At 37.4% G+C, this 243,793-nt stretch overlaps 12 protein-coding genes across 25 annotated transcripts in view; 5 read left to right on the top strand and 7 right to left on the bottom strand.

Moving 5' to 3' along the window:
- Nucleotides 1–5,948: 5,948 nt before the first annotated feature.
- Nucleotides 5,949–16,213, top strand: LOC117984654 (kelch domain-containing protein 3). Of its 3 annotated transcripts, none has more exons than XM_069500216.1 (6): nt 5,949–6,029; nt 6,151–6,397; nt 12,344–12,809; nt 13,202–13,397; nt 13,952–14,134; nt 14,367–16,213. In XM_069500216.1, the coding sequence occupies exons 2-6, from the start codon at nt 6,152–6,154 to the stop codon at nt 14,428–14,430; spliced, it is 1,155 nt and encodes a 384-aa protein (XP_069356317.1). In that variant the 5' UTR covers nt 5,949–6,029; nt 6,151; the 3' UTR covers nt 14,431–16,213. The 3 variants fall into 3 exon arrangements, with proteins under 3 accessions (XP_069356317.1, XP_069356316.1, XP_034827174.1); XM_069500215.1 differs by having other exon boundaries at nt 5,949–6,034; XM_034971283.2 differs by lacking the exon at nt 5,949–6,029 and having other exon boundaries at nt 6,110–6,397.
- Nucleotides 14,825–20,594, bottom strand: LOC117984651 (DDB1- and CUL4-associated factor 13). Its single transcript, XM_034971279.2, has 5 exons — nt 20,283–20,594; nt 19,616–20,160; nt 19,177–19,343; nt 17,790–18,090; nt 14,825–16,473 (listed from the first exon to the last, which is right to left on the bottom strand). Exons 1-5 carry the CDS (start codon nt 20,359–20,361, stop codon nt 16,222–16,224), a joined length of 1,344 nt encoding a protein of 447 aa, XP_034827170.1. The 5' UTR covers nt 20,362–20,594; the 3' UTR covers nt 14,825–16,221.
- A 795-nt stretch (nt 20,595–21,389) lies between these two features.
- Nucleotides 21,390–65,112, top strand: PH4alphaEFB (prolyl 4-hydroxylase subunit alpha-1). Of its 4 annotated transcripts, XR_011237015.1 has the most exons (15): nt 25,611–25,814; nt 27,191–27,396; nt 28,590–28,735; nt 35,601–35,763; nt 35,933–35,947; nt 36,066–36,089; nt 37,918–38,099; nt 38,847–38,986; nt 39,537–39,685; nt 40,281–40,434; nt 42,534–42,758; nt 44,087–44,146; nt 44,741–44,906; nt 45,900–46,301; nt 65,094–65,112. XR_011237015.1 is itself a non-coding variant. In XM_069500194.1 (14 exons), exons 2-14 carry the CDS (start codon nt 27,221–27,223, stop codon nt 46,016–46,018), a joined length of 1,719 nt encoding a protein of 572 aa, XP_069356295.1. In that variant the 5' UTR covers nt 21,390–21,628; nt 27,191–27,220; the 3' UTR covers nt 46,019–47,925. The 4 variants fall into 4 exon arrangements, 3 of the variants coding, with proteins under 3 accessions (XP_069356295.1, XP_069356294.1, XP_069356296.1); XM_069500194.1 differs by lacking the exons at nt 25,611–25,814; nt 65,094–65,112 and adding an exon at nt 21,390–21,628 and having other exon boundaries at nt 45,900–47,925; XM_069500193.1 differs by lacking the exon at nt 65,094–65,112 and having other exon boundaries at nt 45,900–47,925.
- LOC138402689 (myosin-8-like) lies at nt 57,142–59,226 on the bottom strand. The gene has a single exon (XM_069500350.1). It carries the CDS (start codon nt 59,224–59,226, stop codon nt 57,142–57,144), a length of 2,085 nt encoding a protein of 694 aa, XP_069356451.1.
- jdp (DnaJ domain-containing protein) lies at nt 61,150–63,322 on the bottom strand. Its single transcript, XM_034971293.2, has 3 exons — nt 63,166–63,322; nt 62,611–62,712; nt 61,150–62,367 (listed from the first exon to the last, which is right to left on the bottom strand). Exons 1-3 carry the CDS (start codon nt 63,250–63,252, stop codon nt 62,044–62,046), a joined length of 513 nt encoding a protein of 170 aa, XP_034827184.1. The 5' UTR covers nt 63,253–63,322; the 3' UTR covers nt 61,150–62,043.
- Nucleotides 65,113–70,951: 5,839 nt separating the features above from the next.
- stumps (DBB domain-containing protein stumps) lies at nt 70,952–106,526 on the top strand. Of its 5 annotated transcripts, none has more exons than XM_034971253.2 (15): nt 70,952–71,214; nt 87,179–87,482; nt 88,094–88,341; nt 97,391–97,508; nt 98,312–98,538; nt 98,963–99,129; nt 99,436–99,580; nt 99,897–100,048; nt 100,291–100,423; nt 101,341–101,531; nt 101,971–102,814; nt 102,894–102,965; nt 103,045–103,142; nt 103,537–103,673; nt 104,551–106,526. In XM_034971253.2, the coding sequence occupies exons 1-15, from the start codon at nt 71,211–71,213 to the stop codon at nt 104,729–104,731; spliced, it is 3,021 nt and encodes a 1,006-aa protein (XP_034827144.1). In that variant the 5' UTR covers nt 70,952–71,210; the 3' UTR covers nt 104,732–106,526. The 5 variants fall into 5 exon arrangements, with proteins under 5 accessions (XP_034827144.1, XP_034827143.1, XP_069356275.1 ...); XM_034971252.2 differs by lacking the exon at nt 70,952–71,214 and adding an exon at nt 81,969–82,100; XM_069500174.1 differs by lacking the exon at nt 70,952–71,214 and adding an exon at nt 86,848–86,901.
- On the bottom strand, nt 106,449–125,842 carry LOC117984633 (non-lysosomal glucosylceramidase). Of its 2 annotated transcripts, none has more exons than XM_034971255.2 (18): nt 125,732–125,842; nt 125,328–125,512; nt 125,157–125,245; nt 124,181–124,361; nt 122,937–123,099; nt 121,829–121,955; nt 119,875–120,150; nt 119,388–119,508; nt 118,682–118,807; nt 118,293–118,403; nt 116,774–116,888; nt 116,093–116,222; nt 115,148–115,324; nt 113,830–113,992; nt 113,167–113,382; nt 112,233–112,448; nt 111,146–111,375; nt 106,449–110,192 (listed from the first exon to the last, which is right to left on the bottom strand). In XM_034971255.2, exons 2-18 carry the CDS (start codon nt 125,483–125,485, stop codon nt 109,963–109,965), a joined length of 2,829 nt encoding a protein of 942 aa, XP_034827146.1. In that variant the 5' UTR covers nt 125,486–125,512; nt 125,732–125,842; the 3' UTR covers nt 106,449–109,962. The 2 variants fall into 2 exon arrangements, with proteins under 2 accessions (XP_034827146.1, XP_034827147.1); XM_034971256.2 differs by having other exon boundaries at nt 115,160–115,324.
- Nucleotides 125,843–129,316: 3,474 nt separating this feature from the next.
- cos (kinesin-like protein costa) lies at nt 129,317–137,383 on the top strand. The gene is made up of 6 exons (XM_034971257.2): nt 129,317–129,820; nt 130,139–132,066; nt 132,668–132,886; nt 133,713–133,846; nt 134,577–134,697; nt 135,801–137,383. The coding sequence occupies exons 1-6, from the start codon at nt 129,544–129,546 to the stop codon at nt 135,918–135,920; spliced, it is 2,799 nt and encodes a 932-aa protein (XP_034827148.1). The 5' UTR covers nt 129,317–129,543; the 3' UTR covers nt 135,921–137,383.
- LOC117984647 (T-cell activation inhibitor, mitochondrial) lies at nt 137,137–143,511 on the bottom strand. Of its 3 annotated transcripts, none has more exons than XM_069500473.1 (13): nt 143,408–143,511; nt 143,045–143,165; nt 142,809–142,926; nt 142,209–142,344; nt 141,731–141,835; nt 141,420–141,537; nt 140,897–140,999; nt 140,130–140,221; nt 139,378–139,478; nt 139,141–139,287; nt 138,633–138,764; nt 137,947–138,091; nt 137,137–137,481 (listed from the first exon to the last, which is right to left on the bottom strand). In XM_069500473.1, the coding sequence occupies exons 3-13, from the start codon at nt 142,858–142,860 to the stop codon at nt 137,395–137,397; spliced, it is 1,218 nt and encodes a 405-aa protein (XP_069356574.1). In that variant the 5' UTR covers nt 142,861–142,926; nt 143,045–143,165; nt 143,408–143,511; the 3' UTR covers nt 137,137–137,394. The 3 variants fall into 3 exon arrangements, with proteins under 3 accessions (XP_069356574.1, XP_034827165.1, XP_069356573.1); XM_034971274.2 differs by having other exon boundaries at nt 143,286–143,428; XM_069500472.1 differs by lacking the exon at nt 143,408–143,511 and adding an exon at nt 143,282–143,403.
- Nucleotides 143,512–144,673: 1,162 nt separating this feature from the next.
- On the top strand, nt 144,674–174,344 carry dpp (decapentaplegic morphogen). Of its 2 annotated transcripts, none has more exons than XM_034971285.2 (2): nt 144,674–145,103; nt 173,058–174,344. In XM_034971285.2, exon 2 carries the CDS (start codon nt 173,075–173,077, stop codon nt 174,182–174,184), a length of 1,110 nt encoding a protein of 369 aa, XP_034827176.1. In that variant the 5' UTR covers nt 144,674–145,103; nt 173,058–173,074; the 3' UTR covers nt 174,185–174,344. The 2 variants fall into 2 exon arrangements, with proteins under 2 accessions (XP_034827176.1, XP_034827178.1); XM_034971287.2 differs by lacking the exon at nt 144,674–145,103 and adding an exon at nt 165,187–165,445.
- An 8,150-nt stretch (nt 174,345–182,494) lies between these two features.
- On the bottom strand, nt 182,495–184,024 carry LOC138402688 (uncharacterized). The gene is made up of 2 exons (XM_069500349.1): nt 183,995–184,024; nt 182,495–182,866 (listed from the first exon to the last, which is right to left on the bottom strand). Exons 1-2 carry the CDS (start codon nt 184,022–184,024, stop codon nt 182,495–182,497), a joined length of 402 nt encoding a protein of 133 aa, XP_069356450.1.
- A 57,359-nt stretch (nt 184,025–241,383) lies between these two features.
- mRpL46 (mitochondrial ribosomal protein L46) overlaps nt 241,384–243,793 on the bottom strand; it is a 7,725-nt gene continuing 5,315 nt past the window's right edge. The window contains exon 6 of the mRNA XM_034971488.2: nt 241,384–241,592. Within this exon, the coding sequence (XP_034827379.1) occupies nt 241,446–241,592 (147 nt within the window). The 3' untranslated portion in view covers nt 241,384–241,445. The remainder of the gene's footprint in view (nt 241,593–243,793) is intronic.

Genomic DNA, 243,793 nt, shown 5'->3' with positions numbered 1-243,793 from the left:
GTCATTATGATGTGACGTCACATTCCAGTATTTCATAGAATCTCGCATACCTATCTAGAATCTCGTATACCTGTGATTGTCGGACACTCTCTCACTATTAGCTGAAATGCATTGTTGCAGAAAGAATGCCATAAATTCAGCCAATAGATTTGCGATCACAGACTCAGAGTAATGAAAAACCGAACCACCAATATTTATGTCAATATTGTTTTACGGGTCAAACACCTAGCACCCCATGTATTTCGGCGGGGGTTAAAACTCAGTTCACGCACCAGGCGGCAAATGCGAAATCGTAATAAAACTATCCATATCACATGTAAAGTAGGCAGTCATAATATTGAAAACTTCTAAAGTCCATCAATAAATGTGACACTGAGTGGGGAACTTTACGCTTTATCCGGCTAATAGGGCTTACCGCGTCGCGATATCGATATTTGATAGTCGATAACTAGTAACTACTAAACACATAATATTAGAGAGCGGTCTAAACAGGTAGCTATGATTATACGAAATGCAAGTATGGCAACTAAGAGATAATCACCGCTCGTTTTGATTACATTTCCCCTCATTTTCTGGCTTTTGGCCGGAAAATCCTGTAATCTACTTATTATTATATCTAGCTTTACGTATAGGCAGTTTTAATCAGGTTGATATGAGGTACCTAGTGTATTAGGCACTAAGGTAGATTATCATATAGGTGGTTTTAGATAATTCCATTATGTTTTGAAAACATACCTAAGCTAAGAACCTATAGAAAATTATATTTATTGAAAAATGGAAAGTTAAGGATTGGTTACGTACCAAACAACGGTTCAAAGGTAAGATGATCAATGAAGAACAACTCTTAACATTAACCACAAAATAATCCTTCCTCGACGTTGTTATGACTGGTTGTTAAAATCAGCAAATTATTTATCGATAAGTAGGTATACCTATTTATTTATTTCTTCTAGATTGGATGATCACTTAAGGAAACCCTCTTTAAAATCGGAAAATTATCGATAAGCATATATTTCTTCGAGACACTCGACTGCACTATTCCTCACAACGAAGGCGTCGAATCGAAGGAACCGCAACTATCAAAGAGAAATCTTTTCCGTGTATCAATAACGCCGACCGAGGCGTCGACTAGACACATTGCGCTCTTTTATGTCCTCTGACATCGTAGCTTATCGCATAGAATCGCAACGCAAATGCGCTATGATTCTATTATAAGGGCTACTACACAAAGACATTCCATTTCTAGATAAGCAGGTAGTTGGGTTCCTACTTTATGATAGATAGATCAAAACCAGTAGGCATTGATGACGTTTCTAATAACATAAAAATTCAAAATCCAGTTGAATTTCATCATAAACATTATATTTTCTGGCTTTAGCTGGCGGAAGTCCAAAGCGGTTTTCCCTATAAAAGTCTCCATATCCTATAAAATCGGGGAAACCATTTTGGTAGATACCTACTTTTGAGACAAAAAAGTAGGTAGTGGTGATAGCCTAGTGATTTAAGACTATTCGAGAGATTTCACCTCCTTTTCGAGAGGTAGGGGTTCGATCCCGAGCACGCGCCTCTGATTTTTCGGAGTTAAAACGCACAATATAGTTTTAAGCAATTATTATTATTATTACTAAGCAGTATTGAGGAAACCTGCATGCTTGAGAGTTCTTTATAATGTTTTTAAAGGTGTGTGAAGTCTGCCAATCCGCACTTAGTCAGCGTGGTGGAATATGGTCTAAATCCTTCTCATTCTGACAGGAGACCTGTGCTCAATAGGGGGCCGGTTATGGGTTGATCATGATGATGATTGGTAAAACTACTACAAAATCGGAAATCCCTATCGGCTAATTTTGAAATAGGTACTTACTTATTAGATACATCCAACAAAAGAGCATCATCTCAATATAGTGAGGGCGTGAAATTATTTTCTTTGGCGTATGCAGATTAGGGGTGCGTGGCGACGGGGCGCGGGATTAGTTCCGGTTTACTTTTTATAGGATTGTGATGATAAATGTTGCCGTTCGACGAGCTAACGGGTGGCGCGTGAAAAGTATTCAAATAACCACTTTTCCGATGCTTTGATCATTTGAATATTTTGATAGTTTACATCGATGCTATTTCGATCATACATTATCAATACGTAGGTACTTACTTAGGGTGCCTATCTACGTGATAAGCATAAAATTAAACTACTCACTTAGGTACTCACTAACTATAACTCACCCAAACCCTTAGGCTGCCCTTGGGCCTAGAAAACTGAAATTTTGGACTGATTTTTTCTTTACAGGTAAGTACTTAATGTAGTCAAGGGATAAGGCTTGATTTATCGAAATTCCTACGGGATAGGCAAAAAGAGAATTTATATTTTCCACAAGCGAAGCCGCGGGCAGTTGCTAGTCTGGAGATCGTAGTCTGGCCGCCCATTTGCTATTATCGCCTAACCGCGATTACCTACTTACTAATAGGTATTCGGTAGTTGAAATGCGTGCTTTTTAAACTCTGGTTATGCTGTGCAACCATTTAGGGTTACAATAAGGACGAAACTTTGTATTATGGAATTAGGTTATAATTCTTATTGTAATCTGTTTTAGATGCCAATAAATACCTAAATATAAATAAATGCGTCTGAATTTTAGCAGTATTGACTTTAATTGAAATATGAGTGCGTAGGTGTTATAGATAAGCTTAAGAGCATTTTCTAAAGACGCTAAGTACATATACTTAAGGTTGTCAGAGGTTAGAAACTAAGGCGATAGGATCCCCTGCACCCAGTCTAACGGCCTATACCTACACTCTATTAAATAATCTGCTGTGTGGATATAAATGCTCAGGCGCACTGAAAGAATTTAGTTTGTAAGCTACCGTCCTAAATACACTAAGGAATTTTAAGTTAATGCCTTAGGTACTTATATATCACCGACATGTATTGTAGGAACTACAGATCAGGCTCTGATTTGTATCGGTTAAGTGGTAGCGTTGTGCTTTTTCAAGTTATAAGTATTTTAATTTAAGTAAGTAGCTATAGAGATTTCTCTTGATGTAGAAAATTTTCGAGATAAATACTGAATGTATCATCACGTCGTCTCCTATCACAGATGCTCGGTTTGGAAGTCAGACAAAAAACGAGTAAAATCACGAGGCAGGCGGGAGGACGGACGATTGCCGAACCCAAAATATGATTTATAGATCGGCCGTCATCGGCAATGCGCTTTCTATACGTCAGGACATGTCACAGGCTTGGGGGATGAAGAAAAATACATTTCGCTCTAAAATTGGCTCCCTATCTTCCCATTCACGATTTATCTACAGGCATGAGGTGATGTCGTTGCACGTAATAATATTAGTAGGCAAGCTTCTTTTATTAGATAGGTATAAAGTAGGTCACTCTACTGGATATTTAACCATTAGCTAAGTACAATTAATTACAACATGGCTCAGAATTACCTATTGGTCAAGCAATACAGATTGCCAGATACCTACCTACGCTAATAGGTAGGTACAGAAAGAAAGAAATAATTTTGAGATAGGTACAGAGATTTGGTACAGAGTAGTACAGATATAGCTTGCAATCCGGGGGCGGATATAGGCTAATTTTTGCCCCGGAAAATCGAAGAGTTCCCATAGGATTTTTGAAAACCTATATCCACGCGGACGAAGTCGCGGGCATAATCTAGAAGTCATCGTTCTAAATGTTATGCATACTTTTACTTACCTAATAAACCAACTCAACTCAATTGATCTACTCGTGAGTAGGTAATCTCCCCAAGCTTAGCTAAAGCGGCAGGTTTCATTCATCTGCGAATGTTATATGGCGTATCCGCACTACTGAGCCGGTGTGGTAGATAGGATTCTACAGTAGGTCTCTACTTTTTCATCGTAACCTCGTGTTTGAGGTCACCTGAGGCTCTTAATCCTTAATAAGTCCTTTAGAAAAATAACTAGGTACCTAAGTACGTATACTACCTAATCCTAATAGACGATATTATTATATTGTAAGGCTAGACAATGCTGCAAATCCTTTGCGTTTAAAAATACTTATTACCTTACTAGTGAGGCTCGCGACATCGTCCGCGTGGATTTACGTTTTTCAAAATCTCGCGGGAACTCTTTGATTTCCCGGGATAAAAAGTGTATGCCTATGTGTTAATCCAGGGAATAATCTATCTCTATTCCAAATTTCAGCCAAATCCGTCTAGTAGTTTTTGCGTGATTGAGTAACAAACATCCACACTTTCACATTTAGGTATCTATAATATTATTAGGATTAAGATATTAGGATTAGAATAAAACAGAATAAAAACAGGTAGCTTGGCCTACAATATTATGTCGTACGAATAGATAATTTATCTACCTACCTATAGGTAGCACCAAAGAAAATTTTATCTTAGCGAAAACGGCTGAACATTTGTATGAAATCGAACAATAATCGCTCATATTGTCAGTTACAATACAATTTGTTTGGAAACTCGGCGCGTGATAGAAATAATAACAAATGATTCGCGCCCTAACACCGCCTGGCGTTGAAAGATCACGCCTATTGCTCTTTACTGATGAAAAAAGAACAAGTTTTATATCCTTTACACTTGTATGTATTCGTATCTATCTATAGTACGCGACAGGTCAAGATGGCAATCGGGGAAGGAACGCCCCGAACACCCGCACAGCCCCCGCGCTAACTCGGTGCGGGCGAGCGCGGGTGACTTGCGGGTGTGCGTGGCGTCCCCTGCCTCATACCCCGATTGCCACCTCAACCTGTCGCGGACTATAGGTACTTATGTATAATATTATTGTATAAAGGGAAAATCTTGTCCAAGGGGAAAATATACCTAATGATTTCGTATTTTAGATTGGTAGACCTAAGTAGGTACAGAGGTAGATATTCCTAAAGTTAGAATAAGTTAATGAACTACAAACAACCTAATAATTTATGTCCACAGACAGTACCTAGACACTGAGCTTGACACAGTGATGTGTAGGCAATAGGCATAGAATATTTAGTAGTGAGTAGTAGGAGGTACCACAGTTCACGACAGTTACGGAACTTCTAACAACACATAGAGGCTTCGACGTCACTGGCAGCCGTCAAATGCTCCTACATTTGACTCTAGGTATGGTATAGCCTAATCGCCTAATGATTTAAAAGTAGGACTCTTGTTAGGACGCAATACCTAAATTCAGCTCGCATAGCACTGCCTTTAGTCTCTAGCACGAAAATTCTTAAAGCTCTCTCTTTTTCTCTCTTATGAGATCAAAGAGGATCGAGAGCCGCCAACGAGCCGTCTTGATTGGCGGCGGCGGATATTATTATCGTCTCCTGAGTCCTGAGTCCTGAGTCGTGATCTCACCTCTCAAGTTTCAGTCACCTAAACCTAAACCCAGGTTTAGGTGATTGAAACTTGAGAGAAATCATAAATAAATCTGAGATCGTAGTTTCAAACAAAAAACCCCAGTCGATGATCAGCTTTGTAAGTGTTCACACTTCACTTACCTGCATTTCTATTTAACTACACTAGGATTCGACCATTTTGACTAAAGGCCTACTTAAGGTCTTAGGTAGGTAGGTGTACTTACCTAATATCTTTACTATGTAGTGAAGAGTTTGGAAGAATGGACACGTAGGTAGGTAATTTTTAAATCAGAAAATCAAAAGGGAATCTTTTGTGGAGTGGAGTGCCTACTAGGGAATCTTTGTTTGTAGGTGCTCCACGAATTACTAAACCGAGAAGTTGAGCTTGAAAACCTTCTCTATAAAAGTGCCAGTCACCAATGCCATTGATATAATTACTAGAATCGTATCGCCGATAGGTGCCTAAAATCCCAGCTATTATATCAATGTTACCCGTGTAAACTGTAACTGTGGTTTAGCTTTCTTTGTTATCTGTCTGTGACTCATGTGATCTGTAAACTCTGTCACTAGGTTGTCACTCAATTTGTCACTGTCAGCCTTGTATTGTATCAATTTTTTTCGTAAATAAAAAACGATTTTGTTAAATCGTGATAAAGTACTCTACTTAATAAATATTTAAAATAAAAAGGTTAGGTGACTGTTTTAGTTGCTATAAAACAAAGTACAAATTTACACTTTTAAATAAGTGTTTTGTGGGACGTCTGGGTAAAATTTGCGATGTTTTATTTAAACAGACAAATTAATTTCAGAATGAGATGGACGGTGCATATTGAAGGTGGTCCTAGACGTGTTAACCATGCGGCTGTATGCATTGAAGACAAGATATACTCGTTTGGTGGGTACTGCTCATCAGAGGAGTATAAAGATTGGGATCCAATTCCAGTTCATGTGCTGGATACAACTACGCTGAGGTGGAGGCCTGTGAGATATAGGAAACGTGATATAGCTTTGCCCTATCAAAGATATGGTCACTCTGCTATTGCATATGGACACAAGGTAAATTATTTATTATTAAAATAATGATTTAATAGAAGTCTGCCACAACATACTTAATATTATAAAATGCACCACCTGACACACTACAATTGGTTTTACTCCAGTAGCGGAAGACTTTGGCTATAGATGCATGGCTAGCTAGGTACCAGTTACCACCCTATGGAAAAAAATTGTTTCGTATCCCAGTTTGATGCAATGAAGACTTGTGGTAGTACACAGATACCTAAATCAGTTAATTTTTAGGGTTCCGTACCTCAAAAGGAAAAACGGAACCCTTATAGGATCACTTTGTTGTCTATCTGTCAAGAAACCTACAGGGTACTTCCCGTTGACCTAGAATCATGAAATTTGGCAGGTAGGTAGATCTTACAGCTGACATTTGGGGGAAAATCTAAAAACTGTGAATTTAGGGTTGGATCACACAAAAAAAATTAAATTGTGGTCATGTGGTTGTGGTAATTATTAATTAGTATTTTCAACTTTCGAAGTGAGTGACTATATCAAGTGGGGTATCATATGAAAGGTCTTCACCTGTACATTCCAAAACAGATTTTTATTTATTTTTATGCATCATAGTTTTTGAATTGTCGTGCAAAATGACAAAAAATACGACTGCGCGAGCCTGACTCGCACTTGGCCGGTTTTTTTAAGTTGTCTCTTAAAGTTTAAATAATGCAGTTCAAACACAATGCTACACTAAATAATTACCCTAATTACTTTACATGGGAGTTCACCACTCCAGCACTTCTTAATAGAAACTGCCACTGATTAATAATTATGGTTGTATAAAATCTGCCATGCTCTGTCCAGTTTGACCTAGTTCCACTTAGACTGCATTATTACTTACCACCAGCTAAGCTTGCACCTACCCTGACAAGCTCAATAGTGCAATCAGATTGACTGGTTGTTGACATTTAGGTTTAGACACTGGTAATTAAAATGACCACCAATCAAATATCTGCCTTGTTTCTTCATACATCAATGTATATGACTATGAGTGGCAATATTAACACAATTTTGTATGGTAAATTATTTTATTTATTTTATTTTTTAAATTCTTTATTATCAATAAATATTTTACAAAACATATATAACGTTATATTATAATGTTTAACTTAAATTATTAATACTTACAGGCTAAGTCGCGCCTCTTAAAGTTTATAAAGGAATATTATCTTACACGTTTAATCATAGATAGTTACATTTATATCACAAAACGAATTAATTGAATGCAATATACTTAAATGGTATATTCGCTTACAAAAAAAAAAAAGTTATTATTTGTTTGAAAAAACGCGGGTACAACTAGGTAAGTTATGCCTACTCGTATTAGTAAACTGTCTCAGCTTGCATTACGAAACCGGTACACTGGCCAGTGTACGGTCCGCGTGCAGCGCTACCCTGCCCCTCGCACATGTACGGTAGGCAGGCGAGAACGGGGAATTCAAGATGATGCACACGTGTCGTAGGTATTAGTTACGCTATGCATTCACACCAGCCCGCGGAAACAATAAGCAGTGATGGGGCAATTTGTACGTTCCGTATTTATCGATATACGGCAAATCTGTGGTCTTAGTTTTACAAATATTATTTATGAGAGGATTTTTATGGTTTTTATTCATATTGTAGAATTTTAATGTCAATTTTAATATAAAATCAAGTAAAGTAGGAAATTTTATCTCGTGGTGTAAGTGGTTTAAGTTACTCTTAAAAGGAGTATTATAAGATATTTTTAATGCTTTGTTTTGTAAAACTTGTAGAAGCTTGTAATTAGTAACACAAGTGCTGCTCCAAATAGGGCATGCATAAGTTATGGATGGTCTGACAAGTACACTGTAAATTTTAAGTTTAGTTTTAGGGCTAAGATTACTCTTACGATTTAAAACTGGGCTCAGAGCACCGAGTGCTTGCGCGCCCTTGACACGAAGATTTGCAATGTGTTTAGTCCAATTTAATTTAGTATCCATAGTTACACCAAGATAACGCACGGAATGTCTCCATTCCACTCTATGCCCGGCAATCTCCAGTGTTCTAAAAGGAGGTTGGCGATGTCGTGTAAATAAGATGGCTTCAGTCTTATTCTCATTTAGCTTCAACTTCCATTTAGTGAAGAAAGTGTGAAGTAGATCAATCGATAATTGCAAACGACAAATTATTAAATCAATGTCATCAGATGATGTGTAAGAAGCGGTATCATCTGCAAAACAGGCTAGACTGGTTCTAGGTTGTATTGGTATGTCGTTCAGATATAACAAAAACAAATAAGGACCCAATATAGATCCTTGAGGGACGCCAGCAGGTACCATCTGACACATTGACTTGGTTTCACCAATTTGAACCATGAATTTACGATTACAAAGATAAGACTTAATTAGTTTTACTAGTGACAATGGAATACCCAAAGCTGCTAATTTGTGGAGTAGGCCTTCGTGCCAGACGCTGTCAAAGGCTTTTTCTAAGTCTAATAGGAACATACCAGTAGATTGGTGAAGATTAAGATTGTTGGAGACATGTTCACAGACTCTAGCCAGTTGGTGAGCTGTAGAATGTGCTTTACGAAAACCAAATTGCTCGTTAATAAGCAAATGTTCGGAAGCCGCATGGAGACGAGAATAAATAATCTTCTCAAACAATTTCCCCAATGAAGGCAGTAAACTAATGGGTCTGTAATTAGACGGTACAGAATCGTCCTTGCCTGGTTTCTTTAAAGCAATTACTTTGGCAACTTTCCAGGCGGAAGGGAAGTAGCCCAAGAATAGACAACCATTGAAGATTTTTGTTATTAGAACGACAGCCTTTTGAGACAAGTTTTTTAGAAGTGTATTTACAATGTCGTCGGCACCAGGAGCCTTACGGGGTTTTAGTGATTTTAGTACTGTACGTATTTCTGCTGGTCGAACAGGATGTGTTAGATTAGAAATGGTATAGTTATGAATAATATCTACAGAGTTTTGAACTGCAACATCCAGGTCTGTGCTTGGCCAATTGTAGGTAAGTCTCATATTGCCAAGAAATGCAGTAGCAAGAGCATTGCACTGCTGGGTAGTATTGGTGGTTAAGGTGCCATCAGTAAGTTTAAGGGGAGGTATCGTGATGCACTTTGGCTTCAAGGATCTGGATACCCGCCAAACATCGGCCCGAGGGTTGTCAATTTTGGATAGTTTTTTGTTCCAACTGTCATCTGTGTACATTTGGGCAGTAAGATTAATCAGGCTACAAAGGCGATTTATTAAACTACGAACAAACCTCTTCAATGCTCCTTTAGGTAGCCCATTGTCACAACGACGCAAGTAATTCTTGTATCTGATCATTCGTTTTATATGCTGGGGCAATTTAATGACAGTATCTTTGTTAAATGTGCCCATGGGCACAGATGCGTCTCTAGCACTTAGGATAGTTCTGTGCAGATGGTCAACAGCATAGTCAATTTCTTCTACTGAAGAAAATGTATTAGAGGAAAGATGAATATTTTCATCTAGCTGAGCCCGATAATTTCTCCAATCAGCATTGTGGTAACGATAATAACGAGTTTTCAAGTTTCTATGCAGATTACCTCCAATGGTAAAGTATATTGGATAGTGGTTAGATGATAAAGCCACTAATGCATGGACATCACTGATGTTTAAGATATTATTATGTGCCAAAACCAAGTCAGGTTTAGTGGCTTTATAATCAGAAGAATAATTAACTTGTGTTGGAATATCAGGAGCAAGAATGTTATAGTCATGGTGCAACATGTGACCAAATAGAACTCTACCACGTGTATTAGTGTAACTACTTTGCCAAAAGGTGTGGTTGGCATTCAAGTCGCCGGCAATAAGTACACGGGTACCAAGGTTCAACAAAAGGTCCAAATCACACTGCACAAGAGGCAAGTTGGGAGATTGATAAACAGACACTAAAACATGTTCATGACCCGATATTTTAACACTAATACCAATTGCCTCAATATTTTTAGTTTTAGGTATGGTAATTAGAGAGTGATTTATGTTATTTTTAATTAAGATAGCTACACCCTGACCTCGACCGGTATGGTGTCTATCTTGTCGATAGCAAGTATATCCGGGGGTCATTAAAGAAATATTGGATGTGAGGCGAGTTTCACAAATAAAAAGAATATCAACAGATACGGAATGCACTGCAAAATCTAGTAATTCGTGTATCTTACCACGTACGCCGTCAGCGTTCCATGAAAGTAAGCGCAGTTCATTCTTATTATACGTATTGTCCGAGGTGTGTGAATACAAGCATAACTTTCTCTAAGGGAGATGTACATGTGATAAACTGAGTTTTAAGCTTTCGGAGAACTAACAAAATCTCAAACATTTCCTTAGTCGCAGCGTCCTCAGAGGTGGGTAAGGTCATTTCAGGGCCGACCGGGTTCGTAAAGCGGGGAACTTTGTCTTCGCCTACTCCTCCATCAGTAGTAGTAGATGCAGCAACATTTGCCCAAGTCCTGGTTTTCGATATAGGCTTAGACATTTTATGTATTAGTGGCGGTGGCTTTCGCACGTAAGTATTTTGTTGTATACGTTCAAGGTAAGCTAATCTGGTTTTGCATTTACTGTAATTGGCAGGGTGTTCTTCATTACAGTTACAACAATGAGCAAGTTCCTTTCGGTCCTTCTTTGGGCACTCGGATGTTGGGTGCATCTCGGTACATTTGACACAACGCGGTGGCATATTACAATTTTTAGATGAATGCCCAAAATTTTGACATCTGAAGCACTGAGTACCTGATTTGCGATTGGGTTTAAATTTTTGGATGGTAATTACACAATTGAAAAGATATTTAATTTGACGAAATTTAATAATGTCAGCTCCTTCGGCAAGTTGGACTAAATATGGAGGACAAGGAAGCTCGTTTATTGATTTTAATTTGGTCACAGAAGCTCCTTTGAACCCAAGTTTTTCTAACTCGTCAGGTAGATCCTTTTCTGCGTAGGCAGGCAGGCCTTTAATTACCACTTTAGGTGTCTTTTCATCCTTTCGGGTGTAGGTCAGAAATGATACATTCTCCGTTCGAAGCCCATCTTTAACTGCTTGATGAGCTTGGGGTGAATGGCATATAACAGCTACTTTGTTGCCATTCTTGTACTGGAGGTGGAACTGTTTAGAAAATTTACTTACAGTTTCATTGATGTTTTCGTGGGTCATGTTTATGATATCAATGATTATCGGAGGGATATGCCCTGACTTCTTAGCTTTAGTTGTTGCTTCAATGTAGTATTTGCTGCCCGAATCATTTACATTATCCACAGGAAGGTCTTGGTATTTGTTGCTGGTTGGCAGATTCCGACTATCGTCGAACTTCGACTGTTTCTTTTGAGGTGCACAACGCTTCGGTGTACGAAATCCATCAATACTATCATCGGCTGGTCTCTTAGTGTTGAGACTTCCGAAGGAAGAGGATCTTGTTAAGAACCTGTCCATCCTAACGTCTTCACAACTATCGACGAGATGTCGATAGTCACGTGTTGCATCACTATTATTTTGATGACTCAGTAGCAAGACAGCTATAGCGAGCGCACGGGCACACTGGACAAACGCCGTGCGCGTAATGAAAAATTGATGCAGCTGTTTGACCTCCTGGTCATTTAACCGCCCATGCATGTCTAGCCTTTAGATGTTGAGTAAATACTGTAATCTAGGCTCCTGTGCAAACTAAACTGAATGCTGGTAAATCATTTAAGGCCTAAATTCCTTGGGAATGCAGCTTTCAAACATACTGTTATAGGTGTCACAAAAGTAAAACAAAAGTATCCACATCAATAGAATTAAGCACTTCATTTCAGGAAGGTTTGCACCTGCAACAATATTCATAATTGTATTTGCATCATTGCAAATGCAATTAAAAAAAATTATAATTGTGTAGTTTGTATTGTATTGTGAATGTCGTTGCAGTTCATCATGGGATTTTGTTAGTCATAAATTTACTCTTTTAAGGTATACATGTGGGGTGGCAGGAACAATGCTGTAGCGTGCGACACACTGTCGTGTTTTGACACAAAGAAGTTAAAATGGAGCACACCTCCAGTGACTGGTATGGTACCTTATGCAAAAGATGGACATTCTGCTTGCATTATCAAGAATAAGATGTACATTTTCGGGGGATTTGAATATATCTTTGACCAATATACCCAAGATGTCCACTGCTTAAATTTGGATACTATGCAATGGACCTACATTAACACACACGGCACTCCACCGTGCCATCGAGATTTTCACACGGCTGTTGCATATAATGACAGAATGTACATATATGGAGGAAGAGGAGATGTAAACGGTCCATATAATTCTGATGATGAAATATACTGCCCACATGTTTATTATCTTGATACAATCACAGAAACATGGATTAATGTGAAAGCTAATGGTACATGGCCAGAACCTAGAAGAAGTCATTCTGCTTGTAAGTAATTTCAGATAGTTGTGAGGGCATAGTGGTTAAAACATAATGAATCTTTACCAAATACCAAGGCTTATGAGTTTGTAACTTAATCAGGTGTCTCAGTTTTCTATAAAACTTAGAATTTTAAAACTGCCTAGAGAATGATGCCAGTGGTTATATGTTTTGAGTGTATTAACAATTCCCTCCAAACCTACATAATTATGATTTGTTGATTTTGCTGCAATTTTTGCATTACTTTGGTAACATTCCTGAGCAGATCCTTTAATTATCACATAATGGGTTATATCATATATTTCAATGTAAGAAAAAGCACATTAGGAAATTAGTAGACTTCAATTATATTTAAATGAGTTAATGAATATTGTTAAAGATATGTTAATTTTATTTTCCAGGGATATACAATGACTACATGTACATTTTTGGTGGGTTAAATGCCAAAACAAAGACCCACTTTAATGATGTATACAGATATTCAATAAAGGGGAATTTATGGGAGCAACTGAATGTCCAAGGAGTTGGACCTTGTCAGAGGAGGCGTCAACAATGTTTGAATTATAAGGACAAAGTTTACCTATTTGGAGGTACAAGGTGTGTTTTGACTGTATTTGACATTTTAATGTGATTATGGCAACCAAAGACCTTAACCACAGATCCTGCCTGGTTGCACAGATGTGCAATTTCCTATCTGCACACCATAAAAGCAAAGCCTAGTGCTCTCTAACACACTTGTTAATATTATTATAAAAATTTAAACCATAATGTCGAAAGTAAAATGCAGAGCTTAAATTGATAAAAATAATAGTAAAAACACTTGACTCTGTTGGTGTGCCTTGCACCTATAATTATATTGTTTAAAATAGATATTTAATAAAAGGAATATATTTGAATAGATATCTATAAGGAAAAGGTGACTGACTGACTGGCTGATCTACCAACGCACAGCTCAAACTACTGGACGGATCAGGCTGAAATTCGGCATGCAGATAGCTATTATGACGTAGGCATCTGCTAAGGAAAGATTTTGAAAATTCAATCCCTAAGGGGGTGAAATAGGGATTTGAAATTTGTGTAGTCCACGTGGACGAAGTCGCGAGCATAAGCTAGTTTATTATAAAGGAACATAATTTATTATATTTTTACAGCCCTTGCACACACAATAATTACATCAGAATGAGGCAATTTGATGATTCCGATGATAATCCTGAGAGATTAATTGACAATAGTGATTTGCATGTCCTGGACTATTCACCTACACTGAAGACATTGGCTATACTTGCAGTTCTAGAATACAACTTGGACCCCTCTTCACTGCCACAAGATATTATGTGAGTTAATGATAAGTAATAACTATGTATGTGTATTTTTAACACTGACCTCTACTAGTACACTGGACCTGCGATCTTCTTTGCCTGCAATCTGCTAAATGTTAATGATGAGACATCTGTCAACATATCCAACACTCACCCAGTGCCCATTTCAGTGATTTTTAACCATAAGATGTACACAATAGAATCTACTGTTTTTTCACCTTTATAGAAAAAAAATTGTTGTTTTCAGACTCGATATAAGGACTATGACATTACCGAATTGCATCAGCAGGCCTATCAATCAGTCTGGATGACTTTTGTTGCATTTTAAGCCAGCCAGCTGCACTGAAAATGTGAACTGCTACAGCTACAGAGAAATGAACATTGTTAGAAGCACTTGAGCACTCAACAATTTTAGGCGCCATCTCCACGGACGAGTATCGCAACGAGTCCGTCCTAAACCATCGTCGGATTATCTCAACGGTACAACGATAATACCGCCAACGTGTCGTCGTGATTTACAAATCCTCGCGAGACGTTGACGTCCATGACGTTATACTCATCCAGTCATTCGTATCGCCGCGATCATATCGCCATGTAGAGATTGGCCCATAGAGTTGTATTGTTTGGTGGCACCGCCGCGATAGTCTTGGCCGTGGAGATGGCGCCTTAGATCTATGCTTGGACTGTTCTAATAAATAAAATAGGGTTGATTCATTATTTATTTTGATACTTTGCACAAAAATAGCAAATACATACATTTAAAACTCAAACTTGTTTTTAGCAAAATAGATTGTAAAGTGAGACGGTAATTAAAATAGTAAATTAAGCTAAGATAAATAAAAGATAATAGACCACAGCACGCGGCACACCAACGTAATCAAGGGTGATCCGACGTCAAATCATCGCACATCATTCTTTACCAACAACAGCATCAGATTGAGGCCAAGAAAGCCAGATGTAGCACAGTGTCAGGGCACAATGGCTCTGCACTCCATTATCAGATGGAGTCTGATAGTGATGATGGAGTGCAGACCCATTGCGCCGAGTCTCTGGATAGTCAGGCGCCATTCCCCTTGGATGCACTACAACGCCACCTCTCTTGGATGCTACACACTACGACGTTCGTCTCGGAAGGGAGTGATGTGGCGTCACCATAATTATAATCAGATGGCGCTTCTCAATCTAAGCAATCAATCAGCAATCACTAGATTCAAACCCAAGCCATGACTACTCACATCGCTCTCACTAGATGGCAGCACGGGTACCATCGGAAGTGAAGTAGAACACGCAAATCTGAATCGCACTAACGGAGTTTTCTGCAATCTGCTCTATATATAGAAGTTTCAAGACAAAACCGTCGGCCCAACTGGCGCAACCGAGTAAAACCGACCGCTCGGTGGGAGATCTTCCTTTGGAACTGGCGAGCCTACACACCATTCCCGTACAAGACAAAAAGAAGACAGACTATATTTTATAAGTATGGATTTAAAAAAACCTTACCTATAAAATCTGTACTCCTATATAGTTCTAAATTTTGTAAACAATTTTAAAAACCACATCAGTAAAAAATATTGTTATTTTTAGGGTTCCGTACCTCAAAAGGAAAAACGGAACCCTTATAGGATCACTTTGTTGTCTGTCTGTCTGTCGGTCTCTCAAGAAACCTACAGGATGCTTGAGAGACCGACAGACTTCCCGTTGACCTAGAATCATGAAATTTGGCAGGTAGGTAGGTTTTATAGCAGCCATTCGGGGAAAAATCTGAAAACCGTGAATTTATGGCTACATCACACAAAAAAAATTAAATTGTGGTCATGAACTAATAATTAGTATTTTCAAAGTAAGATAACTATATCAAATGGGGTATCATATGAAAGGTGTATTCACCTGTGCATTCTAAAACAGATTTTTATTTATTTTTATGCATCATACTTTTTGATTTATCGAGCAAAATGACGAAAAAATACAACTGTAGTACTTACGGAACCCTTGGTGCGCGAGTCTGACTCGCACTTGGTCGGTTTTTTTTAAGTTACAATAATAATTGCTTCTAATTAATAATGTAGACGTATTAAACTATATTTATAATAGTAACATTTATTTTATTCATCTTCTTTGACAACATGCTTATTGCGCTCGGAAACAAATGGCACAGTGCCAGGTTTACTATGTATACGTCTATTGGCATCCTTACGCCTGTTCTTATCCTTGATAGTTCTAATTTCCTTTTGAGCGTTCATTATATGTTTAGGCACATGCCTATGACGTGCTATTCTTTTAACTTGTGGATGGCTGCTGAACTTCTCTTTCAAGGCCTCTGCATAATTTAGTGCTGTGCGTTCACGTGGTTTAAGCTGAAAAGAAAATGGTAGTACATATATATAATTATCAAAAACCAGTGATAGCCTACTGGTTAAGACATCGGCTGCGCGATAGCGGTAGAATGACAGCTACAATGTCTCGATCGCAATCACCTCTGATTGGTTGATGCTCGCTCACTATTGGCTACAATGTATTGTTGAAACAAGAATCGCACAAATTAAGCCAATCATAACAATTGAGATTGTAATAATGATTGATGCAGGTTTTACGAAATGGACCTACAGCTTCCTATTGGGAGGCTCAAACATCTAACTTTTCAGAGTTATGTATGTTTTAAGTCATTAAATATCACTTGCTTTAATGGTGAAGGAAAATATCGTGAAGAACCTGTATGCGTGAGATTTCTCCACCATATTCTCAAAGATGTGTGGAGTGTGGATTATGACCTAACCCCTTCACATGCTGAGGGAAGAACTGTTCTCAGTAATTGTTTGGTGATGGAAATGATAAAAGAGTGACTTATGGAAGGGATCACAAGCCTCAATGATGAGTATACAATACAAACAGTAGTACTTTAGAAAATTGTTATTTTCGATCTTGATCAGTTGCACAAAGAAACATATAAAAAATAAACTTTTCGTGGTCCCACATCATCGCACTGTTGCAAGATCTATGTCACCTATTAATACCCCGTTCATTATCATCGTTCAACGCGGTTTTGGACAATAATGCTCAATGGGACCCATTTAATGATGGGTCTATAATACTGGTTCGGGAGTTACTGAAGTACGCTGAGAGCATTGCATGAATATGTCATTCAATGTTCTCAGCGTACATATTCAAAATCCTTTGATCTTTTATCGTTTTGTATTTTGTGTCTTTTTCTTGTACCTTTATTTATATTTAAATTTATTATTAATCATCAAGTTAGTGAAAGTGGCACTGCCGTTCTAATAAGATATAAAAATAAAATAAATAAATAACTGATCTGATGCGTTACGAATCTAGTGCATTGAGAATTTGGGTTAACTGCTCATAAGCAATTAAGACAAATCTTTTGCCATTTTAGAGGCATATCATTGGACTTACTCTAAACCCAACCCCAGTCAAACCCAAGATACAGTATGCAGCCAAAAGTAATGTACATCAGCCTTTAGAATGACATTTCGGCTTTGTAGTGTTGTCTCTGTCACTTATTCTTATACGATGTTTTGCCTGTGGAACAACGCTCTACAAACCTGTTTACTCCTTCTAAAAGTCGATGTATATTACTTTCGACCGCGTAATGTACAGGCTTGATCCAAATATCACACATATAGTTTTCCTTATGAAAATTATCAATACTTACAACACCGAGTTTTTCAGAGGCTCTAGCTTTCCACATTCTTATATTCATTTCATCAGACCCAGTCAATATATACTTATTATCTAAAGACCACTTGACACAAGTGAGTCTTTGCATTCTTTTAGTGTGGTACACATCTCTTGAATGGCCTTTCAGACTTTCGAATATTCTAACTGTTTTATCATAGCTTCCTGCAACAAATTCTCTACCAGTTGGTGAATAGTCTACATCTATGACAGCAGATGTGTGATCCATGTGCACATTTACAGGTTGTTTCAATTTTCTTACATCAAATGTGTATAAACTGAAAAAATATAACTTTTCATTAGACCTACTATGATTCATCTGTCTGGACTTAGTTTTTTTTAAAATCCTGTGGAAATTTTTGATTTTCCAGGATGAAAGTAGCCTATGTGTGTCTCCAGGATGCAAGCTATGTCTGTGGCATTTATCTGAATAAATGATGCTCGCAACTTCGGCCACATGCATTTAGGTTTTTAAAATTCCATAAATATCCTTCCCTGGAATGCAAGCTATTTCTGTACCCATGAAAAACAGTTAACAGATTGGCTATGAAAAGCTAACAGACAAACAGACACACTTTCGCATCCATTATAATACTAGCTGATGCCCGCAACTTTGTCCAAGTGGATTTAGGTTTAAAATACTGTGGGAACTCTGATATTACTTGGGATTTTGGGATAAAAAGTGGCCTATGTCATTCTCGAAGTCTTTAACTAAGTATAATATTGCCATGAAAAAAATCATACCGATTTGTTGCTCCATTGCAGCGTAATTGAAGGACACACCAATCAACCAAAAAACAAACACACTTTCGCATTTATAATATGGGTAAATATAAACACTAGTGATGGATATTTATAATAGTACGCATGATTGAAACAATAATTTTGACCATCCATACTAATATTATAAATGCGAAAGTGTGTCTGTCTGTCTGTCTGCTAGCCTTTCACTGCCCATCCGTTCAACCGATTTTGACGAAATTTGGTACACAGTTAGCTTACATCTCGGGGAAGGACATAGGCTACTTTTTATCCCGGAAAATTAAAGAGTTCCCACGGGATTTTTAAAAACCTAATTCCACGCGAACAAAGTCGCGAGCATCAGCTAGTATTTTAATAAATATGATACTATTAGATGATGCCCGCGACTTCGTCCGCGTGGATTTAGGTTTTTGAAAATCCCGTGGGAACTCTTTGATTTTACGGGATAAAAAGTAGCCTATGTCCTTCCCCGGGATGCAAGCTATTGCTGTACCGAATTTCGTCAAAATCGGTTGAACGGATGGGCCGTGAAAGGCTAGCAGACAGACAGACAGACACACTTTCGCATTTATAATATTAGTATGGAAGTATGGATTACTAACTTATAATCTTCATTAGCTACAGTAAATATAAATGCTTCCATTGGGTTCCATGAGAGGGCATTGGATCTCAGTTCCATCACAACTTTCCTTAAAGGTCCAGACTCACGAAAATCATACAGTATGATGCTTCTGTCACTCGCACATGATGCTAATAGGTTGGTCTCTACCTGCAAAAGAAGTTTCGTTCAGACACATTGACAAATCTTAGATTTCTTTTTTAATTGCATGACAAAAAGATGTAAAACAAATAACGGATATAATTATATGAAAGAAAACTATGCTAATAATTATTGTAGATTTCATTCATAGGCCATCACTTTAGGGTATATAAATATAGTATTAGAAATATAAGAATTTAGAATAGGAGGAAAATAGTTAAACAACCAAATACGAAGCTAAGTAATTGCTAATGAAAATCCAACAATCCAATAAATAATACCTGATTGAAAGCAACATGATGAAGACTATCCACTCCCCATTTAAATACTTTAACGGGTTCACTCCTTGTACTTTCCCATAATTGACACTGTTCACCACATGTGGCGAATATAGGCTTAGACCTGTGGTGTGTGATACCTGATACAACAGATATACTCAACAGTGTATTTGTAGGTTCTTCATCTTCCTCATTCAGGACTGCTGATTTCCAAGTTTTAATGGTTTTGTCATCACCAACACTCGTAAAATGTTGGCCATCCGGAGTGAAACATAAAGAGCGGATCCAACCTTCATGAGCTGTAAAATGTCTAGTGCACTTTCTACTAGCCAAGTCCCACAATCTTATTTCACCATCAAATGCGCCACTAGCCAACACTGCCAATCTACTTGGATGTTTGGCCAAACTCGACACACCATCAGAATGACCATCTAAATTACCAATAAAAGGCTTTGCAAATACCCTTTCTAGTTTAACTGCATTCAAGGCTCTCACGTACTCACGTGGTCCTTCTAATGGGTGGAGACTTGGATCATAATTTCTAGGTACTGAAAAAAAAATATTGGAGGTTATATTTTACAAAATTTAAAAGCAGGTTGTAGTAGTTACTTCAATAGAAAAATCACATTGTTTACTTAACGTGTCAATTACCTAGTATCAGGAAACTTACGTTTATGTATATCCCTTTTCGTAGCTCGTAAATAGTCCTCTGGATTTCGACTTATTACTTTGATTTTTACATTCGACATTATGCAGCAATCTGACCGTGACTGGCCCGGCGGCTGGTCAAATCAGGCAGCACCGACCAGAAATAAAAGCAGGCGAAGCTTTCTTACGAAGGTTCTGCCCAAGTTCTGTCTTCAGTGTTTTCTGCTGTTTGCTGCTTTATTCAAAGAGTATAATTTTATAATCACTACCTACGTTTTAAGAGACCGGACTGGACCGGACCACAGGACCGGACTTTCATACAAAACCTTTACAAAACCGAAAATCTCTGTCATAGATTAATGTGATCTCTGTGCAATGTGCATGCATGGCATGGCTCGCATGGATTGGATGCTTCAATACCAACATCATAACACTAACACTGTCAGAAAGACAGTACTGCCAAACAAGTAGCTCTATGGTAGCTCTACTAGGGTCTTTGAAATTAAATAGGTTTAAAATAAAAGAACAGAGACAGAAAATTTATTTTATTTATAAAAATAAGACTTCTTTCAGTAACTAAAGACAATAGGTACTTATTACCTAAGGTATAAATACAACTTTCAAATAAACATAATTTAAAGTAGTTAGTTACCTAGGTAATAGTTAGTTAGTTATATGGCGAATACACATCAAAGTAACCATGTTTTGTGGGTTCTGTTTCTGCAATTTTGATGTTCAGGAAGCCTAAAAATGAAAGATTTATAGTGTCTTGTATAAAATAAATTACTAACTAGTTAGTTAGTACTTAGTTAACTACATATTTTTACTTTTAGAAAGCTTTCCCATAAAATATATACTTTTCCTGGTACCTGATTTGTTTGATTATGTAGCATTAGTAATCACTATGGATTAACAAGTTATTTTTCGGAAACTACCTACGTTTCTTTATCAAAATTCATAATTATAAAAATATCTAGAAAACGGATTTCCGACTTGACTTTTTATGACCACAGAGTAAATTTTTATACTGCAGTCAAAGAGAATACTTTATTTATGAGTTATTATTCTGTGGTTGCTGCTGTATCCATTTCAGTCATCCATTTCATACAAAAAAAATTAATGACTTTTTGCTATATGAAATGAAAACTTCGCCTGCTTGGACTGTGCCAAATTTGTTTAAAATTGTGTTCAATTTAAATTGCATTGAATCCTATTTTTAATTATTTTATTGCATTACTCATCAATATTGATCAATATTTTATTATTCAGTGTTATCAGACGATGATCATTGTTTTGTTATTTATTAAATAAGTAGGTACCTATAATAAAGGAATAGAACAAAACATTTCAGCTGAATCGGGCACTCCGGTAAGTGTATTTTTAATAATTAAGTATATTATTACAAAAGGAAAGACTAACATAATTATTTATTAAGAAAAGGCTAACACTAACCACTTTTGAGTTTATATTAATTTTGTAAAAAATCCTAAAACCCACACTATAGGAAGCCAGAGCTTTGGCTTGCGTCCTATATTGTAAACAGCTGACGCCTACAACTTCGACCCCGTATATTTTTGGGCTCCACTATAGAAAGGTTCACCACTATTTATTCACGAATATTATACTATATAGGTATAGCGGTAATATTCAGTGTAAAGAGGTTCATTTGCACTTTACATATCTGTAATTTCAAGTTTCGGAGACACGTATTTATAGACATTTATACAATTTTAAAATGATTAACATTATAAATAGAAAACACGATTACTACATAGATTTCGTTAATATTCACTGGAAAGAGATTAATTTGCACTGATCTTTACGTAATTTCTTAATTTCAAGACACGTATTCGCGTATTTTATACAGATTTATGTAAATAAAATGAAATTAATTAGGTCCCTAGCATTTTTAGAAACACGAAACCGCAAAGTATGAACTACGAACTCATATAAAGATTACCATAACATAAACCTATAATACTTTTTTTAAAACTGGTTTTACGGCTCTGGGTTCTAATCTATAATAATCTTGCTGGGAACCAAAGACCAATAAAGTAAACTTAGCAAGATACTTTTTTATTCTAAATGGTTTTAAAGCGAGTCTTCTAGCGTAGCCCGTTTTAAAAAACTTAATGATTGGTTAGGTTAGGTTAGAACAGTTAAGACAACGCACGAGCCGAGCGAGCGCAGCGAGCGTGCCCTGGCAGCGGCCGGCGAAGTGCCAGAACCGAATTGTAGGCGTTTCCCCCCTCTCCTTTCCTCGCCATTTACAAGTGAGGGAAGGAGTGGGGGAGGGGTTATCTTTTCAACCCTTAAAAATTTACCCCTAGTGTTTTAGTGAAGCGCGAAGCGAGAAGAGCTACTTCTGGCGTAGCCCGTATTAAAAAACTTAATGATTGGTTAGGTTATGTTAGAACAGTTAAGACAACGCACGAGCCCAGCGAGCGTGCCGCGGCAGCGGCCGGCGAAGTGCCAGAACCGAATTGTAGGCGTTTCCCCCCTCTCCTTTCCTCGCCATTTACAAGTGAGGGAAGGAGTGGGGGAGGGGGTTATCTTTTCAACCCTTAAAAATTTACCCCTAGTGTTTTAGTGAAGCGTGAAGCGAGAAGAGCTACTTCTGGCGTAGCCCGTATTAAAAAACTTAATGATTGGTTAGGTTATGTTAGAACAGTTAAGACAACGCACGAGCCGAGCGAGCGCAGCGAGCGTGCCGCGGCAGCGGCCGGCGAAGTGCCAGAACCGAATTGTAGGCGTTTCCCCCCTCTCCTTTCCTCGCCATTTACAAGTGAGGGAAGGAGTGGGGGAGGGGTTATCTTTTCAACCCTTAAAAATTTACCCCTAGTGTTTATTATAGATTAGAACCCAGAGCCGTAAAACCAGTAAAAAAAAAGTATTACAGGTGTTAACGGTGGTAACCTATGACAGTATCTATCGTATTTTGCGATTTTGAATTGTGTTTGTTGAGTTTATTTTAAAAATGCTAATTGTGATTAAATTGATTAATTTTATTTAAAAAAATGATTTTCGAGCTCTGAAATTTTAACTTAGAGTTTCAGGAGCAACCCCTTTACTGCCCTCTATCCCAATGGATGGTATTGTACTCTATAGCAACCCCGTTGTAACTAACTTGACGATAGAAGATAAGTGAAAGATCTTGTTAAAAACTGCAATTTTAGTAACAAATTAATTTTCGAAAATATCCTCACAATCAAATTACTTGATTGTTGAAGTTGAATATTAGGCATTGTTATATCCATACCTACTGTCCATACTATTATTACTAGCACCCCAAAAGTAGGTAGGAGCCCTGAAAAGTTAATAGGCATTAACTTTTCATGGTTCAACCACTAATAATCATCATCATGATCAACCCATCACCGGCTCACTACAGAGCACGGGTCTCCTCTCAGAGTGAGAAGGGTAATGGCCATAGTCTACCACGCTGGCCATGTGCGGATTGGTAGACTTCACACACCTTTGAGAACTTTATGGAGAACTCTCAGGCATGCAGGTTTCCTCACGGTGTTTTCCTTCACCGTTAAAGCAAATATTTAATTAATTAAAACCCACTCCGAAAAGTTAGAGGTGCATGCCCGGGATCGAACCCCCGACCTCCGATTAGAAGGCGGACGTCCTAACCACTAGGCTATCATAGCTTTCTAATTACTAATAATATAACCGATAAAACCTCCTCAAAGGAGTTGAATCCAAATAAATCTTTCTATTCTTTCTAGCTAGACAATAAAAAGTACCGCTCAAAATCATGTAATGTTGTCAATTGTTCAGCAAATTAATTGGTGACATACCGACAGCACCACCCGGGCCACCTACCGGGTCCAATTGTATTTTCAAACCATCCAAAAATCTATTGAAATACACACAAAATTCCATCCAAATCGGTCCAGCCGTTTAGGAGGAGTAGGGTAACAAACACGTACAGAAGAATTATAAGTAAGATATTATTCACTTCAAGAGTCAGCACAACTCTTTTAACAACCTAATTGATAGATGGCAATCGGGGTATGGGACGGGGCACACCCGCACGTCACCCGCGCTCGCCCGCACTGGGTTAGCGCGGGGGCTGTGCGGGAGTGCGGGGCGTTCCCTCCCCGATTGCTATCTCGACCTGTCTATAGGCACATAGTTTTAAAATTCGTTAATAGTATAAGAGACTGGCAAGAGATAATAATGGAGAAATTGAACAAAAATTAAATGAGATACCAAAATATGTGTAAGTACCTTATATATATTAGTAAGTAACTAATATATTAATTTCCAATATTACTAAGTCTTGATATAAATAATATGTTGTATTAAAAATTATGTTAAAATACCTATAAATACACTGATTATTTATTCGGATCCTTTGAATTTTAATTGAATAAGTATATTGAACCCTTTAAACTGGTTTTTCATTCTACTGCTTCATAAGCAAATAAGATGCTGCTTTGAATGTTAGGTATGAAAATAAAAGTTTTCGGTATTTTATGACTGGGTATTTTCTTTGTTGTAAATCATAGCTATGTTACTATCAGAAAACAGAATGGCAAGGTTTTTTTTTATTTTTCGTTGGAAAACTAACAGCTTAAATTGTTCTTAATAATGTTAAAATTAGATAACTACTACATACGCATAATACATTTGAATCGGTCATTTCAAAAATCACATAATAATCTAGTTTTTTTCAAAAATACTTTTGCATATTTTGAGTGAAAACCATGAACGTCAGGACATTCTTTCTCTTCAAACAATATCGCATTAGTGATATTCAGTACTTATGCAAAGCAAAGCAAGCTCAAAATGTGTTCAACAAGATACCATTCTAGAAGAGTATAATAGAGATTATGTACATAATATTTAGCATAAATTTTAGCTGGCCAACCGCAAATGTTGAAGAGGGGAAATGTCATTAGATATTTACCAAAATGTCAGTAAAACATGAAGATGTATTAACGCAAAAACTACTGGACGTATTTGACTGAAATTTGGAATGGAAATAGATTATATCTCAAATTATCACATAGGCTGCTTTTCATCCCGTGAAACTCTGTGGTTCCCGCGGGATTTTTTAAACATATTCACGCGGACAAAATATTGCTTTCTTGGATTTAAACTTTCAAAACATATTTATTAGATATATATTATATAAAAAAAATCGTTCAGTTGGAGTTTAAAGTTATTTTAGATAGATATGAGCGTCAATTTGGACAAAAAGTTACAATCCATAAAGCTCGGGTGAAACTCGGAACTATCTCGATTCTCGATTGTATGTGTATTATTAATATACCGTCATCGTATCATAGTTTGATAAGGTCAGTGGTTTGTCGCTAGCTTCTGCGCAAAGTTTACTTGTCCGTTGACCCGCTCTGGGTGTTGCGCTGGCGCACGTAGTCTTCATTGCTCGTATGTTGCCGCCGGATGAAGGAAGTCACTACTGATTTTGTGTGAAGGATTTTTTGCTACGTGTGACTTTTCTGAACTGTTGGTTAAAGATAAGCTTAGATTGATTCTGTTGTGCGTAATCAAATAGTGATATTAAAAAGTAGACATTCACGTACGTATACCAATTTTTTTAAAATATTTAACTGTTAAAGTATGATGCCGGTATTTTAATACTTCAGGGTCTTTATTATTTGAGTAGTGTATTATTCCAACCTTAAAAATATTAAAATACGGCCTACCATCATAAATTAAGTAGGTAGGTACCTATATTATAATTAAATCGTCTATTCAAATAAAAAAATGTTGAGATTCTTTTAAAAAAGATTTTATCGCCATTTAGGTATTACCTACCTATAAAATTTATTGATTCATTTATATTACATACCTACTTGAGATTTTTACGCGAGATTTTTATGGACCATAATCGAGTAGGTATATTCGGTTGTCCTGCCGAAATAGAGATAGTAGCATAATGTGTGACACACCATAAAATGTTATAGAATTTGTCTTTTACATATTTGTTAAGTAAATTAAATATAAATTGGTTGATTTGTAAGTCTTGTATGAATAATGTTTTGTCAATTTACTGCGCTTACTAACTATTAGTACCTACTACCTACTAACTATTAGGTTGTGACCTATATTTATGTAAAGTATAGGTAGGGTGAACGTACCAGGCCCAAACCAATTAAGAAGATATTTTGCCTTCAAGTTACTGTAATTATTACAAATGACGGAAATCTTTAAGTTTGTGTTGTTTTTAAACTATGTTCAAAGGGAAAACAAGTAATGTAAATTATTCCAACAAAAGTATTTTAGAATTTCTATAATTATTAGAAAAATCCTGAAAATTGGACTGTTCCTTAGGTTGACCACCAAGATTGAGCCAGTTGTTGACCAACATAGTACCTAGGTACAATAGAAAAGTAATTTATATTATATATTAGTGAGTAGGTATCTACCTACGTCATAAAAGGAACTGTCATACATACTGTCTAGGTTTCTAACCCCAGTGGTTTAGACTGTGCCTTGATAGATCAGTTAGTCAAGAGACCTTATGGACTGTAATCATATTATTGTAGTAGAAAAGTAAGAGTCGTGCTTCCTTACTTGAGCATTTAAACTTATGCTCGAATAAACCAGGATAAAGCGTGTCATGTGTGGCACAACCTAAACATGGTTCCAGCACAGTAATATGCCGTATGCCTTGCAAAAATTACATGAATTGAAGGAACTATGCTGATTACGCCTAGCCGGCTATAATATTGATACATTTAAATGAAACAAGCGACGATAGCACCATTTAATCAATTCAAAACGAACTCGATGGTCAATAAGTATTTGTCCTAGATAAACTCCGACCAAATAATTGGATTTTTACACGCGTTTGCTTTTGTCATTATCATTTGCGCTCTATCTTTCTGGCGGCGCGGCGATGTAATTAATGACAATACTATATGTATTTTAATAATGCTCTCCTTGTTACAGAAACGGCCTGCACGACGCTGCTTCTCTACGATGAAGATTTCGTATGTTATATGTTTCATCGCATTAAATTTGTGGGAATTTACGAGAGGGGAACTGTTCACTGCCATATCTGAGGTAGAGCCGTTATTAGAGACACACAGCAAGATTATAGATGATTTAGACGATTATATCAACAAGGAGGAAAAGAGGCTATCTATTTTAAAGAGGTATTAATAAATAATAGTTTATGAAGGCAAAAATTGCCCAAAATACATAGAGACATAAATATATCCAGTCAAAGATTTCGTATCTCCATCCATACTTAATATTATAAATGCGAAAGTGTGTCTGTCTGTCTGTCTGTCTGCTAGCTTTTCACGGCTCAACCGTTCAACCGATTTTGACGAAATTTGGTACAGAGGTAGCTTGCAACCCGGGGAAGGACATAGGCTACTACTACTAGACCTACTTTTTATCCCGGAAAATTTAAGAGTTCCCACAGGATTTTTAAGAACCTAAATCCACGCGTACGAAGTCGCGGGCATCATCTAGTAGGTACACTATAATATAATAACGAATCCCGGTAATAATATATCCGTCATTGGTCATTAGATATGTTTTGACTCCTGGTTCTTAACGAACAGACTCACTTTTAAAACGGCACGGGCGTTTCTAGCTTCAATCCAATGCCTTACGAGATTTAAAGTTTCCAATCTGTATGCTTATCTGAGCCCTCCATAGAGACAGTAGAAAACTATTGAGAAGTGGAAACCTTATGTTCCCATTCCTCGACATTTATTGCGTTCGCCGTATCTATTGGTGGGATTGAAATTCAAATCAATATTTTTTAAGTCAAACACTTATTTTACTTTGGTGAGGAGTTATATAAATCTAGTGCGATGGAGAGAGCTATGCTAAGAGTTTTTCTAAGTGATCAAATCAGAAATGAGGAGATCCGTAGGAGAAGCAGAGTAACCGACATAGCTAAAGCCGAAGCCGGTAAACGTTGGGGTTCCAAGATGCTAGAATGTTGGCCAGAAAACGTAGTGTCGGAAGAGCCCCTCCTCTCCCACTAAGTGGACAGATGAGTCTCAGGGCAGGGAGGCGCTGGATTCAGGTGGTGCATAACCGTAGATTGTGGAAATCCCTACAAGAGACCTATGGGGTCCTTTAGGCATTGAGTTTTCAAAAATTCTTTCTTAGCGGATGTCTACGTCATAATAGCTATTTGCATGCCAAATTTCAGCCCGATTCGTCCAGTAGTTTGAGCTGTGCGTTGATAGATCAGTCAGTCAGTCAGTCAGTCAGTCAGCTTTTCTTTTTATATGTTTGTATGGATAAAATCAAATATTTTATTTACCTAATAATGTGTTATACCCATTTAATGTTTATAAAATTAATCACTGATTTTTCTTTCCAGGCATCTAATTAAGTACAGAACTGAACATGAGAAAGCAATGGATGACATCCCCAACTATTTGGGTAATCCAATAAATGCTTTTACTTTGATAAAGAGACTGACGACAGATTTGGATTTAATTGAGAAGCACATCATATCCGGAACAGGTATGCGATAAAGATATTAAAGCCTTTGAAGATACCTATTAACTCTTTTAGTGGTCAATAAAACTGCTTCGCATGACAACTTTGAATTTACAAGGAAAACATAATATCAGATTAAAATGATATAAATCAGGTAATTATTATGTGCGTGTTGAATGGTGATGTTTGTTGGTTTGTTACTTTATTGGCTTGTCATCGCAACAATGCAGCCGCAACGGAGCAATGGATTGACCGATTTTACATGGCTATAGTTGTAGACCTGTAGAATGACATAGGCTACCTGCTTTTTATCTCGGACAAAGTCGCGGTTAATAGCTAGTCATAAATATGTCGGAGAACAGGAGGATGGCCGATAATTATTATTGATCTTTAGCCGACATCAGAAGGTAGTAATTAATAAGTAGGTACTTTAATCCATGTTCTTTACAAATAGTTCTCAGTAACGTATCGCACATGGAAACCATCAACGTAACACAACCAGATCACCCCAACCTAACCCTACCTATGGTCGCCTCCAACCACCCCTCACAGCGACCCCTCACCTCACTCTAAACTAGCTAGCCTGAGCTAAACACTATATCGTGTGATTAGGGCGCAATTGCCATTGCAACCTCTCAATCAAATCACGACCTATTCCGTTTTCTAATCATCTCAAGGTAATCAATCCCAACTTCATGAACGCTCTTAAAAGGATCATTGCATTGACTCTCTTACGATCTAAACCAAATCTTATAATTGACTTCTCATTACTAATTCAGAATATCGCAATAGCTCTACCTTCTCCACTCTGTGCACATCTGCATACAGAACACCATAGCATCGTGCGCCACACGCGCCACGACTACTATCCACCCAAATAAGCGATCACAACAGAAACCAGGTAGAATGTAAGCTATTCGATCTCATGGGCAACTCATTGTCTAATCCATTTCAACATTACACGAGAGTCATCAATGATTCTTTACCAACCGGGTTATACGATTCTAAAGCGGGTACTATCAAAGTTAACTTCAAGTTACTATCACACTAAACTATCACTTCAAACTAGTCATTATCTCAACTGCCGGTATATCTCCAATTACACTCTAAATTACTAGCGTTTGCAGAAAACTTAACGGATGTCCTTATAATAATCTATCCACTGAGCCAAACGTTAACTCACGAATTACTCTAATATTCACCAATAATTAATATTCCATATTCGTCAAACAACTACGCGAACATTATTAATAGTGCTTTGCAGACAAAGTCACCGGATGGCACTAGATGTTACGATTTAACACAATGTACATTAGCATCGAACAATTACTGTTCTAACTATATCACAATCACCGAATTAAATATCACGATTAAGAAACTACCTACCTATCTCAAATAATAAAAATTAGCTAAGCTATAATCTGATACTTAATTAATTTAATGCGAGAGATAATTTTGAACAACAACAAAATGCGTGCGTGTCAAAATCCAACTCTGACAACTAAAATAAAGACGGCTACCTTCCATAGAGTAAAGCTTCCTTCATACGTTTCTTTTCACGGAGTCTACGACAGTAAGAACTCTTTCAATATCGACCCTCCAATAAATATATAAAAAATATTTTCAGTTTTGTTTTATAGAGCAATTAATTTTTCAAAAATTTTAACAATTGTGTGCTTAGAAATTCATACTAAATTATAAAATATGCGATAGTAGGTATGTCTGTCTGTCTGCTAGCTTTTTGCGGTCCATATCCGTTTAGCCGAGATAGGGATAGTTTGCATTCCGGGGAAGGAACATAGGCTATTTTTAACTAAGACCTATATACGTACCTACTTGTGATTAACTTTGAATACTAAGTAGGTAAGCATTATATGTATATCTATTAGGTACTAGCTGACACGGCGAACTTCGTACCGCCTAACAGTCGATTCTTAAATTTTTTTAATACATACATTTTTTTAAATTTTTCTCTCCGTAAGAACCATCCTCGTACTTCAAGGAATGTTATAAAAAAGGAATTAGCGAAATCAGTTCAGCTGTTCTCAAGATTTGCGATCAGCAAGACATTCAGTGATTATTTTTTATATATAGACTAGCTGCCCTGGCGAACTTCATTCCGCCTAACAGTCGATTAAAATTTTTTTAAATTTTCTCTCTGTAAGAACCATTTTCGTATTTCAAGGAATATTATTAAAAAAAATAGCGAAATCGGTTCAGCTGTTCTCGAGATTTGCGATGAGCAACACATTCAGCGATTCATTTTTATATTATAGATATATCGTATGAGATAGGTCATTTTTGTCCCGGTCATTATCTTATTTGAGTGTGGGTCGACTGTGCATAATTTTCGTAATATCAATAAAACTAGCTGATGCCTGCGACTTCGTCCGCGTGGATTGAGTTTTTTAAAATCCTGTGAGACTCTTTGATTTGTCGGGACAATTGTAGCCTATGGCCATCTTCAGAATGTAAACTAATAGCTATCTCTGTACCAAATATTACATAATGCTCGCGACTTCATCCGCCTGGATTTAGGTTTTTGAGAATGCCGTGGGAACTCAGATGTTACGGGACAAAAGTAGCCTATGTTTTTTCCCACAGAGAAATCAACTTCAAGAGTAGGTACTATGCGTACTCTTGAGGTTCAATTCTCTGTGGGTTTTTAAAATGTGTTGTGCCACAGAAAATTGAACGTCATAGAGTAGAGTACGCATATACCAGGTTTTGAATGAAAACAAAATCGTAAAATGTTGGCGGGGGACAGGGGAGACTGCTTTGTTGTGATTGGTGGACTCAAAAGTCACGTAATCAAGACAACGTGCGGAATGAGGGTAACGAACGGGCGTGGGCCGACTTTTGCTAAGCAAGCTAAGCTTGGCCATCGGGGGTGTCCGGCTATTAGGCGTCTATAGGTGATGGTCTGTGGTTTTTCATGAGGTGCAAGCTATCTCCGTACCAAACGTCAAAAACGATTAAACAGATGGACCGTGAAAAGCTAGCAGATCGAGAGATAGACAGTTATAATATTAGTAGGTAATAGGTAGGTATGGATAAGATATATGTATTAACATTTTTGTAAAGAGGATTGTAAAATACCTACCACTGCTCAAGGATTTTCTCGCTATATTACCATAACTTCTCAACGTCATTTTTAGGGTTCCGTACCTCAAAAGGAAAAAGGAACTTATAAGATCACTTTGTCGTCTGTCTATCCGTCGTTTCTGTCAAGATAACCTATAGGGTACTTCCCGTTGACCTAGAAACATGAAATTTGGTGGGTTCGTATTATAGCATAAGTAAAGTAATAAATCGGAAAACCTTGAATTTTTGGTTACATCACAGAAAAAATAATTAAATTGTGTTCATGAACAAATATTAGTATTTTCAATTTTCAACGTTAATTACTATACCAAGTGGGGTATCAATGAAATAGCTTTACTTGTACATTCTAAAACAGATTTTTATTTATTTTTATGCATATAATAGTTTTTGATTCATCGTGCAAAATGTCGAAAAAATACGACTGTAATGCGGAATCCTCGGTGCGCGAGTCTGACTCGCGCTTAGTTGGTTTTTTTTTGTAAACAAAGCTGTTCATTCTCGTCCAAGAGAGCAAAGCAAAAAAAAGTAAGCCATGTCAGCTATACAATATACATGGTCTCCGATCATCATGTTGGAGGACAAAATACAGACACAATAAAAAAACATTTAATTTAAGCTTTTTAAATTATAACTAATACAATCTAGATGCAACCCGCATTTATTATGCGATATAGTGCTTTTTTATTTAAATAATTGATTATAACGTCTATGATATCATGAATGTATGAATATAAACACTAAACAAGAAAACTAATCACAGACCAGTTCGGCATTTTACCGGCTTAGTAAATCCTAGGTTTTACTATAAAATCTTCAGATTTACCTACCAAAATTCGGGCTTTTACAGTAACATAATATACATTAATAGACAAGATGCATATTTAACAGTCAGCTCTGTGACTACTACTAGTAGGTATGTCAAAAAATAAATGTCCTTAGCACTTAGCATCATGATCATCTTTTATCGTATTTAACTTGCTATAATGAGAGTAAACATTACGAAATCTCATACTACGAAATATTAGCATATTGTGAAGACATTAGACATAGGTACAGTTAGTACGTAGTACGCAGTGGCGTGCATAGGGTTTGAAGCCAGGGTAGGCATTAGTTAGGTAGGAACCTGTTTACTGGTAGGTCATAATGAAAAATATGCATTGAGCTATTACAACTGGGGTAAGCAGTGCATTAATGCCTCTATAACCTGCACGCCACTGGTAGTACGTACTGTAAGTATATACCCACCTACTTACCTATTTCCCAAGGTATGTTTATTTTTGATTTCACATAAAACTTTGACTTACTATAAGTACCTAAGTACATAAGGAACGTGCATCACGACCTTTATTATATTATGACACAATCGTGTAATGATTACGACTTCATCAATTTTATATTTTATAGCTAGGTTTATCTATTCCACGACTTCGTTATCGGCACGTCTATAAAGGCGAACTAGGCTATCGATGGCCTAAGGTGCTGGAATTTGAGGGGCGGCATAGCTAAAGTATGGGACAGGCGGGCGTGTAGCGCAAATTATCTGGCTGGCGTGGCATTAGCTCCTAAGTCCTACGGTGTGTAGCAGCAGCAAAAAAAATTATCGGCGCCAATCTTAATACATAAAACACAAAAATATTTCTACTTGTGTCCACGGTATAGACTGAAACCAGTGCCCCCAAAACGGTTTTGTTAGAAAGGCAATAACGAGAAGATGGTTTAAAGTGTTATTTTTATTTTTTTTAGCGTAGGAGCACACGCCGGGTATCCGCTTGTGTATTATATCCACCACGGTTGTTTCTGTAAAATGAGTAGGTAAAAATTTCTCGCTTGCTTCACTTGAATCTACTTAGTTTGCCTGCCTTTGTTTTGCAAAATGGCACTAAAACAGCGCTAGCGTACCGCCGCCTTCCTGTAATGAACAAAAATTTAACCTTTCTTAACAAATCTATTTCTTATTTAGAGTATGGGAATTGGGAGTACAAACAAACAAGAGTATACCTGTTAATGTAAAATTTGAGAGATCATTTGTGTTTTACTTTGCTGCTAAATTGTCTCAAAGGGCGTCGGTCCAGAGTATGAGACGTCACCAGTTTTGATTCTCATTTTTTTAATGTTTTCTGGTTTCATAAGAAAACCAGGAACCCTTGTATTTTCTGTAATCCGCCCGTCTTTCTGTCCGTGGGTGTCAGCCATTTTATTAAAAATAATTAATTAATGAAAGTCAGAGAATCAGCAGATTGTTGGTCAAGTATCAAATTGCCAAAAACGACGCGGACGTAAATAATCACCCACGAAGATCACCGTAATCATAATCACACACGAAAGGTCAACCTATACGAACCAATCAACTCTACAATGTATCTAATACAATACATGTTACTTATCTATATTAATATGTATGTACTGTACTTACTTAAATATTGAGCACTTTTTTGGATTGTAATTTGTCGTCCTCCACAAAATATGGGTAATGTTGAAAAAAATGTCCGATCCTATATATTGGTAAAAATGTTAGGTCAACAGTAGATAGAGAAAAACAGTTGAGGTCAACTTTAACACATGTATATAAAACATTTGTATATAACTTTAAATTATCCCGTGACTTCGTCCGCGTGGATTTATGTTTTTAAAAAGCCCGTGGGAACTCTGATTTTCCGGGATAAAAAGTAGCATATGTCCTTCCCCGGGATGTAAGGTAACTCTGTACCAAATTTCATCAAAATCGGTTAAACTGTTGGGCTGTGAAAAGCTAGCAGACAGACAGACACACTTTCGCATTTATAATATTAAAGTATGGATTTTAGACAAAGCTACACAATGTACATTGTTTTTGTGAATCCTTGTAAGATTAAATACAGAAATAGCTTTGGAATTCGTGGGTCCCTACGTCATTTTACGTGAGGTGGTTGTAATATCGATGATGTGACTTTAAAACAATGGCTATAACCTTTGGTTTTTTGGCAATCTCTCAGAACGAACCCTATATGCATGCCACTAAAAGTTGGCCTGGATTTATCAGATTTATTAAGAATGGGACTTTTAAACTTTTGAGATTGGTTGATGTATTAAATACTGCGATTGGTTTGGAACGCGGAAATAATTTACACACTTTTCTTTATTTAACTTAAATTTATTATACCTACCAATATGATCCTTTTGTTGGTCGAAATAAAAACATTTTATTTTGTTTATTTATTTATTTATACTCATATTACTCATTGCTGAGGGCTGTGACCCTTAATTTCTATTAATCACATAATGGTAGGAGTTCTCTGGGGATAATAAAGCAATGGAGTTGTTTTCGAAAGGATCTAGGTACCTACTACCTAGATCCTTTCGCAAACAACTCGACTAAGAAAACGAGATTCGACTCTTAGGTTTTATAGTTATTATCAGAAGTTATAGTCGACGCATTTTAAACTGAGTCGTCGAGTTATCTGTCTGTTTCGCTCGCACTTACCTTCGACCTGTAAGTGCGAGCGAAATAGACAGATAACTCGACGACTCAGTTTAAAAATGCGTCGACGATAGTCATGATAACTGGGACAACTTAACTTAATTTGCTCTCCGAAACATGGAGGAAACGAAAGGGCCAAATTCGGACCTAAAATCACCCAAACAGTTACTTAACGACTTAGCTCAACGATTAATAGATAGGCGTTGTCACAACTAGGCCACTCACACGTGTTTTCATAAGGACATTTTGCATACATACCTATACCAAATTTTTTTGCCTACCATCTCTTGAATAATTAATAGAGTTATACTTTACACTTTTCTACAGCGTATATCAAGAACATAACGGTTTTGAACAACCACAGCGATGTAAAGTACCCAACTCTAGAGGACCTCGTAGGAGCTGCTCAAGCGCTTACACGGCTACAAGACACCTACCATCTTGATGTGAAAGATCTCTCCGAAGGAAGACTTAATGGAGTAATTTATAGGTGAATATTAGAGTAATTTATTTTTGTATCTAGGTATTTCATTAGTTGATATTCTATTTTTTTTCATTAATTTTCTCGCATTCTTCTATTTTATTATTAAGTTAGAAAATTCATAATACTACCACAGATTGCATATTCCTTTCATTTAACACTTTCTGTAATTTTACAGAGATATCTCAACTCCGTAAGTAGCGATTTAATTTGCTAAAGAAAATATTGGTTTTGCCTCTTTTGCGAAATATTTTAATTTGAACTTTAGCTTTATGATTTTTATTACTTTTTCACTAAAAGTTTTTTTACAGTAAAGATGATTGGATAGCAGTGTCGTAAGTTACTTTTTAAAATTTTGGGATCTTTCGAGCTAGTTATATTGATGATTTTTCATCGGTTTTAGTTACCATATTTTGTATTGAACTGTACACCTACTTGTTTTATAATTTATCTTTTTTTGCACTCTGCAGTTTCATATGTGACATGGTGATGGATAGGTACTTACCGCCGTAAATAACATTATTAGACCGAGTCATTATACATATTAATAATAGCACTAATATATAATATTCTTCTAGTGTATCATGTAATATTGGTTTTTAGGCTGAAGTGTATTACACGTATTACTCGTACATTCTCGTACATTGTAATTTATTAACTTTCAGAATAGGGATTTGAAAAATTCTCATGGACCGAAAAACTAACAAAAATTACTAGTCCATAATTCCATACAAATATTATAAATGCGAAAGTTTGTATGTCTGTTCGTTGCCTTTTTACGGTCCATCCGCTTAACATACTTTGTAAAGATGGGCGTTATTGGCTATTTCTGGCAACGGTTAATCAACAGTTATTTAGTTTCAATACCAATATTGATAACCGTTGCTGAATATCAGTATCAGAGTTGTGTTTCAACTAATTTAATATGCGCAACGCGCAGCGGTTTCCGTAGTAGTAACTAAGCTAGCTGCCGTATCAATACCGTCTGTATAGCTAGCGCGCGCATATTCACTAAAATAAAACCAATTTTACTTTCATGAATATCGCGTGAAGTAATCACAAACTTAAGTTCATAGCAGCAAAGTATAATTATAATGATCATTGACATAGGTCAAACTATAGTGGACGCCTGCACGAATAGTTTGCCACAATCCAGTTAACCAAAAACATTTCACGAAGATTGATAAACCACAGAGGACCTTATCTCTATTACTCTAAGGCTAACTGTATTAAGATTGATAGATCAAAGTGTAATGGACAAGTACTTGTACAGTTAAGCCTTAGCGTAATAGAGATAAGGTCGGCTTTGGTTTATCAAGTTCTTAGTTACTAAGCCGGTAGCCAATAACCGCTCCTTCTCAGCTTTCAGTGAAAGAATGAAAGAGAAGGCATAATTATTGCGTTTCTAGTTACCAAAAAACCAAACAATGCATCGTCAGTTGCCAGTTGGCAGCGTTGCGTTGTCAGGTGGTTCATCATAGATGTTGGCTGATAACCGTTGTTAGCTACGACAATAACGCTACGGTACGCTATAGGCACGGCAGCGGTTTTCAGTTAAGTTAAGCTATAGCGGACACATGTCTAATACTTTGATCATTGAAAACCTACGTCAGTTGTATTTGTTTGTTACCTTTCCACGGCTCAAGAAAAGGACTGATCTTGACCAAAGGGATGGAGGTCATTCGCATCGTGTAGATACTTTTTATATCGGGAAATCAAAGAATTCCCACGGGACTAAACCTAAATCCAAGCGGACGCGGTATAAATTAAGATATAAAACTTCAGATAGGCAAAGCTCATACATTCGCTTTATATAGTGAAGATAAAATCGTACGCTTGTGTGTATTACAAATATAGTGCGTAGCGGCACAACTATATGGATACTAGCGCGATGTTTACTGTACGGGGTAGAAATATTACTACATAGAATTTCAGAAAGAGATTTCGGCTTCGTAGATTATGTGACGTTTTGGCGGTCTCAATGACAGGGACAAAGCTCTACGAATTCGTTATTTCTTTCTAAAGTTCGATGTGCAATATTTCCTGCTGGGTACTGTACTCACCTTTGGGTAAAACGACACCTGCAAGTATGCTTAAAAAATGGCGGCTTGTTACCATTGTCGTCTATAAAATTCGTTAAAACGTTAATAATTTGTTCGACAGTACCTCAATGAGCGCCAGTGACTGTTTCGAGTTGGGCAAGGCGTTGTATAACGAGAAGGACTACAGCAACGCGCTAGCGTGGATGATGGAGGCTCTGCGCAAGTACTCTGAGGACGACGAGGAACGGACCTTCACGGAGGTCGACATACTAGAGTATGTCAGCTTTTCGCATTACATGCTGGGTAAGCTATCGACACAAAAGCTGTGTCAGAATAAGCCTCATTATAGTCAAAGTCACAGCCATTTATTAAAAATAGGTACCATTGTACACTTTTTTAATTGTCTATTGTTGAATTTGTAAGATAATTTGATGTAATAGTGATAATTACTTAATTACGTAAACTTTTAAGACAAAAGCTATGACATAAGCTGAGTCAGAAATCAGAATAAGCTAATTTTATTGATTCGACTCACGCTATATTATAAAGACCTACTCGATAAGAAGGTATACCTACTGAAATGCGTGCTTTAATTGCAAAGCATTAAGTAACACTTTCCAGCTAGTAACTTTCTGATAATTGTCGCAATAGTAACTATTTCAATATGCTACCAATAGTGTATTACAAATTAAACCTTTCTGCGAGGAATATATTTTAAAAGCTGTATAAAACTAAGCATGTCGCTGACACGACCTTGATATTTTTACGTCCCCAAAATCGCCGAACGCGCCGAAGTAGTTTTCACTTCAATATGTTAAAATACTAGCTGATGCCCGCGACTTCGTTCGCGTGGATTTAGTTTTTCCAAAATCCCGTGGGAACTCTTTAATTTTCCGGGATAAAAAGTAGCCTATGTCCTTCCCCGGGAAGCAAGCTATCTCTGTACCAATTTTCGTCTAAAATCGGTTGAACGGTTGAGCCGTGAAAAGCTAGCAGACAGACAGACAGATAGACACACTTTCGCATTTATAATATAAGTATGGATTTTAGATGACGTGAAAAAGGCAATGCTATGGACGAGGAAGCTTTTGGAGTTGGAGCCCGACCATGCGCGCGCCCGCGGCAACCTGCCGCACTACAAGAAGGCCCTCGATGAGAGGGAAGCCAATCTCAAAAGAAGACTTCGTGGGGTGGGTATATATAGTTTTAGCAGTTTGAGCTCACTTGGTCACGTGACCTGAGAAATATACCTACGACAGCGCGCCCCTTTGAAGGCACTCGCTTAATTTTTATCTCTTATATATATAAGGATTTAGATAAAAGGGCTAAGAATTTACGCAATAGAAATAGACTTCAACGCTAGAATTCGTGCTGAATCGCACTTTATTGCGTCGTAATAAGAGCTATTTATCTCTCTTATTGTTCAGACTATTTATTTTTAGGAAAAAGCTGACAGCACAGGAAGCATTTCGACCACAGTTGCAACGTTTTTTTCATTAGAATTCCCAACGAGTCTGACTATTACATGATTGGGTGTTACTTTTTATGAATCCACCGTGGAGTTCACGTATTTTGCAAGATCCTCTATTTATTAATCGCTCAGAATGAATTCATTTTTTACATAAGCAACCTACTTAACCTTGGGCTGCATGAACATAAACAACAGTTTTAAAATTGAATTGGACATCCAATGTTCTTTTTGTGCAGTAAAATTAAGTTCACAACAATATTGTTACACAGGACACAGGAGATGTGGATTTAGACGAATATATAGAGGACGAAAACACGGAGAAGAAACCAGAAGAACTTTCCACGTACGAGAAGGAAAGAAAGTCATACGAAGCCTTGTGCCGCGGGGAGATGGAAATGTCTAGCGAAAACTCTAAAAAGTATGTTGCTTCGAAATACATATATGTATATGTTATGTGCTTTACATTTTATAGTCTCAACATCTGATATATTTTATCCCATTGTTCACGTTATTAAAGCTTAAAACTACGCAATCGCTATAGTTAATTTTCATATTATGTAAGAATACCTGCGTGTGTCAATATACGTGTGCGTGTGTGTGTGTCTGTGTGCGTGCGTGCGAGCGTGCGCGTGCGAGTGTGCGTGCGTAAAAATAATATATTGCATCTCAATGTGCCATTTTCAGGGAACGCCAATAGTATTATGTACTTTGTATATTTCGACAATTAATAGATTTGAGTATCAGAATTAACGTTAAAGTAAAATAGAATTAAATGTCTTGTTTTACAGTCGTCCATTAAGGGCTAACGATTTTTATTTCGCATAGTATTTGCTTGGTACGCTTTCTACCTTTACCTACGAACTGAGGCCTTAAACCAAGGCAGTTTAGGTCCATTTTACTTTGATGGGTATAGTATGGAAACGTTATAAAATTTCCATACTGGAAATCTATTTTTGTTGTCGAGATGTGCAAACTCTTACTAAGATTAGGTAGTTTATATTTTGACTTTACAGTTTAACATGCCGATATCTAACTGAAAACCATCCATTCTTGAAATTGGCGCCGCTCAAAATGGAGTACAAATACCTGAAGCCCGACATCGTTTTATTCCACGACGTCTTGAGTGACTCCGAGATAGAACATATCAAGGAAATGGCTAAACCGAGGGTGAGACTAATAAATAACAAAAACCAATTTTATGATGTTTATTATCTCAGAATTATGAAAACACTCTTTAGATTTTGGATTTTCTAAATTATAAAATTTACGGTCAGAATTAAATTGAAGTGTAGGTAAAACATTATAAGAATTATAAAAAAAATATAGAATTAAAAACCTCTTTTTTCAGTCTGTTTTACTTCTATAAGTCACTTATATTTAATTGATATGGATCTCATTTACCAACTACCAGTGGCGTGCACAGGCCCGGAGCCCCGGGTATGCATGGGGAAAGCATCGCAAAAAAAAAAAAATAAAAAAAAAATAATAAAAAAAAAATTTTTTTAAATAAATAAATTTATTGATGATACATACTACTTTAAGCCGTGATAGCCTAGTGGTTATGACGTCCGCCTTCTAATCGGAGGTCGAGGGTTCGATCCCGGGCACGCACCTCTTACTTTTCGGAGTTATGTGCGTTTTAAGTAATTAAATATTACTCGCTTTAACGGTGAAGGAAAACATCGTGAGGAAACCTGCATGCCTGAGAGTTCTCTATAATGTTCTTAAAGGTGTGTGAAGTATTCCTTTGCGAATAATATCTAATTTTACGTTACAGGGAAAAGAAACAAAGTTTTGTCTAAGTACCTTTTGTAAACACACAGCGCCATCACAAACTTCACATGAATAAACTTCCATTTTCCAAATAAGTAATAAGTATTCTATAAATAAACCTTTATACACACTTTTAAAATCACAAAACTAACTGGATTTTATTTACTTCACGTAGTTATATCCACAAAAACTCCATTTTTCACCAAAAAAAAAACAAACACTGCACATTGAACGATTAGAAACAAACAAGATGGAGTAATAAGAGATTTTTATGCCAAAATATACCAAAAATCTCCTTAAAAGTTGAATTATTCATAAAAGCTATTATTTATTTTGCAAGAAATAGTATTTAATTTTTAAAGAACGTTTGCAATTATCAATAAAAGGCATAATGCTTTTAAATCTTTTATTCTTTTAAATAGTACGAGTTTTGGTTTATTTATTTGAATTTACGTTCGAAACATAAACTGGCAAGCTTTATCTTAGAATCTAAACCATACTCAAATTTATGGAAAATAATATCAATAAATTAATTAAATTGAAAAAGTATAGAATTATAATAAATATAGCTACTTATTTTGATTGTACTAGATTAAAAACTCAAATGCTTACATGTACTTACGAATTTAAACTCCGCGCGGTATTGAACTCTCTTGTGATTGGACAGAAGTCGTGCTTATTTCGCCCGTCAAAAAGGGGTCATTTGACGCACACATTAACAAATTCTAGGAGAAATGTCTCACACATCTAGACCTTAGAGTTGCGTAATATTACTATACGTGTAAGTGTGGATGTGTGAGTAAAAGCACAACTGGATTTTGCCTCTGATGACGCGTCTCGTCGTCCGAGTCATGGGAGAGGACTGATAATACCGATAGATGGCGTTCACTCAAGGTTCATTGGCTAATGGGCTAAGCTTACACCTACCGCGGCCGTGGTTCGTGACTGTGATAGTGCTATGATTTTATTGCAAGGCGCGGCGAGCTATTTAATGAATTTTCAATTATTTTTAAAAAAGATTCCAATCATTTGTAGATTCAAAATGCCAGAGCTTTACCAGAGTAAGCCAGGGTATGCTGAGCTTTTAAGCTTATATACTTTGCACGCCACTGCCAACTACCTACCCGTTCTCGAATGAACTTACACCTCGGCCATTTTCCACAAAAAAGCACATACTTTGGCCGCAACAAAATAACAATAACAAACAATTGTAAGCTTTACAGACAAAATATACTAAAGTAAAATCGGTTTAATATATATTACATAACATTACTCAGTTTCACAAGTAAAACGCTTAGTTAAATAATGGGGCCGATTCTCTAGTGCACAATCTCTAAACTAAACTAAATTAACAGGTTTAAATCTAGTGCTTTCCTTTTTCGCAAGCAACATTATGAAAGGGATAGCAATATACTTAGACGTGATATTTTAGTTTAGTTTAGAGATTGTGTACAAAGGAATTAGCCACATTGTATTCTTATATCACTCAACAGTTCAAACGCGCAACAGTTCACGATTCAAAAACTGGTCAACTAGTTCCCGCTCACTATCGCATCAGCAAATCGGGTTGGCTCAAAGACGAAGAGTCGCCGATAATTGCAAGAGTCTCTCGGCGAGTGGCTGACTTCACTGGCCTTAACATGATGTCCGCGGAAGAATTGCAAGTGGTGAACTACGGCATCGGTGGCCATTACGAACCGCACTTTGATTTCGCTCGCGTAAGTAACTACCTAATGCATCTCTCCAGTAGTTCACGATCTGAAAACGAGCGAACTAGTTCCCAGTCACTATTGCATCGGTAGGTCTTGTTGGCTCAAAGATGAAAAGTCGCCGATTATTGCAAGTCTCTCATCGAGTAACTGACTTTACTGGCCTTAACATGGTGATCTGAAAACAAGCGAACTAGTTCCCGGTCACCACTGCATCAGTACCTAGCTCTAGTTGGTTCAAAGACGAAGAGTTAATTTCAAGAGGCTCTTGTCGAGGGCTGACTCCACTGACCTAAACATGATGTCTGTGGAAGAGAATGAATGGTCAACTACGATTACAGTACGGCATACGAATCGCAGTTTTATTTCGCTCAGGTGAATAGTTCCCTGGTAGTTCCTGCTTATTGTCGCTGATAACTACACTTTACAAACCATAAATGCAATTTCCAACGATGTTATATTATCTTCTTTTTAAATTAATAATTTAAATATGCCAAGTTTAACAGTTAGAGAGCGCCTGCACTGCGGTGCGTTTTAAAATCCGTAAATTAGAATTTAAATCTATAAAAAATCCGTGCGGAATTAATTCTAGAGTGCGCGTTCTATGTAGTTCTACAGTTCATAGATTTTACGGGCAAAAAACGTACGGAAATTTACCGTGGTGCGCGCTAGCTCTTAGTGGTTGCTACAGTACGCGCGGCGAGAGTTTGGCTTTGACCGTTATTGCGCAGAAATCAGAAATTGGGTATCAACGGGCAATTAGTGGGGTGCGGGGCGGGTGTGTAGGCGCACGCGGTGCTCTGATTGGCGCTCCACTGCTCCAGTCGTTCCCTGCCTCTGTTTGTACAATCACGTTCACAAGTGAATTGCTATTTTCGTTAATTGTTTATTATATAAGAATCTGAATAGCACTGCTGCTAAGACTTTTTTTTAATGTTAACTTTTGTATTTAATAATTATTTTAAGTTTTCTTTTGTTTGTATGTACCAATTTTACATGTATCTTGGAATAAATAATTTTATTAAAAAACAATTATTTAGAATTTTCATCGCTGTCTCTGTAAACTTTAAAAGGAAATAAACATTTTATATAAGTAAAATAACTATCAATAGTTTTAATAAATGAAGAAGTTTATCTATTTCGTATTATTTTCTAGCATTATTACCACTGTACATGAATTTTGACCCACTCAAATATCCAACCTGGTACATAAAAAAGGAAAAGTATTGTGTGCGTGACAGTACCCATGCGCAGTAATCCCCTCCACCCGAAGGTCAAAGCCAAACTCTCGCCGCGCGATCTGTACTCATCATCAATTTTCTTTCTCATTGTTATAGAAACAAGAAAATGTCTTCAAAGAAACCAACGGGAATCGGATAGCAACAGTTTTGTTTTACGTGAGTATCATTAACCCAGTACATGACAAATAGTTTTAATTAAGAAAAATAGCTCACGTGTTTATTAGACGTTTTTACATACATTTTTGTGAGCAAAGTACTATTGATATAACAATATTTTTATGATGTAATTGCGCTATTTTAGTGATTGAATGTTGAGGGTAATTTATAAATTTTTTTTAGAATGTTAGTTTTTAGTTTAGTTAGAACGCTTTCGGGTTGAAAGAATTTATTATCTTCTTTACGGAAGTTTGTGATGGCGAGGAGTTAAAGAGGAAGTAATCGATCAAAATAAAAATCGATTGTTATAATCGATTATTTTTTACAAAAAAATATTTAAATTTTAATCGAATATTTGCTGTAAAGTGCGTATTGTTGTTCATATTAATGTGAGCTGATAGCTCCGCGTCTCTCAATTGTCGTACAACACGGAGTTTGTTGCCGATTCTTCTGTGGAAGAACGATATTCCGAAACAGCAGTGATAAATTCACTTGATTATTCGAAAACATTTCGTTAAAGCATTTGAATAAAAAACGTGTATATTTCTATTTTCTTAAGCCTTTTTATTTAAATTACTATTGTTATCTGGCTAGATGTCAGACGTAGCGCAAGGTGGCGCTACGGTGTTCACGGAGCTGGGCCTGAGCGTGTTCCCGGTAAAGGGCGCGGCCGTGTTCTGGCTCAACCTGCACCCCTCTGGCGAAGGCGACCTGGCCACACGCCACGCCGCCTGCCCAGTGCTGCGGGGCTCCAAGTGGGGTGAGTTCTATACCAGGCGTAGCGTAAGGTGGCGCCACCGTGTCACGGTGCTAGGCTTGAGCGTGTTCCTGAAATTTGCTTCCTATTTATTATTGGACTTAAAAGCTTTCTCATGTGCGCGCTATCGTTGCGGTGTTGGGCGAGTCTACTCAAAGTTTTCCCTGCAAACTTGGTATCATCGGACCAACTATACCAACCTGTTTAATCTGATTGAACAACAGTAACTATTAGTTATATAGAACTAGACGATGACCGCGACTTCGTCCGCGTGGATTTATTGTTTTTAATGGGAACTTGGGAACTCTGATTTTACGGGATAAAAGTTGCATATGCCCTTCTCTGGGATGCAAGCTAAATCTGTACGAAACCAAACATCGAAAACCGCTAAACAGATGGGTCTTGAAAATCTAGCAGACAAAAACAACATTTTTTTAAATAAAAATAGCGAGCAAACGAGCAGGCAAGTCACCTGATGTTAAGTGATTACCGCCGTCCATGAACATTTGCAGGACCAGAGGAATCGCCAATGCGTTTCCGGCCTTTCAGGAATTTGTTCCCCTTTTTTCCCCAATTATCATCACAAGAGGTGTTATTTAACACAATGTTGACATCTAATCTAAAGAGCCTCAATAGCTCAACGGGTAAAGGAGTGGACTGAAAACCGAAAGGTCGACGGTTCAAACCCCGCCCGTTGCACTATTGTCGTACCTACTCCAATGTAGTGTCGTACTCCTAGCACAAGCTTGACGCTTAGTTGGAGAGGGGAAAGGGGAATTTTCAGTTTGCCACATGCAAACTGAAAATTCCCCTTTCCTCTCCTTGGAAAAAAGTCTGATTAGAAGATATCTGAATATATAAAAGAACTGACTGATCAATCGATCAGCTACCAACGCATAGCTCAAACTACTACTACGTACACACATACATACACACACACAAACTTTTGCCTTTATAATATTAGTGTGATTTGTAATATTATTATGTCGTTTCCAGTGTGTAACAAATGGATCCACCAAGGCGGACAGGAGCTGATAAAGCCATGCGGTCTCGAGTACGAGGAAGAGAGCGTGATCCGCGCGCTGCCGCGGCCCTTGCTCAAGACGTTCAGGTAGAGCTTGCTCTACAAATTACTGCGAACGAACTGGCTTATATGATGGGACTGTAGAAGAAAATTGGTAACTATGTATAAGTTTTTTTCGCTCAAATTGAGCTTTTAGTGGCAATTAGTGATGCTTATTGGGTTGTACACAATTCTGTGAACTAATGTACTAATTGTTGCTGACATCTCTAGTTTACAGTAACAACAACAAATTGTCGTACTAGTATTCGACAACTTTTAAGTATTTTATAAGTTTAATACAAAACCCTTGTCACTTGTTTTTCTCAATTATCAAAGTCAAATGATTTATTCAAAATTTTTTTATTTTTTATACACACAAACACCCATGTATGTGTGTATAAAAAAATAAAAAAAATAAAAAAAAAAAGGTAATAAATTAGTCTTTTCGATTGTCAGTTGTTGGATTTGTAAGATATAGTGGTGATAACTATTACGTTTTAAAGCTATGAGGGTTTCAAACGCGCCCAGGTTTGAGAAGAGCCCACAACAAACTCAGCCGGGTATTCTTTTTATTATCACCACTTTACAAAATCACTATCTCCGTAACTAGCTGACGGATTCGTAAGCAGCTGGCGTGTTGTGTGTTTCGGAGAGATCTATCTAATAATTACACGCTAAACAAGGGAAATCTGAATTTATTCAGGAACAGAACCCAAGAATTTTTCTAAATTACACCTTGAATAGGTGAAATTTAGAAAAATTTTAGTGCAAACAAAAAATGGACACAAATCATACTACATGAATATATTATATACACCTATTTAATATTATATATAACGAGTAAAATTTAACTCCTTACGCGCCATTTAACTTTTTGTGTCAAATTTCTTGTCAAAAGTACGATTTTAGTCCTTATTTTAAAGATGAACTGTACTTTTGACATGACAGTTGACCTCTAGAATTAAAATGGCGCGTGAGGAATCATTTTGTACGGACTATACATTTAGCAAAATATGCTATATATACTATCAGTCGGATTAATCTCCGATATATAAAAGATAAAATTATAAAAAAAGATTCCCACCAAACAAAAAAAAAATCCTATACAAAATAAAATAAAATTGGTAAGTCTATCTTAATTTTTGTACTGGATTTGTTTTTCAAACTTATTTTTCTTTTAAAGATCTTAAAAATATGTAGAGAAAGGCGATCATATATACGAAAACTAGAATTTGGAAATTGGTGAACCAACTACATACACGAATCAAAACCCTTAATCCTAAACTGTTAAAAATGTCTAATATTTTCATTTAAAAAAACACTGAATGCCCGCGGTCCACTTTAGTGGTCCGCGCACCCACGCATTATAAGTTTACTTAGTATTAATATAGACCTGTAGAGTGTAGACCTATCAACTGAGCTTCAAGAATTGTGTAGAACCCAATCAGCTTTATCATAGTAATATATCTAAATTAATAGACTAACGATCGACATGTTTTCGGGAATAACAAAAAAACCAGCCGGGTGCGAGTTGAAGTCGCGCACCGATGGTTCCGTACCTTGGAAGGATGCGTGTGATTATTTTATTTCTTAAATTATCTCCAACTTCAAATGTTTATAAAATATATTTTTTGTATGTGATAAAACTATAAATCAACGATTTTAGTATTTTTGCTTTACTTGTGCTGTGAGACCTTGCTTCTTGCCAAATTTCATGATTCTTTATCAACGGGAACATTTCATAACTTTTTTCTTTTGAGGTACGGAACCCTAAAAACTAAACCCAGTGAAAAAAAAACTGAGAATTTTGATATAAATAATTTAATATTTATGTTACAATATGTGAGCTAATTTTTTTGAACAAAAACGGATGCCATTTCAAATTTTGCCATTATTGGTGCCAGTGTACATTTTTATATGCATAATTTATGTTTGTGAACATCCAATTTTATCTCAAAGTATTTTTAAAGTAATTGTATTTATTAAGGATAGTAAAGTTTTATATTGTCTTGTGTCAGCTAAATACAAATAAAAATTAGAATAATAACCTCGAATCTCGGTCTGTGTAAATATTATTGTTCTTAATATATATTAGATGTGTTGTTATAATGAATGTGTATGTAGTGTTTGCTTTCAAATGATTTTAAATACAACGTCATGTAATTTAACTTTATGTAATTTAAGATCATTTTTGTAAAAATCGCTAGCGAACCTTTTCAATAAAAAATAAAAATAAAATAATATTAATAGTAGAAAGAATAATAAGCAGGGTTGGCATTGTTTTTAACATGTTTTAATGTTTGAATAATACACTTTTTTTTTCAAAAACAATAAGTATTCTTAAGTCATAATAATTTTTTCATACTGGCCATAAAAATCAGTCACAAAAAGCATTTTTTTAATGCTATAGAGGCTGTCACGATTATATTGATTATTCGTGATTTAATGTTAAAAATTAAATAATATACTATTTTAACTATTGTAAAGTTAGTATACAATTGTATTTTATTGTTTACGGCAATTATTGCATTTATTACACCTTTACTTATGTAATATCTATGTTACGCACTACGTATCATACAGCCTAACACGTGATATTAATCTATATATTTTTAGCACTGCTATATTTTAATTTTATTATATAATTAATATTTACATGCGTTTCAAGTAGATACAAAAAAACATGTATAATGTAGTCTACGATCAATTAGAGCATTAAATATACAAATAAATAAAATACATTACCTTTCGTGAGATAATTTTATCTTATGTTATAATTTATGCTTTAATTGATAGTAGATCTTTTACGAAAAGTTTTTACAAACATACTTAGTCATTTTAAGCAAAGTGCCCTGACTAGTTTTGTTTTCAAATATCTTTTTATATAATTTTTATATAGTATAGTTTATGAAAATGATTTATGTCATTAATCATTACCATATACATTTAATAAATATGTCTGGTTTTTATAAATCTGTGTACATTTCAATATCCATTTTAATTCTTAGTGAAAATAAGTTATGCATTTTTCACCCTTCTATAGGTATGTTGGCCCAATGCCTCGGCGAATGTGGCGAAGATTTTGCGTATTTTTGCAGTTTGCCGTTTCATACACAGATTAAAATCTCTTGACACAATTTGCAAATATCGTTTACACTTTGACCGGCACGCGTCGCGTTGGGCAAACATGAACTGGAGGATTTAGATAACTAACGATTATATTTAATCGTTAATTATAAACTATTACATAGTCACCTATAGTACGTACTACGTGACAAGTTGACATGACAATCGGGGGTGGGGACGCCCCGCAAACCCGCACAGCCCCTGCGCTAATCCGGCGCAAGATAACGCGGGTGACGTGCGGGTGGCTGGGGCGTCTCCCCGCCTCATACCCTGATTGCCATCTTGACCTGTTGCGACATACATTTTTACATAGTAGGTACATTATCTGGTACAAGTATCCATTATTATAGTTATTATTTTAACACCTCAACCATAAGTTATTGTTGTCTCAGTGTTCTTGAAACTTTTTCAACGGACTTTTACATACAATCAATTTAAATTAATAATCACTGAAAATGAACGCATTAAGCACTTATAAATATCAAGTAGTAAATATTAGAATATTACTGTGATCCCTAGAGTACATTTAAATGGCCTTAAAATTTGCGATAGCAATGCGCTTGCAGCAAAGTAGTATGAAATTATAAAGTATATCGGCATCTGCGTAGCAAGGTACAGTAGCTGGCAAGAAATATTATAGGTACATCGACCTTTGGAATGAGATTTGGGCTTTGTAGAGCGTTGTCTCTGTTACTCATATCTATGTAAAGTTATGTCGGTCTACGAAAACACTGCGAAACCACTATCTCTTTCTAATGGTCGACATACAATATTTTCTGCCGCGTACTGTACACACGACTCTATGGCGGCTGATTTGATTATACTCATATTATGTTACCTAAAATCTTGATACTGTCTTATCGGTGGCAAATCTTCGCAATGATGAGTGGAGGGCAATTTAAGACAACAAAAACGTTACATATAGAATTAATAGTTTACTGTACATAACATTCCTGTTGTTTATACATTACCCTAAGTGTCTTGAGCTTCGCGAACTTCCACATTACTTCTAATTTATTCATTGACTTGAAGTTAGTTGGGACATTTCAGAACAAACAAAGTAAGTACATGCATGATGGACTTTAGCATTGCACACTACTGTGTTTGCTGTGAAACGTCCTACTTTGTTTTGGATCTCTTCTCTTGCTTCTATATTTCTCTTCATACATCATATGTAAGCTGATTAATGAATTCAAAAAGCTCAAGTTATACAATCTCAACTTATGTAAAAATGATAGAAGTCCCGTGGGAACTCTTTGATTTTTTTGGATCAATACAGCCTATGTCTTTCCCCAGGATGCAAGCTGTATCTGTATACTTTTCATCAAAATCGGCCAAACAGATGGACCCTGAAAAGACAGACGGACAGATAGACACATTTTCGCATTTATAATAATACTAGCTGATGCCCGCGACTTCGTCCGCGTGGATTTACTTTTCGAAATCCTGCGGGAATTCTTTGATTTTCCGGGATAAAAAGTAGCCTATGTGTTAATCCAGGGTATAATCTATCTCCATTCCCAATTTCATTCAAATACGTTCAGCCGTTTTTGTGTGATTTGAGTAACAAACATCCAAACATCCACACTTTCACATTTATAATACTAAGTAGGATAGTGTGGATTAGTCTTCTAACATTTTTACGTTACTTTTACTTACATTGGTTGTGAATCTCATAAGTAGTCTTTTATTAAGTGAAAACTACTCTTTCTCAAGAATTTTTCAGACGCCAGGACAATCTGCAGTGTTGTTTCATTGTCAAAGAATAACGACTCTTTGTTGTAAGGTCAACCGCGCAATGATTCTCGTATTGCGGCGACGGATTCCATGTTCATGGAAAACTGTCTTTATAATCTATGGATGTCTTTACAGCCTTAGGCCTCCTACGCACTGGCGACCATGGTCGCCGCGACCTGGCCGCGGCGGCCAGTGAATTCTGGACTTTATATGGCAATCGCTATAGCCCCTACGCACTTAGCGGCCAGCGACCAGCGGCCACCGTTGGCCGCGGCGTCCAATTTGATGCCACGCGACCAGCGACCAATCGTGGCCGTCGAGAACATCACTTCTGTATTAAAATTCATCAGTGCTACCGCATCGGCCGCGGCGACCAGACGTGTAGCTAGCTACAGAGTGATTATTTTACAATGGCCAATTTCGACACGGAAAGGTTCATAATTGAAGTTGAAAATAGAAGAGGTTTATGGGATTTAGCATCAAATGATTACTCCAATAAAGTCCAATGAAGTCGACTGCAAATTTTTCGGCCGTCCACATGTCGCGCTTGCCTACGCACCGGCGACCATAGCCGCGGCGGCCTGGCCGCGTCTATGGTCGCCAGTGCGTAGGAGGCCTTATTGTATGGATTTATTGGAATGGATATATGGGTGGATAATATTTGGGGATTTCTTCAGAACAAGTTATGAGTAGGAAAAAGGTTTACATACTAATTTGCTTAGACTAGGTGACCCACAAATGTCTCTGTCATTTGTATGGGATTACGTAACAGAGACAGCCCTATACTAACTTCTTTCTGTGGATATAGTAATGTTACAATTAAACAATTAGGTATTATTATTTTAACTTGATAAAATAGTAACAAATCTTATACGTACCCATTCATAGTAAAAAAGCGTAGGCATCTATCTCATTTGTGTAAGGATCTGAGAGGTCCATGTAAGTAGGTAAGACTTCATAATTTAATTAATGTTATGTATAATGTACCTACTAGTTTTACTCAATCAATCAATCAATCAGCCTATTTGCGTCCACTGCTGGACATAGGCCTTCTCAAGAGCACGCCACCACACACGATCCTCCGCCTTCCTCATCCACCCACTTCCCGCTATCTTCTTAAGGTCGTCAGTCCAGCGGGTTGGAGGTCGTCCCACACTGCGCTTGCTGATACGCGGTCTCCACTCCAGAACACGTCTGCCCCATCGGCCATCGGTTCTGCGGCAGACGTGGCCTGCCCACTGCCACTTCAGCTGGCTAATTCGTTGGGCTATGTCGGTCACTCTGGTTCTTCTACGGATTTCCTCGTTACGGATTTTGTCCCTCAGAGAGATACCCAACATAGCCCGCTCCATAGCCCGCTGAGCGACTTTGAACTTGTGGACAAGGCCAACTGTCAGTGTCCACGTCTCATCGCCATACGTCATCACACTAGTTTTACTATTAAGATGTATTAAAATGTTTTTAAAAATGTTTTCCATTGTATGCTAGGAATTAAATAGTGTATCAAATATTTAGACCTTAGAGGTCTAAATATTTGAGAAATACCTACTCGTCGTAATGTTATTATTTTATCATATTACTAATTATGTAAATATTAGCAGACTCACCCGGCTTCGCATGGCTCGGCTTACGTAGGTACACAATCCATAATTATTATCTATACTAATATTACAATGCGTAAGTGTGTCTGCTAGCTTTTCACGGACCCTTTCATTTAACCGATTTAGATGAAACTTGGTATAAAGATAGCTTGCATCACATCACATATAATACTTTTATCTCCGAAATCAAATAGCTTCCACAGGATTTTTAAGGGACTATCCGTTAAACAGATTTTGTCAAATGGTACCTACAGACATAGCTTGCATCCCGGAGACGAACATAGACTACTTTTTATCCTGGAAACTGAAGAGTTCCCACAGGATTTTTAAAAACCTAAATTCACACGGATGAAGTAGTGGCATCATCTAGTAGACTAATATAATGTGAATATTATAATAAATCCTCGTTAAATGTTAATAACTAATGAGTCTAAACTCTAAATAATTAATGCGAAAACTGCTTTGAAAATTCACTGATGAATTTTAAAATTGCTAGCGAATACACAAATAAACGCGGATTGCGGTTTTTGCAATACTATTTAGAGAATTATCTGATTAATTGTTTGCAATATCAAAGTTAGACTTTTTCAATTTTTTATCACTTCACCTTCGTGTCCAAGTGCTGGCATGGAACTGAACTGGTAGGTAGCAAGCCGCCGCCGCTCCTAACGATGCAAGCGGAGACGAAGTATAAACATCCAGTGACAAGAATGCTCGGTCGCTTGTGCTTCGCAACTACTAAATGCCATGATATTAAAGTAATTATCATATGGCCACCATGGAGATAAAAGTTGATAAGGCTCTTTACCTATAAACTTCATCAGAACTGTATAGTCCGCGACAGGTCGAGATAGCAATCGAGGGTGTGCGGGGCGTTCCCTCCCCAATTTCCATCTCGACCTGTCTTTACGTATCCGTTTTATGTGTCCCGAAAAATTCAGATCTTGTAAACATTCTAAGGATTTTTTTTCTTAGAAAATACCTAAAGTCAAGTGCCCATAAGCAGTTAAACTTGATAAGTCAGCTCTGGCAAGTCAGGTGCACTCGCAGCAAGTCAATTTCTGCAAGTTCTTCCATTGAAAATTGCAGAAATAAACAAAGAATTTCACTTCTGCAAGTTTTATTGCTAGTGGACAGTTGGATTTTTGTGTTAGTTTGATAACTTAACAAAACTTGACTTACAAAAAATACAAAAAATATAAAGTGGTTAAATTATATTGGGTTTTTAACCGACTTCCAAAAAAGAGGTGGTTCTCAATTCGGCCCGTTTTTTTTTTGTTTTTTTGTCGACTTTTTTATTTTTATGTATGTACATCTATTTTTTCCAGGTTTCTGGACCGATTTGCAAATTTTTTTAATCAGCAGAGGATGTTAAGGTGGTGGTCCCATTTAAATTTCTGGATCTAACTCCTCAATCCTGATGCTGCAGGGTTACTGCCCGCCTAAGTTATCAAGATTCAGGAAGTGTTCATAGTGAATTAATATTGTAGGTACCAAAGCAACGATTTTGTGCTTGAACTCCAAGTCCCAACTCCTCAACCCTGATGATGTAGGGTACAGCACTCCTAAACTATAGTGATTCAGGAACTGCGGATGATTCAATATTATTTTTGGTGCCAAGCATAGACTGCAGTTACACCATTGAACTTCGGATCCCAACTCCTCAATGCTGATGCTGCAAGGTACTGAACTCCTTTTTTTTTTTTTTTTTTTTTTTTTTTTTCGTAGGAGGGGAAAATCCTCATGGACATAGTGCCGGACTCCTACCGACTAAAAACCCCTCCTTTCTTCAAGCAATAACGTTCCCGCCTTGTTGGCCTACCATTACTGCCGCGGTCTGACTCATCTTCCTTCTCTTTCGTCTTTCTCTTTTCTTTCCATTATGATTTCTATATAATATCTCTGGATTGTCACCCACTTCTTTTCCTCTTCCAGAATAGTATTTACGAGGCTCTCCACCCTAAACTCGTCTCCCAGCTCGTCCACGACATTCTTTCTTTCTACCTCAAACTGAGGACACCGGAACAATGTATGTTCCGTATCGTCTATTGGTTCAATGCAGTACATACATTTACTACTGTCCCTTTTTTTATACGCTCTGTGTACTGCATAAACACCCCGTGTCCTGTGAAACATTGTGTCATCCGGAACGTCAGTACACCGTGTTTCCTGGATACCCAGCTCTTTATATCTCTAATCAGCCTATGCGTCCATCGTCCATTTGCGGACTGGTCCCATTCTTCTTGCCATCTAAGCAGGGTTCTTTCTCTGGCAGCTCTTCTTGCATCTGGCAATTTTAATCCATAGCTTTCTGATCTTTCCCTCGCCAGGAGATGAGCTGGGATTAAATTCGCCAGTACGAGGGCAGCGTCGGTGGATGTTGTTTTATAGGCGCAGCAGGTTCTCAATGCCATCATACGCTGCGTGCTCAACACTGTCCTCCTGTGTGTTACCTTGTCCATGGCCGTAGCCCATATTGGAGCCGCATACATTATGGTGGACTGCATTGCTAGAGCTAGGGTCCTTCTTTTTCGCGAGTTCGGTCCACGTGTATTTGGTAGTATTGAGGTGAGTGCCTTAATAGTTTTTTGGGCTTTTTCACAGGTAGAGGTGGGTTTTATGTGTGTGTTGCCGCAGGTGAAGACGTACTCTGCGTTTAATCTTCTGTTGAAAATAATAGCCACCGTTTTTTCTGGAGCGATTTCTAGTCGGTTGTGGGTCATCCATAACATTATGTTATGCAGAGCTTCATCCCCTTTCCTAACTAGATCTTCCACATTATTGGCTGTCACTGACACTGCTAAATCATCTGCATAACAAATTAGTTTGACACCTTCCGGAACCTCCACCGACATGACATCGTCGTACAATATGTTCCATAGGGTTGGACCAAGGACTGAACCTTGGGGAACACCTCCTCCTATCTCGACTAGAACTCCCTTCTGTAGTTGAATAGCTCTATGATCTAGGTAGTCTATTATGCTATTTATTAGATATTTGCTTACGTTCTTCCTTTTCAGCATAGCTATTATTTTCGACCAGGATGCAGTGTTGAACGCATTTCGCACATCGACCAGGATTAAACCGTTCCATTTATTGTCTTTTTTTGCTTGTCTTGCGATATTAGTTACTTGCGTTATTGCATCTACTGTCGTTCTTCCTTTTCTAAAGCCGTACTGATTTTCCTGGAATCCTCCGTTTCTGTCTATTTCCTGTATGAGTCTAGTGTTAAGAAGTCTTTCGTAAGTCTTTGCTAGGACATTGATCAGACAAATTGGTCTATATTTATTAGGTTCCCTTGGCGACTTTTTTGGTTTGTCAATAAGGATGAGTTTTGAGAGCTTCCAGCTATCAGGGAACTTTCCGCTCTCTAGGAGCCCATTAAATAGCTGGGTAAAATAGAGTGGAAATTTTAGTATAACCTGATTTATAACTTCCGGTGGTATTGAGTCTGGGCCCGGGGCTTTTCCTTTCTTTATTCTGTCCGCAGCATCCTTTATATCCTTCACTGAGAACTTCAAGCCTTCGAAATCTTCATATTCTTTATCTATATATTCTCTTTTCAGTTCTTCACATTTTGATACTATAAACAGGTCACTAAAAACTTTCTTTTTCTCTTCCAGAGATAGGGTTGTCTTAGGATTAGGTAGCTGAAGTTGGCTTTTGACTATTTTATAGGCACCACCAAAAACATCCTCTTCTAACTCGTTGCACAGATCACTCCACTTCTGCACTTTTGCCAGAATTAGGGCAGATTTTAGTTCTTTTTTGCAGGCCTTGTATTCTTGTTCTAACTCTCCTCTTTTCTTTTCCTCTTTACATTTCTGGAATTTTCTCCGCCTCATTCTAGTTTCTTTTATTTTCACTTGTATGTCTTGTGTCCACCAGTAAGGTAATTTGTAGTTGTCATCGCATCTTATTTGCGGTGTGCTTAGCTTGTATGCTACTTTAAGTGCATTGTCACATTCTGCATAGTTTACTTCCTTTTTCTTGACTAATGCTTCAAAAGCCGAGTTAAATGCCTCTAAATTAGTTTTACCAAATCTATATTTTGGCGTGTCCTTACCCTTACCTTCTATGCTAGTAACTATAATTCTGTGATCGCTCATAGATACATCATCCTCTGAGACTGTCCAATTAATTTTGTCTGCCATCACGTTGTCACTTACAAATGTCATATCAATGTATGACTTACCGTTTGGGCGTACACAAGTTGGCACTAGTCCATCGTTAACAATATTTAGTTCTAAGGAATGTGCCCATTCCAGTAGTTCAATACCTCTTCTTGTCGTTTGGTTGCCCCCCCAGCATGTATGTTTAGCATTGAAGTCTCCTGTTACGATGACTTTATTTGCAGGGCACGCTAATACCTTTATGTCATGTTGGATATCACACAGGTAATTTACAAACCCATCAGTGGTACACTTGTTAGGACTGACATATACGCTATAAAGTGAAAAATCTCCAGTTTCGATACAGATAAAACAGCCCGCTGTGCGATATTTTGTCACGTGGTATTTTTTACTGTGATTTATTATCATGGCGCCTAGATCCTCACTGACATAGTGGTGCTGGTTACTAGCTTTGCATTTTGCGAAATTAGGTTCACTGAGAGCTATAAAATCGCACTTTTTTTCCGATGCCGTTACCAAGGCCATATCGTGGGCACTAATACTTCTATTTGCATTCAATTGAAGAACTTTGAACGCCATTATCTATTTATTACAGAGTCTTTTCGTCTTTTGTTCTGTCTGGCTTTAGCCAGAGCCTGCTGGAAACGCTTGCAGCTCCCACTACCTGATGAGTGACCTTCTATATTGCAAAGCGGACAGAAAGCTTTATTCGTACAATTTTTGGCTTTATGACCATCTTGAGCGCAAATATGGCATTTTTGACTTCTGTCCACTCCGGTGCATTTCGCTGCTATGTGATCATGTGCCCAGCATCGGTAACATTTAAGTACGTCTATTCTCTGTTGCGCTTGGCATATGCATAGACCTATCCTAATTTTGTTCATTTCTAGCAGTTCATCCGCGTCATTGCTTTCTAGCACTACTGTGGCAATCTGATTTCCATTTTGCATGGGTCTTAAGGATCTGACTTCTAGTTGTTCTGGCGATTGTACTATTTTTGTATCTAATATAGCTGTCCTGACTTCCTCCATGTCCGCGACACTGTCAATGTTTTTAATGTGTACAGTAGTTTTCGTCTTTTTCGTAAGCGTCTTCACTTTTTTGTTCTCTACTATGTCTTTAATGGTTTTTGACACCTCTAAAGCATTTTCCCTAACCTGTACTAAAACATCACCTTTATTTGATTTCCTGACTCCTTTTATTTGATCTAAGGCATTGCTTCCTTTTAAGCCATTTTTTAATTTTCTTAATACTTGTGCATATGAGTCCGAATCACCTTCAATAATTATTACTTCTTCATTCCTATCTAAATGCTTACTTCCATTTTGTGGTGTTATTTTCTTCTTTGCTCGCAGAAATATGAAAATCTCACTATTATGAAATATAACTTCAAGAATCTTCTTCATTACATCCGTTGCTATGCCTTGTGGTGTAATAAAGGATATTTCACTCATACTATATTTAACTGCTATTTTCTTAATTTCTTGGCATAGCAAATAGACGTCGTGTTGACTTCTTCCATCTTGCTTGGACGGATCATAAAACACGACAATGACTTTATTAGTCTTTGTCTTGTTACCCTCGTTAGCCAGTAAGGTTACCGACCGTTCTAATATATTGTAGCTGCCACCTTCGCAAATTATTGTATCTCCATCTAGTATTTCTGGGTATCTATTGAGTACTCTTTTTCCTGTTCTTGATTGCAACTTTGTCTGTTCTTCACAAAAGTATACAGCATTGTTACGTATATCTTTAAATATATCTCCATGGTCTACTTTCACATTTCTAAAGCTATCTGGGGTCCATTCTACATGTAGTTTTGTCATAAGTTGATCGTATTCCTTGATTTCTTGCTGATTTAGATCAAATTTCTTGTCAAAAGTATCGCTTTTTTTATGCATAGTGTTTCTCTCCTGCCTTAGTTCATCAAATCTTTTTTCATAGTCTTGTTTGACTTTTTCTATCTGTTCTGCTAGTTCCGAAACTTTATGTTCTTGAGATTTCCTATACGTATTGAATTCTTGTTGTAATTCGTAAAATTTAGCCATATCGTATTTATACTTAGTGACTGTTTGTCTGACTAGACTAGTTAAATCAGATGCAAACTTTTTGACCTCGCTGTGTACTTTTTTGTTTTCCCTAGTAAATTTTGCTAGTTCTTCCACTTTTGCTTTAATTTTCTTGAGTTCTTCTGAAGGCTCTATCTCGCTCGGCTGTATTATAGTTGGGCTAGATACCTTCTTTCGTTTTTTTGGACGTCTATCTTCTTCTGTCCTCAGTTCTTTGTTCGGTGTGCTATCTTCATCGCATAAGATATCAGCATCCATTGCTTCTGCAGAAACGTCACTTTCAGTATTCTTGTTTTCCAGTATTTTCGATTGACCTGGTGGTGTTCGCCGTAGAGATTCTCTTCTCGTAAATGGGTCTATAAGTTCTTCCAATTTTTCTCTCCTTTTCTCTTCCTCCAAATTTTCTCCCCCCTCTAACACCAGTTTTTCTGTCCTTCTCTCTTCCTCCTCTTCTCCTGACGATTTTGGTGAGCGAATCTTGCCCCCCCCAGAATACGTGGGGCAGACTGACGAAACGTCAGTGAGGGATTTCCCTTCCGCTGAGCAGTCGGTACCCTCCTGGGGTAGTTTATTCTGTCTTTTTAAATCCGCCATCAAAATATTTCCCAATTTCCCCCCCCCCCCCCCCCCCACGTTTGCAGTGCGCCTGCCGGGTTAGCAGAGTAAACCCCACTCCTCCCGCCAGCCGCTGCATCTGGACAGACCTTTTTGGCTCCACGTCGACCTCATCAGCTCAGCCCAGTACTGAGAATGCTGCGCACATACCACCCTCAGGAGTTTTTTAGTCCGGCACTCCAGCCGGTTTGCTAGTGTTGGTCCGCGCCAGGTATTTGATTTCCCTGGTTCCACCCATATCTGGGAGGTATTCCCCTATCCGCCACCCGGGGACGCGCCCGATGGGGGTACTAGCAACCCCTCACGGGAAGGTACTGAACTCCTAAGCCGTAATTCCCGAATCCCCACGGCTTAAGGTACTGAACTCCTAAGCCGTGGGGATTCGGGAATTTCTGATGGTGAATTGATATTTTAGGTATCAAGCAATGACTACTTACACTAAAAAGCTTAAAATATATCGGTTTTTTAAATATATTTTTTATAATAACTTTTCCCGTGGGCATTCACTAGTCGTAGGTATATTACATAACAAAAATGTTGCATAATTTAAAGTAGGGGTACCTACTTATACTTCCTATGGATATTTGCTTCCTGCGACATGCAGCACGCGCTGCTTGTTTTCTTTCCAAGCAGGAATTTACGGAATTGTTAAACAACGCGCCCGCGAATTGAATTATTTCTTTGTGTTTTCGTACGTGGTGATGCCGTATTATTTACAAAACAGCTTCTGTGAAAAATGTCATCAAACCAAAACAAGAAATCCCCTACTGACAGTGGGGGATTCACCCGTTTTGTAATTACCTGAGAAGATTCCTATGACTATTATTCATAGTAGTTATAAATATGATGTTCACTGAGATGACTTGTGAGGCACTTAGGGCGCAGGTTGCGAGAGGGACTTTGACTATATTGTATTCAAATTGCTATCAACATGTACGAAAAATTAAAAACCTCAAAAAGGATTTTCTTGGCTGTTATATTTGAATTGTCTATCATAATTCATAACCATAGATTTATTCAGTAACGATGATTGTTAATCTAAAATTATATCAATGTTTGTCTCTAATTTTTAGGTGGTAGGAATATATTTCTGAAGGTATATATTGCCAGGTTCAGTCGTCGGGGTTGGCAGCGGAATTTCTGCCGGAGATTCTTCTTAACCTTTGCCCCACCGTTACCGTAACCACTGCCAGAGCCAGGAATAGCGGGGCCGCTGGGGACTATGGCCTTATGTCACCTTCTATTCCAGGGTTTGCCCATAATGACCGCGCCGGGCATTTTGGTCATTGCAGGACTAGACTGGTGGCACCGGTGTCACTGCTGCCCAACACGGGCCTGTGCCATTTATCCAGTCTAGGCGATACGAAATGGCTACCTACCATTTGTCGGTCGCCAGGGTCTCGATTGTAGACCAGCAGGGGGTACCACGATCAGGTAATGTTGACGAAATGTTTTCTCGTCCAAAATTCCTTATTGCTTAAGACCAGTCTTCGAACAGTGAGTGTTGCCAGTGATGACAAAGATCTGAGACATCGTCGCTAACTATGGACCTGATAAGAAAGCTCAGAGTCACACAGCGGGCGATGGAGAGAGCTCTGCTTGGAGTTTCTCTACGTGATCAAATCAGAAATTAGGAGATCCGTAGGAGAACCACAATGAATTGCGACCTCGCACAGGAAAGCTCAGTTTTGGAAGACCCCCACTAGATGGATAGACGACATCAAACGAATTGCAAGGAACCTCTGAAATCAGGCGGCGCGGCGTGAGACGGTGGCGTGTGGAAGTCCCAAAAAGAGACTTATGTCCAGCTGTGGACTATTGGTTGATGATGATATTTTTGAAGTATAGTATAGGTATGATGACTATAAGGTAAATTTACTTAAGGAAATAAAAGTCAATATAGGTACTTTCAGTAAAATTTATTGTTCCATTTAGATATTAGGTACGTCAAAAATAAAATTTTATTCATAAAGAGATTCATATAGACATATAATATGTTAACCATCAGATTTCCAAATCTACTACACTAATAATATAACGTTTAAATATTTATTTCAAAACATTCAATAAAGAGAAAATACTGTTGAAAACATTTAACACATATAATTATTACTCTACTTACATCTAGCAACCTGGGGCAAACATCTAATAAATATATTCTATTTCAGCAAATTCAAAATAATAGGTATAATAATATCAGTTGTAGATTTGCCAAGGTAACTTAACACAAAAACTGTCCCTTTCTCAACAATACCCTGTAAGTAAGTCACAACTTTACCAGTTCTTCACCTTCCAAACAGTGGGTTTATGTAATACTTATAGTAAGATAATTATTATCAAAGAGGATCAAAAATATAACTCTTTAAAATATAATAGATTCTTGTAAACCTTACACAGCAGAAATGTAATAATCAGACTCATATGTTTTAGGAATGTGCGTAGCTTAAAGCTAAGGATAGGCTACCAGAGATACAAGCTAGAGAACTTCTAAACTTGGGGCTCTAACACCGATAAGTAAGTACTAAAACACTGAAAATTTAAGAACATCAAACACTGAACATTTAAATATCGAGTGACATTCGAGCATTTTGTTCCATGAGCTGACATGATGAATATAGTGCCCATTGGAAGGTTAATTTACCATCCAAATATTAACCTAATTGTACGTTAATTGAAATTAAAAATACGTAATGGCAAGGAATCGACAAACTTAAATTCAATCTCAACAAAACAAGAGATTAGGGCACAAATAATCTCTTGCTTCTTTTACTGAAATAAATAAACCACAGCAAGAGATTAGATCTCATAATTGCGGAATTTGGAGATTACTTCAGACGGCGGTTCTTGGTTACCTCCTCCCCAACGGCCCCAGAGCGCGGCACCTCCCTCTGAGGCTCGACGAGCGGCGGCATTGGTGGGGCCGAGGCTCGAGGGTCCCGAGGAGCGTCCCGACTCGTCTTCCAACATCCGGTCCTTCGTGTTGGGCTTGGACCAGTGCATGGATTGCTGAATGTGGTCCTTCATACCGAGCCACTGTTTGTAGCCGATGGAGATCCCACTCTGCCTCCACTTGTCATATAGAGCTCTCTTAGATGGATCACACAATGTTTCTTTTGCTTCCTGCAATCAAAAATAAAATAATTCTCTCTCATACGCACTTTATTCATTTTATTATTTGTATGGTTCAGAACAGGTTTAACAGTGGACTTGAAAGTCAATTGATTCCTATTAAGAAGATATAGGATTTTGTTCTTTGCGATTTTCCTGGGATTTTCCTCCTACGTAATTTCACAAATTAGGTAAGCGAAATGAACAAAACACTTAAGCAAAACTTTGCTATTATTAAAAAATCTTATACCCTACCTTTAGTTTTTGAAACTTTGCTTCAGCATCTTTGTCTCCATCATTCTTATCAGGATGGTATTGCAATGCCAGCACTTTATACTCTGCGATTATTTGATCAACCTGAAAAAAGGAAAAATATATTAGGATTAATTAGGAGCATTAATGTTCGATTTTTATAAAATAGTATCTTCCTATGGGCCGACTGGTCGCAATATTTTTCTTGCATAAAATACCCGCACGCCTATAATTTAAACACACTGATGATACTATACCAGAATCCCCCCAGCAAGTCCAACTCCCAATGACAAAATGTACAAAGTTTCATCGCAATCGGATCGTACATAGCTGTGTGCATACTTAAGTAAACAATTATTGTTACCTTCATCAATACAACTCAATGTTTTTAAATCTAATTTGGTACGTCAATTGTTATGTCAAATCAAGTTTTTTTGCTGCAAAATATTCCAGGATGTAGGTCAACACTCGCGGCCTCATAATAAGGTCACATTCAGAGAAATCAATATAAAATAAAAACTTTACCAAACAATTCACTTGAATAAATAGCAAACTTACACTGGAATTTTCATCACAACCCAGCACTCCATAGAAGTCGTCTTCAGGGTTTCTTTGATAATTTAATATTTCATCCACTCCGGTCATTTTCACGACCCTCCCTATCAAAACCCCAGTGTACACTGATGAAATTTGTCAATGTAGGTGTTGACTGTTGATAATATTTCTGCAACTGCGTAGATTGTAGAGTTGTTCAACCAATAGTAGAGTTGGGTCATGGGTTTGTTAATGCTTTTGTAGACCTTATTAAAAGTAGTGAAGGTCTAAAATAGAATAACGTTCCATCAGAAAATCTGTACAGCACATTCTCTCTCGTGTTACTCACACTACGTGTTGTCAGTTACACACACAAGCTAAGGAAACTCATAAAATGACAACTACTGTGGAATATACATGGTACATTGCTCACTTATTTAGCTTTAAATTCTATTTTCAACGTAGATCCAGTAATGTATATTAATAAAGTTGATAAACCAAACGTTTTCTAACGTACAATGTACCCTAGTAGGTAGTAGGTATGTAGTTGTAGTATGTTATTGTATAAAGTGAATAAAGCTTTTACTGCGCAGCTCAGAGTATTGAGATCAATAATTCAGCAGGCGTTTTTTTTTTAAATTTTGTTCAAAGTCACATTCATTTGCATGTCTATTGTAATTACATCATCATCATCATCATCATGATCAACCCATCACCGGCTCACTACAGAGCGCGGGTCTCCTCTCAGAGTGAGAAGGATGTTGGCCATAGTCTACCACGCTGGCCATGTGCGGATTGGTAGACTTCACACACCTTTGAGAACATTATGGAGAACTCTCAGGCATGCAGGTTTCCTCACGATGTTTTCCTTCACCGTTAAATCAAGTGATATTTAATTAATTAAAACGCAAATAATTCCGAAAAGTTAGAGGTGCGTGCCCGGGATCGAACCCGCGACCTCCGATTAGAATTCTTTTACAAAACACTGCTTTTACACAGTTATAACTCTCGACTCTAGTATCATAAGGTCGGATGTGTACTTCCGACCAAACTCACTTTTTTACATAAAGGTAATGAGCATTTCGGGCTCTTTCTGCCAAGCTGACACCAGTATTTATATCTCTTTTCGTTGCAAAGATAAATACATGCATAATGTCGTATCTGAACACATTCTAAAAATTTGGAGAACCATAATTATATTTTTTGACTTGCGTATGTATGCACCAAAGCAATGGAGAAAAATTATAGATGTATTTTGAGTTCGACCATTATGCTACGAAATAAGTTTATTTGTAATACTAGCTGGTACTGCAGCTACGCACTTCTGCTTCTAAAATATGTAATAATTTTGTTAGGTAAAATCACAACAGATGTTATGCTTCGAATTTTTGTATTAATATTTGGACTGTGAATCATTTAAGACTTTTTGCCTTGTAATATAAATAATTTTGCAATAAAATTCATGGAAGTAAGTTGAAATAAAGCTTTTTGTTTGTGACTACATTAAAGTTGATGTGATTAATAGGTAAGAGATCCATCCTATTTCACCAAAATTTTGGACTAAACTGCGGGAAAAAAGTAAAGAGCCAGAATAAAGCTGAAGGCATTTTGAAAATGTAGACTAGAAAATCTTTTAGGACCACGAAAATCACACCATGGAAATCTAAACATATATTATAATAAAACCCCACTAAGCAAAAAACCGTGCATTTATTGTGTTTTTTATGAATCACAGTTCAAATCATCAGTTTTTTTAATATGCATATGTTTTTTTAATAAAAACTGCATTTTTAAGAAACGCAAGTCGGCAGTTGAGTCAAATAAATATACAGAACCTGTCGCGTTGAACTCAAGGGATGTGGCGGGTTCCCAGACTGAGACTGACGCTTTATTAGAAGACGGAGAAGAAGAACGGGAAGGTGTCCTCATACCGTCTTCGAGTAGTCAAAAAGTCAAAAGTCAAATGATTTATTCAAAATAGGTAATAAATTACTCTTATTGATTGTCTGGTATAGTGTTAGATTGAGTACGCCCAGGCTTTACTTGGAACCAGTATCAGATGACTACTGCGAAGACTGGAGCATTGGGACACCTACAATAGACGATGTGGGACAAGCTGATCTTTCGTCGTGGCAAGTGCCTGCACAAGAACACCTTGCAGGGCCGCTAGTCATTGCGTATGGTTCATTAACAAAAACGGAAGACATCCAAGAACCTAGTCCAAACTCTACGGAACAGGAAGGTTCCTTTGGGGATGATTATATTGATACCATATTCAATGATATTGACACCTTACCTGAGGATGATGACCCCCCCAATCATTGGTGAAAATCCAATTAAGGACAAACTTTTGAAAGGCAATAGCTGGACCAATGTTATTCAAGTCGCCTTGAGACTGAAAGAAGAACCCAATCGGCAAGTTATAAGCCCCAATCTGGTTATAAACTCCAACCTACAAGTGCCACTAAACGGCACCCAAAGCAATCGGACAGAATCGGACGATGCAGCCGGATCATCATCCTCTGCGCCTGCGGGATGTACAATAGCTCCTACATGCTAACCAACAGAGAATGAAAAATATTACAAAAAAATTGCTACAGAGGCTGCACAATACGGCCTCTGTAAAGTGGTGGCCCCACCAAACATAAGGCCACAATGTGCTACCACAGGCTTTATTTTTTGCCCAAAAATTTATTGCCCTAGTTTTTAACGTAGCCTTAAAAAATTAGAGTACCTAATCAACCACTTCAACCCTTCTACTTTACCCGTCTTATAATCGACCGAATTTGATATTAATCGAGAGCAGAAATTATAAGGCACCTACAATATGTGATGATAGTGATTCTAACGAAACATACCTAATTATAGGAAGCTTTAGATTATGTTAATTTAAATATAAATGTAGTATAAATTAATTTATTAATTAAAAACTAATAAAAGTGAAAGTAAAAAAATAAAAAAAACTTAACTAAAACACGAAAAAAACAGTTTAAATAAGTATCTGTTAAAAAGAACAGTCGAAACAGAAGCAATGGAATTTTCAAGAAAGCAGAAAGTATTTTTTTTATTACAAAAGTGGCAATGCCGGATTTGACTAACAGTAAATCCTTATACCTGCGTAGTTTCTGCACCTTAAAAACGATTCATGATGCTACCAGTAGTGTTGCTACTTTAATGTGGTCTGAAAACATCAGCTGCAGCGGAAGGAATAAAACAGTATCTGTCTTATTTCATTAATCTACTAGAGAAGAAACAAAGTATTCTCGAAATTGTTGAAGAATTGACTTTGTGGTCTGATAATTGTGTCGGTCATAATCGGAGCATGATAATCGTTATGGTTTACTTATGATTATTATAAGGATTACCACACTAAAAGATGATAAATCACAAGCTTTATGCTAAAATGCAACATGTACCTACGTGGAGTAAGATGTAATCCATGCACAAATAGAAAAAAAGGGAACAGCTGAAAACAATGCAGATTACTAAACTAAGAGATTGATCACAGTTTACAAGAACATGCGAAGGAAACAAAACTTTTTGATAAGTTTGATTTGGCACTACAACATATTTTTAAAGACCACATCCCTTTACAAAGGTGATATATCAGGAGCGTTTGTTATATCAAAAAAAAAAATAAGAACGGCGGGGATTTTCAGATTTCGGAATATATTACCTGGCTACAACTAACGCAATAATGCTGGGTGTTATTATTTTATAAAAACTACTTTAAAGAAGACTTTTTTGTATTTCATTAGTATGTTATAGGTACATATAAACTTAAAATTCTTCCCCGCTTTCGCCCAATATACGACATAATGAGAAACCATTATCCACTGTAAAATATAACCAACTTTTGCAGTAGGCACCTGCTGACCTCCATTCTTACTTTACGTACCTAATCATTATAAGGAAAATCAGGCTATGTTGGCATGTTTTAGATTTCTATATTGATGTAACCGTCATGTATGCAATTCCACAAAAAATGTTTGGCCCACTGTAGGTTTCTAATTACTTTGTAATTTTTTTTTCCAATTTTTGGCCGTTGTTTTTAATTAATGGGCTTTATTTGTGAATTTGTAAATGTTATTTTCATTCATTCAGAAGTCACAAGGTTTACACGGATGCAATGGTCAGACTATCGGGCGAATGCAATTATTATGTTTCAGATCTAACTAATCAGTTTCAGAAAAATCAGATAGGTACATTGTTGCTATCTCACAAAACTCCTAAATGATTTTTGTGAGATAACTACTGTGATCTTTTGTCCGAATATTACTTATGTATAATCAGTTAAGACGTATTATGAAATATTAAGTAATAGATCCGACTTTTATTTCAAATTTGTAATAGTAAAAATTGCAGCCATAAAGTCGGTTTACAACTTATGCACACAATTTTTTAGCACAGTTACGAATATTACCAGCATAAAGTCGCATATCGTCCATTTTGAAGAAATTGTGAGTTTAAATTTTATTTATTAATGATAAAGTATTTCTAGTAATGGTTAATGATAGGTACAGTTAAGTGTTAAATATTACAAAAACAACTCAAATTGTATCTCTAGTAGTTAAGAAATTATGACCCGATTTCCCTAGCATTTTTGTTTTGGCTCTCCTGAAAAGTAGCAAAAATCCACATCCGACCTTATGATACTAGAGTCGAGAACTATATATTGAAAATATCCTAAAAAAACTAAGTTTAAGGCCGGCCTTACACGGGCACCTCGAGCAGTCATTGAATAACAGCTCGAAGCTGCCATATAACTGCTGCGACCACCCGGAGCAGTCGCAACTGCTCGAACGGCTCCATGTATAGTCCGCGACAGGTTGAGATGCCAATCGGGGTGTTTAGAAGAAAAGCTAATGGACGGTCAGTGTTTGTAATGCAGTCACTTACCGGATCCGGGAACGCGCTCCGATGATGGGGGCCCCCAAGATGCGCTGGTAAGGTCCAGGGTTGATGATCTGGTTCACGATTGCTGAATTTCGCGTCTATAATGCGATTTTCTTTATCGATAGCCGTTGGAGTATGTCTGTCAACTTCGACTAACAGTTGACAGCACTGTAGTGTTGCCGTTTTAGGTTATCCGTACCATTTTAGAAGTGGCCATATTTTAAACCCTGACTGATTTTAATAAAATTATAAGAATTTGGAAAAAGGCAGCTGTTTTGTGCTAGAATTAATAAAACTATCAAAAGTACGGAACACGGGGTATGAGGCGGGGGACGCCCCGCAATAAGAAAGAAAGAAAGAAAACTTTTTATTTGATCACTAACACATTTTAAATTTTTTCTTTGATGTAACCAAAAATTAAGCTGTGATAGACTAGTGGTTAGGACGTCTGCCTTCTAATCGGAGGTCGGGAGTTCGATCCCGGGCACGTACCTCTAACTTTTCGAAGTTATGTGCGTTTTAAGTAATTAAATATCACTTGCTTTAACAGTGAAGGGAAACATTGTGAGGAAACCTGCATGTCTAAGAGTTCTCCATAATGTTCTCAAAGGTGTGTGAAGTCTACCAATCCGCACATGACCAGCGTGGTAGACTATGGTCAAAACCCTTCTCACTCTGAGAGGAGACCCGTGCTCTGTAGTGAGCCGGTTCATGGTTTTCAGATTTTCCCCCAATTTTTTCCTGTGCCCGCACCGGATTACCGCGGGGGTTGTGTGGGTGTGCGGGGCGTTCCTTCCCCGATTGCCAACTCGACCTGTCGCCTACTATATGTATGCAGATAGAAGACTGTATTTTGCTATGCAGTCGCAGCTTGAAGCAGTCTGTCAATCCTGACTGCTTCAACTGGCCGTGTGAATTCGACCTAAAAGATTATTTTCTACACTCAATGGGACTAGTAGAGTTGCGATTGCTATTATGCAACTTAAGCAAGCGATTCATTGTGTTTAGGTTTCTCGACTCAAATGTACCTATCTACCAAATTACTACGGAACCCTAAAAAAACTAAGTTTACAAAGCTCCTGTTTTCTTTTCCACTTATGGGACTACCTAGTAGTGTTGAGATTGCTATGCAATTTAAAGCAGGCAATACATTATGTCTAGGATGAAGGTTCCCACTGGACACTGGGGACCTTCTACTACTAGGCCTTGGCACTAGATAAGTTTGCGTCGAGGAACCTGAACATAACGAATCGCTTGTTTTAAACTGCATAGCAAAGTTCAGACTCAAACTTATCTACCAAATTAGTACGGAACCCTAAAAGTTATTAAAACAATAGAAGTATAGTAACGTAGGTATCGTAGGTTAACGTAGTAGTAGTACCTAAACACAATAACGAGGACTACGAAACCTCAAACCATACGGACTACGATTGTGTCTATTGGAGGTAGGTACCTACTTACACTTATATTACCAATTTTGATGTAGGTAGGTACCTACTAAAGATGGGCGTTATTGGCTATTTACGGCAACGGTTAATCAACAGTTACTTAGTTTCAATACCGATATTGTTAACCGTTGCCGAATATCGGTATCAGAGTTGTGTTTCAACTAATTTAATATGCGCAACGCGCAGCGGTTTCCGTAGTAGTAACTAAGCTAGCTGCCGTATCAATACCGTCTGTATAGCTAGCGCGCGCATATTCACTAAAATAAAACCAATTTTACTTTCATGAATATCGTGAAGTAATCACAACCTTAAGTTCATAGCAGTAAAGTTTAATTTGATCATTGACATAGGTCAAACTATAGTGGACGCCTGCACGAATAGTTTGCCACAGTCCAGTTAACCAAAAACATTTCATGAAGATTGATAAACCAAAGAGGACCTTATCTCTATTACTCTAAGGCTAACTGTATTTAGAATGATAGATCAAAGTGTAATGGACAAGTACTTGTACAGTTAAGCCTTAGCGTAATAGAGATAAGGTCGGCTTTGGTTTACCAAGTTCTTAGTTACTAAGCCGGTAGCCAATAACCGCTCCTTCTCAGCTTTCAGTGAAAGAAAGAAAGAGAAGGCATAATTATTGCGTTTCTAGTTACCAAAAAACCAAACAATGCATTGTCAGTTGCCAGTTGGCAGCGTTGCGTTGTCAGGTGGTTCGTCATAGATGATAACTGAAAACCGTTGCTAGCTACGACAATAACGCTACGGTACGCTATAGGCACGGCAGCGGTTTTCAGTTAAGTTAAGCTATAGCGGACACATGTCTAGTACCTACCTAATTTAATATCTATCTATGTAGGTACCTGCGAAAGTTTTTTCTTGGAAAAATTTGACCAATGACCTAATGTATACCTAAACTTATACTTAGGAACTTACTTATAAGATAGGTATTCAGTGCCGCAACTAATAAACAGATACCTACCTACTTCTCATTAAAAAAAAAGCGAAAAACGTATAAACTAAAAGTTGTTGCGAGGTAGATATTTCGATTTTTTGAACTACCTACCTATCTTTATTTCCGGCATTAGCGAATGCCAAAACCCAATACAAGATGTATAATCCCAATAAATCTAGGAATAGGTCGGTACCTTCCTTCCTATTTTATTTAAAAGTAAGAATAAATCACAGGGCGCAGTTTCGTTGGGGAAGAAAGACACAACTATAGGTACCTACCGAGGTAGGTACCTACAGTAGACAATAATATAAACTTCAATCTTAATATTCCTAATAGGTTTTTTAAACAAAGAATATTGGTAAACCTGGTTTAATAATTACATAAAAAGGACAAAGCTTGGAACCCGATATTAACATCAAGGCAACGAACGACATTGCATATTCCGTGCATGCTCTAGACATTGGCGCTTCAAACTCCCAACACGCTTTTGCATCAAAAATAGCCACTGAAGACGATCTAAACGCAAGTTTACGGAGCTCATCGGCCACATCGGCTGTGTGCCTCGCTTGAGGAAATTAATAATGTTTACACCACGCGAATAAATTTTCCGCGCGCTAGTGTTCGATCGCTCATTTGTTATTCCAAAAGATGGTTGATATTATTGTGGCGCTGTTATGATACAGTATTGGGGACGTCGACGGGCGCTGTCAACGAACTAGACGTTCGAAGATCCTCCATCTTTGGTAGCGGAAGTAGCGGCGGATGTCCCGGCAATGGGTGAGTGGAGTGGCATATGAATGCTTGACAACAATGCCCCGAGCTTCGTTCCCACATTTTCTATTCGCTCCGTGTCCCCGCCAAAAGTTTGTTCAACCTTTAATTTTTTGTTGAGATGGATTTAACATCGAGACGTGTGCAGTGTGCACAGATACTTAAATCACATGAATAGGTAGGTACCTAAATCACACATGAAGATCCTACGCTAAGTGCGGTTATAAATATTAAGTAGATATAAAAAAATAAAAGTTTAGCATTTCTGCTACCTAATACCTTCTAAGTGTGTTCGTGTTTTCATACATTGCTCAATAAGTACCTACTTACCTAGAGATAATAATTGATTATGTTAAAGAAATCCTTAAATCTCTCAGTATGAAAAGAGTTTGGCCAAACGTGCGGATTGGCAGACTGCTGTGACCTTGAAAATGAAAATGAAAAATGAAAATGAAAATCTTTTTTATTCGTATAAACTTTTACAAGTGCTTACGAATAGTCGGATGCATCTACCACTGGTTCGGAATGCCTGAGAAAATTATGAAAAACTGAGGCATTAGGTTTCCTCACAATGTTTTCTTTCACCGTTAAAGCCAGCCATATTTAATTGTTTAAAACGCACATAACCCTAAAATTCAGAGGTGCGTCCCTTTTTTATCGTTGGGAAATGCATTTACGCATCCCTCCCGTGAACGGGCAGGGTATGTGGGACTCGCCAGCCGAGAGGCGACCGGAATACCCACTAAAACCCCACGGCGCTCCTGCGCTGTGCTGGCGACTGGTTCACGAGAACACCGAAGCATTTCTGCCGCGGCCAGAGGTGCGTCCCCGGGAATGAACCCCCAACCTCCCGAATAGGGTCTTAACTAGGTACTAGGATATCATAATATGTATTATAATATCTTGCAAGTTGCAAACTTCTGGCCTAGCCCCTAATGCACAACTTACTAGACCTAACTTAAGTACTTACTTAAGTTAGGTCTAGTAAGTTGTGCAGTAGTTACTTAACTTAAGTAATGTACATCGGCCTTTAGAATGACATTTCAGCTTTGTAGAGCGTTGTCTCTGTCACTCATACATATATGAAGTATTGTCGTTATCGACGGAGAAAACGCTCTACAAATCTGCTATCTTCTTCTAAAGGTCGATGTACATTACATTCGGCTGTAAATTACTTTGTATGTACCTACTATTTTATATGGTCATTTCCGTTAGTTAAACTACTAATGTAATTAGTATCTATCTGGCAGCAATTAATATAGTGCATCTAATTAGCCTACTAAGTGCGCATGACATTGACAGGGAGGTACTGTTAGCATGCGTGCCAAAAGCGTCCACGGCCCCGTTTCGATAAAACAATGCGTCAATTAACACTTTATTATTCTTTGTACAGTATATACCTACCCACCTACTTTATTCATACTTGGATAACGCTGGGCAACTTAGTTACATCCCAACTTATACATAAATGTCGCGAGTGTTTCTTTAAAATTCCATTCAAATTTCGTTTTCGTAGTAAGTGTTTCGTAGTGTTAGCCTCACTACCGTGAGTGTTCCCTACCCTTGACAGACAACCTTGAAAGTCGACTTCGAGGTAACGATAGCAGATGACAAGGATACGAAAGTCGACTCCGAGATGATGATGATTGACGTCGAGGTTACGAAAGTCGAATTTGAGGTAATGAAAGTCGATGTCGAGGTAAATATATCGAGGTTACGAAAGTCGACTTCGAGGTAACGAAAGTTGGTGTTTAGGTAACGAAGGTCGACTTTGAGGTAACGATGGCCGATGTCGAGGTAACGATGGTTACGTTGATCGACTTCGAGATGGCGATGGTTGATGTCGAGGTTAAGAAAGTCGAATTCGAAGTTACGAAAGTCGAATTCGAAGTTACGAAAGTCGAATTTGAGGTAATGAAAGTCGATGTCGAAATAACAAAGGTCGCCCTGTACAGCCCCTGCGTTAAACCGGTGCGGGCGAACGCGGGTGTGCGGATCGTCCCCCCGCATCGTACCCCGATTGACATCTCGACCTGTCGTTCGACCAGTCTCATTCACATCAACGCTCAACCTAAACGCTTGAACCTAGAAAGCTGAAATTTTGTTTGTTTTGTCTGTTGAGATTCCCATATCCCATATCACTGAGTTTCCCTATAAAAATATGTAGTAAGTCGGATTTTGCGAAGTTTCTACGGGAGCGAAGCCGCGGCTAGTGTTTTTATACAATTCGTTCCTTATAATATCACAAATCGTATCCGCGTTCAGTTCAGTCATCCTGCCCTGCCCTGCCGTGCTGCGCGTCCGTCGCGCGTTACCTGACCAAGGCTTCAGTAAAGTTTGCACTCTATAGAAATGGTAACTCTATGGCCGTACCTATAGTAGGATATATTTCCGTTACTACGTAGATATAGATTACCTGTACATATTGGTTGTTTCCTACATTTGTATTGAACCCAGTTCCATTCGACTGTTATTGATTTATGCAACGCTGACCGTACCTGCCTGTAGGTATATAGGGCAGCTATGTGGGGCGCCCGGATGACCTACTTCATCGGTATTTTTTTCTCAAGATCTGTGAATTAAGTAGGTACAGCGTTGATTTTATTCTCTCTGATTCTCTGATGTGATTTTATTACATGTGGCTTTTCAACACAAATCTATTAAGTAGGTAGGAAAACTTTTAAAACAAGTTTATAAGTACAATACATAAGTAATTAGCTGATCCGCCCGCTTCACTCGGGTGGAATTTAATCCATACTAATATTATAAAAGCGAAAGTATGTCTGTCTGTCTGCTAGCTTTTTACGGCCCATCCGTCCAACCAATTTTGTCAATATTATAAAGTAACCTGTATCTTTCCCCGGGATGCAAGCCCGGAAAATCAAAGAGTTTCCATGGATTTTTAAAAACCTAAATCCACGCGAACGAATTCTATCTAGGTATATATATATAAATGAATCGCTGAATGTGTTGCTCATCGCAAATCTCGAGAACAGCTGAACCGATTTCGCTAATTCTTTTTATACTTAATATAAATTCTTAATATTCCTTGAAGTACGAGGATGGTTCTTACGGAGAAAAATTTAAAAAAATTCCCGAAAAAGAATCTACTGTTAGGCGGTACGAAGTTCGCCGGGGCAGCTAGTTTGGTATAAAAATATTATACTTATGTCTTATACATACATGCCCATCTGGAATAATTTACCTACTATTCAAATAGTGAAAAAAATATCCTTTATTACCTCTTATAATTAATTTAATTTATTTATTTATTGAGACAAACACGTGCTCCTGCATCCTATAGGTAATAGGTTATCTCCAATGACTTATATGTAGTATTGGTTATCTCGGATGGAATTACTGAAAATCCTTTCTCTATGGGTTCTGATTTTTCAAATGGGATGTCTACAACGTAGACCATATATACCTAATAAATCCTGTTTTTGAAAAATCTTTAGTTCCTAGACCCAACACGATATGAGCTACGTTGATATTTCAGGCTTGAGATCAAAATCTCGGTTCAAATCATTTTGGTTTCTTTATGACGTAGTATCTAGTGGGTATTATCACAGAATCTAAAAGTATTCTTCAGTACTTAGTATTCTCTATCAAAGATAATCACATCTCACGTGACATGCAGATTAAAACCTAAACAATAGGTAGTATTCATTTCCACAATAAGCTTTTCGTACTTACCTAGCTACGTACCTACCTTTCTGCATAATAATTCGTTAATGTTCCTAGGTAAATATGTAGGTACCTATATTATTTAGGAGCAAATCTAAAGACCTTTGGCGTAAAGGTGACTGGTTGGTCTCGGATAAGATTCCGGGCAGAAGCAATTTAGAAATGCAGACAAGGGCTTCTCGTGTGTTTCTGAAAAAGAACAGGTAAGGAGGTAATACCTTATAAGTTATACCTACTTAATATTAGGTAAATCGCACGATTCATAAATTAATGCAAATGTGACAATCGCTCAGCATGCCGAAGAGCGCTAATTGTAGATATTAGTGATTATAGGTACCTACCTATACCTACATACCTTTTATATAGGTAGGTTCTACTACTTCTTCGTTGACAAGAGCTGTGGGTAACTGGTTCGATTCCTGGTAAAGTTAGGTAGGTACATTAAGTTTTTTTAAATTCTGTTATTTTAAAGTGAGAGAATTTGAAAGTCGCATTATTTTCCTCATTTTTTATCTCAGTCAAAAGTAAAGAACAGTTATGATGATGATGCTTTCTTTTCGTGGGTAGGTATGCAATCGTTGGTATTTCTTTAGAAAACAAAAATTATTATGCGAATTAATTAATCTTAGATAAAGTGCACAGCTAGTATAGATAGGATGGTAGCTAGGTACATACACTGCATGGTCACTAAAGTCCGAACACACTATAGGGTCAAGCCGTATTCCATGGGTGAGACTTAAATATCTATCCTACCCATTAAATATACAGGATTGTAATTCTAATGGCCCTGTAAATAGATGTTATAATCGCATGGGATGTATCGAAGATGTATCCCCATCATTCGCCTGCCGTACGACGTATGTGCACAGGGAATTAATTCGACAAGCGGAAGCATCCAATTGTATCTAAGCCGTGGCTTCGCCGTCGCCATCCGATAATGCCCATCTTTGTCTATTGACCCTTATTCTGTATTCTATGTATGTTTTACATCACTGTGAAAATTTACATTGTCCATAACAACAGATTTAATCATTTGATTTGTCATTCGTCTTGTGTAGATGTCCTATAAGTTGGATAGAAGCAGGCGTTACTTTGCGAAAGTATATACACGAGGAACAACAAACTCGATCCGCTATAATCCGCCAAAACAGACAAATCTGCAGGTGTGCGATATGCACCGCCCGGCCTCCCATAACTTACTGAACATGATGCATGTAAAGCAAGCAACTAAGCATACAATACGCAGCACCTAAACTCCGACCGGAGAATCTTCAGGAGTTGAACCTACCTAGACCACAATGCACAGAAATGCAAATAAATTGTAAGACTTGGTTTTAGCGGATTGTACCAAAATATAATCCATACAAAATGACTCATCACGCGCCATTTTTAACTCTAGGTATGGGTCAACTGTAATGTCAAAAGTACGGTTTACCTTTAAAATAAGGACTAAAATCGTACTTTTGACAGACACATAAAGTTAAAGATTGCGCCGTGCGCGTGAGCCGTGAGGAGTTAAATTTTACGCGTTATAAGGTTGTTTTTCCTTATCTAAGACCTTACTCTGTGCTAATAGCTATAATCTTTGTTAGTAGAGACCCTCTGCAGCTCAAGCACAATGAGTATTTTTTTTTTTTTTTTTTTGTTTATTTGAAAGTAATCAACAGCGTAAATACATAATTATTATTTAAATTTAAATCTAGGTATAACAGAAGGCCAAAAGAGATTACTTAAAATTATAATTAAACTATTTTAACAGAATAGAGTTAGAATAAATGTAGGTATATACAATAATAAAATAAAATTACAACAGTGTGTGTATGATTGTATGTGTGTGTGTATGCGTATGTGAGTGTGTGCTTATGAGTATGTGTGAGCGTGTGTGCATGTGTGTGTGTGTGTAAATGGGAGTGTATGATTGCATGCATATTTAGATGTTAGCTACTTTTTTTTTTGTTTTACGATGATAGTTTCTTAATTCCTTTTTAAATTTATTGTTTGATAGGTAAAATAAGTCAAACTCAGCGAACTGATTGTTATAAGTACGTACCAAGCGTGGAATTATAGAATTTCGCGCATAATTTGAGTTAGATTTGGGAACATTTAGAAGGCGCGTGTGACGCGTTCTTAAAGGTTGAGCATTAAATGAAAAGGCTGAGAGTAAGCTAGGACAATCGATTGAGCCGGTTAAAATTGCTTGCAGTAACAACATATCACATTGTTCCCTTCTATGTTCCAGTGAGCCGATACCGTAGTGAGTACACGCTTCCTCATAACTATTAAATTTTTTAAAGTCTTTAAAAGCTAAGTATTTAAGAAACTGCCTCTGTATGGTTTCAAGCCTATGGGCATATATTATGTATTGAGGCGACCAGATATTACACGCATATTCTAGAATACTCCGGACATACGCGAAGTAAAGTGTTTTTATGCATTCCACATTACTAAAAGAACGGGTTACCCGTTTGATGAAACCCAATTGTTTGTAAGCTCTATTTACTACCATATCAATATGGACATCCATTGAAAGTTTAGTATCAACTTGGATACCCAGATCTCTAACGGTAGTCACTCTGGGTAAGTTTGTGCCATTGATTATGTAGTCAAATTCAATTATATTTATTTTACGAGTCAAAGTTATATGGTGGCACTTTTTAACATTAACTGAGATCCTGTTCCTTGCGTAGTATTCTGTCAAGGCATTGAGGTCTTTTTGTAATTTATAACAATCTTCAATGGAACGTATTTTGGCGAAAACTTTTTTGTCATCCGCAAACATTAAGTATTGCGCATGGTGGAAGCAGCTTCCAATGTCAAATATATAGGCGTTATATAAAAGGGGGCCTAGAATGGACCCTTGAGGTACTCCTGAGGGTATAGTCACGAAGTCACTTCTAGCACTACCCAAGACAACTGCTTGCATATGGTTTTTAATGTATGAAGTGAACCACCGGAGCAAGCTCCCATTTATGCCAAGTACACTTAGTTTTTGAAGTAGGATAACATGATCTACACGGTCGAATGCTTTTTCGAAGTCCGTGTAGACCACATCCACTTGACATCTGTCGTCCATGCTCTGCAGTACGTAATCCGTGAAAACAGCCAAATTTGTAACGGTAGAACGATTCTTCATGAAACCGTGCTGTTCATATGGAATAGATCTAGTTATAATGGGGCGTATATGTCTGTAGATCACTTTTTCAAATAACTTACTCATCACGTTCAGGATTGATATAGGTCGATAATTTTCTATTTGGGTTTTTGATCCGCTTTTGTGTATGGGTACTATATGTGCTTCTTTCCATTTGTCAGGGAAACTGCTGAAGACATTAATGGACAGGTTAAAAATTATGGAGAGCGGTATAGCTAACTTGATAGCACACTTATTTAGAAAAACAGGTACCTACTATTCAGTGCGTCAACGCTTTCTTGGAGCTTTTTCATCGACAAAGCTCTGCAAAGCAAAGTCGCGAGAGAGATGTGCGACTTAAGACCTAAACTTAGTAGAAATTATTGCTATGCCGATATACTATTATTACTAAAGCTGCATTTTTAATGGGTCCTATTTTGTTCGATTTGACTGTTCCTATTTACAATGCCACTTTAGGGGTTAACCTAAACATAATACAAGGCATAGCAATTTGTAAGAAAATGGTTGTCCATTGTTTGTACATTGAGCGAGTTGCGTTTTGAATTCAAAGGCAATGAATGTTCAGCCTAAAATCAGCTGCTGCAATCTGCAGTAGGTACCTTCTGTTCAGGCACATGCGCTCTGCCCAGTCATAAATAAACACGCAGGCATTCCGCAAATACCCCGCGGATTTTGAACCCAACCACAGCACTATATACTACCTACCGACTTAATTTTATTCCATGTCTTAATTTGTCCCGCAGTTTTTGTGCATGTATCACTTACCTAATGCTTTATTTGGACTTTTGTAATGAGTTTTGGGGCTCGTATTTTGTTTGTAGGATGTAATTACATTAATTAAGATGTTTTTTTAGTACCACTAGTTGATACCCGCGACTTCGTTCGCGTGGACGTTATAACGTAGCTTGTACAATGTATTATGCACCTAACGGTTCGCGTCAGGTAAAAAGAGTTTTGTAGTTTGGACGCTACACCTGCCACGTCTCCAAATGGGTGCATTGGTTGTGCATAGGTCCTGTCCTTTCCGATAGACAGTCTGTGCGATAGACTAACGAACTCGATCTTAGAAGAGCAGTGGAACACACACCCAGGGACGCACGCCACGTTTTACTTGTTGCTTGATCCTTAATGGGTTATAGAAAGATTCTTGGAATATAATATGTACCTATCTACTTACATTTATAAATAAGTATAGGATAGAGGGTACGTCATCACATGGAAGAGATTACTTTGTTCCAAATAACGGTAAGGAAGTCGGAACAGTAATTTCTTTGAAAATCTTACTTCCTTGTACTCCATTGTAAAATGTTTGGTGGTATAAAAGTGAGCTTTGTATTACAAGCAGATGTAAGTAAACACAGTCAGATCGACATCTGGTGATTTTTTTTTACTTCCACTGACTGACAGTGTGTGGTATTTTATAATCGTACGTTATTTTTATGTCGTTTATCCAATCTTAAATCCAAATAATTTTTGAATGAGTCTTAGGAATTTCGGAAGTTTTTTATTTGTATAAGGCGGAGCCGGTACAAATGCAGGCACAACGTAGCCACCGCTACGTTTCATTGATCGAGCGCAGCGAGCCAGGTCTCTGAGTCTGCTTGAGTGAAATTGCACTTGTCCATCCGTCCATCTGTCACAGCTTTATAAATTCCGAATTACTGAACGTAATTACTTCAAATTTAAACATAATATTAGGTAAACTGAAAGCTTTCAGCCGAATATTGGATAAAAAATATAAAAAGCTTCATTTTAGGGGGGCTCCCATACGAAATGGGGGTCTTCAAAGTGGAGTTTGAATTCGACGCTATATGTCAAAAACGGCTAGGTACATTTTATAAACTGAAATTTAGTATAATTTTAGTCATATCCTGTTTTTGAACAACAAATCTAAAATTATAAAAATAAAGAAACGAAATTATTTCATTTTTAATGGGCATCAGAATTTTTGATATAAAATCACAATAATGTTAATAGTTGGCGCTGTTATGGGATACCACGAGGTCTTAGTTCGGGGCGAACCACTCGCGTACCAACAACCAGCATCATACCTACATGGATATGGTGCATGGAACTTACATGTGACAACGCCACGTCTTTGCTGGATCTACACCACGTCCGTGCGCTTGCCACTTGTGATAGTACCTACTAGATATCACCATAAAGTAGATTTCATTTAAGAAGCAATGCATGTACCTATACTTATATCCACGGTTTTGAAGCCACGGTCGAAGCCTCCCACTAGACCAGACCAGAGACAATTTACAGAATAATAATAATAATAAAGCTTTATTTAATTCCATACAAAGTTTTTGACATAAAGTTATAGTGAGTAAGTACTTAAAATAATTATGATTAGTAGTTAGTTAATATTATAAAATTAAAATTAGGGTTAGTATGTTAGTATTACAAATTATTTACATAAGTACCTAGGTCTAATTATATTATAATGTAAAATTAAAGTTTTTGTATGGACCCCCTTCGGGTAAAAGCCTCCTCCAAGGATTTCCACTTGGCTCTATCTTTAGTTGAGGCTAGCCACCTTCGACCCGCTATCTCCACTATTTCGTCTACCCATCTGGCATGACAGAATAAGTATAAGTATAATAAGAAGTTCCCCCTGCCGGGAATCGAGAAAAGATCATCCCTCTTGTAAGACCACTGCGTCAGAGAGGTCGTCGAATGAGGAGGTGGCCACCGATGTGGTATTGGAGGTTAGAAATCCCATACCCAGTCTCCCAGATTCGGGCTACCCCCGTTAACAAAAAAGACAATAAATAGTAATGGAAAACGCTTAGATTAAGGATTGGTCTCCGCTGTGTAGCGTTCATCTAAGGCGAAACGTAAGTAAAATAACCCAAATAACTGTTGATCGGCATGCAAGGTATTTATATTTCGCATGCGATACGGAACAGCTGCGTATGCTTGCAAGATGTGTCCCCCAGTCACACTTCTCGTTTTACCGACGCGGCGCGGCGCGGCGGCTCAGTCAAAACCCGAGATTGGAAATTTAATACACATCATTATGCACATTTCTTGCTGAATTTGAAACTGCATAATTATATCTGAGTACATATTATGAACTGACAGTGTAAAAGCACAAACACACAAAACTTATAACTTATTTTTTTTGGCTGTACCTACCTAATTCCTATTTGATATACCTTAGTTAAGTAGTTCGCTAGTAATGAAAAGAGCTTTCACATGAAGATACATGCATTTCCGATGTAACTTAATTTATTATTACTTTGTAACTACAATTTTTGGTACATGAATAATAAAAATAAAATAAAATAAAATAAGATAGGTAGTATACTTGGATCGGAAAGTTATTATGATTAACCCATCGCCGGCTCACTGCAGAGGACCGGTCTCCTCTCTAAGTGAGAAGGGTTGGAGTCGGAAAGTTATTTTATTTTAGTACACACTACACATTTTACGCATCCTTCTGAAATCTCTAGGGCTCTAGCAGTCAAGTAGGTAACTGAAAAATAACAAAGTTTCAGCTCTTTCTGCATTATGATTTTCTAAGTGATGGCTGTCCACCTAGTGACGGTCTTCCAACGGTGCGAGGTCGCCATTCTAGCACCTTGGGACCCCAACGTCTATCGATTTTTCGAACTATCGTTTATGCTGTAAACGATACGATTATGGCATGTAACGGCCCAATAGGTGAACGGAACCGCGCCGAATATGAATGGACGTCAACATCAACATTGTACGGCGTTTATTTACAAACATTAACTCTGGCGTGTGCTACCAAAATGGACGCAAACGCACACTCAAATTAAATCTGGTCGCAGGCTCCCCTTCGTATACGTTATTTCTTAGCTCGGATAGGGACGCTTCCTGCTCGCGCGTGCTAAGAAAGTTCCCTTCCTGAAAGCACGTGTGGCTCAGTGGATCCACCTGCGCGCGCGCTGCCCGCCCAGCGCTCGAGACGCGAGATAGGACGCCGCAGAGCCCGACGCGCGTTCGACGGGATGTGTCGTGCTTAGTGCGTTGATCTCCGAAATCATGGGACCCCAGTTCGACTATTGCCTACGAGCCACCAGTAAGTCTTTTAGCAACTCTTTTATTCATATCAAACATGTACGTAAAGGCTCCACAAAATAGTTCGTTGCAATTTTCTCTCATCTTTGACAAAAAGCTATCCGCATAGATATAAGCATAAATTAGTTTAGTACAAAAATAACTGATCATAAATTATTAAGGTGAAACTGCAGAGTTATGAAGTTATGGTTTGATTTTTAGTGAATATAATTAAAATGTACCCTGATGCCTAGTTTATTTGTAGTAAGTACTTTGATAAACAGTTGATTGCACAGTGGACGTAGACCTAGTAATAGTAGTTAGGTACCTCTATAATCTACAATTTCTTTAAAAATTAACAAAAATATGTCAATTGTAACATCATAGTAGATAGATATTATAGTACTTAGGTGATATTATGTGAACCTATTAGGTACCTACATATCAGTACGCATGGCGCATTGTCCTAGCAGCAGAGACAGCATTAACCATCAGCGAGTGAAGTATCATAAGGATCTCTAGACAATATTATTCTTGTTCGAGCACATTATTTTTACTTCTTTTCCCAGAATCTCGATTGATTCATCACCCGACGCGACGGATGAAATGAACGAATCTGTTTATACACATTTGCTTTTAACATACAAACTACCTATTTATTTATAATATTATCTTTGTGATTACCTATATTAATTTTATTGACAATGTTTTATGCTCATTATTACGAGTACGTATGTTAACCAAAGATGATTACGTAAATGATATTGATGTATCAATAATATTATCAATACTAGTTATGTAGGTGCTCGTATAATTAGATTAGGTATTTAAGTAAAAGTTAAACAAAATAATAGTAAAGAAATGTTTGTCTAAATGTACTAAGTAAAAAACTCTATTTTCAGTTAGATGTACCTGATGAGTAGGTATCCTAACTCTACAAATTAGAAACGTATTTAGGCAATCAAATATATGACAAAGTACCTATAACCTTTTAAAATTCAGTCTAGAGTCTATTGAATAGGGGCCTATTAACGAATAGCATGAAATATTGGGTCTAGACCGGAAATATTGGGTCACTCGAACCCATAGCCCAGTCTAGACCGTTCTGTAAAAAAATAACTAGGTATAGTAGCTATTTATAAGTAAAAACTGCTGTCTGCTGATAGTGTAGAACCTAACTTTTAAAAATGTACTTAAATGACCCCATGTTATGCATTCGAGAATTAGATCAATAATTTTTATAATAAGAAAGGGCTCCAAGCTCTATCTTTATCTACTCCAATCTCACAATATTATCTAGATTCTAGGCGCTGTACGAGTACCAAGCTAGACAGAGTAAACCAGAGTCAAGGAACTCTCTGTTAGATCATTAATCGACGATATGTCAAGTATTAATAGGCTATAATATTATGGTGACGTAAAAATCAAAGAAAAATAGGGCTGCTTTAGGGCTACCTGCGTCAAATATACTAAACATTTGACGTGACGTCGAAGCCTCGACTCGAATGGTAGAAGTTCCCTAACTTTCGTGAACTGTGACCTAGGGATCAAATCAAATTAAAGGAAACAATAACATTCTCATTTATATAAGCCAGTAAAGTGAGTTTAAATGTCAAATCTCGTTATGAATGTCGCCCTAGCTCTCCTACGGCGCGCGTAGCTTTATGATGTTATCTCACAATTTATTAAACCTACTACGCAATCACTAGGTACGCAATCCATACCAATATTATAAATGCAAAAGTGTGTCCGTCTGTCTGTTAGCTTTTCACGGCACAAACGTTCAACCGATTATGATGAAATTTGGTACAGAGTTAGTTTATACCCCGGGACATAGGCTACTTTTTATCCCAGAAAATTAAAGAGTTCCCACGGGATTTGCTAAAACCTAAATCTACGCGGACGAAGTCGCGGCCATCATCTAGTAATGATATTAGTATTGATAATGAGTATATAATAATTATATCGGATATTTTCTCACGATATTACTACGTTAATCACTGAAATACCATTAAATTAGACACGTTAGTTTGTGAGTGGGTTCTCTATTGTAAGTCACTTGTAGTTTTTGTGGTACACATGTCTCGAGGGGCAATGCATCCCGCCCTGTGGAAATGGTAGAACGTTATGCTTTGCACATGCGGGTTTGTAAATTGTGATACTTTTATAGGACTACCTACTCAGTAAATATCTACTTAAAGCTGGTCAAGTTCATGTGTAACTTGTAAGGTAGGGTTCCGACTTCCGTCATCATCATGATCAATCCATCGCCGGCTCACTACAGAACACGAGTCTCTTCTCAGAGTAAGAAGGATTTTGCCATAGTCTACCACGCTGGCCAAGTGCGGATTGGTTGAATTCACACACCTTTGTGAACATTATGGAGAACTCTCAGGCATGCAAGTTTCCTTACGATGTTTTCCTTCACCGTTAAAACAAGTGATATTTAATTACTTAAAACGCACATAACTCCGAAAAGTTAGAGGTGCGCGCCCGGGATCGAACCTCCGACCTCCGATTAGCAGGATGACGTTCTAGCCACTAGGCTATCACAGCTACTAGCAGCTTGTAAATGATACAATTGAGTAAATGTTTGACTAGGTATGCATGCTGCTATCACTCCTTGCTATCGGGAGCAAGCTGCGTACATTCTTTACATTATTATTCAAAGTGGGTCAAACGCCGAGTACTCGTAGGTTTATCTACGAATCCTCGTTCCTTCCATTTAAGAGTAGAGTTTTAAGTTCCTCATCCACTGGCAAATAAATCTGCGACAGCATTTTAACGACCAAATCTCAGCTTTCTATCTCTACGCTCTGTGGGTAATACCACGTATAGTAAGCGACAGATCGAGATGGCAATCGGGGTGGGGACGCTCCGCACACCTGCACAGCCCCCGCGCTAATCTGGTGTGCCCCCCGCCTCATACCCCGAATGCCATCTCGACCTATCGCGTACTATACCTACCTATAGGGCCATGCAGGTACCTACTTAGTACATAGGACAAAAAAATCTCGACTAAAAAGTCGGATGAAACTTATACGAAAAGAAAAGAAATAAGAAAAAACCCGGCCAAGTGCGAGTCAGGCTTGCGCGACGAAGGTTCCGTACTACAGACTTATTTTTTCGTCATTTTGCACGATAATTCAAAAACATAAAAATAATACATAAAAATAAATAAAAATCTGTTTTAGAATGCACAGGTGAAGACCTTTCATATGATACCCCACTTGATATAGTTATTTTACTTCGAAAATTGAAAATACTAATTATTAGTTCATGACCACAATTTAATTTTTTTTGTGTGATGTAACCACAAATTCACGGTTTTTAGATTTTTCCCCGAATATCAGCTATAAGACCTACCTACCTGCCAAATTTCATGATTCTAGGTCAACGGGAAGTACTTTCCCTGTAGGTTTCTTGACAGACCGACAGACAGACAGATAGACAACAAAGTGATCGTGTAAGGGTTCCGTTTTTCCTTTTGAGGTACGGAACCCTAAAAATACTCAATAAAAAATGAAAACCTATCAGTCGTTGTCTTTTTAACCGACTTCAAAAAAAGGAGGAGGTTCTCAATTCGTCGGAATCTTTTTTTTTTTTTTTTTTTTTTTTTTATTTTTTATGTATGTTCCCCGATTACTCGAAGACGCCTGGACCGATTTTGAAAATTTTTTTTTTGTTTGAAAGGGTATACTTCAAAGTTGGTCCCATTTAAATTTGGTGAAGATCTGATGAACATCTTCGAAGATAGATACTGGAACTCCTCAACGGATAAGAGTAAATTGCTCGCGATCAGTGTAATAGCTTAGTAAACAGTAGATTTTTAACCAGTCATAGCATAATTCCATGGGGCCACTAAAAATTGTGAAATAAAAATTTTTTACAAAAAAAATAAAAACCGACTTCGATACACAAACACTAAAAATTGTAAAATAATTTAATTTATTACCGAATATCTTATGTATACAAGAGTTAATATAGTTCCATAATAATATTTTTTGGGGTCGGTGCCAATGAGGTGCCATTGTGGAGTCTCATAAAAATATGAAGTCTAGACGATTCGCGCAGCTAAAGCTAATTGGCACCGGCACCAAAAAGTATTATTATGGAACTATATTAACTCTTGTATACATAAGATATTCGGTAATAAATTAAATTATTTTACAATTTTTAGTGTTTGTGTATCGAAGTCGGTTTTTATTTTTTTTGTAAAAATTTTTTACAAATTATGCTTCATTTATAAAAGTTATAGAACGGAAACTATATTTCACTTCCGCTTCAAAACATTTTCACAGAAGAAAAATATCCAATAGGTACAACGTGACTGGATATGGAATATGGTTACATAACCTAGGTTCTCAATGAATAAACATTGAGGTGCTTGATTATGTTTTGGTAGGTTGGCTTTGTAGATTTCACTAAACGAGCCTGAGTAGATACCTACCTAGCTGGCACTCTTCAAAAAAAATTTCCCCGATCAATTATTCATTATTATAATTAATCTCCTAACTTTTAGCCAATAAACGTAGGTAACCATTGTTACGTACAGTTCGTAGATATTTTGATGAAATAAATAGTTCTAAAATCCTCTCGTGGTGAGTGGATAGGGGGCTTCAGGTGCAGATGAAGATTGTTTTCAATTCGCATTTTCCGGCCTACAAAAGTAGGCTGGTCTACAGCCCGTACTGGGCACTGGACGTACTCGTGATAGAGAGCCGTTAGTTCATTGTCGTTATTGAATAATTTCCGCGCGCCATCCAGTCGCACGGCGCTGGTCATCGTGCGCCGCCGCTTCGGACTACTGATGATGATCGTTGGTTAGTCGGGATTCAAAAATTGTATTTTAGTTGCTTTTTACGCTTCTTCTGTCACGACAGATAACTGAATGATCGGTTTATGTCATCAAGTCGAATTAAAATTTTACGTAGCCTCTGATGATATGCCTATACCTTTTGAAATCACTATAAGTCGATTTTAAGGTAGTTTTTAAGAAATATGGCAATTGTAAAGACATCTAGGTAAAATATTATTTGTTAGACGGTACTTTTGTAAAATTAAAAGCACTCTTATTAATAAAAATCCCCTTTGTTGCAGATAATCCGTCCTACTTCGCCTTCTCCGACAAAGATGTCACGGACAACGCCAGTCCCAACGCTTCTGGACCTGAACAGTTTTCCCGCTCAGCTCCTGCTAGAGCCTGGGCGGATGGAGGTAGGCCCTTGAGCTCCCCACGCAAGAGGGAACCTGAAAGCCCTAGAAGAAAAGAATTCCGGGCCCTTTTAAGGTCGCTGTCAGCAAAGGAACCTGAACAAGCAGAAGCGTTTCTAAAGGGTCAGCCGAGGCCTGGCGATTGTGCGCCTGGTGACATGAGGGCAACATTTACTGCACCGCGGATTAAGTAAGTATGTTCGACTATGATCACCGTCGACACTCAGCAGACAACTTTTGACATTTTTCCCAAAATTCGTTAACCGAATGGATATAGATTGTGATGGGACATTTTATCTTTTTACAGTAAAATTAAGGCGGCCGACCGAACAGTCCTGACTCATATCGCTGGTCCCAACTCACAGTTATTGGATCGAAATCCAATAACTGTGAGGGATTAGTTTAAATCCCACCCACACGAGCACAAGTTTTACGCTATTGGAGTGGAAAAGGGAGGGATTCGTGAGAAACATACCTAGTTGTTCTTTTTTAAAAATTGTTGTCAGACTGAGTTGGGTATAGTTACTAGCTTAATTAAAGACGATAATTGGTTGTAGCGTTGTTCATTTAAAGACAAAGTTATTAGGCCCATCAGTCAGTACTAAGAAATGGATGAGATAACATTTTCTTATAAATCATTATGTCATAATATGGCAACAGCCAGAACAAAGATAATGTGATGTATACAGTGCTTGAAAGTTGGAGTGACCAATACATGTGAACTTCGACTTGAGAACATCAGACCGCTCTTATCTTACCATAGTTTCAAATAGTAAAACTTATTAAAAATTTTGTTCATAGGAAAGGCAAAATTAGTACAAAGCTGATGACTTCTGATGGTGCTAAGGAGCACGAGGAAGTATTCTATACAATACCATTACAGGGGCGAAGACGACATTCGGTTGGAGGGTACTTAACCACAGGGTCGGCAGGAACGGGAGAAGTCACTAGTGTACCCAGCGAAGTTCCCAAGATGCCACCACCGCGGTTCAATCAAACTGAAGAAGAAACTGTTAAAAGGAGGCGACCAAAGAATTTTGCATTTAAAGGTGAGTTAAAAAAAAATTATGGCTGATGATAGGGAAAGTTTTGTTGTTAAATTCTATTAATAGGTAATATTGTAGCTACGTGGAAGCGGACAGTTTGATAAATGGTCGTAAACAATGCGTTAGACGTACGGCGCCTATCAGTTTAGAGCGTTGCACCCGAACTCTTCGACCCTCTATGATAACAAAATGCATTGTCTCAAATACGTATCAAATACCTATAAAACTTTAAGAACAAATTACGGTATCAATATGATTTATACTGACATCTCCCGAAAACACCATAAAATATGAAAAGCTACGATAACACCAACTGTTATTTATGGATATCAGGCAGATATCCATCCGTTGCATCAAGTGTTTTGTTTATATCGTTAATGTAATTGTATTGAATACAATTTACGGTCATATCATTCGCTTTTCCGTCAAATCAGTTAATATTCATTTAAAGTATCTAAGAAATAGAGCTTTTACAAGCAGAGATAAGAAGACCTATCTGTTTACAAGAACCGCAGTCCGCAATGTTCCGCGATTAGACTTATCGGCAAGACGCGCGTAGAATACAATCGGAACGTGCTTAGGTGTTTGCACTTAACAGCATCGTATTTGGCGATCGATAACGTTCAGAGAATATTTGCTTTAGTCCTAAAATGGTTCCAAAGTTTGACGAGATTAGGCGTCAGAGATTGTGTCGCGATTATTATCATTGTGGCGACGAGCTTGCGTTTTAGTGCTTTTAGTATGCGAAGTGCGTGCGCGCGCGCCGCCTGACGCCAGCGCAGCACTCCCGCGCCCGCCTTGCCGGCGCGCTGCTTCGTCGCGACTCGCGGACCGACACTTCGCGACGCTCTCTTCTCAGGGCTCAAGCTTCCAAGCACATTGCTCGGTTTGCTCATTCCGAACGCATTCTAGTGCTTCTCTACGATCAGTGCAATGTCATATTATATTTGAATTTGGACTATTGTGCGCTCTTTTCTTATTATGACACCAACTATGGAAAAACCTGATGAAACCATGGCTGATGGGATAACAAGTAAGTTTTGAAAAACTTTTATATTTTTTAGATATCTTAATATTGAATTTTATGATAGTCCTTTGCAAATATCAAAATGCACAATGATGAAAATCTGAACTGAATCTTATCAATTCGGAAGCAAAGTTCTGAACAACTAACGGGCTACTAATTTTGTCGAAATGGTCAACGTAATCTATATTAATATTAGGTATAAAGAGGTATTTGGTAGTTCGTGAGTTTGTGTGTAGGGGCTAATCTCCGGAACTAATGATCCGCTTCAGATATCGCTGATAGATACATTATCCCCGAGTTCCTCTTTACCATGCTGACGAAGGACCGGACACAAGCTAAAGTGCATAATTTTGTTTGAAATATGATTAAACTTTTATTAGAAGTACCGAGTTTTTTAAATATTGTGTTAAAATCAATAACGTTACTAAAAAATTCTTGTACGAACTACACTTTCACCAAAACAATGTTAAAGTAGATTCAAATCAAAATTCTTCGTAGGTTGCTAGAAGATGTGCAGGTCCGTCCGAAAGAAATGTCAAAGGGACACCGTAAAATTCATTACCAAAACAGATTTACCATTGTAAAAAAACGTTTATACAGTATCTTAGTCGTTACTACTTTGCATTAGAAGTCAAAATCGTGTATTTATTACATTTCTGTGCTTTGTAGACATCACTGATGCAGGGTGGCAATACTGTCAGAATAAACATGGTGTATTTTACATGCATCGAAGCAACTCCCGTAATGTACTCGCGGTAGGAATATAAATGTAGACGCCTGTTTTGTTCCCCAGCTTGAGTAGAGGATCCCTCCCGAGCAGCAAAATTATATTCTTTGTATATAACGCTTTATGACATCCGCCGTTTACAACTATGCTGTGGCATCTGTTTTAAATATATTGGCGATTTTTACTGCTCATTTTTGGAGCTACTTTTATGTCAGTACCATTAACCATTTAGGTTACATGTTATGTATCTAAGTATTATGACATTTTTTCATAAGTTTTTCATTCTTTTAAACATTTAGCAAGCGCACGCCACGGATTTTTTCCCGACTTAATTCCAATTTTCGTAGGAATCTCAACTTTTTTTAAAATTAAATGAAGCCTATGCTACTACGTTTTGTAATGTCGATTTCAGTGATCGTTAGTCAATTTAAACTTCTGAGATAAACTTTTATAACTATACCCATACTATACCACACTTTGTTTAGGGGCATTATACACGCTCAATATGCGCGATATCTGGAACGTTCTAGTTTTTGTAATGTTTATAATTTATTAAATTCCGGTTTGATTCACCTCGACAGGTAACCAGGTCACGAAGTGGTGCACTAGTATTAAATGAGTCAAATGTTTATGTGATGTGAAAACTTTTAAGCCTTTGTTATATATTTCAGGTCTACCTAATTTAGAAATGTTTAACGAAGATCTGTTATAGCTGTTCCACCCCAATGGCTTTTTGTTTATTTAGCTTCCGGCAGCTTTACCTCTTTATAGGCTCTTCATGGGCGTGTCCTGTTTATATAATTTTAAACGATTTTTATTTATTACTTACACAAATTGTATGTTGAAATTATTCACGTAAGTCTTCATAAAGTATCCATATGAAATAGGGTGCAAGTGTACCTACCCAATTTTATCGACAGAAACATTTTTATTTTATTTTACTGACTAAAAATGTGGACCCTTTAAGTTGTGTTAAGTTAAGGTCTGTGTAACCATTTTTATTACATATTTTTACTGTATTTCCGTCGATGAAGTAAGGGTCTAGTACTATGGTTCCACATGAGTTTTACCCTATTTTATATAAGGTATGTGCACTTCATGAAGATTCAATCCGTATATAACATTTTTAGCACATGACTGTGAATTGTGATCTATGTTATGATATCGTGTACCAACTTCATAATAATTAGGTATATTGCATAAAATAAAATGAAGTCTTGTTTTATGTTGTGCTTGGACTTCATGTAATCACTTACACTGCTGGGATTTCAGGTTTGGTAAATGAGTTCTTGCCAAGGGACAATGAAACTTTACACATGGCATGGCATACACGTGCCAAAAACCAAATATACCTATGTAATCAATATGTTAGGGACATTATCACGGGAGCTATATTCACTACATAATGAGGCAATTAATAAGTTAATGTTCTGTTAATGGGCGTATTAGACACATAGGTAGTAGGTAGGTAGGCACGTGAAGTTATTATGTATTCATGTTAAGCTACTCGATTACCTAAAAGAGTAAAATCCCTCCGTACTAATAGGGTAATTTAAATGTGTTACCTATAAAACGAACATAAGGTCGAATCATCGATTGCAAAGCTTTTTTTTAAACGTATTCCTTAGAATAGGGAATTTATATTCCAAGCGTAATAAATTTTTCCAAAGTTAAACAAGTAACGTTTCAATGACTATTAATGAAGTGGATAAAATCGTTATTTTATCAAGTTATGTATGTTTCTGAAATGATGAATAAAGTCAGTAGGTATGAGTAATATCAAAGAATGACCATTCTTAACTGTGTTAATTAGCTTGTGATGTCAGAAAGTGTAACATTTGAATGATTAAGTACAAGAAGCAGTCTGAACTCTGAAGGCACAGATAGAGAAGGAAAAGTTTATTTTGATATTATGAATCATTGTCTGAAGACGCCAGCTCACACACAGTTCATGCTAAGCGAAACCATAACAGATTCCTTGTTAGTTGTTATAATAAGTAACAACATACACTAACTTAATTTATTAAATAACATCTAGGTACATTGAGTTTCTGAGTAATACATCTATCACGCTATTTAGTCAAACGACTCGTAAAAACAATAATCTTTCATGAGGATCATTTAGCTTTACGGATATTACTATAGTACGTGACAGATCGAGATGGCAATCGGGGTGGGAACTCCCCGCATACCCACACAGCCTTCGCGCTAACCCGGTGCGGGACAGCGCGGGTGACGTGCGCGTGTGCGGGGCGTCCTCCCGCCTCATACCCGGATTGCCATCTCAGCCTGTCGCGAACTATAGGTGCATGTATTTTTTAGTTAGTAAAAGCTTTGCCTCGAGCGATATCAAATAAGCTTTTAGTTAGTAGTTTTTGGTAATCTGTTAGTAGTTTCTGGCACAAAAGAAACTTAGACTAACGTTTTTTATTTTGCACAACAAACTATTTTTACGTCAAATCACGAATAATTTGAGATTTATCCTTTCTATGTGGTTTACCCTCGTAGCTTTCGTTTTCGTTTTAATTCACCATTAACTACTCACTTACCTACTTGAATTTCAAAAAGCGTTATCCTATTTTGAAATAAATTATTTGACTATTGACTATTTGGTTTAGAGGAAGCAGCCAGCGTGCGTTAAATAACATTTTTTTTAAATAAATGATTTTGCCTACTATTGACTATTTGTTTTTCAAATAACCAGCGTTTTGGTCCAAACTAATTGCTATTTTCCGAACGTAAAATATAGTTTCCAGTGAAACGTAATATTAGCTAACTTACTAGGTAGTTGATAGAGTACAACAGATGTTTTCACTCTTAAATCGTAAACGATTGCGGTTTCAGTTATCGGAAGTATTTTACAATAATAAACAGTGGTCGAACCAATACTATTTACGTTAGGGAAAGCAATAGATCAAAAAGCACCTGACATACTGAAGACGCAGTAGGAAACTGCAATCTTTCAGCCGGTACATCAAAGACAACGGGCGTTGAACTGAAAACGGACAGAGCGCGCCCATTTGATCACGTGGTTTCTTTCTTATATTCAGTGTGCAGTTAGAATTTTCAGACAGATACATATTAATCACTAGCTGACCCGCCCCGGCGTCGCTCGGGTGGAGTATTTCGGACTGGGAGTGTCATCGTGAAGCCGTTGCTTGATACCTAAAATATCAATTCACTATCAGAAATTCTAAAATCCCCACGATTTAGGACTTTAGTACTTTGCAGCATCAGGATTGAGGAGGAGGAGGATCCGAAGTTCAATGATGTAGCCTATGCTTGGTAGGTACCTAAATTAATTTTGCATCATCCGCAGTTACTGAAACACTATAGTTTAGGAGTGCTGTACCCTACATCATCAGGGTTGAGGAGTTAGGACTTGAAGTCTGAGAATAAAGTCGTTGCTTGGTACCTACAATTTGAATTCACTATGAACACTTCCTGAATCTTGATAACTCAGGCGGGCAGTAACCCTGCAGCATCAGGATTAAGGAGTTGAATCCAGAATTTTTTATGTGACCACCACGAAAACTTTCTTTGTTGATTTAAAAAAAAATTGCAAATCGGTCCAGAAACCTCCTAAAAATCGATGTAGAAAAAAGAACCACCTCCTTTTTGACAGTCGGTTAAAAACCGATGACCTTGAAATATTTACGGAACAATCTTTAAAATATCCCCTTTCTAACAAAAAAAGAATGAATGAAATCGGACTACGCGTTGATGAATTACAAGTCAGTATACATTTTAACTTTCATCCCCTCTCCTACGGGAACCATGCTGAATTTCGGGATAAAAAGTATCCTATATTCTTCCTCATATTATGACCTCAAATCGTACCAAGTTTCATTGGAATCCATTCAGTAGTTTCAGCGTGATGCGCGGCCGTGATACAGACAGACAGACAGACAGACAGACAGACAGACAGATAGACAGACAGACAGACAGACAAAAATGAAAAAAAATACAGGTTTGGGTTCAGTATCGATTATAGAGTGCCCTCGAAATTTTTTTTTCAAAATATCTTCAATGTACAGAATTTGACCTGTTACAGTTTTATTATAAGTATTGATTTGATGAATCAGTACCCTTATTATAAATGCGAAACTGTGTTTGTTTGTTGGTTTATTGGTTTGTCCTTCAATCACGTCGCAACGGTGCAACGGATTGACGTGATTTTTTGCGTTGGTATACATAAAGACCTGGAGAGTGAAAGGCTACTTTTTATCACGGAAAATCAGAGTTCCCACGGGATTTTTAAGAACCTAATTCCACTCGGACGAAGTCGCGGGCATCAGCTAGTCAAATATAATCAAGAATAATGGATTTTAATAAAGTTTAAAGCGAATTCTTTGAGTTCATTGGATTTCTTGGAATTTTCCGGATCGTTGAAACTTTCTCGTGTACCTACCCTCGATCTTTATTAAAAATCCCAAATATTTTATTTACATAGGTAAAACAAAGGAATCTCTCAAAGGAAAAACCTTCACTTTGATGGAGGAAAATAGCTTTAGGTACTGAATAATAATTAATCAACACAAAACAACAAAACGTTCTTTCTATTATGTATATCTTTTTGTTTTTCTGTATCTTTTTTGCTATGTAGTGTACAAAAACAATATTAACTTTTCCTTCGTCTCGTCTTCGTTGAATTCGTTCTACGTAGAGCCCGTACACTAGGTACCTAACTTTTACACTTTTATATAGTCAATAAGCCCATAAACCAATTTTCTATCAACATTATAATAATAATAATAATAATTGAAACTTTAGCAATTAACCTCAATGCAATAAAGAATAAAAGGTTTTCAATAAACGCAACCGCGATCCTGTTATAAGTAAGTACCTAGGGTATGTACCTACCTACATAACCTTTTATATCCGAGCGTTATACCGCTGCATCTAATCGCCCATAGTTATTCCAAGCCACACTGATAGACGTTTGTCTATTTAGGAAGCGGATATTACATTTAGTTGGGTCTTCATTTGGCGGCAGAGGTGGGTAAATATAAATCCGTATGAGTTTCCGGCGCGCGCGATGCATAGCATATTTTGTAAGCACCCGATGCGTATGCAGTGCTGGATGCAATAAAAACATTAACGGCCAATGTGTTTTCGTTTCGCTCTGCTCTCGGAAGAAATGTGTTTTTGGGGCGGACTGACGGTTTTTTTCACATTTACCTACTTATTTTAGGAATACGTATTTCTAAACCTTCATAGGATTTTAATGCTTGATGGCGGAGTACTGAAAGATATTTTAATTAAATATCTACCTAACTACTCACCAGCTTGGTAATGTGATGCCTGTAATACTTTAGGATTATGACCTATAAAGAGAATTCCAGACGCTCATTAGGCTCATGTTATTCATATCATTTCAAGAGTTGAGGAATTCGTTAAGAGATTGTATTATTAATTATTTAGATGCAAGAAAGTAGGTTATATTTTGAAGATGCCCTCTCGACTTAAATTTGGACCTATATTATAATTAGGTATGTGTACAGTTGTGGTTGAATAAGCAATGCAATAATCAATCTTTCATGTCTAATTTTACATTAATGTCTGCCTTAAATTGTATTAATTGATTTCAAGTGGCATTAAGGATAAACGGTCTAATGGCAAGACAAGGGCTAAAGAGCGGGCGGTCAGGTTACGGGATCATGATGCATCTGTAGCGGCGCAGATGTCGTTAGATCTAAATTGCGCGTTGCAGATTCAAAACCATGTTGGTTATATTTTTGAAGATATAGAGTGATTCAGAAGTAGAGAGGTACGAAGGACATTTACTCGGTTTACTCGAAGAACATGAGAGTAGTGGAATTATTTAGGTAAATCATTCGGTTGTAGCTACAAATAAGAGCTGGCTAACAAACCAAAGGTTCAGAAGAAAACGTATCACAAATAAATCCATACAAAATCAAGACGAATCACAATTTAAAACGTCCAGAACAACAATTAAAACTAACAAACTGAACAACATGAAATACGCATCAGCCAGTAAAAACAAGAAAGAATCTCTGTTCCAGTTAAACTTCAAAGCGTAGCCACACGCGCACAATGCCCGTAAAGTTATGTGTGGTGCTTTATGATGACCCGTGAACTTCGATCCAGCCAACGACCTAACTTGATATCGAGTGAACGACATCGTTCATGCCTTGATTATCCCTTGACAACTTCCTCTCATCGTGAGGCATTTATTTTACTTGGATTGATCATCTTTAAATCTGGGATACGCAAAAGGAATAACTAACGCCAGGGCCTTGTACAGAACGTAAATGGTCAGTAACTAAAACAATAAGAATAACAAAACATCGGACCCCAGAAATTATCTAGAATTGCTACTAGAAAAAAAAGAAAAACTACGACAGAACTGCAAATTCTCAGCCAACAATACAAACATCACGTTTAGGTGTATAGTTTTTCTATTACTTCAACCCCAACGCCTAAAACTATAAAGTTCTCGGAACTAATCCGGACCATCTTGTTACGCCTTGAAAAACCCAAACGTTGGCAACCTTTACATGAATTTTTTGTGCCACCATATCAATCTTACTTGATATAAACTATAAAGTTATACGTTTAGGGTACTTCCTTGTTAGATAAGATGTCAACTGTAATAAAGGAGTCGGGAAGACATAGTAGCTACCGATATATTGTTCTTAGAATCAATAATTTCTTCCGGCTATCTTGTGCTCCAAGCGACGCGAACATAATCTGAACATACCTACATATCCATTTTCATTCGTAGGCAGTATTATAGGACTAGGTGTTCCGCAGAGTGCGGTCTTTCCTTTCAACAATAACTTCTAACAATAAAAATTGATGGTGTACATCATAACGGGCAATTCGGGCAATTAAAAGCTCAGCCGGTTGCTTCAACGCAACTTTGTCACTAAGGAATTCATCATTTTATAATACAACTTAATAAGTATGTATGTAATTTTAACTGTTACACAATGTTTTTGTGTACCTAATGGCAAACCTAAAAAATACGGAATCTAAAGGAAAAGGTGACTAACTGACTGATCTATCAACGCACAGCTAAATCCACTGGACGGATCGGGCTGAAATTTTGCATGCAGATAGCTATTATTACGAATGCATCCGCTCAGACAGGATTTTTAAAAATTCAACGCCTGAGGGGTAAAACAGGGGTTCGAATTGAAATTTGTGAAGTCCACGTGGACGAAGTCGCGGGGATAAACTGGTCATATTATAAAAGCAAATACTGAACCCAACAAAGGATTTATGGCGCGGTTTTGTGTTCAGAAGCCTTAATTTAAAAACTTTTGTTACAGAGATGGAAGATATAGCAATTTTGTGGAGTTCTGCGTCACCTGAAAGCGGGCTATGGTCAGATTATCTAGTAGCTAGCTTCGATAAGATTATGTCCCAGCGAGCTAGACATCACTATCGGTAAGTTAATTTAGATCTTTGATCACTAAGCACTTTAATCATATGATACTTTGTTAATCGAAGATTGATGGGATAGTGGCACTTACGATCTCTAGGTATGAGTATTGGATAGGTAGTCTTAATTCTAGCATGTTTTTATTGAAACTGGAAAGCTAGTACGGAATTATCACATTGCGAAAATTGTTTGTAATTATTTGTTGCTGGACTTATTGTTGCGACTGTGGTTTTAGCCAATAGGGAGGGAGTGTCAGTCATCAGCCAAACAGTAGGTGATTGTGATAGATTGAAGCTGCAGTCAAACTTATTGAAATGCTATGCACGTATCAAATCAGTCATTGCTTTTATATTTAATTTATTAATCGAATGGTGGAATAAATATTCATGTTCCTCTTAACATCAGCCTATATTTGATTTATTGTTGGTTGAAAAGGGAATATAAACGAGTAACTAATTAAGCTTGATAGAATACTAATCATTTTCTCGTCGCCATATATCTAGCTGTTAAATAAAAAATTTTTGGACGCGTGGAATACTACAATATGAATACTGCTGAAAGTAATTACTACCGTTTCCTTTCTATTGACTTTAATTTCCTTGTTGCAATTTCCGTTTCTAAATTTCTCATCTCATAAAGTAATCAACTACACGAGTATATTTACCGGACGTTGTCATTTGAGTTTTTGAATTAGTTTGATGAAACAGAAGACTTATTATTGTATTTAATAGGTACTGTAAATATTACAATATACATATTTATAGTATGTCACCTATTTTCGTCTAAAAGTTTATTAATATTGTTTCAGAGTTACACCAATAACTGCGGAGGAACTAATGGCTGCAGACTCCCAGGAGAAATTAGACAAACTTTGCAAAGCTCAATTACAAATAGTGATATTATGCCCCAGCCTCACAACAAAAATGTCCGAATTAAAGAGAGACCTAAATTCTGAGAATTTATTCAAAGTCGATAAAGTGTTAGTCATGCTTCTTGGCGTAGAAAAGAATCATGTTGTTGCTAATAATTGTGAAGGTAGGTCATCTATTTTTATTACTAAATTTTCAGTAAATATTATTTTCATTCGATGTACCTAAAACACACTGGCGACAAGTTCAAGATTCGTTCTTGGACTCAAGTAACTTTGAATATGATAATGTCGCGACTCACGATCAAGGTTGAAATCGCTCTAAAACACTGCCGTACAGTAGCCGACAAGAAATATTGTCGACTACATCGACTTTTACTTTTACAATTAGATTTCGGCTTGGTAGATCATTGTCTCTGTCACTCATACCTATGTGACGTTTTATCGGTCTCAACGACAGAGACAACGCTCTACAAAACCGCTATTTTTTTCTAAAGGTTCTTTCTTTAAATTTTCTGCCGCGTACTGTACTACATTTAGGTATCCTACAGTGGGTGTATAGTGTATTTATGTATTATCAAATATTTTTAGATTATCCAACAATAGATCAATGGCAGATGATGTGTGTCCGAGAAAAGGACACCTCATTCGTGGACACCTTCCTGACGGCCGCCGTTGGTATCCTACGTACTAAAGACTGTAGAGACACAGCTACGGACCGAACCAGCTTCTCTATAGTGCCAAAAAAAGTTAAAATAGTAAGTAAAGTGTACATACATCTAATGTGCTAAGAGCCAGCGCGTGCCAGACCTTCGTTATTTTATAAAAGCTGAAAGTTTCTCTGTGTATTGTTCCCAACACAGGGAGGAACGATCAGCGACTATGAAGTTTGGATCATGGTGGGTTTGGGAGATAACAGGTAAATAAAGGTGTAAAAAAATATTACGTCAGCTTTTATAAAATAACGAAGGTCTGGCACGCGCTGGCTCTTTATAACATAAAAATTATAAATAGGATAGGTACGTTATAAAAACTTTCGTAATATGCCTCTCATATCTTGACAGGGTCAAAGTCGAGTGATAGCGCTTCTCAACGATCCCATTAGAGAAGAAGACAGTATAAAGATAATGGTTGACAAAAAAGGAGAGGTCATTCACATACCTACGTTCAAAAAGAGGAATCCTTATACTTTACAATTTGATATACCAGGTAACTATAAGACAATTTAAAATAAATTCGGCTTCTTTGAAACAATCAAAAGTAATACAAAATGAAAATATAAATCATATATTTTTTAAACATCTTGTGCATGAGCTGATTAAATGAAATGAATAAAAAACATTTAAATAATAGTAAGGTATTAGTAGTGAGTCTACCGATACGCATTAACGTGTTAGTGTGCGTAACAGCAACCGCGTCACGGTCGAAACGCACATTAAAACGGCGTGTACACCCATATACACATAGCCAAACAGACTTCATGAAATAGAACATAGGTATATACTTAGTAATTTTGTTTTTTCAGATTCATGTTTGGAAGTTTCGATGTTAGTTTGGGTGCGAGTTAGCAAGAACGGCCAGTCGTTGGGACGGAGGCAAATCAAGTGCGAGAGTCGACTAAGAGAGTTGGACCAACTGTTGAGAGCTTCTGACCATCCTTTAGAATTTATGTGCCAGGTAAATTCTGTTTTAAATCGTTTTAATAAGGAAAAAGTATTTTTCATACAGAAGTAAAAGTAAAAGTAATCCAGTCTGACTGACTTTGGCCATATAGAACAAAATAATAAAGAAGTTAAAATCTTTCCTGTTTACGTCAGAGGAGCATTAAATCGCGTTGTCGAATAGATTTTTTTGTAATCTAATTCAAAATTGGAGACCCAATCGCAATCAAAACTAATTCTAATTAATCTTACTTTCAGACATTAGGATTTAAGACTACTAGTAAGGAGCAATTAGATAGTTGGATGCTAAACGCTTTCCAGAAAAATATTCCGCCACACTTTAACTTGCTCTCGTCAACGGAGCAGTACAACCCGAAGGCTGACATGTCGAGTGAGTATTTAAACATATCAAAAATTTTATGTTTTACTCATGAGTCTAGTAACACTTTCACTGACCTTTTGTTTCTTTTTGACGAAGAGAAATTCAAAACACCGCGAAATGTTTTCTTAGTTATTGCCTTTGTTTTGTCTGAGACTTTAATTTTTAATATTTTAGTCGCATTGTGTTTCAATCCCAAGCCCCACAGTTCAAGCCAGCAAATTCCGTCGTGAATCAAATCCAAATTAAGAATTCTTGCTAAATATCTAATAAGTATTTTCCAAAGTATTTTAAATACTAAAACTTCCTCTTATTCATAACAGTTTAAGATTGTCTTTAAACTTCCGTTAGCATGTTTTGTTTGACGTTTACTTATTACAAACTAGTTGACGCCCGCGACTTCGTCCGCGTGGAATTAGTTTTTTAGAAATCCCTTGGGAACTCTTTGATTTTCCGGGATAAAATTTCTTTATCTATACTCATGCAAAAAAATCACGTCAATCCGTTGCACCGTTGCGACGTGATTGAAGGACAAACCAACAAACAAACACACTTTCGCATTTATATAAGGGTACGGATAGCGCACGCCAAAAAAGGCAGCACACGTTTAATTACCTACGACTGTTGGTGCCATTTTCTTCTTGAAGTTTGGTTTTTTCCATTCGGAAGTAGTAGAACCTAGTCCCGTAAGACTCGCGAAAATTATTGGACCAGGAAGTGCATTATCTGCCTGGCGTTCAGCATCTTTAGATCTTTCTGTACGTCTCCTATCTCCTAATCTCCTAAAGTTACTAGTCTCTAACTAATCAGTTAGAGACTAGTAACTTTAGGAGATTTTTAGAACGTCAAAAATTTTAAAAATAATAGGGGGATTGTGTGTAGAAAACATAATATGACTTACTCAGAGGTGTTCTGTTGCGTATGTGCAGGCGGAGAAGAGTACCCCACTCTGCTGCACTGGGCGGCGCGCTTCGGGCTGGAGCGCGTGTGCTGGCAGCTGCTGGAGTGCCCGGGCGGCGGCGCGGCCGTGGCGCTGCGCAACGCGCGCCACCGCACGCCGGCCGACCTAGCGCGCGACCACAAGCACCACCGCCTCGCAGATATGCTCGCCGACCATCTCGTATGTAGCACATGTCTCTCCTTATTTAGTACCCCACTCTGCTGCATTGAGTGGCGCACCCTAACAACTTTGTTTCAAGTCATAACATAAAACAATCATAAGTTTAAAGTGGGAAAACATCACAAATCAAGGCGGGAAAAGAACTAGGACAATAGTAATTGATCAGACTTACCTTCTAAAAATATTTTCGTGAGAAAAAAGGAAAGAAAAAAAATGTACAGTACGCGGCCGAAAGTAATGTACATCGACCGATTGATTTAATAGAAGGAGATAGCGTAGAGCACTGTATCTGTCGTTGAGACCGACAAAACGTCATATAGGTATGAGTGACAGGGACAACGCTCTATAAAGCCGAAATGTCATTCTAAAGGCCAATGTACATTACTTTTGGCCGCGTACTGTACTAATACTTTGCAATAATAAAATTTTATTCTTTCAGAAAATCAACGAGTTTTCCAACATGTATTACTATTTGAAAAATATGTCCGACAATGATAAAGAAGATGGTCAGGAGGATGATACGCATCAAGAAGAGCTCTGCATAGTTGAAACCACCGATACCGTAGACTCGCCGGACATTGAAAATATTAAGGATTCAGAAAGCGAAGTCTTAACTGATCCATTCAGCGAAGCTTGCACTCAGAATTTAGAAGAAACTCTAGCCAAGAAAGAAGAGAAAAAACCGAGACCGAATTTGAAACTGCCGAAGGTAAAGGAACAGTTCTATCAAAACGACTTTGCACTACACGCCCAATATGACAACACAGCAGATCGAATCCAACAAGCAATCGAACATGATTATCTTGTACAACCCTCAAATATAAAGGTAGAGAGCCCGAAATTTAGACCAAATAACCTATACGCTAATAGTTCGAGATTGCTACCACAGCAATCGGATATATTCCTTTATTCCCCCACCGAAGAGTCAAAGACTTTTATTATTGACACTCCAACTAGTGATATTAGTCAAGTATATTTAAACGCCAAAGACATCCGTCATAGTGGTAGCGTTAAGTCTGGCAAAGATGCAACGGGACAGGAAGAGTTAGCAGAAATAATTAATGACTTTAAAAATAACGTATTTACTATTTCTGAAGTCGAAAAATTAGTGATGGAGTGGAAAAATAGAAATGAAACGCAGCAATCGCTCAAAGAGAAACAGGAGCAATTGAACAAGATGCGTGAGGAGTATGACAAAATTCAGCAGAAAATAAAAGATAACCTGAAAAGGCCCACACCTTTTGAAAGAGTAAAGAAAATGTTTTCGAAGAGTAAAAGCAAACGTAAGCAGTTATAATCCTATTTTATTATTAAAGAAACTTAACAACTTTACCGTTTTTTAACGATATGCCTTTGTTTTAGACCATGATAACAACACGGGCACAATTGAAAAAAGAAACGGCAATACAAGGCCAAACAGTAGTTTGAGTGACAGTACGTATTTTGAAAAGAAAAATAACTTTTTTGCCGTTTTTGATGTGAATTATTTGATAAGTGTTTTTTTTTATAATAGGCTCATCTTCATCCGGTCGACTAAGTACAGTAAGCGGTGGAAGCGTCGGAGAAACGAACAGCGTTCAATCGGAATTAGATGATAAAGCTAGATCAATAGTGAGTACAGTGTTCGCAATCTCTGAATAAAAATAATGATACTCGAGAGTCTATTGAGTTAGTGCATAAGTTTGTTCGTTATCGTATCTTTCTGAATACAGATGTCAGTTTTCAATTTTCTTTCAATTACCCCAAACTAGGGTTAAATTAAATTTCTAGACAAAGGTAACAATACAGTTTTAAAGAGAGTAAGCACAATTTTAAATAAGTCGTAATAAAAATTATGACACAAAAGCCTAGCTAGTTCGAAAAGCAGACAACATAAAAATACGAACAAAATTATGCACCAAACGACAGTTTTGCTCTCTGTGATGTACCAATATTACAAAACACTCCTTTCTATTACCAAGGGACACAAGAGCTACTATTTCAAATACTACTCGTTTATTTTTAGATATCCGCGAGCACTTTGACAATGAATTCGTGCGACAGCGACAATCGCCTTGACGACTACTTGATCCCACCGCCGCCGCGACCCCTCAACGGATGTCCTCAATTTACCACATTTGGACATCCGAAACACGAAAATAGGTAAATATTGTGACTACTTATGAACTACTGCAATGATCTGATCCAATATTTATTTCGGCAGTTAATTGGAAGTCTGACTTTTTACAATTTCAATAAGTCGTTTAAATTACATTTATATTTATCAAAACCAAATCTTTACAAAAGATAAAAACATACATTGTATTTATGATAGCAATATTTTATTAATAATAATTTGAGGCATAGTTAATGTTTATTATTCTTTTTTCCCCTCCAACTAACGCTGTAAAAATCTGAGTATCTATTCCTGAACAGCTTATGTAAAGTTTCACCATGGCAGCGGAGAAACGCTCATTATGGTTAGTTGTGGTTGTTAGTATAGCATAATGAAATTCTAGTCTTCAAGAATTTTCAAGTTTTAATTTGCGGCTACCGCTCTGGCTATTACTTCAGTAGGGGAAAATGGGAATAGTAATCATTGTGCTTAGTATGAGATTTTAAATTTCACCAACGACGTTGCTAGAATTTGAGCGTCGACACATTTCAATGTTAAAGTAACCGTAAAAATTCAAACCATAATTACCTTGTTTTTAAGATCAAGTTCGTCCATATAATGGGGCCAGCGGTCTAAGTGGAATTGAAATTGAATTCGGTGGTACTGAATTTTTCACTTTAAATCAAACTTTTTAGGTCCATTTTACTCAGACGTTATTGTGTTTCGAAATTCGTACTATTCTAAAGTTGGTGAGATGTAAAATCCAGTCCTTATTCTAAGGTAAAATTTCATACTACCTACACTGAGGCCTAATAAAAAAAGGATATTAGAAACGAGTGGAATTCGAAATTTTCTTACGGTTTTCTGTCCACTCAACCGTTGAGCTATTTAGACTTAAATTAATATCACTTGTTTATTTATTAGAGCCCAACACATGGCAACGATAGTCGAGAGAGAAGCTTCAGCGTCAAGAGAACGATTGGACTGCGATTCAGATACACACCTCCGACTGAACTTCGTCCCGCGCGACAGATCTGTCGCCAGCCGCTGCGACGATCGCGACGGCGCACACATGTATATGAATATTTCTGCTACGCACACATAGATCAAATTGCAAACTGCCACTGCCTGCAACAATTTAATACATATTTATATTTAATACACAATCGAAACCTAGTAAGAGATCAAGAAAATAGTATTTCGAACCATAAGCTTACCTTAGGTAATTATATAAGTTCCATTCGCAAAATGATTTTTTAAGTCTAGGAAAACAGGTTTTTGAGGCTAGCAAAAATTAGTTTAATTGAGTTCTGATAAAAAAAATATGTAATATTACTAATTCATAGAATAACTGTTTGTCCGTTCGTTATTTATGCGTTCGCGCATCGTTCATCTGAGTTGAAACTTTGTATAGTTGTTGTCGGCACGTGTGTGAAGGTTTCTGACATAGTACCGTTAACGTACAGTAGGTGGCGCGCGAGTCGCATTGCTACGCATGCTGGTCATAAGCTAGTTATTTATAATGATTATAAAACTCCAAAAAGAGTTACAGTACCCGGCATTAAATATTGTACATCGACCTTTAGAAAGAGATAGCGGTTTCGTAGAGCGTTGTCTCTGTCGTTGAAACCGACAAAACGTCACGTAGGTATGAGGGACAGAGACTAACGCTCTACGAAGCCGAAACCTCTTTCTAAAGGTCGATGTGCAATATTTCTTGCCAGCTACTGTAAATTCATACAATTTTAATGTACATATTTAAAAAAGTGAAGATAAATTCGTATATGCTTGTACGTACGACACATATGCGTAGTGACTCAGCCTACAGGTACTGGCAGTAAATTTTGCACATCGAACTTTAGAAAGAGACTTGTGCTTCGTAGATCGTCTGTCACTCATACGTATGTCACGTTTCGTCGGTCTCAACGACAGAGAGAACGCTCTACGAAACCGGTATCTCTTTCTAAAGTGCGATGTGCAATATTTCCTGCCGTCTACTTAGAAAATTGTTGCGGGGTATACGCACCTTTTGACGCCTTCGAGCGGGCTTTAAAAAACGGCGGCCCGTTACCTGGGTCGGTTGTTTTTTAATAATGATTTAATATTGTTATGAGGCTTAGAATAATTATTATAATAATTATTGTCAATGTGACGCCAATCAGTCATATTTAGAGACAATACTAGTTTGATAAATAACATTATGGATTGCATGTTTTCAATAGCGGTATTGCAAGAGTCATAGATTGAGTCACCGATATATACCGTAAGTTGTTATCTAGTCTTTTGTAAACGGCATTAGAACCGTTAATACAAATTACGAATACCAATAAAAAAGCCTTTTATACCAAAAATGTTAATTCTTACATCTGTAGTCTTGCGACAGGCTGGGTGGAAATCGGGGTATGAGGCGTAGGGACGCCCGGCACACCCGCGCTCGCCCGCACCGGATTAGAGCGAGGGCGGTGCGGGTGTGCGGGCGTTCCTTCCCCGATTGCCATCTCGACCTGTCGCGTACTATACCTACAATTTACACGTTGATGCTTCTTTGTATTAATATTCATAATAAAATTAACATTCGAATAACAATTATTATAAAGACTGAAAATCATTCTTGAAATCAATAATACTATGTAAATATTTGTACATATTTTTAGATATTTTTTTAAGCATTTCTATTTATTTTTACAAAATTTATTTGTTTATTATTAAAAGTATGAAATATTCAAAAATTTAGATTTTAATTTTTATTTAGTATCAAATAGGAAAATATGCCTTTTTTCTAAAAAATCTTAGGAGATGGAAAATATGAAATGAAACCAAGATTTACGTAATGTTTGCTGTATTAACTTCCCGAAATGCATTTACATTATAGTATACATACAAATAAAAAGTAAAATCAATTGGTTTTTTCTTTATTGCGTACCTACCCCCTATGCTTATTTGCATACAATAATATGAAATAGGCTTCCATGTATTACAACTTATAACCAGAACCACATGCTAGATTGTAGCTTTTAGACCGAATGCACTTTGCGGCAGAGTCGGAGCAACGCAATTAATCTTATAGATTACTAACCGATACCCGTAACTTCGTCCGCGTGGATTTACGTTTTTCTAAATCCCGCGGGAACTCTTTGATTTTCCGGGATAAAAAGTAGCCTATGTTTTAATCCAGGGTATAAGTAATCTATCTCCATTCCAAATTTCATACAAATCCGTTCAGCCGTTTTTGTGTGATTGAGTAACAAACATCCAAACATCCACACTTTCACATTTATAATATTAGTAGGATATTAGGATATTCTCTAAAAGTAAACTGAACTTTAACTCCACTACCTAAAGTAAGCCTTGTTGGACGCCGCGCCGCTTCACCCATGTACCTTGAGTCTTAGGGTGAGCTCTATAAAGCGCACTCTTAGTTTGCTAAGACTTAAAACAGAGTTAAAACGAGACAGGTGTATATCTCTCACATAAATCTGTCTCGTTTTAACTCAATCTTAAGTCTGAGCAAGGTCAAAGTGCGCTCTATAGATCTCAGCCTTACAGTCCAGTCAAATTAGCGATCAACCTCGGAATGAGAGGGAATAATCTGAATTTTGCTTCATTTTGGCTGGAAAATGCAAAAACCCATTTTTGTGAACTTTGAAAACCTTGAACAACTTACGATGCATGGACGATTTCATGCGACTTTTGAGTCAACTTTTAAAACGTCAAAATGAAGCTATATACCAAAATTCAGTTTATTTCCTCTCATTCCGAGATTGACCCCTTTTTAAACGACTTCCAAATAGGAGGTGGTTCTGAATTCGGTCCGTTTTATTTTAATGTGTATGTACACCGATTTTTTCTAGTTTTCTGGACCGGTTTTATGCTAAAGTGACTGAACTATAATAACATAGATTATTGTAGCAAATTAGACGAGCAATATAAAAATATAGTCTTTGGCATAGTTTAACGCACCTTTTCAATGATATTACTTAATAAGTATAATAAATTATTTCTCGATGCCAAGCAAGATTACCTATTTCATTTAATAAACATATCACACTAAATATATCAACAAAAATTAAAAACATATTGGTATAGCACTTAGTGCCTATTACATTATATACTATAAAATTAATTGTGCTAAGTACATAATAATTGATTTGTCATGGGCATGTCAAGTAAAATCGTATCAAGCACAGAATTTAGTTGATTTTTATACCTGATCTATTAAGTATCCATTTGTATACCGCCAGATGCGCCCAGTCTTGTTTTCTATGAAAACTATCATTAAAAAGTGTAAAAAATGCAATTAACATGACAAACGATTAACTATGACTAATAAAAAATTTTATAAATTAAAAAACGTAAAATATTTCCATTATGTTCCATTATATTTAAACTAAATAATTTTTATAATCCACCATGTAGATTCGAATACCTACTGACAATTTAAAATACGAAATGAATAGCATTCATAATCCTTTTTAACAATTTCATAAGTTTTTCTTAATATATCATCATAGTATAAGCAAAATACAACATATTTATTAAAAATAAGTAATAATTATTTCATTACAAGTTAAGAACATCATCAATCCGATATTATTTGTATACAAATCATTCAAACAGAAATTGAGAACTAAAATTTCATATTATAATATTAGTTTACACCACTTTTATAAGTCGCATCGGCAAAATTCGTTGGCGCAAATGGCGCAAGCTAAAGTCGACTAAAACCGAATGTACACCAATAAAATACAGACCTTATTGCTCGACGTTAAGATTTTAAACACGAGAAATACAGAGACTCGCGCTATCTCGCTCATAATTCGCGCGTACAAAACATGGCGCGTAGGCAATAACCAATAGCAAACAGACGCGCGCTATGATTGGCTGAGATATTTTTGCGCCATTCAAAAATAAGATTTCTTCGCAGGCCCATCGACATAACTTATAAAAGTGGTAGTACTAGGTACCTACGTTTATGATAAATTATGGTTTCATAAACGTACAGTAGGTAGCCGGAAAGAAATATTGTCTATCGACTTTTATAACGAGATTTCAGCATCGTAGAGCGTTGTCTCTGTCACTCATACCCATTTTTTGTCAGTCTCAACGACTGAGACAACGCTCTACGAAACTGCTATTTCTTTCTAAAGGCCGATGTACAATATTTCCTGCCGGCTTCTACAATATTTGCCGTTATTCGTTATTTTTGCTAATTGCTTACTCAAAAATTACATCGTTGTTTACAAGAAATTAAGAGTGATTTACACTATAAATCGGTTGTAAACAGAAAACAACATAATATTATCAAACACAAAAAAATTGCTGGATGCACACATGACAATATTTAATCACATTAGCATACGGATATTCATACGGACTAGTAATAATAAAGAACAATACGTAATCAGGCCCTTATCCGCTGTGTGAAATACGCATGATTCGTAATCTATGACGTCCAAGTTATCAGCTCTTCTAAGAACGTATATTTTACGTCACAAACACATTTCCTGTATAATATCGCTGCACCTACTCGTATCAATGGCATCGATTCTGATATTTTTCTTTGAACAAAATTTATATTTTTTGAATCTTTTTGTTTTTTGTATTGCAAAAAAGAACGGTAAATGAATTTAAAGACCCTAAATTTTAGTACACTCAACAAATTTAAACATGAGGTTCACGACCATTCACGACTGTCATCTAAAGTCACGAAGTTTGACAGTCTTGAATTCAATTTAAACCCGTTATACTGTGTCTGTCCTTTTCTTATTATTTCTTATATTGGGAAGAAAAGGATGCGAATACTCTAAAATTTTGTTGTGGTCAAAATCAGCACCAATGTCATACGAGAATCAGGGCTATCGGAATCACCTCAGATTGGTTAATTCAGGACTCCCTGAGTAATTGTTGAGACCATACTGGCACAGAAGTGAGCGCTGTGGACTTATAAGTGGGAGATCCCGAATTTGATTCCCAGCAAGAGTAATTTGGGAATTTATATTATTTATTAGTAGTATTGGCTAAAATGCAATAATATAAATACAGCCAATCAATCACAGCAATTGAAATTGCCATTGGACTGATGAGCTGACAAGTTCTCATCATTGGCTAAAATGTACAGTTACATCGAAAATACAATAAATTCAATACAACAATAATTGCGATTGTGTCACAATGTGATAATAACAAGTTGCATAATAGTTCGCCTGCTGGCTAACCAATTTAAATGTAGGATACTAATTAACGGATTAGACAACGGATCTTTTTGAAGAAAAATTTCATAAATGTTTTTATTTTCGCTTTTATAGTCTTGTTTTTGAGAACAAACATTCGCTAGCACTATAAGTTGTTTTCCTTCGCGTGGTGCGGTTGTCCGTTGTTTGTTGGTACGGAGCAGGGCCTCGCTAGAATGGCCTGGTACATGGACCAGATGGCCAGTGGTCGCATGTAGGCGATGGAACGGTGGTTCCCGTTCTCGTAAAGAGCTTCCGGCGTTTCGAACGCTAAGCCCATTTTCATCAATGTATTATACAATCCGCCGGCTGTTACGAAGGCCTGCTCGTGCATGCCTGAAAACGATTAACGATTTCAGGCCTCCAAGAAATATTTTAAAAGAATTCTGGACAAATTTATTTGTATGTAAGAAAATGAGATACTATAAAAAAGACGTGAAGTGTCGTGGGAAATATTATGACAGAAACAAGGTAGTCCATCTCAGTTCATATGAGCACGCGTTGTCCATCCAGTGACGTGCCGCGTTTGTTCGTTTCAGTTATTCAATCATTTAGTTCCTCATCTCAATCCTCAATTAGCTACAATATTACAAGCAGAGTGAACAGAGTGAGGGAACTCTCGGTTTGATCCTGAATCGACAATCTGTCAAATATTATGCTATCGGTGACGTGAAATCAAAGAAACATAGTCGTTTCATAGCCTACTTAGCGTGACATGTAGGTAACATTTGACGCCTGCCAGTGACGTGACGATTTTGTTATAAGCTAACTAACTGTCGTGAACCATAAAACGAGATAAGGCCGGGAATGTATGTCATTTCGCTTCTGATATGTCTCGGATAGTGATTTGATTAGACTCAGCACGTTTAGCAGGTCGAATGTCGTGGATGTCGATCTAGATATTATGCTAAGAAAACCTTATAACTACAGCAGGGCTAAAGTGAGCTAACTCTCGGTTTGATCCTGAATCGACAGTCGACACCTCTCAAATATTAGACTAGAGGTGACGTGAAATCAAAGTTACTTAGTCGGTTCATAGCCTACCTACATTTGACGTCTGCCAGTGTGGAGCCTCGACGTTTTGTTATAAGGCCCGCAAATTGCTATTGCTGGAACCATGTCTCATTAACATCTAAATGACGTCATTTTGACGTCAGCCGAAATAAAAATATACCATCAGCTCGAAACTTCAGTCTAGTGCTGACGACACTAAAATGACGGCCACGCGCATTAGCAATTTGCGGGACTTTAAGTTTCATAACTGTCGTGAACTGTGACTACAGGCTTACCTTCATAGATCATGAGAGCAGCAAGTCCATAGGTGACTCCGGTCCACACCTCCTCGCTCTGCAAAGCGGCAGTGTCCACATGTCCCCGAGCTCCTCTAACGAACCCATTAACGGCGCCCATACGACCGTTCAGGAAACGCATTACGTTATTCTCATATATCGTATGTAGCGCTTTCTTTACGTTCTCTTCGGGAAATACCTGATCCGTCCAACCAGAGGCTCGGAGGAACCTAAAAATTAAAACGAAACTAAAAGGATTTGTCCAGAATTTAGAATCACCATTTACTCACCATAACTATATTTTTCTATAACGCGTAAAAGATGACTTCGCACGCTCCATTTGAACTTTAAGTGTCAAATGTCATGTCAGAAGTACAATTTTAGTCCTTATTTTAAAGGTGAACCGTCCTTTCGACATGATAGCTGACCCACAGAGTTAAAATGGCGCTTGAAAAGTCATTTTGTATGGACTATATCAGTAATTAAGGAGCTGGCAAACAAAACGGTGTGATAGCGAGAAAATTAAATTTTACAGGAGGACCAAAAAACTGAATAAAAACTGTCCAAACTTTACTGTAATTATGCCGTTTTAATCAAAATCACGAACTTTAGACAGTTTATATATGCCGTTTTGCTTGGAAATTGAACTTTCCTGAAATTGAGTCTGAAGTTCATGCAAACTTGAATTTATTTCCAGGCAAAACAGCTTAAAACTATGCTAAAACTGATTCTAAAGTTCGTGATTTTGATCAAATCGGAAGTTTTAAAAGCTTTCATGCATTTTTTTTACACCTCCTGTAAAATTTTATTTCGCGCAATTACACCGCTTTGTTCGCCAGCTCCTTAAATGATGATGATATTGTATAGAAGCAGCGATACTTTGCAGAAGACACATATTATACAAGGAACCAAAAGCTTCATTAGCTATAATCCGCTAAAATAGACAAATCTGTGTGGTGCAACATGCAGCATTCGATGTGCACCGCCCGCCCTCCCACTAAACATGCAGCAAACGCCAACAACCAAGCACCAGTTGCAGCGGATTATAGCAAATTTAAGCTTTTGGTTCCTTGTTCCTAATATTTACCAATGCCCAGCCAACTGATCTGCCATCACCACATCTTTATTAGAAGGCTTAGTATCGAAGCGGTAAAAGGTGCCGTTCCACAACTTGTTTTCGTAGGAACTTCGGGCCTGCTCCAACAATTTACCGAACTCTCTCTCGTCTTCCTCCAGCCCGAGTGTGCGAGCCATCTGGCGCACCACGCTGATTGCCGCTACCCATAAACCACCGCAGTATGCGCTGGAATATTTTATAATATACATAGAAATAGCGCAGTCATCATCATCATGATCAACCCCTGATCGGCTCACACACACACACACACAGAGCACGGATCTCCTCTCAGAATGAGAGGGGTTTTAGCCATAGTCTACTACACTCGCCAAGTGCGAATTAGCAGACCTCACTCACCTTCGACATTATGGAGAACTCTCAGACATGCAAGTTTCCTCACGATGTTTTTCTTCGCCGTTAAAGCAACTGATACTTAATTGCTTAAAAAGCACATAACTCCAAAAAGTTAGCAGTGCGCCGCAGTAAATATTACAAACTAGATGACGCCTGCGTGGATTTAGGTTCTTAATCATCCTGTGGGAATTCTCCCTTTGATTTTCATGAATAAAAAGTGGCCTACGTCTGTCTTCGAGTTGCACTATCTCTGTACCAAATTTGATTAAAATCGGTTAAGAGGATGTGTGTAAATGCAACAAACAGACTGACAACAGACGGACAGACATATTTTCGCATTTATAATATGGATGCAATGGATAGACTGAGTTTTTTGAGGCTAACACTAATGACATCAGAATTTAAAATTTTCTCATTCCATATCTTCTCGGATTCAGATCAGGATAGTGCACAAGTGATCTAAGAATTAAAATTAACACAAGTGACACTCGAAGCTCAGAGGTCCACAAACAGATATTACTTGTTTTGTTATTCAATAAAAACACTGTACCTCGGTCCAGTCATAACCCAAGCATCATATGTCTGGTCAGGGAATCCACCGTTTTCAATCAACCCATCGCCATCCTTATCCCACTCGAGACCGCGGCGCAGTAACGCGGCGCACGCTGGGTACAAGTCCGTCAGGTATTGTCGGGAATCCCACACCGCGACTGCGGGCTCCCTAGCTTCAACTCGCTCCCCACACTCTTCAACCACTTCTGAGCTCCTGTACATTACCATTAAAGTAAAGCAGAGTATCTCCAACATATTTACATTTTCTCTTTCCGGTAGGATGAAACCTACTTCCATACCCTTTCCAAGGGAGAAATTGTATAAAAAACTAGCTGACCCGGCGAACTTTGTACCGCCTAACACGTCACTCAATTGTTTTGCCTTCCCGGAACCCCTCCACTAACACTTAAACTTTATGGTATGGTATTAAAGTTTAAATTGTCTTTTAAGTATTATTACGAATCTTTTGAATGGGAATATAGAAAAGTGTTGTTCTTAGACTTTTTCAGGCAATGTTTTAAATTTTTCCTCCGTAAGAACCATCCTCGTACTTCAAGGAATATTATAAAAAAAGAATTAGCGAAATCGGTTCAGCTATTCTCGAGATTTGCGCTTAGCAACACATTCAGCGATTGTAGCAAAAACTACTAGGTAGACTTACCTGTATAACAAGTCCAATATATCCGCCACGCCGCTCGGCCGGTCCGTCAAGATGGGGGACGGATCGGGCGACATGTCGCAGGACTCGTTGGGCGACTGATCCGTATCAGCTTGTCCGGTGGAGCGCGAGTAAAGATCGTCCTCAGTGCCGTCTCGTACGTCGTCTAGTAATTGTAAGACAGGTAATAAATATCGCAATACGATTTGGCTAATTCTCTTGTACAGAATTTCAAAACTAAAATAAACTAAGGGGTCGAAATAGAATGCTACTTTTCTTCACAGGGAACATTATGAAAATAGCAATATATTCATTACTAGCTGATGCCCGCGACTTCGTCCGCGTGAAATTAGGTTTTTAAAAAACCAGTGGGAACTCTTTCATTTTCCTGGATAAAAAGTAGCCTATGTCCTTCCTGGGATGTAAGCTACCTCTGTACCGAATTTCGTCAAAATCGGTTAAACGGATAGGCCGTGAAAAGCTAGCAGACAGACAGACAGCCAGACACACTTTCTCATTTATAATATTAGTATGGATTAGACCAGCCATTTCCGTTTAGTTTAGAGACTGTGTATAACAGAGTTAACCACATTCCAGTTATATTTTATAGTTCATTAATAATGTACAAGGCACTTGCCACAGCCTACAACCATAAATTTAAAACTAGGTAAAATAAAATGGTGGACAGTTGAAAAGTGCAAATATAGTGATGTTTCTATCTGACATTTGTTGAGAATGCTGAAACTATCAATAATAATTTAATATTGGGGCCGATTCTCTTGTATACAATCTCTAAACTAAACTAAATTAACGAGTCTAAATCTAGTGCTATCTTTTTCATGAAAGGAATAGACGTGTCATTTTAGTTTAGTTTAGAGTTTGTGTACAACAGAATTAGCCACATTGACAAGAAACAAATAAATAAAATTTACGCCAACAGACGGAGATGCCATCAACACAGAAACAGGCAGAAAAAAACTCATCAACCAGTGCACACTTTTTTTCAAAAACACATCAGACATAGATTTTAACGATCATACGACAGATTTTAAAGATGGATAAATTGGTCGATGTTGACAACTTTTTGGTTGTTCAGTTCATATTAATGCCCGCGACTTCGTCCGCGTGGATTTAGCTTTTTAAAAATCCTGTGGGAACTCTTCAACCTCGTGGATTTTCCGGTCCTTCCCCGGGCTATCTCTGTACCAAATTTCGTCAAAATCGGTTGAACGGTTGAGCCGTGAAAAGCTAGCAGACAGACAGACAGACAGACACACTTTCGCATTTATAATATTAGTATGGATTGTGTGGTGCTATTTACCCCCAGGCTCACCTATGAAGGCCATGGAGCGGTAGCGCTGGCCGCCGAAGGGCGCGCTGTGGGCGCGCAGCAGGCGGTAGTCGCGCATGGCCTGCAGGATGAACTTGAGGTTCAGGTCGCGCCACGCGGACACGTCGTGGATGTTGTACGCGTTTATTTGCGTGAAGGGGAGGCCATCTGAACGAAAATAGGATAATCCTTTAAGCTTACCGCATCATCATGATCAACCCATCACCGGTTCACTACAGAGCGCGGGTCTCCTCTCAGAGTGAGAAGGGTTTTGGCCATAGTCTACCACGCTGGCCTTGTGCGGATTGGCAGACTTCACACACCTTTGAGAACATTATGGAGAACTCTCAGCCATGCAGGTTTCCTCACGATGTTTTCCTTCACCGTTAAAGCAAGTGATATTTAATTAATTAAAACGCACATAATTCCGAAAAGTTAGAGGTGCGTGCCCGGGATCGAACCCCCGACCTCCGATTAGAAGGCGGACGTCCTAACCACTAGGCTATCACTGCTACAATTATTAGTAATTATCTGACAGAACAAAAATAGTGTGTGTAATCTTTAAAGTTAGTTGTAAATAAAATAAAATGCGCGCGGGATTTTTGAAATGAGCTGAAAAAAGGTTTTTTAACATAACATCATGTTGTACAAACAGCTGAAGAAAAAGAAAAAGAAACAGCTAAAGAAGTTGCATCAAGTATTCTGACGCGTATTCTACTCATACATTTTGTACTACACCCCGCAGACTGACAGAATAGCCGGATCTCTCGTACGTTTCTGATGTTCACAGAGTGAGAAACTTGAAGTGAAAAACTTCCTGACAAACGATTTCTGATAATTAATTGCGATCGGCCTAAACATCATTAGCATACCCTCTATTCAAACCTTATTATTATTCAATTGATAAAGAATATCCGATGATAAAGTGTCACTTACCCGGGTCGCCCAAGTCATGAGGAACTGTGTCTTTAACTTTAAACTTGCAAGATTTCCCGTCATACAAAGACTGTCTAAGCTTTGTACTCTCAACTGCTATTGAGTCGCGGTACATATATTGCAACACCACCTACAAGAATTTTATAGGAGATATAATAAAAAATAAGTTGCGTTGTGAAAATAACAATTATAAGTACCAATCAGTACCCTTATTATAAATGCGAAAGTGTGTTTGTTTGTTGGTTTGTCCTTCAATCCGTTGCGACGTGATTTTTGGCATGGGTGTAGATAAAGACCTGGAGTGACCCGGAAAATCAAAGAGTTCCCACGGGATTTTTAAAAAACCTAATTCCATGCGGACGAAGTAGCGGGCATCAGCTAGTTTTATATATTTCTTAAAATAATAGTTTATATTCATACTAATATTAAGCAAAAGTATTACTGTTTCTGTCTGCGTGTCTGTCTGTCTATCTGTATGTCCGGCTCCTTTTTATGGCTCATTAGTTAGATCAATTATGATGAAAGGTACAAAGATTGCTTGCAATCCAGAGGCAGACATAGATACTTTTTATCTCAAAAAATCAAGAGATCTCACGGGATTTTTAAGAATTCTGAATCTACCTGGACGAAGTCGCGGGCATCGCCTTGTGTTTAATATGTAATATTATGTTAAATAATAACCTGTAAATTGGGCCACAATTGTGCCAACGCAAAAGATGCATAGAAGTGCACGTCATACGTGTTATACATCCTATATTCGTGCCCTTCCAAGTAGCCGAACACACCAAATTCATGTCTGAAATGTTGAGAAAAATATATTTATGAGACCTAGAAAAATAATTCGCACTTGAGTCTGTAAAGTTAGCCGAAGTTTGTAATCTAAATTAATTAAATTGAGACAACTACAATAATATATGCTCTGTTGATGGTATCCGTATTGAATATGAATTTGAGAAAGTTTAGAGTTTGAGAGTTTACGTCAGTTAAGAAAAATACGAGATAATTTAAGAGAAAATCGAAAAGGAAAATGATTTTTTTGTCACGTGATCGTAAACGACTGTGATTGGTCGAATGGTTGTTGACGTCAACTACTTGTAAACAGCTGCGCGTAGTGTGAATTTCGTACATAAATACAAGCAGGTGACGCCACATTATCCCGGAAAATCAAAGAGTTCCCACGGGATTTTTAAAAACCTAAATCAACGCGTACAAAGTCGCGGGCATCAGCTAGTGAAGTAATAAATGCAGATAGTAGATACCTATACACAAAATTCGTAAGCCATCGCAACACAGCATCGACGGTGTACCTATAGTTGCAACTTGCGGATTCATACGGATTAATCAGCAATATTTAAAGATTAACCTTTATAGTAATACGGGTTAACCCGTTAGTCAAACAAAGGGGTTATACATCTAACCGGTTAACCTTTAAGCCTACCCTACTCCCTGCAAGATGTTTTCGCTAAAAATAGACTGCCGCATACTCTAAGACTGCAAAATTATTGTTCCTATTCGTAGCATGCCCGTATTGTCGCATGTTGTTGCTTCGGTGTTAAACACATAAAGCGTACGGGCTTAAAATGTGAGTCGATTAGATTGCTCACAAATGTAGTTTAGAGCTTTGTGAATATCGTACAAGTACATGCATCAACATCTTTCAATGAATCTATACTTCTATACTAATATTATAAAGAGGTAATGTCGTTAAGTTTGTTTGTAGGGGGTAATCTCCGGAACTACTGAACCGATTTTGAAAATTCTTTCACCAATAGAAAGTTACATTATTCCTGAGTGACATAGGCTATATTTTATTTTCAAAAAAATTAGAGATGCCTTCGAAAATTGCAATTAAGTGAATAAAGTCGTCATCTGTCAGCTTCCGTGGCATGCGCTGCGTAAATAGTTAAAGTTACACGAAAACAATGTTGGGTGGAATTGTTCCTCTTAAACAGCTGTAAAAAAAGCCCTATATCTATAGATATATCTATCTATATAGCATATCTATCTATATCTATCTATATAGAAGCCCTATATAGATAGATATATAGCATATATCTATCTTTTACGGTAGGCTTACAATAACAGTTATTATGGATAGGTTACTTTTTGTCCTGGAAAATTAAAAGTTCACACAGGATTTTGAAAAATTTGAATCCACGCGGGCGAAGCCGCGGGGATCAGCTAGTTAGTTAATATTTACCTAGGATCAGTTTCAGGGAATTCATCAGACACATCAAACCAAATAGTTCCACCGTCTGCGATGAAATAAAGCTCGTTCATTAAGGCACTTTTTAACCATTCAGGTATGTTACTGAAAGACAAAAATATGTATAAGAATAAGCTTTGAAATATCTAGCAGCAAGCACTGTATACACATAATATGCTTTGCTTGCAGTTGAGTACTGAAAAATCAGACCAGAAACCTCGAAAAAATCGGTGTACATACATTTAAAAAAAACGGGCCGAATTGAGAACCGCCTCCTTTTTGGAAGTCAGTTAAAAATGCGTGCGTTCAATAATCACATCGCATAAGATTGGCTTTCAGCATGAACGATTAGATATGCTACCAGTTAAAAACTGTATATATACCTGTTATTTAATATGGGGTCCTGCCATTCTGCGAGTTGCTTTTCCCAATTCTCATAGTTCCTAAGCGCATACGCAGCTATGCTGGCACCCGCTATACCATCACTACCGAAATACTTAGTGTAATATCTAAAATCAATCAAAATAAACAAAGTTATTACTGTTTTTACCGTAATTATGGTGTGTTTCGACTGAAGAGGGAACTAGCAAAATGGAGTGCTTGGAACCATCAGATTATTGAGAGATAACTTTTTTTTTTGTACCAAAAATATTTACAGTAAAGAGAAAAACAGTGTAAAAGTGGACAGGGAAGCACTTATCTTTACATAGTATAAAATAAAGTCGCTTCCCCTGTCTGTATGTATGTATGTATGAATGAACGCGTAGATCTTTTAAACTACGCAACGGATTTTATTGCGGTTTTCACCAATAGATAGAGTGATTCAAGAGGAAGGTTTATAGGTATAGTTTAAGTGTCAAAAAATTAGAGATCCCTAGGAAAATTGAAATCTCACTGACACCACATTAGTATCTACACTGCACCCATGCGAAGCGGGGGCGGGTCGCTTGTCATATATATTATAGTTTTGAAGTCTTCTATCGATACTGATTGGATCGGTATGTTCCAATTGGCTTAACTTTACTCTTCTCGTTTTCAGTCGAAGCACACTTAAACGACTTTTCAAATTGGAAGTCCCTTATATTATACCTTTTATGTATTTTTGAGTCCTTATATTTTATGACAGGCATATCCCACACAAGACAGAACTCAGTTGAATCGCATCCTCCTGGGTCTAAAGATATTGTGCTCGATAATGCTATAGAATCATCTACAAAGAAACACGAAAAATTTAAGCCATTTCAATAGGTTGTTCTAATATATAAGTTAACATATTATTACACTCGTATTTTGGACACGAATAATATAATTTTACTATATTTATTGTTGTCGGGCATTATTATGTATAATGAAGAGATAAATCGGTAATTGCCTTCGTTTTAGATTTAGAACAAAAAATTACAGAATAATTGTTGTAATACATTTGTATGGAGAAGCGCGTATAAAGTGTAACCTTAATTAAACGATTTTTCAAATCGTTACAAATACAAATACAAATCATTTATTTGCACGTTTTGTCTTATTCTGGCAAAATAAATGATTATGATTATGAATTAATGGAAAAAATATCACTTACTTTTGTACATCTTTTTAGTTGTCTCCTTGTCATTCTTATTGTCAGTGACTTTCGCGGACTGATTGGGATCTGGTTCTAGTTTGCCGTGTTTTTTCAAGCACTCCCAAACGTAGCCTGAAGTTTTAGCCGAGTTCCACAGGCAATAGGCTTCATGGATGGTCTCAGTTTCCTGTTTCTTCTTCGCTATTGTGAAGGTGCAGGGTTGGTCGGCTATTTTTTGCTCTAACGTGACGCCACATGTATGTTCTTCGGCATACCTCTCCAGGTCTAACTTGCCTGATTTAATAAAAAATATGTTTAATTAAAACAGGTAGTCACCAAATAGGTTTTGGTTAACTTAGAGTGAAGCCACACGATGCGTCGCGTTGGCGGTGCGGCGCCTGAGCGGTGTCATCCTACATTGAAATCAGTGTATACCTGAGCCCATTCGCTTTCGAGAAGGAAAGCCTTCGGAAGGAAAGAAGTCGGAAGTATCCTGGGATATCGCGCATTGAAACAGCGTATTAGTTTTGAATTTCTTCTTTCTTAAAAACGAAAGGGCTTGTTGTCAAGCAGTGAAACTTATCAATCTGTAACTTTGTAAATAATACTATCGATATATCCAACCCAAAATACTTAATTGACATTGACAGCTACGCTTATCGTTAAAATATTATTGGTACAAGTTTGTAAATATTTTTTTCAGATTTACTTATACTCTTATGTCATATCTCTTCCATTAAAAATCTAATTCATATACCTAGATGTATTGTAAAATACGTAATCGTGATAATAAAAACACCTGCAGTATTTCCATAAAAGCCAAAGTTTATACCAGAATAGACTCTAGCATATATGAAAGAAAGAACAGAATGAATTATTCAGAAAACGTTACAATAAACCATTGAAGGTTTGATAGTTGATGTTATCAATTCGATAATCAACTCGATCATACGTAATTAGCGTAGGTACTTCGATTTGCATGGGCTTGAGTTAACTGTCATCATCATCATGATCAACCCATCGCCGGCTCATTATAGAGCACGGGTCTCCTCTTAGAGTGAGAAGGGTTTGGCCATAGTCTACCAGACTGGCCAAGTGCGGATTGGCAGACTTCACACAACTTTGAGAACATTATGGAGAACTCTCAGGCATGCAGGTTTCCTCACGACGTTTGATTTGAATATCCTTGCTTTTATGGTGAAGGCACCATAAAAGCAAGGATATTCAAATTACTTAAAACGCATACTTATAACTCCGAAAAGTTAGAGGTGCATGCCCGGGATCGAACCCCCGACCTCTGATTAGGAGGCGGACGGCCTAACCACTAGTAAAGTATTACAGATTATTGTATCTAGATTGGGGCTTTGCCAATTTTCGGAAGTTTATTTTCGAACACAGAAAACAAACAGATTAGTTGCATTATTTAATTACCGAGATTCCATGTAACATTGAATTTAACGTAAGAATAGAATGTATAATATAGACACGAGTAGGTGTATGAAACCTGTTCCCACCGGGCGGCGCGCAGAGTAGGTAGGTACGTATAAATAAATTGCATATTTCTAATCATATTATGTACGGTTGACTTACTTACTTATTTTGAAGTTGTCTGAAACAAAATCAAAAATGTAAGTGGAGATTAAACTAATTTAATCACAATAAGACTCCCCAGAATTGTCCTGATTAAATTAGTAAATTTTCACTTAAATTTTTGTATTTGTTTCGAACAACTCAGTGTGAGTCCCACTTGCACTAATGTTTGGAATGGAGATACAAGTAGTTTATAATATCTACCCTGAATTAGCACATAGGTTCAATTTTAGCTCAGGGAATGAAATAGGTCCCACAGGATTTTTAAAACATAAATCCACGAGAACGAAGTCGTGGGAATATTTATATATTTTGCGATCTTAATAAAATGCCAAATACACCAAATAGACCCTTTGAACTTTAAAGATGATTTTGGACTTACCAAAATTTTTCTTTTTACTAGGTTCTCCGAGAACCTCTGTCCATGTAAAGGTAATGCTGACGTCACGGTGTTCGTTGCTGATATTTTTAGCGGTGAATACGAAAACGGCACACGGCAAGCTGCTATCCTGGAAAAGTTGTTTTTACTATATAAGCTTGCGCTTGACTGCATTCACACCAAATAGCAGCAGGTGATGACGCAGCCTAAGGTGGAGCGCGCTTGCCTAGAAAGTTCCTATATTAACTCTTCTTGTGAAGATACCAATAGGTATGTATAGCTTACGGGGAAACCAGAAGGCGAAGGGCAAAGGCGAAGTAATCGCTTCGAAGGTATGAGTCCGCGTTATTTCGTAAGGGTGCCTGGCCTGGCCTTTGCGATGCCTCGCAGTTTGATAGTAAAATGGCGAGGCGGGAACTGGGTCAAATAGTTCCTCAGCACAGTTTTTAAATATATATGAGTAATTATTTTTGTATTTTGTTTGAAATTTATTACGCTTGGCTGCATCAGACCTGCTGGCCTGATGGTGAAGGCTAAGATCTATCTTAGCATGCTCGCCTAGAAGATGACTGGATGGTACCTATATTAAACCTACATTGATTAAGACATGTATTGGCATTTATAAATAGTTTTAAAATATTAACTCAAATGTTTTATAGTACATTCAACATTAACAAGATCATGAGAAATTTTGAGGGCAATAACATTGATTGAAGGGCATATTAGTTGGCATGGACCACTTATTATATTTATCGCCAATGATTGCCGATAATGACGTGATTCAGAAGAAGACCAAGGAGTCTTTGATCAATTCTGTATCCTGAACCCCAGAAATCTTGTATCATATGAATGGGTTTTACCTGTATATTCTGAAACAGGTTTTTATTTATCGTACAAAATGTCGAAAAAGATATGGTGATATGTAAAGATACTCGAGTATGGAACACTTGGTGCGCAAGTCTGACTCGCACTTGTGCAGTATTTTTTTGCAATGTTCCAAATTAGCATGTTGCTAACTAATTGTTGTCACTCTCTCAGCATTGTATTCCTCATTCCTCCATCAATTAATCACATTAGAGAAAAGGGTTAAAGTAGTTGTTTACATACTAACCTTATAATTATGAGGTATGACTGGAGATATTTGGCGACAAACTAATTTTATACCATATTTTGTGAGATCATAAGTAGTCCATGCTCTAGGGTATAGTGCTGTGTATTCACAATCTGCACCATTTATGTTCCATTCCCATGACTGGGGTGCTTTCTTTGGTTTGCTAAAAGAAGTTTGAGGACCATAAAACACCATATCATGAAAACCTTTGCAAAATGTTAAGCATATTCTTGTAATTATATTCCAGATCAATGATATCTTCATCTAAAAGCTTTACATTTTATTTTTATTCATAAATAAAATTACAATCAAATTAAATGTTGTAATTAATAATTATTAATAGGTACTAGGTATATAGTTTTACTAGCAGATCCACCCCAGATTCGCTCAAGGGGAAACATTGTAAATCTGTGAGGCCACAATTTTCAACAATCCTGAAACACATATCACTTCAAACTTTAATCTAAGGCTCAAATACCAATTTTCTTGGACATATCTTGAAAAATGACAGACTTTCACACAAACTTTTATCTTATATTTGGGGGTGGAATGAGTGCCTACGTTATGAAAGCAACCTAGTATCAAAATTTCAAGTTTGTAAACTAGCAGTTTAGGATGTGTGTTGGTAGACTTGTCAGTCAGTTAGTCAGGGGTATTTTTATATGTGTAGATTTCAGATTTATTTAAAATGTCAGCACTCGGAATTTGAACTAATTCAGTTTTGACGTTTGAGGACAAATTTCTTCAAAATGCTTTTTATTTAATTTTACATTTCTTAAGCTATGGTATATCGTAAATATACTTATTATTTAACTTTACACTTATCTACTATGTAGATACTTTACACTTAATAGATATTAGATAGATAGATAGATAGAAATACTTTATTGCACACAAAAATATTACATAACTATTACAAAAAAACTAAAACTAAAAAATAATTGTATGCAAAGGCGGCCTTATTGCTCACAGCAATCTCTACCAGGCAACCTTTGGAGAAAGGAGAAACTAGGTGTGTAGGATAGTACTTACACGCAATACAGAAAAATGAAGTAGTATAATATTATATAATATAATTAACTATTTCAGTAATACATACATACCTATCATACATATACATAACTATTATAAATATCAATATATATACAATCCATAATAGAAATACATATATATATATATATAGATATTAATTAATAAAACAACTAATAAATAACAATTAAGAAAACAATAAATAAATTACTTACTTGTAAGTAGATAAAACTGATTGGAAAATGGTTTCCTTTTTGGCATCCCTAATATTCACAATGAATTGGCATTCAGGGACTGTGACATATTCATAAAGGCCAGGGTACAATTGAAAGCGGCAGAACTCCCCTTTAAATCCCCTGCCAATTGTCCCACCTCCTATACCTCCAATGGGACAACCTTAAAAAGGCAACAAATATAAAGGGTGACTTTTTGAGGTTGGATATTTATTATCCTAGATTGATACTCAAATTGCAAAATGCTTCGTGTTCTGTAGAAAATTATTTTGAAATGTTTAGTAATACACAGAATTGGAAAGGAACATTTATTGTTTAGGGATCTCGCACACTTCTAATCCAAATCTGTCTGGATTCAAGCTAAATGTTAGTGTGCTTACTGATCTAAGTGACCAAGTGTGCGATATAATGAGTAGTTTTATAGAACATCAGCTTGCAAGATCTTTAAGTATACTTTGTTTATTTTTGGTTAATATTTTACTATTAATTTACTTTTATCAATAAAGTTAAAATAAAAACTTTATAGTTCACAATAATGTTTCTGAATAAAATAACTTTGATATACCTACAGATAGACAACCTAAGTTTAGTTGGTATAGAAATGCAAAAAAATTAGAGTTCGAGATGCAATAAAAGAGTTTTACAATTATTTTTTGATGTCTTAACAATAAAATGCTCGAGTTATGAGCATGATGAAAGATGATTGATAAAAATCAAAATTTTACAGTTTAATATGTTTTAAAGATTTTACTACAGGAAAAATAAACTTTTATGATTTGTAATAACATTTGTAAGCATAAAAAAATTACTTAATATCCAAAATTAAACTTCTATTAAGCGTTTCTGACTAACAGAATAGTATTTACACCTTTAGAACAGATGGAAAAGGTGCAATCCATTAAATAGATATAGATGGGAATATCAGCTTATGCTGCTTAGTCCTAATTAAATGACATACCATACATCCTTTGAGCAGAGATCATGTGCACATAATCCATTATAGGCCTTCGTTTTTGCATTTTCCTTGCTAAGTAGTATTTGAAGTACCTGAAACAATTTAATATTTGAAAGTGAGTAAATTTACATAAATAACACATTACTTTTTCATTTATTAAATTTTTAAACTAACCTTGCTGTAAGTGGCAACATTTCAAGGATTTGTTTAGGTCTCGGAATGATCATTTGCTTGCTTTTCAGTGGAAATTCATGATTCAACAGAAGTTTCAGACCATATTTTGATGGCTCATCCATATCTGTAGCTTGGTCGCCGACAGTTTCATTTTCCATTGTTGAAAACTAAATGAATAAAAAAACCTAGACAAAATGGAAAAACTGTTCGTTATTTCACGTTACAATCAGAAGGGTGTTGATAATAAAAGATAGCTTATCACAAAGAGACTTAAGACTAAATTTAATTCTCAGTGAATGGGGTTTGATATTTGGAGGCCTTAGCTACGACAGAAAGTAAAAATATTGAAAGCACAAAGCGAATTTTCGTATAGGTAGTTCAAAATTCAAATTCACTTTACCCACCCCCACAAGTGGAAATAAAAGCGACTATGGAAATTAGAAAATAGAAAATGCGCTAAAATGTGAAATGCTTTTGAACTTTTTTTGGTTTTGGTTTGAGCATTTGACACTGGCATTTGACAGATAATTTTTTAGGGTTCCGTAGTAAACAAGGAACCCTTATTCGTACTACAATTACTGTGATAATAGACTTGGTAAGATTTGTGAGCAGATATTATGTAAGGACTGTGATAATAATAGATGTAACAATTTAGATAGTCACCATTTATTTATTGATAATTTATACAATGATATTGTCAACATTATGCAGTCAGGTGCTAAACGCTCATCAAAACGATGTCAGTCTAATAAGAATATTAAGCACAAACAGGTCACAGGTTGGAATTTTCATGTTCAGGAAAGCCATAGTAAGTATAAGTTGTACTTTGAAGCGTGGGTGTTGGCGGGTAAGCCATCTACTGGTATTGTATTGTATTGTATATGATAATTTGATAAAATCTCGTAAATTTTTTAAAAATAAGTTACGATGGTGTCAAAAAAATGAAGAAGTCATTAAATTAGATATTTTAGCCATGCACCGTAAACAGAAAAATTTTGTCAAGTTTTGGAAACAAACTAAAGCATTTAATTATAAACAAAGCAAACCAGTAACAGTGGATGGCTTACAGTGCCACGTACAGATAGCCAATATGTTCGCGGAACGGTTTAAAATCCAACCGTTACAGGTGGATCCTAAGTTAAAAGGCAACAATTATGTTAATGCATTACCGGACTTAAGCAAGGTAATACAATTTACGACTGAAGACATAACAAAAATTGTAGTCAAAATGAAAAGAGGGAAAAGTCCTGGTTATGATGAACTAAGCATTGAGCATATTTTATATGGTGGTTTATTGCTACACGAGAAACTATGTGGTTTGTATAACTTGTGTATAAGATATTCGTATCTTCCCCATAATTTAATGAAAACAATAGTTGTCCCGATCGCAAAAAATAAAACCGGGGACTTGGCATCGCCTGCTAACTATCGTCCTATTTCCCTGGGTACAGTAATAGGTAAAATTTTGGAACGTCTTGTGCAACCCGAACTGCTTAGGAATGTGGTAATCGACGACGCACAGTTTGGTTTCCGACCTGGTCTCTCGACAGACTCAGCTATAGTTGGTCTGAAGCACACTATACAGTATTATACAGGGCGTGACACATCTGTATATGCGTGTTTTCTCGACCTGAGCCGGGCTTTCGATCTAGTTAATTATGATATTCTCTGGGAGAAACTGTACCGGTCTCAGGTCCCAAAAGAAGTTATAGGTCTGTTGAGGTACTGGTACGGAAACCAAACAAATACTGTGAAATGGGGCGAAGCGACTTCTAATTCATACAAATTAGACTGCGGTGTTCGCCAGGGTGGGATTACCTCCCCGGATCTTTTTAATATATATGTAAATAACCTAATAGAGGAGCTGAGAGACACCAAGATCGGATGCCACATCAATGGTGTATGTGTAAATAGTTTGAGTTATGCGGATGATATGGTGATTCTCAGCCCTTCTATTAAAGGCCTCAGAAAGTTGCTCTCGGTTTGTGAGCATTATGCTAATGCTCATGGGCTGAAATATAATGTTAACAAAACTGAGATGCTTGTATTCAAGTCAGGTAAAGGTCCGGAAAGAATCCCAGAAGTAATTCTAAATGGTAAAGCAGTTCGGGTTGTGCAGAAATTCAAATACCTAGGACACATCCTGACAGAGCATCTAAAAGATGACAGCGACATTGAGAGGGAAAGGAGGGCACTCTCGATTCGTTGCAATATGCTGGCGCGTAGATTTAGCAAATGCAGTAAGGCCGTTAAAATAACCTTATTTAACGCCTACTGCCAATGCTTTTATACGTGCCAGTTATGGACAAACTTTCTTAAAAAGTCGTTCACTGCAATACGAGTACAATATAACGACGCATTCCGAATACTCATGGGATTGCCGAGGTATTGCAGTGCTTCTACTATGTTTGCCGAAGCGGGGGTGCCTGACTTCTATTGTATTGTTAGAGCTCGCGTGGCATCCTTTTGGGAAAGACTTCGGAGCTCTAACAATGCAATACTCAAGGTCGTTTGTGAAGGGATGCCCAGCCCTATTTTTAGTTATTGGCTATCTGTACACCAGGATAAGAACAGAAAGTAATACCTGTGACCTGTGACATCTGAAATGAGTTTTTTAACCATTTCAGTTAGTTGTAAGGTATCTTTATGTATTTTTTATTTTTATTTGTATGCTTTGTAATGTAAATTGTATTTTATTTTATTGTAATTTTTAAATGTGTTTATGGGTTTTATGCCTGACAATAAAAAACTATTATTATTATTATTATTATAGTTTCGCCATGTCCGTCCTCGGTTAATCTCAGAGACTATAGTGCTAGAAATCTGTAATTTGGCATAGGTATAAATATAAATCACACCGACAAAGTGGTGAAATAAAATTTTGATAATTAATATTATTTCACCACACATTTTAGGGTAGCTCCCCTACATATAAAGTGGGAATGAATTTTTTTTCTCGTCTACCCTATAGTGTAGGGTATCGTTGAATAGGTCTTTTAAAAATACTGTGGGTGTGGAAACATCATTTTTCGATTTCTGGATCCGTTTGTAAAATATGATGTTTTAAAGTGCTAATTTTAAGTGTGTGTCCCCCAATCAGCCAAATGGTAGTATATAGGAACGTGAAAAAATTCACAGCAGTAGTAATAGTATAATCAATTTTAAAGGAAAACTATCATGGCTAAGTTGGGTTCACAGGTTAAGGAGTTATATCTGTTTTTCGAGGATTGTGACTACGGAACCCTACACTGCGCGTGGCCCGCCACGCACTTGGCCGGTTTTTTTTACTGGTTTTACGGCTCTGGGTTCTAGTGACAGTTCATTTCTTATGTGTCTGCCAAAGAGTATATAATCCACATCATAGAGATTCAAGGCTGAAATTATGGTAAAGTAAAGTCCTTTTCACATACCTACTTTTCATGAAAGAAGTCCCGCGGTGATTTTTTGAACTATGATGTCGGCGGACTATGTTGGCGGTGATTGTCGGCCATGTTGTCGTTCGTCGATGTAGTCGATGTTATCAAGTTCGTTTGTTGTGGTAGATTTTTGTGAGTTTTTAACTAGCTTAGTGCATTTTAAAGATTGTTTACAACATGAAAAGGACTTTATATAGCCCATAAGTATTACTTAGAAATTCTTTGATATAGCCTCCAATTACCTCAGACAAAGAATCAATGAGCTTGTTGATGGTAACATCCAAGATTCTCAGGTTTAAATGAGGACTAAAATAGTACTTTTGACATGAAATTTGACACAAAAAGGATAATGGCCCGTGAGGAGTAAAATTTTATGCATTATTTATCTATTGTGTTGTCGAGTTATTGGTAGGCCTTAAAAGACTGACATTCACGGCCGTGATATAAATTTAAAAAAAATTCAATATTAGTCTGTGGTGTTGTGTAGTCTAGTCTATGCCTCAGGCTAGAACATATGTTAAAAGTACTCTGTGGGCTAGAACCTAGAGGCTAGAGCTGTAAAACCAGTTAAAAATTGTCTAAAATCTTTATGCTAAAATCTAAATAATTTTTCTTGGTTTACAAAAATACTCAAAACTGCTTTACTAATAAGTTTTGTAAATTGGTAAATAGTTTGAAGTATAGGGCGGCTATTGTAGGACTACTATAAGTTTCTAAAATATAAATAGTGATCCGCGTGAAAAATATGTACGGAGAGCTTACAGTATTTGTGTAACACTCATCGTTATAGAGCTCAAAAAATGGATATACCAGTACAAATAGCCATCCGACTTAAACCACCGAGTATTGCGGACTCATTACAGTGCATATTTAGCAACCCAGTGACACAAATTGTTATAACAGAGAGTGGTCAAACTTTTCATGTGAACAGAGCGCTACCAGTGGATTGCACTCAAGTCCACCTGTTTAATTCCTTTATGATACCACAGATAAACTGCTTTTTAGATGGCTGTGATACTTCTGTTATTGTTTTTGGGCAACCTAAGTCTGGGAAAACTTATACTTTGTTTGGCCCCGGTAAGTGAGTTTTTGTAAAAGGCAGCTTGAACCATCTTACTTTCATTAATATAGGTATACACAAACCCCCTTGAGTAGTCGAGACTGTTCTGAGTGGTTGTGCGGACTGCGGTTGTCAACTGCTTGTGCACTTGAAAACAACAGCTCGGATGTATGTTGTTCAATGATCAACTGCTTAATTTGTATAACCAGTCTTAAATTTGACATTTTTTGTTTTTTGGTATAACCAGTTTGTTCCATAATATTACTGAAAATAAGTTGAAACCATTTTTGATTGACTGATTATGAAAACTTATGGTGTTAAAATTTATATTCCAGGTTTTGAATGTATACACAGTGAATGTGATCAAGGAATAGTTCCAAGATTTTTGTCTGAAATATTCCATAGGCTGGGTCAGCTGCCAGAGAGAGAATACATATTACATATAACATGGATGCAAGTCGTCAACAACAATATCTTTGATGTTTTGGGTGCGGGCTTGGTGAGGTGCACCAATGTAGAGGAAGCTTTCCAGTATCTACAGTTAGGATGGCGACAGAGATGTATTGGCAACAACCACACAGTTTTCACTGTCAGTATGGAACAAAAATGGGTGGGCACTAATGGTATACTCAACCACAGGATGTCTACAGCAAGCTTTTGTGATCTCGCAGCTTATCCTGAACCAGGCGTATTTGCCTTAGAGAATATTATAAAAGAGCTAGTAGCAGGAAACCCACCAAAACAAATAAACTATGACAGGTGTATATTAACTGCTATGCTAAGAGATTCATTTGGTGGAAGAGCATTCACTTGGGTCATAGGTTGTATTAGTACAGAGCCTGATGATTACCAAGATACTCTCAAGATTCTGAATTTATGTTTGTTTTGTAGAGGTATTAAGAATTTTGTTACTGTTAATTTATTTGCTGATCACAATACTCCTGTATACACAGACAAAGCTGTTATGCCAACAGACAATGCATTCAATTTACAATTTGCTACAGCTCAGTGGATCAAATTAGTTTCAAATGCTGAAGGACTTTTTAATAAAATTTTACAGTCTAAATCTTTATCAGAAACTGACATGAATCAAGTGAGTGAATGGCTATTTTTAAAGGCCGAGTGTGATGAATGCTTAAATAGTGATATGACAACAGATAATAAGGAGACTGGTACTAAACTAGGTTTACCTAGAATAGCTGAGGACACAGAGCCGAGTGAGCCGAGTGAATCAGATGTGGAATCTGACAGTGAGGATTCACACTCTGAAACAGTTTTTCAAGATAAACTTGAAAAGCTAATGGATTACTTTAGAGAGAAAAACGATCAATTGTTTGCTGACAGGTGTGAAGAATACTTGAACCACATTGACTCTGATGATATTACAATATCAGAAACCAGTGGTTCACAATCATTGCCCATTATGACATCACAGTCTAATTCTGGGCGAAGAAGGACTATTCAACCTGGAGAAAGTATTTCGGGAGAGCAGTTGGAACTTTTAAGGAAAGTGGCTGCCAAAGCTATTTCGCCAGAATCTCAGAAAATTATTATAGAATCTCATAAAAAAGAAATAGATCCTGAGCCTAAGTTAATTGAAAGGGAGTTACTTAAGATGATAGATTCTCCGAAGATAAATGAGATATGTAAAAAATACAAAATGACTAAAGAAAAATATACACAAAAGCAGGTTTTAGCACGAAAGTTATCAAAAGAGATCAGCAGTAGTCAAACACAGTTAAAGGAATTAATAAATCTTTGTATAGCTAAGCAGAGATTAATAGATGATCTTTGTAAACCATCACATCCCCGCAGTAAACCCTGCACAGAAAAGGTTGAATCAAGTTTAGTAGACCAAGATACAGCAAGAGAAATAAAAAGACATGAAACAAATTTAAAGACTTATAAGAAACAGATAGAACAAATTAAGAGGCAAATTAAAAAGGACGAAAAAAGAAAAAATACATTAGATATAGAACTACTCAAAGATAAATTAAAGTTAGACGAACTATCAGAGTCGTCAATAGATGGAAAGGACAAAAAATCTCACTCAATAAAACATTTTACTCATAGGATAACACATTTAGATAGTATTTTAAAGGAAAAAACCAATGATTTAGCGAATTTAGAATTATCGAAAGAAAAAGAGTTAATGTTACGTAAGGAGATCAAAAATTTACGAAAAACAAGAGAATGTTTACATGAACAACGTTGTAGCTTAGGTCATAAGAGAAAAATGTACAAATCACTTTCAGACTCAGAGGTAAGACTACAAAATATAATACTTTTTTAAGTTATCAATGTGGCTAACTCTTGGGCATACATCTCGAAAGTAAACTAAAATGACAGGTCTAAACTGTATTGCTATTTTACGTTTCGTAATGTCTCCTGCAGAAAAATATAGCACTAGATTTAGACCTGTCAAAGTGTCAATTTTTAGGGTTCCGTACCTCAAAAGGAAAAACGGAACCCTTATAGGATCACTTGTTTGTCTGTCTGTCTGTCTGTCTGTCTGTCAAGAAACCTACAGGGTACTGAAAACCGTGAATTTGTGGTTACATCACACAAAAAATAAATTGTGGTCATGAACTAAAAATTTGTATTTTCAATTATCAAAGTAAGATAACTATATCAAGTGAGGTATCATAATATGAAAGGGCTTCATCTGTGGATTCTGAAACAGATTTTTATTTATTTTTATGAATCATAGTTTTTGATTTATCATGCAAAATGTTGAAAAAATACGACTGTACTACGGAACCCTCGGTGCGCGAGCCTGACTCGCACTTGGCCGGTTTTTTAGAGATTGTGTACAACAGATTTAGCCACAATATTTGCATTTAAAATGGAGTTATAAATTTTAGGAGCGCAAATTGCTTGAATGTGAAGAGGCCATAGAGGCAATAGACACTGCGATAGAGTATAAGAATAATTTGATATGTGGAAGATCACCATCAGCTTCTCTGTCTGACTCTCAAGACAATAAGGACGGCCGCAGCCGGGGGGAACAGATGCTGATGGCCAGACTTGACAAGCTCTCCCATGATGAGATGAAGACATTATTGTACAGGTATTTTCAAAAGGTGGGTAGTTTTTTAAATTTAGTTATACTGTTTTGTTTACCATTTTAGTGAATGCTACTCTCAAGATTCTTCTTCTTCTTCTTTGGGGCTATACAGGTCCTTGATATCCCTGAATCACTGCAACCGTCTCCGATCTATTGTGTTCGCTCTCAAGATTAGTTTATGCATTAGAGCAGGGCAGTAGCAGACTATGTGCAACAGTTTCCGCACATATTACAAATTAATATAGCGTATACGCTATCGCATTATATAATACGCATCCATTTTCCAAGCATAGGCGCTTGGAAAATGGATGCGTAACCACCCAGGTTACGATACAGTTTGAACCTGGGCTTCTCTCCATAAATTCCACAGCCTACATCCTTGCCTGACTGTGAACCATCAGTGAACCATTTAAGACTGCCCAATCATCATCATCATGATCAACCCATCGCCGGCTCACTACAGAGCATGGGTCTCCTCTCAGAGTGAGGAGGGATTTTTGGCCATAGTCTACCACGCTGGCCATGTGCGGATTGGTAGACCTTTGAGAACATTATGGAGAACTCTCAGCTGAGCATGCAGGTTTCCTCGCGATGTTTTTCTTCACCGTTAAAGCAAGTGATATTCAAATAATTAAAACGCACATAACTCCGAAAAGTTAGAGGTGCGTGCCCGGGATCGAACCACCGACCTTCGATTAAAAGGCGGACGTCCTAACCACTAGGCTACCACAGCTTGAGGCTACCACAGGCTAAGACTGCCCAATGGCCAAGTGATTTTGTTGCTTATCCATTCCTACCTATCTGTGTGTCTGTCTCATAAGTGTTGCACTTGTGTCAATTAGGTGGTGGATTTGCGTAGTGCATGTGCGGCCTTAGAAGCGGGCGCAGCGGAGGCCGCAGACGAAGCGGCCGCGTGGCGAGCGCGTGCCGCCGCCGCTTGGCGACACGCGCAGCGCGCAAGGCCCTTGCCCCACAGGTAGTTACACACACGTGCAGAGGTATACACGCACAGGTATACACGCACAGGTATACACAACACACAGGTACGCACAGGTGTACACACGCACTGCTGTATACACACACAACATGTGTACAGAGCGGGCTTAATCTGAGGTGTAGTATAGAGGATTACCCGCGTATTACTGATCTACACCTCATTAGTATAAGTACGCGACAGGTCGAGATAGCAATCGGGGTGGGGATGTCCCGCACATCCGCACAGCCCCCGCGATAACGCAGTGCGGGATAGCATGGGTGACGTGTGGGGCGTCCCCCCGCCTCATACCCCGATTGCCATCTCGACCTGTCGCATACTATACTCTAAGTCGAACGTGAGAGCATGCTATTCCAATCAACATTTAGGCTGAGATCTATAGAGCGCACTTTGACTTTGCTCAGACTTAAGATTGAGTTGAAACGAGACAGATTTATGTGAGAGAACTGAGAGATATACATCTGTCTCGTTTTACCTCCGTCTTAAGTCTAAGCAAAGTCAGTGTGGTCTAAAGATCTCACCCTTACGTTACGTTGTTTTTTGCAAACCAATCAATATTTAAAAGAAAATTAAAGATATTTTGAAATAATAAGTAAAGTAAGTACCTACTTAAAGGCCCATTTGTTAGTTTTGTGATTATTTATTTACAGGTAGTTTATTTGCACCAATTTACCTCAAAATTTGGTTTGAAAATCCAAAATGTAATTTTTAGGTGTGTTGACGGCGGCAACTCGCTGCGAGCCCTGTCGCTCGGCATGACGACAGACTCGGAGACGTCAGACGACGCCTTGCGATTGGTCGACCGCGTAAGACAACTCGCGAGATACCCACCGGTAAGTTTTAAAATAACCGGTCAAGTGTGAGTCAGATTCGCCCACCGAGAGTTTCGTAACTTGAAAAGAATAGTAGATTATACAACAAGGGCATAAAATGTGTTTTATGACCGAGTTATACCCTCTCCTTTTCACGTCGATTGCGACGAAATGAAACAATAATAATAATAAATTATTATTGTTTAACAAATATTATTGTTAAACAATAATAATAATAAATTATTATTGTTTCATTATTAAAGTGAAATTCGAGCAATTAAACGACAATTGTAAGTATGTGTATGAGGTTATGTAACACATACTTACAATTTTTTTGTGTCACCCATGTGTTATCAGACTGATACTGTTTAGCTACCTATAAACACTTTATGCACAAGAGCATGCAAAGCAGTTTTAGTCCGCACAGCCAGCATAAAAAAGAACTTTAGAGCATGAGAAGTGAAAAATATATTTTATCTACACCCATGCTTTAAATCCTCTATAAAAGATTCTGAAACAGTTAGCTTATTGCCAACATTAAAACATCCAATATCTTAATAACCATTAAAGCATCCAAACGAGTATGTTGTACTGAATTTCATTATAACACTCCTGTGAAAAAGAGACAGCGCTATACTGCTGGCATAAATCTGTCTCGTTCTAACCGAACCTTAAGTCGTGATCCGTGGTATTTATGGGTATTTCTATGAATTTCAAAAAAAGAACATTGACATTCACGCGCGTTTCACTACCAGAACGCCGCGCGTTTAAAAAAAAAGTAAGTTATTCGAATCCCCGCCATTTTTCTATAACTATATCGGGATCGGGACCTTCCAACTCAGAATCTTTTATAGAGGATTCATAATATTATGAGTGTAGATAAAGTCTTGTATGCAACTGTTGATAATTAGGTATTAAAACACTAAAGTCATACTATTATCACACGAGGCGAAGCCGAGATAAACCGACTTTCGTGTTTTAATGCCCCTCTTTATACAAGTTGCATAAATAACTATAAACAGTTATATGGTTAAATAATAACAATAATTAATATATGATTTCAAAAAAAATATTACATCACCATTCCATCCGATTCGATATCTGATAATTAAATTTTTTTTCAGGCTCCCGTGATTCCCAGACAAAACTTGAGACAACTAATGCCGGCTACATACCTACCCGTGGCCAAAGTGACGAAGGAAAAGAACAAGTTGGTGATTGTACAGCAAAGCAAGAAGAACTGATATCGGGCGATCTTTTTATGTTTACCGCTCAATATAATTTTATATCTCTCTATTTATTTACTTCTATTCCTAGTGTTCGAAGAGATCTACTTACTTTTTAACTCTGATGAATATTTTAAGTCTAACTAGCTTATGCTTAGCACTTTTTATCTCGGAAAAACAAACATGATTCCCGATGATTTTTATTGACGCTGATGAAGTCGGTGGAAAAGCGAGTTTTAGAGATCCAACTGTATAGCTTTAAAAAACTTTTGTTTACATTATTGGTATACATCTCTTCCAGCTGCTTTAGCTATCTAATGTAGCTGAGATAATGTAGGGTAAGTACATTGTGATTTCAATATACCTAGTTGATAATTTTGACACTTGCTTTTGCAATTTATAAATTTTCAAAGCATAATACTGAGACATTTACTAAGCATAATATTGAGATTAAATTGATTAAAATACCTAAAATAAATTTTTATATGCTCTAGTTAGTTGTACCCTAGTCTTGATCATTGAAGATTTATTAAAATTGTGTTCAATAGTAGCACTGACAATAGTTAAATCATCGAATACATGTACTAAAATTTAGAAATGTTACATAGATCTTAAAATAGAAACAAACTTGCTGACTAGTATTTGATATAAGCCGATTGCATATTACTAACGAAACGAGCCGCACGTTGCGATTTGTACAGTTGTATAATATTCTACGTTAAAAAATGAGCATTCCTCATGACGTCATCTTCAATGAGTGACGTCGTCACTTACATCTTTCCAGTACCTACAGTACGCGCAAAACAAGTAGTCCAATCTGAAAACGAGACGTATGACTGCACATTGTACAAAAACAGTTCTCAGACGGGCTTGTGTATTTAATCTTTAATCTATGACCTGCGCAATCCGCCATGTTGCTACTTCAGAGTAGCGAGAAAATGAAAATGTCTCTTGTTTTTGTAATTAGTCATATTACACTCAGGACTTCCATTTTTATTCCGCAGTTTCGCTTGTTGTGCTTGCTAAGTACGAACGCAAGCCTTAGTACAACGCACTTTATGTTCATTTTAATTTGACTTTAGTGTTTCGAATTTTGATACTCGAAATCTAACTTTTACTAAGACTAACCTATTGAAAACGTGAAGCTTGCGGCTAGTCGCGTAATGTAGTGGTATCAGCACTAGAACACCAAAATAATTGGAAGTTTGAGGGAAATTAAATAAAACTATTTGAGCTTATTAGACTGATTTATTGTACCTAATTGTAATAATTCGTTATTATACCTAAGCTATTTACATATTAAAAAATTAAACTAGACATTTCATCACATCTTTACTAAGTTTCTACAATTCTACATAAATATTATAATATTATTTTCTAATATTCGACTAAGATAATGTAATAAAATAAATTCTTTTGTATAGATGCTGTAAATATTATAAATATTTCGACTTTGTCAATAAATTGATGATTTACTCGATCGAATTTGTATTCATTTAAAATTCCAAGGTATACATAATGTACCCTCTGATAGTACAGAATAGTAGTGGGTGACGTACAAAATATTTCCTCGTAGTTTCTGAAACAAAAATGTAATAACATTAATGTCAGGTTACCGGCTTATTGTTTTTAGGGTTCTGTACCTCAAAATGAAAAAGTGGCTAATTCATCCACACCCTTATATAATCACTTTGTTGTCTGTCTGTCATAAAAACCTATAGGGTACTTCCCATTGACCTAGAATCATGAAATTTGGCTGGTATGTAGGTCTTATAGCACAAGTAAAGGAAAAATCCGAAAACCGTGAACTTATCACAAAAAAAAATTTAAAATGCGTCATGAAAAAATAATTAATATTTTTAATTTTCAAAGTAAGATAACATATGAAAGGGCTTTAACTGTACATTCTAAAACAGATTTTTATTTATTTTTGATTTATCGTGCAAAATGTCGAAAAAACCCATGTATGGAACCCTTAGTGCGCCAGTCTGACTCGCACTTGGCCGGTATTTTTTCGGATTGGATTAATGCCTTGTTTACTTACTGTTTCTAGTTTATCAATTCGAGTAAGCAGTCTCTGACAGCACATAATCATGAGGCCCGGAGTGATGCTGTCGTCCTTTTTAAGTTCCAGTAACCCAAAACGCTCCTTCACTTCTATGTAAAGCGCCTTTTCCACATGTTTATTACTGCAAAAAAATTTAAGAAGTCAAATATCATAGCTAACCTACAGTAAATCGATCGTACAGAAATAAAATGAACTTTTATGCAATTGCTTGTTTGCCTTGCTGACAATTACAGTCAAGCAAAATAATCATTGATGATAGAAACTGCAGTTTGGCCGTATTTTTCACGTGGTCACAATGATGAACGGGAGTCAGGACCGTTTTTTCGAGGTGGGTCGCGATGAACGGGACGGTTTTGTCGAGGTGGGTCGCGATGAACGGGAGGGTTTTGTCGAGGTGGGTCGCGATGAACGGGAGGGGTTTGTCGAAGTGGGTCGCGTTGAACGGGATGATTTCGTCGAGGTGGGTCGCGGTGAACGGGATAGTTTCGTCGAGGTAAGTCGCGGTGAACGGGATGGTTTCGTCGAGGTGGGTCGCGTTGAGCAGGATGGTTTCATCTTGATGAACGGAATAGTTCCTCGGAGGGGCATGACTATGGCGTGATGCTGACTCGTGGGCGACACGATTAGAGGACCTGCTTTCCTGAAATATTCATAATACTTACATGCTATACTCGGTGAGAAGGGTCGTGGCTTCGTCGAGGTGGGTCGCAATGAAAGGGATGAGTTCCTCCGCAGGGCATGATGAAGGCGTGATGAACTGGCCGGTGGGTGACACCATTAGAGGACCCGCTTCCCTAAAAATCAAATAATGGCTGAAAAATACCACGACGAAACTAGAGGGATCAATAGAACTAACTTGTTTTATTTTTTACGGCCGGTTTTTGAATCGCAAAAATCATCTTTAGCTCGTTTAGCGACGTCTCTGTTTAAAAGCACTTATCTCAGAAAGTACTTAGATGGTCTATTTCTTTAAAGTATGATAGGACATAAACAGGTTTTGGGTTGAACTAAGCGCTCTAGGCATTCCTGAGTATTGCCTAGGCCAATAGACCTTTTATTACTTGTTTGAGCAGGTATGCGATATTGCGATGCTGGGTCTTCCGCAAACATCAATTATGCTTTCAGTGAATTTCTTACACTGCTATGAATAAATAAAACAAAGGCACTTACGGTTCAACGACTATTTCGTATTTACTAAGAGATTCCGGTACAGATTCGGGGATTTTTCTTCCGTTGCCATAAAAGTCTCCTATTGATGTGATCAGTTGTCTAAGATGGCTGCAATACTGGGCTGCTGACACCTTTGGCATGAATTTCCTGAAATAATGAAATGCTCAAAGCTTATTGCTTTAAAAAATTACGCATCATTTTGCTTCGCTTTTTAAACTTCCTGCTTGACTAACATACCTTCTACAGATGTGTATGTCCCTTAGTATACTGGATAAGGCTCTCTCATATTTAGGGATCTCTATTAAGGCACTGTCTTCTTGCCTAACTTTCTTTATTAACTGTAAATAAGCAATTTAAATTTATTTATTTTTAAACTTACGTTTCGTACTCTGGTTAGGCTCACCACACATTGGCGCAGAGACAAAACGATAGAGTTCCAAAGTACCTATACTGAATTAACTAATCTAAATCTAGTTGAAAAATGACGAGGGCATTTGTTCCAAAAATATTATGCACATTGCGTACTGGAGCTAAATTCCTCCCACTAGGCGGACTTGACGGAATCAAACGTGTTACAGCACGCTGAATCCAAACGGCGCAAGACCGCAGCGAAGGAAAAGTATAGTGTGTGGCTGACACTCTTGTAGTGACTTACACAAATAATGTAGTTGTGCTCGATGGAGTTAAATTTCAGTTTACTTCGAAATAATGCCTTCGCGTCGATAATGCCCCAACTCAATAAGATTACCGGCGATTACGCACTGCACTTCCGACATCCGTGAGAATACCGGCGATTATCTACGATACATGTCATAAGCTCTCATACAAAACAAAAAGGTACGTATTTTCACAGACTCTGATCGTATGACCACCAGTCTTAGCTTAAAAATGATGTTAGACTAAACTGTTTAGGGTTTTGTATTATGTAGGTATTTTACATTCATGATTGAAATAGATTTGTTTAGAGTTTGAAAACAAGATTAGCTTACCGAAAGCCATTCGTGTCGGACGTCGATAATATTGAGAAAGACATCACCATCTAAGCTAACGCCAGTGAATTGACCTAATGCTATTGTTCTGGCTGAAATTAGAAACAATTATTTACTTAATATTTTCTTGCCTACCTACAAATAATAATAATACTACCCCTATTATAAATGTGAAAGTGTATTTGTTTGTTGGTTTGTCCTTCAATCACGTCGGAACGGAGCAACGGATCGACGTGATTTTTGCATGGGTATAGTTTAAGACCTGGAAAGGGGCATAGGCTACTTTCATCCCGGAAAATCAAAGAGGTCCTACGAGCTTTTAAAAACCTAAATCCACGCGTACGAATTCGCGGGCATCAGCTAGTAATAAATAATTTCGTTATTTAAGGTAACAGAGAACCATTATAATAGGACTCTATATGTTACTCTGACACAATTTTTTTATGTCAGAGTAACAAATATTAGACATAGATAAAAATTTACCACCTGAGGATTTTTAGTTCTTTTTTCAACCCATCTTGTTTAAATCAAAACACCAGTATAGTGAGCGACGGGTCGAGATGGCAATCGGGAAGGGAATGCCCCGTACACCCGCACAGCCCCCGCGCTAACCCGGTTCAGACGAGCGCGGGTGTGTGCGGGTCGTCCCCCCGCCTCATACCCCGATTGCCATCTCGACCTGTCTACTGATGTTTTTTATGTTTTAAACATGACTTTAAACAGTGTTTCAAAATACTTGTTTTAAAGCCTGCCTGGCGGGCAAATACCTTTTAAATTCCCCATATGTATGGTATGCTGCGAGGCCATAGATGCAAGGCTTTGTAGAGCGCCTCTGATATGACTGATATTCCAACCACTGTCATATTTGACCTACAAAAACATTCAATTTATTAGAGGTCAAGTTTCTTACGGCGTCTAAAGCGAAGCCAAGACGGGTCATCTAGTTAAGGTGTCTTGACTGTTGTTGTCCGTCCGTCCGTCCTCGGTCTCAGAGATTATTAGTGCTAGAAATCTGTAATTTGGCATGGGTGTTAATATTAATCAGGCTGACAAAGTGAAATAAAATTGTGATTTTTTTTAGGGTAGCTCCCCTACATGTAAAGTGGGGATGATTTTTTTTTCTTGTCGTGCTTGCCGAGGTAACTGACCAAAATAGGACAAAATTCTGTCTTCTGCTGCCCACTTTGCTTTATTGGGTGGCGAAAAAGGGGTAAAAAGACTGTGTTTATGCTTGCGAATATTCTTAAACTACCGAAAAAAGTATTAAAAACTCATGTAGGCTTTACCAACTTCTTTTATACCATATGTTTTGCAGAGATTCTCTATTAGGGTTTGAACTTGGTGTCTAGTAGCTCTTGTTGATTCATATTTTTCCTTTGCAAGATCACTGTTTTCATATATCCATTCTCTGAAACACCACCAACACTAATATTATGAATACGAAAATGTATCTGTCCATTTCTTATCTTTTTAAGGTTCAACTGCTGAATTAATTTTGACCAAATTTGGTGCAGAGATAGGATACTAGGATCCAATAGGATACTAATTATCTTGGAGAATTAAAGTTTCCATTGGATTTAAAAAACGAAAAAATAACATACATAATATTGGTGATAGCCTTCTTTTCTTCAACTTTTCTTTTCATCTCTGCTGCTTTTTCAAATTCTGTTGTGTATTTTTCATAGGCCTTAGTAAAATCAATGTTCCTGAAAAATATTTAAAATACTCAAAAATCCAACCATATGAAGTAAGGTTTATTAGGTGATACATTTACTTATTATTAAAAATTCACATTTAAATTTCAAATTAAGTATTTCTCATTTTGTTTTTCTAAAATTTTCCTATCCGCAACTCGTGCATCATCTTGTTGAGCATGCACATTTCCATTATAACATTTCAGCCATATTTTAAAGTAAATAGATTAAGTTGATAAAAAGGGAAGCTAAGCCTCTGTCACCACTTCACTTGCTGCTGCTGTGTGTCTTGCGCCTAAGGCTATCATGTCATAATAAGCCAAGCCAGCAGTTACTTTAAATGTAACAAACAAAATATGCATATTAAAAAGAGCTATAAACAGACCTGGAATGTGGTTTGTTTGAACTTCTGGGTATTTTGTCTATAAAATTAGTTGAGATATCACAGGCATTCAAGATTTTCACTATTGTCTCTCTCACATTTTGGCTATTTAGTTGTATATTAACTAGTTTAAAATTACCTAAAATTACAAAATTTCTATTATTTCAATTGACAATACATATTAGAAAAAGTAAATCTAAAGTTACAAATTAAGTACATGTAAGTCATATTTACTATAACTAGACATTTATATACATCATAGAAAATCAGGGTTTCAGAGGAATAAAAAAAAACCTGGCGAGTGCAAGTCGGAGTTGCACACAAAGGGTTCTACAGTCTACACCATCCTACAAGATATAACACTATCTACTTTTTATTTTTAATTTGCAAAGAGGTCATTTTGAACGAATATAGCAGCAATAGAAATACACAGTGAAAATTTGAAGTCTCTACCTATTACGGTTCATGACTAAAGCCTGCTGACAGACACAGACAGCAGAGACTTAGTAATAGAGTCTTGTTGTATCCTTCGGGTACAGAATCCTACAAACAAAGAGGATAAACTCACAGGGATCTGCTAGTTACAAATTAATTTACAGTTACCTTCTGGCTTGTCTTTTTGTCTCAAATAGAATGGAAGGGTTGGTATGGACATATTTTGACTAGATTGCTGGGCTTCTATTAGTGCACTTAACTGTTGCAGTGAGTTTTCATTAATTTTCTGAAAAAAAAATGTTATAATAGTATCTAGTGCCTAGTGGATAGAAAAGTGCAGATGGTATACCTGCATACTTGAAAATGTTTTTTTTTACAGTAAATCTAAGTGTCATTTTACTTACTCTTTGTTCTGGATACTTTCCAAATAAATCCGGATGAACACTGAAATAAAATGGCCTTAAAGCGGTGGATATTTCTGCCGAGCTCAAGGATCTGCAAATAATTCCTCCTACACATCCACATCTAAAACGAAAATGTTAGTTAAAATTAATTTTAATTTATAGGACATTACAGGTAACCTATGAAGCGTAGGTTATGTTCTATAAATTCAAATTAACTTTTGAGCGTTTCAACGTAACCTACTGTATCTTCAGGCGGCAATACATTTTGGATAGTTTAATATATTCCTCAAAAGAGGATGGAAAGAGTTGTGCTGTGTGCACTATTTTTTAACTAATACATGTTTTTGCTAATTTTTTGCGTACCTACACCTTGTGCATTTTGACCACTTTGAACACAGATTAATAGGGATACCTTTGACCAATATTTTGACAGTTATATGTTAACTTGACATTGATAGTTGATACATTGACGTTTAGTTGTAGGCTGTGATGTGAGGCCATGTGAGGCTGTGATTTATATTTATGGTTTAAACATAGATTATTTGTTTTTTTTCCAGCTTTGCATGCTTATCAATTTGTTTTTTGTTGCAAAGCCTAACTTTAGATTTTAGAATAAGAAAAATGCAGAGATGTGCCATATAAACATGATAGTGCACTTAATATTTAATTCCGTGCAAAAATAAATTCTGTTGCAAAACGGGAAAATTCAAATGTAAAGCAAATAATAATAATATAATGAAAAAATATGAATACGAGCAAAGTGAGCACTTTCTAAAATAAAATTCTCAATAGATTGGAAAACGATTAGAAAATATTTATCTATTGCCTAAACTGTATCATCATGGAATAAAAGCGTAAGCGAAATGAGCACGAAATTTTTTCTTCAGTGTACAGAATAGATCCTCGGTAGCCAACTCATAATTTTAGTATCCTAGATTGCCCAACCATAACCAAGCCAAACGCTGTTACTGCCAAGTTCTTCCAACCCGGTGCGGAATAGCGCGGGTGACATGCGGCGTGTCCAGTTGTCCACCCGCCCCATACTCCGATTGTCATCTCGACCTGTCGCGCACTTTATCTGCAATGTAAAGGTAGGTGCCTGCAACGTCCCCGCAAAGCGGCGTCTCTGGTCCCTGGACGTCACCTGACGGCGCCCTACCCTAATGCCGGTTACTGTTAATCAGGGCATCGTATACCTACCTAATTAGAGCACCGACTCCTTTGTCAGACCATTAGGTTGGAGATTTGCCTCGTAGCGTTCTTCCATTCACGTTCTCAAAGTGCTTACCTGCTTACTTTTGTATATTGCGGCGGAGTGAGAAATTATTATTATTAGATCTGTTCAGAAATCTAAGAAATCTGAAATAACTACGTCCAAGCTACAAAGCTACGAAGTACGAACATTGGGTAGGATGTATTAAGAACGTGGTGAAGACAGGTGGTGGAAAGACGCGTTTTGATCCGAAAGTACTAATGTTTATGCGTTTGGAAGTCTACGGTTAGTGACTAGTGTGCACGGAATTAACCGAGATTAAATCTCTGAAGGTTGCGCGTGCGACGACAGTGCGGATTGTGACGCAACGGTCGAGCGCAGACGTGGTAGCGCCGTGCGCCGCACGTCCTCTGCCAGCCTTCAGCGCTTGCCACTTGCCGAGCTGCCTCAAGACATAATAATTGTTATAGAGACGAGTTCAATAATTAAGCGATAAATATACCAACAGAGTGACGGCCAGTGGACGACGGCAGTCGAGTGGCGGCCGTGTCGCGTATCAGACACTCGCGCATGTGATGAGCTTGGAAGTTCATTCGACATTTTTCTATTGGACGTCGAAGGAATCTCACCGGACTGGTTCCCGCGCAACGCTGCTTAGTGCGCCGCTCTGGTGAACCCTTTCGCTTGTAAATGTGCCGATATTTACATATGCGCGCTCGATCTTGCATCGAACTTTCGATCTGCGCCCGTAGCTCAATTGGTGTGCTTCGCTAGCAGGCCGCCGGCGCCCGCGCTGTTGCCGCCGCCCCAGCGCGCTCACCTCCCGCACAGCGTGCGATGATCCACGTACGTTACACATTCTGCTCATTGTTCAACCCCTACTATCTTACACCTTATACCTAATATAATTATGTACTAACATATTCACCTCTATTCATTCTATTAATTGGTCCCTATCATGTTACTTTAACCTGTTTGCGTTTATATGATTTTCTACTTGCATAATCACCAGTTGTGGTGGTACCTAGCGACCCAATCTAACAATTTAGCTTAAGCATTTTACTGTCAAAGATGATCCTCAAAGTCACTGGAGCGTTCTAGAAGTACTTAGAGCTAAGCTACGTTAGATACCTATAGGTAATTATGTAGATTATAGGTGTATTTATTGTACGTTGCGAAAAATCGACTTGGAAAAAATCATCAAAAAAATTAATTTTGAGTTATTTTCTCGTTGGAAAGTACACCTACCTACTCATAAAAGTATGTAGGTACCTAACTATACACCTCCTTTTATGCCTAACATAAGACACCCTGAAAAGAGAAATCTGGTTAAACAATGGTTATTGACAAACTATACCTACCTAGACACCTACCTTTTTGATTTATAAGAACACACCTAGGTACCTACCTACCTATCTGTAGACTTAAATAACTTGATAGTAAAGTGCTAAAACTGTTTCTTAGCTCTATCTCAACTTAACTAGTCTAACCTGTTATGTCTCCACCACCTAACGTCACATGAACATTGAACACGGATTATGGTTTATTTTAATCATAAATAGATTAGATAGGTAGGTACTTAGGTGGGTAACTCTTTAATTTTCAATTGCAATTTTCATTCTTTTTGAAAATATCTAAATAATAATTTAAAAGCGGAATTTTAAAGCTAGAAACTTATTATATCAACTTAACATAGACATTCTGCCTGTGTGCATTTTACCAAATATCCTAGTGGTTGAGACTTGAGACGTCGTCGGCCTCCTAAGTAATTAAGAGGCCCGGGATTCAATCATCAGGATGCTTTAACATTTCGGAATTGGGTACGTTTTTAAGCAATTAAAGTATCACTTGCTTTAACGATGAAGGAAAATAACGTAGGTAAGGAAACCTGCATGCAAGTTCTCCATAAATGTTCTCAAAAGTGTGTGAAGTTTGTCAATCCGTACTTGGCCAGCGTGATAGACTATGGCCAAACCCTTCTCATTCTGAGAGGAGACCTGTGCTCAGCATGCTTAGTATAAGATTTTACTTCTCACCAACGTTGATAGTAGGTAAGTATTTGAGAGTCGAGATACTCTAAAATGGTTAAAGTAAAATGGCCCTTAACTTGAGCATTAAATGCTCAAGTTTGTACATAATATTTACGTGCTCCAAGCGGAAACGTTGCGAAATTAAAATCAATGGTACTGAATTTTTGACTAGCTGTAGGTCCACTTTACTTTGACGTTATTTTGTTTCGACTCTTGAAACTTCAAAATTGGTGAGAAGTAAAATCTCATACTTAGGGCGTAGTAGGTAAGCCGGTGATGGCCGATGGGTTGATGATGTGTGAGGTATCAACTCTATTCTACACGCAACAGGTTGAGATGGCAATTGGGGAGGGAACGTCCCGCACACTCGTACAGCCCCCGCACTAACCCGGTGTGGGCGAACGCGAGTGACGTGCGGGTGTGCGGGTGTGCGGGCGGGTGGTATACTTATAATGTATTTTTTTGTAATATTGAACTAGGCACATAAAGTTTAGCTTACTATAGACTGAGCTATCGATACGGACACGTATAAATGTTAGGGTGCGGCGTTTAAAGATTTCCTTCGGCAGGGTTTCTAGGGTTTCCAAGGCAGGGGCCTTGGAAACCAAGAATGGATTTAAGAAGTGGAGCCATCAAGACTAAGTATATTAATTGATTTAAGTATTGGGATTTTGGGAAGACACCGGAAGGATTGGCTGATTTTAAACAACTCTTTCTTAATTCGGTGCGAAGTGAAAATTAAAATCAAATCTGGTTTGTGATCTTGTAAAGTGTAGGTTTGGGTAAAGAACAAGAAAAGATAAGTATTCCAGCTGTGCATTCTGTTTCACGCCTTTTTCATGCCAGCATAATATGAAATGAAAGTTAACCAAATAACATGAGATAGGTAACTGCTAAGTTAATGTCGGGCGGCCCTTATATTTCATATTGAATCAGATAAATTTTTAAGTCGAAATTCCGAATGAGCTTTCCTACTCTTTGCCTATTTTTCACGTTTTCTATTGCTACCATCGCAAAAGGAGGACTAACTCCTTAAATCAAACGTTGAAGGATCCAACAATTAAAACCGCGACTTAAGGTTACTCTGAAATCAGATTGTGGTCTTGACCTGTGCGGTCTCTACTCTAGGATTACTTACATTGCAGAGGTCATCTTTATTGTGTCGTTAATTAAACGCTTAATAGGGGGAACGGGGGCACTACATTGTCCACTGACTCATATTTGTCAATTGTCACAAAGAAACAAGTTCCCTAATATCTAGTAGACTTATTAATTTTTAAATGGTTTCACGTAGGTTTTTGTCCACGATCTATATAGGTCTATATAATACCTAGTAGTAAATATTATGCTCATGCTACTCCAGAATCCCGAACCACGGTAAATCCTAGGATGTTACAACAAAACCTAAAAAACCTAGCCTAATGGTAAAGTCGGAACTGTTGTGTAATAAACGGAAACGAATAAATGGCTTCGAAATGTGGTGCCGGAGACGAGTGCTAAATATTACTTGAACTCAGCGCAGAACCAACGTCAAACCATATTAAAAACTCTAGGCGTAAAAACTCTACATATTTACATATTTTGTCTGCGGAAAAGTAAGTCCTAAATTCAAATTCAAATTATTTAGGTATTCAGAATAGGTAACATGTTACGCTTACTGATGGTAAAATTGTTAATTTGTAAGATGATAATTGATAATAATATAGTGGTGATAATTAATTGGAGGAAGGAAGATTGAAGGAAAGAGGCCACGCGAACGTAGCCCGGGCGAGACGTTGGACGGACCCGGGGTGATTCGCTTACTAAGGTTTTTTACGAAAAAATATTTTACCCAGTGAAGTAGTATTGTAGAACCAATCAATGTCAAACGAGCTCAGTGGCTATCATTCAGCGTTAGACACTGAGTTAGGGAATCACCTAGCAGGTGAAGGAAACACTTGACTCTGGCATCTACTGCGCCTATCACACGGCTGCGTTGGACAAGACTTGTCCAAGTCCAATTAGTATCATTAAGATGGTGTTATCAGAAAGTAGCCACAAACCTCAGTAATGAGGAAGCGACCCGAGGAGGTCAAAAGTAGATAAACAGACAAAAAGTGGAAACAGCTAAATTGGATTGGTAACCACCGAAGCATGCAATCGGTAGGCCGTTATAGTTCACGGTTGCTGATTTCACTAGCGCCGCCCCATACCTAACACCTTTTCATAATAGATATAATGTTATTTATTTTTCAAATAGGGTTTTACTTGCAAATTATAATAAACTAGCTTATGCCCGCGACTTTGTCCGCGTGGACTACACAAATTTCAAATCCCTATTTTACTTAGGGGTTAAATTTTCAAACATCCTTTCTTAGCGGATGCCTATGTTATAATAGCTATCTGCATGCCAAATTTCAGCCCGATCCTTCCAGTAATTTGAGCTGTGCGTTGATAAATCAGTCAGACAGTCACCTTTTCCTTTTATATATTTAGATTATTTATTTATCTTCCACATTTGTTGTAAGTACCTACTTATACAAAGACTGATCAAGTATCATATCATAAGCGAGGTTGCATATATTAGATTTTTTTTGCCACCTCCAAAAGAGGACAGGTGAAGAGGATAGAATAGTATACCTATTCCTTCATGACCTCTTGAGGCTCATCCTAATAGACAAGATACCTAGAAAAAGATCACCTGGGAAACAAAGTAGGAACTGGTTCAACAGTATCATGAAGTAGACACGATCCGACATAATATAGGTGGGTACTATACCTACTCTTAATAAAAAATCGGTAAAGTGCGAGTCGGACTCGCGCAATTAAGGCTCCGTACCATTGTTCAAGAAATAACATTTTTTAATATTTTTTTAATTTTCATGGAGGCCATTTCAAAATTTTAGGTAGGTAGGTAAATCGCGGGCATCGTCTACTTGGCACAGAAAAAGCTTGCACCCTGGAGACGGACATAGGCTACTTTTTTTCCCTGGAAAATCAAAGAGTTCCCACGGTATTAAAAATACCAGAAAATTGCGAGTCGGGCTCGTGCACGAAGGGTTCCGTACCATTATCTATAAACACCGGCCAAGTGTGAGTCAGTCTCGCGCACCGAGGGATCCGTGCTACAGTCGAACTTTTTGACATTTTGCAAAATAAATCAAAAGCTAGTAGGTAGGTATGCGTAAAAATAAGTAAAAATCTATAGAATCTACAGGTAAAGTCCTTTCATATAATACTTCACTTAGTATATTAATCTTACTTTGAAAGGTAAAAATACTAGTTCTTGAACACATTTTGATATTTTTTTGTGATTTAGCCACAAATTCACGGTTTTCGGATTTTTCCTTTTACCTACCTGCCAAATTTCACGATTCAAAGGTCAATGAGGAGTACCCTTTAGGACACGACAGACGGACAGACGGACAGACAGACAACGAAGTGATCCTATAAGGGTTCATTTTTTACCCTGAAAACGAGCAAAAAAATCACGTTTTGTTTTATGGGAGCCTCTTAAATACATATTTATTTTATTTTTATAATAGGTACCTATGTTATGTTTATACTTAGTATTTGTTGTTGTAACGGCAACAGAAATACATCATCTTCATCTGTGAAAATTTCAACTGTCTAACAATCACGGTTCATAAGATACAGCCTGGTGACAGACGGACAGAGAGACGGACGGACAACGGAGTCTTGTAATAGGGTCCAGTTTTACCCTTATGGTACGGAACCCCAAAAACTAAATCGACGCGGACGAAGTCGCGGGTAATATTTTAGTAAAGACAGAAATAAATTATTATATTCATGTTAAGTAAAGGATTGATGAAAATAATTAGTCGTCAAAACAATTTGTTACGTAGGTACGTTTTCCTCGAAGTGAGCGCCGGCCGTAATGGACGCCTCCTTCCTGCACATTATATTTCCTTAACGCTATTTTTATCCTGATCTAGAGTATTTCAGTTCCAGTATTACTACTTTTTTTAACCAGCATCGACTGGGAGTTCTGACCAAGCTTTGTCTTAGCAATCCTTCCAGCTACAAGTTCTCAGCAGGTTTATATCAACAGTTCGACCATAATATTTTTCTAAACATGTGTGAGTAGGTATCTGTTCGTGTGTGGACCGGTCTGATAGACGCGAGCCACCGATACGAGCACATAATTTAAATAAATGATGTAGCCCCGTGCAGTGTTTCACAATTAAAACTGTTAAAGATGACGGAACAGCTAAATTTTCGTTAAACATTAAATAATAATTAGAAAGCAACACCACCGTAACATGGGATACGAAACGAAAGTAGGCTGTTAGTTCATAGCCACATAGGTGCCTACCTAGTACCTACTAATCTATTTTCCCTGACCGGTGGTTTTCCTGTAAAAAAGTCACATCCTTTAACTTTAAACTTCACATACTTACTTATGCACCTACCTAAAACTTACTTATTTGACAATTTACTGCAGTTGCCTATACTTCAAAATCATTGCCTTTGTGCTTCTAAAGTACTTATGGTTGATTGGGCAATTTTACTTCCTAGTTTACTCAAGAGTAACTGAACATTTGCGCTTCATGGCCAAGTGGAAACATAAACACCATCATAATAAACAAGCAACTTTTCATCTTGTTTTCTAATTGTTGTTCCGATGCACACCCAGGTCCGCTTTCTGACTGAACTTTCTCCTTTTTGTCCGATCTTGAGCGCTGTTCGGTCAAACAAATTTTTCTTAACTAGGAGTTTCCACAGGATACTTATCTAATAGTAGCTACTAGCTACGTTATATTACCTACTTATCTACTTATTAACAGTTTTGTAGGTATCTATAGTTCATCTTATATAGTTCCTTATATTTGAAGTTAAAAGTCTTTTAGAGAAAGCCTAATAATATTTTTTCGTTTGTCTTGTAGTAAAAAAAGATGCTTAATCCTTACCGCCCAGAAGAACTACAAAAATTTCAGTGTCTCGCCATCATAAGTACAAACACTCAAAGTAATGTACTCTGAGGATCTGACCCCTAGATATCACATCAAAGAGGAGGCAACACTCGCAGACCTGTGACCGAAAACCTCGGGTTTATGGAAAGACCACAGCACAATGTATAAAATTCTAATACAAGGTACCTATTAACAAAAAACCACATTTCTAGGCTAAAAATGCATAAAAATGTGATAATTCCAGAAAAAACACAATGAAAGAGCTGCAAGATAAACTCAGAGAAGAGCATAGATTCGAAATCCGCCTACGATACAATAGAAATGCACAGTGCGCACAGTGACTGATCTTCCAAATTTTGGTTATGGTTTTCCAAAATAAGTCATGCATGCGGTAAGGACAGCTCTGTTTTCCTTAAACCTTCCTAACGCCTACTTTTACTTAGGTACATATAAACCTAAATAACTGTTATTATCGCCAAAGAAGCTAGTAAGTAGGAGGTATATCCAGTGGCGTGCACAGTGTTCGAAGCCAGGGTAGGCATTAGTTAGGTAGGAACCTGTTTACATGCAGGTCATAATGAAAATATGCATTGAGCTATTACAACTGGGGTAAGCAGTGCATTTATGCCTCTATGATCTGCACGCCACTGGGTATATCATATTCATTCTAAATACTATCTGTCCCGGCTTTACTCACGTGTGTAGTCGACGTTAGCCCGACTAGTTTCGAACCCATACGGGGTCCTTTTTCAAGGGAGTCCGTTCGCGCACGCGCCGCGGTTTTGACTGCGGGACGCACGTGCCGCTGCCCGTAGAGCCCGTTGTATATGTTCCGTATGTTGCCGTATGGGTTCGAAACTAGTCGGGCTAACGTCGACTACACACGTGAGTAAAGCCGGGACAGATAGTATTTAGAATGGAAATCACTCACGGTAGTTTAAACGCTAAAAAGTATATCATATTATTTTTTGCCCTAAGCACATTAATATATTTAGGGGTGAAGTGTGTTGTGTGTGAAACGTGTGATATGCTTGATAGAATAAGCTTATTTTTGGTTCGTGATCATTTCGTGATACCTATTATGTTTAGCATAACAAGTTTTCCAAGGTTATTATTGGTACAGTATGGATGTCTCCCTGTTGATCATACGTGGATACCGGAATCTTAATCAAAATTCATTCGGCTATGAATTATGAATACATAAGTATAATAATACGAATATAAAGTTTATGAGATTTTTACATGGATGATGATGATTTGATGGATGTAGTTAAATACCATAATAAAATTCACCATTGATGCAATCAAATCCATGCAATTTGAACCTCCTATTTAAAATATTAGCATTTAGCATGGTTTCCTGTTTTATAGATAGGTACTACTGTGTATCAGTGACAAGCAATTAATAAATTATGGACTACATTAACAGAATGGCGTATTACCAATCAGATAAAGCTATAAGTAATATCAATAAATAATATGCGTTAAGATTAGCGAGTATCTCGCTGCTGATCTTCCGGAATGTGTCCACGACCTTCAATGTGAGACCGAGCTAACTTTATCACTCTATGATATTTTTATTCCTGTATATATCAATGCATTTGTAGGCTTCTGCCAATGCAATCGGAACCTACCAATGCAATTTTGCTGTATAACACATCTAAAAAGAACTCTATTTCTAATTACGTAAAGGACATAACCGCTTTCGAACTGCAGCCTGTTACAGGGAAGTGAAATCGAAGCTTCATTGGTAGAAATACGAATCTAAGTGGTTCTTTGTAATTTAGGTTGCAGACTGCAGTTGGACAGTAGGTACATGACGGGTATGTAATTAAAATAAAATTAAGTGGACATAAAATGGGAGATGAAGATTCTCCTTATTAAAGAATATAATCTGTCGTTATACTTATATTATTATTGAACTATGCGAAAAAGTTTACCGAAAAAATAATTATTTTGAGAAGTCAGTGAATAAAATAAATAGCTCTCGTTATATAACATGACATGCAACATAATAGAGAGAGAGCCAGCGCGTTATTTTATAAAAGCTTAAAGTTTCTTTGCGTAGATATTGTCCCCAACACAGAGAGGAACGATCAGCGACTTATAAACATTAAGAGTGTCTGGCAGGGAGTTGCCACGACAAGTGTCTGGCAATGCATGACGTGATTTCTAATATTATTCCGAATAACATATAAAAAAAATAGACGTTATACTTTGATGTAAGATTTTTTACACCTTTATTACCTGTTATATCTCAAAGCCACCATGATCCGAACTTCATATAGTCGCTGATCGTTCCTCGCTGTGTTGGAGACAATACGCAGATAAATTTTCTGCTTTCATAAAATAACGAAGGTCTGGCACGCGCTGGCTCGTAGTCCATAAGTAGTTTATATGAATCATTTAAAGACATTATAAAGACTGCGGTTACAGAATTCTTGTAGAAATACCTCTTTATTGTTAGAATCTTAATCAGATATTACTTACCATTGCAATGTTATGATTAATTGTTCTTAACACAGTTCTATTAATAGGAATATTTTGCATATAAAAGCGAATAGTGGTTAGAAACCAAATACCTACCAAACATTGAAAAGTAAACAAACCAGTTCAAACCGAAAGTACAAAGTGTAAAACATTTAATATTGGATTTAAATAAAATTTCTAAGACCCAGATTTCCTTTATGTTACGTGTCTGACGAAGACAGACATAAGTGGGTTGGGAAAGACGGGCGAACTATTACTGGTATAAAATAGCTGTACATTAGGCGCTCACCTGACAGGATGAGTGGAAAATGGCTTCGGAACCGCTGTTTCCAACCGGCTGCGGCATTCTGCGAATGAGGGCGTTCGACTTATATTTTATACCTTTTATACATAATTCCAACCCATTTGTTTTGTAATGAATTACCAATTTCATAACTAGCAATACAGCAGGTACCCATACGTACCTACCTTATATATTCATTTCAGTTCTTTCCGTTGGGAGACTCACAAAGAAAAAAGAAAAATTCGCGTATACAAATCCCGGCCGAACTTAATATCAAATTAATTATCTATCTGTAATATGTCGCTAGGTCACTCAGCAAAATTGTTATTTTGTCAAAAAAGACCATGCAATTTTTGATAAGTAAGTAGGTATAACAACGATGCTTATCGAACAGTAACTTATCGAAAGATTACAGATAGGATTGATTTTATTAGATAATTTAGGCGATATATTGCCTAAATTATCTAATAAAATCAATTTTCACTTATAATACCACAAGAGCTTCAAAATTATCGGGTATTTCCCGATAGGTTACTTAGTAGGATACCTACTAAGTTAGGACTCAGGACCGTTTATAATGTGCAGATTTCATGATAGCTATCTGTCAATTGCTGTTTTATCCCGTGTTTCAATAAGACCGGGGGACGTAATCCTCTCAGCTATTCCCGACGGTCGTTGATCTAATTGAGCATTTGAGCCGTGCGTGCGTGCTAATGGACTAATTACGTACATGAGAGGAGAATTGGTGAGTAACGCAGGACGCGAACGGTCGTGGGAGGCAGACGGCCTGGCTCCGCGGCCATACTTCGTCGTTTTATAACGAACTCTTCTACTATACCTACTCAGTTAGTAGGTATAGCTTACACAAATCCATAGCTGCACGTGACATTTTCTGTCCCTTTTTCTTTCTAATCTAATGGGCTAAGATACCTCTTATAGTTTAGCCATACATCATTCAATGAGGTCTTCTAATAATATAAAGTAATCCAGCTATTCTAAAAAGTTAGTACAGCCGGGACAGGTATTATTTATTCTGAAAGGTATCTATTGAGATAAAAGAGATAAAAGACCTAGGTAAATATTCCTTTTACAACTTTATTTATATAATGACTTGTCCTTTTCATAGGCAGGTTATGACCTATGTACCTATCTACTTAGTTTTAGACAAGAGTACGAAACGTAAGAAAATTGTTTCTGGTCATTTACATAACACTTAATTTGTATTTATTAAACCCAACCCACGTTTTATAGGCAACATATTAAGCCTTAGATACCTACTTATGATAATCATAAATATCTGATTATATTTGTAAGCACAGTAGGTAAGTATAGCACAGACAGTAGGCCAATTTATTGCCAATAGGCTAGATTTATTACTATTGATTTACCCTTGACGGGACGGTCAGACATTTTTCATTTAAAATACAAAATTAATTAGGATAAAAAAATTATTACTATTGATTTACCCTTGACGGGACGGTCAGACATTTTTCGTTTAAAATACAAAATTAATTAGGATAAAAAAATTAAAATAACATTAAGTATTTCCGATTGCTGTGGGAAGAACCTTGAGCTATGAACCAAGTATAAAAAATTGTTACGTGATATTTCAGCGCAACGAACCAGCCTGAGTATTCAGTGCAGTATTATTGGACTTCTACCGTACTTACCCATACGTTTTACTATGATATTCTCAATAAAATAATATTTTGAATAATTAATAATATGTTGCCTAACCTACTTTACAATATTAAAAAACCGATTACCTACAAAACTTAAAGGCGTCCACGTCGTTCAGTTTTATTTTGTTGATCAGTTAGTATACAACTTTCATGAGTTAAAGCTATATAAGTACATAATAAATATAAATTAAGTATGTCTTTGACTTGTTTTACTTGTTGCTTTTAGTATCGATTGTACAAGGGTACTTACCAACCTACTGGTAAATGATCCAAAAACATTATTTCCATGATAATATGTAGGTACTCATGTAATGACTACATTTTACATAATATCAATACAAAAAGTGCGAAAACATTGATATTACCAGAATAGAAAATGGATCTTCTTTTTATCTTATTAATGCATGTTAAAAACAATATTTTGTAGGTCTAACCCACCACGGAACAGAAATCTTTTCCGTGGTCTAACCAACAAAAATAAAATCTTAATTTCCCCATATAATTATTATCAACTGTAGCAATGACGCAGCACGTATTGACTGGTAACAAGTAACCAAAATTCTATAACCTCAAGAAAAACTGGTATAAAATTCCGAGCGACTTCTAACTTTCGCTGGCATATAACGGATCGCGAGAGACACGCGCCAAAAAAAATTAAAAAAACAAGAACAACAGTTCTTTATTCGCGCGTAACGGCTCCGGTAGCCAGGCTATAAGAACGATAAGCCATCTTAGTAATTTTAATTTAATGGATGCAGTCTTTTGACAACTTAGCATGATTTTATTAAAGAAGTTGTGGCGCACAGTATTCTCACTTGATTGTAAGTAGGTATTACTGATTGTAGCTAAGATGAACAACTAAAATATATATCTTGAATCGTCGAAGGTTTGGGTGTTGTCTTCTCTCCTCAGTAAAATTTGATTTTCCTACTTGTGGTCTGGTGGTACCTATAGTTAAAACTTGAAACTGTTGAGAGAGTTGACTTGTGTCTCATATTAAGAGACACAAGTTTGATCTATTCTTACATGAAAGTACAAAGATATATAATTATATCAGAATTAACAGGTCATATCAAAATGCCTACTGATTTAAGTCTTAAAGAAGTAAAGGACTGTAAGTAATGTTGTCATTTGTGGAATCATTTAAGTAGAATTTAATTTCATTTATATAGTTTCTTTTGAAAGGGTTTGAATGCAAGAATTTTATTATGTTGCTCTGAAATTTCGATATATATTGGACGCTTAGTAAGTAGTAATAAATGTAGAGATTTATCAATACGATTTCTTTTTAAGCCTATTGGGGACTTTTTTCACCGGCAACTCCTTTGGGCAAGGAGCGACAAAAGTCACTCTTTGTCTGCCCGTGGTGGTCTGCCTTCCCTGCCAGTGTTACTTCGTCAACTCACTTTTCACTTTTAACCCAAGTCAAATCCATATTAATGTTATAAATGCGAAAGTGTGTCTGTCTGCTAGCATTCAAGCCCCATCCGTTCAACCGATTTTAAACAAATTTGGTACAGAGATAGCTTGCATCCCGCGGAAGGACATGGGCTACTTTTTATCCCTGAAAATCAAAGAGTTCCCACGGGATTTTTAAAAGCCTAAAGCCACGCGGACGAGTCGCGGGCACCAGGCATGATAACAAACAGAAGTTGGGGTTATAGGTATCATGGTGTTAATTCAATTCATTGATTACTCTGCGTTGTTAAAAATAATCATCTCAACCCATCGTTGGCCTACAAGTCGCAACTGGGAACGGGTCACCTCTCAGAATGAAAAGGGCTCAGTCCACCACGCTGGTCGAGTGTGGAAAGGCTTCACACACCTTTGAAAACATTATCTTAGTGTTTTAATGTTGTATCGTGAGTCTAGCCGATTATTAGTTCTATTTATAACTAGCGACCCGCCCCAGCTTCGCATGGGTGCAACGTAGATAGGTACAAAATATGTGGTGTCAAATAGGTATCTACATTCTACTCGTGTGGTGTCAGTGAGGAGATTATTATAGGCGCCGCCCGCCCGCCCGCGCGCCGCCGCCTCCGTCTCGTTTTGTTGCGCGTTAGTTTTAAATCTTACGATATTTCATATTATTTTAATTTTGTGATATCTCGTAAGATATTATTCTAAATTAAATGATGTTAAGGGCAATTTTGGTCTAAATTAAATATTACAGATGTTCAACTATTTTATTTTGATAAGAATTAATAGTATGTCAGTAAAAACACCCTTGAAAGTAAGGCTTTGTTTCAGATCCTATTTGAAAATCATAAAATCGAGTATTGTGAGCCAACCTTAAAAGATACATGTATGCTATTGCGGATTTTCTTGTAGAACTTTTTAAGAGAAACAATTTCACCAAACATTGTTTTCATGTGACTTTGACCATTTAGGCAGCGCACGCCTCGGAAACTCTCAAATGAGAGGATTTTTTCCGACCTAATTCACATTATTTCAATTTCCTTAGGGATCTCTAATTTTTTGAGAATTAAAACTATACTTACCTATAAACCTTTCTCTTGAATCACTCTATCTATTGGTGAAAACCGCATTAAAATCCGTTGCGTAGTTTAAAAGATCTACGCGTTCATACATACATACAAACATAAAGACGCGGGAAGCGACTTTATTTTATACTATGTAGGTAGAGATGGATATCATTGACGATAGTTTAAAAGCTAAATAATGTCAATTCTTTTATATCTCTAAAGTCGTCTAAAAAGGCCTTTTAGACTACTTTAGAGAAAAGGCACTATCAATACTACATTATAATTCTAACAAGCAATTCAAAGCCACTTGATTTAATAAGGCTGCTAGGTCTTGTTGAGATGCTAATGACATAATGAGGAGAACTGGTAAATATTATGAGATACTACCTTATGCTCGCGACTTCGTCCGCGTGGACTACATTGAAACCCCTATTTTACCTCCTTAGGGGTTGAATTTCCAAAAATCCTTTCTTAGCGGACGTCTACGTCATAATAGCTATCTACTTACATGTCAAACAGGCTGATCCGTCCATCAGTAGTTGGAGCTGTACAAACTGCATTGATAGTCAGTCAGTCAGTCAGCTTTTCCTTTTATATATAAAGCTTATCAGAATATCAGCTAAACATTCAAACCTATTAGTATTAAGCCTAGGTTTGATAGTGTAAAATTGAAGGAGATACTAAGACATGCATCGTTTAGTTCCTGAGCACACTCTCCGAAACATATCCTGTATATAAGAACCTTGCGCCGATCGATTGTTAACTGAGTAGTTTCGCCTTGAAATAAATAATAATACTTAGAATATATATTTATTAATAAAGCAGGTAGTGAACGAAACACAGACAGATCTCCATTTTTTACTGGCTCCATCATTAAGGTGAATTATGTTTGGGTATACAAACGTAAGAGTAGGGACTGTCGTGGGTACTAGCACAGCCTTTTCGTTAAAGTTCGTTCGGTACTAGTAACCCTCTTGGTCGATTATATAGATAGTATCGTATCGTAGTAGTCTTGAGTTATAAGTTGTTTTTTTTTTTTAATAGATATAGCGAGCAAACGAGCAGGCGGGTCACCTGATGTTAAGTGATTACCGCCGCCCATGAACATTTGCAGCACCAGAGGAGCCGCCGATGTGTTGCCGGCCTTTTAGGAATTTGTTGGTCCGCCCCTTGAATAACCCCATGTTATAATCTAGAGGGAACACCGCCGATGGGAGTTGCTTCCACAGTTTGCACGTGCGTGGAAAGAAGGATCTGGCGCAGCGGACGGTCGAAGTGCACTAGACACCCAGATGGTGAGGGTGAAATTCCTTACGGTGGCGCGCGGTGCGGTTGTAGAAAAAAGAGGGTGGAATGAGGTCAAAAAGATCTACGCTTCAAAAAGCTATAAGTGCCATAATATGGCCTACATAAAACAAATATTAGGTAAGTAGATATACATCTTTACATGAGTCATGAGTAAATTGACCTTTGATAGTGGCATTGATTTTGATTACCTATATAGTTTCGTACCACGTGCTCTACAATTATTGATTTTTCAGTGCTATAGTTTTTGAATAAAATGTCACAGATGGACAGACAGAGAGTTGATTTCATACCTAAATTATTGTTCTATTATTGTTGTCTATTTATAAACGTAGACTCTACTACGAAAGTCTTATTTCCTTTTTAGAATGTGCTCCATCCATCATACAAATCCATTCCAAAAGGAGCAAAATAAGGGGATAAGCATAAAGCTTGTTGAAAATTCGTCTTGTAGCGATGAATTCTATGAAAAATAATTTAAGTACCTACTATTTTTCATGAAATTCGCCTGCAATCCGCATTTATCTAATTTTCGAATAAGTACCTAGTAGGTAGGTAGGTATTATAAAAATTACACTACTACGAAGTTATTTCACTATAATACAGGAAAACTATATTGAACTAAGTATACTATGATTTCCTATATTAATGTTTTACTTATATTAAGGTTCCAGTTCGTAGATGAGAGATTAATTACTTTAATTATCAATTTTTACTGAGAGCGATTGCGTATCTGACCTCTCAGATGAAACAAGTTGTAGGAATACCATTTTACGTTAACAAGTTTGGATTTTCAACGCCTTCGTAGGTACTATTGTTTTTTTGTACTTATCAGTACCTCAGAATGCGAAAGTGTTTGTTGGTTTGTCCTTCAATCACGTCGCAACGGTGCAACGGATTGACGTGATTTTTGCATGGGTATAGATAAAGACCTGGAGAGTGACATAGGCTACTTTTTACCCCGGAAAATCAAACAGATCCCACGGGATTTTTAAAAACCTAATTCCATGCGGACGAAGTCGCGGGCATCAGCTAGTGAATGATAAAATTGAATTGAAATAGTGTCATCTAAATCATCCATTCAAGATGTTACTCAACGATAAGACGCGGTAAAAAAGCGGAACATATTTTATTCTTGAGAATAATTCGTTCAATGAAAAACTGAATCTAAGTAGGTACTTAGGTATATTTTTTCTTAGTCATCTGTTCATAGCACGTGCGTTGATATAATCAAAATAAAGTCTCTCGCCACCTGAACGAAGCTTCATATCATTGTTAAAAGAAACATTCATCGTACGTAACCATTTTTCTAGCAATATTTACTTTTATACTCTGAGTTGTACTGTTTTGTACTTTATCTTATAAATTTACATTTTTCTAACTAGAATTATTTTGATTTTCACCCCATTAAGTACAAGATATTTTCTGATCGTACCCAACATGTGCATGATAAGTAGGCTGGGACGTTCCCCGGATGAAGAACTTTTGTTCCCGGACGGGAAACGGTCAAGCACCAAAATTAGTTCATACAAAACTTTGCCTGCTACAGATCTTTGATCGTACCCGTCCAAGCAATACACCTTCTCAGATACGAATGCGACGCAATTTCCATCAGCCTCTAGTTATACCTATTAGTTATTTGATCATCATCGCCCACCGATAGACGTCCACTGTTGGACATAGGTCTCTTGTAGAGACTTCCACACGTCACGGTCTTGCGCAGCGTAAATCCAGCCGCCCCCTGCGACTAATTTCATGTGGTCTGTCCACCTAGTGGGGACTATGGATACCCGCTGCTGCAATAATCGCATAAGGAGATGGCCTGAAATTTTCCCAGAGTCGTTTCAAGTTTAAATACCAAGAAACCAAACTATATAAATCTTATTTCAAAATTACTTTACAAATAGTATTTTGAAAGACATAAGTATATAATGATTTGTGTTCGTTAAATTAAATTGCCTGTAGCAGAATATTTTTTACTAACACAACCTTTTAGGTAGGTATTTTTAGTGAGATGTTAGTGTACTTAATACGCAATAACCCCACTATCTAGGGTCAACTAACCCAGAAGTAAAAGTGTACACTTTTTTTCTGGGGCTAACAATGTATTGGGGAGTGACCAATGACCATATCCTTTATCACTTACAGAGTTACATAGACTATTAAATGAACTTAACACCTGGCACACAGCAAATTAAAAAAAAAATTTACGTAGGTACATCGCCTATCTACAAAACGTGAAAAAGTTCACAACAAAAGTATTACTTAAATTAAACGGAAACACTTTGTAATTTTTGCGATAAACTTAACTTTTGTGTTCCCTTATCAACGACGGTAGACTGGAGTCTGTGACTAATAGTTTGGGAAATAAACAGTAAATACGACGATAATTTACACTTTGTATAAACCAGCCATATCTCTATTCTTCTCTATATATAAAAGTGAATTGCTGAATGTGTTGCTGATCGCAAATCTCGAGAACAGCTGAACCGATTGCGCTTATTCTTTTTTCATAATATTTCTTGAAGTCCGGGGATGGTTCTTATGGAGAGAAAAGCTTCGGAGAAAAATTCCTGAAAAAGAATCGACTATTAGGCGGTACGAAGCACAGATATCTACTCGTGTGGTACGAAGTTCGCCGTGGCAGCTAGTATGTAATAAATCTAAACTGTAGTTTTGAACCTAAGTACACTACTTACTAAAGTAAGCAGTGAACCTACTTACCTACTACTTAGATTTTGCACTAAAATTGGTGGAACTGACTGTTTATTGTACTTATTACACAGATATTGATTAGTCATTCAGAAGTTTTCTTTAGATATAGTTTAAAACTAACTAAAAGTTTTTTATTCTAGTGAAAGTTGTAATCCACATCCATACCTATTAGTAATCCATATCCATACTAATACTATAAGTGCGAAAATGTGTCTGTCTGTCTTTTAGCTTTTCACAGCTCGTCCGTTTAGCCGACATTGCAGGAATTTGGTACACGATATTATACCTACCTACCTTGCATTCCAGGGACATACCTACCTATCTAGGCATTAGGCTACTTTTGGTCCCGGAAAATCAAAGAATTATAATGGGATTTTTAAAATCCAAAATCCATATGGATAAAGTTGTGGGCATAACTTGGTAAAGAGATAGATGTAATCTCGGGAAAGGAACTAGAAAGGCTATTTTTGGTTCCGAAAAATTAAAAAGTTCCCACGGGATTTTCGCACACCTAATTTCACGCGGACGAAAGTCGCGGGCATCATTTATTGAAATAAAACAATCATGATAATACTTACCTCAAACTCACTGATTTTCAAACTGTTTACCTGCTGCGCGATTGCGGGAGATTGACAGCTACAATGTCACGATCGCAATCACCTCTGATTGGACAATCGCCCTACAGTAGGGCAATGGACTACTCTACACAATATAGATGAAATTTTGAATTTTGAAGAATAGATTAACTAAATATCAAATTGTTTTAGTACTAATTTTGCATGTCTGATTATGTAAGGTGTAACCTTTCTACTGGACAATATGTTATAATAACATCTCATTGTTAAAAATGTTTCTGCAAATAAAGAACCTTGAATCTTGCATCTTACGATCTGAGGTATCGATATACCTACCTACATACCTACCTACTCTTTGCCTATGGGGCATGGGCAGGTAGATGTAAAGGAGAAAAGACGATTGTTTGAGTCATCTCGTCACTGGGGGTGAGTTATGTAACTGTTTATCTGTACCATGATCCATAACGTGGGGGCGGTATTCTTAAATCTTAGCAGTATCACCCTTCCCCCACTCTGGGAGATGACTCGGGGCCGCGGAGTCTAGCCTGCTTATAATTACGTCGATTTACTTTAAAATGCTCAGTGATTCTGACTTCTGAGACGTGCCTTTATTATTGTGTAAATCTTTAAAAGCGATTATATTTTGTTAAGTGTCTTGACTCTTGATTAACTATTTCAAAGTTACTGTGTTTTGAATTTTTGCAACATCATATAAGTTATTTTAATAGCATTTTTATTATTTAGGTAAGAAGAGTTTTTTAAATGTAAAATTATAATTTTAAAATTAAGAGCTTTAAGAAAATTAATAACTTTTTGTGTTCTGAAAAATATAGATTCATGGAGTCGGTCGAGTTAGTTTAAATTAAGGGAGTTTAAAAATTAATCACTGTTGTTTTTTTTAACTAAATAAACACCTTCTTAATTTTTAATTAGATTTTTACAATTGCACCACATTTTTATAAGAAACCAAAGTAGAAAATAGAAATCATTTATTAATTAATAGATAGGTAAACGTGACTTTAGTGACAGGTTTAGAAAATATACCTATATTAGATATTGTAAAAAATAATCAATTTTACAGATTTACTTGATATCCAGTAGGTATACCTTTCTTATTTAAATTCAATTTATTAAAAAATCCCACGGATAAGTGATAATCTATCATCACGTTACTTTGAACTCAAAGATTAGAGATCAGAATGACTTAATTTTATAATAACCACTTATCTATTCTTTAGTTTACCTACTTCTTTCAATCTGAATAAACAATCTAACTGATAGATGACTAAGTAATTGATGGATAAAATTAAAATAGCACTTAAATTAAACTAAAAATGTGAAATTGTGAATGTGTACCTACTCAGATACCTTTTCAGTTTTCACGGCTCTACCGATAAATCGATCTTAATGTTTGCAACTAAGATGGACAGCTTCTTATCCCGGAAAATCAAGGAGTTTACACTTGGATTTTTTTGAAAACCACGCAAATGAACTCGCGGGCGTCAGCTAGTTATATAAATATAATTACCTCCTTAATTCTAATTCAATTCAATTCTAATTCAATTCTCTTTATTGCGAATTTGGGTTAGTATACAGATCTTAAAGGTATTATTAGTGTACATCCAAATTCTACCTTGCGGCATGCAATGATACATTAATTTAAACTACATTAAAAATGCATGCACATCAAAATATTATTTGCAGATACCTTAAATATTATTTTGTCCGAGTCATGTCTTATATCTTTTCTGTTAGGTATATAATCGTTAACAGAGTACCTAATAATTTTTTTCCATTAAGAATTTCAATAATTTTGCTTTAAATGTTCTAGAAGTAACTTCAATTGTGTTTAAGTATAATATCTTTGGGTAAATGATTATAAAGTATTGTCCCTGTACAGAAGAGACTTTTTGAGAAGAGAGAATTTTTACTATGTGGGTGGCGTAATTTAGAAAACACTAAATAACGCAGTTTTGATCAATCTGGTATTTTATATTTGAATGAAAAAAGTCGTTTTGCGAAAAGCTCCTTAGGTTTGCGGGAAATGTACATTATTATTCGTAATGGACATCCATAAAATTGTTACTTGGAGATAAGCTTTTTATAAATTATATACAAATATGCAGCTGGTCTCAAGGTTTCATTTTTGTAATGGAACTCGTAAAGCAGCAAACAACAAAAAAGTTCGACCACTTCGTAGCGGGTGAAAAAGGGAAATTTCGTAGCAACGACGTAGCGTAGCTATCCGGGAGATGTGGAGCCTGGGATCTGGACGAGTGTTGGGTGCTGGCACACTGGCACAGGTTGAAGGGTAGGCAGCGATGGTGCGCTGTGGTGTGGTAGTGGGTGGCGCGGGGCGGGGCCGGAGCCGGCTCGGCCCGCGACGCGCGACGCCGCCGCGTCTGGAGCGGCGCGGCCGGGTGCTCCGAGTTCGGACTCTCATTCTAGCCGCGACCGCGACGTCGTGAGCACGTGATGCGAGCGAGCGCCGCACCGTCCGTCGCCCAACCACGCGCGCGCAACCGCTCCCGCGCGAAAACACGCGCCAGTTATGTTACCGGTCCGCTCTGTTGTTATGTGCCAACGATTCGAACGTGAACGAGTGCGCTTCCATTTGTTCCCGAAGCGCTGACTGCGCGCTTCTCTCGCCAGAGACCACGGATTGCGGATTTTGTGTAACCATCGTCATTGGATGCGTTAAAATTTCGGGTGAGTGAGAGAGCCGAGCGGTCGTGCGCCTGCGGCTGGTTTGACCGCATTATTTTCGAAATACGTACGCCATGATCCGGTCGACCGTGCTACAGCGATCAAAACACTATAAAAACAACATACGTATTCGATGCTATCTAATCAATGATATCGTAAACATCAAAAAAATTAAGTTTCCAATATCCATACCTACTCATAAGTTGGTAGGTACTTACCAAATGATTGGAACAGTGAAATCATGATGAAACTGATTTCTAATGCCTATTTATTTATTTGTAATATATGTCTTCAGTAATAATTGTTATTATCATTTTAAATAACGCTAATGTAGAGAAAATAATGACTTAGATACAAGCGCCAACAAATCAAAGTGAATATTTTCACCGTAGCTTCACGAATACGTATCTCGTTGATGTCTTTTACTTACAAGTTTTGGAAAGTGCCTTTGGTCGTGAATTTATTTGAATAATAGAGCCTTGTTGTTTCCCTTTCCTTAACTATATTATTTACTTACATGTTTAATTTATCATTTTATATTAAGTAAATAACATTATTATAATCTATTCTTACTTTCTAAAATATATTTTTTTTGTTATAAAAAATCTTAACATTTTATTATCATAAAATTATATAAGTAGGTACGTAAAATAATAAATGAGCCTGTTGACTAAAATGGTTTTAAATATTTTATATTTTCTATATAATAGATATATATAATAGTAATATATAGGTACATAGGTATCTACAATATGATAAGCATTTTCTTAGTGCCATTAATATGAATATAAATGGCTAAATTAATACAAATAGCACATCTTATGTACTATTTGATTTCTGATTATTATTATCATAATATTAGGTATGCATACTTAACAAGTGCTAAAACGAAGAAATCGTTATAAAGTAAAAAGTAGCTACCTACCTTCTTATCTACCAAATGTAAAGTTAAAATAATTATGTAATACTAGATTATGCCCACGACTTCGTCTGCGTGGATTTAGGTTTTTAAAAATCCCAAGGGAACTCTTTGATTTCTCGGGGGGATGAAAAATAGCCTGTCTCCGGGATGTAACCATCTCTGTACCAAAATTCTTCAAAATCGACTAAACTGATGTGCCAATGAGAAGGTACCAGATAGACAGACATACTTTTGCAATTAAAGTAATATAAGTATGGATTCAAAGAATTGTGTTTTTGCAATAATTTTTATATAAAGAATATAAGAAAACCTACGTAGTACGTACAAAAACACAAATGAAATAGATACCTATTTATATTTTGCAAATATTCCTACTAGAAAGGTAGGTACCTACCTAGTTTTTCATGTTGATATTTTATTTGTAGTCAGTTAGATTGTAGGGCAACTAACTTAGTAGGTATACTTAAAACTCCTTTTCAGTATAAAATATGCTCGACAGATTTTGGCAGGATTGTTACGGGAAAATCATCTAGAGCTCAGGTTTCAGATTTCTTACACTAACCGCTCTCCCAGTTAGTACCTGATGACGTGTGAAATGGAAATACAAACATCCTTTGAGATCCTTTTAAGAGAAGTTTCTCAAGCCCGCTCCTCAGCGCTCTACATACAAACGTAATGTGGTTCTCGTTTGAATATTAACGAAACTCAATAAAATTTCGTAGACATGTTCTACAAATGAATATCAGTGTGTCTGTATTTTGCCAGATTGGTCAATAGTAAAATGAGAGTCAAGCTACGTTTGTTTGGAGCGTCCCATCTTAGTCCGCATCATCACTTTCCATCAGGTGTGACTGTGGTCAAGCGTTTGCCTATAATGAATTAAAAAAAAAAAGTACTACACATAAACTCCTCATCTAAATATATATTAAAACGAAAAGGTAGTCACCTTTACTTTTCACCAGACTGACTGCGATCTATCAACGCACAGCTCAAATATACTGGACGGATCGGGCTGAAATTTGGCATGCAGATAGCTATTGTGACGTAGACATCCGCTAAGAAAGGATTTTTTAAAATTCAACCCCTAAGGGTGTAAAATAGGGATTCGAAATTTGTGTGAGTCCAAGCGGACGAAATTGCGGGCATAAGCTAGTAAGTCATAAACGTTTAAACGTCAAGTTAATATTTTGTAAATTAAATATCTGATAATCATGTAACCATCTATGATTAATCTATAACTGCTTAACCAAATAAGTATGATTTAAATGAATATCTTTATTTTTAAAGAAAAGAAAAATAAACAATCTTGATAAGTGTTGGAATTCAGATTAGAATGAAAAAAGTTACATTTTATTGAGTTAAATCGATTATTGAGTTTGCAAATTAGGTAAATAAACACTTAGGTATAACAAGCTTCGCGGTTGTTAGTAAATAAACAAATAATTATTATTATTAAAAGGCGTGAAGACGTAGGTAGTCGGTATAAAAGGTTATGTTCAATACTGATGTGTAATATTTTATTGCCATTATTTTGTATAGTACATAATGATACCTATATTATATTATTAAGTAATAGGTAGGTAATAGGTATACAGTCATACAGAGTCACACCAGAGCGCCTCAACTTAAACTTTTGGAAAAATGGAAAACATAAAAAGTACCTACCTGCCTATACCTACCTTCTCATTTCAGATTGAAGCGTTAATTGTAGTAAGTCTATGTAGCACTGCCTTTTTAAAAAGTCGGTTAAAAAGTAGCCTCTGTTACTCCTTGGTTAATCCTCTACTCGTCTGTGAAAGTCCCGTCGAAATAGGTTCAGCCAGTTCTGAAGATTAGCCCGTTCTAACAGACAGACAGACAAAACATTTAAAAACGTTTGATTCGGTTATGGTACATTTCAAATAGGTAACCATATGAGCTTAATATGAGGTAGTTATTTCGAAATTACAGACAGACACTTTTTTATTAGTATAGAGTACCTACCTAAAGATTAACCCAGCGATTCCCAATTGGTGGTCCGCGGAACCCAGGGGTTCCGTGGAAGGGTCACAGGGGTTCCACGGTCTGTCTGAGAGTTACCTAAATAAAACGTTTGTGAAAAAGACTCATAACCGCGCCGCACCGTCACGCCTACACGGCAGTCTAGGATGGAAGCTATACCCGGTAGGTATACTCCTAATCGGTTTCTACACGGCATCTTATCGGGAACGCTCAATCGCTTGGCGTTACGTCTTTACCGGTAGAGTGGTAACTAGCCACGGCCGAAGCCTTGCACCAGACCAGACTCGAGCCGGAAATCGTACCGAGACCTCCAACTTTTAATACAACAGTGCACGCACTGCGCCACGGAGGTAATTATAAGTTTATTATAAGTTTTGCAATACTTATAATAATAAATATTTATCATTATCAAAATAGCCAGCTAGGGTTCCGCCAAAAAAAGTATGATCAATTCAGTACAAGTATTCAGGGTTCCATGGCCAAATAAAATTGGGAATCTCTGGATTAACCAATCAAACTCAATCAATTGCAGACACGCTCTACAAATGAACACATGATTTTATAGATTGTACCTATTACCTTAAAAATTAGTTCAAAGTTACACGGGCTTAAAAATTTGTATGTCAACATGTGAATAAGTAGGTAAATACTATAGTTGTTTTATATATATACTGATATAATTAATTGACCGAGTACGTATATACCTAAGATGTTTACAAGATCATGTAGGTATGTACCTAACAAGACGACATTTGTATCAATTAGGTTATTACGAAGTTACGGAGATGCAAACAAATACACGCACACCATCACTATTCACATTCGTACAGTAAGTAGTTTCTACAGTTTTAAAAATAAAAACCGACTTCGTTACACAAACACTAAAAATTGTAAAATAATTTAATTTATTACCGAATATATTATGTATACAAGAGTTAATATAGTTCCATAATAATATTTTTTGGCGCCGGCGCCAATTAGCTTTAGCTGCGCGAATCGTCTAGACTTCATATTTTTATGGGACTCCACAATGGCACCTCATTGGCACCGACCCCAAAAATATTATTATGGAACTATATTAACTCTTGTATACATAATATATTCGGTAATAAATTAAATTATTTTACAATTTTTAGTGTTTGTGTAACGAAGTCGGTTTTTATTTTTTTTGTAAAAAAATTTTATTTCACAATTTTTAGTGGCCCCATGGAATTATGCTATGACTGGTTAAAAATCTACTGTTTACTAAGCTATTACACTGATCGCGAGCAATTTACTCTTATCCGTTGAGGAGTTCCAGTATCTATCTTCGAAGATGTTCATCAGATATTCACCAAATTGAAATGGGACCAACTTTGAAGTATACCCTTTCAAACAAAAAAAGAATTTTCAAAATCGGTCCTGGCGTTTTCGAGTAATCGGGGAACATACATAAAAAAAAAAAAAAAAAGATTCCGACGAATTGAGAACCTCCTCCTTTTTTTGAAGTCGGTTAAAAACGGAAAAAATATAATTAAAAAACAGACTTACAAAACCACTGCAAAGTAAATTTTTTATTTTTTTATTTTAAGCTTTTTAGTGGAAGTAGTCATTGCTTGGTGCCTAAAATATCAACTCACCAGCTAAACTTTCCAAATCCACATGGTTTAGGATTTCAGCACCTTGCAGCATCAGGATTGAGGAGTTGGGATTCGAGGTTCAATGATGTAGTCTATGATTTGTACCTAAAATAATAATTCATCATCCGCAGTTCCTGAATCACTATAGTTTGAGAGTGCTGTACCCTACATCATCAAGGTTGAGGAGTTGGGACTTGGAGTCCAGGCATGTAGTCATTGCTTGGTACCTATAACATTAATTCACTATGAACAATAATCAGAACAGTAATCCTGCAGCATCAGGATTAAGGAGTTCGATCCAGAATTTTTTATGAGACCACCTTGGAAACTTCCTCTGTTGATTAAAAAAATTGCAAATCGATCCGCAAACCTTGAAAAAATCGGTGTACCTATCTACATTTAAAAAAAACCGGGCTGAATTGCGAACCACCTCCTTTTTGGAAGTCGTTTAAAAGTAGAAATAACGGCTGAAAACAGACAATACCTACTTACCTTCTTTATGTTCTCTTTATTAGGTACCTATTTTATAAATCATTTTTTTCATACAGCTAATCACTTTGCGTTTAAAAGGCTGTTTAGTTTTCATGTACGTTCAGGATTCGGCTGTAAGATTGCTTTTTGTCTATTTACTCGCTTAAAAAGACTAGATTGCATGAAAGAAAGAACATAACCGACAAAATTTTACCCTGCTTTTGTAGAATGTATCATATTGTATGGTGAATGATACCTGGGTGCATTTTGAACTTTGAAAGAAGTATGATATTGTGGTATCATTCAGAACTGCAAAGTATCCCTTACAAATTATATGAACTTGGTATGATTTATGGGGCTTACTTAGTAATACAGAGGCCTCTTTATAGTTTGCACAACACCACGGGAGGTCACTATGAGCTATTTTTTATTTATACATGTGCTCAAGATATGACCTCTATGAATAGTTGTAGCTATAATCAATATTATTGTAATATCTAAAGCACGTCAGACTTCAATATTTTGTTGTATTGGTGTTGCCGGACTTTTAAGCTAGCTACTGACACTGCTCGGTTATATTTCAAGGCTGTGACTCGGTGCTACTGACCTACTATATCATTTTAACGTAATGTAAAATATTAGGTATCATGTATCTATCAATGAAAGAATTTTCACAGTCGGATCTTTAGTTCCAGAGGTTACCTCCTAAATCCAAACTTACAAACTTTACCTCTGATCAGAGTAGAGGAACAAAGCATTCGTATAGGCATGTATAGCCAGAGAGGCGATCTGTTCGGTGTAAGCTCTACTTCATCATTCAATCCATCGCCGGCCAGCTCTAGAGCATGGGTCTCCTCTCATAGGGAAGGTTTAGGCCATAGTCCACCACGCTGGCCAAGTGCGGATTGGTAGATTTCTCACACTTTTGAGAACATTATGGAGAACTCTCGCATGCAGGTTTCAATCACGATGTTCTCCTTCACGTTAAAGCAAGTGATGGTGGGGGTGGTGGGTGCGCGCGATCGAACCCCCGACCACCGATTAGGAGGCGGACGTCCTAACCACTAGGCTATCACAGCTTCCCTTTTGACTTAACCGTCTCAATTTATCTATCAAAGTTCAAGTTTATCATATTGGGCATCTTTGAATCATGTTACTAGGTACGACAGTTCCTTTGATCCTATAAGGAATTCTTATGTCATAGTGTCGTTAAATTGCCTTATATGGTCAGCTCCAGTTGTTGTGATTCCAAGGAAAAAATACTAATGAATGATGTAACGCGTCTCATTGTCATTGATTTATTTTTATTTGTTGCCGCCGCCCGCGCCGCTGCAATTGTTTATACCTACTAACTTTTCATCAATTCCGCTAGTATGTGGTTAGAATACTTGTACTAACGGTAACTGATGTTAATAATACTCTATCAAGTACCCTTATTATAAATGCGAAAGTGTGTTTGTTTGTTGGTTTGTCCTTCAATCACGTCGAAACGGTGCAACGGATTGACCTGATTTTTTGCATGCGTATTGATAAAGGCCTGGAGAGTGACATAGGCTACTTTTTATCCCGGAAAATCAAATCAAAGAGTCCCCACGGGATTTTTAAAAACCTAAATCCACGTGGACGAAGTCGTGGACATCATCTAGTAATAAAATATAATAGTGAAGTACTAAGGATGCCCGCCAGAGGGGGCGGCCAGCAAACTTAGAAAACTCCTTTAGTGAAATCTCAGATAATAAATAATAATATGTTCAGTAAATGAGAGCAAGTTGTGAGTTGGAGGCCCCCCACAGTAAATGAACACCTAAGTGAAACAGTTATGAATACCATTAGATTCGTTTCTGTTTTAGAAAAAAATCCACACTAGCTCCCTTCGCGCTTATTTTTCAAATATATTCCTTCCTCTGATTGGTTGACGCTCGCTTACTATTGCTTGTCACTACTAGATAAACAATGCATTGTTGCAACAAGAATCGCACAAATTCAGCCAATCACAACAATTGAGATTGTGATAACGATTGATGCAGGTTTTACGAAATCGACCTACTGATTTTCTGTTCTTTAAAATTATATCAATAGAAATCTGCAAAAAAATATTGCTGAAATAAATACTTATGAATATAAAATTGTATCTTTCATCATGGACTTCTCTGGTATGTACCTACTTAAATCCACGGCTCAGTCCGCCGCTAGTTCATATAGGTACATTAATTAAATAATTCCTATTCATTGTTTATGGGTAGGTAATAAGACTCATAATAGAGATATTTTAAATTAAATAAAAACCAATAACGTTTACCTACAATAACTTAATTCATAAATAGATGTAAACACCCGTTATGGTGATTTAGCATGTTTATTTAGCATGCACTTGCATTGGTAGTCGGAGTACGGACATTACAATGTGACGTTGCATTTATTAGAAATAGTGAGAAGTGAGATAAACCGACTACCGGTTATGTACAATGTTGACCTTTGTTAAATAACTGGTAAAACGAATGATTTGTAGCTTCTGGAAATATAACTGACTTGCAACTAAAGAGTAGTGTACCAAATTTTTTTAATGACTGGATAATAATTTAGGATTTTTCGTTGTTCACAGGTGGGTCGAGGAGAACTATGCGTGGGGCGTGCGCGTGCGCGGTGGTGTGCGCGTTGGTGGCACTGTGCGCGGCCGCGGAGCTGGACGAGGCGACGCGCGCCGCCGCCGAAAAGCAGCTGCTGGCGCTGCTGGGCCTGCCGCGCCGGCCGCCGCCGCGCCGCCGCCCGCCGCCGCCTGTGCCGCGCGCCATGCGCCTGCTGTACGATGGGCGCTCCTCGTTGCCCGCCGCCGCCGCCAACACGGCGCGCGCCTTTTACCACACGCCCAGCGACCTCGACGACCGCTTCCCCGCCGAGCACCGCTTCCGCCTGTTCTTCAACATAAGCGGCGTGCCCTCGGACGAAGTCGCGCGGGGAGCGGATCTCTCCTTCCAGAGAGACGTCGGAACGACGGGCAGCCAGCGGCTGTTGCTGTACGACGTCGTCAGACCCGGCCGACGGGGCCACACCGAGCCTATCTTGAGGCTCCTAGATTCTGTCCCGCTCCGACCCGAGGAGGGTATAGTCAACGCGGATGCTCTGGGAGCGGCGCGACGGTGGCTCGAGGAGCCGAAACATAATCATGGACTTTTAGTGCGAGTTTTAGAAGAAGGTGCCGCGAGTAAAGACGCTAAGTTTCCGCACGTGCGTGTCCGGAGACGCGCAACGGACGTGGAAGAGGAGTGGCGAACAGTTCAGCCGCTGCTCATGCTGTACACCGAGGACGAGCGCGCGCGAGTCGCGCGGGAGGCCGGCGAGCCGCGGCTGACGCGCAGCAAGCGCGCCGCGCAGCGCAGAGGCCACCGTGCACATCACCGGCGCAAGGAGGCGCGCGAGATCTGCCAGCGCCGTCCTCTGTTCGTCGACTTCGCCGACGTGGGCTGGAGCGACTGGATCGTGGCCCCTCACGGCTACGACGCGTACTACTGCCAGGGCGACTGCCCGTTTCCGCTGCCGGACCACTTGAACGGCACGAACCATGCGATCGTACAGACTCTCGTCAACTCAGTGAATCCCGCGACGGTGCCCAAAGCGTGCTGTGTACCGACCCAACTCTCATCTATATCTATGTTATATATGGATGAAATGAACAACGTGGTGCTTAAAAATTATCAGGACATGATGGTAGTAGGTTGTGGCTGCCGATGACGAAGGCGCGATCAGCTCGCACGGACCTAGTGATATATCGTGGACCCAGTGTACATATAGTAGAGGCCTCGACAATTGTACATAATATATTTGTATATACACTTGTGTAATTATTATTTTATTGAGAAGATTATGATGTAATAAAAGATTTAAATTTTAATTATGGATTATTATTTATTTTACTATCTTCATAATTCAGCGGTTCAACTTTTTCTTTGAGGAGAATTTGTAAAGATCCTATATCTAAGATATAGTATTAGTAAATAATGAGATAATAGTATCCATAATAGTATTTATATATAGATAAAAATGTAGATACTATTATAGAACCCATAATAGTATCTACATTTTTAGGATTCCATAGTAAAACTAGGGATCTTTACAATTTCGCCAAAACATTATTATAAATCTGTATGGTACACCATGTAGCATTTGCAGCAAAGTAACGCTTCTATCCAATAATCGCCTCATACTTAGTAGATACAGGTAAGTATATGGCGATTGTTTTCACATTTGGAACGATTAGTAATTATAATACTTTGTTCGTTAAACTCCAGTAAAGTTATTCATCGAACTAGCTAATTTCCGCCACTTATCGTCCGCGTGGTTTGATCTTCAAAGGTAATGGAATTTCTCGAATTCTGAATTTCGAGAATTGGAGGATGGAATTTCTCGAAACAATGGACCAAAAGCTTAATTAGCTATAATCCGCTGAAACCAGTCGAATCTGTATGGTGCAACATGCAGCATGCGAAATGCACCGCCCCCCCTCCCAAACATGCAGCTAAACAAGCTAAACATGCAGGAAGAAGCAGCCACCAGGCAAGCAATACGCACCACCAACACGCAGCACCACACGCGGGATTCGACCTATTTCAGCGGATTAAATCAAATTAAGCTTTTGGTTCATTGCATATCATGGACTCCCGCTAAGTAACGCCTGCTTCTATACAACATTTCTCGATTTTTCTTAGACCTATTACGCACGGTCGACTAGTTGCCCGGCAACTCAGTCGACAGCGACCGTTAGAATCTGTAATTTATATGGAAGTTCCATTTAGTTCCACCTGTTTAGGCTATGCGTTTTTTGTCAGTCAGTCAGTCACGGCATTATTTTTAACCGACTTCAAAAAAAGGAGGAGGAGTTTGAAAGGGTATACTTCAAAGTTGGTCCCATTTCAATTTGGTGAAGATCTGATGAACATCTTCGAAGATAGATACTGGAACTCCTCAACGGATTAGAGTAAATTGCTCGCGATCAGTGAAATAGCTTAGTAAACAGTAGATTTTTAACCAGTCATAGCATAATTCCATGGGGCCACTAAAAATTGTGAAATAAAAAAAAATTACAAAAAAAATAAAAACCGACTTCGTTACACAAACACTAAAAATTGAAAAATAATTTAATTTATTACCGAATATATTATGTATACAAGAGTTAATATAGTTCCATAATAATATTTTTTGGGGTCGGTGCCAATGAGGTGCCATGGTGGAGTCCCATAAAAATATGAAGTCTAGACGATTCGCGCAGCTAAAGCTAATTGGCACCGGCACCAAAAAGTATTATTATGGAACTATATTAACTCTTGTATACATAATATATTCGGTAATAAATTAAATTATTTTTCAATTTTTAGTGTTTGTGTAACGAAGTCGGTTTTTATTTTTTTTGTAATTTTTTTTTTGTACGTATGAAAAAGAAGATTATTAGAAAAATATGATGAGAAAATAATCAGAAGATCCTGACTGGTGATGACATTAATATAAATCAATTAAAAATTATTATTTTTAGTCTCACTTGAAACATTTTACAGTTCCGTACCTCAAAACGAAATAAGGAATCCTTATAGGATCACTTCGTTGTTTGTCTGTCGTGTCTGTCAAGAAACTCAAATAGGGTAGGTACCTACTTCCCGTTGACAAAAATTCATAAAATTCGGCAGGTAGGTAGGGCTTGTAGCACACGTAAGGCGAAAAATTTGAAAACCGTGAGTTTGTGGTAACATTACAAAAAAGAAATTAAAATGTGTTCATGAACAAGTAATTAAGTAGTATTTTCAACTTTCAAAGTAAGATAAATATACCAAGTGGGGTATCATATGAAAGCGCTTTACCTGATTTTTTTAAAGCATAAATAGTTTTGATTTAGGATCGTGCAAATTGTCGAAAAAATACGACTGTAGTATGAAACCCTCGATGCGTTGAGTCTAACTCGTACTTGGCCGTTTTTTTTTAATTTTATTACTTAGGCCCAACCTACGTTGTTGGTAGGTACTATGTCAAAAACCTTCACGCAAGTGCCATCAAGAACGGTACAAAATTTTAACACAATCGAATGGACGATGCAGTTGCATGCGATGAGAGTTCTCCATAATGTTCTCAAAGGTGTGTGAAGTCTACCAATCCGCTCATGGCCAGCGTGGTAGACTATGACCAAAAACCCTTCTCACTCTGAGAGGAGACCCGCGCTCTGTAGTGAGCCGGTGATGGGTTGACCATGATGATGATGATGAATGGACGATGCAAGAACCCATAGGTACCTAACGACCGAGCGAACACAAATTAATCTAAATATATAAAACCACCAACACTAAAAAGTAAAAAATAATTTAATTTATTACCCAATATATTATGTATTATACAAGAGTTATTGTAGTTCTATAGTAATATGTTTTGGAGCCGGTGCCAATTAGCCGCACGAACCGTCTATCTACTCTTCATAGTGTTTTGCGACTTCACATTGGCACCGACTCCAAAAAATATTACTATAGAACTACAATAACTCTTGTATAATACATAATATATTGGGTAATAAATTAAATTATTTTTTACTTTTTAGTGTTGGTGGTTATTGAAGTCGGTTTTTATTTATTTTTTGAAAAAATTTTGTTCACAATTTTTAGTGGCCCCCATCGTACTAAAATATGATATGCCTGGTTAAAAACCTACTGTTTCAAAGAATCATTATAAGTCGGTTCATATTTGGCGAAGAAATCGCGTAACAAACATACAAAAAGACATACATTCGAATTGAGAAACTCCTCCTTTTTTCTAGTCGGTTAAAATATGCTATGCCTGGTTAAAAACCTACTGTTTACAAAGCTATTAAACTGATCGCGAGCAATTTACTCTTATTAATTGAGGAGTTCCGTTCTCCATCTCCGAAGATATTCATCAGATCTTTACCAAATTAAAATGGGACCACCTCGGAAGTATGTCCTATAAAACAAAAAAAGAATCATCAAAATCGGTTCATAATTGACGGAGTAATCGCGTAACAAACATACAAAAAAAAACATACAGTCCAATTGATAACCTCCTCCTTTTTTTGAAGTCGGTTAAAAAGAGAAATACCACTCACTCACTCACTGACTGACTGACTGACTGACTAATCACGAAATCTCAGAAACTATAAAGCCTACAAACTTGAAATTTGGAAGGTAGGTTCTTACTAATACGTAGGGGTCAGCTAAGAAACGGTTTTGAAAAATTCCTCCCCTAAGGGTGCGAAAGGGGGGGTCGAAGGTTGTATGAAAGTCCTATATTTTTGGAGTTAGAGACGTGAAAATCGACATTTAGGTTATTAGCTTTAAATAATAAAAATCTGTATAATTAAATTTGGGAAAATCCCCCCTGGGAGGTAAAATAGGGGGGCAATGTTTTTATAGAAAAGTTTTAACAATTGTTATTAGTTGTTAATGTAGGCTATTTCTAGGGGGTAGGTATCAGATAAGAAAGGACCTAACTAAATTCCCCCAAGGGAGTAAAATGAGGGTGGAAGAGTTATATGAAAATCCTGTTTTTGAAGTTAGAGATATGAAAATTGGCATTTAGGTATTCTGGGTTCCGTGTCTTAAGGTGAGACTGAGTGAGTAGTCTCATGAGAAACCAGTACGAGGACGAAGTCGCGGGCATCTGCTAGTTATTTATATAATATTTATGTATGTATTAGATTTTCACTTATAAATAATTATTTTATGTGGACAATAAACAATCCCGTGTCATATCAGGGAGACAGCATCAATAGCGGGAGCCGCAGCTGAAATGGCTGATCGCAATGGCAAGCGGCGCAAGTATGCCTCTCTCGAGAGTTACATTTTTGTTCCGTTTGCCGTAGAGCCCCTGGGGCCATGGAGTCTTAGTGCAAAAAAATACGAGACATTTCACCGCGATTAATAGCCTCATCTGGTGACAGAAGCACTGGTTTATGTTTTGCGCAATGGATCAGCCTGGCTATCCAGCGCGGAAATGCAACCAGGTTTCTTGGCACCATTCCACACGGGGCATAATTTGAATAGTAATAAGATAAGGCTAGCTTAAAGTTTCATTGTAATATTTTCATTAAAAAAACAATTATATACTAAATAGCAGTTAAGTACCTGCTTTATCAACAAGAATGGATATAAACCAGAATCTTCTAATAATACTTTCAGTTCTTTGAAGGTTTTCTACATCAATACAAAAATATGATATCAATAATTCTATAGTAAATATTCAAAACATTAGCAAAAAAAAACGAATACATAGGTACCTACTAGACATAACATCCGTCGCATACTACTTTGGTACCTAAGTATACAAAATAATGAATGTTTCTTTTGTTAGACAGAGGTAGCTTTGACCTCTCAAAATTGTAGTCAAAATAACCAACTTCATTAACCTTCAGGAAAACTTGGTGCTACCGATTTATAAATATTAATTTTAAGACCCTGATATTTTTACTAATGAAGCTAGGTATAAATTTAAAGAAAATAGAATCCTTAACGTTATTGGACGTTTACTAAATTAACCAGCGCGTGCCAGACCTTCGTTATTTTATAAAAGTTGAAAGTTTCTCTGCGTATTGTCCCAAACATAGGGAGGAACGATAAGCGACTTTGAAGATTGAATCATGGTGGCTTTGGGACATAACAGGTAATAAAGGTGTAAAAAATCTTACGTCAAAGTATAAAGTCTAATTTTTACATATTTTATTCGGAATAGTATTAGAAATCACATCATGCATTGCCAAACACTTAGTGTCGTGCACTGTGGCAACCCCCTGCTAGACAGCCTTGTAGTTTAATAAATTGTTAAAGTCAAAGTTGTCTGGCAGGGGGTTTCCACGATACTTAAGTGTCTGGCATTGCATGACGTGAGTTCTAATACTATTCCGAAGAAAATATATTACAATTAGACTTCATACTTTGGTGTAAGATTTTTACACTTTTATTATATTCCTGTTTCTCCCAAAGCCACCATGATCCAAATTTCATAGTCACTGATCGTTCCTCCTTGTATTGGGGATAATACGCAGATACACTTTCAGCTTTTATAAAATAACGATCGTCTATGACCTGCATATGACGTACATATTTTACCTAAAGTTTGACTTTCGTACAATTTGGATTTTAATTTTATTCTGTGATTGTATCATATTGACAACGAGTCACCTGCGCCACACAATCCGAATGCATCGCATTTTTTATTACTGAATTTCAATAGGAACATAGGTTCACAACAACCGCCCACCCCCTTTGACATCTACTTCAATGCCCGCCCCGAATAAAATAATGCGATTGCTCATGTTGCTACTGATTTCATCCGTATTTTCCCTAGAATAATAAATACTAGGGATTCCAACATCAATGGTATTTTCAGTAGTGCCTTCTCATAGGTGGGTAGGTAAGTCATCTTGTGACAATCATTTCTGAGGTACATGAGGTTGGTACTTCTTTATAATATTGTTCTGTGTAGTAATTATATTACTAGATAATTATTGCAGATTAAATTGGAGAAAAAACAAACAGACATAAACTGGCCGACAACTGATTGCCTAGCTACTTGCTAGGTAAAAATTTCACACAAACTCTTATAAAGTCGTTGACAAAGAATGTTGAGATAATATTTTATAGTGAATTCCATTTAGAGTGTGGCAGGTCTCCAAATTTCAAATATTTCGTCACAAGACGGCGATATATCATGTTTTTGCTCGGACGCCGGAATGCCCGCCTGTATAATTTGGCCGGCCACCCGGCAACTCCGCGTCTGCCGCGCCCGCCGCCCTACGTCTATATTATCAGTAGATAAATTTAAGCTTTGTCTTTGCCTCGTATATTTCGTCCTCTCGAAGTATTACTTTTGTTTTTTTCTACCGTGGCCGCCAACAAAAAACTGAGTGGAGGCAAACGAAGTGGGTATAATTTATTTTATAGTCGGCTCGCTCGTAACTCGACGGTGGACGGCTGGACGCCGATTTATCCCCATCTCGACGTAATTAACCTAAATGGATTGGCCAGAGTCGGTGCCTCTGAGAACTTGACCGTCTGCGTCCTTCTTCCTCTGCGACCACTCTGTTTTCAATTGGCGTTTTATGTGGACTAAGCAAAGGTTTTGTTGACAGCTCACTATAGTAACCCAGTCTAATCCAATTAAGCCTATATTTTTCAAAACCGCAACACGAATAAGATAGCAGGAGAATGAAAATCGTCTGTGATTATGGAGTCGATCCCGAGGACCGCGCCGACTTATACCCGAGGGAATTATAATTGTTTTGCATTCTTGCACGGGTATAAAAAGAAAGGGCAAGACACGGGCCCCCCGCACTGTTGGACTTACGGATCAGACTAAAGTCTGACGACTCGCATTCCCTGAGACAAAAAGCTACGAATGAATTGGAGTAGGTAAGCTCGAGCACAAGCTTTCGGAGCTCGGCATACCTACCACATACTGCTCCACATATACGAGTATGATAAATAAATTGTCACAACAATGTTGCACAAATTAAAACAAAAAGACATAATAAGACCAAAAATATGCTATAATTTATTTAAGAGAGGTAGGTATTAATTTACGATTTCTATTTGGACTTCGGCACAACCTATGGCATTATCAATTTTATTTATGTTTATTAAGAAAAATATATCATTCTTTTCGGTTAAATAATTATCGAATTTTATTTTTATTACTTACTAGCAGTTGCCCGCGACTTCGTCTGCGTAAAATTTTTGGTTTCTCATGAGAGCTGAAATTTTCCCACTGCAAAAGGCCTCGCTTAGGTACATAACCTACTCACTTAATCTCACCTTAAGGCACGGAACCCAGAATACCTAAATGCCAATTTTCATATCTCTAACTTCAAAAACATAGGACTTTCAATTTCATACAACCTTCGACCCCCCTTTCACCCCCTTAGAGGGGAATTTGGTTAGATCCTTTCTTATCTGATACCTTCCCCCTAGAAAGAACCTAAGTTTCAAATTTCAAGTAAAAAAAACCGGCCAAGTGCGAGTCAGGCTCGCACACTGAGGGTTCCGTACTACAGTCGTATTTTTTGACATTTTGCACGATAATTCAAAACTATGATGCATGAAAATAAATAAAAATCTGTTTTAGAATGCACAGGTAAACCCCATTTGATATAGTTATCTTACTTCAAATATTGAAAATACTAATTATTAGTTCATGACCACATTTTTTTTTGTGTGATCTAACCCTAAATTCACGGTTTTCAGATTTTTCCCCTAAAGCCAGCTATAAGACCCACCTACCTACCAAATTTCATGATTCTAGGTCAACGGGAAGTACCCCGTAGGTTTCTTGACAGACAGACAGACAGACAGACAACAAAGTGATCCTATGAGGGTTCCGTTTTTCCTTTTGAGGTACGGAACCCTTTCTATAAAAAAATCCCCCCTATTTTACCACCTTTAAGGGGGAATTTTCCAAATTGACTCATACAGATTTTTATTATTAAATCTAATAACCTAAATGTCGATTTTCATGTCTCTAACTTCAAAAACATAGGACTATCATACAACCTTCGACCCCCCCCTTTCACACCCTTAGCGGGGAATTTTTCAAAACCGCTTCTTAGCTGACACCAACTTCCAAATTTCAAGTTTATAGGCTTTATAGTTCCTGAGATTTCGTGATTTGTCAGTCAGTCAGTCAGTGAGTGGAGTGGTATTTCGCTTTTATATTATATTTAGATATCTATCTAACCTTTTTTTTTTTTTTTTTTTTTTTTTTTTCGTGGGGAAATCCTCATGGATGCCACCGCACCCGGGGAGGTACGGAGGTTATGTCGGACTCTTACCGACTAAAACCCCACGATGTTCCACGCATCGCCTGGTGGCTGGGCTACGGGGCCAAACACGTTCACGCAACCCAGCCAGCGGCGCCTGCTAAGGACCCACCTCAGGGGACCAATAAAATCCCTACACACCGTCTGAGGCGCACCAGGAACACGAAGGTGCGCCTCCCGACTCGAGGACTGGTTTCTTTCCGGACGATAGACTCCCCGCGTCCATTGCCCGAGAGTCCTTCTCAAGGGGGTAGGCGGCGGTCGTGGGCGGCTCGCCTACGCCCGACCCTCCTACGACGGATGGCATGAGAGTCGAAATCATCTTCTCTCATGCGCTCCGCCGACTCCTTTTGCGACATTATCTCCTCGCAAAAGGACTCTACCGCTTTCCAAGACCCATCGCTGCCCGCCATGGCTTTGACCACGGCCGGCAGGGAGAGGTCTTGCCCCACTGCCGCCACGAGCGTCTCTCGCGACTCAGCCCATGCTGGGCACTCTGCCAGAGTGTGTTGCGCCGTGTCTACGGCGCTGCCACACTCATGGCACTCCTCAGTAGGCTCTCTACCTGCGATCTTGCACAGGTACCTTCCGAAGCAGCCGTGCCCCGAAAGAACCTGCACAAGATGGAAGGTAAGTACTCCGTGCCCTCATATCTATCTAACCTAACCTAACCTAACCTAACCTAAACAACACTATCAAAGCACACTGGATTCGATCAGTTAGTAACTAACATAGAATAAGTTCTTAACTAACACATATTATGTTATTATAAGTACCTATAGTTACTAATTTTGTGGGTATTTGTTGTCTGACAAAATAAAGATATTTATTTATTTATTTATAAACGAGACTTCAAGAAGAACGCGACTAAAATAATGTATAAATGCGTTGATATGATAATAATATGTAAGTGAAAGGTGTTGATTTGATGAAGTCTATTATAATCTCTGAGAAAAAGTGTCGATATCTGATGGTGATACTGATTGGTTAGTAAGTAAACGTATGTAATGCATAATTAGGTGTCACTCGCATATTATATGTAGCGCGAGGCGGCCCGCGGCCATCGAACCCAGGCCTCTTCTCAAAATATTCCAAGTATGCACATATTAAACTGGTTTTTCCTTGCATTATTTTATTACTTTTAAACAAAACTAGCTGAATCTCCCTGGCTTCGCTTTGGTGGAATTTTTGAAAGTCCCTTAGTGTGGTTTACGTTAAGAGTACCGACCTACCCTGCCCACCTACTCTCTTGCAAAACTAGTTTTTACAACCCACGATTTAAGCATAATATAATATTTTGATATGTCAGTCAGTCAGTTGTTTCTCTTTTTATTAAGTACCTATCTACTAGATGATGCTCGCGACTTCTCCGTGTGGATATAGGTTTTTGGGAATTCTTATATTTTCTGGAATAAAGAGGTAAGTCTGTTCATTGAATTCTTATGTACCTACTGCCTAGCGTCTATGTCCCTTCCCGGGATGTAAGCTGACTATGTTGCATATTTGCATATCAAAATTGGTAAGACAGATGGGCCATGAAAATCTAGCAGATAGAAAGATAAACACAATAGTTTCTCATATTTTATTATGGACAGAAATAAAAAATACAGGTAAGTATTGTTTTTAAATGCTCAGTTATTTGAACTAAGTAAACCAATTGTACGTATTTATCAGTCGTGATTCTCAATTAAATATTTTTCGTAGTCAATTCAAGGTTGTTAATACCCATGCCCCATACTTACATGCACTTGTTTTTCATCTGTAGAGCGCATTTCAATAACTGTAGTAGAACGCCGGAAGTTTTCTTTTAAACAATTATATTTTGTCTGTCGAACTCCTAGTAAGTAGGTAGGTACATATAATTGCACCTGCATTGAGGTGCTTAGTTAAAGGTGCTTGGACGAGGTTTAACCTTAGGTTTTCAGTGTAATCGAAGCAAAAGTTTAGCACATAGAGACTTCAATTCTTATTTAGGTGTCTAGGCAGCTGCTTTTGCGATACCTACCTACTCTATTGCCCGATCCCTCAGGGTCAGTGTATAAAGGATACTAACTAGATACGTTTTTTAAACTCATTAAAACCTATTATAGAAATTGTTTTATAAATAGCAACTTTCAACAAATTATACTTACGTACCTACAAAGAGTTTGATTCTCAGGTCAAGTTGTAGTTTTTTGCACACTTTTCCTTTACATATTGTGCGTCTTGCCCGGGTTTCCCCTATTTTTATGGGTTCTAACTTATATCAACTAATAAAGCTTTTTTTTATTAAAATGAAAAGCTTTTCGGGAAGTGCTTGACAGATTTGCTGAAATATATACATATCAAGAATCGATGGAAAAATTTATTTCAGAGGTAGGTATTGTAACGATTTTATAAAATCTACTACTAGATGATGTCTGCGACTTCATCTGCGTGGATTTTGGTTTTCGAAAACCCGAGGGAACTCTTTGATTTTCAAATGAGCTCGGTGGGTATGATTCAGCGTTAGACTGCTGATAGTTGGGGCAGTAGAAACTATTTCTATTGACTTATTTAGAACTAGCATTGCGACTTCGTCCGCGTGGATTTAGGTTTTTAAAAATCCCAGTGGAACTCTTTGATTTTCCGGGATAAAAAGTAGCCTATGTCCTTCCCCAGAATGTAAGCTAACTCTGTACCAAATTTCATCAGAATTGGTTAAACGATTTAAGCTAACTTTGTATCAAATTTTACCAGAACCGGTTAAACTGTTGGCCCGTGAAAAGCTAGCAGGCAGACAGACAGGCACACTTTCGCATTATATTAGTATGGAAGTATGGATTCTGTGGTGTCTAAATAACACTTAGTAAAATTTTGAGGTAGCGTGCCTCAAAATGTGCTCGCGTGCCACGCTCGCACGCCACGTGCTTGTGTTGTACGCACCTCAATAACAATCTACTTTCACCGTAAGGGCGTCGTTACACCAGGTAATTTGTTAGACCCGCTAGCGGAAAATTCCTTCGATATTGAAATTGCCAAACGTCAAAAGGTGTAGTGGCATACGTACCTGCCTCGGCTTTGCACGGGGGCCTACCTATTCCATACAAATGTGTCATTTAGTAATTACTCATAAACCTTCCTCGTGAAATTTTCTGTATAAAATCGAACCTGTTACGAATAGGGAAAGAATGAAAATGTGTATATTACCTATCTATGTAGGTATACGTTACGTAAGGTAAATGTATTATGTAATTAAAGTTAAAAGTCTATTTTGTACTAATCATTACAGTACGCGGCGCGGCCGAAAGTGATGAACATCGGCCTTTAGAATGACATTTCATCTTTGTAGAGCGTTGTCTCTGTCACTCATACCCATATGAGGGTTTGTCGGTCTCGACGACCGAGACAGTGCTCTACAAATCTGCTGTCTCCTTCTAAAGATCGAAGTTCATCACTTTTGGCCGCGTCCATCATTGATTTGCTTTTACACGTTGAGGAGTTCCGTACGCCATCTCCGAAACTACAATTTATCAGGTCTTCACTTAATTTACACAGAGCTCACCTAACAGTAAAACTAAGTAAGTAGTTCTCTGTGATGAGACCTTTATAAAGAAAAAAAATTGGCAAAATCGGTTAAGATTTGACGGAATTATGGAGTTAATAATTATGAACTGTTTGATTATCCGGGATAAAAAGTTGCCTATGTCTGCGACCGGGGTGCAAGTTGTCTCTGTACCAAATAATTCGTCTACTGAGACTAAGGCCTGTTTTTAAAAATATTTTTTATTTTTTATGTTTATTTTATTCCATAAACTGCTTTTAAATTACAAGGTTAATAAGTAGTATAGGATCCTAGTATACACTACCTTTACCGAGCTGGTTAATGGATGAAAAGTGTTTTAAGTAAGTATATCAAACACATCAAATCATCCAGCTCCAACCAGCTTTTTAACCAGTTCGATAAAGTTCGGTTTATACAGGGATCTTAGACTATAAGTTTTCCGTTTGTTCAATGCAAGCAATTTCAATTCAGTTAGAAGATAGAGCTATATTGATATATCGCTGATGAGACCTTATTAATTTAATTCAACTGTATACCTGCCGACTTGGGTCCAACAACTTAAAATTTGTGTACCTACTTAACTCAGAATGCGAAACTGCCAAGCTTGGACTAAATAATAATGATTTTCATCCGGCTCGCTGTTGATAAGAAATAAAAATAGTGGTATTATGATTGTGGTATGTAATGCGACTTGTCACTCACGTGCCTTGGTCGTATAACGGTGGTGACATATTTAACCGGCTGCCAGCTCCCCGCACTCGCATTGCGACGCGAGAGTCGAGACCTGCGCCCGCGCAGCCGAGATCGTGGCTATTTACTGGACAACCGCATTTAACTATTTATATCCTTAACCACAATCTAATTATAAAAATATATTTTTATTAGTTTCAGGTTTGCACTTGACCACGATCTCACCGAATGATAAGTTTAATCTAAAACAGAACCTGATGATATGATAAGTATTCGGAACTTAGTAGAGAACGCAGTAGGTAGGTAAGTAATTATGGTAGAGTAGGTAATTTTAGTTTCAGAATGTTTTCGTTTCAGAAGTCTCCACTCCATAATAGCAGATAAACTGAGTTGAGATAAGTAGAAATCAACCCTTTATCCTCAGACGGCGTATATGAGCTGTTGACAGTAGGTACTGAAGATCAACGACGTTTAGAAAAAGCTTTTGTCACATAGGTAGATGATAAAATTAAGGAGGATACTTTTACCAGTTAATATCAAATGATAAAATAAATTTTTTTTACAAAAAAAATAAAAACCGACTTCGATACACAAACACTAAAAATTGAAAAATAATTTAATTTATTACCGAATATATTATGTATACAAGAGTTAATATAGTTCCATAATAATACTTTTTGGTGCCGGTGCCAATTAGCTTTAGCTGCGCGAATCGTCTAGACTTCATATTTTTATGAGACTCCACAATGGCACCTCATTGGCACCGACCCCAAAAAATATTATTATGGAATTATATTAACTCTTGTATACATAATATATTCGGTAATAAATTAAATTATTTTTCAATTCTTAGTGTTTGTGTATCGAAGTCGGTTTTTATTTTTTTTGTAAAAAAATTTTATTTCACAATTTTTAGTGGCCCCATGGAATTATGCTATGACTGGTTAAAAATCTACTGTTTACTAAGCTATTACACTGATCGCGAGCAATTTACTCTTATCCGTTGAGGAGTTCCAGTATCTATCTTCGAAGATGTTCATCAGATCTTCACCAAATTTAAATGGGACCAACTTTGAAGTATACCCTTTCAAACAAAAAAAGAATTTTCAAAATCGATCCAGGCGTCTTCGAGTAATCGGGGAACATACATAAAAAAAAATAAAAAAAAAATAAAAAAAGATTCCGACGAATTGAGAACCTACTCCTTTTTTTGAAGTCGGTTAAAAATGAGCGTGGAAAAATAAGGAAGCAAGTATAGCGACGTAATGTCACTGATAAGAAGGCACATTTTTACAAGTAAATTCACATCAAGAAATCTTTTGTTACACTTACTGTACATTAGGCGCTTTAGAATAGAAGACCTGAATATTAGATCTTTCAATTGATATGAAAATAATTATATTCATAGAATGTGAAGCAACGTAAAGCAAAACTTGTTTACATGGCAGGTATTATGTTAGTTGAGGGAAACTTTTATCTTTACCCTAATCAGAGACAGCTTTCCTGTTTGATTTCCTCGTTTCTTAAGAAATATATTATTTCAAAATATCGATATTTTTCTATTTATATTTATATTATAAGTAGATCTGCAAAAAATTATAATTGATTTTTAATTGGTATATTACATGTATGTAGGTACCTAGGTTTATATTACATGAGACGTGGAAGCTTTTAAACTGTTAGAGTTGTCCCAAGCGCCCGTGCAGGAATGTGTAGAGCCCAGGCTTAGTAGCTAGTAAGTACCTGTAGTTACGTTCCAGTGTGTAGATACTAGACAGACATAAACAGTAATTTATTTCTGGCAACGAACTTGCGTCCTTGGCGTCGACCTTATATTGCGCAACACCGGTTTTGAAATGCGCGCACGCACGATCTATGTACGCCTGTATTACTTTAATGACAAGCGATGACATGTCTATGTAGAGGTTTTTAATGAAACGTATTAATTAGGATGGCGTTTAGTTAAATCGCTGCCCGGGCATGTAGGTAGGTACACGGCTTCAAAATAATCTTGTCCGTTAATATTATAATATGAACCAATTAAATACAAATGCAAATACAAAAATTATATGTACCTAAAAAAATTAAATACAAATACTACTAAAAATCTATCAGTGTGCATTAAATGATGAAAATAAATTTTCCTTACATAATAATATATCTATAGGCACATAAATGTGCGTCAAAGTTTATATTGCTATGAAAAAAATTTTTTTTGATTGTTTTGATAGCTCAAAATTATTTAATGTACGAGTCAGTATTTACTCTAGGTATAGGTACCTACTTAAGAAATCCCTTTCAAGTTAGATCGTGCATTGCCGTTTTACCACCTGTCATATCACAATTCACAGTCAAGGGCTAACTTCTCAGCGAACAGCATTTTCTGAAAAGTCCTCTATCCTCACTAAGTGACTTAATAATTTTTATTTTAAGGCATTTTTTCTGCAGATACGTAACAAAGATCATAGCAGAATGTAGAAGTTCGTGTATCGAGTAAGAAGATACGGTGGTCAATATCTACTACATTTTTTATGGCATGTAATCCGAAGGAACGCGAAAGCTATCTTAGCGAGTTAGCAACAGCGTGAGTGAGAATCATGCATGAAATATAAACTCTAGTTTTCCTTGCATTGCACATTGAACAAATACTTACTTACTCCCTATCAGTTTTGAACCTTGTTGACAAAATCACAGAATATAATATAAAAATACACAAAATACAATATCAATTATTTTAGTAGTTTATGAAACGGTTGTTTAATGGGTGGTATTCAAACACGAATTGTGAGTTTTGTAATAGTAGGTATCACACGAATGTTTTAAAATTTAAATATGTAGAGTTTCATACACTACTTTATCTACACTCATATTATCTTAAAATCCAAACCATAAAATCTTGGTAACATATTTTGTGAAAACTCATAGCTTTTCTTAATAAATGTTGCAGGAAAAAAGATTGAAGTAAGTAAAATTATTCACTGTATTTAGAACCTACCGTGTATACCTACATTTTTCATCATAATAAAGTTGGAGATTAGCTGAAGCTGTACAAACCCAACAAAATGAGCATAAGGAAGTTATTAAGTCCTGAAATTTTCAAAAACTCGTTTTTTCTTTGCTTGGCCGTAGTTACAAGTTAGAAGGTCGTACCTAACAGTGGATCTCTCTCTGATACTGGAAATTGGAATTCAATAGCATTAAAAGAGAAAATTCGCATTGTTGATTTTATACGCCCTTATGTAACACGCCATATCGACATATTGCCTTCTCTACTTGTGTCGTTTGTTCATAGTTGCATGGATCCGTAGCAGAGTGAAAGTGGCAGCCCCTGCCTCGCAGCCGCAGCCTCTCAGCCAGCGATGAGCGAAGGCCGCCGGCCGCCGACGTGCACCCAGCGTAAATAATAAGCACCAAAATCCAGGGAGTTATAATATTACCTACTAGAGGCAGTGATGTACGCACGATAACCTGAACTGCAATCACTGCTATCAATACAAGGGGAAGTTATGTTGTTTTTCTCATGTAACAAATTGGGGTGGGACCTGGTTTTACGGTCGGTCAATATAATATTGCTATTTTTATCTATGAACTCTTACGGTAATAATATCTAAATATTATGATATTATATGAAAGGAAAAGCTGACTGACTGATTGAGTGACTGACTAATCCAACGCACAGCTCAATCTACTGGACAGATCGGGCTGAAATTTGTCATGCACATAGCTAGCTATTATGACGTAGACATACGCTAATATACAATTTTTGAAAATTCAACCCTCAAATGCCCTCAAAGGGGTAAAATAGGGGTTTGAAATTTGTGTAGTCTATCGCAGACGAACTCGCGGGCATAAGCTAGTACGGTAGGTAAGTATCTATATAATATTAACAAGATTTTATTTGTGAAAAAAATTGGATTGCCAATAATAATATTCATTTTGGCGTCTAATGTATGTACCTACCTATCTTTGCAGTTTGCCTTTTCACCTCTAGAGTACAGAACATCCAGTACCTAATATGAAATCTGTGTAAAAATGATTACATTTGGGAGCCTATTAATATTAAAAGTCCTCAAATGTCCCCAAATTCCTTGTACTCCGTTATTATCGTTTGAACATAACTGATAATTTTATTTATTACTTACTGTACATTACTTAATATCAGTTACTAAATAAGTCAGTCAGTCAGATTTTAATTTGATGTAGGTACATATAGATTATGTACCTACATCAAATTAAAATCTGACTGACTGACTGATCTATCCACGCACAGCTCAAACTATTAGACAGATAGGGCTGAAATTTGGCATGCACATGGGCTATATCGCTAATTATATAAAAATGAATCGCTGAATGTGTTGCTGATCGCAAATCTCGAGAACAGCTGAACCGATTTCGCTAATTCTTTTTTCATAATATTCCTTGAAGTACGGGGATGGTTCTTACGGAGAGAAAAATTAAAAAAAAATCCTGATAAAGAATCGACTGTGAGGCGGTACCAAGTTCGCCGGGGCAGCTAGTGACTAATAAATATGTACTATTAAAAAAAACCAAACATTGTGCTCGGTGTGGCACTTCTGAAAGCCACAAAGCAAAATAAGATGTAAAACCAAAAAAATACGTATTCTTAAAATATGTATATTCCAGCATTAAAAAGTAAGTACCTACTTATTTATAAAACTAAACACTCATAAAACAGACACTTTTGGGTAACGTATACATATAAAAGTGGTAGTTAATGAGTCGCTCTCATTAAAAACTAGAGGAGCCGGTCATGAGCCGGTAGAATACAATAAATTGTACATTTTTAGGGTTCCGTACCTCAAAAGGAAAAACAGAACCCTTTGTTGTCTGTCTGTCTGTCTGTTCGGCTGTCTGTCTCTCAAGAAAGCTACAGGGCCCGTTGAGCTAGAATCATGAAATTTGGCAGGTAGGTAGGTCATATAGCAGACATTAGGGGAAAAATAAAAATGTGTTCATGAACAATTAATATTGCTATTTTCGACTTTCAAAGTAAGATTGCTCTATCAAGTGGGGGTATCATATGAAAGGGCTTTACGTGTACATTCTAAAACAGATTTTTATTTATTTTTAGGCATAATAATTGTTGATTTATTGTGCAAAAGGAAGATAAAATACGACTGTAGTACGGAACCCTCGGTGCGCGAGCTTAACTCACACTTGGCCGGTTTTGTACGCATATGCTCACTAAATTGAAATACAAGGAACACGAGGTGCTAGCGGTAACCGAAGCTGTTTTGAGTAATAAATTTGTATAGTATATCTACCTACTTATTACAACGAGAATCCGGATATATGAGTACGAGTATAAATCTCATAGGCAAAAGCTCTATTACCAGCGATCACGCCTGCGGCCTGCTGTTCAGTTATGCTAGCCAAATATACGGGATTTTCGAGATTGTCCTGTCAGTACAATGGTAAGAAATGCTGGACATCTGTTCACATTACTTAATTGATTTTTGGACTCATTAGAAAACCTTATTACATACATACAAGCTTTATGTCAGTGAATAAGTCGCATTGAAAGTTTGTATTAATATTATGGTTAACATAAATTTATTGAAATTTGAGTTCAAATTCATATCCTCAATAACTCGAGCGGTCGCAAGGGACCTGTTGCCTTTTGTCTCACAAAACAAGTACATCCAACCTGAAGTTGCAACATGGAAGTTTGCGGAGCTCAGCAGAGATCTATTTGGTACAATGCGCAGTCATAACTCATAAGCCTCGTGTTCAAATTTTGCACGTACTTTACTCAATCCTAACACAAGCTTTACGATTAGTAGAGGGGCAAGGAGAAAAATAAAAGTGGGACTGTCTCAGAAAGCATAGTTTTATATGAAACGTACCAATATGCGAAGCGCGGCGCGCGCGCTCTGCGCAATTACCGCCATGGCCCACGGGGCATTCCATTGAACGTTAAGCCTAATTAGTCCAGTATGCGATGAGCCTTTGTCTAACAGTTCACCTTGCCAGCTTTTTACGTGTGGCTTTTAAATGCTGATCGCTTCGCGGACGACCTTCCGTAGAGGACGTGTCCCTTTTGGCACAAAACTGCCGTTGCGTATACGGCCGGTTGCGTGATACCTTGTGACCTATAGACACAGATATTAAATTTAATAGATATCGACTTCCATCGCTTTTAACGCACCAGTTTGCAACTTAAGTTATTTCTCTTACGAATTATTTATAAGGTAATGATTAGGTGTTCCACTACTTCTAATGAATATAGCCTTAAAACTTTATATAAAGTAGGTTGACATTAATTTTCTCTAGGTGGTCATACGTATGTACCTAAGTGTTATTAATAATTTTGTAATAAATAATGTCGGTCTGACTGAATAAGTGAATTTGAAATTAATTATTTTTTTGTAAATAAATAACTTTTTATATCTTTTACAAGTTACAAGTGAGCAGGTTCTGTGTAATTTTGAATTTGTTACAAGTGTTGATAGAGAAGGGGCGATTTTTCATTTGCCAAATGATTATAGGTAGATAAGTACTTACCTATAAATTTAAGTTTCAACCCATGGTTTCAACTAATCTACATTTGACATTTTGCCAATTTCCTATTGTATTTGAAAAATGAAGCCAAGTTCTCGTAAACTTTTATCGTTTATACCTTTAACAACAACAGACGATCTAACAATTACCTATGTACGTTTGTAAATAGTAAGTAAAACAAGTTTTTCAAGAATTTGGAAAATATTTACGAAAAAAAAATATGGCAGTACGAAGTTCACCGGATCAACTAACTAGTTTTGAATAAAATAATTGAGTTTGAGTTCTATTTTTCTACAGGTATAATTTTACTTCAGGTTGCTGATTTTGCATTTTTGCTATACATTAGTTATTGTGTAGCCTAGGTAGGTACAGCAACTTCTTACTAAGAAATAAATTAATCTCAATGAAAATATTGATACACTTCCAAAAAAAGTGTAGTTAGGGAATTCAGATTCCACACCGACCAAGAAATTCCTCAAATTCAATAAAAAGCAATCATCGCACGAGTAATGTCAAAGCAATGTTGTCTAAATAGCGGTCCTGCAGAGCTGTTGGCAGACGTTGGCCCGAGAGCTTGTATGAAATTTTGGACGAGATTTTAGGAAAAAATTATAATATGGTGATTCTTGAGAAGAAGTACCTAGTGTTTGATTTTGACAAACTTCACCTGTTTCTCAGACCTGGACTGACACTGCGTGGTGGGTTCACAATATTAAATAGGTAGAAATCTCTGCACATTAAGAGATGTCATTCTAACTTCTCACACATAGCATGGCATATAGATCAGGTGATGTAAAGTGTAATTTTTATAAGATAAGTAAGTATATGCCGTTTCGGCCATTATTCCGAAAACAATTTTAATTAATCAAATATACCTACCATTGTACCTACTTAGATAGGTACTATTATGTATTCTGAGCTTTTTGTTTATAATTCACCTCTTCCGCTTTATTAATTGAATCCTCTACCCCAAGGTAGCCTGAAAAGAATGGCCGTTGTAGCGATTTTCAGTCAATCAAAAATATTTAAAAATAGTTTTTAATTCGGCCCGATTTTTTTTAAAATGTATGTACATCGATTTTTTCGAGGTTTCTGGACCGATTTGCAAATATATATTTTTTAATCAACAGATGAAGTTTCCGTGGTGGTTCCATAAAAAATTCTGGATCCAACTCCTTAATCCTGATGCTGCAAGGTCACTGCCTGCCTGAGTTATAAAGATTCAGGAAGTGTTCATAGTGAATTAATATTATAGGTACCAAGCAACGACTTCATGCTTGGACTCCAAGTCCCAACTCCTCAACCCTGATGCTGCAAGGTACTGATTTACTCCTAAGCCGTGGGGATTTGAGAATTTTTGATAGTGAATTGATATTTTAGGTACCAAACAGTACTAATTAAACTTAACAGCTTAAAATAAAGTAAAATATTAAAAAAAAACGACTTCTAAAAACACTACAAAGTAAAAAATAACTTTTGTTTCTACACGTGTATGTAAGTATGAAGTCGGGCGAGCATAATAAAATAAACTAGAAATCAAATCGCGAAGCTCGCCCGACTTCGACATACATACACGTGTAGAAACAAAAGTATTTTTTTTACTTTATAGCGTCTTTGGAAGTCGGTTTTTTTAATATTTTTATTTTTATAGGAATAAACTTGTCGGGGGTACCTACACTACACTTCGCTTGCCGAGACGCGGTGTCCACTCGAGGACATTATTCGACTTCTACATGCATCCATCGGTCCTCCAACAAACGTGATCACTATTTTCGATATTTCCTATGGGCTCTCGGACCATGTCGGCAAACACAGGTTCGGAAGCCGATCCGTGTTTGCCAGCGCTGCGCATGCGCTGCGTAAACGACTAAACGCTTCTAGCTAGCCGAACTGTTACGTAAACATGTCGAACATAGTGCGCAAACACCGGCTGCACTGATCGTTAAAAATAATATTTATTCTGCTACCGCGAACGAACACGTTTTTTTAAACTAATGAGTTATTCGAAACAACATACTTAGATGAATAATAAATGGGCAAACCTGGCGCAATGGTAGGCTCTTTTCTGCGGTACGGGTCATGGATTAAAATAGAATTGTAACCAAATATTGACACACCATAAATCTAGATTCTAGACTACTTAGGTACCTACTGTAATTGATCATAGATAGTAAAAAATTTAAAAACTACAAAATCTAAACCCATGCGAAAGTGTGTTTGTTTGTAAGTAGGTTTGTCGTTCAATCACGACGCATCGAAGCAACAGATTGGCGTGAATTTTTGCATGGATATAGATAGTTGAAGACCTGGAGAGTGATATAGGCTACTACGTTATTTTTATCCCGGAAAATCAAAGAGTTCCCACGGGATTTCAAAAAACTAAATTCACGCGGATGAAGTCGCGGGCAGCAGCTAGTAACAAATAAGACGACCGATGTGAGTGCTAAGGTTTTATGGTAAAAAGAAGGTTCCGGGTAGGATTCCCGGCAGGGGCAATATGGTAATTTATACGGCTTTGGCCGTGGCTTCCAAGTTAGCCAAGACTGCATCCTGCATTATCACTTAGCATCATGGGAGATCGCACACATGTGTTGACTTGAATTAAAAAAACCTGGTTTTAGTGCCGGGATTATGAGATAATGTCGGTAAACAAAAGACGAATAATGAATGAATCAGAAGCTCTTGGCATAATGCATATAAGACTTGCCGTTCACAATGTTAAGTGTTCTCTTCTATTAGAACCTAGAATGCAATGCTGTTACTGCACAAAGATTACATACATCCAAAGCCAAAGCAACATCAAGCCAAATTGATTTATATAATACTAGCAGTTGCCCGCGACTTCGTCCGCGATTATTTTCTGGTTTCTCATGAGATCAGAAATTTTCCAGCTGCAAAAGGCCTCACTCAGTCTCACATTAAGGCATAGAACCCAGAATGCCTAAATGCCGATTTGCATATCTCTAACTTCAAAAACATTATTAACTTCAAAAACTATTTAAATTTCGTATCACATGTACCTTACCTCACCTTGTACCTACTAAGCCTTTATTTACCTAACAGTATGTTTTCAGTCTATGTACGAAGTATGGTCTGGTTTATAAATAGCCCACGGCTATGGCTGGTTCAGCCGCACGAGCAGACGAGCGGACGCCCCGCTTCCGTGAATCGCTGCGCTCACCGTCGCAAGCAGGATTTCATACTGACTCTTGCCATAACATACCGGCCTCTTATGGTATAGCCTGGTCTGTTCTCAAACAAATTGCATTGATTACCTTGGCTGATACTTAATTACGAGGCAGGTTAAGCAATGGATGTAAATAAAATATTTATATCATGCTGCGTGCGCGGAATAAAACTAGTTGCCGGTCATGGAAAATAAATCTCAAACGCAGTTTTAATGGAAAATTATCAGGAAATTATCTGTCACCAATATCAATGTCCAACAATCATGTTAATGGAAACACCTTTCGAATAATGTTTTTTTTATACCTTAGGTTGTAAGTAGGTATGGTGGGTATAGGTTACCAGTGCATAGATATTTTCTTCACATCATAAATGGTTAAAAATAACTCAGCAAGTCTATTTGATATTAATCACACTATCAGGTTTTTTAAAAATTATGTGAAAACTCTACACTCTCTCTCTCTATTTTACTAAATAAAAACCAACCAGTTTTTTGTCATTTGGCTACGGAACCCTAAAAAAGTACCCAGCCTATGTCCGTCTCCGGCATACAAGCTATGTACTAACTGTACCAAATTTTATCAATTGTTACAGCGAATGAGCCAGACAGACTTTCGCAGACACTCGCATTTTTAATAGGTAGGTATCACTTAATTTAATTTAAATTTGGATTAGGAACAGCAGGTATAAAGACGCGGTGATGAGTTAAAAATTAGGTTTCTATGAGCAATGAAGCAGCGCATCATTCTTCACAAGTACCTATTCATCCAAGCAACAGGAAACCTGAGATATAGGAATATATTTATGAAATCCTGATCAATTGGCTTGTGGTATCCACTAGGTAGGTACCTACTTGATGTGTTAATACATGATATTATGTTAGTCCATTGTTCCTTTTATTTTTCTTTAGGTGGGTACCTATATTTGTAGTATTTTTCGTTGAAGTGACCAGCCAACATAACATCAGGCCTATATCAGGTATAAGTATTATTATCTCCTTTATTTGAAACTTGTATTTGAAATACTCGAATAGATATAATTTGCAGAAATTTCACCGAAAAGTTTAATAAAACTGTTTTGGTTTGATTTCCCTTGAATTTGTCTACCTTCATTAACCCATTGCCGGCTCATTAGATACTGAGAAACAGGTCTTCTCTCAGAACGAGAAGAGATTGGCAGACTTCACACACCTTGGAGAATATTATGGAGAACTCTCAGCCTACAGGTCTCCTCACGATGTTTTCCTTCACCGTTAAACCAAATGATAATAATATTAACTTCGAATAGAGAGGTGCATGCCCGAGTTTGAACCTCCGACCCTTCGAATAGAACCTAGTAGACCCCCGTCTTAACCACTAGGCTATCACCGCTTTAGAATTTACTTCATAATCTTCAAACTACTTCATTAAGTTTATTATATAAATTAATAATTTTTATAAAATAAATTAAATTTTTTTTAGGCAAATTGGAGTCAAATACTCAATTTGCCGAAAAAAAAATTTAAATATAATATGATAACTAATGCGTCATTCATTGACAAGAGCCAGTAACGTAACGTAATAATGATCGGTCATGTGCGAGTCGGACTCGCACGCGAAGTGTTCCGTACCTACCATCGCATCGTCCAAGAAATAACACTTAATTTTTTTTAAATTTTCGAGGCGGCCATGTTGAAATTATTATTGTTTGTTGTTATAGCGGCAATAGATTACACTTTCTGTGAAACTTTCAATTCTTTACCTATTACGGTTCATGACATACAGCCCGCTGACAGACAGACGGACAGACGATCGGACCGACGGACAGCGGAGGCTTAGTAATAAGGTCCCAATGGCACCCTTCGGGTACGGAACCCTAAAACGTGTAAATGATAAACGTGTTGTTGAATCTACGAGCAACATTCGTTTGTTTATTGTGTACTTTCAACGTGCTGTGTATTTTAATGATAATTTTCCGTTTCTGTATTCTCCGACGAAATGCCAGGATAAAAGGTCGGCTGGTACATTTGGATGGGAATAATGATAGGCGGCTGGTAGACGATAGGGCGCCGCGAGGCGACGCCGCGCCGCCTGAGCGTGTCGCATTACGTATCGCACATACTGCCTTGAGCGCCGGCCAATGGACTAGCGCCGCACTCTGCCATGCGTTCCAGAGGCCACAGCCGGCAGACCGCTTGGGATTAACTTTTTACTAGCGGATGATAACTCTGGATTTGCTCGGATATAATATTTCTAAAAGTTCTTTCTTAGCGAGGGCCTTACCCCTTACCCCCCCTAAACCTAGATGGTTTTCTCAATAAAGTAGTTAGCGCCCCACTAAGTTCCAATTTTATTATGAGTATAAGGTGAGCGAGGTTCTATGTTATTGAGAAAAATATTTACCTACTTAGATTTTTTCAATAACAAGCAGTGCACTGTGGATATTGCACTGTGGACCCTTAATAATTAACAAATCTTGGTATATCTAAGGATAAACTGATTGTCTAAGATATTAACGTAGGTAGGTAGGTACAGGTTAAGCGTCTAGACCAAATGTAAACTATGTCAGAGAAACACAGAAAGAACAAAAACCAACAAGCTGGTTACGGCATCTAATTGGAATTAGGAACAAGGATTAGATACAACCAAAAACATTGTCTACCCAAATTTCATCATCGTCTAATCATTCACTATCATCTAAAATACTTGATAGTTTTTGAAATAAGTACCTTCATATCTAAATATATAAAAGGAAAAGGTGACTGACTGACTGACTGATCTATCAACGCACAGCTCAAACTACTGGACGGATCGGGCTGAAATTTGGCATGCAGATAGCTATTGTGACGTAGGCATCCGCTAAGAAAGGATTTTTGAAAATGCAACCCCTAAGAATTATGGAGAACTCTCTCAGGTATGCAGGTTTCCTCACGATGTTTTCCTTCACCGGTAAAGCAAGTGATATTTAATTAATTAAAACGCATCCAGTGGTCATTAAATGGGCATGGTGCCCAAGACACTAGGCTTATTGCCTCGCTAGGTATCGTGTGGATTTACTTTTGGCAAATGACAACATAATAAAATTTGTTATAATTATTATTTAGTTAGACTATTATTACCTCTTTAACTGAATTTAAGTAGGATACGACTAGAAAGAGGGCGACTGAGATTTTAACAGAATTTTTTCGATCTCTTTGCATTCAGCATTTAGGCATTAGATATTTTGATATTTAAGTAGTTCAGAGGATGGGAAATACGTGAGTATTTCTACTAAACTTTCTACTAGAACTAAATTTCCTGTTTAGTTATTTCCCTTTTAACTGAAATCAATGACCACAATATTATGATCTTAAATTGTTTATAATTAAGTGGTACTAACAATCAAAACATCGTAAATTATATTAATGTGTTTGATGTTGTACCTACATTACGAAAGACAGGGAATATAAACCGATACCTAATATTTATGTTATTGCAAAGATGTTATTATCAGCAGCCACGCGACGAGTCGGCATTACTTATGTGCAAGTATCAACTAGGCCTTTGAACTATAGAGTTCATTTAATATCTATCATTATTTTCGCTGTAAAGATTTTGCGACAAACCCGAATGGAGTAAACAAGTATAAAACACCAACTGGCGGTAATTAAATCCTTTTATAAATAGTGAGGACGATCATCGAATAAAAACTACAGGTTTAGCATTAAATATGTAGGTAGGTACACGTTGAATATTTGATGAGGCGATCCAGGTGCTCGGTGTCCTCGGCGACGGTGTGTCTCTCATCTCGAGTCGCCGTATAAGCCACCTGCGCGCACCACCAACACTTGCGTCATTTACAAGTTACAACTTTAAAATAATAAAACTGGTTTCGATTGTGATCTATAAGAAGGTGGATCGACGATTAATGTTCCGAGACACACCTGGCAGACCCCGTGCTGGCACGACACCCGATACCTTTGCGACCAGAACTGCTGTTCGAAATCCATATTCCAATAGTAATTACGGCCATAACAATTATGAATATATTTGCGAAATGATATACGTTTAACATTTATAAATTAAAAGTTTTAAGCGGCAAAATACAATACACAACGATTAAAATATCAACTTTAAGACCTGATTATCAGCATCTCATATTTCCACCAGACATCTTGGGATGAGATCATTTGTAACGAATGTGGATATAAAATTCGACTATTTAATAAGATTCGTTAAAAAACTATAAACTACGCATATAATTTTAATTTATAAAACGTCCCAATAATATATTTATATCAGGCTTTTAAAGTCCTTTTCTAACGTACCTATTTTCCTTTGTTATAATATGTTCAAGATGCATTAACTTCTCTTTCAAGTTCTTGCATTCTTTAAATACAAATGTAGTCTTTTGAATCACTCTTCACCTTAGTTGGTTTTCCGTACACGTATGAAAGAGACATGTGTTTTTTTAAACAAAGAGCAGGGAGCAACGACCTGCCCTTATTTGGTAGAGCCAGCGCGAAGGCGACATATTAAGGTTCGTACGCACCTGAGCGGCGCGGCGCGGCGCTTCAGTCCGACTGCAGAACGCTTCACCTCAGGCCGCTCGACGGTGCCTACCGCACTACAACTTCAGTACGCGGCAGCTCGCGTCACTTGCGCGTCACTTTTACACCCGTTCGCGTACGAGCAACAACGTCGCAAGATGAGCGACAGTGAAGAGGATTTGATTATTATTTCTTTGTTGTGCAGAAGAAGAACGAATTATCGAAGAGAAAAAACCGGCCAAGTGCGAGTCAGGCTCGCGCAATGAGGGTTCCGTACTACAGTCGTATGATTTCGATAATTCAAAAACTATGATGCATAAAAATAAATAAAAATCTGTTTTAGAATGTACAGGTGAAGACCTTTCATATGATACCCCACTTGGTATAGTCACTCACTTCGAAAGTTGAAAATACTAATTATTAGTTCATGACCACAATTTAATTTTTTTTGTGTGATCTAACCCTAAATTCACGGTTTTCAGATTTTTCCCCAAATGTCAGCTATAAGATCTACCTACCTGCCAAATTTCATGATTCTAGGTCAACGGGAAGTACCCTGTAGGTTTCTTGACAGACAGACGGACAGACAGACAGACAGACAGACAGACAGACAGACAGACAGACAGACAGACAGACAGACAGACAGACAGACAGACAGACAGACAGACAGACAGACAACAAAGTGATCCTATAAGAGTTCCGTTTTTCCTTTTGAGGTACGGAACCCTAAAAAAGAAGAAGAAATGGATTGCTGACATACCAAAGTCACGCTATCAAGAAGGATATCACATTTTGTTTCCTCGCCTTCTTAATGACTCTGTACCATTTCACATTTACTTCAGAATGTCGAAGACAAAATTCTTTATGCTATTGCCTAATAGTTTTTGTGGAAATTACATTAGAAACAATAGGTATACCACACAGGTCGGTAATATAATCCTACAAGAAACCTATGTCCAGCAGTGGACATATCTATCGGTTGATGATGATGATGATGATGATGATAGTTTTTATGGAAATTATAAAAAAATATTTATGCATATCCATACTTATATTATTATCAACGCAAAAGTGTATTTGTCTGTCTATCTACTAGCTTTTGACGGCTCAACAGCTTAACCGAATTTGATGAAATTTGGTACAAAGTTGAATTACATCCCGGGGAAGGACAGGCTACTTTTTATCCTGGAAAATGAAAGAATTTCCACAGGATTGTTAAAGGCCCATTTATATGAAGTTTGGACCAGAGGTAGCTTGCATTCCGGGAATTGACAGAGGTAGGCAACTTTTTATCCCGGAAAATCAAAGAGTTCACACGGGATTAAAAATCTAAAAAAAAATGCAACTAGATGATGCCTGCGACTTCGTCCGCGTGGATTTAGATTTTTCTATAGGTGAGCACATTTCCGGGAATCACCTACTAGTACCTATATACCTGAGATAGATTATACCCTGTAGGATAAAAGTAGCCTATGTGTACCTACACATAGGCTAGTTTTATCCCGAAAATCAAAAAGTTTCCACGGGATTTTTAAAAAACCTACATCTACGCGAACGAAGTTGCGGGCATCAGCTAGTCCCTTAGGTTCTGTGGAAATTACATTAGAAAAAGCATTTTCGCAAAATGTCTTTGTTTTATGTGCAATAGAATATATAAAATAGGCAGGTAAACACAGGTACATATTATATCTAAATACCTATATAAAAGAAAAAGGTGACTGACTGACTGATCTATCAACGCACAGCTCAAACTACTTGACGGATCGGGCTGAAATTTGGCATGCTGGCTAGCTAACTAGCTAATATGACGTAGACATCCGCTAAAAAGGGATTTATGAAAATTCAACCCCTAAGGGGGTAAAATAGGGGTTCGAGATTTGTGTAGTCCACGCGGACGACGTCGCGGGCATAAGCTAGTATAATATAAACACAAGTACAACAATAGGTAGGCATATTTCCGAAACTATTAATTCTACCTAGATGAGTAGGTAGGTATAATATTATGTACATAATATATTATAGTTATTTAATCAGGATTATTTTTACCATTGATGTTTTCTCATAACGCTCGGAGAGACATTTATACATTTAGACACTGGGAAGGGGGGAAGCCGACATCCTAGGGGTTGGGACCTTTGAGGATATACTTCTAAGAGCATGAGGAACACGTCATGTGTCAAAAATTAAACCTACGTTATTTATTTTGAGGTCTATCTTGCCGATTCTTGCCTGTACTTTAAATACCTAACAAGATGCGCGTGTATCTTATTCGAGCGACGTACGCATACTGAAGCGCCGCGCCGCGCCGCTGGGTATGTCGCACTAGCGTCACTGCACTGCGCGTCGCTTCGGTGCGCTTCAAAATATTCTCTCCAGCCGTGCCGCGCGGCAACGCGCGGTGAAGCGCCGCGCCGCGCCGCTCTAGTGCGATATGCGCCATACAAAATGATAGAAATGATATTTTGAAGCTCTGTGCCGCGACGTGAAGCTCACTGAAGCGCCGCGCCGCGCCGCTCAGGTGCGTACGAACCTTTATGATGAAGCTGCGTTACGAACGGTGCGATTGCAGTGCGATGGGCACTGCGCTGCGCTGCGCAACACAGGTAGGTACAGTGGGGAATTTATATACAAAATGAATTTATATGTATGTCTTAGCATAATGTAAATGTAACTTTAAATGAATCTATGAAGTATACACACCTAGGTACTTAGTTACATTTATCAATCGATCCTAATGTACTCTAAACAAGCTTTTTTTTAACTTGCACAAGCTAAACTTATTTTAATTTCATACATTCGATAAGCAATAAATAAGGAGCTGACAAACAAAACGGTGTAGGTAATTGAAATAAAATTTTACAGGAGGAGCAACAAAATTAATGAAAGCTGTTGAAACTTTACCGTTTTGATAGAAATTACGAACTTTGACTCAATTTTAGCGCAATTTTAATTATGTACCTACCTACTAAGATTTTAGCACAGTTGCTTGGATACGAACGAGTTCAGATTTGTACTAAGTGGGTCAAAAATGTCCAGAATATATAGAAACAAAGGACTGTTTTGTTCGCCAGTTCCTCCATTTATTTCTCTAGTATTATTTTTCTAGATAACCAAATATTTGATTTGAATTGCAATTTATATATATATAATCTAAATACTTCGAAAAATAGTGTATATTTATAATTAAGTTTCCTTAGTTTACTTAAGAGGTAAACAATCAATAGCTTTTTTTTTGCTGAATTTTGTAAAGGCCCATAGGACCTGATCGTTACCGCGAACCAGCCACGAACTGAAAATGAAATCATGATACTTGTTAAAAATCTAGTTCCAGAAGCTCTTAACCGCCTGGTCGCTTACGCGTGTCTCCGAGAAGGTTTCTGCGATTTGCAAACTAAGGGAAAATGGACTTAGGAATAGTGTAGCAACTAGGTAGCTGTACTATAAGGAAATTGTAAGATATTATCTTTTTAGGTTTCCGTACCTCAAAAGGAAAAACGGAACCCTTATAGGATCACTTTGTTGTCTGTCTGTCTGTCGGTCTGTCAAGAAACCTACAGGGTACTTCCCGTTGACCTAGAATCATGAAATTTGGCAGGTAGGTAGGTCTTATAGCAGACATTCGGGGAAAAATCTGAAAACCGTGAATTTGTGGTTACATCACACAAAAAAAATTAAATTGTGGTCATGAACTAATAATTAGTGTTTTCATTTCTCGAAATAAGATAACTATGTCAAGTGGGGTATCATATATGAAAGGTCTTCACCTGTACATTCTAAAACAGATTTTTATTTATTTTTATGCATCATAGTTTTTGAAATATCGTGCAAAATGTCGAAAAAATACGACGGTAGTGCGGAAACCTTGTTGCTCGAGCCTGACTCGCACTTGGCCGGTTTTTTTTTATTAATCAGATATAATTTGTTAGGTAGGTACATAAAAGCTGCTTATTTACATAAGAGCTGATAGAGGTGTAATCGACGGATTTAGAAAAAAAATTAAAATTCAATTTGAATAGTCTACAGTGTGGAGTTGACGTGAACTTAACAGGTGTACAAGCAACCTGTTCGGGCCTGGTGTCACGTTACTCTAGGTTTCACATTAGGAAATTTATACGACGTCTCATATAACTACTGATGCTGTTAATTATTATTTTATTAACTAAATAAATTATTGTGATTATTAATTGATTCTGCGAATAAGCTGCAAAACAAAGTGATTCATCGTTTACTAGATACTATACCAGTCGACTTTAGGGCTGTCCATGCATGGTCCATCCGGTGATCCGTCAATATCAGTCCATACTCCATAGAAGAGGTTATAGCCTAGTAGTTACGACGTTGGCCTTGTGTGTCTAGTATAATTATGTTTTAGAATAAAATTCAGTCGCGTAGAAAGGGAATGTCGATCGACTGGCACGAGCGATGGAGTCTCGGTCATCGATGGCAGCGGTGAGGTACCGGATACAAGTTGCAACTAACAAGAAACTTAAATGAAGGGCTGCAGCTACAGCTGGCTGCAGTGAAGCTGAACTTACTGGCACAACTAAATGTCAAGTTAATCTCGGGTGTCTCCAAACCTGACAACCTTAGGTTGCTCGCACTCGCACACCGCACAGATGCATGCCCTCGCGGCGGGGAACATTGATTAAATAAAGTGACATTTCATTTTAATTCATCGACATAAATCTCGGACATTACGAGGAGTATTATCGCATTGCAGGTGCCGCGCCCCACTGCAAGTCAAAGGTCTTGCTTGCATATCAGCTAACGCAAAACGACAACGTGTCTGCCTCGGCGATGTTAATAATCGTAAATTATTATCTAGCTCGAGACCGACTAGCACACTAGTTAATACCAAGTCCAACATATCAAATCAAAATATTCATTAGGTAGGTAGTACCTATAGGTACCCACACGTTATATTATTTTATGCTTGCATTACAATATATCTATTTGCAATTCATTTGATTTTGAGTAAAGGAGTAAATAATCTGGTAGGTAGATTGTATATATCACATTTATTTTGCTGCCACGGTGTCTACTTATTCGACCTTCTAAATATTAAATACTAGCTGATGCCCGCGACTTCGTCCGCGTGGATTTAGGTTTTTAAAAATCCTATAGGAACTCTTTGAGATTTTCCACGATAAAAAGTAGCCTTTTTCACTCTCCAGGTCTTTGACTATAGGTACTGTGCAAAAAATCACGTCCATCATCATTTTTTTGAGTCGGTGCAAATTAGGTGCCATTGTGGAGTCTCATCAAAATATGAAGGCACCGGCACCAAAAAGTATTGTCATGGAACTATTATTAACTCTTGTATACATAATATATTCGGTAATAAATTTAATTATTTTTAATTTTTAGTGTTTGTTTTTTTGTTGTGTAGTGTTTTAGTTTAGGGGTGTTGAAGTCGGTTTTTATTTTTTTCGTATTTTTTTTATATTAGTATAGAAGTATAGATGTACAGAAATCGCCCAGTTACAGTTATAATAGCCCATTAGTACCTCGAAAGAGTATGCTTCTTCCGCCCCACTATAGGTACTACTATGTCACAACACACGCTCCACAGTCCACACACGAACCACACATGCACCATATACGCACATCCATGCACACACGTCATACGATCCACACACGTTCCTCACACGCTCAACCGACTGTCCACATACGCTTTCACACACGCCCACGCACACACATCACACGCTCCACACACGCTTCACGTATTAAGCTACGTACCTACATGCAAAAATGAAATACCTACTTTCCCATGGAACAAACTTTCAGAACTTGACTTGCGTGTGTGTGTGTGCAATTGCTTTGCCAGAGCTGACTCCTGCAAATTTTATTGCTAAGACTAGTGGTCACTTGGCATTATGCTGGTGACAAGCCCCGCTGTCATTTTTACGCATCCACTTCATACACTTTCATGTATATTTGTACGTCAATATTCTGCATTTGCATAAACGAAGCAAAGGAAATATTAACTTATGCATACGACATGTCTGAGCTCCGTGGTGCGTTTCCATTTTGCAATAAAATCAACACTAAGATACGTTAACAGTACCTATGGAATATAATGTTAGGATTCATACGTGCTACACTGCTAAACAGCAAAAACGACTAGATAACTGGGTGGCTAGAACTTATTAACATGATTATTAAGTTCTTTAAGTATTTCACTTCTTTAGTGGTTGAAGTTTCAAGAATCCCTTCTTAGCTGATGAAAATCTGAAAACAGTGAAATTAGGGTTAAATCACACCAAAAAAATTAAATTGTGGTTATCATATGAAAGGGCTTCACCTGTGCATTCTAAAACAGATTTTTAATTTTTATACACATGATGCACATAGTTTTTGAATTTGAATTGAACCCTCGGTGCGCGAGTCTGACTCGCACTTGGCCGGTTTTTTGCGCTAAGGGAGCTGAATTAATTGAAGAGTTAGGTAGGTAGGTACTGTATAAATGAGAAGCGACTTATCACCCTGTACTTATAGAGTGAATGTCAGTAAGGGGTTGTTTGGTGGCAATACTTGGCGCGTTGTCACACATGCGCAATGCAGTAGCGACCTTGCGGGCACAGCGCGGGCGCGGTGTCGAGCCACAATCTGTACTCCGTAGCTCGTCCTATAGTGATGGACAAATCGATATGTAGTTAGTTTATTACCTAAGTGTTAGTTGGTACCTATCTAATGCAGGTAGATTGAGTAGAGAAATGAGCTAGTAATATTTTAATCATCGATAAGGCTATAAAATAGTCCAAAATAGGTACTGATTGAAGCTCTGCACTGAAATAGATTTAGGCAAACTTTATGAAAGCTTTTTTAGGTTTGGGATTTTTCTATAATCAATAACATTAATTACAAAACACAATTAATTCCAACAAATAACATTCAATTAAATGAACTTTTTTTAGGGTTCCGTACCTCAAAAGGAAAAACGGAACCCTTATAGGATCACTTTGTTGTCTGTCTGTCTGTCTGTCTGTCCGTCTGTCTGTCAAGAAACCTACAGGGTACTTCCCGTTGACCTAGAATCATGAAATTTGGCAGGTAGGTAGATCTTATAGCTGACATTTGGGGAAAAATCTGAAAACCGTGAATTTAGGGTTAGATCACACAAAACAAATTAAATTGTGGTTTTTTTTAAATTAAATTCTTTCATGTATTTTTTGTATTTCATCGACTTATTTTTGTAATGTATTTTTTAGGGTTCCGTAGTAAACAAGGAACTCTTAGGCAACTCAAGGCCACCACGCACTTGGCCGGTTTAAATTTTATTTTGTAACATATTTTTGTAAATGATATGTTCAGAATAAGTATTTTTTTAATGTATTAGTGTATGTAGCCGTAAGTTAACCTAATAAATAAAGTAAAAAAAAACTTCTGCATGAAATTTTAATCACGCATCGGTCGACCGTTCAAGTTTTCGCAAACTTTCAGTGCTTAGTTATTACTTACTAGGAACGTATCTATAATTTCAATTTTAAATGATATCCTTTAACTAGTACTGAAATTGATTTAACAAAACTCACTATAAGGTTGTTTTTACTTATTTTGAATATTAAAAAATAGTAGATTGTACAACAAGGGCATAAAACAAGCCAATTTAACCAAGACGTTTATCTACCCGAGCCGAAGGCGAGGCCAGATATTTAAGGGGAGGATAAAATGGGTTTTATGACCGAGTTATACCTACACTCTGTACACTCTGCTTTTCACTTCGATTGTGAGGAAATAAAACAATAATATTATGATAATAAGTACCGACATGTCTATTTAGTTAAAATAATTATGTATTTAGTTAAATAACTGTATGTGTGAGTGAAATTCTAAAATTTTGTAATGAGGTTGTATAGTTCTCAGGTCGGAAGACCTATATATTACCTCATCTTAAAGGTTCGTACGCATCTGAGCGGCGCGCCGCGGCGCTTCAGTGAGCTTCACGTCGCGGCACAGAGCTTCAAAATATCATTTCTATCATTTTGTATGGCGCATATCGCACTAGAGCGGCGCGGCGCGGCGCTTCACCGCGCGTTGCCGCGCGGCACGGCTGGAGAGAATATTTTGAAGCGCACCGAAGCGACGCGCAGTGCAGTGACGCTAGTGCGACATACCCAGCGGCGCGGCGCGGCGCTTCAGTATGCGTACGTCGCTCGAATAAGATACACGCGCATCTTGTTAGGTATTTAAAGTACAGGCAAGAATCGGCAAGATAGACCTCAAAATAAATAACGTAGGTTTAATTTTTGACACATGACGTGTTCCTCATGCTCTTAGAAGTATATCCTCAAAGGTCCCAACCCCTAGGATGTCGGCTTCCCCCCTTCCCAGTGTCTAAATGTATAAATGTCTCTCCGAGCGTTATGAGAAAACATCAATGGTAAAAATAATCCTGATTAAATAACTATAATATATTATGTACATATTATACCTACCTACTTCATCTAGGTAGAATTAATAGTTTCGGAAATATGCCTACCTATTGTTGTACTTGTGTTTATATTATACTAGCTTATGCCCGCGACGTCGTCCGCGTGGACTACACAAATCTCTAACCCCTATTTTACCCCTTTAGGGGTTGAATTTTCATAAATCCCTTTTTAGCGGTTGTCTACGTCATATTAGCTAGTTAGCTAGCCAGCATGCCAAATTTCAGCCCGATCCGTCAAGTAGTTTGAGCTGTGCGTTGATAGATCAGTCAGTCAGTCACCTTTTTCTTTTATATAGGTATTTAGATATAATATGTACCTGTGTTTACCTGCCTATTTTATATATTCTATTGCACATAAAACAAAGACATTTTGCGAAAATGCTTTTTCTAATGTAATTTCCACAGAACCTAAGGGACTAGCTGATGCCCGCAACTTCGTTCGCGTAGATATAGGTTTTTTAAAAATCCCGTGGAACCTTTTTGATTTTCGGGATAAAACTAGCCTATGTGTAGGCACACATAGGCTACTTTTATCCTACAGGGTATAATCTATCTCAGGTATATAGGTACGAGTAGGTAATTCCCGGAAATGTGCTCACCTATAGAAAAATCTAAATCCACGCGGACGAAGTCGCAGGCATCATCTAGTTGCATTTTTTTTTAGATTTTTAATCCCGTGTGAACTCTTTGATTTTCCGGGATAAAAAGTTGCCTACCTCTGTCAATTCCCGGAATGCAAGCTACCTCTGGTCCAAACTTCATATAAATGGGCCTTTAACAATCCCGTGGAAATTCTTTCATTTTCCAGGATAAAAAGTAGCCTGTCCTTCCCCGGGATGTAATTCAACTTTGTACCAAATTTCATCAAATTCGGTTAAGCTGTTGAGCCGTGAAAAGCTAGTAGATAGACAGACAAATACACTTTTGCGTTGATAATAATATAAGTATGGATATGCATAAATATTTTTTTATAATTTCCATAAAAACTATCATCATCATCATCATCATCAACCGATAGATATGTCCACTGCTGGACATAGGTTTCTTGTAGGATTATATTACCGACCTGTGTGGTATACCTATTGTTTCTAATGTAATTTCCACAAAAACTATTAGGCAATCGCATAAAGAATTTTGTCTTCGACATTCTGAAGTAAATGTGAAATGGTACAGAGTCATTAAGAAGGCGAGGAAACAAAATGTGATATCCTTCTTGATAGCGTGACTTTGGTATGTCAGCAATCCATTTCTTCTTCTTTTTTAGGGTTCCGTACCTCAAAAGGAAAAACGGAACTCTTATAGGATCACTTTGTTGTCTGTCTGTCTGTCTGTCTGTCTGTCTGTCTGTCTGTCTGTCTGTCTGTCTGTCCGTCTGTCTGTCAAGAAACCTACAGGGTAGGTACTTCCCGTTGACCTAGAATCATGAAATTTGGCAGGTAGGTAGATCTTATAGCTGACATTTGGGGAAAAATCTGAAAACCGTGAATTTAGGGTTAGATCACACAAAAAAAATTAAATTGTGGTCATGAACTAATATTTTAGATTAGTATTTTCAACTTTCGAAGTGAGTGACTATACCAAGTGGGGTATCATATGAAAGGTCTTCACCTGTACATTCTAAAACAGATTTATATTTATTTTTATGCATCATAGTTTTTGAATTATCGAAATCATACGACTGTAGTACGGAACCCTCATTGCGCGAGCCTGACTCGCACTTGGCCGGTTTTTTCTCTTCGATAATTCGTTCTTCTTCTGCACAACAAAGAAATAATAATCAAATCCTCTTCACTGTCGCTCATCTTGCGACGTTGTTGCTCGTACGCGAACGGGTGTAGAAGTGACGCGCAAGTGACGCGAGCTGCCGCGTACTGAAGTTGTAGTGCGGTAGGCACCGTCGAGCGGCCTGAGGTGAAGCGTTCTGCAGTCGGACTGAAGCGCCGCGCCGCGCCGCTCAGGTGCGTACGAACCTTAAGTGCATTTTTTATGGAAAATGTTACTGGCACTATAGAAATTACATATTTTTTCTGTCGTCCATGAGTCACCAGCATTCGTGGTCATCAGTAAGATTATTTTTTACCTATAAACACTTTATGCACTAGAGTATGAAAAGCAGTTTTAGTCCGCTTACAGCAAGCATAAAGAAGAACATGAAATGTTTATTTTAGTTTTGAAGATTTAGGGTACTAAAGAAATAAAAATAATTAAAACGGTAAACTCGATTTTCTGTTAAGTACCTTCTAATATGACTATATCTGAGGCCACCACAATACGCGCGTGCGGTGCGGTTCAATTGCGAAGGAATGTCCCTATCACTCGATAGCCTGACTTAACATATGATACACTCTCCACATTGCTGGAACGCCGAGGAGGCAGCCAACGTATCTAACTGTCAAAGAATCCATGAGATGTTTCACGGCGTGTAAACACAAACAGCTATTATTCAGATCAGAGACCTTTTGACCTGGTTTTTCCCGTTTAGTCTTACTTTTTCCGCCCTGTAGATTACAATCCCAAACAAAAACATAAATGTGAAATTAAGTTCAATATACGAATTAAAAAGTTTCGGCTGTTTCAAGAACTGAGACCAAAATGACGACCAAGTTCTTTATTAGGCCATGATTGCTAGAGATCCAGTCTAGTCTATCCAAATCTATGCATAATACTTACCTATTATAAAGAGGTGAAGTTTGGAAGTTTGTATCCGATTTTGAAAATCATTTCACCAGTAGAAATCTACATTATTTTTATATATTATATACTGAGTGACGTAGCCTATATTTTATTTCAAAAAAATTAGAGATCCCTACGAAAATTGTAATAAGTTAGCCGTGCGAAGCCGGACGAGTCGCTAGTGTTAACATAATTTGTGTTCTAATATTTACAACGTGATTTTAAGTTCTTTTTAGACTAGCAATAGTATTCTTGCTTTTGTAAAGAATATGGATTGGTCTCCACTCTCCGCTACGCACGGAGCGCAGCGGATACGTGCGCCCCACGTTTTCCTTTGTAAATCTTACAAAGATGATCCTAGCTATCTATGAACATAATACCTCATTATTTGTAATATTCATAATAATTAGTAGTACCCAGTGGCGTGCAATTCATAGAGGCATAAAAGTACTGCTTACCCTAGTTGAAATGACCAGTGCTCATTTTTCTTTATGACCTGCCATTCAGCAGGTAAGGCCTATCTTACTAATGCTTACCCTGGCTTCAAACTCTGTGCACGCCACTGGTAGTACCTTCTTATGTAATAAGAACCTAGGTAGGCATGCCTACATATAATGGTAGTGCGAATGACACCAATCCCTATCAAATAAGCGCAACTATTATAATGTGTCTATTAATAAGCTGATAGTAAGTCATTCCAAGTTGATATGTCAAGACGTTCACATGTTCCTTTATATTTTAACTAGCTGATCCCCGCGGCTTCGCCCGCGTAGATTTAGGTTTTTAAAGATCCCGTATAGCCTATGTCACTCAGGAATAATGTAGCTTTCTACTGGTGAAAGAATTTTTAAAATCGGTTCAGTAGTTCTAAAGATTACCCCCTACAAACAAACTTAACGACTACCTCTTTATATAATACAACGGGCCGTGCAGCAGAAATCGTAATATTTTAATTTCGCCATAACTTCAAAACCAAACGTCCAATTTTAATCATTCAAAGACCAAATATTATCTCCATAAACTGTTCTTAGTGATGAAATCATTTATTTTGATAAGGATTAATAGCATGAGTAAAATAAACGCGTTTAAATGTAGTCCAAAAAAAATTCAAGATTTTTAAATAAAAAAATGGTTGCTGTGCCTCACTCGACATAGATGGGTATAGTGTGTCGCGGACTTTTTTGTAGATATTTATAAGATCTACAATTAATTAGAACATTTTATGGTTCTATCTTTTATAGTTTAGGCAGCGTACGCAAAATAAGTAACTTTTCTGGTTGATTTTTTACACCTTGTGTCCGAAAAACCCAAATATCTTACGGAACCCTATTTTTTTCCAAAATAAAATATAGCCTATGTTACTCGTGGATAATGTAGCTTTCGAATGGTGAAAGAATTTTTAAAATCGGTCCAGTAGTTTTTGAGCCTATTCAGTACAAACAAACAAACAAACAAACAAACAAACAAACAAAGTTTTCCTCTTTATAATATTAGTGTAGATGATAATACTAAAATTATACCTAAGTATTACTTAGGTACATTCCATTCTAACTTTAATTCACATGGTAGCTAGAGACAAACAAACAAAACCTTTAATATACAAATAAAGCCTTTATTACTGAATTTACAAAACATAACAATTAGATAATTCAAATCTCGTAGGGGACTAAAGATCGTTCTTTAGTTCCCTTTGCGAAAAAAGAAAAATTATGAATGTACAAACATGATGGCTTTTTATTGTATTAGATAGATATACATATGTACCTAATCGCATACCTTCTGATTTAATCTTAATAATACATGGCTTTATGTAAACGTTTATTCATATATATATTCCTCATTACTTGCGCAAATTGTAAATACATTTAACCACTTAATCTCCTCAAACCATGTTTATCATGTTTTATATATACATATTTGCTTTACCGTGTACACAATGCAAAGATGAATTCCCAAACGATTAGATCAACGATTTAAACCAAAAATTGTGATATAAATAGGTTTACCTACCTATTATCTTCTATACCTATCTTACTAGGTAAAGGTAATATTTATTAATTAGTTTATATAAATAAAATCATCTAAAGATTCCAGGATAACCAGCTATTATGAAACCAACACCATTCAACCTGTGGACGTCTAATGTTGTACACAGGCCTTCCCTAAAGAGGGGCACCACAACTGGTCTCATCTTTCCTCATCCAGTCAGTCCATCGAGCTGGAGGGCGCCCACCACTATGCTTGTTTATTTATACACGGTCTCCGCTCAAAGCCTTTCCGGCATCGCCTTCACGACAGACATGACCTAAGAATCCACTGCCACTTCTTGCCAATAGTTTGTGACCTAGCTTCGCGACGGGAAGTACACGCTGGTTTTCAAGACTTTTGATGACGTTGAGGAATTGACGATGAAAAGACATGACTCAATTTCCCAATTCCCATATTTATCTGCTACTTTAAAAATATAACTGAAAATCTGCGGATACATCGGTTATCTCATGCAAAGCAAAGCCGGGTCACTAGGCATTTAAAACCTTTGCGCTGGACAGCAATTAAAGATTAACTTCTCTTGTCAATAAAATGAAAACATCTCCATATTAATATTATCTTGGACTCGATAAGATGAACTAAATAAGTTAAACTGATGGCTCTTTACAACATTATTATAAAGTAGTTTACAATAATAAACATAATAAGTACTAAAAATAGACTTATGTAGCTACATGCTCATAATAGGTACCTACCTATTATGAGCATGTAGCTACATAAGTCTATTTTTAGCTGCGATCATTGCACTGATTGGCACCTAACTAACCGCATGTGATAAATTTATAAGAAGCAAAATAAGTTTTGCGCAATGTTTTTAATTCTCTTAATATCAACATGATCAACCCATCGCCGGCTCACTACAGAGTACGGGTCTCCTCTCAAAGTGAGAAGGGTTTTGGCCATAGTCTACCACTCTGGCCATGTGCCGATTGGTAGACTTCACACACCTTTGAGAACATTATGGAGAACTCTAAGCATGCAGGTTTCCTCACGATGTTTTTCTTCACCGTTAAAGCAAGTGATATTTAATTACTTACTTAAAACGCACATAAATCCGAAAAGTTAGAGTTGCGTGTCCGGGATGGAATCCCCGACCTCCGATTAGAAGGCGGACGTCCTAAACACTAGGCTATCACAGCTTGCCATCTACTTATTCCCACATAGATCCCAAGCGAATCACCAGCCACTTTATTTTTACATTCACTGCATGTAAATTTCTACGTTTATTATTTAAATTTTCTCTAATAAAAAGTAATTTCAAAGACTAATAGGCAGGTTTACCAAAATAAGGCAACGCAGAAGGACTTACAGCCTTTACTAAACAACACCACAATTTTTTTTTACGAACTCTCGCGTTCGTTCTCATCATAGCAGGTTCAATTCTGAATCGAGATAACCGAACTTTTAAAGGGTTCCAAAACGGAGGTCTGCCGATCGATCATTAGAATTTATTTGTTTTTGACGGTGACAAGACACAGAGCGGGTAGTGGTGAACAAGTTTCGGTTATCTGGAGGTTGCATCAGACCATTCGTCATACTGTCAGAGGGACAGGACACTACGAGACAATCAAAGTGGCCGCGTGATAACGTGATGGGTTCGTGACGGCCTATTGATTCACCCAACTTGCCATCATCATACTTTTAGTTTTTTAAACGTACCTAACGTTAGGTATTCACACAGTAATTAATAAGTTATTTCTTTTTCCACCGTTGCTTTCAACGATCTGCCGTTACTAATATGTTGACATCTCTCCTACATATTTACATTTGTAGCCTCAATAGCTCAACAGGTAAAGGAGTGGACTGAAAACCGAAAGGTTGACGGTTCAAACCCCGTGCACTATTGTTGTACCTACTCCTAGCACAAGCTTGATGCTTAGTTGGAGAGGAAAGGGGAATTAGTCATCTAAAATTTAAATACCTAATATATTTCGAGCAATTCTGGCGGCTCCTGTTTCACGTGTTTACTAGTATACAGATTTAATAATATTCCAATTAATAAACTGTAAAAAAACCTCGCACTCAGAAATAGCATCCATTCCGGTTTTAAGCCTTTTGTAATAGCCATTTTAATAATTTTTAGCCTTATTTAGAATTTCATTTTTATCATTTAACTATAGATCCATATTTCTAAATGGTGTTAAATAAATATTTCAAAGCAGGTAGGTACCAACTAAAGACTTACTAATATAAATACCTAATGAAAATCATTTTCAAGGATAGGATTTGGTAAAGTATAACAACATTTCAATCTACAACAACAATCTACAAGAATAGATCTACTTACTAAGTATTAAAATTATTTTAGCTTTTATACTAAGAATACCCAATATTAGTTATAGATAATGGGCAGGTATTTTGTATCAATATTTAACCTTTTGGCTACAGGGATTTTGTAGACTTCATATTCTTATGGGAGTAATTAACCTACTAATCCTTAACCGAATGTAAATTAGACATAGGTAAGCTTTAAGTGTTGGTGATTAGTGATCGGTATGCGCGCTGAGCATGCTCATTCATCGCCTCCTCTCCAAATAACATAGAATCCCAATCCAAAAACATCGTTATCTCTGTTCCCACTCAAATCATGAAACAATAAAACTTCGATGGCCCAAGAAAAACGGGGCATCACGATAACTATAAATTTGGGCCGAAACGGATGGGACAAATTTTTATAATGGGCCTCCCCCATTTGGTCGCTCCGCCGCGTTAATGACAGCCTAACAGTTTGTTTTAACATCATTATAGGAGCGTATCGGGCATTCCATCTCAGGTAGGTAGGTAGGTACCTGCGCGCAGCGTATAGATACACATGTAGTACAACCCGGTGCGATGATGCTCCTGATTTTGTTGATTTAAAAACGATAGATATCAGGCATATTTTGTTTAAAAAATTAGACGTTACATTGAAACCTTGTTGAGAGTTCTGAAAATATTTATGTTAATTTATAGTTAAATGTTTAAACCACAATTATCTTTAATTAACTGATATAGGAAGATAGAAGAATGCCTTCAAAATAAACCTGAATAAAAGCACAGAGCCAAATGATAACTGTGAAATCAAGGTGGCAGTGGAAGGATTGTAACGAGTGGTCGAGGAGCGGGAAATCGTCGTCCAGTCCGACTCGACCGGCTCAGCGGCGATATATCCGAGGGACAGCTACACGCATTCACAATTACCTTATCTCGCTTCTACTCAGCTCCTGACATCACGCGACAAATATTTGTGATCATCAAATGAAACCATTGCTCTGTTAATAATATAAAAGATAAAAACTATATTATAATCCATGCTAATATTACAAATTGCGAAAGTGTGTAGGTACGGTAGGAGTGGCAACAATGAATCACAAAGAGTTTGAGCAGTTATTACTCTACTTCTATAGTGATCTATAATCATTGATGTATATAATGCACAAATAGCACCAAACGGTAGGTCATTTAATGGAGTTTAAACCCACATAGGGTTTGTCATTTTTTATATCACTTTTTTAAGAATTTTTATTTCAAAATAGGAAAATGGTTCACTGCGTATACCAACACCTCACAGAATCATGAAATTTGGTAGGTAGGTGGGGCTCATAGCTGGTATTAGGGGAAAAATCTGAAAACCGTGAATTAGTGGTTACATCACACAAAAAAAAATTAATTGTGGTCATGAACTAATGTTTAGTATTTTCAATTTTCTAAGTAAGATAACTAGGTTTATCAAGTGGGGGTATATGAAAGTTTATTTATTTTTATGTATCATGGTTTTTGAACTATCCTGCAAAATGTCGAAAAAATACGACTGTAGTACGGAACCCTCATTGCGCGAGCTTGACTCGCACTTGGCCGGTTTTTATTGTATGTGTATGTAAATAACAGAAACTTGTAGTTAATGCCCGACTCTAGCTAAGTAAAGTTAGCAATTTATAATAAGCTTCCAGAAGACATATTTCAGATGTCTCTGAACAAATTCAAAGTTTTCATAAAACGTAAACTTATTGAAAAATCCTATTACAATGTAAAGGATTATTTGAATGATAAGAAAGCTTGGAAATGAGTTCCTTAACAGCTTTGTGATAGTTCTAATAAGTTTAACTGATTTTGTAAAGTGGTGATTTTAAAAAGAATACACTGCTAAGTTTGTTGTGGGCTCTTCTCAGACTTGGGCGCGTTTGGAACTCTCGTAGCTTAAGTTTTAAGAACGTATTTAATTATCACCACTATACCATCTTACAAATTAACAATTTTGACCAATAGTAAGAGAAACATGTTACCTATTCTGAATAAATCATTTGACTTTGACTTTGATGAATCCCAATTCCCGGGGTGAAGGACTAAAGAGAGTTTTCTAAGTTTTCTCTAGAAATGTGTACCTACCTATTGAGGACTAGCTGATGACCACGATTTCATCCACGTGGATATCTTAAGTTTTTTATGAATTCCGCGTGAACTCTGATTTTTCGGGATAAAAATAGGTATTCTATAAATAAGTACTTATCCTAATAATAACTTAGATGGAACCTTAACAATATTTCTAGTATTTGCGGAAATATTGTTAAGGTCCACCTTATACTTATAAAACGAATAAAAAGCGCTCTGTTTATGTTAAACCTACAAAATGAGAGGCCAATGTTCCATTCTTACTGAAAGTCATTACGAGCCAAAAATAAAAGAGCTAGGAATGAGGCAAAACCGCATGCCCACCGCGAAACAATATCAAAGGTGACTCTTAATTGATTTTAGGCGCACGAGCACTCGAGAGATGGCTACGAAATTGACATTTCAATGGCAAAAAAGGAAAGTGGCAACCGGCAGAGTGGCAACCCACACGGCAATGATTTAGCGCGTCGTACGGGCGCGGCCGCAGGTTCCCATGGGAAAAAGCCTGCAAATATTGACACTGCAGCAACATGTTTATATGCACTTAATGCATCGCTCACCTTTTTTACATTTTATTTGTTTTATGCGAGCGAGGCAGACGGAGCGTCGGCCTCTTGTTTGAGTTTTTATGTCATAATTTTATTTAGCAGGTAGGTAATATCTTACGTCCGTTATAAAGTGATAAGCACACAGAATTTCAAGATTTTACAAGTAAGCATGATTGCCTCAGGAGTCAGGATTCATGGAGAGCATAATTATAGACCAGGTGACTCCGACTAGCTCCGTCCGTCCATCAAAAAATGTCCGTAAAAATATCCCTTCAACCAATTATAATTAAGGGTATTTCAAAATTATCTGAATATGGCAAGTTTTACAATAAGTATAAGTACTTAAATATCGTTTTTTACAATCCACTTTCTGTTAGCTATTCTAGTAGTGATGGCTATCCATGGCTATTACTAACTATTAACTAACTATTAAGTATCATGTCACAAACATGGCATACGACAACGATTAATTTAATTAAGAACATTATAGGTAAGCACTAAGTACTTACTTGCATGATTAAAAAACCGGCCAAGTGCGAGTCAGGCTCGCGCAATGAGGGTTCCGTGCTACAGTCATATTTTTTCGACATTTCTCACGATAATTCAAAAACTATAATGCATAAAATAAATAAAAATCTGTTTTAGAATGCACAGGTGAAGCCCTTTCATAATATGATATCCCACTTGATATAGTTATCTTACTTCGAAAATTGAAAATATGTACCAATTTTTAGTTCATGGCCACAATTTAATTTTTTTGTGTGATGTACTTAAATAGGATGTCACAGTTTTCAGATTTTTCCCCTAATGTCTGCTATAAGACCTACCTACCAAATTACACGATTCTAGATCAACGGGAAGTACCCTGTAGGTTTCTTGACAAACCGACAGACAGACAGACAGACAACAAAGTGATCCTATAAGGGTTCCTTACCTCAAAAGGAAAAACGGAACCCTTATAGGATCACTAATTATGATGTTTTTTTCTATTTTACAATTTTTTTAAAAAAATAACCAGACATAGTAGGTATAGTAATCATGTTCGGTTCTATTCAGGATTAGGGCAGGATACTATGGTGTGAGGGAGGCCAATTTGTGGTCAAAATAATGGGTCGAAATTATGAGTTGTCCTTGCCGTGTCCATATGGGAATATGCAACTTGTTGTGTCACGTCCCCCCTAATTATTTATGTCGATGTGAATGCACAAATTATAGCTTTTCGAAGGCGGTGGAGGCCGCTAAAACGAATGGAACATCTTTTATACCTTTTTGGGCCAATTACTTTGTAGATTTATTTTATTTTGTTGTTGTGTTGTAGATTGGTAGGTAAGGTTGACCAAATCTCATCTTTTATAAGGATTAAATTAGTAGGATTTTAATCTTTTTAAATAGTTAAAGAATTATATTGATGAGACAATTTTCGGAATTTGACCTACTTAGGTATTGGTTAAATCGAATAAAACTGCGTTCCTAATCAAACTATTTGACGATTCAAAAGCACTTGTAAAAATTTAATTGAATAAAAACATAAGTAGGTAGGTATTCTCTTCTATTTCAGAGATATCATCAGAATCAGAGGTAGGTAGGTACCTTCACTACCTATACCCACTTACTTACTAACACCTTAGCACATGAGCAGATATCCCTACCTTAGTCTTTAGTTTAATAATTAGGAAACTTGCAAATAAGAATCTTTACTATTTTTTTTAATAACCTTTACTATTATTGTAGGTAGGTACCTAACTACCTACGATTATACTTCAGGAACTTGAGATTTTTCATGAATATGTAACATTTAGGTAGATGTACCTAGGTAACAAATATCTTTTCTACATTTTTTCTTAACTTTAGGTACCTATCAACTATCTACATAAGTCCTTATTCTTTTTACATGGCTAGAGACGTGTAGATAATAGTAGGTACCTACCTAGAGATGGAATGATAACATAAAAAATATAGATCACGTCGCTCGAGCGTCGCTATTGTAGACGTAATACCAAATAATACACAATAGACATCTTACAGTAAATTCTAATAATATTTACATACAAGGGTCGTGTTGGGCTTGAGACATCAAAATCAATTATTATTCTCGAGTTGGACTCATCCTTTGAGTTATTTATCATTATGATCGTGATCTTAAAAGGAAAAAGAAACGGAATAACTTATTTAAGTGGTCCACAGGAGTGTGGACTTTGTAAAGGGGGAACGTAAGATATTTATTCCTTGTTAGTTATTAATATGATGCTTGGAGCGATTTCGATTTGGGATACATGAATGCGTGCAAAGGATTTGGACTGTTTACGACTACGTGGGTGGTTGTGGGCGTGGCGTTTTTCCTCTCTGTCCCACCTTCGGACCCAGCGTATACCCTGCTCAGCTCGCGGCCGCTCCCACAGGACCCTCTGGTTAAGATATTTTTTGTTCCTCACATCTTGCTTTACGAAATGGTCAGACGGGCAAATATTTACTCACGATTTTGAAAACCTTATTATCAAACCACCAGCTTTTGAGACCTATGCGATGATTCGTTGCACTGTTTTAGCAGTGTTATTTTCAGTAGTAAATAGGTAGGTACCTACCTATCTACGTAGGTAAGATAAATTTACATTCAAAACCTATTTAATCTTACGCACTAATGAAATAATAAGGTTAGGTAAAGCTATTGGCTTTACTGACACCTAACACCTCTCAAAATTTCTGTTTTTTGTACCAAACTTCCTGAAAATTGCGCGCCATTACCTACATATGGCGGATTGTACTTAATTGGACTTTTCTAATTTTAAGAGCATATTGTAGGTACATAGTACATACATACCATTTTACTGTCTCGGCCGCCTGTCCGAGTGACCGTCACGAGCACCTAATCGCCTGTCGTCAGTACTCGCACACTCGCTCATATTAGCCCATGAGCGACAAAATTATCCTAAGTAGTACCACACCCGCTTCTTGTTATTCGCCAAATTGTTTCTAGTTTTTAGCCCAGATCGACGCAAATCGTCGGACAAGTGCCGTAGGTACGATTTTAATGCCAGATTACTTTATTTGAAACTTACACTCCTACTTAAAAAACCGTGAGCGTACAGGAACTCGGAAGGTTTGATTTCTTACCTACTTAATGAAAAAGTATGCCGAAAAGAAAATTGGATATATATTATTATAGGTACCTTTTAGACAAGGTAAAACTAAGAGCGGTGGAATATAAAGATGAGGTGGGACCGCACGCATTCGTCGATAAAGAAATTATCTTTTTCCCAACTAACGAGCCCCGCACGTATCTAATTGGTACCCTGCCGAACCTCTGATTCATTTAATACGTTCCCTCCGAAATGCGTTCAAATTAATGATGATCTCATACTGTATCAATAAAATCGTGTAAGGCGTACCTACCTAAGCTGTGGAATTTGAAATTATTACAGATAGTGGGAAGACTGAGCTTTACCTTTGTAGATAGGTAGGTACCTACCTACGGCTAAACTTCTAATTCTGAGAGGACACCCGTGCTCAGTACTCAGTAGTGAGCTGGCGCCGCGCCGATGATGTGGATGATGAAACGAATTCTATTCAAAAGCTTAGAAAAGCTTGTATACCTACCTAGTACCTACTATGGAAGATACTGCTATGTTGTACCTATGCATATTACTAAGTAGTAAGTACATACAATATTATAGTGCATGCAGGTAGTATGAAAATAAATCAGTCACTATCGAGCAGCTGGTCGTTTCATTACAGGTACTAATAATACTTACGGTATTTGACAACTAGTCAAATCAGCAACTTTTTTACAAACGTCAAAACGCGCACTAAGTATGAAATATTCTATGAAATACTGGAATCTGACGTCACATCATAATGACGTATTTTTTAGTTTAATCGATAATTTAAAATGGTTATTACACTTAAAACCAACAAAGGCCGTGGATTTTATACGTATTTTGGAAGACCATCTATTTAATAATCACTGAGTCCTTTTCAACTAACCGAGTATTCTAATAAATAAAGACAAAGGTAATGGCCTAATATTTTATTTAATTATATTTATTAGGACAACCAAAAATTGATATATCTTATGCATATATAAAACTATATACACACACTCACACGTGCACACACATGCACACACACACATACACACACGCACACACACACACACACTATGTGACAGATGAAACAAAATATTGCAAAATATGGAGTTAGTACGAAGTAACTTAAAACGCGCATACTTACACATGCTCAGCTTAAATATGTTCATATTATATTCAGGGATGATTGGTTGACCGTGCTTAAATTAGTAAAATTAGAAAACTCCTAGTCATAAAAGCTTTGCGATCACGTTTCGCCAAGTTTGAAAACGTATGCCTTAAATTCTCCAGATAAGGAAGGGAAGGCTCTACGTCAACGCAAAGGTGGTAAATTCATTGTTCAAGGGTTTGAAATTAGAAAAAACAAATGAGTCAGTGAAGCTTAGATACGGGGTGAATCACATCACAATGCAAAACCGCTACCTTCTAACGTTTCACATTCACCAAAGATGATAGCATTAAACACTTAACAATTGCAGAAGTTTTCAAAAGCCGCAACATCGGTAAATACTAGAAAGTAGAAACCTCTAAATAGTATCTCAAGAGGATTGGTATGAAATACGTAAAATAATTCTTTTTAAATAGGTAAACAATGGCTAATGTTTCTAAGTACAGGAGCAGGCATGAAAGTGCCGCCTGCGCGGGTGTCGCTAAGTCGACAAAGGCGATTATATCGATGCGCAGACAAAACACAAACCTAGCCCCTTTTCAACACTAGGATATAAACATAATAGGTCAACATCAATTCCATTATAGTATGGATAGTACTATGGAAGTATAGATTTTAATAAAAAGATTATTTTTCGCTTAAGTAATACTTTTTTAATAGCGATAATTAAAATTTTATCGCACATAATCCAAGTCAAATTTCATACGAATAAAGCAACACTTGGATAAAAAAAATTTGAAAAGCTCGGACCATTTTTCCCCGCAATAATAGGTATAGCTATTTATTACATAATACTGCCCTGATTCTTCTATACATACCGTATTATAAAAAATTGCAGCAGTATTTTTACAACACTAGATGATGCGCGCGACTTTATCCGCGTGGATTTAGGTTCTTTAAAATCTCGTGGGAACGGGATAATTTTCCGGGATAAAATGAAGTCTGTGTCCTTCCCCGGGGATGTAAGCTACACTGTACCAAATTTCATGAAAATTGGTTATACAGTTGGACCGTGAAAAGCTAGCAGACAGACAGACATACTTTCGCATTTATAATAATAGTATGGAAGTATGAATTAGTTAAGCATATGCACAAGACTGGGTGTGAAAAAACTGATGTGATATTATTTATTTTTATTAAATGTTAGATACCTGCAGATATCTACTCGTGTGCCTGCACCTTCCGCATCGTAGTGGAGATTAACTCTATTTCCGGTAGGTTTTACCTACATTATTAAAAATTGCGTATGGGGACGTTATGTATCTGTACTTGTAACGTCTTGTAACCCGCACATCCAGAAATTACAATTTTCAGATTCACATTTTTAAATTTTTAGGTAAATCTATCAATAGAGCAATAGAGCTTTTGCGTGCACAACGTTGCAGGCTTCCACAAGCTAAATTATAGAGTTGTAGCATAGTAGCATATTATGCATAAAATAAGATTCCAATGCAAAACACCCACGACATGGAAATGCCGATGCGATGACGCACGTCATGTACGCGGCCGCTAAGCACTTCGCTCCGGCGCAGGCGCATGGGGTCGTACTTATAGTACAAAGTGAGCGTGGTGGTGGCGCTATCGCCCTATTTTGCTCCGTATATTACGGCTTTTGTGTCCAAAATAAGCGCCACCATAAAAAAATGTACCGACGGAAGTAACCTCACAAAGCAAATGCCAACGAGCAAAAAGTTGACCAAAAAAACTGCATAATGCGGTCGAGAGGCAGTGTGGGCTTCGACCGCTCTTGTAAAATTTACAACAGCTCTATTTTGTTTACCTGCTTGACTCCGCTTTATATTGTTTTGTAATTGGAGGCATTTGACGATGAGTTATTAATTTATTGACCGTCGTAGTTTTTATGGAAGTGCTAAAACGTTCGTCATCCTCGGTCTTTGTTTTTGGATGCTTGTGCAAGATTCTTGTAGCTTTGTTAGAAATAAAACAAAAATAATTATCACAAGATAATACAAATAATTTTAGGTCTAAATCATTGCATTATATTTTATTAATACTGAGTATTGTTTATTAATTGAATTAACAATTGCTAATTTATATAGTATACTACCTAGTTATGTAGTAACTAAATAAGAAATCCCCTACACCTAGTCTCTGCTTTCACCAAAGGTCGCCTGGTGGTAAGCAATAAGGCCGTCTTTGCATACAATTAGTTTTAGTTTCTTTGTTTTGTCTTAGTTATTTCATTTTTTGTGTGTAATAACTTTTTCTATCTATCTGTCTATTGTTATTAGTTAATTTATTAGTGTAGGTACCTACGCATTCAAAATATCAAAACTAATCTATCAGGATTACCTACTAGGTAAATAAAAATAATATTTTTTGTATAAGTATATTGTGTAGGTAATAATTTAATCTAATACGTTAACACGTTTTGGTAAAGGTCACTATTTAAATATTATGTATTTAATAAATAATAACTTAGTAAGTCAAGGAGGAAAGCTCTACGAAGTAAAAAACCGGCCAAGTGCGAGTCAGGCTCGCGCAATGAGGGTTCCGTACTACAGTCGTATTTTTTCGACATTTTGCACGATAATTAAAAAACTATGATGCATAAAAATTTATAAAAATCTGTTTTAGAATGTACAGGTAAAGACCTTTCATATGATACCCCACTTGATATAGTCACTCACTTCGAAAGTTGAAAATACTAATTATTAGTTCATGACCACAATTTAATTTTTTTTGTGTGATCTAACCCTAAATTCACGGTTTTCAGATTTTTCCCCAAATGTCAGCTATAAGATCTACCTACCTACCTGCCAAATTTCATGATTCTAGGTCAACGGGAAGTACCCTGTAGGTTTCTTGACAGACAGACGGACAGACAGACAGACAGACAGACAACAAAGTGATCCTATAAGGGTTCCGTTTTTCCTTTTGAGGTACGGAACCCTAAAAATACTTTGCATAAAATTAGGAGACGATATTATGTCTACCATGTGACAGCGCTACCATGTGATTTGAGATCTCGTTTATAAACATGCCTATAGGCCACATCATCATCGTCAAGCGATAGACGGTTCACTGATGGACATAGGTAGGGAGTAGGGACTTCCACATGCCTTGCGTAATTCTTGCGTGAGTGAGGTGACTCCCTAAGACTCGTTTGATGTCGTCCTGTCCATTTAGTGGAAGGTCTTATTCCTACGATGCGATTTCTGGCGCAAGGTCGCATAGGCCATATACGTAGGTACTATCTATTTTTTCTCAAACATGCATGGAAATATTGTCATTATTTTCGAAAAAAGAACACGCGAAGTATCGAATTTTCAACTTAATTAAAGAAAATCAAATCCATTGCAGAGCGTTTTTAGAATTTGGAACATTACAACGCTCGCGTTGCATGTACGCATTGACTGCTAAAAAATAAGAAAACAACATGGCAGACATTGGAAGTGACCACCTAAAATTAAATCTAAATAATTCTCCGATATACATATTATAATAATTTAGACAAATATGATATTCTTATTTAAATTCAAAGTCCTACTAAAAATCATGGGATATAAGTACCTACCTAACTACAAACTAGTACGGAAAACCAATATCGATGGAAACTTTTATGAGAAAACCTTGAAAGAATGCCTTTGAAATCATGTTGTGATTCCATAACTATAAAGTATGACTAGCAATGACATATTCATTAACTACTTAGACACGCGCAACGCTAAAATATTATTATTGTTATACATAATATTATATTCGCAAATAAATTATTTTATTAATATGATAAATATTATAATTTCTTACTACAATTACGCAAAACTAAACATGTTATGCATAACTTGAGTACCTAGGTAGGTAAGGAAAATCAAGATTCAATATTAATTGTACTTAGTACCATACACTGCATGTCTACTAGCAATGTCAACTGTCAGTAATTGTTATTTCAATGTGGGTTTAGCAGGTTTACAAAAGTTGTAAAAGTTGATTGCGGCGAGTGTTTGGGCAATTTGCATAGTGCAAGTTGCATTGTACATACCTACAATACTACTAAGTGACTTGCCAGAACTGACTTCAGCAAGTTTTATTGCTAGTGGACACTTAGCTGTAGATATACTTATACCTACCTAACTTTAGGTTATACTTACCTACGCTCGGAAGATCTTACGGAACTGAAATGTTCGATCATATTATGTTGGAACTTGGACTACTATCTACTTTCCAGATGTTCGCTTTATCAAACTGTTACCAAAAGCTTGGCAAGTTTTCGGTGATAGCTAATTGGACAGAACTTCTTACAAAATAAATAAATATCTATAGCCCAAAATCATAGCCCAGTTACTGAAGGAAAATGATATAATGTAAAGGAGTCAAACTATTTGGAAAAATCGAAATTAGGTACTAAAATTGAGGATTTGGGGGCTAGCTAGCAATTGAGGATTAGCAGCTGTTTCTGCTTTTTAAGGTTCCGTACCTAACTCAAAAGGAAAAAACGAACCCTTATAGGATCACTTCGCAATTTTGTCTGTCTGCCTGTCTCTGTCTATCTGTCTGTCTGTCTGTCGTGAAACCTAAAGGGAAATTCCCGTTTACATAGAATCAGGCTCCTTCTTTACAAAACGCAAATCTGCCCACATATGGCCTACAGCTCATATCTTTGGGCCGGAGCACCCCAGTACCAACTCCTTCCATTTGATCGGATTCAAAGGCAGGTTATTCGACTTGTGACGATCCCAAACTAACTGGCTCGTTGGAAAGCCTGGAGCACCGCAGAGAGGTATGCTCTCTTTGCGTGTTTTATCGCCTTTGTGATGAATGGGGGAGTGCTCTGAAGAGCTTTTTGTCCTTTTGGGTAATGGAACCCTAAAAAGAAAACGATAAAAAGTGGACAAGGAAACACTTCCCTATCTCTATAAAAGATCTCTCTACCAGTGACCCTTGGCAGTAGCAGTGGGAGAGGTTGTAAAGGAAGAATAATTTATTTTCTTTATTTTCTTCGGAGTCTACCTATTTGTAGTCAAATATGACGTGTTATACCGTGGTTATAGCTATACGCGCGATGGCGTGAATGCGTGATGGTAGACTATCGCGATTACATGTTAAAAAGTCGAATAGGTGTCAAGTGCTAAAGCAAATGATACAATGCATCCGTTACATTTCCACAGCCGTCGCCTGCGAGTCTCGTACGATACGTTACCAACGAAACATCGAATCTCATTACTATTACAATTTATATGTTTTTAATACAATGCCGAACCAGTTCCAGCAATCTTATTCGGCTATGAGCACGTCGAGCAATGGTCGTGTAACTTATTGAAGATAATGTTTGAAAAGTGGTAGGTATGTTAGTGAGCATTCAAGTTGTGGGCACCTGCAGACGAATGTGCCATTTACATTGTAATGTACGTACAGCCTCCAACCAGTTCGATTAGGAGGGGAATGCTGTCTACATACTTAGGTACTTGGCTCGGCTTAACTGATAAACTTTTGTTAATAAGTAACATGATGCATAAACGAAAAGTTTTATTTTATTTTATTCTGATACAAGTTAGCCCTTGACTGCAATCTTACCTGGTGATAAGTGAGATGATGCAGTCTAAGATGGAAGCGGGCTAACCTGGAAAGGGTATGACAGTTCTTATTAAATCAACACACCTATGGTTTCTGCACGGCATCGTACCGGAACGCTAAATCGCTTGGCGGTATGGCTTTGTCGGTAGGGTGGTAATCAGCCACGGTCGAAGCCTCCCACCTGACCAGACCAGAAATTTAGAATTATAAAATTCCAAACCCCTGTCAGGAATCGAACCCGGGACCTCTCTTGTTTATCGCATGTTTTATGTTCTGTAATAACCCAATACAGATGTTGTGTGAACAGTTTAAGTTTGTGTGGTTGGAATTCCCCGAGAAATTTTATATGAATGTGGGAAAAGAGAGTACTGTAGGTACACGTTTCGATATAATATTCTAATATGGATAAAAATATTTAAGTATACTACTATTTAAGTAGGTATTTAATTAAAATTTAAATAATATTTTGGAGAGTAGGTACGTATTTGGTGTAGAACGTTGATCCAAAAACTTTGTAAGCTGTGACCAAAACAAACGAACACTTTTTGGGTTTTTTCTCTCACAGTTTGTTGTAAAAGAGGAAGGGTCGATTCTAACTACTTACCAAATTAAAAACTATTTCTTCGAGTAAGTAATTAAATATCTCATACAACAACAACAAACAAATTATTGTCCTTTTTAGGGTTCCGTACCTCAAAAGGAAAAACGGAACCCTTATAGGATCTCTTTGTTGTCTGTCTGTCTGTCTGTCTGTCTGTCTGTCCGTCTGTCTGTCAAGAAACCTACAGAGTACTTCCCGTTGACCTAGAATCATGAAATTTGGCAGGTAGATAGATTATAGCTGAAATTTGGGGAAAAATCTGTAAACAGTGAATTTAGGGTTCGAACACAAAAAAAAAATTGTGGTCATGAACTAATAATTAGTATTTTCCACTTTCGAAGTGAGTGACTATATCAAGTGGGGTGTCATATGAAAGGTCTTTACCTGTACATTCTAAAACATATTTTTATTTATTTTTATGCATCATAGTTTTTGAATTATCTTGCAAAATGTCGAAAAAATACGACTGTAGCACGAAACCCTCATTGCGCGAGCGTGACTCGCACTTGGCCGGTTTTTTGTTAAACGTCGTATATGTTTTAGTCTTATTTTTATCGACTTTTACCTACTAAACATCTTGCATACCATCACTACTTATATGGGAAGTAGTTGAAATAGCCCCTCCAAATTTTTTAAGTGTTTTTACCTGAAAAATCTATCTTTTTACGTTAATATAAGGATTTTGAGTATGATAATATCACATATTAAAATATTTTTATGTTTGCTTCATGTTTTACCAGTCGTAATAGCCCCGCTGCACCTTACCTACTATTTGTACCTAACTACAATAAAAATAAAAAAATCTCAAAAAATCTTAGTTGATGACTTTTCAATACGCCATCCTCCACCAGGCCACGCCAAATGATAGATTAGGTAAATACTCAATAACATAAGAAAGCATTGCAGCGGTAAAAAAATATTGGGAAGCGTTCATTATGAGTTATGACAAACCACTTGAAACTTTTTAAACATCTTCAGTCTTCATGCAACGTTTAGTCGAATGACAATAACAAAACATGTGTATTGTGTACACACAAATACGTGATTGATTCTGGTGCGGAGTGGTGGTGCGGTGGGGGGGCGGGGGGTGGTAAGACACAGGCAGTGACCGCTGCAGCCAGGTGCGTGCGGCCATCGACACCATAAAATTAATAACCCGTCGAGCCTCCTAACCAATGCACTCTCGAGTTCCAGGTACACTCCACACACGAGTCCGGAAAACGAGCGTTTCGCTGAAAACTCCAAGATGAAATCCAGAAGCTTACATCCGTCATGTACCTACGCGCAAATATCGACCACAACGATTAACGTAGCGAGTAAATCTGTTGTTACCTTATTGATTAAGTAAACATTCTGAATAAGTTGGGTAAACGACGACGCGACGACGCACACAGGTGAATTTCACCCAAAAGTTGGCCAATATTTTTATTTAAAAAATAATAGTACTACATATTATTGTTTAAATAGGTTCGTCTCAAAAACAAATCACTTTATTTGGGTCAGCAAAACAAAATTTACTCTAAAAAGGTTATTACTGACTAGATGATGCCCGTGATATCGTATGCGATGAGTTTAGGGTTTTAAAAATCCAAAAATGATAAAAGTAGCTTGTTCCACTCTCCAGGTCTTTAACTTTAGTCTATACACATGCAAACAATCACATCAATCCGTTGCTCCATTGCGACGTGATTGGAGGATAAACCAACAAACAAACACACTACACTTTCGTATTTATAATGGGATATGGGATCTCTAAATACTGAAACTACCTCTAACTTTTCGGAGTTCTGTGCGTTTTAAGTAATTAAATATGACTTGCTAAAGCAAGTCATATTTAATTACGGTGAAGGAAAACATCGTGAGGAAACCTGCATATCTGAGAGTTCTCCATAATGTTCTCAAAGGTGTGTGAAGTTTACCAAACCTCACATGGCCAGCGTGGTAGATTATGGCCAAAACCCTTCTAACTCTGAGAGGAGACCCGTGCTCTGTAGTGACCCGGCGCGGCGATGGGTTGATCATAATGATGATGATGATGATTATGAACTACTGAAACCATGCTAGTTAGAGACTTACTTAATGTTATTTGTCCAGTAGGTAATACCTACTAAGAGTCTGCATTTTCTATCAAGTTATAAAACTAAGTAGGGATAGGAAAACAAAATCTCGTCTGCACTTCCTAGTATGAAAGAGCTTTTAACTCTTATCGAATTGTTTAAGTTACTGCGTTCTCGGAGTTATGTCTCTGTATAATACAAAATGTAATTGATTTTTTCTACAACTTTTTACTTTAATCCGCTCGTCGCATCCGCTGTTCTGTGCAATATAAAGATTGCACAAGCGTAGATAAAGTAATACCTGTTATATTTTTAAAAATAAAATATGAAGAGTGCGTACTAAAATAATGCCCGCAACTTCATCCGCGTGGTTTTATAAGAATCCCGTAGGAACTCGTTGATTTTTCGGTAGGTATAAAAAGTGACCGAGATTCTACTTTCAAGCTATCTCTGTACCAAATTACGTTAAAATCGGTTAAGCGGCTTGGCCGTGAAAAAGTAATAGACAGACACACTTTCGCACTTGTAATATTAATAAGTAGGTATTTATGTTACTTAAGAAACGATTTGATATTGGTTTTTGTTTATGATTTCACATAAAACGTTCTCTCACAAATTGAATTATCATAAATGGATCCTTTCAACGCATCACACTCCATTCAATTCAGGGTTAGTTTTGTATTCAATAACGAGTGTGGAGTGATTTGATCCGGCAGCGGCGAGGCGCGGCGCGGCGCGGCGGCGGGGCAGGCCGAGGAGCGAGCTGGCCGAGACGGTGAGTCTACTTGATAAAGGAGGATTTTATCCGCTCGATTTAGCATGAAATTGGAACACAAAGTGAATAAAGCCACAAGATTGTAAACATTATGAGGTTCCTCTTTTTTACTGCGGGCTTTCGACTCATTTACAGTTTTTCTTTTTATTGGTCACTATAATGCCCACCTAAAAACCCCTATTTATTACCTTGTTAACTGAAGGTTGTTAAAGAGCTGACCTCTCTGTACCAAATCAGCGCTTGCGGTGCAGCTGCAGTTTATTGAAAGTTTATCGCTTTACCCCGCAATGGTTAATTGATTCGCGAAGGGAACGTTAATTAATTTGCATTAACTGAGGAGCGAGGAAAGGCTGCTACTCGTCGTCTCGAAGAATGTACTTAAAAAATGAAGAGTCGAAAGTCTATTTTAGAATTTTAAAAGCTCGTAAATGGACGCGAGTGTAAATCACGAGTGCCGCCCGTTCCCACGCGCTGCGTCGCTTCCACCAGAATGAATGACTCACTGAACTCGGAGCTCCATTTCCACAAGTCATAGTGCAATTAATAATATACGGCATCCTGTCGAATTATCTCTCGTCGTGGCAGGGGTCCGGGCGGCTTTAATTTACCACAATGGAAGATGGTTCTGAGAAGCGTTGGTCGGCGAGGCGGGTCGATTCTTCGACGAAAACAAACAGAAAATAATTATCATAAAGATGAAGAGCGGCCGCTCGAGGCTCGCCGCTGCTAATGGGGGCCCACCTGGCAGCGCGGCCCTCCCGCCCTCCGCGCGCACTGCACGCTACACGCTCACACATTCCACAGCCGCGTCCGCGCTGCCCGCAGCTCCGTGCAGCGCAACTACCTGCCGAGGGCTACCACATCACATCACTTACATTTTCCAGGACAACTGTTAAAGCTTTTCATAACACAAAAATAGACGAGTTTCCAGAGGGTTGCAATTTTTCCCTTGTCGCTGATTCATCTGGCTTACTGGAGACGGCTGTTTTATCCACATTTATTCGATGCAGTCAAATTGTGCTAGGTAGGTACTGAAGTCATTTGTTATTTTCCGTAGATACCTATACTTACCTACTACCTACCTACTATCATTTCTATTAAAGTATTTTGTATTCGGCTGATGCGGCTCGCCTCTAGAATGCTCAAATCTAGTACTTAGATAATTTTCTCTAGGTAAATGTAGACAAATTTTATTATTAGGTACCTACCTACTGTATACATAGGAACTTATTTTACTAAGTACGAGTAGGTAGGTTAATTAGGTTAGGCATTAAATAAGGGAAATATTTGCCTTATTTAATGCGTGAATAGAACAACGTGACAACCCTAATGACCACAGAGCCATCCAGCCAAGTCATCTTAATTCTTAACCGAGGAATAAGGGCGTGATTGATTTTTAATACGCGACTTACTCGTACCAACGCACTATAATATGTATTAAATATTAGGATTTTAAAGTCTAAGGATAATCTTAAGGAACTATCTAATTGTTGAATTCACAAAAGCATTTAGTGCCCGCGCCTTCGTCCGCGTAAGTTTCGGTTTTTAAAAAATTCCCGTGGAAACTCTTTCATTTTCCGGAATATAACCCTATCCCTTCCCCAAGCCTATGTCTTTCTCTGAGATGCAAGCTATCTCTGTACCAAATTCCTTCAAAATCGGTTAAACAGATGGACCACGAAACGCTAGCAAACAGACAGACACCACACTTTCGCATATATCTATCAATTTCAAATGGTGGACATTCGTTCAGTCTATCGTCAAATTGTATTGTCGTGAAGCAGTTTTGTCGAATTGTCCAATATACCTAATCGGAATATTAGTTTATCTACTAATGCTGCAAGGGCCTACCCCTTACCCCCTAACCCTACTACCTACGGTAGTTTTTAGTTTCGCCATGTCCGTCCGTCTCAGATACTATTAGTGCTAGAAATCTGTAATTTGGCATGGGTATAAATATTAATCACGCCGACAAAGTGGGGAAATAAAATTGTGCAAAATATTTTTTTAGGGTAGCTCCCGTACGGGGGGATGATTTTTTTTCCTCGTCTACCCCATAGTGTATAGGAACGTGAAAAAATTCACAGCAGTAGTAGGTATATATAATCAATTTTAAAGGAAAACAGCTATCATGGCTAAGTAGGGTTCACATGTTAAGGAGTTATACTGTTTTTCGAGGTTAATTATTTTACGTAGATATTATGAGTTGCATATTAATGTACATATTATAGTTCTATTGTATCTATTGTATATTTTGTGATTTAATTGTGACTACGGAACCCTACACTGCGCGTGGCCCGCCACGCACTTGGCCGGTTTTTTATTAAACCCATATAAGTAGGTACCTACCTTTTTAAATGGTCAACATCTAAATGCGGAAAAAGTATCCGGAACCAAAGAAGAAAAAAGAAGAAAGAAGAACCAGTAAATAAATTAGGGGTACCTAGGTACTACACGGCAGATTCCTTGGCGGCACGGATTTGTCAGTAGCCGAAGTCTCCCACTAGACCTGCAGGGAATCGTACACCACTTGTAATCACCTATATGACGACTTCCTTGGTACTGTGCACCGTACACTAGTCACTCATTTTCGTCTTTACTATAGGATATCCTGAAGGAGAAGAAGCCTTGGAGATTATATTATTAGCACTCATTTTTGTACTTGTATAAAATAAAAATATAGTACGTTATTAAAGCGGTTTATCGACTTAGTAATTATCGCTGATGTTTTTATCTATCCCAGAGTACAGTTACCAGCACAATTAAGCTGTTCAAGTGAAGGCGATAACAGTTCTTAAGCGACACTACCTACATATCCTGAGAGAAATAACCAATAATGAATGAATAAAAAAACCTTTCTTAACTATCTGTGAGAGGGCCGCGACTTTATCTGTGGAATGTTACATAATCTAGGGTACACGGGGATTTTTACGGTACTTTTTCTTGAGAAATTGGTCAGCGTTTCCATTTTACAAGTAGCTTATGCTCGTGACTTCGTCCGCGTGGAATACACAAATTTCATACCCCTATTTTACCCCCGTAGGGGTTGAATTTTCAAAAATCCTTTCTTAGCGGATGTCTGCGATATATTATAGCTATCTGCATGCCAAATTTCAGCCTGGGCCGTCCAGTAGTTTGAGCTGTGCGTTGATAGATCAGTCAGTCAGTCAGTCAGCTTTAATTATAGTTTTACCGTAATTTTATTTAAACTCATTTTGCTTTTATTAAGTACCCTCATATTAAGCTTATCCCGTGATCATTTCATAATTTTTCGTGTTTTTTGCGTGCCGACTGCCAACAATAACGCAACGTGGATACCGTGTGAACTATGCCTAGCACTAGAGCAAACCAAACTCGCGCACTCAATACACCATACGACTTGAACGGGTCATGTAGTTTTGGTCAGGTGCAATCTCTGCAGCCGGACAATCTACCAATGATACCGGTGTCCGGAGGTCTTCCTGCGGTACTTTCTAGAAATATGGCTTCACTCGTTCTTTAGAGATGACGCAGACACCGGGTCAAGGTGCTGCAAATAGCTTCAGATAGGGTCAACAGTCACTACGACACGTTTTGTCAGTGACGGCTGCGTTCAGAAATGGACGCAGTCGCCACAGGGACGATACGCAGAGATACTTCCAGCTTCCATAAAATAACGAAGGTCTGGCACGCTCTGGCTCTTAGTCCATAACACCTGTAGAGTTTTCACCACATAGATCTACTCATGGTACCTATATGGTAGACTGGATTCAAATGTACGAATCTATCGATACAGTCGAGCTACCAAAAATATTCTATTTATCAAAATTCTCAGGTTTAAAAGGGTCTCACTTCCAAGCGATAAGGCTGTATTGTCAGCAGTGTGACAGTGCGACCGCTATCGAACTGTGAAAGCCAGAGATAAAATACTTGACGGAATTCTTCGAGGGCCTAAGTCGGTATACAGTTTTTCTTATTCTTTTTTCGGCATCAACGTTTCAGAACTGTTTTTGCAGAGATTCCACCTCATTTCGGTCGGGTGGTCCATTAAAGTTGGAACAATGGCCCACTCAGTTTCTATTACCAATTTTATCTATATTTAACGCAGCTTATGTGAATTCTGTCGGTGTTTTTTACAAGAGCGGTCAACGATGTGTAGGCAGTCATTAGTCAGATAAAGTTTAAGGTAGGTAATGGTAGCTTTTATGCATTGTTCAGTTCTTTTCTTTAGTTCAAGTGAGGTAATGTATTTAAGAGTGATGTAACACCGATTAGTTTAGATAATGACTAACAAATATGCAAGCTTGAATAGGTTAAACTGTAGACAGTAGACACAAAGCATTGAAGCTTACCCCTTTACCAGCTTCCTGGGGTAGCTAGGGTTCTGTGACGGCATCGCTAGAGAGTATTATATTTTGACGCCTAGGCCAGCCCATATTGCTATAAATCCTAGACCACATAGCTTCTAGGATACAGTACGCGGTCAAAAGTGATGAACATCGATCTTTAGAAGGAGACAGCAGATTTGTAGAGCACTGTCTCGGTCGTTCGGCGTCATAAGGGTATGAGTGACAGAGACAACGCTCTACACAGATGAAATGTCATTCTAAAGGCCGATGTTCATCACTTTCGGTCGCGTATTGTACTAGAGCTAGGAGAGCAAACCGCTGCGTCAAATGTCGTAAATACATTAGGCCCTATTTAGTTTAGATAATATTAACACATACCTACTAGGTGCCTACTGGCTACTCTACCTTAGGTAGGTAAGGTACCTACTAGTGAGCTCTACCTAAGGTGCAATGATCCTCGATGAAGATAACTAAATAGGTAAAATGACATGCGTGTAACATTAAAATAGTCATTCCCAAAAAGAAAGAATGCAGAGAAGAAATAATTATTGCTTAGTGTAAGAATTTTATCAATTATGTTACTCCAAAGCTGCGGGTGGCGACCCCAGCAGGACGTCTCCCTAACGTGGAAATGCTTCCCTTTTGTAGGTCGAATAAAATAAAACATTCGTTAACGAGTTACTCGATGAGTTGCTGTGAGGAATAAATAAGTAAGTATAAGTAGATAGGTATGTATGTACCACCTACCTCTATTCGTTTGGGGGAATAGCTGTCAAATATACTTAGGTAGAATGTAGATGTCTACTAATTACTTATCTCAACTATATTTTTATGATCTAAATGCTTTCTAGGTAGGAAGGTCCCTGGTTCGGTGCCCGCAATGAGTAAATTATCTTTGAATTGACTAAGGCCTGCTGATGGTTTAGGCCGTGGTTACTGCCCTCCTTTTTGTTGACGGGAAGAAAACTCTTTAAGATTCCTCACATCCTGGGGAAGACATCGGAGGACATTATGTATGATATTTTTTACCTACTAAACCCCCACTTGGTGGCCACCCTCAGTGCATATTGAAATTTGAAGGCTCCGAGATGTCTGCCTTGCGCGACACCATTCGACTCGTCCTGGAGGAAATAGCCCTCTGACTGCTTGCACCTAGCTATGTGTATAGCCACAGAAGATATAATAAGTAATACTAGTTGCTATGCTATGCTGCTTGTGCTGCGAAAGCGTGGCGCGGGCGGCGCGGCGCGCGGCTGGTATGTTCCGCTCCCTACTGACGCCTAAAAAATGCTATTGCGACGCGCCTTGCGGTTGACTTCAACAACGACTATTTATTTGGCGCGGACTACAATAGTAGTTGTGTACATATTGTGTAGGTATCAAGTTTCCTCCGCTCAAAATACCTCAAAACAATACTCAATGACTAATTGACGTAAAATCTAATAAATATAAATGTTTATTTACTTTCCGTGGAGAATTATTTAATCTTAGTCCGCGCAAAACGAAAAACAGCACGCTGCAATGTTTGTAAACGAGCACTAAAAGACGGCGCGGAGCCTTGAGGATTGCAGCAAACATGTACCATCTTAAAGCGTCTACACACGTACCAACTTCCAACTTCAACTAACAATCCTACCACCTATTTAACATTGTATGAAAAGGGTACATACCACGATTAATTATGCTATTTTAAATGTCGATATTTCGACTCAGTTGCATGAGACGTGGTCCAGCTATTGATCATACCTATTAGCGCTTTTCTCCAACTTACAATAATACCTATTGAACATGTCTAATATCTACCCCTTTTCTCCTCCAAGATCAATATAGTAAAGCGGAAAACTTCACGCCGGAACAGCTCTAACGCTATACCAAGTTCAAGTCCGATCGTGCATGGAGTACCTACTGCACTCCATTTATCTGCCAAGTATCAGCTTGATGAATTGAATTCGGTTGACCATCGTGCCAGAAGACTCATTGGCAACCAAGCGTTGGTGAATTCTAAGATCTAAAATTTAGAACATCAGTGCAATGTTGCCTGTTTGTCGGTAGTTTCTCCCTCGCCATTTTACTATCGAACCGCGAGGCATCCGAAAGGTCTGCACTGCACCCCTAAATACTTAGTCGAAATTCTACGGACTCGAAGGTAGGTACGAAGCGATTCGCGTTTTTATTTCTAATACGCATTGATACAATATGGAATGCCTTGGTAAGTGCAACGAGTGGAGTTTGAACTTCGAACCGGATTTCAGTCCAATCCGCTACATAATAGGTACGTACAGTTGGAATGTAAATTCGAGTTGTAAAAAGTTGGTAAGTGTGTAGACTCTTTTAACCCATTTACACAAGGTGAATTAAACTTTCATCGCGCGCCGATAAACTCAAACTTCAAAAGCAATCCTGTGCCCATTGCTGTCTAAATATAGTACGATGAAAAAAGCATCAATTTTACAGAGGCACTTATAAGGTTCAATTTAGAATCAGTATAAAGCGTCTGGGCATGGAAACTTCGTGATCGAGCATAGGGTTACTACCTGTGTGCTGCTTAAAATTTGTGGGTAGGTATATAGGTACGTATAAAAGTTGGTATACCTATCTACAATGGGAGGCCACTAGGCTTAAGGCTATATCACCGCTCCCGTTACCAAGACATTAAGCCTGTTAATTGGGGGTCCATGGTTTGATTCCGGGCATGCACTTCTAACTTTTCAGTTAGGTATGTGATGCGGTTTAAGCAATTAAAAACCAGTCAAGTGCGAGACTCTTGCACCGAGGGTGGAGGAGGACCCTCCAGTCATACCATCTATTTTGTAGGACAATTGTTTTTCCGAGTTTATTATCCAATTATCTCAATGTTCAAAAAAATACTTACCGTTATTCAGACAATTTCAACACCCCACCAAATCGACAAGTTAAGCAGCATCTGCGCAGTACAATAGCTATACCTTTATCCAGATTTTTCACAGAGCAAAACTTGTTCGACTCGTGAATCGGAATCTACTTACTCACGAAAATCCAGCCTGTTATTAATCAGAAAAAAATCTCTTGGCGGCTGCTGAACTATAAATTTTTAGGGTTCCGTACCTCAAAAGGAAAAAAGGAACCCTTATAGGATCACTTTGTTGTCTGTCTGTCTGTCCGTCTGTCGTGTCTGTCAAGAAAACCTATAGGATACTTTCCGTTGACCTAGAAACAAGAAATTTGGACAGTAGCTGAAATCCTATTCATTCTGAAAGGAGACCCGTACTCAGTAGTGGGGCGCAATGGGTTGATGATGACGATAATACTTTTACGTAGGTACTTTAACATATGATCATATTATCGAAACGCTAAACCGCTTAGGGGTAGGTGGGCAGGTACTTCCTATGGCCTAAGACACTAGGATGATGTTTGATGGTAACTAGTCAAAGCTGAAGCGTTCCATCCACCAGATCAGACCTGAGACAGTTCAGAAATTGTATAATTCCAAAATAGATTCCCGCTGGATTCGGGAATCAATCCTGTAACATTTCATCTATTACATTGGTCGTCATGTAAAACATTATGAGCCTAGGCGGAAGGCCTACAAGCCCACTGCAAAATTGCAGTTGGGATCCAGTTTTATCGCAGTTGACACAACTGCATCGCAACTGCCAACCGACAGTGCAATCTGCGTACTCGTGTATTTCACACCGAATGCCCGTTTTGGGGCTATACAGACGGACTGTAAGTCGACTGCAAAATTGCAGTTGTGATGCAATTTCATTGCAGTTGCTGCACTTTTTATACAATTTGCACGACACTGCTAAAGCAGTCGCCACGAAAACGCCAACATGCGCCGTTCCACCTTTTTTCATTCCAATTGACCGTACACTCTGGTAGTGTAACTCGCGAGTGACATCACAGTATCCATCCACCGATGTCAGTTGCGCGTCATTTCTTTTTAGATCATAATTTCAGAATTTGTATAATAAAGTTGATAGGTAACCCTGACTGAGCACCGAAATCTGTTTACCCGTAAATCACGCTCATTGTTTGAATATATTTCTATTTCGAAGCATTCCCGTGAAGCGTCCGCCCCGGGATTCGCGCTAACCACGGCTTCACTGTAAACGTGGGAAGTGGTAGCTTACTGCGCACTACGGACTGGTTCGTTACAATAACAATATTCAGCTTATTATTGTTTGAAATGCTTCCAAATTTAAACATATAGCTTGCTACAAAATGATACCAATCTAAATAAATATTATGTATTTATGAAATACTAGATGATGCCCGCAACTTCGTCCGCGTGCATTTAGGTTTTAAAAATCCCGTGGGAACTCTTTAATTTTCCGGGATGATCGTCCCAATTGAAAAACCCTTTACCAAAAAGCGCGAAATGACTGTTCGTTTAAAATTATTATTTACTAGATGATGCCCGCGACTTCGTCCGCGTTGATATAGGTTTTTACAAATCCCGTGGGAACTCTTTAATTTTTCCCGGATAAAAGTAGTCTATGTCCTTCCCCGGGATGCAAGCTAGGTATATCTGTTCCAAATTTGGAATTTTTATTTTAGCGTTTAAACTACCGTGAGTGATTTCCATTATAAATACTATCTGTCCCGGCTTTACTCACGTGTGTAGTCGACGTTAGCCCGACTAGTTTCGAACCCATACGGGGTCCTTTTTCAAGGGAGTCCGTCCGCGCACGCGCCGCGGTTTTGACTGCGGGACGCACGTGCCGCTACTACTACTCTACTACTACTAACTAGTCGGGCTAACGTCGACTACACACGTGAGTAAAGCCGGGACAGATAGTATTTATATTGGAATTTTTACATATTTTTAAATAATTTACTTGTTAAATTTTTTAGAAAAGCACTATACATGCCTCGACCGGGATTGCCTTGCTGGCCAAGGCTCGGCCGTCTAAATCACACTCTACCAGAAAACGCTTACTTACCGGACTCGTGCAGTAATGTAATATTTCAACGTTGTCGAGCGGTTCGAAACTAGTCAAAGAAACCGAACAAAAACACATACATTTATAGCTATGATTTTTATGAGCAATTTATGAGTTAGTAGGTATAATTTCTTAATTTCTAAAAATCAAACAAAAAGGTCTAACTACATTAAATTTATTAACGATAGAGCTTAAATAAATAGATCACATTACACAATAAATTAGTACGTCTCTTCTATGAGAAAGCCTTGGACTGTCTTGTTGTACTTTTCAGGTAATATTTCAGTCAGCTCATTTCTTGTTAACCAATTAGGTTTTGATTTTTTGTCGACTTCTCCATCGTTGTAATTTGCGTAATAGAAAAATACCTGAAAAATAAATTATTATGTAACAAGTTATAAAACTTATTGGTTTACTAGCTGATGCCCGCAACTTCGTCCGCGGGAACTCTTTAGTTTTCCGGGATAAAAGTAGCCTACGTGTTAATCCAGGGTATAATCTATCTCCTGCGCTCCGCCTCTGGAAGGTGGGAAAGTCATTTGTGGGAATGAGTGTATAATAAAATGCCACAAGCAATTTTAGACTTGCCTTTACACAAGTTTAAAAAATGTGTTAAAAGTATGCTCCTAAAAAAAGCATATTATACAGTCGCAGACTATGTAAACGATAAAAAAGCTTGGATTTGACTCGCTCCAGCAATGCACGGGGCTGCAATGGCTTGTATAGTACGGTATAATAACATTGTAAATTGAAAAATTAAAAAGAGCAACCGCCGAGTTTCTTGCTGGTTCTTCTCGGTGGGAACGGCGCGGCGTTCCGAACCAGTGGTAAATTAAAACTATCTGACTATTCATAAACACTTGTAAAAAGTTTACATGAATAAAAAAACATTCTATTCTATTCATTCCCATCCAAATCCGTTCAGCCGTTTTTGCGTGATTGAGTAACAAACATCTAAACATCCATACTTTTACATTAATTATAATATTATTAGGATTAGGATTTTTCACCAACCAATGTGAGACAGAAAAAAGAAAAAGTTGGAAAAGGATCTAAAATTAGCATTATAATAAATAGATCTCTTTTAGTAACCCCTGGTAGTGGGAGAGGTTATGGCTTTTTTGCATACTTCGAACTTGTTTGTTAATTAGATGGGTAGGTACATGCCCTCGATATCTGTAAGAGCGCCGAGCTGTCTGCCCTGTTTATTTCATTTATCAATCACACTTTGACATTATTTGTAAAAACCCTGAGTGGATTTTACACTCTTATCAAGAGGTCAGATGGCACTTACGTAGTAAATAATATTTTGGTTGTCAATATAAGTATTATACGCAAGCTTTTGATCTCGACTTTGCCCGTGTAATAATTTGTATATCAGTGTGGTAATTCTCGTCTACACAGTATCTAAAAGCAGGTAAGTTGATAGATCTAAATTATTGCTATTCTTTTCGCAGGAAAGAGTATCAACACATTTTTTTAAATTTTTTATTAAAAGAATATTAGCCATGTTAAATGACTAACCCTTTCCTCTCCAACTAATAATAATAATAATAATAATCATCTTTATTTCAGATATTACATCCATTTTGTTAGTAATAACATTAATTGCTAATGACTATGTTAGTAAGTAGGCTGTAGTACTAGTAGTACTAAGCGTCAGGCTTGTGCTAGGAGTAGGTACGACAATTGTGCAACGGGCGGGGTTTGAACCGTCGACCTTTCGATTTTCAGTCCACTCCTTTACCAGTTGAGCTATTGAGGCTCAACTGGTAAAGGAGTGGACATTAGATTAATTATATCTGTTTAAAATGTGTATATAGTAGCTGTGGTAGCCTAGTGGTTAGGACGTCCGCCGTCCGAGGTCGGGGGTTCGATCCCGGGCACGCACCTCTAACTTTTCGGAGTTATGTGCGTTTTTAAGTAATTAAAATATCACTTGCTTTAACGGTGAAGGAAAACATCGTGAGGAAACCTGCATGCCTGAGAGTTCTCCATAATGTTCTCAAATGTGTGTGAAGTCTGCCAATCCGCACTTGGCCAGCGTGCCAAACCCTTCTCACTCTGAGAGGAGACCTGTGCTCTGTAGTGAGCCGGTGATGGGTTGATCATGATGATGATGAAAATGTGTACATTAGAATGTGTACGTGAATATTAGTCGCAGTATCTAGTCGAAAGTCGAACGGTTGGACGAGTCGCTTTTGGGCTCAAGGAACATTGCGGAAGATTTGACGCGACGCGCCAATGTCCCATAGGAAGCTAATGTTACAAAGAAATATTAGCTTTTATTGCAATTTCTTCGCGTGGATTTTAAGAATTTAGAAAAAGAAAAGAAAGAAAGAGTTATTTTTCTGGGATAAAAGTATCGTCCTTCCGTAGTGTTCAAACGTTGTGCCTTTTGACACTGGTTGAATTGTTGAAGCGTACCGTAATCACTGCCCATCACTACCCATATTATATATGTGAAAGTGTGTTTGTGTGTTGGTTTGTCCTTCAATCACGTCGCAACGGAGCAACGGATTGACGTAACTTTTTGCATGGGTATATTAGTTAGAGACGTGGAGAGTGA

Source organism: Maniola hyperantus, chromosome 8 (genome assembly GCF_902806685.2).
Source record: "Maniola hyperantus chromosome 8, iAphHyp1.2, whole genome shotgun sequence".
NCBI classification, from domain to species: Eukaryota; Metazoa; Arthropoda; class Insecta; order Lepidoptera; family Nymphalidae; genus Maniola; species Maniola hyperantus.
The sequence above is the reverse complement of the archived record's forward strand: the minus strand, read 5'-3'. Positions and strand labels throughout refer to the sequence as shown.

Coding starts and splice junctions, on each gene's coding strand:
- LOC138402689 (XM_069500350.1), bottom strand. CDS start 59,226: ATGGCGGATTTAAAAAGACAGAATAAACTACCCCAGGAGGGTACCGAC.
- PH4alphaEFB (XM_069500194.1), top strand. CDS start 27,221: ATGAAGATTTCGTATGTTATATGTTTCATCGCATTAAATTTGTGGGAA. Junction 28,736..35,600: donor GCACATCATATCCGGAACAG/GTATGCGATAAA, acceptor ACTTTTCTACAG/CGTATATCAAGAACATAACG. Junction 42,759..44,086: donor CGCACTTTGATTTCGCTCGC/GTAAGTAACTAC, acceptor TCATTGTTATAG/AAACAAGAAAATGTCTTCAA.
- LOC117984647 (XM_034971274.2), bottom strand. CDS start 143,308: ATGTATTGCCGCCTGAAGATACA. Junction 141,000..141,419: donor AAACATATGGTATAAAAGAA/GTTGGTAAAGCC, acceptor ATGTTTTTGTAG/GTCAAATATGACAGTGGTTG. Junction 137,482..137,946: donor GAATTGATAAACTAGAAACA/GTAAGTAAACAA, acceptor TTTTTGTTTCAG/AAACTACGAGGAAATATTTT.
- LOC117984654 (XM_034971283.2), top strand. CDS start 6,119: ATGTTTTATTTAAACAGACAAATTAATTTCAGAATGAGATGGACGGTG. Junction 12,810..13,201: donor TAGAAGAAGTCATTCTGCTT/GTAAGTAATTTC, acceptor TTTATTTTCCAG/GGATATACAATGACTACATG. Junction 13,398..13,951: donor TACCTATTTGGAGGTACAAG/GTGTGTTTTGAC, acceptor ATATTTTTACAG/CCCTTGCACACACAATAATT.
- stumps (XM_034971252.2), top strand. CDS start 82,064: ATGGGACCCCAGTTCGACTATTGCCTACGAGCCACCA. Junction 98,539..98,962: donor TGTTGCTAATAATTGTGAAG/GTAGGTCATCTA, acceptor AAATATTTTTAG/ATTATCCAACAATAGATCAA. Junction 103,143..103,536: donor ATGATAAAGCTAGATCAATA/GTGAGTACAGTG, acceptor GTTTATTTTTAG/ATATCCGCGAGCACTTTGAC.
- jdp (XM_034971293.2), bottom strand. CDS start 63,252: ATGACCGGAGTGGATGAAATATTAAATTATCAAAGAAACCCTGAAGAC. Junction 62,713..63,165: donor GTTGTGATGAAAATTCCAGT/GTAAGTTTGCTA, acceptor TCCTTTTTTCAG/GTTGATCAAATAATCGCAGA. Junction 62,368..62,610: donor CAAAGTTTCAAAAACTAAAG/GTAGGGTATAAG, acceptor TTTTGATTGCAG/GAAGCAAAAGAAACATTGTG.
- LOC117984651 (XM_034971279.2), bottom strand. CDS start 20,361: ATGTCGAATGTAAAAATCAAAGTAATAAGTCGAAATCCAGAGGACTAT. Junction 20,161..20,282: donor GAAAAGGGATATACATAAAC/GTAAGTTTCCTG, acceptor TTTTTTTTTCAG/TACCTAGAAATTATGATCCA. Junction 18,091..19,176: donor GTAGCTAATGAAGATTATAA/GTTAGTAATCCA, acceptor ATATTTTTTCAG/TTTATACACATTTGATGTAA.
- LOC117984633 (XM_034971255.2), bottom strand. CDS start 125,485: ATGGAAAATGAAACTGTCGGCGACCAAGCTACAGATATGGATGAGCCA. Junction 116,889..118,292: donor TTCCCTGAAACTGATCCTAG/GTAAATATTAAC, acceptor TCAACATTTCAG/ACATGAATTTGGTGTGTTCG. Junction 113,993..115,147: donor CTTCATAGGTGAGCCTGGGG/GTAAATAGCACC, acceptor TACAATTACTAG/ACGACGTACGAGACGGCACT.
- LOC138402688 (XM_069500349.1), bottom strand. CDS start 184,024: ATGCGCTCTACAGATGAAAAACAAGTGCAT. Junction 182,867..183,994: donor CAGATGAAAAACAAGTGCAT/GTAAGTATGGGG, acceptor CATCTTGTGCAG/GTTCTTTCGGGGCACGGCTG.
- dpp (XM_034971285.2), top strand. CDS start 173,075: ATGCGTGGGGCGTGCGCGTGCGCGGTGGTGTGCGCGTTGGTGGCACTG.
- cos (XM_034971257.2), top strand. CDS start 129,544: ATGGATATACCAGTACAAATAGCCATCCGACTTAAACCACCGAGTATT. Junction 132,067..132,667: donor AATCACTTTCAGACTCAGAG/GTAAGACTACAA, acceptor TATAAATTTTAG/GAGCGCAAATTGCTTGAATG. Junction 132,887..133,712: donor TGTACAGGTATTTTCAAAAG/GTGGGTAGTTTT, acceptor TGTGTCAATTAG/GTGGTGGATTTGCGTAGTGC.